Raw genomic sequence first — 252,213 nt, forward strand, 5'->3', positions numbered from 1 at the left:
GGTTTCTTAGGACTTTTGGGTTTTTTTCTGCCATATCTTCTTTCCTGTTTTAGGATTTGGGGTTTTTTTTGCCATTTTTGTTAGAATGTTGCTTGTAAAGTCCATTTTAAAATATCTTGTCCTTCTACCTTTCCTCTGTGTTGTTTCTATTCTCCATACTTTCTTTAATTTGCGGCTAAAAATTGTTAAGAGTTAATGTCTCAGGCAGTGACTTCCACTGTTTTCCTGGGGAGAAGCTGTACATGGCCCCGAGATAATTTCTGTCTCACAGGCATGGTCACTTTTTTCTGTAAATTTGTTCCATGTTGAAAATAAGTCAAAAAGAGAGTTCATAAATTAATGAGAATTCATGAGTCAATTTAAAAATATTCCAGGCCAGCACACAAGATCAAAAATTAAAATATGAAGGTGTTTTAAAACTCTATGTAATTTGGTGATTGACCCTAGAATAAACATCAGGAAACTCTATTCCCTTCCTGGCCAAATACCACACACACTTGTATTCATAGAACATATGTTCTATGAATACATCTTGACTTTGCATGTGTTTCAAAACTTTAAAATTTTATTTTTCAAAATTTTAATTTTAAACTTTAAATAAAAATATTTGAGCTTGAGAGAAAAAAATAACATAACAGAATTGCATTTAATACTGAATTTCTCTTATCCTAGCAGTGTGTGGCTTAGACAAGCTACACTGTCCCCAAAAGGTAATAACTTAATAAATATCCACTGCTTCACAGTTTGTGATCAGTCAAGGTAATACAAGTTCACAGAATGAGGAATAGCTTGATTGGTACCTCAAATTTTTCCTGAAGAGATTGAAAACCACATGCTCCTCTCGTTTGACCCCGTATGAACCTATTGATTTATATAAAACCTTCTCTGAGCCTCAGTGGTCTGAGAACATTAAGGGATCTAACATGAAATGTATTTTGATTTGGATGACGCTCTTTGGGGACTTAGCTAAATGAATTTCCTATGTATTTGATATGGTCTGAAAGGATGGATATTTGAGCACTTATTGTGGATCATCCAGAGTTAGGTAACCGCTTATATGTTGTAACTTGGTTGTAGACCTAAGCTTTTTGATTTGGAAACAATCAGAGATCTCACTGAAGTTCCTGGGCATGACAATCACTCTCTTTTAAGATAAATGAGGACAGTGAAGTGATAGTAGGTGTTAAGCAGCAACTGACACAGTGGAATTGCTACTATGAACACTGACAGCAGATCCCAGCAGCTGCAAATTTCTGCAAAGCAGTCTCGGAGCCTAAGGATCTAATAAATAGAGCAGAGAATCAGCAGCCATGAAAAAAAACACAGAAAGAACCAGAAAAACAGGTAACAGAGAAATATATGTGGCATGATGGAAGGAAAGACAAAGGGGATAAAAGCAGCTTTTGCAGCAGAATGATTGTTAAAAAGACAGATTTAGAACGCTTAAAGACAAAAAAAAAAAAAAAAAGACATTCTATTGCATTTCCTGCTGTAGCTGGGATTTAAGCTTGCTCCTTGTAAAGAAAATGGGTTGTACCACAGCAATCACAGGCTCTCTCATTAATTTATCCCCCTAACGAAACAATTGAGAAAACCCCAAATATCTGCTTAGCTACTTGGATAAGAAGAATAAGGATATAAAAGAGAGAACAATATTTCCAGCTGTGGAATTTGCTGGATATGCAGTGAAGTGTGTTGTTCAGCTGAGTTTTGCATAAGAAATACATTTATGTTGCATTTCTAATGCAAATTGCACGTCTTTTACATGGACAGAATGAATTCTTGCTGGCTGGATCTTCAGCTTTTCAAATCAATAGAAAGACTCTAATGTATTTTCAATAGACTTTGGAGCAGGCCCTTCCTCCCATGCACTCAAAATGATTTACAGTCAATTTATGGCAAGAATCCACTTCAGAAAGCCTGAAAACTACGAATATGCAGTTTCATGGGGAAGCTAGCATCATGGCCTAAAAATAGACTCAATTTCAATATACTGATCCAGATGCTTGCCTGTGAAGAATTTAGTGCCTGTGCATATGCTATCTAGCTTTTAGTGGTTTGAACAAAAGAGGCAGAAGACTATGTTTAAGGAAGTGATGACAAGTGTCTCTTTTTATCAGATGTTCTGTGCACCAAAATGGAAATACTCAAGGAGCTTATTTTGATAGCATGTTATTTCTGACCCCCCAGTAACTTGTCATGTGACTGACACCAGAATTGTTATAGATAAATGCATCAACCACTTACATTTATACATATGGATATGTACCTTTTTATATGGCCTGTTCTAAATGCAGTGGGGCTTCTCTTTTTTTTTTTTCTTTTTTTTTTTTTCTTTCTTTTTTAGTTTTTTTTTTTTTTTCCTTTTCTTTTCCCTGGCTTCATCAGTACCTTAGGATTTGGGATTTTGCAGCTTCTGGCTAGGGAGGCACACACCAGCAGTGTCCCACCTTCTTCCTGAGTAAATCTGAGGAGCATGACCTCACTTCCTTTATGCCAAAAATATATTCACATGCTGACTGAAAGGGGGGACACAGTTTACACCAAGAAGTTCACCAGTTTGAACAGCCAGGGAATGAGAAGATATTTCACAGACTTCATGTCCCCAAAAATGCAAACATAGACTCGTAGCACTATATTGGGGTATACATATATATATATATATATATATATATATATATATATATATATATGTATATATGCTATATATATATAGCATATATGCTACAACCCTCTGTGTTTCTGGTATTTACAAAGAAGGGAGGACTAGAAAGAGTCAGTGAGCAGGAAAAAGAAAAAGATGGACTAGCAAATCCCCAAAGGCACAGAATATTTTGACATTAAAAACCAGGGTAAGGAAAGATGATTAGGAAAGGAGATGATGTATTGCTCTGAGCAGGCATGTGGGGGAGTAGAGAAAGAGCAGTGGGCAGTTCAGAGTGGAAAACTACCTGGAGCAGTTTGTGAGTAGAAGAGGAAGAAATGGGTGAGGATGACAGATTGGTATTCTGGTTTAGGAGCTGATAACTTACTGTTGTGCATCTGACTCCTTGCAATGTGAAATAAGAGACTTTGGGGAGTCCTAATTGTGACTGAGAGAGGTTGTGGGAGTCTTATGTTCCAAAAATGCTTTTCATTGCTGTATCAGCTAAAGCACAGCAAATAGCACATTGTAGCAAGTCTATACTATGAACATCCAGATGGGACTGCCGGACAGTTGGTAGAGATACTGTTTAAAAAGTCCTTGGCAGATTTAAATACTCCATTTTTAGCACTGTAAGAAAATAGCAATCAATTTCATAACACTTTGCAAAGATCACAGCTCAGGGATTAACAGACAAAAAGATCAAAGTCTCAGTACACAACGAACAAGATGTGTTAATCAGACAGTTAATTCTAAATCAGTCGTGAGATTGGGCAATACTGGGAATCCTAACCCTGCCAAAGCAAACAGCAGATTGCAGGTCAGACTCATCTTCCCCCAATACTGTAAGAAAGAATGGTGAATTTCATTGTGAAATGCCTGCCACCAGGACTTGGCATCCCAAGTACTTGACCAGAGTCCTTAGGATCAGTTCTCTAGGAGGCAACTTTGTTCAGCAAGAAGCATGTCCAGAATGATGATGAGAGAACTGTGAATGTGCCATACACTCACTTGGGTATGTGACATTGCAGCCAAAGAAAAAGCTGCACTCTGGAAACTGATGCAGAGATTGCTTTATCCCTTACACATTACAGGAAGACACTTCTTCTCTCCTTTTGTTGATAGAAACCAAAATTTTTTAAAAGTGTCAACCCAACAAAAATAAAGCTGAAATATACCCAGACATTTCTATAGCACTGCAAAAACTGCCAGTGTCCTGCTGCTACAATCAGTGGAGAACAGAGCCAGCACCTGGTGTGAATGCACCTGCCAGCAAGGGCTGCCTAGGATGACTTCTGTCCTTTTCTCATCCTCTGTTTCTAAAACACTCCCCTTCATCTCCACCAGGTGCTGCTAAATAATTTTCACTCTTTACATCCTCATCCCTGCAGACTGTAGGAGAAGTCCACGAGACAATTGCTCCCAACTCACAGACAGGGCTTCTTGGCATTCATAAACTGCTGTAGAATTGCAATCCAGAAAGGATAGAAAATACTGCACTGGGCTGGGGTTTTAGTGGAATTGCATTAAACCGGCAGCTTGGTCTGTGAAAGACAAAGAGACAGCTAGATTAAAAAATGTTGAGGAAATAACTGTGCATTTGTACAAAATGAAGATTATTCTGAGTATCCTTTCTTTCACCACAGAAGAAGAATTTTAATAATGCTGGTTTTAAATCAACAAGAATATAGTTCCTAGAAAAGAAATATATTGAACAAGGAGTTTTCTTCCTATTATTTTTACTATTGTTTTTGCATTCCTTTTAATCCCCAAAGCTTTTGCTTCTAGGTTTTGGATCCTGGCATACACTTCCCAACAAATGCATGCTTTGATGCTGATAGTTCAGCTCTGGAGTCCTCTTTTCCTCCAGACCAGATGTTTGACTTCTCCCTGCTAATAGTTAACATGGTGCTACCTCATTATACACCTCTCTCTGGAAATTATGCCAGTGCTGCTTCAGCGTCAGCCAAGAGCCATGCAGAATCAATGAGACAGCTGGTGTCCTCCATGGGGATGGACTGCTTTACCTTTTGGATTCAGGCAGTCCCTGTGAGCTGAGATCCAGGATGCTGCAAATGATTTTTCATGAGCAGGTGAGAACAAAAGGGCTTTGAAAACCTTCTTCAATAGAATCTGGAGACATGGAGCTCTCTTGATTAAAAAAAAAAATTACATACACAGTCCAGTTGCATTTTCATCTTAATTGATTTTTGTATGAGATGGAGAAGTGAATTTGTCAAACAAAAGCGTTCATAGAAATCTTTTCTTTACATAACATTAAGTAGATTTTTTCATGCACAACAGCTGTGTTGTGTTTGCAAAAATCAAATAATTCCCTTATAAAGCTCACAAACTGTAAGTTGATTGCTTTGATCTTGTCCACAACATATGCTAATCCTCAAATATCCATGGAAGAAGTGGGTGAGATAATGCAAACAAAATAAACACCTGGTTAAGATAAAACATTTGTAGAGTTTTAAGCCAACATGTAGTTAGTGTATTTGCTGTTGGAATAAAAATTTAAAAAGAAAAGAAGTTAAGACTTTAAAAGGAGGGTTTAAACAGGAAGAATTTGGGATTGTTCTGTGAAGTCTCACTAAACTGCAAGTTGGAAAATTCTCCTGAAAATAAATGAGAATAAACCACACTTAATTTTCTTCCTAGTGTGTATGCCTACTTTCACAGAAGGTACTTGACAAAACTCATCAAGAATGAAGCCGTCAGTTTCTACAAGCACTGTATGACTAAAATAGACTGGAGGATTCTCAAGGTCATCCCTACTTATAAGACTGCCTGGTTGATTTACAGTGTCTAGTTCAGACCACCCAAAGGAGCACTCTGTACATTTTACTATTTCCCCTTTACCTCTGACACTGAATTTAGTTTCAGACTATAAGGTTAAGGACTGATCTTTGTTGGTACTTGAAAGTCTCTCAGTCATGCTGGATGCTGCTGAAAACAAGGATTAATAGTAGCTGTTATCCTTCCAAGGCAGATGATCCTCTGGTGTAATAACTAGAGATGTTTCTGATGTCTCCCTCTGCCAGGACTGCATGGAATAACATCTAACCATGCCCTGTCTTTGCCAAATATGTTGAAAACAATTTTAACACTGATTTTAATCACATCTCCTTGTTTCACTTCAAGGGGTTAATGCTTCTTGGATGTCAAGCCTCCAGATCTGCAAAACTCAGTGAAACAGGGATGAAAGTCTAAGGTACCAATGTAACCTAGGCAGCTGCCATCATTTTCATCAGAAATTGCACTGACTGTGTGACTGCTGACAGAGATTTCTCTGTGTCCCTTTTTCCCTAACCCTTTGGTATTCAAAGCAAGCACTAGCTTTGCTGAATAGAAAGAAATAGAGCTGAGTCACATGTCTTCAAAGTGGCTGCAGGAAAAGACCGAAAATTCATTAATATGACAGCCATCCTTCACAATAGTTTTTATACATCCTGTAGAGATCATGCCTGGCAGAGAGAGCTACTTCCTTTAAAGAAAAGCACTGTGGTTGGTTTTCCTTTCCTGTCTGGATTACCTTTCAGTTGCTTTTATTTTGATTTCTCCTCTCAAAAAATGATGAAGGATACTGAAATCTCAGAAAATGATGATCCTAATTGCATTCAAAATTTGTCAGTTCCTTGTAAATATGCAGGCCATCTGTATAGTGGTGGTGTTTTTTATCTCAATCCTCTTAAAAAAAAAAAAAAAAAGAAGAGAAAAGAAGAGGCTTAAACTTCAAAACATTACTGTGAGACAGGTAAATCTTTTCATAAAAGACTATTTCACCTTTTACTGAGATACAGGCACCTCCAGGGTGAAACACTGTGGTTTTTTAACTGCCTGTAGCCACACAACACAAGAAGTGAGGGGACAGGAAATGAAAACCATCCTATCCAATTTAATTTTAAGGAGAAAGGAGATAGCAGGAATGTAAAGTTCACAGCTGGGATTTCACCAGTGTAGAGGAAATAATACACCTTAAACAAAAGTGTCACTGTGTCTTTAGTGACTGCAGTAGCAGGCTTTCACTTTACGTCTTATCTGGAAGACAAAATCCTCTGCAGGTCAGTGCTCTTTACATGGTCCTGCAATAACAATCTGAGAATTCATGTTAGAGGCTAAAATAAGATATTACCTTCCTGAGGAATCTAGATATTCCTTAGATTTTGGCAATGCAAATACCACCTGGCCATCACTGATAAGTTATGACAGTACTGCAGTAAAAGGTGGAAGGATCCAGCAGATGTTTGAGTGCCAGTGCAGAAAAACACCAGAGGAAAGGTTATTTTCCAAAAATGTTTATTCCTGTTCCCCAGAGTATCTCAACCTGTATCTGCTTGCTTATCCACAGTTCTGTAGTGACTGGAAATGTTTAGATGTCTTAGGATCATTTAGATAATTTTCTCTCTCTGGGAACGAGCTTTGGTACTTGAGGTCCCAGCTGAGAGAGAATTGCACTTTACAGCTCTGAAGTGGCTTGAGGAAAAGCACCAGCAATGGGGACAAAAATGCATAGCTGTGACTGACATGGATGAAACGGGAAAGGGAAGGGAAGGGAAGGGAAGGGAAGGGAAGGGAAGGGAAGGGAAGGGAAGGGAAGGGAAGGGAAGGGAAGGGAAGGGAAGGGAAGGGAAGGAAGGGAAGGGAAGGGAAGGGAAGGGAAGGGAAGGAAGGGAAGGGAAGGGAAGGGAAGGGAAGGGAAGGGAAGGGAAGGGAAGGAAGGGAAGGGAAGGGAAGGGAAGGGAAGGGAAGGGAAGGGAAGGGAAGGGAAGGGAAGGGAAGGGAAGGGAAGGGAAGGGAAGGGAAGGGAAGGGAAGGGAAGGGAAGGGAAGGGAAGGGAAGGGAAGGGAAGGGAAGGGAAGGAAGGGAAGGGAAGGGAAGGGAAGGAAGGAAGGAAAGGAAAGGAAAGGAAAGGAAAGGGAAAGGAAAGGAAAGGAAAGGAAAGGAAAGGAAAGGAAAGGAAAGGAAAGGAAAGGAAAGGAAAGGAAAGGAAAGGAAAGGAAAGGAAAGGAAAGGAAAGGAAAGGAAAGGAAAGGAAAGGAAAGGAAAGGAAAGAAAGGAAAGGAAAGGAAAGGAAAGGAAAGGAAAGGAAAGGAAAGGAAAAGGAAAGGAAAGGAAAGGAAAGGAAAGGACATTTGCTGCATTTGTGCTGTGCTTGTCCTTTTGAGAGCCCCTGTGCGGGTGTGGCCACTGAGCAAATACTTGGTGTGATTAAAGGGAGAAATAGCTGCAGCCATTAGCAGAGGAGGGTTTTGATGAGGAGGGTCAGACTGGTGGCAATGGGGTGTGACCCAAAGAAACCTTGCCCCTCTAACTGCCATATAAGAAAATCAGGTTTGCGCTCTAGATGTATTTTTGTGAAGGGGAAAAGAGGAGCTAATATATTTTATTCTGATTTGTATAGTTGTATGCTTTTCTTCCACTGGATTTGTGAGTGGCTTTAGCTTTGGATAGTGTAGTCCTTCAGTAAGTGGTTAAAACAATGTTTTGAATGCATAAAAAGAAGGATGAAAACCACTTGTGGAAACTCTCTTTTGTACCTTTTCTTTACATTTGAAAGGAAATCAAGTGTCTTTTTCTGTAAACGATTCATCGGGGACCACAACAGCCATGTTTAGAGCTTGAACAACCTCTTCTGCACACTTCTTCCATAAATCATGCATTTATTTCTGACTTCCCTGGTAAACCCGAGCAATGTGCTGTGCTTTTTACACAGCAGGTAACTTTCATGGGTGACTTTCATGCCTCCCATGCCAAGTTATAGCTCCCAAGCTATTTCCATCCTCCCTAGGATGTTTGTCGTAGGTTAGGAAGTCTGTGGGGCTGTGGAGAACTATGATGAGAAAACATGTGTTATATCACAAGTGGTTTCTACACATTCCCAGCAAGAGGAAATTATTTTGAACAGCATAGTCTGCCTTGCTTTGTGCTTTGCTAGGGCACAAAGCTGTCAAATGTTCTTCAGTTTAAAGAGGACAACAACACTGACAACTGCAGGGAATTTCAAATAGGTTCTGGTTTCTCAGTTATGTAGAGAAGAGCCAGTATTATTAATTTCTTGGTCAAAAAGAGTGGGAACTGAGATATCCATTGGCTGGTGAAAACCATTGGGATCCAGGCACAAAGGTGTTGACCAAGTCAGTCTCTGTGCTGTGGAGAAACATGCATTCAGCTGGAAGCCACGGCAGCAGCAGCAGCAGCCACAGCTGAGTTGTCCACTGCCCTAACCCATGGTCAGTCCTGCAGCAACAGAAACTGGGGAGGGCTAGCTCCAACCCCATTTCAGCAAAGCAGTAGAACTGGGAGAAGCAATGGCCAACTTGCCTTTCAGTGGTCAGCAGTGAAAGCCTTCTCCTTACCTACAAAGGGAGAAGCAGAAGGAGATGTGCCAGGAGGGGAAGAAAAATAATGGTTCTGATAATTTCTGCAAAGATTCTGCATCTGGGGAGGGCAGCCCTGTTTGTGAATATAAACTAGGGAATGAGAGGCTGGAGCTGCAGAAGGGGACCTGGGGGTCCTGGTCGATGTCAGGTAGGACATGACTCAGCAGTGCCCTGGTAGCCAGGAGGGCCACCTGTGTCCTGGGGGGCATCAGGCACAGCATGGCCAGCCGGGCAAGGGAGGGGATTGTTCTGCTCTGTCCTGAGCTGGGGCAGCCTCACCCTGAGTCCTGGGGGCAGTTTTAGGGCCCAAAATATAAAAAATGCATTAAACTATTAAAAAGTGTCCAAAGGAGGGCAACAAATATGGTAAAGGGCCTTGAGGGGAAGCATATCAGGAGTGGCTGAGGTCACTTAGTCTGCTCAGCCTGGAGAAGAGGAGTCTGAGAACAGACCTCATTGCAGTTACAACTTCCTCGTGAGGCGAAGAAGAGGGGCAGACAGCCATCTCTTCTCTGTGGTGAGCAGTGACATGACTGCAGGAAATAGCATGAAGCTGAGCTAGGGCTGCAGGGGTGTGTGTTTAGGTTAAATATCAAGAAAAGGTTCTTCATGCAGAGGATGGTGGGGCACTGGAACAGTTCCCCAGGGAAGTGGTCACAGCACCAAGCCTGACAGTTCAAGAAGCATTTAGACAACACTCTCAGGCACATGGTGTGACTCCTGGGGATTCCTGTGCAGGACCAGGAGTTGGACTTAATGGCTCTGATAAGTCCCTTCCTACTCAGCATATATATGATTTTCTGAAGGGAAGGAACAGAGATGTGTCCTTGAAGCAGAGACATTACCATGTTTAAGAGGGTGGACAGCCCAAGACATGCAGTTTTCTCAGGACTACCAATAGCTGAAAGCTAAAGATGTGGAAGATTATGTGTTATCCAGAATTCAATTTCAGTCTTATATACTGAAAACTAGTGATGATACCATAGTCATGGAAAGGTCTCCAGCAACTGGCAGAGTAAAAAAAAAACAACAAAACTTGACTGTCTTTCCTTTTATTTCATAAATGTCAAGCTATATCATACAATTCTCTAATACTTGTTTTGCATCCATGTTCAAATACTCAGGGGGAACACTTGAAATCGAGCAGCTGAAACAGAGAGAAAAGGATCAGATAGCATTAAAAAGCTAAAATTATTTCAGTGGAGTTTTCAGAAGAGACCAAGCTGGTGTCTCTGACAGATTGGTCAAGTGATGCCTGGACCCAGTGTGAATCAAATATTGATGATTTCTTTGATGTATAGTCCCATCTCCTTTCCTGCTTTCCTACTATGTGAGCTTTTTTATCTTCTCCTCTGTCTGGCACTTTGTTTGCTTTCCCTTTAGAGAGAGACAAAAATGGTCGGAGGACTCATTGCTATATCCCCAAGGCAGCATTGGAATGAAGACAAGGGACATCATTGTTGAAAGACAGTAAAATGATGAGATGTAATGAGAAATACACTCAGGGAATGCCAGCTAATGCTCACAGCCCTCTCAAGGTAGATTTAGCAAAGAGAATCTTGAATTTGTCACAACCAATCATCCTGAAATCATTATGGTACTTAACAAATGGAGAGTTTATACCCATGCATATTTTGTTATATGCTCAATAAAGAATGAAGAAAAGAGTACTGCAAAGGCAAAATAAATTTCTGTTTAAGATCAATAAGAAATTAATAAAGTTAAAATAGGACTATAGATGACCTGAGATGTCATTTCAAATGGGTGTCATCTACTTGAGATAACTAGGACTTTCTTCTAAAACAGGTCTTTGGAAGCATATTGACCAAATATTAACTTATTTAGGAGTTTTATAGGTCACAACTTAGTTGTTCTAGGCAATCACACACCTACTCAGGGAAACCAAACAGATGCCATTATCAGAAGGTGTAACATGGAGAGATACTGTGATGTGGTAGTCTGGGCCCAAAGGGAAAATATTCAGCAGAGGCACAGTCAGTGTTTTCAGGACAGAACATCTCTGTGCCAAGATAACCAAGGGTATTTTAGGTAATTTCTGGATCAGAAGCACCATGGTAAACTAACAGATCATCTCACCACCCTTTCAGTACAGCACAGAAGTAGCTGGATGACAAAATTAATACATTTTCTATAAGGTGAAAACACTAATGACGCTTGTGTGCTTTCTTCCTATTATTATTCAGAGCCACACTACCCAGCAGCTGCAGCTTCCAGAGAGTCCAGCTGAGGCTCAGCATTATGAACTAATCTCACTGTACCTTCAGGCATTGTTTTAGCACATATCTCTTGTTCCTGTAGCTTAGCTAAGACAGAAGACTGCCACTGAAGTCTGACTCCCCTGTTTTATGTGAGTAGGCAAACTTAGACTCAGGAAAAACTACAAGACTAAGTGAGAGGACCAGGAGGACCTGTGCATATCGAAACACTTACTGTTCTAGCAGCCCCTCGGGTGGAATGAAAAAAGAGAGGATGTTGTTTTACTCAGACTTTGCAGGTCTGTTGTATGAGTAGGGGCAGGCAAGAAGGCAATCTGCAGACTTCCATAGACAGTCTGGGTATTCTGTCTCCCTGTCAACATTTTGCTGGCTGGCAACTCCTCTCTGTGTTCTTTCCTCACTCATCTATTCACACTGATGCTTAATTGAGCTTACCTACCACTGCTTCACGTTTTTACCACTGAGCTATTTAGGAGGCAATACATAGTACTGTGCCATTTGCACAGCTCTGCTTATTCTGAAGATATTTACAATCTTTTTCTCTTACTAGGCACTACTCTTTTCTATTATTTCTTACTTTCTTACTCTTGCTCTCCTACTGCTTACTACTCTTCCTCTTCTCTTTGTTTAGAATTGAAGTGAAATTTGGGTAGACACTTGAGCAGAAACCCCTGTAAAAAGATCTTGGATTGCACCTACACCCGTGAAATTACCCATAAATTCCATGAGTCTTTCTTCAGTAGCCCGAAGTACCTTCTTTCTGTGGTTTTGCAGGATGACTGACCCCAAACCAACTTCTCCTACATCTCTGGGGACATACTGCACACTCGGCCACATCTTTTGTTAAGTCACAAACACCTCCTCACAGGCTGGCCTATTAGTAGTGGTGGGAACATTGTACAGACATTTGCCATTTGTTTTCTGGCACTTCTTGATTTCCTGCAGCACTTTCTTGATCGTTGCTTTCGCAGTAAGCTCTGATGAACAGATGTGACACTTTTAAAAGGACATACAATCACAAACACGTTCCTACCACTCACTAGTTCTTTAAGCAGTTTAGCAGAAATTTCGTATGTTATCTAATCTTTTCATTCACGCTCTTTTCCTTTTTTCTCCTTGAGTAGCGTCTCTTTAATGCAGTCACTAGCAGCTCATCTAGCATCAGCAGATACACAGTTACACACTATTTCAATTTTCAAGAACCTGTTTCTATAAATAATAGGAATCTTTTAATCACACAACATTCTCTTTCATCTTTGTCAGTCACTGATTCCAGTCCAGTGACCTTTTCACTTCCCTTTACAATGAGCCTGTTTACAAACATAAACCACTTCTTGCTTTCATCTCACTTGCCTTGTCCATCTCCAAGGACAGTGTCACATCACATCTTACTGCTGTGTTGTTATCTCTTTATTTAGACCTGGGCTTATGTCTCTATTTTCTTTTCCTTTCAACCCTTTGCAGAGATACCTAGGGTAGGATCATAGAAATACAGAATCATAGAATGCTTTGTGTTACAAGGAACCTTGAAGTTCATCCAGTTCCAACTGGCATGAGCAAGGATGCTTTCCTCTACACCAGGTTGCTCAGAGTTCTATCCAGCCTGGCCTTGAACAATTCCATGGATGGGGCATTCACAGATTCTCTGGGCAGCCTGTTCCAGTGCTTCACCATCCTCACAGTAAAGAATTTCTTCCTTATATCTAATCTAAACCTGACCTCTTTCAGTTTGCAGCCATGACCCCTTGTCCTGTCACTACATGTCCTTGTTAAAACTCCCTCTCTGTCTCTCTTGTAGCCCCCTCTAGGTTCTAGAAGGTGCTCTAGTGTCTTCTCCAGGCTGAACAACACCAGCTTTCTCACTGTAGAGAAAGTCCACTCCAGTCCTGTGGTCATCTTTGTAGCCCTTCCCTGGACTCACTCCAACAAGTCCACATCCTTCTTGTGTTAGGGACCCCAGAGCTGGATGCAGCACTGCAGATGGGGCTTGAGCAGACCAGAGCAGAGCAGAGGGGCAGAATCCCCACCCTGGCCCTGCTGGCCACAGTGCTGTAGATGCAGCTCAGGACACATTTGGCTTTCTGGGCTATAAGTGCATGTTGCGGGGTCATCCATCAGGACCCCCAAGTCCTTCTCAACAGGGCTGCTCTCACTCCATTCTCTGCTTAGTTTTAATTCATGCTTGTGATTGCCCCAACCCAGCTGCAGGACCTTGCGCTTGACTTTTTTGAACTTCGTGAGGTTTTCACAGACCCACCTCCCAAGCCTGTCATCCCTTCCCTCAAGCACGTCAACCAATTTGTTGAGCTTGTGATACAAAGCAAAATGCTTTGTGTTGTTGGCAGATTTGCTAACTGGGAAATTCAGAATTTTGACATTTCTCCCTGTGGAAGAAAGCACAAAGTTAGGACAAGTGAACCTCAGCCAACATCATGCTACTGCTACAGATTATAATTATGTTATTTGATCCTGTGAGATTCTTTCAAATTATTTTGCAATGGTCTCTGAAACATCAAGTTCAATTTCATTTAAGTGTTAAATATAGCTGTGACTTCTTTTCCTTTGTTGTAATCTGTATGTCACACATTCTTGTGTGGCAAAAAGGAGATTTCTGATTGAAGAGCAGCTCAGCATGTCCCTGTAATTAATACAGGAGAAAACTAAAATCTTAGTTCAGAAATGCTTGAATACCTTCAAACACAGAGATGTTCTGACAGCTGAGAATCCAGTGGGAATTCTGGATAAGAAATAGATACAAATGAAGTCATTTTTCTTCAGGCCTTTGCTAATGAGTACAATGGATGAATGAAGCAGGCAGCATATAACTCAGCCAAATGGTACACAGGTCACAGGTCACACAGCTTGCTCATTGGCAGCAGGAAAATAGTAGAATTACAGAATATACTGAGTTAGAAAGGACCCAAAAGGATCACTGAGTCCAATTCTTAGCCCTGCACAGGACCATCCTCAAGAGTCACACCATGTGCCTGAGAGTGTTGTCCAAACACTTCTTGAGTTCTGTCAGTGCTGTGACCACCTCCCTGGGGAGCCTATTCCAGTGCCCAACCTCTCTCTGGATGAAAAACCTGTTTCTGATATCCAACCTAAACCTCCTCTGACTCAGCCTTATACTGTTTCCTCAAGTCCTGTCATGATTTATGAAAGTGAAGAAATCAGTACCTGTCCCTTCTTTTCCTCAGGTAAAGATGTTGACTTGTAAGAAGGATTGCCAGGAGACCTACATAGGGAATATTAATCTTTTGATCTATTCCTCTTCTGGAAGAGGCCAAAAGCTACATAAATTTGAGTTGCTGCTCCACCACGCTAATTTTTGCCATATTCAGACTACTTGTTACGACATCTATTTATTTTCATGTCTGTTAGGGCATCTCAGTCTAAGAGAGAGATGAAGGACACAAGACAGAAATCCCACAGCTGAGGACTTCCAGGTGCTGGTTTGTGGCACAGTCCAAGGTGGCATCTAGAGCAGATATAAAACTAGACTATTCATCCACTTAAATATCTATTGTGTTAAACACTGAATGGGAAATTGTTTTGCCTGTAATTAGGATGGCAAAGGGACCCCAGAAGCCTTTGTGCATTATATTATTCATTTATTTTTGACTGGGGGGTGGAGGTGGACTTCTCAGCAGAAGAGATAACTAGGGAGTTTATAAAGAAGCTGTTTGTTTGCATAAAGCAGCATGTGAGTAATTTCCCTGCTGAAAGCACCTTGGCTGTGTTTGAAAATAGCTGCTTGTCCCTGACAGTCAATGTTCCTGGCTAGTTTGTATCTATATGTGGTGATATGACATAGATGCCTTTGTCTGAGCAAGAGCTTGACATTATTCCTTAATAATGGAATTGACTGCTCAACTTTTGTATTGGAGAAAAAGAAAAGGCTTTGTAATGTGACCTTTGACGTAATTTCAAATTGGTATCAGGCTTTTTTTTTTTTACATGACAGCTTCTGATTTTGACCATTAAGTAATTTGGACTTTAGGGTTAGGATTTTAGTGTCTGGATGATGTGTCTGGAAGCAGTCAGGCAAGGGGTTGCCTATATACCATAGTTTAAAATCCACGATCAATAATTCCAGCAAGTTAGAAGACACAGGAGATGGGCTTCATTCTCTCTAGCTTTAGCTGTCTGAAAGCCAGGGTCTAGTCTGTTTTGTGCCCCCTTCCTCAGCCACTGAAGAAATATGACCCTTGAAAAAAAATATACTCTAACTAAAGCAGGTGTCTAATTGGTTTCAAAATGATGAATCAAATGTCAAAGTGGTCTAAATCTTCATGTTTGACTCATGCAAGATGAATTGCCCTCTGGAGTTTCCTGCCTTGGTCTTTTGACAGTGAAAATGAGCTATCTAAGTCTGCTGATGGTTGCACTTAACGTGTTGAATCTCTATCAGAAATGATAACTATGAAAATACTGCCCAAACTACATCTGTTTGGTGTGTTTGGCCCCCTGTACTGCTAACACTGTGTAAGTGAGGGATCAACTGAACAGTCCTTCTGGGAGTAAATGCTCCTGGTTTCTGCTCAGAAGGATGTAAAGAATATGAAGCATTTTGCTTTGTATCACAAGCTCAACAAATTGGAAATTTCACCCATAGCAGCATCTCTTGGCATAAACTAACTTGGTACACCAGGTTAGTTGTTTACAACAAGTACAAAACACAGTTTAAACTTAAGACTGGATCCAAGTATAGCTTTAGGTTGAATAAACTACAGTTTGTTTTTCTGTTGAGATTAGAATACATTTAAGCCCTTAAATTTTCCAACTTACAATTCCCTTGCATAGCCAAACTTCTCTACTTCAGTGATTGTTAGAATGAATTGTTTAATATTTTTTAATCTGTTTGTGTGGTAAGTATTGAAACATAAGAACACATCACAGAGTCAGAATGAAGCACCGTGCATTATATGGGTGTCAATTTCAGGTTTTTTAAGATACTGTCTTGTAACAGATACACTGAAAACTGTCTGTTGTGTCTGCAGCTACATTCTGAAGGCTATGTTTTTAGCAAATTATTTCTGCAGAGGATTTCATGTTTTCCATAAATAGGTAAATAAATTTAAAAAACATAAAAAAAAACACCCAGATGATGCTGTATTCAATCCAAAATGTAGATAGGCTTTTGTTTGTAGCACATTTCTCCAGTCAGCAGGGTTCCAGGATGCCCAGCCTCCTTTAGTGAGAAGACACCAGAAACAATCTGAGATGTGAAAGATTCCCATTTGGGCTTACAGAATGGTCTGTGCAGTGTCATGAAGAGATGAAGACATTCCCCACAGACACTATATCTGCTGGGTAGAGAAAACAGTGGGAAATCAATTTTGATTTGGAATCTTATATTTTACACCACCACAGGAAAAGATGTAACTTATCTGCACGTGGACTTTTTGTACTGAAGACTTCTGCAAACAGATAATTTCATTTGCCAGTCATCTAACTGTTGCCTTTTTTCCAGCCCGGAAATGAAACTTGAGATAATTTTAGTAAGGAGGTAATATAAAAGAGGGTCTTTATTTGAAGGCCTTCAGGAGCAGTTAGGGAAAGAAGTCAACAAAAGCCCCCCCCTTCCAGGAGTGAGTATATTTTTATAGGTTTTAGGAAATCAGCATAATTGATAAAAAGCACCAATTAGGAGGACAAGTGGTGATGCAATTCCCCCCCCCCCCCAGGTCAAGCCCCTTCTCTGGAGCCCCCCCTTCAGCTGTACTTTGTCCATGATATGTATCTCAAAGGGTTGTTCTCAGCCTTGGCTCCCAGGAAGAGCCAAGATAGGACAGGGGCCTTGTACCCCCCGGGGCTTGGAGCTCTGGAATTTGTCTTGTCTTTCTGCCTAGGGAAAGGCCATGGAAAATACTGGGAAAACTAGCTACTAATACAATAGGTGACAGAGTTACAAATATATGAGAGAAGAATATAGAAAACCCAAATGGCATCATTACATACTTGTACATGACTATACCTGCCAGGCACAGCTGGTCACGTGTCTGCAGGTATACAAGCTGTAACTCTGCAAACATTTAAATGTGTGCCTGAAGTCAGTAGTGTTAATAGTACTATTGATGCATGTTACTGCTTAAGTGGGCAGAATTATAGAAGGCGCCTAAAAGCTGTAGATTATACAGGATCTAAAAAACTTACTTCTTCACACAGAGTTGCACTGGAGAATTGCATGTCCTGAGTGAGTCTGCAAAGACACCCCAGAAGTGCCCACCAGCAATGCATTCAGGGTCACAAAAAACACCACAGGGACAGTGAACTACTTTTAGCTAAAAATCATTAAAACCAAAGTGCTACTATCAAGCTGTCTCCTCAGATAAATTATCACTAAATTTAAAATAAAACATGTAACTTTTCCAGCACTCCATTAAATGGACTGATACAGTTTTAGTTCTGTGGAGCTGAGTTCTTTTTCATCTGTCTGCATTATTGAAGACTAAATACTACACACAAGAACACAATTAAACTTTGAATGCAGTAGTAAAAGGATTAGTTTGGGTTCTTTTTTTTCTGTTTTGGAAAGCTGTTTAGTTTTCATAGTGCTCTCCTCTGCTCACATATTTCTTCTTTTTCTCTTTGCAAGAGTAGCTTTTGGGGTGAAGCTTGAATCCTGCTGTAGTGGATCTTCTCTTATACACTTTGCATTACCAATTTCCTGCTTCACTGCTCCTGCACTATGAGACACGCTTTAAGATTTAGTGATCTTATAGCAGAGTTGAATAACAGCACTTCCATTTCCTTTTACAAAAATTGGCATCTCTCTTGCCCTAGTCACTCAGATGCACCTAAACAAAAATTGCAACAGAGAAAGGAAAAAGTAGCATCAGAGTTTTTAATAGTGGCTCTCAGGCATCTGCATTTTTTGTAATACAAGAACAAACAAGATGATTAATTTGAAGGGGATTTTTTTCCTTCTTCACATCATTTTATTGCTTTGCCATTGGTTTTACTAGCAGAAAAGTGGTTTGTCGAGGCTTTCCTTATGTGGAAGCTGCAACACAGTTGTGATCCTATCTTTCTCTGCAGCTTTTCTACTTCTGTTAAAGCCATTTGCTGATAGAGGAGTAGACCTGTGCACAGTCAGCGATGGGGATGTAGTAACCATTTGTGAGCAATGTATTTCTTGTACTCCTGTTTTCTGACTTCTTTGCTCTTTTTTTTTTTTTTATTAAATATTTAAGATCTATTTTTCTTCATTATTCCCACAGACTGTTAAGCTGAGCTTTCCATACATATCTTTCCTGAGAGGAAAAAAATTATTTAGAGCACATGTTTAAAGGGTCTACCTTTTAATTTACTGACATTGAACTTCACTTTACATTTTATTGCCACTCTACATGGAAGCCACTAGTAAATGTGGTTCCCTTGCAACTTTTCACTACCATCCTAATTTTTTTCCAGTCCTGAATAATTTTCTATCATCATGATGTGCCAGTCTTGGCACATCAGTGTAATGTTCCTTTCCGACTTTCAAACTGCTCAGCACCAGAAATGCCTATGTGGATCCCTATGAGCCCCCTGGCTCAATCTCCCTGTTGTGAAAAATTTTAATTCATAACAAGACCTCCATCTTCTTCCAGGGAAGCAGAGTATTTTTAAAGCCCTTATGGAGAGACTATAACCAAACTTTTAACAAAATTCTCATATTCCTACTGCACTTCAGTATCGTTGTTTACATATTAATTGACACTTCAAAGAAAGGTAGTAGATTTATGAAGCATGACTTTTCACCATGAAAGTCATACTGACCCTTCTCCAACTTTTCATGTTTATTTCTGAGTCTATATATTCTGTTCTTTAATGTAGTTTCTAAAAATTTACTCAAGATGGAAAACAGATTTACTAGGTTCATGCCAACAACTATTTAAAAAAAAATGGCACCAAACTTAACTGGTGTGTGTCTTAGGATATGAAATAGAGTTGGTTCTTCAGCAATTTCATACATGAATTCCTTTAGGTGTCCCGAGAGAACATTTTTTACTTCTGGAGCCTGATTTGTAACAACTTATTTTGTAGTTTTTTTTCTGTACTATTTTCTTCCACATTTCAGTTTGAGACAGATCATCATATTCTTAGCCCATATAAAGTGCTCTGTTGCCTGAGCCTCCCTCAGATCCTCCACCATGAACAGAAGTGGAAAAATTCATTAAACATTTTCAACCTTATCTTCCATGAGCATTCCTTTTACATCTTGATCATATATCTGCCTGACTAACTAGCTGGCAGCTGTCCTACTTCTGATGTGTTTAAAAGGAGGGGTCTTTTTAATTAAACATTTTTATACCTTCAGTAAATTGCTCCTAAAAATATTTTGGGCTTCCTTGTGGTTTTCTGTAAACCTTCCAGTTTTTAATGATTTCTTTTCCTCACTTGGATGAAACAAATTTTATTTTTTCTTTTTTACTTTTGAAATCTTTCTTCATCCTTTTAACTCTAACTGACTTGTGATTTTCTTCCTTTTAAAGTTTTGTGATAGTAGTTCCTGGCTTACTTAGAACCAACCTCTAACATGACATCTTAAAACAATTTCCACACCATGCAAAAATTTTTGCCCTTTTGCCTCTTTCCTAGTTTTCTCTTCTTTAGGGAGTTCTCTTTTTTGAAGTCAAATACCTTTCACATTAATTCTTCCAACTCTTTTGCTCCTATTGGCATAGTCACTGTGTCTGTAATAAGGTTCTATTATGTCTCCTTTGCAGCCAGTTTGAAGTAGGCCACTGCTTGGGCCTGAGCCGATAACAGCTTTTTCTGGTGGGGACTCTTGAAGCTGTTATGCCATGCAATCATAAGTGGGCAATGGCTCCAGTCCTCAGCCCTGAGAAGAGGACACAGCAGGTACCTCTGACACCCTTCTGCACAACAGCAGTTCCTGGGACTCTTGGACCTCTAGGAAGGTTTCTTCAGACTGTTGATAGCTCACTGACCTGCTTTGTCACACGTGTTATATAATCCCACCCTGCCGCTGTGATGAAAGGGTCCTGCTTGATTTATCCACCAGTATCTTGCAGCAGAAGGAGGAAATGTCTGAAGTAAACAAAGATTCAGAAGCAGAAGTCTTTCCCTGGGGTATTTAGTCCAAGAAGGAGGAAGCTGTTATCTAATGCCAAACATTTATTCCCTGTGACTCCTTGCTAAGAAGGAATCCTTGTTTTTCATTTCCCTAGCTATGGCCGTGAACAAAAAACAGACTCTCTCTCTTAGACCTTGAGAACATGGTGCTTTCAGGCTGTATTTGTCAAGAGCGTCCCAAAGCTTTGAATTCTCCAGTGTTCAGCCCATCTCAGGGTACTTTCTCAGGAAAGCAGACACTCTTTTTTCTCAGCTGTCAGCTCTGGAGCTGGGTCTCGTGTCATGAGCAGGGGTATCTGCTGCCTGTAAAAGGACTGGGAAATTGCAGGTGCTCTGTGTGTTTGAATCACCTTGGATTATCATCATGGTGGTGAGGCAGCTCTATTTCCAGGGGCTGTCATGCATATAGGCCTTTCTTAATGAGAATTTATAAGTCCTCTGAGGTACAGAGGGGAGAGAGCCTCCCTTCAAACAGCATGGAAGTCAGATACCACACATGGGGATAAGCCCCGGAGCCTTGACAGAGGTGTGGATTTGGTGAAGAGATACGCCATTTGTTTGGATAGAAAGAGACAGAGGAATAACACTACTGAGTTGGAAAGAGTATGTACTGTACCTTTTTTACAGGTATTGGCTTTTCTTGACTTTTATTTATTTTTTTAAAAAAATTAAAACTTCTATCTGTTTCAATTCATCAATGAGTTGGTTCTAGTTTCGTTTTTCCTTCCTTCTTACATAGTTTTCAGCTATTCCAAAGCGTTCCAAAAATTAACCTTTCTGCCTTTACTGCTTTCTTAACCTTGCTTTTCAAATGTATCTTTTCTCTGTCTCTGTGGCAGTTTCAGAGTACACTTCCTAGCTCAAAAGATTACATTTTCTCCCTTTGATATTGATACTGTCATTGTCCAGATCTACCACATCCTCTTTGATGTTGCATAAGAAACTATCTAGAAGCCTTCAGAGGTCCAATGCTATTACACGTGGCCTACAAAACACTGGCCAGGTTTCCATGGCTTTGGAAACTGGATTATCTGTGACAATTGAATCTTTCTGTAGACTATGTCTTTTACAATGAAAGCTAGATTCCTTGTCCACTGAGCAGTATCCTTGGTGAAAAAGAATATATGGACAACCTAGGGTTAAGGGAACCCATGTACTGGAAAAAACGTGCTCCTTTTCAGATGAGTGGTGGCCTGATGTTTATTAGAACAGGTGCTGTAGCCCACAGCTGGGACTGTGCTGTCTCCACGTGGATTGGTGGTGCTCTGCTGTCTCCCCAAGTTCTTTCCATTTGTCACGTTTGCCAGGGCCGGGAGCTCGGCTGCTGTGAGCACACCCCATCTGCTCAGGGGGCAGATAATTGTACAGATGATACCTGTGCATTAAGTGAGTCAAGTGGCTTCCACTCTCCTTCTGGTCTCATTAGATAGTTTGCTCCAAGCTTCTACAAAGGAGATTGCTAATTAAGGGTAATTAATCTAGCATTGCAGTGCCCAGCACTCAAATGGAAACCAAACAGCAACCTATTTATCACTCTTTCACACCAGCTTTATACCGAATCCAGTTAATATTGTTAAAGCTGTGGGTTTCATTCAAACTAGGAATTTGAACTACCATGATCAAGGATTTGCTTAATTTTAATGAGTGGCGCTCAAATTGAACAAATTCTAAAACTGTATGTCTGTTTTTAATAAGTACACTGTACCATGCTGGCAGTTTTAAGTTAGCTGAACTTAAAATCTAATTGAATGACACAATTCCCAATCTGTCTCAAATTTAAATATAATTCCCCCTTAAGACTAGCTGATCTATAGAATCCAAATTTACTGAATTTATTTTCCTGCACTATTTGAAACTTGTCAGGTCAGAAAAGCAGATTTTATCCTAAACAGTCTGTTCTTTCTGAAGATTATATATTTTATAATATAGATCTAAATCTGCAAACAATCTGAACTTGAAAAAAATAGTACATCCATGTTTTGATGTGTACACAGATGCCTATGTAGCTAGCATGTGCTTGGCTTAGAAGAGTATTGTTCTTCATCTTAAAACTCTCCTCCTCTGTAAAGACAAAAATGAGATCTGCAAGCTTCAATTTACCTGGGAAGCTGGGGTGATATGGCCACCTCACTAGACTTAAACACCATTGCTGTTTAAATCAGGCTTCTGTCAGCATCTGATAGTCTCCTTCAATCTATGTGTAGAAATAAAACCATGGACACATCTTATGTGCTCAAGAGGAAGATGAATCTTCTGAAAATGTGCTTGTTACAATTATATTTTATGATCCTATTACCTTATGAGTGGTACACTACATAAGCTCAGCACCTTTGAAAATGACATAATATATACTATTGACAGATGACAAGAAACAAAAGATTTGTCAGCACAGCTCTGTAAGAAGTATAGGATGAAAAGTAAAAGAGGGATCTGTCAGTAGGGTAATTGGTTGACTCTCCAAAACATGAATCCCATTTTAAAGCCTGCTGGATGATGCTTGCCTGGCACTGCATGATCATCTGAGGCATAACTATCCAGGACTGATTTTGATCTTATTAGTAAACTCTGCCTTAGCATCCTGCAGATTATTTTAATTCATGTGTCATTTGTGGCTTTCATGGGTTTTCACACTGAAGGAAATAGAGCCACTTGGTTCCCCTAGGTTTAATTTTTTTTATACCCTCCAAATGTCCTTGCAGTCACTGCAAGTTATATACAGCTGTGAAGGACAGTTTCACTGTAGGATGTAAGGTTAACTGACTTGGGGAATTGGACTGTCCACCCTCAAATCACAACTCACAGGACCAGTCTGAGTATGAGCTGTTCTGCAGCTCTTGCCAGTGTACTGCCTCTGCTGCTGACATCCTTGGGTCTTGTACAATTTTCCTTTTCAAAGATATCCCTTCCCTGTTTAAAACTATTATGTCCTCTGGGATATGTGTCTATGAAATCAACCAGTTTTATTTTGGGTGATTTATGTATCTTAAATTCCAGCTTTAGGAAATCCACTTATCAGTTGGTGGCACCAAGGTACTCTGTGTGTGTGCAATGAGTTCTTGTAGCAACGTGGAAGGGCTCTGCTCAGGAGTTGTGATTCTATTGCTGTGAGTGCGATGTGATATCACAGCCTCAGACTGCAGCAAGACACATCCTGGTGGCCTGAGAGAAACAATCTTCACAGGGAGAGTAGTCAAGACTGGAATAGATGTCCACATACGGTGATGTTTGCTTATGTTGGTGCATCCCATCACATTATGAAATAAGAACAGTGATTTAAACAAAAAAATATATATCCTTGGTGCTAAATCCTTGGTGTAACTTAGAGCAATACTTATGTGCTACAACATGGCCTGTTGCAAAGCCTCCCTGGGGATCTTTCTGCACACTGCTTTGGGGGACATCCTTAGAGCAGAGCCTAAATATCAGCATTAGGTGTGATGGGTGCTACTCTCTACCAGCAAAAGCTGACATTTTATCGTGTCAGGGCAGAGGTTTAATATCTAAGATGAAAACTTTCTTCCACCTCTCTGTTATGTTTATAGACTGCTGCATGGATAACTGGCTGCTTTTGCTTGGCGAGGGTAATGTTAGATGCTTTTTGCGGTATTATACTGCGCCACAAGGTGGCACTGGAAGATTGCTATAATCCAGCCTAATTAACACCATCACCCCGCAGTCTCTGACAGAGAAAGCACGAATTTTTGTATTAAATGATGTAAACCAAGGGAACTGGCTATTTTTCTTTCTTCTGATTTTTGGATTCACTACAAATTTTTTAGTGAAGTTTTCTCAAGAGTGAAAGGGAAATGTGTCTGTGTGCAATGTAGCTATTGCAAAAGCACAACAAACTAACTCGACAAATCGACATCCCTTTGTTTTTCAGCATGTATTCGTTAATACTGGCGTTCCTAACAGCTGTCTCTGTTTTTTTAGCGAATTGTTCATACCTCAGCAGAAACTGCAATACAAAAGTGGGATTTTAATTTCCTCTGTAATTTCTTTGATAAGTTGTCTGAAGCTTTCTCTTCCCTTATAAAGTAAGGTTGAAAATCTATTTCAGGTTTTTCTCAAAGGTGAAAATTCTCCCAACGTCTACTTCTAATAGATTTCACAATATTCTACTCCAAAATATCTCACTTGGTTTTAATACCAGATGTAGGCTTGGGTAAACAAAACCAGTTAATTACTGTATTGCTATTACAGGTGAAATGTATTTTTGCATGGCTTCGCAAAGTATTGGGTTTCTTCCTATATTTCTTTCTGATCCTCTAAACACTGAAAATATCAAAGCTGTTTCGTACTTTAGTGGAGTAACAAAATGTCGTTCACTTGGGTGGGCTATTGTCTTGCTGACGACTGTCTTTTACACCTATGACTGAGAATGCCCTTTAGCTAACAAAGAAAATAAAACACGTTGGTGCCTTTTTAGTCCTTAGTACTATAGCTAAAATGTAAAATCTTGATCATGAAATGTAAACAGCCTTGAATAGTGTAAAAGATATTCCTTACTGGTCTTAAGACCTGATCACATGAAATAATTTACTTGGTCGGGGACTTGAAAAAAATTTGTCTTTAAAAATTCTAGTTGCTGCAAGACATATCCTAAGGAGACTTCTCACAAAAGCTCAACTCCACCTTGTTCAAAGGAAGTCTCAATACTTTGATTTATCTGATGATGAACAGAGTGGTCACCCAAATTTACAGGTCTAAAACACGAAAGACAAAGTTTTTATTAATAGTTTCCTGATAGCTCATTTTGTCTTGTAGGTTAAACAATATTAAGTTATTAATTATGAGAGGTAAAAAATTCCCCTCAGGTTCTGCTACTCACTGAGCTCGAGGCAAAATCAGTGTGGTTGGTAATTTACAAACCCACCATGAAGCAAAAGAAATGTGAATGTGTTCGGAGCTCCACAAAACATACTGAACACTCACTCAGAAACTGGTTTCTTCCTAGCTACAGCCAGTGGCAGCTGTATTTGACATGAAGAGTCCTGTGTCTGAGCTCAGGCTCTTCTATCTGAGATAATTTATCCTTTTATCAGATGCTTTCTTAAAAGAGAATAAGGTTCCTTTTGGACACAGCCATTCCAGTAATTTACCACCTGTACTTCTCTTTCTGAGGTCAACAGAGCTTTTTACTGCAGTGTGTAAAAGCTGTAGCCCCAGCCTGTCTCCGTGAGCAGGTGAGTGTAGAGCAGCAGACCCAGCACCCGCTGCCTGTCAGCCTGGCACCAATGTGCTTGCCACAAACTCCAAGAGGTAGAAGAGTGGGTGGAAAGAGCTGCCCTCAGAGTCTTCAGTGTGATGGCTCAAGTACCAAGAGTCTGACTGGGTATGCAGCCTGATGTGCTGCCCCGCCTGGCTGCAGCTGCAGCCACTCCGTAGAGTGACAAGTTGGTGGTTGATTCTGGCTTCAGGACAGCCTTGCTGTTGGGTGTATGAAGTCAATACAGGATGAAGGAGAAAAAAAGAGGCAGAAGGAAAGACACTAAAGACATCTGCCTTCATTGAATTTAACACCGCATCAGAGATTTTATTCCTGCTTATAATACAGTGAATGGAAAATAGTTGATTGCTGCTTCACAAGGTGTGGCTTCACAATGTTGTTTTGGCACATATGATGTAGAGCCAGGATGTCCTACTCCAGCAGGCTTTTGGGGTGAAATTTTGCCATTCTTCCTCATTCTCTGTCGAATGTCCTTCTGCCCTGAATGCTCAAGGTTTATGCAGCTCTCTGACTCAAGCCTTGAAAAGCAAACTGCTCCCAGGAGCCAAGGGCAGCTGCTTTGACCATGCCCTGAGCTGCAAGCATTCCTCCTTCCTTCAGCTCAGCTGGCAGCCAAAGAAGCCTTCAGAGACTTCTCTGCTCTCTTCCTCACCATCACTGAAAGAAAGCAAACCGGCTTTGCAGACTCTCCCTTATGTCAGTTTCTTCTTCAAGACAATTTAACTCTCATATTTTAGCTCTCTTGTATAAAGCCTTCCCAGCTGACATGATATACATTGTGTTATTTTGCAATTAAAACCCATACTCATAGACATAGAAATTTTAATAAACTTTTGTTAACAAGTTTTATTATTCCAACAAGTGTTGCTGTCAGCTAATAATCCCTAGAGTGGTCATCATGAAATATTCTAATAATTGTATTTTAATTAAGCAATTCACTAGTCCTACATTCTTTTTGAAATCTAATTATGTCTTCTGGAAACTCACCCAAGTTGTGGTATTTCCTGGACCTAATATACAGACTTAGTACAGACTCCTTTCTTACTTTAAGTTCTTTTTCTCCAGTTCTTATAGCTATTATTGAAACACTTCTATTTCCTATATTCCCACTGTAGAAAATTTTCTAGATCTAATGGAGAAAAGAAATGTGGAATACAAATAAAAATCTCTATTATAAATATTATGTAAAAAAAGAAGCTCCCTATGCAATAGAATTTTGAAAGACTTTTACATATTAAATTAATGATTTCGTCTTCTCCATTAAAGACATTACTAATGAGAAAATCCCATAGATAAACTTGGCTGTAAGTTTTATTCATATAGATTATAATTTATGTCTTACCTCATCTCAAGTATTTTTTAGTAAAATCCTGAGTATATATGTGCACACTGAGTGTCACCTGCAATAAGTCTCATGAAGCCTGTAGGCTTACTCATGTTTATATCACAGAAGCACTGAGTGGTCCAGACACAGCTGTTTCTACATTACCTTTTAGTCTTTGATGCTGAACATCACATCACACTCCAGCATAGTGTAAATCCTCATGGTATAGTGTCAGGACAAATAGTTAAGAAGACCATGAATACAAGGCACTTCCCTTGAAAGGTTTGGAGTATTCCTGTATTTTTCCATATGGGATACAGAGAAATATCACTTTGTGGTGTGCCTTTGACTGTAAGTAGGCAGAAATCAATGTAATAAAAATAAAAGTCTCACAGAAATATTTTTATATTTAGAAATAGCAATAATACATACAGTCATATTCTGACCTTGAAAAATGGAAATAAAATGTGACAAGGGACTCTGTTTGTAGTATTTATACCAACCATAAAAATGCTCTCTTCAAACATGAATATTTCCTTGAAACAAAAGAAATCTATTTAAAATGTGAAGAGGGGAAGGGATAAGAAGAGAAGGTCTGATGAGTTAATGGTTGGCAATATGAAGAACATTTCAATAAGATTATTTACATGAGTGATATGAGGCATCTGGCCCACACACTGTATGGTACAAATATAGAAAAGCTGTGGAGGCCATAATCTGTCACTGTAGTGCATATACAACTCCAGCTGAATTCAGTAGTACTTCAACTTGCGTATAGATAAGATAGCGGAGTTGCACATGCCCTACATATATACTATACAGTTCACAGGCTGGACACTTCATGTCACTCATATAAATAATCTTACTGAAATATTCTTCATATTGCCAGACACCAATTCATCAGACTTTCTCATTCCTTCACTTCTTCACATTTTAAATAGATTTCATTGTTCTCTGGCCTGCCTTTGCCTTCTTTGCTTTGCTTTTTTTCACAATCAGTTTGTTTCCAAAATAAGAGATGTGGCCTCTGTGAATAGGATTCCATGTGATTCAGTTCTATTTACTATTTCATAAATAACTGTCCATGTTTAGACAGGTTAGCTACATTGTGCGGTAGGTTTAGCACAATCATTTGATATTTATCATTACAGCATTGTATTTTCTTCTAGCACCTCAAGCAATTAAACCATGTGCCCATCTTCCATTGGAACCTGTAACAGTTATTAATCACTTGCCATTGTCTTTGGATTTTCTGCTTGTGACCCTTTCAGTTCTTCAAGCCAGGATGCTATCTTTGCAGAAACAGGGAAGATATCTAAAGGCTAGAATGTATTTCCAAGCTTTTAAATTTGTCCAATTACATTCTAAAGTCTTTTTCAAATTCTGTTACTAAGCCAGAACTTATGATTCTTTAAAACCGCACTAGCTGATCCTGCTTTGATGAGGGCCTTATTGTTAAAATTGCAAACAGCATCCAAATGGTTGAAATTAAAATTCACTTATTCACTGCAAAAATCTAATATTCCACTTAAGCTGCTGCACCAATATTACAGAATCAGGTGAAAGCCAAATGATTGTATCCAAAAATCTTAAATATCAGATTTTTATATGCATTTTATCATTTTATTCCCTTTGAAAAAGTATCACATGTTCACAAGTGGAATACTTTGGACTTTGCATTTTTTTCTTTAATAATAAAAACGCTTAATCCAGACTCCTATATACTTCTTGCTTCTTTCTTCTGGGATGGCAGTGGAGAGAAGGAACAATCCAAGCAGAATTTCTGAAGGATATCTCAGTTCCATTGTATTTAGAAAGTTTGTCCCAGTGACCTCTGGCTAAGGAGGTCAGCTGAAGGGCAAAGAAAGAAGGCCTCAGTTAAGTCAATGAGACCTTGAAGCAGTCTGAACCTTCAGTAGACAGATTCATCCATCCTTAAGAACTTTGCCTCAAGAGTCTTCCCAACAATTCAAATAGATGCCACACAGATCAGGCCATTTATAGGAGACCTTGCTGAATTCACAGGGTGAGGACATTTCAATGGGATGAAGTAAAGATGAGGCATGCTTGTGAGTCCAGTGGAGCCAGGAGCTCCTCCACAAAGCTCCTCTAGACAAGGTATAAGAATCAGGATGAGAAAGACTAGGAGGACCTTCTTCTATTTGACCAGCTGAAGGAATGATTATTCTCCTAGGACTACTACCTTGTCACTCTAATATGAAGGCAGAGATCAGAACTTGAGTAAACTGAATCAAGTTATACATAGAGTTGAATTGCTCCTTCCTGAAGAAATTGTCTTCTCCAGGAACATGACCTACTGAAGCCTGGCAGACTTTGCTTTTTCTGCTCCATACTAACCTGGCAATTTCATATCTAAAATAAGAGTAACTGTGCTGGGTTAAACAGCAAGTTACTGAAGTGATTAGCAGTATGCTCCACACAGTCTATAGCAAGTTTGTTCTATGCAAAGAGAGCAATATCTATCTATCTATCTATCTATCTATCTATCTATCTATCTATCTATCATCATCATCTATCTATCATCTATCTATCCATCTATCATCTCCTCTCTCTCTCTCTCTCTCTCATCTCTCTAGATTGTTTATTAGGTGTGATTCTAGCCCCAGACTTAGAGAGAAGTGAGAGTGGGAGAGATAGGAAGGAAGGAGTTGCACGGGAAAAGTCAGCTGCAATTTTTTGTTATCCTTTTGAAACAAGAAGTCCCTAGGCAGCTTTAGCCTGCACTGCAACGCAGAGGCTGTCTGGAGGGGCAGGATGACAGTATGATTCCTTGCAGGCTGCACACTTCTGTTCAAAGCTGTGACATGAGCATTCTGAATGTCTAGCAGAGTGATGCTGCTGGAAGCATATGGAGGTGTCCATCTTCCAGGTGTTTGGAACAGAAATGGCTATGGGGGAGGGCTCTGGTGCAGATCTTTCAAAGAGCGCTCAGTACCTTCCCCATTCTTTCCCTGCTCCGCTTTTATTATAGTGTTCCAAACTCAGACCCCAAAATTAAAACAGTACTTTATAGCTTGATCCTGAAGCCTCAGATCACAGATATTTGTTACTCCTATGTGCTCTGAGAGAAGGATTTGACAGGACAACTGAAGTCCTCCTTTTCTTTCTCATTTCCCTCTCTGTACAGCTTACTGGCATACTTCTTGCTTTGGCTTTGGGAAGTGATAAATCTGAGGTTTGCTATTGAGTTTGGGCATCTGGTAAGGCTGCTCTGTGCTGCTGGTATCCTTGCCTTCAACCTGTCCCAATGTCACACTAGTAATGATATTGTTTAGGGGATGGAAGAGTTTATGAAAAACATCCATAGGATTCTTTGTAACGTAGAAGCAAAAACAGGTCGGTGAGACCTTTCCATTTGTATGACAGCTGTCAGGATAAGCTGCAGCACCCGACGCAGGTGAGCTTTCCAGCTTCACTCCGAGGGGCTGTCCAGCTACAGGTTCCTGCTAACGTGGGAGAAACAGCCCTTCTATCCTAGAGCCTGGCTCCCGCAGTTGTCACCCATCCGGGCTCCGCAATCCTGCCACCTCCGTGCCTGGCTGGCGGGCGCCCGCTGACTTCCCAGGCGGAGCAGCACTGTCGATGCACGGGACACCGCAGAGGGAGGTGGAAAAACTAAAATGAAAGGGAAGAAAGAGGAAGAAGGTGCTCTGCCATGCTCCTTTAAGGCAGACAGCGGGTTCCCGCGGGCAGGCGGAGAGGGAAAGGGCTGTGCCCAGGCAGCAGTGCGGGCAGCAGGGAGGGCAAGGAGGGCAGCGCCCGCTCCCGGGCAGAGCGAGGCAGCAGGCGGATAGGACGGGCAGCAGGGACAGGGCAGGACACACGGCAGGCAGCAGGGCGGATAGGGTAGGCAGCAGGGACAGGGCAGGACACACGGCAGGCAGCAGCGCGGGCAGGGTGGGCAGGGCGGGCAGCGCAAGGCAGATCGCGCCGCCCGGGGAGGGCTCTAATTCATCACCCCGTTCAGCGGAGAGGATGGGACGCCGCTAAACTCCCCTTCCTCCCTCCTCCCTTCCCCCCTCGCCAAGCAAGCCCCCCCCTCCTCCCCCCTCCGCTGCTCTTTCTCTTTCCCCAAGCAGTGAGCCTCGGACAGTGCTGGGCTCCAGCGCTTTATTTTAAGATGATCGGCCAAGGTCTTTGCAGATAGATTTTATCTGAAGTTAAATAGCAGGCGCTCGCCGCTCACTCGCCAATAAGTCATTTTTAATAGAGACAAATCGCTCTGGACGCCCCGGAGCGCCGGTGCCGCCGCTCTTGCCCGCGCTCCCCGCCGAAGGCGAGCGGGCAGCCCGGGCAGCTCCCTTCTCCCGTAAGTGTCCTGCTCGGTGGATCCTGCTCGTGTGTGGAGAAGGGGAGGCAAGGGGGGGAGAGCCTGCCAGCCGCCCTGACAGTGCCTACGCTGGATGCACAGCGGCCGCGGGACACCTCGGCGCGGAGCGCGGCGAGGAGATGCGCAGGGGTGGTGGGCTGCGCCGCGGCACTCAGCCCCTCTAGGCTCGCCCATGGAACGTCCCGCGGAGCCCCGTCCGCCGTCGGATCCCCCACGCCGTACGTATCCCCACCGTGGCCCCCCCGCGGCGGCGGGGCTGTCCGCGGGCCGCGGGGGCGGAGAAGGGCTGGGGCCGGGGATGGGGGTCCTCGCCCGTCGGGGCGCCCCGGGGCGCGGTCCCGGCCCGGGGTAAGGCACGGCGCGCCTTTAGGAGCGGCAGAGGGAGGTGGGCGCTTGCAGGGGTAAGCAGACCCTGCTCGGGCGTCCCGAAGGCAAATCTCTCTGCCTCGGCTTTAAGAGCCCAGAAGCATCCGGAGCCACAACCCCAGCGTCTGCTGTCGCCTTCTCCCCGCTCCGGCGCCGCTCCTCTCCCTAGCTCGCTGCCGGGGCTCCGCAGCCAAGTGGCGGGCGGCTGCCGGCCGATCCCCGCCGAGGGCACACAGACAGGCAGGGCTGGCAGTGGCACCCCCGGGCCGTCCCAGCCCACGCCACGGGGCTCTCCCGCCCAGCGCTGCCTATAGGCGGTCTGCCGCCACCTCGGACCGCGCGATCACTTTGTTTTGACGCTGGATTAACTCGATTTTAATCGTTTTTTGTTTCCCCCACACCCATTCACACACCCCATCTCCTCCTTCTCTCCCGCTGCCGCCCCCCACCCCCCGCCCCTCTTTCCCTACACACCTCTCGTCCCCCCTTGTGCTGAGCCTAACCTTGTCTTGTGGTCATGGGATCTATAATTTCGTTTTTGTCTAGGCTGGTGAGAGCTCTGCTTGTTCTGTAAAGTGGATGTCAGGTGGATCTATGTTCTGGAAGGAACAAAGAGGCAGCGAAAGCAGCACGGGGGAAGTTTGAGCGGCGAGGATGCAGGCTGTGTACTGGTACGCGGTCCTTCTGCTGCAGCCCACTCTCTACCTGGTGAGTGTCCCCGGCCCCTCTCACGGGCCAGGCATTGGGAAGCTCCTCGGGGAGGAGGGCGCCAGCCTGGCAGAGAACGAACAAACTCACGGCAACTACATGCACCCCGCAGCCAGCCCTGCCCCGTCCTCCCGGGAACGGGGCGGTGCGGGGCGGTGCGGGTCCCGGGAAATCTCCCGGGAAATCTCGTCGGGGCACGAGGAATGGGGGCGTAGACCTGTAACTTCTCCGCGAGGAAGGGGTGCTCCGCTGGGCCAGAGCAGGGTCGGGGTCTCCTGGGCCGCGTCCCTCGGTGCCACCTCCCGGACCGGGTCCCTGGGTGTCTGCGTGGGCACCAGAGCACCGCCGCGGGGGCGCCCGGCCAGGCTGTGGGATGGAGGCAACTTCCTGCCCTCTGCTCCCTCCTGAGGGTGGGAGCCCCTCCGGAAGCGAAGCCCCGCGGTATGCCACTACGGGCGGTACGGCACAGGCGGGCGGGAACTCGGCGGCGAACCCAGCTAGTATTTTCTGCGAGAAGTGTCATTGACTTTCGTAGCAAATCTCCTTTAGGATTACCGCGGGAACACGAGTAAACATCGGCGTTATCTCCTCTCTCACACACACACACACACTTTATTCCCGCTACGATTGCAAGGAACAAAAACCAGGCAGAGTGCCCCTTTGCAGTCTGCATCCTCTCTCGCTTGTGATGCGTTAAGCAGGCAAACGCTTGGCGGCAGCTCATCCCCGTGGCTACGGGGGAGGGAAAAGACCTTTTTGAAGGAGCGTTGCCGAGAGCAGCACACCGGCGCCCGTGCTGGGGGTGGTGACGGCGGCGGCCCGGCTCCGGCTCCGGCTCCGGCTCCGGCTCCGGCTCCGGCTCCGGCTCCGGCTCCGGCTCCGGCTCCGGCTCTCGGGCTCCTCGGGCTCCGGGCGCTGCCCGCGCCGCCGCTCCCTGCGCTGTGGCAGCCGCGCCACCCGGGGGCGCTGCGGGGCAGCGCGCGCGCCCCGCGCGGAGCAGCCAATCGGGCGCGGGCCCGGCGCGGGAGGGGGCGGGGGGGGCAGGCGGGGCCGCGCGCGCTCCTCCCGCGCCCGCGCAGCGCCCGCCGCCCCCCGGCCTGTCCCGACCCCATCCCGGCCCAATCCCGGCCCTATCCCGGCCCCATCCCGGCCCTATCCCGGCCCGGTACGGCACCTCCTGGCCCTTCCCGTGCCCGCCCGACGTGGGGTCCTGCCCTCGCCGGGCGGTGCCACGTCTGCCGCGGGCGTCTCTCCTCCCTGCGAATTTTATAGCCGGGGTGGGGGTGGAGGGGTGGGGGGAAATGGGGAGAAAAGTGCGTGGCAAATAATCCATCAAAAAGCCGGAGCGAGATCGATACGTCGTGTTAAATTTTAAATGTGTTTGCTGGCAGTTAAACTGCTCTCGACTCATTACAACAACAGTGCTGGATTTATTCTAATGCGCTGCAGTCTGAACAACAAGCGCATTAATTCTCCTTTAATTGTAAACTGGGAGCATTTGAAAACCATTCAGTGTGCAAATTATGCTGATTCAATTACCGTTTAGTTACAGACTTCATTACCTGAATACTTTTTTTTTTTTTTTCCGAGGATTTGGCATTGCAGAATAAAGGAGACGATTTTCAAGTTTCCCTCGAAACAATGCGAAATATGATACAGAAAAAAAAAAAAAAACAAACCCCAGTCGGGAATAAAAGACAAGCTAGGGGGAGGGAATGCGCCCTTCAGCTGGTCTGTGTCTTCTGCCAAAACACTCGGGGAGGATCCAAAGGATTTCCCTAGCACGATTTTTCCTTCTAACTCGATACTTCCACGTCTGTGCCAATCTCCCCCTATTCTCTGTATTTCAGGATTAAGTCTGAAAGTTTTCATTAGGCTATCACATGATAACAAACTGTTTATTAGCACCGAAGCATGAAGTTTTGATTAAAGCTTTAATGCGGCGCCACAAAGCAGCAAGGTGCAGCACTTTGTTGTGCCTATCCATATATGTCGTCGCTCCGCGTGGACAAAAGCTGTTTCAATTAGGAATTAAATTTTCAATGCTCAAACTGTTAAGAGGGTAAATGAAATGGCAGCACAAACAGCTTCCTATAGAGTTTGTTAAAAAAAAAAACCTTTTTGAGAGGGGTTAATAATATAGGTGAGAGGGAAAATAGCCTGTTTCCCCTTCGCCTGAATTAGGAGGTGTTCATGAAGAGTGAACAGCTGCAGTGAGGCTGGGCTGCCTTGAAGTCGCTCATTTAGAAGACACTGTCTGCCTTGTAATTTCTCTTCACTTAGCAAACCGCTGCTCTTTTTTTTTTTTTTTTTTTTTTTTTTGTTCTTTATTTCCCCCTCCCCTGTTAAACCTCTTTGTAAGAAATCTTAAGGAAAAAAAAATAGTGCTTCTGCTTTTCTTCCCCTTTTAATAGAGCCATATGCTGTCCAGCCTTATTGCCTGAAATTTATAGGGATCGTGGCCGACCTGAAAGAGTAGGAATTTTGCTGGGGTAGAGATGGTTCATCATATTATGTTTATTGAAAAGAACGTTAGTTGTGCATTGCGAGGTTCATTTTCTCCTTGTTTTGAGCTGTGCAATGTATTGAAAGTGTTATATTTGATTTGCAGTGGTAGTGTATTTCCTTTGGCCTAAATGGGTCACTTAGTACTTATTTGTCAGAATTAGGAGTTAACCTTTAAAGACTTTAAAGTCTTGCAGTTGTTTTCTTTCTCTACTTTTAGAAAGCTGCCGAAAGTATTCAAACACCTACATTAGGTCTCGTTTACCACGACACTCCACATCACTGCTGCTCTTTCAAAAGCATCTTAGTCTGATTCTAATGGATGATGTTTCCTTAACTAACAGTGCTGTGCTGACTTGAAAATCGTCAGTGAGGAAGAACGTAAAGAATAAAGAAAAAAAAACCCAAAATAACATCCGGAGATTGCAGACTCTCATAGAGTTCTGTTTATAAGGACGCTGGGATTTTACACCATTCCGTTAAGGGAAACCTTCTCGTTGTACCTCCTGCGTAGTTGCCGGTGAACTTCCAGTCCGACACCGCAGGACAATAAAAGGCCAGGCTGTTTCTTTTAATTTCTTCCTTATTTTCCCCCCCCTGTGTGGAAGCAGCAAGCTGTAGAAGTGGCTACAGAACGCGCGGGCTGTTAGGAAGGACGGCAAGGATCCTAAGTATTATTTCTCAGAGGGACAGGTCAAGCAGGCCCTGGAAGGAGGAGGCAAATCGTTTCCGTGCCAGCAGCTGCGGAGCCGCTCCGTGCGGCGGGGCACGGCGGGCTGTGGCCCGCAGCTCCCGGCGGCGACGGGCGCTCGTCCCGTCCCGTCCCGTCCAGTCCCGTCCCGTCCCGTCCCGTCCCGTCCCGTCCCGTCCCGTCCCGTCCCGTCCCGTCCCGGCCCGGCCCGGCCCGGCCCGGCCCGCCGCTCCCCGGCCGCCGCCTGGGTCCTGCGCACCCCCGGCTGCGGCGGGCGCCGGGCAGCAAAGGGCTCGCACACGGCGGGATTTCACCCCCGGCACGGTCCCAGGCTCTACTCCCGCCCGCTCTGGGGACACCTTCCCGCACCGTACAAGCACGGAGTGGGTACGTGCACCTCTTTTGCCGGGATCATCCCGGCTCGAGGAGACTTCCGCTCATTATTTAGGTGCTCCTACACCGGAGTAGCGGGTACGGAACTAAAATCAGTCGGAATTTTGCGTGGCATGCTGCTAGGGTAAGGATCCCTCCCCCCCCCATCCCCCGCCAGGCTTGTCGTCTTCTCCCAGCAAAGTGTTTATTTACCGGTGGGTTTAATTAGGACACGCACCAGAGCCGGGTAGCAGAGTGCTTCAACTCTGTGCAGAAGTTAAGCAGCGCAAGAGCAAAAGGAGGGGTGGTTTATCCACCCTGCGGTGAAGGCTCTTTCGCGGGGGGAGCGTTCCTGCGCGGCGCTTTGCCAGAGGAGTAGAACTGCGGGGCTCACGGGGCACCTTGTGAAACACGGCGATGGCTTTGGCAGAGTGGCTTCGGAATCAGCCTGCTAACCTTCCCCCCGTGCCGGGCTGGGATTTTAAGGTCTGTTTCACACCGTCGCTGTAGCTTGGAGGCCTTCTGACAGCCGAGAGGAGCTTCCCTCAAAATTGTTGTGAATAACAGAGGTTTAAAATTGTCCTCAGCAGTGGCACACTTGGTACAGTATTTGCTGAGGGGGTAAACAGGGGGTTAGCGGCTTCAGAGTTTGTGTACATTTAATTTCGCTGCGTGTCGCACTGTTTGCGGTCATTTCACCCCGGTTAATGAAAGCTGTGGTGAACGTGAGGAAATATCACGTGCCGGCGAAGATAAGTTGATTTTTTTTTTCTTCTTTCTTTTTAAAGATTGTTGCTGATTGTGTCCTACTTTGTCATGGAAGAAAAAAAAAAAAAAAAAAAAACAACAAACAAACCTACACCTCTACAGGCAGAAAACAAAAGAGACAGGAGGCATTGTCCTATCGTAATCACCACCCACAGTATTTTCTCAGAGGCATTTGGTAGTGAATGCATTCGGGTATTGCTTTTTCCCCCCCAAATAAGCAATTTCTTTCAATTTTCAAATTGACGTCGAAGGCAGGGAGGGCGGGGGAGAGCGCTTGGCGGGCAGGGAGAGTTGTGGCTTTTTGTGTAGGGGAGTTTATCTAGCCTTGAGAAGCTCCTGCTCCCTATTTCTAAACGAGTTTGAGAGACGCTGTAGCGGTGGTGTAAAGGGATGTAAAGGGAAAAAAATACCCTCTCGGAAGTTAAGACATGGGAATAACAACGGGACCCCGACCTCGTGTAGGTGGAACAAACTTATCTGTGATCTTCTTTTTTTTTTTTTTTTTTTTTTTTTTCCAAGCGAAGGATAGTGTGTTCTTTTCCAGGCTTCCTTGCTTCCTAACCACCAGAGACCTGTGCTAGTTTTAGAAGGGGTTTCCCCGCACTGAACTTCCTTTTTCCTGATGCTTAGTACACACTATTTTAATTTAGTATATAGTTGGAGAAAGCAACCTGGAATAGATTTCACCTTCTGGGGAGGTGCCTGAATATAATCCAACATCCCTGACTCTCTTTGAATAGACAAATCTTCCAAGTTGGTATGGTACCTAGAGGTATCCATTTTAACCTCTTTAATATTTCTCTGCATCTCTAAACCGCCATTTTAATTAACAAAAAAACATTTCCTAATCGTCTTGGAAAGTGCGGTGAAGCAGGTTAAGAAACCAATTGCTCGGAATAGCCAGCACTTGGAGAAAATGAATGTGTGAACCATCCTACCCTCCCTAGGATTGGCTTCTGTTCTCCCGACTGGATTTCGGTGAAGTATTAATGTGATTTAGCAGATAGTTTAACACCCAGCTCGCCCTTCTTGTAAGTCAGCATTAAACCACCTCCTGGGTGCTTTGTAAATACAGCTTTAGCATTTTTTTCATGCAGCAGATTGACATGTTGACGATTCTGCTCTAAGGAATGTGACAATAAAGTGGAAAACCAAAGGCTGACAAGCACTTCATCAAGGATAAAAAGGTTCTGCTGTAAGGATGTCACTCAATTTATTGTGAAAGTCGAATGAATTACGTTTAATGAAAGTGCTCCCCAGATGAATATTACCAGCAATTTCCTGAGTTGGCTCTGTCAGATGGATATGAGGAAATGCTAACCCATATCAAAAAAGATCTCCAATCTCAATTACTATGCAAGCTTTCGAAGAGCTCCTTTTTATTGGTATGATATATATTGGCAGGTTCTCAATGCTGTGCAAACTACTCTCTGTTTAACAGGACAGCACATTTCCCAGTTTATTGTTTAACAGTACGTTTTTTCTGGCTGTTGTATAAACTTCTGCGAGTGCCCTTTTTCGGAGGGGAAACTGCCTCTCATCCTCTTTCCCCTTCCGTGACCCAGAGAGATCAAAGTTGTGTGGCTGGCAGACAGCGACGCTCATTGCAGGAAGTTTGTTTGGCCTGGATGGACAAAGCCGAAGGTCAAGACAAATAGCTCGGCTGAGACAATGGCATTGGATACTCTAATTTTCAATGCATTTCTAGGCAACAATCCATATCACGGTAATATTTGTTACGACTAGTAATCCCAATATTCCCGCCCTTTCTTCGTCATTACTCTAGGGCTTCTAGGGGCAAATTAGGAAGCAAATCAGTGAGCCCTCGAAGGGAGAGAAAATCTCTATCGTCACCTCATCTGCATAAGAATTGACTTTTCGAGAGGCTTTTCTGTTCTATTTTAACTACTGTGACGCCGGTCGTTACTCAAGAATACAGCTTCTTTTCCCATAATCCGTCTTGCTGGGCTTGTTTGTGATTGATTCAGTCAGATTTCTTCTATTGCTTTGCCATACTCTTTCAATTTTTTGTATCAAAGCTGAGAGACGGTATTGAAGGACGACAGGGAGGCTCTCAAAATTCTGCAGTAGGACGGGGACATGGTGACTTTCATGTGTGGCTGCACTTCTTGCATGAAGCATTAATGAGGAAGCAGAAAGAGCTTGTCCTTAGCACATATCGGGTTAGTCTGTCTTTCTTTGCTGGATCCGCGTCTGAAAATTTCTTCAGAGTACGATTAGTCTACGTGTTATTTATTTATTTATTTGTTTGCTTGTTTATTTTTTAAAAGTGTGTTTTTCCCCCCTCTGTCGGAGATGCTGAGTGTTTCGAGGCGCGGACGGCGAGTGCAAGCGCTGCGGGGAGAGCGGGCAAGCTCTGGCAGTGGGGCCGAGAGAGGGCTGGCGCTGCGTCCCGCTCGGCGCCGGGCCGGGGCTGCCGCTGCCCCTTCGGCCGGGCCGGCAGCGCCCTGCGGCAGCACCCTGGAGAGCTCCCGCGCCGGGCAGCACCGCGGACAGCGCCCAGCCCCGGCCCCGGCCCCGGCCCCGGCCCCGGCCCCGGCCCCGACCCCGGCCCGCACCGCCGGCTACTCGCTCACAGGCGCCCCGTCCCGGGCTATTCAAGGTTTCGGGCTGCTGCTGCTTAGACCTCATCCTCAATACTCTCTGAACTTGGGCCTTGACGCTCTGTGCCAGTTTTCCTGAAGGAAGAAGCAGACGGGTGGACCAGCAGATCGAAGTATTTGTTTACTGTTGCTGTTGACTGTCTTTCTCTCAGTGGCGAAATGGTAGCTTTATTTTCTGAGGAAAAGCTGATCAGAGGGACAGTACATGAGTATGCGGTGGAACAGGGGTGGTAGAATGAATCTGGGCATAGGAAACCTATTCTGAGATGCTCTGGCTTGTTTCATTCTATCCCAGGACCACGACATCCTCTCCTTTTGGAGTGAGACCAGAGATATCCAAAAACATTGGAGTAAAAAATGAGGTCTGAGACGTGGCTGACACCAGACATGAGAACAGGGAGTTATTAATTAACAGTGACTTTTAAAATCCTATGGGTCGGGGCAGGACTGTCTCTCCGACACAGCTGATGTCATTTTTGGGGTAGTGGCACTCTGAGGCATCTGTGAGGGGCAGCCAGATCTTGCTGCCTTCAATTGATTGCCTATGTCCTGGCAGAGAGTGCTCAGAGAGGGTATCTCCCAGCCCTCCACTTGCTTTCACGAGGAGATAATCACAGGCAACTGCCTCCACCCCTGTAAATCCCACTTACTATCAACAGAGCCATCCTCTAGAGCTCTGCTGCCTGAAAAACACTTGTCAATGAAATAGTGACTTTTGGCAAGGCAGGTGTAAGTGAATGACTGATGAAGAGTCCTTCAATGAAGGAATGTGATGGGAATTGACTGGGCTGAGAGGTAAAATAACCCACAATCTCCACCAGCCTTCCAGATAAAACCATAAGCCATTATTCCTGATCCATATTCTCCCATGAATATCAGTAGTGATTGTGATGCTTTTCCTGGATGTGAACATTTGCCAGTCCCTTTTGATTGCACCATATCCCTGTGCATCGTGTCTCACAACTGCATTGTCTGCTGCAGAGATACTGCTTTTATCTTCCAAATGCCACCCTCATTAATGTCAATGTCTCACCGTCCAGCCAGTGACAAATGTCTCAGGGACGTTCATCTGCCTTGCACACTGTGTCATCTCTCCTGCTGCCTTGTGGTTTTCCTCTCCAAGGAGAGATTTAGTAATATTTTCTTCCTTACCCCCTGTATCTGCTCAAAAATGTTTTGTTCACTAGTTGGTCTCTGTCCTGTCCATTCACAAGTTAGTTTTGCCAGTGTCCTCTGGGTTATCACCTCTCTTGTTAATCTGTTTGATCACTTTGATGACAGGTTGACCAGTGCGTGCAAAGATGATCTGCTCTTTCCAAATCTGCAGGTTGTTGAAGGGGGAGAAATTAGGCCTACCAAATGATTATGATATTAGTGCCCTCTTTTCCTCAAATTTCATCTTCTAACCCAGACCTGACACAAAAAACCAAAAGAACAAAGAGCCTGGTTATTTCTTTGTGTGTGTAATCAGGTTATTGTGTTCACAAGAGCACTTGCGAATACTCTTATTTTGCTGGGCTTTTGAAAACTGATAAGGCAAATATGTCTATGTTATTTCTTTGAATATTTACTTAAAATTTGGCAATAGTGTGCAGCAGACTTGTTTTAGAAGCGGAGCTGACAGCCAAAATAATAGTAGGAAAGAAGAACCTTTGCTCTTGGAAAGGCATGTAATTAAATTATAATATATTAAAAATATAGAAAAGACATTAATTAATTATTAATACTATAGTAATATATGACACATTAGAATTATATTTATTAATTTAAAAAGAAAAGTAGAGAGTCACTTAAATCTAACCAGTATAGTATCCTCAGCTGAAAATTAAAAGATGCCTCTTTCATTCCTAGTTGGAACATGCTTCGAAATAACACAAGTAGCATTACCAATGATTAGTGACCAGTGTGTTTTATGATCCTCTTTCCCCTTCCCCTGCCCTATGTCAGCCTTGCATTATGTGTGAGTTAACTTTCAGCTGGCACAATATTTCCTGCACTCGTTTTAGCGGTGCATGTGAGCTACTGGGTAACAGTAAAAATAGAAAAGGAGAAACATTCTGGCCATGTATTGAGAACACTATGGACAAACAAATCTCCTCTGCAGCAGATCCTATGCCCTGATCCTGCAGTGTAATACAAGACAGGATTCCATGTAAATTGATGGTTTGTTTACTTGTGTGAAGAGGACAGATTCTGTTTATGTTGAAGATTTAGTAGACCATTTCTATTTCTGAGAATTGCTTGTCACTATTCAGATACCACTTCAAATTGAAAGCGTAATTGGCAGCTCTTAAAAAATTTTAGCTAATGGAATTTCTGTTATGGGTAGTTCAGACCACCTGTACCATAATATTTATCTGCACAGTCATTTTTATAAGCTTTTCTTGATTGAACTTTAGAAAAATAGTCCTTCTGCTAGGCTATTTTGTCAAGAAATGTTGTCATAGGCCTTCAGGTATGTAAAACTGCTTATATAAAATTAATGGACTGCTTTTTATATTTACATTCTCATGCATAGCATTTGAGGTCTTGCAAAAGAAGAGATAGACTTAAAATAGGAATAATGTTAAAACTGTGTCCTCATGCTTATTACACTGTCAATAACAGTATTGTAAAATATTGGTGTGCTTAAAATCAGAATATTAATTTGTAATTTGACTCTAATTTAGAGTAATTTCTGCTGTCACTTACTGCAACTACTCTGTATTACACACAGAGATTTTTCTTAATGTTTCTGTGGTGAATGCTTTGCACCTTGAGAAGATTTTGTAAGAAATATTGATAGGTAAAACATGGCAATAATACTGTAGCTCTGTGGAAGACAGTTGCTGAGTGAACAGATCTTTAAGGATCAGGAAGATAAGAAAGACTACAGAAATGTGACATAAAAGATGTGCATAATAAATAGTACATGAAAACTTTCACAATTTAAAAAGATGGGCTCCATCCTGCTGCCTTCATCTGCAATGGATATTACTTGACAATGTCCACATTTTATATTCCTGCTTTTATTCACATTTTATTCTCCCTCCTTCCACAAACGATCACATTTGCTTAGCTGACTTGCTTGTAGCAGGTGGCAGTGTAGTACGTGTTGCAAGCAGAGGGAAGTGCATCAATACCTCAGTGGAATCACGTCTGTGAGTGGTCAGGTAAAAAACGATATTATCTGGTCCTTGACTAGACTGTGGTATGTGTGAATCATCATCTATATCTTTAGCTTCTGTCTTTGCTGACTCATGGGACCACTTGCTGTGTGTCTCCTTCCTTTGTGATGGAGAGCTCAGCTCTCTCTCTCTGCTAGCACAAGTCATTGCTGTAAGGTACCATCCTACAGAATTATAAATGTATCGGAATATAGCTTGTGTTTGGCTCTTAAATGTGCTAAATATTTGCTAGCTAGAGCAGACTGTGAGTCTTGGAAAAGTTATTCTATGGATTAGCAGAATGTAATTATATGGTTCAGTCTTCCAGTGTAACACAACTCAAATGAATATGGAAATGTATGACTAAGTACATCAGAGGAGGTGCTGTTTTTGTTTTCCACAATTTATAAGATATTCTGAAATTGCAGTGTTGTAGCAGACACTTCAGAGTGAAGGCCAATAGCTTGCAACTACTTTTTAGAAACAAAACACAATCTCAACTGAAGTCAGAACACTTGCTCACATATGCTTCAGTGCTTTACTGAGCTAGGAGAAAGTGAATGCAGTATGGTTTTTGCATTTCTTTTTTTGGAATATAAAACTTCTTCCATGGAGGAAAAGATAACATATCCATGTCTTCAAAAATATTACAGAGTAATATTTTTGCCAAGAATCTGCTGAATTTACCTCTAGACTACTTAGAATCTATTACAGTATTTTTCTATAACCAAGCAGTACACTTGATACTATCCCTTATCCTAAAAATATTGTCTTTATTATTATTGGATAATAATTAATGATCAAAAATCCTATAATTATGAGATAATAATATCTTCTGATAAATTTTGAATTTTTTGAGTCATGATTTGTGACTTATTCTGACTACTGCTCCAGCTTCTGAAGAAATAGTCTACAAAAATACCTTTATCTATGAAATTAAACTAAAGTGTAGGATTTTCAAATAGATAATTCATGTGTCTTTTTTTCTTTCTGTAAATGTGTTTTTGAAGCATTCAGACAGCACCCTTGCTACTGTTAGAACTACAAAGACATTCAAATAGTGGCATGCCTCAGAAAGCCATGCATGGCCATTTTGCAGAACTATATTTAGGGTCTAAAGTTGAACTCTAACTGCACTATTGATGCACATGTTTTGCAGACCATTGCAGATTCTTTTTTTTTTTTTTTTTTTTTCTTTCAGAAGAAAAATGTACTGGAACAATGACCATGTAAAACAAAAAATGTGGCTTTATTTATTTTTCCACAAGAAACTTGCATGTTGATTCAAAATCACTCAGGCTCACAAGAACTTTGCCATTAATTTTTTTTGCTGTAAAATGGGGTCTTTAGCTTGATAAATATTTCCATTTTTATAAGGGGGTTGGAAAGATATTTCATTACATTTTAGCTTGATTTTTTTTGTGAGAACTCACTACTGATAGTTCATACAGGAAAGAAGTAGTAAACATTTCTAATGAACATGAAAGAATATGTATGTATGGGTATGTGGTATTCATAGCCTCTGGTCTGAGCAACTTAGTCTTCTGTGAAGTCAAAAAGAGCTGAGCAGGCTCTATACACTTTTATTTCTTTATTGTTTCTGTCATTGTTTTATTCTTTAGTAAATTTACCCAGAAGAATGTCATCCTGTCTTTGGCCCGCCACAGACCCTTCCTGTAGATCCAAGTCCTTTTGTTCTCTGGCAGAATGGCTCCATGGCTACAGTGCTCCTTCACCTAGAGTAATGACTGCATGGTTTGTCCATAAACTTTGATGTTTTACTTTATCCAAGCAGCAGTGTTAGTCATCTATGTCTGGCACAAAAAAAACCCCTGTGCTGCCAGCTGCTACAGGTGGATAGTTTGCTTTAGCTCAACAGGTGGAGCTGTGACTTTGTTAGCCTCTTGATTCAGGCTCCTGGGCAAGTCCCTGCCTCAATTTTGCTCAGGTGTTTTACACTTTCTAAATTTGGACTTACATTTCCATTGCTGATGGAAAGTTTTTAATCTCTTGACCTATAAAACATTTCAGGTAATGAGAGGCATATATGCTTATATATTCATCAAGGACAGTTAGTTTGTGGGAATGTGGTGGTTCTAGGGAGATTCTATGGGAGTTTTGTTTCACCTCAGCTTTGTGTAATAATGGAGAAATTAGATGGAGTCCAAGATGGTATTTCATTTAGTCCTCTTTGAGCAAAGTCCACCTTGCATGATTGATTTTTTGTGACCTATCTTTTTGTTAGGTTCTTAAAGACTGTAGAGATGTTTGGAACAATTCTGTCTTCAGTGTGTTTAGAGGAAACTAGTTCCAGTGGAGTTATACTAATAACATTTATAAAAACAGCAAACTCATTGCTCATACATGCAATTCATCTCAACAACTCAACTCATAGAATTCTCATTTCATAGAATGCTTACAACTCCTATGGGCCCTTTTTTGCCTTGATTTAGCTGGAGCTGATCAATTGGTGATTGGAATGAATGATCATTCTGTGTCAGGAAAATGTATCATAGGACAACAAGCGAGTGGCTTGAAATAAGTTGGGATAATAGTGTGAGGATCCATCTATAAAGGTTCTTGCTTCTCCAAAGATTTCAATTTTCTGTATTCTCATGTTTCTTTATTCATTTTTCAACATACCCCTGTATAAACTTGATTTGTCTGATTAATGTTTAGAGAAAGGTTGTTTTCCTATGGATTTGTGCATCCCTTAGTAAGTCAGTGCTTCAAATATGATACTGGATGTTCACTATTCATGTCAGAAATGTTCCTGATACTTCACTTACAGAGGCAAAGTCAGTTAGGGGAACAAAGACGATACTAACTGAAGATTTCAAGTCACAGCATCTCCAGCAAAGAAACAATCATTTTGATTAGATGAAGCAAAGAGCTTCCAAACAAACTCCAGACTAAAATATGCTGGAAACATTCACCGAATGCTTATGAATAAAATAAGCAGAAATCAAAATGGGAGAAGCTTTTTAATGAACAGAAGTATAGGGTAAATTAATCAAATAAATTGTTTGCTATTAATAATGTGACCAGCTACAGTAAGATTCCAATAAATATGCCCTGCGGGGATGGAAAATCTACACAACTGAAATTGCATTGATAAATTTATCCTAGTTTCCAATGCTGTCTGAGTATGTATTTAGGAAAGAAAAGCTGTCACAAAGACAGCCTGGCAGAAAATTGTCTCAACTATTTTTTTTTTAATTAAGATACTTCTGTTTGACAGTGAAAGTAATTTCAAGTTACTTAAGGATGTTAAATGTATCACTGCTTAAGCAGAGAATTATTAGTAGAAATATCATATATAGCATAAAAGTGACCTCTGCTTTTGTTAGAAGACTCATTGGGAATGCTAGGAAATGCATATTATTACCTGTCATGACTGAAGTCTTTAATGGAATACTGTTTGTTCTAAAATATAAATGAGTCACTGTAGTTGCATAGAAATAGGTATAGCAATCAAAAGGCAATCCCAGCACAAATTCCTTCTTAGAAATCAAAATAAAATATCAAAAACCCCAGAATCTGAATAAAGATTTATCCTGTCCTAATTGCTTAGCTTTAATATCTGTTTTTACAAGAGTCTGTCTCCATCTCTGAGCCTGTACCTCTATTTCATTCTTGACTACTTAGGAATTGTTTACATCTTGCATTGTTGGTGTCTGAGTCAATGTTACCCACAAACCTGAAACTCTGAGTTCCGTCACAGGCTTGGTTCAAGGCTGAACTTCTCACCTAGGGTTTTCTTATACAATTTTACTGCCATTGAATACAGAAAAGAACCTCTCTCAAATGTCCAACAAAATGACTGTGCAGAAAGTTACTCTTACATGCAATAATTTTTATTTTTCATCTCTTGTATCACAACTTCTAGCTTTAATTGTTTAACTACTTTATACTACTCCATAATTAATCCACATCAACCATGCACTTAAGCTCTGTCTCGTGACAGTCTGAATATATTTTTTGCAAGTTTTTCAGTGTGTATATCCTCACTGAACAGTACCATTTCCATGGTTGGTATAAGTCAAACTTGACCATCCCTGGCTCAGCAATCAGCTGCATTCACACTTTCAAACATCCTGGTAGTCAGTTGTAAGAAACAAACAACATATAGCAAAGCTTTGCTCCCAAATAAATGACTGCACCCCACATTCAGCTATCACTTACAACAGAATTAGTTCCAGCTGTGATAGACTTCTGAGTTATTAACTTAAATATAACTTAAATATAACTTAAAGTTATTAACTTAACTTCTGAGTTATTTAACTTAAATGCCACTTCAGCCTAAATTACCATGACTTCTCTAGTATTCTGTTGACTCACATAAGAACATGAAAACAAAAAAACAAAACAAACAAAAACCAACCAACCAACAAAAAAAAAAACCAAACAAAACAAACAAAAAAAAAAACAAAAACAACAACAAAAAAAAACCAAAAAAAACCCACCAAAAATCCAAACCAAGAAAAAACCCAAAACCAAAAAAAGGAATGCTGACCATCAGGAAGCAGTTCTAGCTGGGTGTGTAACACCCTAGACTTACAAAAGATTTGATATTGTCACAAGACTTTTCCACTATAATTTTCTCTGTCTCTTGTTCATATTTTTCTCATCAGCCCAGTGACTGAAGCTTCTGTTAGGGATTTAAGAGATTCAGTTTCTTTACTTCTTCAGGAAATGTGAATCCAAACCTTACAAATAGAGGTAATTGCTTTAACCACTGCCTGGTGGAATAATCTTGGTGGAATTTTCTTGATTTTCCTTGTTCATTTTATTCTGCTTGGTTTAATACAGTCAGGGGCTGCTTTAATCTAAAACAGGATCTCATTGTAGGTAGATTCTGAGACATTTGTGTAATTAAGTCTCTCTCTCTTGCTCTTTGGCCTTACGTATTTGAGCTCACTCATAAAGGAAGCGCTTCAGATTTTGAGAGCCCTATATCAGAAAAAAGCTTTATTATCATGTGTAAGGAATTCTTGAACCAGAAAGTTGAAGCTATGTTGCCTTGCCAATCCTATTCATTGGACATACTAACAATAGCAACTTAAAAGTTACTTAATTCTAGGAGCATTTATGCTTGAGAAATGTCAGAAAGTGTTTAAGTTAATTACTTTTCTTTCTCTGGTTGCTTAGTTTGGACAGTTTAGTAGCTTTTATGAATTATGCTTTCAGGAAAGATTTCCCAACATAAATATGTGGGCAGCTAATTCCAGGTTATGATCTTTAACAGGTCTCTTGGACAAAGAGAGTAAGTCTTTCACTGTAGTAATTATAGGCATCTTCTGGATCAAGCCTGAAGGATCTTCCAAGGTTGCTAACAGTAAGCATAGGCAGTCCTGATTTTTATCTGCTTGCTGAACCTCCATTGTCTTCACAGTTACATACAAGTCCAGTTCTCATCTTACATTTTAAGAAACCCTGTCAGTCTGTCATAACACTGTAACTAATTAGTAACTAATTTCTTCTAGAAAACTGTTTATGTGCCCAAGATCCTGAAAGCTTAATTTTTTTTTCCCAAAGAGCAATACCCATGGTTAGCTATGGATGCATATTGTTAGCTTGCAACAAGTTACCAATTTGCAGGCCACTACTCTTACTCCCCATCCATTATTTTTAAGCTTATAATTTCCTTTGTTTGATGATTCTATGTATCTATTGTCCATGCATAAAAACCTGTAACAAATTACTGGATTGCAATCTCTCTTTATGTCTATCTGCTTTTTCATTCTCAGTGCACCTGCAGAAACTGTCAGAAAAGGAAAGGAGAACTTGGCTCCAGCATCTTATTTTGTTGGTCTAGGACATATAGAGCAAGGATTGAAGGGATGTTCTTGCTTGGTGCAACTAGCTCTATGGGTTGAAGAATGCAAACTCTGTTTTCCAGAGTTGAAACCTGTATAGGTCATTCTGCAAAAAACAGCCCTGAGTGTTAAAACATGTAAAGAATGCTAATGATTTTTAGCTGCAGAAATGGAGGTGTTTCTGGAAAGGAGTAAAGTCTTGATTTTGAAAACACCCAACAAACTAGCCTGTCTTTGAATGGGCATTCTAGGAATCATAAAAATTATATGCCTGACAAAAAGACCATGCCCTCACACGCTTTAAAGGTTTTTCCTTCTCCAGAAATGCAGCATTAGGACTTCTCAAAGAAAAACTGGTTTTGGTTTATTTTCCAAAGCCAGGGATATTTTCCTGTAGTCTTGTTCTCTAAACCATTTTGTGTTAATCTTTCACAAAGATTAAATAAATACTTGTAGATATCTTGCAGGGAAAAATTTTGCTCCAAGTAGTTGGAGTTCAGCAAACTTATAAGTAACTGAAAAAAGGGTCTTATTCCATGAAGTTTCAGGCAGCCTTAATCACAGCCATTGCTACCAGAACCATGCATAGTTTATAAACATATGTATCCTCCTAGGTGCTCTGTGTGACAGTACTTTGCAATATGGTGTTATTCTGTGAATAACTGTTGCGCTTTTTTTAATGTTGTACTTTGGAGTAGCTCCATGGTTAAACAGAATGGTTAGAAGAATGCAGTTATTGTTGATATTTATAATTTCTTTATAACACTACCTACTCTATGGTGCTTACAAACAAGAATTTTAGTAACAACTTTTTCATCATGAGGTTCTTAGAAAGTGCAGAGGGAATACTGTGATGTAATGGATAGATTTTTTAATATATATTTTTAAAAAAAAATGAAATTTGAATTGACAGGGACATTTGGTATACATACAAAAATATGCTGTTCTTTAAGTGTTTTAACATGCAGATTGTATCCAATTATACATAGCTTTAATTATTTCCTAATGACTCTTCTAAAAGTATCGACATTATAGTGCTGCTGGCCCTGGAGGATGCGATGTATTTCATTTTGAATAAGGCTTTTCCAAGCTGCCATCTCTTTATGGGTAGACCTTTTTATCTGTACAGATGAAACTAGCTTGTTATAGTAGCTCAAACATAATTAATGATCTGTTTGTGCAGAACAGTTAAGGGACAAAGAAACAGTCTCTCATTATTTCTTATTTCTCCATCTTAAAATTAGGAAATTTTTCGACTGGCAAACAAAAATAGATCACCAGTACTACAAGGTCTGGGTGAAAAGTACTGGTAGCAGTATTAAGAAAATCTTGCTTCATTTTCAAAGTGCCATTTGACCCATCATTGGCTCAGTAGATAACAATGCATTCCATTCCCTTCCAGTAATCTAATTTGTAAGCACTTTGTAGCCCAACATTTTATGCCTAGCTGCTAAAAAGTAAGAAATAAACCTTCGAGGACTTCACTGCAGATTTATTTACAGAATGTCTGTGTATCAAATGAGAAGATTTTAGAGTGCCAGGACATCTTGTATTGCAGTCTTGTAACAAGACTGAATATTATAAAAGATAGTAGGAATGACTAGAAAAGGAGTTCAAGGGCTCTCTGATATATTTACTTTAAACTTTTATGTGCTTATTATTATCATAACAATTCTCTCAGATCATCTTTTGTAGCAGGTTTGGCATAAACTGCATTCTTCTAAAATTGAAAACAAATAAATGTTACTGTGCATGCTGTTTAGAGGTGGGGATGGATAAAAACACAGTTTTAATTAAATAGAATTTTTCTAATTTTGACAATGCAAGGTCTGGGATAAGTGTGAAGTTTATTTGCCACAATGCAGACTGCCCAAGTGCCCACAGACTTCTCTCTGGATATCTGGAATATTTCTTGGCCAGATCTTCAGCTGGTATTAAGTCCGGATGGTTCCCCTGATCTGGCCATATGTGACTATGCATACCTTCTGTTGTTGCTTCCTCTCTTGGCTAGCAGACAGTTGTTCTGAAAGTGTGTAAATTGTTAAGCTTAATGCTGGCATGAGACTTTCCTACATGCAGCTTATTCTGCATTTGCTTAGTAGAAACAGTAGACTTTTTTTTTTCTCCAGAATGTGAACAATATATTTTTCTTAAATATTTGTGTGCTGCATTATTTAGAGCTTCATTAGAAATACCTGATATCGGCTATAGGTAGGATCAGGACACTAGATTCAGTGAACTGATTTGGCCATAACTTCATTTCTGTATCCTGTGGAACACACTGAATACACTACCATGAGATTATCTCAACTGATTTGAGAGGAACCAGTAAAAACTAACCACTATTAGACTCCACAAGCACTTTACAGCAACAGAATTTGATGGAACACACTTCCCAGCCTCCCCCTAGATACCGCTGGATCTCTAAAAAGATCTGACTTGCAGTATTAAGCAAAGATACTGTGGATTAAATTTTTACAAATATATTCTTAGTTTTCTGTGGAGGGATTTCATATAGATCATTTTGTTAGGAACTGAAGGAGTTGTCCCAATGGCTGGTACTGGGGAACCTAGTACCTTTCATGAAGTAGATATCTGTTAAAGAGTTACTGTAGAGAACATACTTGGGGCTCTTTCTTAAAGCATAAATTCACAGCCAGATGCAGACAACTTAGGTGCTTGGCTAGGCTGTCTTTCGAGCTACGGGAGCAGGCAGTATCCCTAGTCCTGAACATATGCAGCTCAGTTAGGAAATCAAAGTGTTTGACTGAGCATAGAAAGAGCACCCTCCTCTTAGGTGAGCTGTTAGCATGGGTGAGTAGCTGTGCACAAACATAATTGTCTTCATCTTGGAAATTACTCACATGCTAGCAAAGAAAATCTCTGTGTTTGACCATACAGATATATTGTTGAATTCTATCCTGAGCCTCAGCATAAATGAACAAGATAAATATTATGACTGAGGCACAGGAGTAAAGATTTATCTTTCAGAAATTGCCTTGTTCTTCCTCCTGTTGCCTACTTAACCTTTGCTTACAAAGGTATTTCTAGGCTAAATTTCTAGGCTAAAGGGATATGAGGTCAGTGTTTATTTGTATTATTCACAGCAAAACTCAGCTTGAAGTGAAAGCAAGCCTGAGAGTCTACAGGAAATGGTTCTTTAGTTTATTAACCAAAAGGGAATATTTTTCAGAATGGATGTGTTTAAAAGAAGTTTCCTGTTAAGCTCAATGAGATCTAAGAATATGTGCTGACTATAACCAAGATTACTGCATGTTTTGAAGAAGTAAAGCTTGAGGGTTTTATGTTGATTTATTTTTCCTTTTACCTTTTTATGCCATCTTTTGTGAGGAAAAGTACTAGCAGGAAAGAGCCCTAGGGGTTATAAAACGTACTCTCAATATCTAAAATACTGAGATATAAATACTCTCAATATATAAAATATACAAAAAGCAGCAAATGTGTGAAGAAAAGTATAATATTTGTCTATAGTATTTGCTAGGTGTAGTCTGATCTAAAGCCCATCAATGAAATAACTGGACATTTTTCTGCACAACCTCTAGATAGGTTTTTAACAAATTTTTCCACAAAAAAGGATTTCAGAACTTTTTAAAATGTCCCAAACCCCCCACAAACAAAGACCTCAAATCCTCCCACCTGCCCCCCACCCCCCACCCCCCCCCAAAAAAAAAAAACAACAAAAAAAAAACCAACCAAAAAAACCCCCAAGGAACCTCACAACAAAGATAAATCAGAAGTGCAGAGGAATGGAAGTTGCCATCTATTTTGGGCTAGTTTTAGATGCTCATCTCCAAACAACCCTATCACTTGTCTGGCTGACTAACCATGAGGACACTCGTGGGGAAGTTGGAGGTGCAAAGCAGTTGCCTGCAAGTCACACTAACCACACACACGCCCCAGCAGCAGTCATGCTGGATGCTCAGTGGGACATCACACTGCAGCTACAGTGTCTCTGTGGGACGCAATTGTCCTATTTGTCATAAACAAGGACATTCATATATAACCAGAAACAACTCACCAGTTCAGAACAATTAATGGTATGGTAACTCAACACATTTAATCTTTAACTGAAGTTGCAGACCTTATGAAATAATAAAACTGGGAGGCAGAAATAGTATAAAATGTATCGATTTGTCAGTAATTGATTAAAAAAAATCAAAAAAACACCCCATGAATCCTGCTCTCATTATGCCATCTCAGATTGATGTTTTGGGATATTATGTGCTTTTGCAACTAACTCATCTGTAATAAAAGGACGTGAACAGAGAAATATGACTCAGAAAAGGATTTAAAAGCACCAAACAAATCCAATACCTCAGAAATCTATTCATAGCTCATTGTCAATGAGAGAAGCCTTGCAGAAGAATGGTAAACAATCTCTTTTCTTGGTGTTAGCAGAGCTGTGCAGTCTTCAGAAGCCAAAATGTTTTGCTGTGTTTGACCTAAGGTGAATAGCTGGGCTGAGCTCCTTGCAAGTTTTTACACATTACTTATATGCTTTCTATATTATTTTGAAGTTAATAGCAGATAAACCAAAGGATATTTGCACTTGTCCATTGTATTGTTGCAAAGAAACCCAGGCGGAGTTTTAGTGTTAGTAAATTTTTCACTACTGAAAAGGGGAAGGAAAGGGGAATTAATTGATGTCACTTTTTTTCTGATATGGAAACTCTGTTAGTGCCAGTCAAGTGAAAGAACAAAACATATTCTAAATATGTTTTGAATATGTTTCTGAATATGTGACACAGGTTGCAGTGAGATTCTTCAGATATATAAACATTTGCTTCCATCCTCTGATGAATAGAGGGATATCACAGAATCACAGAATATGCTCAGTTGGAAGGGATCCACAGGGATTATCAAGTCCAACTCCTGCCCCTGCACAGGACCACCCCCAAGAGTCACACCAAGTGCCCAAGAGCATGGTCTGGATGCTTCTTAAACTCTGTCAGGCTTCATGCTGTGACCACTTCCTTGGGAAGCCTGTTCCAGTGCCCAAACACCCTCTGGGTGAAAACCCTTTTTCTAATATCCAACCTAAACCTCTCCTGGCACAACTTCAGGCCATTCCCTCACTGGTCCTGTCATTGGTTGCCACAGAGAAAAATTCAATGCCTGCCCCTCCTCTTCCCCTCACGAGGAAGTTCTAACTGCAATGAGGTCTCCCCTCAGTCTCTTCTTCTCCAGACTGAACAGACCAAGTGACTTCAGCCACTCCTCATAGGGTTTTTTTCTCAAGGCCTTTTATCATTCTTGTCTCTCTCTTTTGGACACTGTCCAATAGTTTAATATCTTTTTTTATATTGTGGCACCCAAAACTGCCCTGAGCATTTGAGGGGAGGCTGTCCCAGTGCAGAGCAGAGTGGGACAATCCCTTCCCTTGCCCAGCTGGCGATGCTGTGCCTGATGCCCCCCAGGACACGGGTGGCCCTCCTGGCTGCCAGGGCACTGCTGAGGCATGTTCAACTTGCCATTGATCAGGACCCTCAGGTCCCTTTCTGTGGCACTGTTCTCCAGCCTGTCATTCCCCAGTCTGTCTGTACATCCAGGGTTGTCCCATCCCAGGTGCAGAATCTGGCACTTTCCCTTGTTAAATTTCATACAGTTGGTGATTGCCCTGTTCTGTAATTTGTTGAGGTCTCTCTGCAGGGCCTCCCTGCCTTCAAGGGGTCAACAGCTCCTCCCACGTTTGTGTTGTCTCTGAACTTTGTATCCCTTCCAGTCCTATGCCTACGTAATTTATGAAGATGTTGAAGAGCACAGGGCAGAGGATGAAGCCCTGTATAACCCCACTACCGTTACACATTGGTGAAAATAAGAGGTCTATTTAACTTGCATTTTGGTCAGAGTTTTGCTTAGCTATTAATTTTCTAATGTAATCTCAGGTGCATATTGCAAAATAACCTAGCTCAGTTCTGGAAAGAGAGGATTGTCCACTACTTGGAAGGAGATAATGAGAAGTGACCTTGGTTACACCACCCAGAGTCTCATCTGAAACTCTCATCTGGTGCAGCTAAGCCTATCTTATCCCCCACAATGTGTCTGGGGTTCTTGGTTAGGACAGAAAGCAGGTTTTTCTGCTTTACATGCTTTTGCTGGTGATAGTAGCCCAAATGGTGAGAAAAATGTAGCCCAGGTTTGCCTATCAGTTCTTGGAAACCCTTGACATCTGACATATACAGTGGTGACCAGTGCAAGATGCACAAGCACTGAATGGCATTACTTTGACTTCCCACTGTCACAACACAGGTCTGTGGCTGCTTCAGCTTGGTCCTGCCTCTTCCCACCCCACATGTCAACCAGTAGAACAAGTTCTAGCTTTATTTTTGCAGGTACCAGTGCTATCCACTGCCAATCTGTGCCCATGCTTAAGCAAAATTCAGATATGAGTTCAGCTGTACTTTCCTGCTGTGAAGCCTTCCCAGCTCCCTCCACGTGGTTCCTTTGATCCTTTCCAAGGGCTTTCAGGAATACATTGACAAAGTGGTTTTATTTGGTACAGTAGGAGATGTGTAGGGATTGAATACATTCCATGTATGCATATTTGTACAAAGTCCCATGTTATTCTGTTTGCTTTAGCATAAATACTCATGCAGAAGACAAAATGAGAGTGACATCTGGAAAAATACATTACATACTTGGTTCAGCAGTTAAGTTTTCCTGTGTTATTAAGAAAGTTCATTGTGATGATGCCTGCTACATCTCTGCTTCTGTGATTATCCCAGTCTCAGTTACTGCTTCACATTCTTTGAATCAGTATCCTGGGTTATGGCCAATCTGAAGGGATTAAAAAATCAAGATCATATCTGTGAAATATTACTGGGTATGCACATATTTGGTTTGGCCTTGCTTCTGTCTTGTTTGAGGTTCTGCTCTCTCACCTTTTGTCCTGCTTGCTCTTCCTGGAGAACCATCTGTTACTATTCTATTCAGCCATATGTAGGTGCTTTGTGACGTCTTAGATTTATCTTCTCTTTCACTGATGTGTGAGGGAGGAGAGACCCTGTCCACAACCTAAGACATCCAATAGAATCTTACCAAATCGAGTGGGCACAGGCGTGTGAGAAAAGGACTGTCTGTTAAGGTGTCTCAAGCACATGGTGAGTCTTGAAGTGGCTCAGGTGTATAGTGTTGGAAGAACATGGTGGGTGAGTGCAAAGGCTGGTAAGGAAGGCTGTATATCTTAAATAATATGTTTTAATATGCTGTTTTTTATCAAGGATTTTCTTCTTAGAAAGTGGACTGCCTTGTATTTTTTTTAATCCAGGTGACTATGCAGAATTGCTGGGACAGGTGCTAACAAGTTTTGATTCTGAGATCTGCCAGGGAGGACAGAGCATAGGCTCCTGTGAGTAAAGATCAATATTTCTTTGGATCAAAGTTAAGTATAAAGAGGACATACATGAACACATCTTGATAGATATAAATCTGTGTATGTGTATGTGACTATTAACTTGTCCTGCTTCCGTGAAAGTCCATACTAGCAGAGGATTCTTAGCATTGCCGGTCTTTGATGGAGCTTTCATTTTAGGGCTTTGACAGCTGAGGTGTGGCTCCTCACCAAACTCAATTGTTTCAAAACATTACAGGGTGTGCTAAAGACAGGGTCCTTTGTGAAAAAGGATGCATTTGCCTTCCAGATGAACCAAGAACACAGAAAAGCACTCAGGGTGCTGTTCCTTGAAGCAGGGCTGTCAGAATTCATTCTTTGCGAAGTGAGTAAAGTGTGGAGTGAGGTGAATGAAAATCTTTTGTCTTGAACAGCAACAAAGATTTTGGGAGGATGAAAAATGGTGTGACTTGGTGACATGTAACTAATCTGCTGTCTGTGTGACTTGGGAAGAGAACCTTGGCCTCGGTTCTGTTCTCCCACTACCTCCCTACCTTGTCATGTGAACCCAAGAATATTGCATCCAATGTTGTGTGTTCTGTCCTGTGTGCTGTATTTCTAAATCTTGGTGATCTCTGATGACTTGGAATCTTCTCAGTGGGGGAAGAATTCTCCAATACATTGCAGCATGAGTTATATCCAGAAAAATGATGTAAGCAGGATGTAACACTTCTGGAGTGCTCTGGCCTGGCTCTGTGTCAAAACAGGTACTTGTTTGATACACGGCCCTTTTGGGCTGCCAGATGCCATGTTCACATATACCCAGTGAAAGGCTGATAGACAATTCCAGTTTTTGGAGTCCTTTTCCTTTAGCTATAAAATAATCAAAGACTCAGACTCAGGCAGAGCCAGTTAAGTTGTGGTTGGTCTCAGGATGCAATTGTCAAAGATGTAAAGAATCCTGGGAGTACAGCTGAAGGCCTGAGGGCATGTCAGGACCTGGAGTCTGAGCTCATACAGTGCTGTCAGGAATATGGATAGTTGCCACAGGGCAGCTATCCATACTAACTATGGTATGGGTATCCCTTGGTGGGAGAAACCTAAGTGAGTGATGAAAATGGCATGGCGATGTTCTGAGACCTAATTGTTGTACAGTCAGGGTGTCACTACAGAACATGAAAGTAATTACATAAAAATAATTCGTTTTCATGTGGTCCCATTGACTGGAGAAGTTTAATACCCATTGAAAAGTGCATCTTGTAATAATTCTTTTGACAAAACCCACATGAATACACTAACCTTTATCAGTGAAATATTTCTGTGGGTTTTGCCTAGGATTCAACCTTTGCTCATGGAAGTCCAATTCATTAGGTAGGGATCTTTTGGTTGTTGTTATTTACTGTTTTTCAATAATCATAATTTCTCAATGCCGCCACTAAGCAGAACTTGTATTTTACTTTTCTGCATTTTGTAATGTTGAAAGAGCCCCATCTCACTCTTTTGAAAGTCAAAGGGAGATTACCACTAGGCAGTAAGCATGATAGATACATAATTTGCAGTTACATCCATTTTCTATCTGATCCACTATTCTGTCTGCTATTTAAAAAGTAAATGAACAGGGAGATCAGAACTCTAAAGGAGTTAACACACCAGAATCAGGTAAAGCTTTATCTGCCTACCAAGCTGCCATGGCTCACAATAAAGTGAATCTTCTCCTTCTATGCAAACAATTTTAAAATTTTGAGAGCCTTTGTAGGCCAAGCATTACAGGAATGCAGGTATTGCCAGGCAGAAATCTTAATTTCAATCATATGCAAGACCTACAGTGTTAACATTCATAAGGAGTTTATGAATAGGAATCCAGAGGAAATTACTTACCTCTTATCAATAGTCACTATTTCCTCTGTCTGCATAGAGGTTTGGAAGGGAATAGTTGGTATCTTTATTATTAAAATGTCAAGTTATTTCTTTTGTAGATTTCTGGAGTGCATATGTTGTGTTACAGCACAAAGAGTGCACATTCTCTGTGCACAGGGAACACAATGTCTATTATAGTTTTAAATACTACCATTATATGGAGTGAGGAGCAAAAATAACCTGCATTCTTGGCTTTTTGCACATAGAGGATTGCTCAGCTGTCCCTAGTCCTGTGAAGGAGAATCAGAGATTGAAGTACAAGGTTTGCAAAGCAGAGATTTGTAGGAACCCTCTGCTTACCTGGCCGTAAACCCTGGCAATTCTATAATGGAAAAAAGAGAAGGTGGGCTCAATTTCCCCTGCAATCATCACTGAGACAGGTTTGTAGCTAGGCCTGATTTGCCTTTACTAGTAATTTTAGAAGGGTGCAACATGTGTAGAGTAATTGATGGCTTAACCAGTGGAAAGGAAAGGAAGCTTTTAGGACTAAAATGAACCCCATTCTGTTTTTTTTTTTTTTTTTTTTTTTTTTTTTTTTTTGTGAATAGCTTTTGGTTTTCTGGACCTTAAATTGCTTGAGGTGAGGTAGTGGGTGGTGATTTCCAAAAAAAAAAAAAAAATGTTGTGGCTCGGGGAACTCTCTGAGACACAAATTGTTAGATGCTGGAAGGACATTATGGGGAAACATCATTACAGACTTACTTTGTTCTTGTACTCCACACTAAGCACCTTTTGCTCACTGCTGTTGAAAATAGACCTTTGGTCCCACCTGTGTGCTTGTTCTTGTGAGCTTCTGTGGGTAGTGGGGAACTTGCCTCACATGGTAATAATTTCCTCTGAGTGGTGGAGGAAGGAAAATGGTTTTCTGTGCCATAGCCCTAAGATGGAGTGCAGCAACTGAGTCTGAGTCTTCTGATGTCTGTATCCAGCCCTTGAAGCAGAAACAAGTATCTGAACTGCTGCAAGCTAACTATAATCAACTCTTTGCAGACAATTCTCTTTTCTGCAGCTAAAATACTCTCATGCGGGTGGATAATCTAATGCAATTTGACTGTACTTTCCAACTTAAAGGGAACAGGTGTGTTATCTAAAAAACATCTGCCTCTACTCCTGAGATTAAGTATTCTGGTTCAGCTCATAAAAAATAAAATTGGCAAACTCTAAAAAAATTAGCATTTTTCTATGACAAACTTGAACTTGAGATTGGCCACCTGAAAAATGAGAAGCTCATTGGGGCTTAATTTTAATTTACTTTGTTCTTTTGCTGTTCAAGCAGCTTCTTTTCATTAAAAATATTTATAAAATATGAATTGGTGAATATTCCCTAACACAAAGTTATGTATTCTGTTTTCATACTGTTTCTAGTTCTGATATGTTGTTCATTTACCAGATCTCTATGGTGTTTACAATCTCTGTGAGTTTCTAAAATCACTGTGTGTGTTCTCAAATGTATGAAGTTAATTTAGATTTTTAAAGTTTTCTTTTTTTATAAAACAGTATCTGTATTTCAAAGCTTTAATTGAGGTTTCAGCTAGTTTGGTCTATGTAGAAGTTTTGGTGTGTAACTGTACATGTGACTCTTTGTATTTTCATGTTCAGAGGATGACATGTCTTAAGAGGAAATGGTACAAAATAGAAAATATACCTATGTAATTAAAGAATTCAAATTATTTTTTTCCATACAGTGTGTTACAGGTTTATTTGAAATGTGGTTTAAATTACACTAAAATAGATGGACCTCATTTTCTACACTTCACACCAATGCTGACATATCCATTTGTTGACCGGAACAGTGATTAGAAAAACACTAGAGTATTACACTTTCTGTGAGTATAAATGACTATCTGAAGCCCAGAATGACAAATCAAGGTCAGTGCTTATCTTGCAAATAGAAGACCAAGGAGCAGCTGGGCACCATGATTGAACCTAAATGAGATTCTTCAGTCGGTGTTTAAACAGTCCAAGTTGTAAGAGGTAGTGAAAATCCAGTATTTCCTGTTTTGTACAACAGATACTTGTGTTTAGTGCTTTTGCAATGAAAACCATTTATCTAAGTATCTTTTAATGTCTAGGCCTCTGTTGTGGTTTGACAAGGACGTCAATTCATTCAACTCATTTAAAAAAGATGTATTTTCATAAAAGTACTAACACTGCGCCAGTATCAAACCATGACACCTCTCTAGGGATGTCTAACATTACAGTCTATTTTGGTATTTTAGTACTCCTTGCAAATAAAAAATAACCCTAGATTCTAATTTTTTATTTTAAAAAGAAAAAAAAAAAAACCTTACTTTTCACAGTATGGAATTCTAAATGCAGCATATCTCTGGATTTATTTGCATTTCCCTGCATTTATTGATGTGTACTGGAAATGACGTTGAAAATAATATAGAAAAGGATTACAACCACTCTAAAAGTGGACAGAATAATATCTTTGGATGCAATGATTTTTGCAGCATGCACCATTTGTGAAGTATCAGGTGCAGCTATTTAATCCAGTTTTGCTTCCTTCACTTCTAATTGTTAAAGGAAATTTTAAAAACATGAAGAGTGTATGTGTAAAAATGCTCAAGACTTGATACCAGGATGTGTTGATACCAGCCCATGTTGAGTGAACACAATATTCATGTGTGTGGGAGTACAGAGGTGAAAACAGAACTATGCTAATGTGTGTGGGAAACAGATGCACTAAATTCTCTTCAGGTTGAAGAATTTATAAATTTTTTGTGTTGGTTCCCTCAATAAATGTTGCTCCCCTTTCATTGTCCCAGGTGAAGAAGCTGAAGTGGAAAAACTTTTCTTCTCTCTCTCCCTCTGTCTTTCTATATGCAAGTGAAAAGATATGGGAAGTGAAATATTGATTTTATAATATCATGTCCAAATTATATTTTCACAAATTAAAATAAAAACACTTCATGAAAATTATTGAAGATGTGACAAACTTATTTATGCTCCATTGATTTAACTCTGTTAGGGAGAATCACAGATCTTGAGTAGTAAAATGCAGAATTACCTAGATTGTTCAATAATATAAGTACATCTTTATCCTCAGTTACAAAAAATCACAGTTCTGGAATTTCCACAGGGTGCTCAAAAGAGATGTGAATTTTGGGGCGCCAAATCCAGCAATTTCTTGTTCATGGTGAGAAGGAGACCAATTCTTGTTGCAGCAATGGAATGGGACAGGCAGAGTGAGGTGTAATTTCAGATGGTCAAGTGGTTCTTGAATTAGCTTGTTTATAGTGAGGAAAAGCTCTGGAAGAGAAGAGCATGAGATTTTTGCTTGAATGTATGGCTTCAACTGCACCTTCCAGACACCTACAGTGAATGTGATAGACTTTTTTGAAGAGTACATTATGGTGGGCATTGAATCAGAGACCTTCCTTTCACATATCTTTGCTGACCTTATATGATTGCTGGGAGAATTGATGTAACGGTCTGGCAAGGAAGAGAAGCAAAGGACAAAACTATTCAGTGAACAAGGGCAAAAGGTCTGAAGCATTAATGGAAATTCATGATTTCCTACTTGTATACTCTGTATCAAATCTGCAAACAGTAAAAATTACTACCCAGCTTCTGGATTTGTGTGTGTGACCTGTGCATTTCCTGATTTTTTTTTTCACTAGTTTTATTCTTCCTCTCTATTCCTACGCTTTCACTTTCCTAGAAGAAAGGGTCACATGAGCTTTGGGGGAACTTCAATCAACTTTGGGTAGATCCCCAACTGAGTAGTTGTGAGCAGGGACTGTACGCTGCATTGCAGAGATCATTCATTGCAGTCTGTGTATAGTCTGTGGGAGGAAGCCCTTGCTTTTCAGCTGTGCCACTGGGATGAGCAACACAACTTTGAGAGAAAAAGGAGTGGTTTCAAAGGACTAATCTCCTGTAGTTTTGGAGATTGCAAGTTCCTTTGATGTCTCTGTCCATGGACAAAAGCCATTGTTTTGTTGTTTAGTTAAGGGATGACCTTCTATCCTGGTCTTTTCCCCATTCATTTCCTTTATCTAGGCTATGAGGATAAGCAAGGTGCTTTCCTTTGTGTTTCTGGAAGTTCCCCATTCTGTGTAGTGTCTGCAGGAGAAGGCTGTGTTGTCTTTAGGCTTTCTTTGTGCTGATGGTGTGGCAAATGCTGTGCCAGTACAACTAAGGATCGGGGCCATATGCTGACTGTCAGACATGATTAGTTTTCAGAACTATACTCACAGAAGAGTCCTTTGATCATATCCCAAAGGCAAGAGCAAGAGGTTCTCTCTGGTCATATTAATGTCATGCTGGTTTTCATTTATTTTTCAACGATGTTTTTTCCTTACTGTGGTGAAAATCCTCATAAATAAATCATGGAACATTAAACGACCCAGTATGCACTTGCTTTCAAAAGTATTTGCCTTTTAATTTAAGAATACTTTAAAACTTATTTTAGATCAATCTGTGCTGGTATAATATCAAGTGTTCAATGTCCAACTGCTGTGGCATTTTTCTGGTTGCTTGCCTCTGGAGAGGAGATGCCAGAAACAACTTTCTTGGAATATTAAATTGCGTAAAGAAGATTGGTTGCTCATGAACACCTTCTTTTAGGCCATGGTGTACATCATCAGTAGATCAGAGGGAGAGAACTTGTACTTTAGCTACCTGAAGTTCTGTTGCCATAAAGATAGATTAGATGGTGTCTAATTCTGTAAGAGCTCCATGACTGAGAAGCTTCCACTTCAGAAGTTTCTCTTCTGACAGATACAGAAGGTAAATCCTTTAATCAGGGAAGCCATGGTGTCATATTCAACATTAACACATGACCTGTGATATCCCCAAAGTCAACATCACTAACAATTTTGATTAAAATTATGATTTTATGAATAATATATACACAGTCAACATGCTTTCTTCATGCCAAATCTGGAATTATGGAAGAGCTCTACTAACAATTTTTTTTTTTTCTCCTTTGTAAAGAAAATGGGAAATATACCATCTGAAGGTAGTCATGAGTAAATAATATTCTTATGTAGCTGCTAAGCAAAATAAACTCATGGTGCCTGTATTTTGAGAAGGCTGCCAGCAAGTTAGTTGAAATGAGTTCAAAATCTATATGCAGATGAAGTTGTGTGTTCTGATTGTCTACCTAACATTGGATAAATGCAGCTGGATGAAATATTTTCCATGTAATTTAGATGTGTGTGTCACCAAGAAGCTTCCAGGAGATGAGATTCTGGGGTGGAATGTGTGTGTCACAGCATTGTAAGATGGATCACAGTGGTTGATTCTTTTTCTGCTCAATAAAAAACTATCAGAACAATTCACATCAACAGAAATGGTTCTTCCACATGAATATGGCCCATTAAATATGGGGGAGATTGAAATATTGGTCCTGCAAATATCTATAACTATATGCACATGCAGAAGTGCTATCAAAATTAATGACATAGTATATAGAGTGTGTATGCTCATCAATTTATGTGAAATCAAACATAATGGATATCATGAGCCTCTCAGATTAGAAATTAGTAAAACAACAATATTTTACTCTTATTAGTAATTTTTTTCCTTCCTTTGTTTCACCCATTTTTGCTTGGAATGTGACTACTTTTTTCCAGAGAATTTTACCAGTGTTTTATATTATGTTAGGCTAATTTATCTAATTTCTTTCTTGTCCAATCTCTATTCATCTAGAACTCTTTTCCAAGACTTTTTCTCCTCATTTAATTTTTTTTTTGGTACTATTTCTCTGTTCAAGGTTTATTATTGGTCTCTTTTTTGGTATGGTTCCTGTTACACATCTATGTATTTTTCTTGTTTTCTGTGACTATTTAAACCTTTCCCATCTATTTCTTTTACTCACGCTTTCTCACTTATGCCATTGTATTCTCTATGGCTTTTGTCCCAGGTTTTATTAAAGGTATATAGGAAATTGCAGGAAAGTAATGTATAGTAATCACTGAACACACAATTAAACACATTTTTTATGAGAGTCCATATATTTCAAGAGTACAAGTAATAGATTTCTTACATTACAGTGATAAAAAAAGGAAAACAGATAGATATGGTCTGGAATTCTTATTCTGTTTAACAAAGTACATTTTTTTTTTTGTAATATACATCTGTTAATCCATAGAAAGTATAGTAATTTTGTATTAAAGCATCTAATAAATAGGATTAGCTTGAGCCAATTGTTTAGGTTTACAAATAGCATCAACACAAAAGAGAGTGAAAATTTGTCAAGATTGAGGAAGAATTGTTGATGAAAGCCCTTTAATGAGGTTTGAAATATGCATTCTTCTGAATTGCTTTTCTCTCTTGCAGTTTTTGTAAGGTTGGTTGGGTGTGAACTGCATCATTAGTCTTTAAGAAATGGTCAATTACTGGGAACTGCAAATTAGGTCTACCTGTCAGTGCCTCCAAAGGGAAAGCTTTGCTCTCTGCAATATGGGAAACAAGAGGGGAACTGAATGTCATGGGAATCTCTAAATCAGCTGTGACAACAAGCAAATCTGTCTTCAAAGAAGATCAAGACAATAGCCCTTCCTGCCAGAGTGGAATTAAAAGGAAAAATTGACAAGTTAAAAAGCAGCACTGCAGAATAAGACTTTAATATTACTAACAGATCAAAGGAAATGGACTGATAGAAAATAGATGAACTAGACAAACTAGGAGAACAGCCTGCCTCATAAACCTAAGCTGAACCACAGGTTGTATTCCTAAACTTTTATTTCTGTCTTTTCACTAGCCACTTGCCCAAACATTCTTCAGGGTTGATTGCCCTTGTCTTTCCTACACTGTTGCAGAGTGGCCCATGAAATACAGGGGTTCTACCTCATGTCTGGTATGTGGAGGCAGGGGTAGGAAGCAGTAAGAAAATCCTACGCTCTTCTCTCATTTTGGCAACCTAGAATATTTTTACAACAGAGCATTTCTGCATGGAGTAGGAAATATGGGTCTGTCTTCTAGAGGTTTGGCTAAAGCAACTAGGCTTACCCAAATAATTCTATGTCTGACTCAGTTTGGGAAAAATTTCTTGCGGGTCCAATGATCCTGTAGGCTAAATCTCTGTCAACGACTACAAAATCTTAGACACCTAGTTCATGTACATAGACCTATGTGTAGATACTTAAATTTAGCTCAATATTTCCTCCTTAGGAAAGATAATTTGTCATGCCACATAATTTGATCATTGCTTGCATAGAAGGAATGCTTTTCTTGTTTTGTTGCCTTCTGGTGATTTTCTCTAGACTGTAAGGCAAGGTGAACAACTGGGGAACTTTGTCTTGGGTGTGATGTCACACCAGAACAAGTGATGCAATATTTCATGTCCACCTTGCTATTGAAGCAGGCAAAATCAGATAAATTCTGTTTTCCACCTGAAGTATACTTAATGTAGTATGACTTAATTGGGTTGACTGAGCAATAGTACTTCTCTCTTGCTGAGGAACTGACAAAGAATAAAAGCAAGATTTTCAGAAATTCTAATTGTTATTGTTGTTTCAGAATTTTTACGAATTGGAATCTGGAATATGTTCAGCCTTTAGACTGGAATAAATTTTCTCTTAGGAATCCTGAATTTCCTTGCTGGAAGGATGTTGGAGTAACAGAGACTTGTTTATTTGTTTTGCCATTGAGACCAAGACAGTTTTTTGTGACTGTGCCTAAGGAGAAGCTTTGACTTTAGAAACTTTCTGGCATTACTCAAATATTCAAATATTCAGTCATGTTCCATACTTGGAAATTATGCTGAGGAATATAATGGAGAGGTTGTCATGTATGACTGAAAACAGGACGCAACTTTTGTGGGCCTTCCCAAAAACCATGGGAATGATTCATTTCTCTGCTGGATATGGTTAGGATGGAGTTAATTTTCTTTAAAGCAGTCTGTAGGGTGCTGCATTTTGGATTTGTGATGAAAACATTGCTGATAACACACCAGTGTTGTAGCTACTGCTAAACGGTTCCTGCACAGTGTCATATAAAGTCATGTTCAGCAATGAATCTGGGTGGTTTTTCCAAAGTAGACATTGTTCAGATTAGCTGGAGATTGGTCTGTTTGTGGGAGGTGGTGAGCAATTGCCTTTGCATCACGTGATTGATTTATTTTTCTTCTTCTTCTTTTTTTTTTTTTTTTTTTTTTTTTTTTTTTTTCTTTTCACTCTATTAACAAAGTCTTTATTGTGACCCAGAAGGGTTTTCTTGCTTTAGCCCTTCTCATTATGTCCTTCGTCCTTCTGGAGAGAGATTGAGTGACTGACTGGGTGGAAACTTAGCTACTGCATGGGGCCATCCCATCACAATTTCTAATTGCTAATAAATAGTGAATGAGATGTGAACACTGTTATCTGAATATTCTTACTTTTAAGTTCTGCTTTTTAGTTTGGGTGTTCTGCAACAGATCACTTCCTCAACCGTGTGTAATGCTGAAGAGAGGGACTAGGAACCTCTACTGCTGGGAAAAGAAGATTCTCAGCCATAAGATTTTCATTTGACTAAGCAAGGAGTCCAGAAGGACCCCATTGTAGTATGGTCCAGGAAATAGACCACAGCATGAGCCTATCTGTGCGCTGGAGAAATGCTGAAGTTGTATGCAGAAAACTGCGGAGTGAATAAGAGGTGTAGCTAATGGTATCTTTTATGAAAAAGGTACCCCATACTTCTGCCTCTCCCTTTACGATTTTGATCACTAGAATTTGCAGAGATCACTGTTATAAAAGTAATGGTGGTAGCCACTAATTTGCAGCTATTTCTGGAAGCTGGTTTGGTATCTCAGTAGAACTGTAAAGAGAAGGCATGTGAGGACAGTCTCTTTTTGCTTACAGCTAAAAGAGTGAGGTTAGGCTTGGATTCAACTGGCAAATGAACATAAGTCTCTGAAAAACACAAGATGAGATATAAAAAGGTCAATATACTCAATAGTATTCTGTGTCCTTAAGACAGAGACTCTGGGAAGTTCCCTGAACTGTTCCTCCGCATGCGAATTAAAGTTTTATGTAAGAATATTTAAAAGTTGCTTCTTTGCAGTAGCTTTTTATTAAGCATTTCTGAAGTGTTGGATATCTTTTAGCTCATCATTGTATAGCACCGTTTTTACAGGGATTCCATGGCTTCTAACTTGCTGTAGGGAAGGAAGAGCTAACTATCACTTGTAACATCAATAGATATAGACTATGAGGCTAGAAAACTAAATGTCATGGCCAAGGTCAAACAGAAAAGAATGGTAGAATTGGGATTTAAACCCACTTCTCTCCCAGGTGTCTTAACACAGAACTAATCTTCCATTCTTTGTCTTAAAGGTAATTTATTTTGTAAGTCAAATTCTTGGTATATTACTCCTAAGAAGTAGCAGGGTAATAAAGATAATTAAGCAGATGTTCGAATCACTAAATGAATGTCATTTTTTGTTTGAAGGCTATCCCAACATGAACTCAGATTTTAGTCTCTTGTGAAAACGTCTGATATAATGCTGAGTTTTAATAGAGTAGCAGAGAGAAGAATATTTAGCTACCTTCAATGTATTCAGCTATTTGATTAATTGAAGGGCTCAGCAGTCAGCGGACATCTCATTAGCCAATTCACGAAGGCATGCTGTGACTATTTTGGATCACATATCCACAATTCAAATTGATGGTAAAAGTCCAATTAAAAAGTAAATGTATTTTCATACATTGTAGCAGTGGTGTTGTCATGTAGCTTGGGTTTTTCCTTTTATTTCATTTCCAATTACTCATGTTAATGATGTGCTCCAGCCTGTGAGAAACGAATGTTCTTATTTTGAGCTCTGCTTGGAGAAATTGTCAGGCATCCTTTCCCATACTGTTCTGCTCATCCGCTGCAAAATTGTGTATTTTGACTACATGTGCAGAGGTTATTGTGCCAGATGGTGTGGCTGTTTCTAGGATGTGAAAAAACCACAGAGAGACCCCTGAAATATATCCCTTATGTCATAAAACATCACTTTAACTGGCTTTTCAGAGATGAGACTTATAGGTAAATTAAGGTGCAGAGAGCCAAACTTTATCTAATATTGAATATCAAAAGGTCAGCTGATACATATTTAAAAGCATTCAACTTATCTTCAGTATTAGACTACTTTTTAGCAGTGTTCTTTATTAACATTAGTTTCCTGCTTTAGTCTATTGTTTAAAAGCCGGAATGTTAATTTATCCATCAAAATCACAGTCTAATTCTCTACATTTATTTTGTTATTCATTATGCATAGAGATTATAGATTGTATTTGCTAGTAATTCAAACTAGATAAGATTATACAGCTCTACTGAAGTAATGCAAAGCTTCCACAAATATAGGTTTACTCTGAATTACATCAGGGCCAAAGCAAAGAATTAGGAAGTTGTGTCTTGTTTTCCTATCTACCCTCTCCCCCATTCTTCAAGAAAACAAACTAAAGAGAAATTTTTCTAATGGTTTACCTCCATAAACAGTCTTTGATTTATCTGAAGCAAATTTGAGTGCTGGAGCAAGGGAGTGGGCAGGAGAGGGGACTCTTTCAAATGTAATCATCAGTTCTGCTGGTTGAAATATTTTATGAGTCTGACAGTCCCCCACATCCCCAGTAAGAACATGCAGAAGAGGTACAGCATACTTCCATTGCGAGTGAACTCTGCTAACTGGTGTAGGTTGGGGAAATTTAGGATTCTACAAGTCTGTTTCTGCATAATTCAAGGGCTGCATTTGACCTCACTGACCTGCAGGTGAGTTCAAGGTCATCATGATAGGGCTTTGTAAGCCATACATGAGATCCCTTTTCTCCTTGAGTGCTTGTTTCTACCATGCAGCAGCTGAACTTCGGTATACCAGTGAATTCAATTTTGTGTAGGATTCCTTCTTGCTCCAACTGGCCACAATGTCTGTGAATAAGTATATTCTGGATTGTTTTTTTCATATACACACATTTCCTTTTCCCAAAGCTTTGAACAGCACGTAGACGTGTATTTGTGTATTTGGCTTTGAAAAGATCCACAGCAGCTGAATGTCCGGCAGGTCAGCAGTGAATCTGAGTGGGTTAAGTCACAGCCCTTATAATTCAGTGTAAAGCTGCTAATATCTGATGTAAACTCCAGATCCCAGAAAATATTGCAGATCTTTATTTAATCTATCCACTCAGTGTGTGAACTGGAGCATTCACTTCAGCCTGTTCATTGTATGGGGAGAGAAAAAGGAGCAGAAAAGATTTGCCAGTGACTGTAGATGTATATTTGCAAGCTTTTCCCAATCTGTTTTGGAAGTCAAGCTTTTTTTTCCTCTGACAGTTTGTAAGTGTGTATAATTCAAGATCCTTACATTTAGATGTTGGCAACATGGTTACTACTTCAATAATTGTGATGTTTCATGGTCAGCTCCTTTCATCTTTAGCATACTTCAATTAGTGACAAAGCCAGCACATAAGTGCTTTGAGTAGAAGTGTTTAATTTGTAAATCCCCACACAACGAGGAGATGAACACAGGTACTGTGAACAGAGTTTAATGAGAAGCAGCAGACTGATCCATTCACATTGGAACAGACTTCTGAAGTTCATCATTCAGTGCTTAAAACTAGCATTTTGCTAACTAACTTGCTATATAGATTAAACAAAAAGGTTATTTTGATTAACATTTGTCATTTTGTCAGGTGAACTGAGAAGACATCATTTTAATTCTACAGATGTTTATCTTTATTAATATCTCAAAACTTACTACAGGGTTACTTTATTTTTCCATTCTACATAAAAATACATCGTTGTTTTGAGAACATTAACTAGTCAGTAATTTGTGTCTACGCAGTATTCATTTAAGAATGATTTATTCATTGTGATTAGTAATCAGATCTGGGTAAGAGACATAAAAAAAAAAGTAAAAATATTCCTCTGTCTCTGAATTATTTCTTGCTTTTGAGGCAAAGGAAAAATAAAACAGGTCATCAAGAAATTAGATACATAAAGATGAGAGGTGAGATAATGAGCTCATTTGCATTGCATTCAGGATTTGTTTTGAACTTCAAAACATGAGATCATAAACGAGTCAACATTTAAATACTGCCAGCTATATGAAAGGCTAAATCAAAAATGGGCTTTGTTTTTTTATCCTCTAACAATTATTCTCTCACTGGATGTTTTCTGTCTTTCATTTGGTGATGTCTGAATGTGAAGTTCTGTCATCTATTCTTTATTTCTGTTTTAAAAAACAAACCAACAAACCAAATGCCATAAACAAATTCTGAAGTCTACTGTAAATAGCATTTAGTGGAGAGTAGAAGAATAGAAGCTATATTAGAAGTGTAGGTGTTGGGTTATTCAAAGAAGCTCTCCTTAAAAAACGCTTTGCTGCTGGTACAGTTCAGAGGTTTGGGCAAATGAAATTTGTCTACATAACAGATAAACAGAGCTAAGGTAACATACCTCAAATACAGTTTTCCCATGCTTTAGAAGATATTTTATAGGCCTTTCACAGTAGTGCTTATATCTAGTAATTTGACAGATACACTATTCAGACTTCTGTGAGTGCCGAAGGAAAAAGAAGGGGTTTTTTTTCTATATTGAGGCTTTACAATCTGCCACAGGGTGGTGGAGAATAGACAAGACAGCTGTATTTACCCTGTTGCAGGAATAAGCCAAAGGACAATCTAAGCTTGAGGTTAAGATGTTGGAGTGTACGTTGGCATGTATGTTAAGGTGTTGCCAGTAAGATATCCATCTTTATCGTTCTATTCCTCCCCCATTCAATTTCTTTGTAGAGGATAAGTTGCTTCTCCATGTTTTACTGATTAGATTACTTGTCATATCCTTTGTAAGTCTGGACATGGGTTGTACATCTCTTAATTCCCCTTTTCCAATTACTTGGATAAAGTCTTCTTGATCTTCTCACAGCAGAGAAATTCATATTCTGAGCAGAACCAGGCAAGAACCTATGGTTTCGTCAGGGGTTTCTTTTCCTCTCTTTCCCTGAACAGTCGGAAAAGGCTGTGACAATTTTAGCCTGCTGTGATAAATGATAGCTCAACTGGCTCATCGTTATAGTGGAGGAGGGAGCTTAAAAACATAAGACGACAACCTTTCAGGAATGTACAAATTTGCTCAAATAAACAATATCAGGAAAGGGCACCATATTTTTCCTTAGTTTTTTTCTAGTGTCTGAAACTAACCCATGCCCTAACTACCATGGTACTGTAAAGTCATTTGATTTTCCATTATCTAGGTTATCTGCTCATATTTCGTCCAAGATGTCATTTGGCCCAATCTTCTGTAAATTAGATGTGCTTGATTAGGAGTACTGTCATATACTCAGCAACTGTAAGAGGAAACACAAGCTTTACCAGTATAGAAATGGAGACAGGGGCAAAAACCAAAGTGATGTGAGTAAAAAGCGGTTCAGGTGACTTTTTGCAAAGCCTACCGCAGTCAGCCTCACTGATAAAGATGCTATTCCTGCTTGCAATCTATTTTCCACTGAATATAATCAGCAAAACAAACACAAAATAATCTTGTTAGTTGCAGACTGCTGTGTTGGCACCTGAAGAGCACCTAATGTGCCAGCTGCTGCTTTGTTTTGTTTTGTTTGTTTGTTTGTTTCTTGCTGTATTAATGGATTTTACATCACTTTTATTATCCAGTGAAAATATGAAAAAGACCATTCAGGTTGTGTGGATGCCAAGGTGGTTTTGTGGAGAAATTTGGCTGCATAGCATCCATTTTTGGAATTGGTGATCATTGTATATTTTCACTTGATTACGCCTGTACAAAATATGTGGCCTGTTAACTGCTCTGAGTGGTCATGAGGGATCCACTCTGGGTTTTGTAAGGGTGCCTGTACACTGTGCACTGCATCACTTTACAGCAGGTACTCTGCCGAATTGCTGCCATCACCCTGAGCAATCATTCTGTGCCTCTCTTAATCCTATCTTCCTTTCCCCAAGAAATACTGATATCTAACATATAAATTTTTTTTTGTGGTAAAATGAAAGAAAAAGTATGAAATTTTTATTTGCATCAGCATTTCAGATAATTTTTTTGGTCTGCTTTTACCTCCTCAGCAGGATTTCCCAGATATATGAACATTTTTCAGGCCTGGACAGTGAATGTAGTGTGACAAATTCAAATATTACATTATTTTGACCCTTAAGAGACTAATCAGAAAAAGTACTCATAAATGTGAAAGCCAAGATATTAAGGGTTTCGTTAAATTTAGTTGAACAGGCTTGGTTTACAGGTCATATACTTTCCCAGGTGAAATTAGTGATAATTTCTGAAGCTGAAGGGATAAATTTTAGCACTGGGAAGAATTTTTTAATAGCTGTGGAAGAGAAAATATCAGATAGCTAAGCACTAGCCTTTGTGCACAAAATGACTATAGCTCATCAAATAATTCTCATAGCTCTCACATATATAATAAGCATAGATCTTCACATACCTTTTAGCATTTACAGCGTCTGTGGGGGTTTTAAAAATCGTAGCACAGTGTCGTGGTTTGACATGGAAGTGAATTTTTTCCAGGAAGTTGGGTCAAACCAATCAGTGGTCAGGTTTGGATATTGGCACCTGGAGTGACCACTGAAAGTATGGACACGCCTCTGAGAACACAGGGGGTTAAAAGCAAGAACTCCCAGGAGAACTCTCTCTTTTGGTTCTGGTCGTCAGAGTGTGCAGACTTTATTTAGGGAAGGTGCATTTTCATGGGGGTGCTGGCATTGCGCCAGTGTCAAACCATGACACACAGTAATTTAGATGGGAAAATTTGATTTATTTTTATTTTGTATATTGTCCAGAGGCCTTCCCTCAAGTAATAATCAATTTCATATTTCCGATAAAAGCTTCATACAGTATTTATGGTCTTTAAACAGTTTTAGACTGAGAGTGTTTATGAAATACTTTGGAAAAATCCTTGTTTAGAAATGTTGGGATGACAGTTGTCCATTAACCAATGATGATAGTAAAACAACAGCATAACATTAATATTGTTTTTATGTCTTCTAGCTTAAGTCATAAAACTTAACCAAAGCAATCCCTACCCCACCTTCTCCACATTGTTTTTTTTATTTATTTATTTATTTTTTTTTTTGTGAAATACATTTCAGGAATAAAATAGACAAGTGGTTTATGGCATGTGATTAAACATGATTAGTGACATAAATAAATACATATGGAGCACAAAAACATAGACAAAGCTATGTCAACAGAGACAAACAAATAGGTTTTGGGTGCACACACGTACATGGCTTTTTGATATAATAGGACACAGAGCTTTTATAATCATTAGTATGTGTGTTTACAACTTGCTTGCTTTCCAGTCTGCATGGTTTATTGCATATTATCATTTGAAAATATTATGTTACCAGGGTAATGAACAATAAAAAAAATTGCAATTCATCCTAATAAGGTTGAATGGTAACCCACATGCCTTGGACATTTCTAGCCAGGCATAATTTATCCACATCTTTGGCTGTGAAACAGTGTGGATCTTCTTAACTGAGTCCCTGACAGATGGTTTAAGCTTTTTCAGGACTACATTTCCAATCACTTTGCCCATATTGCAAAATTGGCCTTGAAAAAGGGTAAAGAGTTGTTATGCTGCATTAACATCTCTTCTGAATTGCTTGCTGTGAAGGACATGAAAAAGCAGGAAATCAGAAAAGCAGTGTTTTAAAAATACACTTTTGAAAGGTTACAAATGTTGGATAGGAGGATGATCTTTATGTCCCTCCCCTCAATTACAATGTGGATGTGGTCACATTATGTGTGATAATGAAAACACAACCTGTTACCTTGTTTCATAAATGATTCAGATGGCATTCATGATATAAGAAATGTTAAAAGTGCTGTAATTAGAAAGATTTATAGTCTTAAACCCTGCTGATGGATAGCACAATTGACTGCTAGTAGATGAACTGGGATTTCTATGGCACTCTCAAGATTTTTGCTACTCTGAGTGGAAAGGCTCAAATATCTGCATTCATTTCTGCATGAAACATGGATTGATCGTATGTACGTTGCCAAATTTTCATTTTCTTTTGCAGCCTCAGCTGACTGGCTTTTTCATATAAACTGCTGTTCTTTTCTTCTTGCTGCCTTTTAGTTTATGATAAAAATCAATGAAAGCTGAAACCTTCCACAGTCATCTATAAAATGCAATTACTGTATACAACACACAGTAAAGCTCCTGCGGTGTATATGTTGAGACATAATTTATGCCACTTACCTCCAGAGAGGTATTGATCCTACTCTGTGAATATCTTACAAAAGGGCTGTTGAATGCAGGCTCAAGGAAATATGTGGTTATTGGGACTGATCTGTAATTTGATTAATAATGACCTAATTCTTGAACTTTGTTCCTTACTGCACTGTTTTCTGCGACTGAAGCTTTTATTCTTGAATATTGCCCCTGCTGATCTCCTCCAGAGGCCCATCCTTCCTTGCTGTCACTTGGAAGCACTGTGGTCTCTGTGATCCACACCAAAGGAGCCATGGGAGAAAGCTGAAGTGACCTGGCAGATTTGGTTTCTATTTTTTAAATGGCTTGCAATCTTTTCTAACCTTGAAATTGGTGGTTATCCAGCACAGCCTTCACCCATTCTGTGATGGGATCCAGTTCTTAGTTTCCTGCTGTGTATAGAAAGGAAAAACAATTCTGAACAAATAGCACCCCAGGGATTCTCTGAGATAGTAAAAACTCAATAATTTAATTTAACTCATGGTTTTGAGACCCACAATCTAATATATACATTATAGAATTCTAGAATCATTTAGGTTAGAAAAGACCTCACACATCCAACCATTACCTTAACACTGCCAAGTCTACCACTAAAACATATTTTAAATGCCACATTTGTGTCTTTTAAATACCCCCAGAGATGGTGACATAGCCATTTCCTTGGGCAGCCTGTTCCAATGCTTGATGACTTTTCCAGTGGAGAAATTTTTACTAAAATCCTACATAAACCTCCCTGGACCCAACTTAAGGCCATTTCCTCTTGCTCTGTCCCTTGTTACTTGGGAGACCAGCCCCCACCTGGCTATACTGTCCTTTCAGATAGTTGTAGACAGCGATAAGGTTTCCCCTGGGCCTTCTCCTCTCCAGACTAAACATCCCCAGCTCCCTCAGCTGCTCCTCATCATACTTATGTTCCAGATCCTTCACCAGCTCTGTTGCCCTTCTCCGGACACACTCCAGCACCTCAGTGTCTTTCTTGTAGTGCGGGGCCCAAAACTGAACATGGGTTTTGAGGTGCAGCCTCGCCAGTGCCAAGTACAGGGGGATGATTGCTGCCTTGTGCTGCTGGCCACACTAATTCTGCTACAAGCTAGGATGCCATTGGCCTTAGCCACCTAGGCTGGCTCATGCTCAACTGGCTGTAGACCAGGTCCACAGATGTCTTTTTAACCACTCTGGCCCCAGCCTGAAGTGCTCCATGGGGTTGTTGTGATGCAAGTGCAGGACCTGGAAGGTTTCCTTGTTGAATATCATACCATTAGTCCATGACACATCAATCCAGCCTGTCCAGACCACTTTGCAGAGCCTTCCTGCCTTCCAGCACGTCAACATTCCTGCCCAGCTTGATGTCACCTGCAAACTGTCTGGAGGAAAACTCTATCCCCTTGCCCAGATCTTTCATAAAGATATTAAACAGGACTGGTCCCAACACTGAGCCTGGGTAACACCACTAGTGAATGGTTGCCATCTAGACTTAACTCCATTCATCGCCATTCTTTGGGCTGAGCCTCTTTTATTACACACTGAACAGTGCACCCATCCAAGCAATGAAACACCAGGGAAACCCTTCAAGAATGATATAAAAAAGAAAATGGGTGGGATTTATGTAAACCTTTCAGTGGTCTGGTGTTGGGTAATATTTGCGTAGAAAAATAATGAGAAAAAACCACTTTTTCAAGAATAAACCTCTGTTACTCAGTGTCTCAGCCCCTTGTCTGAGGTAAATTCATCAAATAAAGAGTTGTGGAGTGGTGTCTCTGACATGACAGTTTCCATTTCAAAGTTCATGTTCCTTGAGATGCTACAAGAATATTGGGAATTTTCTGTATGGTATGTAAGAACTATGTATATTCATAGAATGACAGCTCAGGAGAGTTTAATTCACTTTGGGCAGAGACTTGGGTAGGAGGTAAGCTTGTCTATTATATGATTACAGTAAATAGTTCAACCTTGTTCTGACATAAATGTCCTGGTCTGGGATTTGACAGAAGTTAATTGTCTATTGTGATTGCATTGTAGTTGTAATTATAGAGGGGCATGACAAAATAATATTTATTGAAAACGAGAGAATTGCCTGTTAAGGAATGCTAAAAATATATTTCTGGCCCAGATTGACCTAAACTAAATCAAAGTAGAAACACACACGACAAGGGGAATTTTTCTCTTCATCTATATATTGGTGGAGTTTTCAACAAAGCATAAGCTCATGCCATCAGTTCTGGAAAATGTGAAGTGGTGCTTGTGTAGCAACTGAATGAAAGATAAACTAAAGCACAAATAGCTTCATTACACATAACCCCGCAAAACCACCAAAAAACCCCCAAACTCAGAATAAGAAATCAAAACCAGAAACTGAATTTCATTTTACAATGCTTTTTATTTTACCAATCTTATTATTATGAAAACCTGGTCTCAGTGAAGCAAATGCTGGTCTCTTTGTGCATTCTTCCAATCAAGGATTACAGCTGTGAGTTGTGCAGCCAGCAGTGTTACCTGCTTGGGCAAAATCTCATCATGGCTTCCTGCATTGGTTTCCCCATTGATGAGAATCTTTGTATCTTTGCTTAAAGATAAAAGACATAATTGCTTTGAAAAGTATCTGTTGAGACTATGAAACTTGACTGTGTATTTAATAAAAGAGCCATCACTACAGTGGGAAGCAATTAAACTCTTCTAATTTTCTAATTTCTTTGCTTAAGTTTTGCTTAAGACTTAAGGTTTTTTTTTGTTTTTTTTTTTTGTTTTTTTTTTTTTTTTTTTTTTTTTTGTTTTTTTTTTTTTTTTTTTTTTTTTCCAATGTATTTTCTGCAGTTTTATCCACTTTGGTAAGAAAAATGTCCTCTTGATATTGAGATGATATGAATAATGAGTAAAATACCTGACATAGACTGGTAGTCCAGCCCAGAAGTGGAATGGAAGTCCAATCCATACAGTCAAATCCAGCTGGAAAGTTCTTACACCATGAGTGAGTTTTAATTTTTGTTTGAAAAACAGAGAGGAACAATAGTGAACATTTTTAGAACTCAGCCACTAGGAATCAGCATCTAGGAATTTGTAAAAAGAACTTATTTGGTAAGCTGGAGAAATCAAGTTGTGGAATTTACTAAGGAAGTAAGGAAGCTTGGTTGAATCAAATGATCACAGATTGACCAACATAACCCAATATTATTTAGCCATGAAAAAGATCAAATGTTCCTAAGGCAAGCCAGGTAAGGTACCTTTAGTGAGATGGAAAATTATATTATTGGTATTTTATCTGGAAAATTATGTGCAATTCTAGTAATTCATGTTCAAGGAAGAAATAAATGACTGGGAAATGCCAGGCTATTTTTTTTTTTTTGAGCGGAGATTAAAACATGGCTTGTTAGGCCTAGGAGAAAGGGGTTATGTCTGCTCTGTTTAATACAGAGGATAAGTGCATCCTGGGCTAAATGCAAAGGAAGAAGAAACACTTCCTTCAGCTGAACAACAACATTACCATAAGAATCAATGTGTTGTGATTACCCATATGCAAATTCAGGCTAGAAATTATCTAGCAATCTGAGAAGTTGGTTCTGGAGCATCTGACCAGTTGGGAGAGCTAAATGAAGACCTTAATTAGTATTAATATGGATTTTGATCAGTTCTGAAAGACCTGATGGGATGTGGTGCCTGTAGTAGCTTATCAGGATCCTTCTTTTGCAACTATGCCTTTTAACTCATATGAACTAAATCCACCAATTGAAAAGGGCATGATGCTGCTAACTTCAGTTTGACTGCACAGCTGTACTAAGTGTAGCAGTGCTTTACATTTAAAATGCAAATGATGCTTTGTAGAGAGTATAAGTGATTTAAAAAAAATTCTTACAACCACAGCTAGTAGATTCATATGAACTCACACTCATGGGTGAAGGCCTAAGAGAGGGGTCAGGGATCTGTGATTTTTCTGAAGCCAGAAATTCAGCTAGAATAGCTTAAAGCTGTAATCTCTTGACAACATTAGGTGAACCAGAGCGTGACAAAATGCAGCCATTTTGCAACTTTTTCCTTGCTACATACACTTCCCAAGGACTATAAGAGAGGAAAGAATGGAAGGTATGTAGTGATATCCTGTTTGGAAATTTCCTGTTTAATGGAAGAATTATCAGGTGCCTGGTTGCCTCTGTGACCATTTCAGCTTCTGTAATGAAACTAAACTTCCTGTACTTGCCCATGTAAATTCTAGTTTGTTAAGCAAAAGACTCTATTATTGCACAGTAAATGCTGAACGCACTTCATATACCTGAGAATTTGCTCTCTAAATTTTCCTTCATTTGTAGCTGAGTTCAGTAGATATCAGCTGTGGCCAAGGTTGCTGTGATTCCAAAGCAAAGTTTGGTCTAGCTTGAGCCTCAGAATGGATCAGACAATAGAGAGGCTGTGTATCCTCAATTTGATCAACAGCTTGTCAAACTCTGCCTAGTCACTGGCTCACTGTCGTATCTACAACTGAGATTCAATGTGTTGCTACAGGAATTCAGTGTGATCTACAGAGCCATGACACTGGGAGAATAACCTTCACATCTGACCTCTGCCCGGTCAATGAGGGGTCTTGAACAGATAAATACAATTCCTGACTGGGAAATTAAATCTCATGGGAAGTAATACTTTACCTACAGCATATCAAATCTTCACAAAAACAGGGGATAGACACACAGCTGTTTTGTTCTGTCATTGTCCCTCTACTTTCCCTTTGCCTGCTTCTTGACTATTATGCTGCATTCTGACAAAAGATTTGAATGACGGTGCTGGGAACTGCCCCAGGAGACAGGGTAGCAGCCTCTGCAAGTTGGGTGTCTGACATGATTCCTTCCTGTGCAGAGTAACTCTGTAGGCAATGGGGATTTCTTGGGAAGCTTTGAATGAACTTTGCATCTTGAACTTACCTCAAAAAAAAATTAACGCTATATTTGCATTTGTGAAATGCTACATCAAAGTGAAATAGACATGGAGCACACACGGCCTGCTTCACTGGTTGCAATTCCTACCATGTTTCCTCATGCATGTTTTTTTGAGTTAGATTTCTGCTAGAAAAACATACTAAGGCTAATTAATTTGAAATCTTGGTCTCAGACAGGACTTAGCTTAATGATCTAAGAAGCACCTTGAACCTGTTTTGAACATTTGTTTTTAAAATTCCATAGGCTTCACACTTGATGTAGAATTTAGTCTTTTGCAAGATTTCTTGGGCTTTCATGATCTTTATCTACCAAATCCTTATTCATATTAATTTGTGTCCTATTCATTTCCATCTCCTATTTCAAGTGCAGATTCTGGACTTAGAGAGTTTTCTAGTGCTTTATAAAAATGTGGGTTGCCTTCTTATGTTACATTGATTCATCCAGGCTGAGGGTACTGACTTAGTCTGTTAGTTATTATGCATCTGCTGATGGGTGATAATTAAAATGTATTGCTTTCAATTGTGTGACTGTATACAAGAAATCTTCTGTGGAAACTGAATCAGAATATAAGGCAGGTATAAAATCTCTACCTTGTTTATGAAGAAAAGGCTCAAACACATGTCATTTGCACCTCTTCCAGCCACGTTTTGGCAACAACAAATTTCCAGGTGTGTTTTGAATTATATTAGGCCTGTGGTTGTCTTGAATACAAGATGTAGCCCATTGGGTTTGTTTGTGAGTGTGGCAGCTACTGTGAAGCATATTTTCTATTTTCAAGGTGGGCTCAAAGAAGAGCAGCCACCAGGATGTGAAGAGATTCCAGCAGCAGACGGGTCCTGCACCAGCCTGAGGCTGTCATGCTGCTGGGAGCCAAGTCAGGGCAGAGGCCAGAGGAAGGGCCAGTCACTGCTGCAGATGCCAGTGCTCAAGAAATAAAATCTGGAAGTTAACAGCTGCCAAGTTAGCCCTCAGAGTAGCCAAGCTAGTTGGCTTTTTTTTTGGAAGAGATGACAGAAAGTTGCCAAAGGGACCAGTAGTGGCAATTCTCCAACTACAGTAGTAAAACAAAGCCAAATGAGTACTGTGATTGTACTGGTGTTTTCAGAATAAGAGGCACTGTCAGCAGAATCCCAATTCAGATATTTTCTTTTGTTGCATCCACGTCCTGGAGGATCTGCAATTAAATCGATCAAATGTATGAGCAAAATGAAATCTTCCCCCACTTTTCTGACTCCATCTGAGTCCAGAGCAATGGTGAAATTAAAAACAGATGCTTTAGCCCCTTCTCCAAATGTCATGATCCATGGAAGTAAAATGCTTTCCAAATTAGTAACTCAGCCTTGTGTGTAAGTCAGTGGGGCACCGGCTGGATGGGTCACCCCCTTTAACAGGGAGCCCGCTTGGTATTGCACAGCCTAAGGTAGGAGTTGTTCAGAAGCAAATGGTGATGGCTCAGCACCTGCCTGCAGTTCATATAAAGCACTGCTAATTCTTGCTAAGCTCCCTTTGGTCTGCTGCTGTGCCCGGTGCCCCCAGCTGACCTGGCAGACTTCCATTCTGTGGGTGCAGAGCAACCTCCCTCGCCTGTAGCACAGGAGGTCAAGGGCAGAAGTCCTCAGTTTGATCACTTCTGCTGGAATGCCTAGCTAATAACAGTCCTGAATTGTGTTGTGGTCCCAAAGAGAATATTGATTCTGCCACCTAAACAAGCCATCCTTTCTCAGGATTTGTCAGGTCTCTCTAAAAGCTTGTGACACAGTTAAGGGTGAGACCTCATGCTTGGAATGAGGGATAAAAGAGATGGAAAGAGAGAGAGACATTTGAAGCTAAAGGGATGATGTTTTTGAAGTAAGGAAAAAAACCTCTGGGAAGCAGATTAGGAGAAAGTTTTCATATATTTGTGAAAAAAATCTAGTGTGAAAGGAGATTGATTTCTGAGGGAAAGGCAATATGAAAGCTGTTAACAGAATTGACTTTTATTCTAGCACATCTAGAGAGATCCTTTTCACTTTATAGATGCAGGATGGACCATGTGGTAAATTATAGAGTCACATGAGAGCTGGAGAGGTCATATTCCTATGGCCATCTTCATCTATCATACAAGATTTGTCAGGCAGTTCATCTTCTTACAATTGAGCCACCATCTTAACATGCTAAAGTGTAGAAGGGGAATATTTCCTGTTTCTGCTCCAAAATATAGAATTTACTCCATGGTAACCTCAACTATGTACTGAGAATAGCCAAGTTACAGCCATTCCTTTCTATATGCAAATATGTAGCTTCAAAGTACTTTATTTCAAATCCTGGGTTACAAAGGGATGAGTTGGAAAGCTTGGCTTCTTAACTGGTGCATCCAGTCCCAGCCTAGGAAACAATGAAATATAGTTTATGTTGTATACCTTAGGCGGCCAGGTGATTCACTGCCTAAACATACTTGCTTCCTTTCATTGACTACAAAGGGAGAGCACTATGATGAGTTGCTTTGGTTGTTTACCTTATAGACATCTGTAGGATGATCAGGTGATTCAGACTCAATGGAGTCCTTATAGCTTGATGAGACCTTGGAGCTGAGACCCCAAATTATGAGCACAATCCTTTTTTAGGGCATGCCTAAAAAATCAGCTAACAGCATGCCTAACACCTCAGTAAGCAGGAGACTTAACTACTTCGAGGCATTTTTCTCATTGTCTGAAAAAGTGGAGTGCAAATTTTTCCTGTCTCTGTGTTTTACTTAGAGGGTAGCTGCACCCTGGGGTTCTTTGTTACAAAACACAGAAGAGAGGCATAAAGTGTTATTATTACAAATGTTATCACAAAATCTGATAAAACATGTCTGGAACCTATTCTTAAAAAATCCAATGATATGGATTTTGCAGTCTTTCCAGGCAATCTGTTCCAATGCTTTGCTCTCATCAAGTTAGAAAGTTTTTCTAATGCCTAGTCTAAAGTTTCCACATTCCATTATTTCTTGTTCTAATCCCTGTGGACATGGAGAACAATTGATTCCGATTCCTCAGCAGGGTACTGCTCAAGTCTGTTATGGCATTTCCTCTGAAGTGTTTCACTCTCCAAAGTGAACAACTCTGGTTTTGTTCAATCTTTACCTGCAGATCATTTTTTTCCAGTCCTCTAATCCACCTTGTTTCTTTCCCTGGACTTCTGCAAGGAGTTCACATCTCTTTTAAAGCAGGGTCCCTAGAGGTGCATACAGAACATTAGCTGCTCACTGATTCTGGAGTAACTACAAATCTCACACGTGATACTGCCCAGATAACCTCTGCAATAGTTTTTGCAGGGAGGTGAGACTGTTTATTTCTGTTCAGGCTGTGATCCCCCACAGGCCACTAACTGTTTCCTACAGACTCATTTTCCACCTTCTATTTGTACACTTGATTACTCTACCTAACTGTAGCACTTTCACATGTCCTTACAGAATTGCATCCTATTGATTTCAAACCACTTCTTCAAATCACCAAGTTCATTTTTAATAGTGAAAAATGAGGTCTCCTACCTTAGAGCCTCTCTGTGTTCAGTATGGTAGCACAGGAAAGGATCACAGATTTTCCTCTGCTTGTATTCTTATGGGGTGGCAAGGCACAATGGCCACAACTGTGCTGACATGAGTCTATGCTTTGGGATAAGTAAACGTTCTTTTTTACAGTAAAGCCTGAAGGTAAGAAAAGTTTATCCTACAGGTAGCAAGTGTTTTCCAATGCTTCACATAAAGTTCCTTATTCCATCACATGTTTTAAAAAGAAGAAGGAGAAAAATATACTTTTATTCCTCAGCAGGAGGACTTTTGTTTTAGGTACTGTATTCATGTGAATCAGTAAATGATTCCTGCTCTGCTAAATTTATAACCTAAACACAAGAAAATAGAAATAGAGGCAAAGGCTTTAGAAGATAATGGAAAGGTGGCAAACTGTATGTTCATTTTTGGCACTTTCTAGGAAAGGTTTTAGTCGTGTTGATGAGAGAAATGGAATGCAAAAATATAGGGGAAGCGTACACTGAAGTGAGGCTAAATGAAGGGGATTGAGCATGCTAAGGGCAACGTAGTGGAAATGAAGGAGAAGATAAATAAAATTAAAAAAAAATATGGAATAAAAGGAGGGGATTCTGGGAGGAGATTGTAGAAAAGAGTCAAAGACAACCCAAGAAATCCCAAACTAAACTGTATAACATAGTCTGTCTGCCAAGAGGTCCCCATTTTGTCTCTGTCAAGTAACACATCTCTAGCTGAGCAAACACTACAATTTGTCTTTAAAGCCATAGATCAGGAAAGGCGCATGAGAGGAAAGGAAAGGAGTGTTTTGTCAAGATTCTTGGTGTGGGTACGAGGGTGTGTGTCTTGAGCACTGTTCAGGGAAGTGCTAAGAGAAGAGATGGCACCTTTGAAGCTACGTTCTACATTGAGTGACATGTCTGTCATTGTAGAGCAGGCCCTTCACAAAAGAAATGCATCCTGTAGACTGGAAGAGGATGATGACACAACTATATTTTTTACCTGCTCCAAGGACACTGCCTTCAGGGATACTTTCTGTGGTGCTCTTCCATGCTGAGTTCAAAGCATACTCCTTCTGTGCACCTTTAAAACTCTCCACTTGAGAAAATTGCAGTCTATTTTCAGTTGCTGACTGGTTCACTGTGAATTAAAATAGGGTCTTCAGAAGGGCGAAATCAGAACCATTTATAATCCATGTTCTTTCTTTGTTTTTTCATTTCTTCTTCCTCCCCTCTCTCTTCCCTGACATAATTGGAGCACATTAGCTTCACTGTCTCAGTTCATTAGGTCATTTCTGAAAATCGAAAATCACAGTTTTGTGTTTATTGGTGTCTTTTATTTGTAGGAAATCATTTGCAGTGAAACTACTTCTAAATTTCCTACTGTGTAAAGACTCCAGAGCTGTTTGCTTATACCTCATCAGCAGAACTGCTGGAAATAATGCTCTGGGTTAGGGAATGATGTTGTGCAAGGACTCTAGCTTTGATAATTAAAAATGCCAGTCCCTCATGCTGCTGAAAACCCTCAGTTCTTGTGGACCTCAGAGGGTCCTCAGTTCTTTGCAACCTCATGACCTAATTCTGAAGTGATGGAGTAAGCTTTTCAGAACATGCATAGGGCAAGTTTAACTCTGCTGCAGTATCAAAAACCAGTGCAAGAACAGATGAATGGCATCTATGGGATATCCAAGGGTAGTTTCTTTTAACTACATTTAACTAATGATGTCTCTTTAGGCTATGATATTTATAACAGCTAAGATCTTGTCTTTTTCTCTTTACAACTGACAGAAATTGAAAAGATTCAAAACCTGAAAATTTAAAAAGATGACCTGTAAAGAAAACAACTTTCAGTTTACATAAGAGATATTTTTATTGAATCTTTACATGGCCTTTACAAAGGAAGGAAAAACTCAGGATTATCTCTACAGGAGAGAAACAGTCCAGTGATTTATATTTTAGGAGATTACTGGTATGTGAGAAATCTCTTCATTTTGCCTTTCACAGTCCTTTTGTCTCAGCGCCACTTTACCCTTTTCTTTCTTTTTCATTTACCTTCATCCTTTTTCCTGTCAATAATATCCCTTCCCTCATTTTTCCAAATTACAATTTAAAATGTCAGCCTAACCAATGGCAAGAGTAAGACATTTAATTCTATCTTTAATGGTGCCTTTGAGTCTGGAAGAACTTTCCTTACCCATTATTTCTGCTTGATTAAAGATATTCCCAAACAGTCACTGTAAATACATGTGAGAGGAGGTAAGATGCTATCTGGCAAGCCTTTAGCTAGGGCTTGCAACTGGAGAAACTACTCTGAACTTTCAATGCGCAGAACACTTTTGCGGAATATTTGCTTTATATTCTAAAGTCAGCCCTTGGCTTACTTCTAAGACTGACTACAGCCTGAGTGGGAACTGTGTTTGATTGTTGAGTATAACTTTGAAAGTAAACACTTTCATTAGGACTTCTGTAATGGACTTGGAAATCTTTTAATCCTAAGTTTTGTTCTTGGAACGATTAGCTGCCTGTGCTCTAGCCTGGGGGAAACTACCGCAAGGGAAAATAATATGAAAAATGGATGTAAATTGAGAACTGTGCCAGTACCACTTAAAATTCAGTTCCTTGTATGTGATGTTTTCAGGGAATACAATATCATTTCTATATTAAAAAAAAAAAAAGAAACAGAAATAATAAAAAAGTGCAAACCATACTAGTGTTAATATATTGAAACTTCCTAAAAGAAAGACTTTGGAAAAATAATTCACACATTTTGTTTGCTCATTCATTGTAATTTGTTTTCTGTGGAAATATTCAATGATGTCAACAGTTCAGACTAGAACTGGTGGTGATACTGTTACTTCTTTAACACCAGGAGGTGAAGTCGTCAGTGGGAAATTCAGATATTAGTCTGAATAAGTCTTGTACTGGGTAGGTGATGGTTAGGAACATATGTGCAACAGGTGTGAGGATGGGTTGTTTCCTGGGATGTCAATAAAGTTCTGGCAAGACCTGAGAGACCCTTCTGGCCAGATTCTGAACTTTTACCTATGAATTTGAGTGAGAAGGAAAATGAGTCTTTTACAAATCAAAATTAAATAAACAGGGAAAAATGCCCCTCTAAGCCACAGTTTCATGAAATGTACACCAGCTTAACAACATGTGATGGTTGCAGGATGAGTACTCAAAATCTCAGAATTGTAGTAGGAAAACACAAGTAAAGACAAGGAATTTAAATATGCTTATAAATTTTGCAGAAAAAAGTCCTGTACAGAAAGTGATTCTTCCTTTTTCTAACAGGGCAAAACTGCTACCCCAGAGAACTGACAATATTTAGGGAAATTATATAAAGCAGGAGCAGGAGAAGGCTGACAGGTGCTAAAGAGTATTCAGGTCAGACAAAGACATCTGCCAAAGACATCAGTCATACAAGATAAGGAAAATTACAATTGAACTGCGGGAGGAACAGATGCTGCTCACAAAGGAGTATCCTGAAAACTTAATGGCATATCAGAACACAAAGCTAAATAAAAAAGCCAAATATTAAATAGAACTTATATGTCTTAGTGAAAGGCTAAAACGGCTAGGAAGGTAAACTTGATTCCTTGGTAAGGTGGCAAGAAGCCTTCTATAACCTGGAGGAATGAAAGATAGAAATAAAATGTTTAAATAACTGGATTTGACTATTCATTATGAGTAGATTTAAGTTATGGAATGGTTGAGTAGTGCTACACCTAAATTATTTTGTATTCCTCAAAGAGGTGCACTTTCTTTATGCATGGAAATGTCTACAGATATAAACTTCCTGCATATATTTCACAGATTATGAAATTTATTTCATTGCCAGTGTCCTGACCAAACTATTTTCCATGAAAAAAACCAAAGGAGATCAATAAGATATAAGATATCAACTGGTTAAAGACTCCAAAAGGGGTGACTTTGAGTATCTGGCTCTAAGCTACAACGAATAAATAATACTCTTTTTGTAACATATGAGACAGTCCAATTGGAAACAGCTGAAATGCCAGATGTGACATTGATATAATTAAGCCCTCTCTATTAAGTGACTGTGGAGTTACAGTACAGTATTGGAGCTTACTTTGGACAGCTCACTATAAATCTCCACAGTAATCTGCAAAGAGCAATAGTGTAACACGGAAAAAAATGGAAAGATATAGTACCATCACTTTATTAACTCTATACTCCAGCTGAAGCCATATACATAGAAATGAGAAGAGGCCAACAGGTGCATGGCAAAAACATAGAAGCATGAAGCAATTTTGATCTGAAGAAAGAGATGAAGTAATGAATTTTAGAAAAGAAAAAAAGACACAATGAAGGTATACAAGATAGTGAATATTAATAAGAAGCTAAATTTGAAGCTTCTATTTACTTTCTGAAGATTTCATCAAAAGGGACTTTGCTTTGAAATTGAAAGCTTCTGCAATTAAAACTGATAAGAGGAAATACATTTAAAGATAATACTTAATTAACCTGTGGCATTTATGTAGACAATGCAAACATCCTCAGGACATTAAACAGGAAACAACAAACAAAAAAATAATCAGTAACTTAAGCCCTCAGATCTCAGCATGTTTACCAACCTGGAAAAAAAAAGTGTCTGTGAGCAGGTCACAGACCTGCCACTTATTAACTTGTTTTTTCACTTTCTCTCATGCACTGGGTATTGGCTAGGTTACCAGAGCATCTGTGTGTCATTTGTTTTAGAAAAGAGGTGAAAAGATAGATACAAAAATACCCCTTGCAAAAGTGGCTGTGAGTATTTTGACTTCCCAGATGCTCTCTGAAATCTCAGATTTCAAATCTTGTAGATGGAATATTTTTAAAACTCTTCTAAAATATTATGGGAGAATTAACATATATTTTTGTATAATTTTCTTTAGTTAGAAAAAGGAAATAATTTTTCTGTCCCAAAGTAAGGGACTGTAACAATAGGTAGTAGTATGCTTGTATATGTTTTATGATACAAGTATGCTTGTATCATTTGTATATGTGGGTGAAGGATGGAATGAAAACAGAAAATCCTATGTGTGTTTTGTTATTTATTTGGGAAATGGGCCAACATGACAAAGAAAGGAAGTGATGGCCCTAAACCTTCTTCCCTGAATCTGAACATTGTGTGAGGTTTTGAGGTTGTGGTTCCTGATTAGGATGGCTTGCTGGGCTGGTGTGGTTGAAGCATACCAATAAGAGGCAGGAAGGTGATGTGATTAGTATCTTATCTGGCTGTCCTTGAATCCCCATGCTTGTGACCTTGTCTGCATTCATATAGACTGGCTGGGAAAGTGTGTGATTACAGCAGAAGTCCATTAGGAAGTGGACTCATTTCAAGTGCAACACCAGGACACTCTAACTACTCTGCTTTTGTGCCCCATGATGAATTCCCTGGTAATCTCTTTTCAGGTTACCTGCTGGCAATGGCTTATTTGCATATCTCTTAAGGACATTTAGGGTTAAGACTGCATTTTTAATAAGTTTTTTTTAGAAGGCCATGTTAATTTTCCACATCCAGAAACAGATTGCCTTTTTCATGGAGATATATATATAAAACAGCTCTTTCAGATTTGGTTCACACTCTGAAAACTTATTTCAGAGATCACACATAATGCACTTTAAAATCAAATCAATGTAGGTCATCATTTGGCTCTGTGAGGGTACTCAGAGGATGAGGAAAATAGAGGAGCTCATGCCCACCTCAGGTATTGTGGAGTGGCAAGCGTTGGGGTCTACTGCGTGGGTGTGAACTATCTGGAGGTGGGGAAGCTTTAGCTGTTCCTCAGATAGAACCAATTTACAAACTGTAACTGACAGGAGATATGTGTGGGGAGGGAGGAGAGGGAAAAAAGTAATCTGCATATGCTGAAAACTGTCATCCCTGAGATGAAAAAGGGCTTAGAAAGGGAGCTGTGATTCTTAGGCAACACTGTAGTGGAAATAAAGTAGCCAAGATTTTCCCATCCATTGACAATGAGAGGAAATTCTAAGTTATTTATTAGCAGAGAGAGTATTTTTCTTATGAAAACATTTTTTTAGTGCATTCTCTGCATGCTTTCAATACCTATAATTATATGTCCCTGCTCTAAGCAGCTAATGATTTACTTTCACACTGGGTACTCTAAGAGGGACAACAAAAGAATGGGATGGGGACCATCAGGGCACTAAGGCTTGGGAGATTATGCAGAGATGATATGGGCACAGCATGGAGAAAGGCATATTTTGCATTTGCATCCATTGTATGACTGCTCCAGGTTGTTAAGCTAACATAAAGAGGCCTCATGTAAATGAATCAAACCTCCCTTGGTAAGTGATTGAATGGATTTTAGTGGACACACATTCTTGTAGCAATCATGGTAGAGTGGTTTTAAACCGTGGCTGGAATCTGAAATTATATTGGCATTGGCTGCCTGGTTTGATATTGGCATGGGAAGCCTGGTTACCAAAGGCGTTCCCCTGAACCCATTTGAGCCTACCACAACAATTCACAATGAGTGATCCTCCAGGATGGCTGATGGCTGCTCCAAAACCATTAGCTTCATGACGTTTCTGTTACCTTGGATGTTTTATGGGGAAAAGCAGCAGAAGTCTGCTGTATGGAAATGGGACATATTTCCATATTTCCAAAACATCTATTGATATTATATATGCTGAGTAATCTAATTTCAAAATTGTTATGTTTTTCAACACAGGACATCTGTGCTGGTAGGCAGTATCTACAAAGTGCAAAAAAAGATGGAATTAGATGTACAATAAATATACTCAGACAAATACTACTTTTCAGTAGAGAAGCAAACATGCAGTGTAACGCTTTTATCAGCTATTTTCTTTTGTCAGGGAATGCTTTCTCCAGTCAACAGTCTAGCAAGAGACCAATATACAGGTTACATGCCCCAAGCAATTCTGAGACTGTGAAAGGTTTCTATCCATGTAAAAAAGTTTGTTATCCAAGTTGTAGCTTTTAAATTCCCTTGGTATTTGACCTTTGCTGAATTTGAATTCATAATGCCAAAGTTCCCCACACACACAGGGTAAGACAGATTTGGTCTGGGAGTCCCAAAGGCTCATGTGTTAAAGTTCCTCAGTAGGTTAGCACCAAAAAAGGGGGGAGTTACAAGCTATGCTCTTGTATCAAGCCATGAATCAGAGCTTGGAATTGCTGTGTGTCTTTGTGAAGCAAGATGTTGACCTCCTATTTGCAGGATGGTGTCTTATAAATTGTACGGCTCTCATGGAGTCGTGAGAGTTCTGACTTGCATTATCCTAATGGGTTTTGCATTCTAGGCAGTGCCTTCAACACCACCTTTTTGGATCAAAGTACTCTATGCCCCTTCTGTAGAAGCTGGACTCCTGCTTTTGAGGCAAGTGCTTCAAACACTCAGCTGCAATGTAAGAAGTAGGCACCATTCATACCTGCCACAGCTTTTTACACAAAGCAGTCTGAGTTAAGTTGGTCAGAGAATGGCTAGAAAATTAGGCTACTCTGAGGTCTTAGACATCAGTGTATCTCTCTGAATTTTTAATGAAAGGTGATTTATCTAGGCAGTCAGCTCAGTAAAGAGAAAGGTGCCAGAGAGTCTCCTTAGTAATACATCTATAATTATCAGAGAGACAAATCCCTGACACCTACGTGGGTTATATAGGGTTTTCCTCAATTGCGTTCCTGATTTGAGTTACTCAAATTTTAACTGTGCTGTATTTTGAGTTGAAGAAGATCTGCCCATGCTCCATGTTCCAGCTATCACATAGTGTCTCAGGAAAGACACATGACAAGGGAGTGTGACTGTAGAGGTATGAGAGACCTAGGTAAAACTAATATTTTTTTTGCATCAGTCCTGGTGCAAGAATGAGGGGAACAGTGAATCGGGGAGAAGAGCCAGAGCATGAGGGAGTTTGCACTACACAGAGATTTTAGAGTTACAGAGAGCTTGGTTTATCAGTCTTGCTGTCACTGAGTTGGTGGAGCCTCTTCCATCAGCCAAGAGTATTGCCTAATGCATTCCCAGTTGTCCTTCAGTAGCAGCAGCTTGCGTTTCCAGGGCTTTGCTGTCAAAAAAGTAAATAGATAGGTAATGACCAGTTTTATATCATAGGGATTGTCCACTTCTAATGGAAATTTCAGTGAATTTCATCACAGGATTTTTTTTTTGTTTTGTTTTTGTGGTATTTATTTGAATTACTACAGTAATTTTGAAAATTGGTATCATTATGTATTGAGCAATAGAGTTCACAAGGTCACTTGTGCCTCTTAAATCATCATTTCTCTTTCTTTCCCTTCCCTCAAATTTTCACTAAATCTGAGAGATGACACCTTGGTCTCTAAGGCAATTAAAGCTGCTTTCAGATCTAAATGTTTGAACCCTAAATGAACACTAAATACAAAACTCATATCTACAATAGGCATTAATTTTTTATTTTACCTGAAAGACTCTGTCAGATCCTTCAAAACAGGGTCTTCATAGATTCATTCACCATCTATGGAACATATCAAGACCATGGGAATCTGGGGTTCAGAACTTTGCTTACTATTGTTTCTCAAACATGCATCCTTCACCTCTTCATAAAGTTCCTTTGGTCTGTGGAAGAGCAGCCTAAAAGTAAGCAGATGCTCAGACTCATGGTGGTTATTTCCTCTTCTAGTCATGAAATATTAGCCGTTGAAATATTTCCTCCATGAAACAGCTTTTGTTTTCCTTTTTTCTTTTTTTTTTTTTTTTTAATTGTTGTCACTAGCCTATTTCTCTGTTGTAAATAAAATTGCCTTCTGGAAGCAGAGGAAAACAGCTGAAAAAATTTAACAGGATCTTATAACATGAAGTGTTTTACAACTCCTCAAGAGAGGGAGGCATGGTGACTTAGATGTGGTAAGAATAGCTTAGAGAAGTGATGTTTCTCTTCTGAAGTACCTGTACAGCTACAAGCGTTTTGTTAACTTGGGCTATAAAGAAACCTTGTCACTCGTAGTCAGAGAAAATATGGCAAAAGTTATATCTACCTTGGCTAGAGATTATATATGTCATAGAAAAACATCTACATTCAAGATGTATTCTATTACCTGCAGTTAGGCTCATTCTTGAAAATATATTTTAGCATAGCTCAGGGGTGTGCTGTATGTCAGGTTTATTAATGATGAAAAAAATGCCCTTGATATAGCATTTGTTCCAGTTTGCTTAGGTATCAAATCAGTTTGGAACCTCATGCTAAAGATTTGACATAAATATATCTGCAGATATTATGGAAATGATCCTGAACTTATAGTTCCCAGGAGTTGTTGCTTATTCTAAAACAAAATCTGGCTAAGAAGCAAAAATTATTTGATATAGCAAAGACTTCCATGAATCTTTCACTGTGTTATGCTATTCATTGATAGTGTGAAATGTATTAGTGGTTGCTACAAGGTATCCTGGTAGAGTACTGTGCAAGTATTGAAGCTTACAGATGCATTATATTACTGTATAGTAGATTTATTCTTGGCACAATATCTACTAATCATATATTATTTGGAAGAGAAACATTAGTTTATGAGTGTGAAACAAGATATTGCTTTAGAAGAATGCATATAAATCTTTATATGGAAGATATTAGGTATTGGTATAAAAAGGATCTCTTTTCACGCATTCTAGTTTAATGATGTTTATCAAGGATTATTAAAGTTGAAAAATCAACCCTTCAGACTGGTAGGAAATACCAGATTGTGCATTTGCTTCCAATGACCTTCAGTCTTTATAATATGTTTCAATAAATTGTGGTAGAATATGCTTATACATTGTAGATGGCCTTCAGTTTGGAATTTCTTTATTGAGATAGCAAAATGAGACATGCTCAAAGAAAAATGATAATACAAATTTTAAAACTCACCACATATAAAAATATCCTGGATTGACCTTCAGAGTAATTTCAGTGTTTACAAAAGCTGTCTGTAGGTTTGGAGACCATGTCAAAATTAATGATCCTCAATTTTAAAAGTTTCAATTGCTAATCATTTCTTTTACACTTTCCCTTTATTCTTCAGTAGGGAAAAAGTGAACTGTTCAGTATAGAAAGGTGAAACTTGCTTTCTTAGCTTCACTGGAAATCTACTGGAAGGAGCAAGCCAGTTTTGAAGACTGCTGTTGAGGAACTAAGTTTGCTAACACTCTAATGCAAAACTATTACTCTAAAACTCTTAGCAAATTAACTATCTTTACAGGTGTGTTTTTTCACTTCTCATGACATGTTGAGACGTAGCAATATCATTTTCAGTAATTGATGAGCCAAATTTGATCTAAATAAAATATTTTTGAAACATAAAAATTATTTATGAGAAAATAATTTCAGATGTATAAATAACTGAAAAAAAAATGGAAACCAGAATTCCTTCTGCACATGAGAAGCTTTATTGCCCACCAGAATAATGAAGCAAATGAACTTCAGGTGCTGGAGATCTTATAATATGCCATCTAGAAATAGTGATTTATACATATGTAGTAAACAAATTTCACATATACTACAAGGTGATGTCCTGTTGTGAAATTTCATGGTAAGCTGGAAACTGACCTTTGTAAATGATGTGCTCATGAAGACCACAGCACCTTCATGCAAATATAACCCCTTCATGTAACTAAAACAGTAAAAATTACTGTCTAGTACTTTTAGGATTTAGCATTAAGCATTTTGAAGTTTCAGCATATTATCACTAGAAACTATTTTTGGCTTCACAAGTTGTTCTTTAAAGCCTGTTAAAACGAAATCCTCTTTCCCTTCATGTCTAAAAATAAGCATAGGTAAACTCTAATTTTCTGGAAGTTGTGATGGATGAGTGAAGTCCTCATAAAATCAGGGTTAGTTTTAAGAAATCTCAGACTCGATACAATTTTTGGGTACAAGGATTGCTATGAATTTTGAATACCAAAGGCATTCAGGGCTTTAGCTGCATTTCCTTATGTTACATGAATAGTAGTGTTTATTCTTTATAAGGTGAAATGATTGTGCTTTTTCCAGTGGGCTTTGCTCTGACAATAACTATTATAAAGAAGACCCAGGCATTTCTATCCCCTCAGGAGGCATGCAGTGCCTGGATAATAGCAAAATGTATGCGGCTTTGCTGCATGGAGTGGCTAGGGAATAGTCAACAGAAATCTCATGCAGAGATGGAAGTGAGGGTTGTGTGTACTTGGAGCTGTGCTCGTAGGGTCCCTGTTTATCGTGACAGAGGGAACGAGGGCTTTGGGGCCTGGGGGAAAATGTGGCAAAGAAAGACCTGCCAGTTAACCTCCTGACAGTGAGTGAGTATATAGGGAGCAGTTGCTATGCAGGGCTTAATCATAAGCTTCCAAAAGAGTGTAGCAGGCATGCTAAAAGCAGGCTGAAATGTTTGGAAGGATTTACAGTCTAAAAAAATGTGGTTAGAAATGATTATGAAAAGGAAAACACCTGAAATGTCTGTCTTTAGTGAGTTACTGATTCTAAAGATCATGATGTGGCCATACATGTTGTTTACTGCACTCCTGAGAAGATTTTGCAAGTAAGATAATCTGTAATATCACAACACATTGCTTGCATACTTGAGTCAAAATGAAACACCTTTCTTGGCAAAGTCAGGACGAGAAAGTGTAAGAGGCAAAACATTTTGGTAAATCTGATCCAGGTTATGGTAGAATCTAAATTGTAAGAAACATCATAAAATCTGCATATATAAACAAGCTGAGAAAAATCCAATTTTAAAAAAGGTTTAAATATCTGAATAATTATTTTTACAGAATAAGTATGTGCAAGATGCCAGCTATTATTGGATTGTGTATAAATATTTATATATACATATATTTGTAATACATAAAAATTTTGAAGTGCATATATTTGGGTGCATACATCCCAGTTTAATCAACGTCTATGATTAGCATCAAATACTGTGTTGTAGGAAAAAAAATGTGATCTTAATGACATCAATGGTTCCAAGTTTAGCCTCAAACACAAGACCTGTACAGGGAAACTGACTTGGAAAGAATGTTTTAAACTTTTCCAAGTTTCTAAAGAACTACCTCATGGGCAAAACTCCCCTTGATCACACTGGTGTCCAGAGTGCAGATGAGATTTCTAGGAAGTAAAATTTTATGTTGTTGATTTCTCTGTATTTGAACAAAAGTAGCAGAAATGATTGGTAATTGAAAGCTAACAAAGCATAGGTCAAAGATAATTTGGACATGACGTTACCTTTGTAAAAAGAAGACAACAAGGAGCTTAAGCAATGGTAGGGAGAAAAGAGTCAGCAATTGATGAAGAATATTTTGAAGCCACATATTAAAATAATCTGGTAGGGAATAAAAACTAATGTAGAATACCAGGTTTGAACCATGTACTGCTCTGGAATGTTGTTCCCAGTGTTGATCCTGTTTTTCAATGCATATCAAAAAATTAAGTGAAAATGGGCTTAATACAGAGGAGACTTAGAGATTTCTTGAAGTTTCAGCATTTTCCAGTTAAACAAAGAAACTGGGGGAAAAAAGAGGATTGGGTAAGGCGTCATTTGGAAATCTTTCTCATGTTGTTATATTTCACAGGATTCAGGTACTGCTACTTGAGAAATTCTGAAAATTCTAGGAATCCTGTAAACTACATTGTGGCACCAGTTCTCAAATTATTCTTTTGAGAGTTGACAAATCAAGAGAAATGTTGAGCTTCTGCTCAGTAGTAATACCTTTTATGCTTCTGCAGAACATAGTGCCACAAAAAAAAATTAGTGGATTTCCTGGACTTGTTTTTGGTGTGTTCTCCTGTTGTTGGTACCAGGACTCCTTGAAGTTCTGGAGAAGGAACAGCAAGGGATTACATACATATCCCATTAGAGACTACAAAGCAGTTAATGTATTAAGCACTCAGAAACAAACACAGCTCCCTAGAGAAAACTGACAATTAACATTTATTTATACCTGAGTGTATGTATAGCATCTGTGCAGAGAAGATGAATAAAAATTTTCACAGTGGAATATTTTTGAGTATTAGATTCTCTCTGTGCAGCAGAAAGAATACCTGTTCTTTATGTCCAGGATGTGTCAAGAGCCCTGGAGGTATTAATACGTCTAGTGTTCATGATGAGAGAAAGGGATACTAAAACAACATGTGAAATGATGAGATACTTGGAAATAAATTTAATTAAATTTCCAGAACCAAATAACCTGTGCAGCAGTGTAAAAAGTAAAACAAATCCATTTCACTAAATATTGGTACTGTCAAGATTACTTGTAAAGTGCTTTTTATAAACATCATGCAGAATAGGAGGGCACATCAACAGCTCTTTTGGAAAGGTTCATTCCTATTAAGGAGTAAGCACAGTAGAAAAATTCCTTCGCAGATACTTGTTTTGGTGTACATGGACTGTGCAGTTAATTCCCTAAATGGCTGAGCAAGATACTGTGAGGGAAGGAGGAGGAGTAGTAGAAGTGCCTCTTTGATGTTGATGTCTTAATCCAGAATTGGTTTTGATTTGATGCTTGGAGTGCCAACACTAAGCCTATGATTTGCAGAATTGTAACATCTATATTCTTACTGGACTGTAATAGAAAAAGAAACCAAACAGGTGGATCTGCTCTCAGTTGTACATAAAACTAATTCAGTTTATATTTTGTGCTGTTTCTGATTCAAACTCGTGAGGGTTATGGGAAAACTGGGCTCTGTAAGAGAATTTGTCATTGGACACCATTTTTGGATTTAGTTCCAGATCAGATACATAAAAATAAGGGTCTGCATATCATCTGGGAGTCTAAATTCATGGTATAATAGCAGAGCTTGATTCAGTGGCTTAAAAATAGTTATCTGGTGTCATTTGAAACTCAGACTTTCCTGCTTCAGGCTGTTCCAGAAAGGCTCCTTTTTCCCATATCTTACATCACATATACAACATTTGTGTATTGTAATAGATGAAAGGACCAACTTTAGGCAACTGAATTGAATCTGCAGTAAGTACAGTTACTGGACCCTAAGATACATTGAGCAGATTGGTAAGAAGTCTCTGGTCTCCACCACTTGTTTTTCCTAGATCTCCATTGCCTATAGTAGGAGCTTGGATATCTACTTTGTATGTAGACACCTAAAACATGTCTTTTAATTCCATGCTGAATTCTACCCTACATGGCTGGAGCAGTGCTTAGGGACTCAGTTCAATTGCCACACCCAGGTGCCCCCTGCCACTGGAGACACTGTGAACATCTGTGATAGCAATGTGGCTTTGGCACAAATGGCACAGGGCCTACAGCGTACCTGTGTCCTTCTGGAGTGGTATCTGGATGCAAGGCAGGCAATTCTAGGCTGTCCCAATGGCAGTAAATAGTTGTTTCTAGGAAAATAAACATTGTTTTATCTGCGAAGATAAATTGGAATAAAAGGTTAGCAAAGAACCTTAAAAAAGTTCCAGAGCAGAGCAAGGTTATTAGGATGCTCCAATTCTCCTTTTAAAAACAATCAGTTTTGTTAAAAATTTTAACTAACTTTCAGATCTATTTTTAAAGGAAGAAAATTAATGTACTAATATGAATACTTTATAAAATGCAGTTTTAAAGTTCATATAAAAAAAGGATGCTGAAGACAATCACTCTAACCGGATTTAGCTCCTGGTGAGGTCTGTAACCAGAATGGCACAGGTTCAGTCTGTGGTGGGGTTATAGCTGGATTTGGATCAGCAGAACCCACCCACTGCAAGGGATTTAGAATCAAAGTTTTTAAAATGGTGGAATCACTGAGAAGCTTTTTGTTTTTATGTGATTTTCTACTCCCCTATGCTTAAATCGTGGGAAAAGCATGATTTTACTTCAAAGAGGTCCTAAACAGAAGGACTGCATTAGGATCCTAGAGTGGGTTCATATTCAGACGTTCAAAACTAGTTACCCTGCAGAGCACTGGAATGTGGAAAAATTAAAATTCTGGAGCTGGCCAACACCTAATGTCATTTTATAACCAAAACTTGTTAAGTATATTTTTAACAATAAAAGATAATCCTGAATTTTTCTAATGGATGTTGCTGATACTGAGCTTGTAGCTTGTGATTATGAAATCATCATATTCAAAAGTCAAAATTTGTTTTGTGTGTGGTATAAATATACAAGTTTGAAACTGTGTTTTTGTTACTGCCTTAAATTGTGGTCTCATGATTATTTTGTAAATGTGGTAAAATTTGTTACCTTGCCCCAGATCATCAAAGCACCAAGGCACATGCTGAAATTAGCATTAGTATCGTGTTACCTAAAATAATAAAAAAATATCAAAATTGGATAATTTTAACCTTGCATGTATTAAACCCTACAGTGTTACATTTGCAATGAAGTTTCTACTGATGCCAAGATACAATATTTTAATATTATCAAGCTTAAGGAATGTGCAAAGTACATCCTCTTATCTCTCATTGCTAGGAGAAATGACACTGCTTTAAGATCTCAGAAGGTGATTGCAGGATATCAAGCATGCAAAGACAGGCCAAGTTGAAAAGTCTTCAGAGGTCCCTGCTCTCAGTATGCTACTTCCAGATAAAGTTGAGAGAAATTAAATCCAGTGCTTTTCTGTGGATATAAATCCAAATTTCATCTGATGGCAACTTTCCCTTATTGAGTGGTTTTAGCAGCTTTCAGACCTTGGTTCAAGGAGAACTGAAATAATCTGTAAATTATGCTGTAGCTATTATGGCTATTTATTCATATGGTAAAAAGGCAACATTATTCTGTCAGTAGATCTCAGCATCCTAGAAGGCACAGAGAAGACCTTGAAAAAGGGAATATATTTTCAGGAAGATTATTAATCTCACTCTCCAAAATAATCAATGGGTTAATTAATAGCCTATTTTAAAAAGTACTAAGATTCTATACTATTGACTGTTTTCATAATGAAAACAAAGGAAATTCTAAATATCAACAATTTCAGTGCAAATGGCTTCATTAACATGCAGCAGAGAACATACGCCTACATCGTTGATACCATTTTTCTTGTTTAATCTATGGCAGCTACGCAAACTGGCAGCACTTAACATGATTATGTCAAGATCTCACACAAGTTAGCTCACAGCCAAGGGCTGACATCTAGAGTCAATATGCCAGGGCTAATTATGTGGATGTCAAGAGTTACCTTACTTTATGCATGTTAAATGTTTCACATAGATTAAAACATGTTTGTGTACTGTGAATTTTACCCGAAAGATTGCACCAAAAGGTCAGCAAGCTTTGATGCGATTTAATGACAATATTGTTGATCATGTGTGCCTTGTAATCTGATATGATGATCAAAGTCAAGTGTGGGATTTGGGAAAAAAAAGTGTGTATTATGACTTTTAATTATAATTTTTTGCTGGATGATTATGCCTGGGAGGACTAATACAGCCTGCATATTAACCTTTGAAAGGAATGCTTCTCTATCCACTGTACTTTGTTTCCAATAGTTCAGAGATGGAAGGTATTATCACACAGTTTTCTGTGAGATTTTCAGTGGTCTGTGGCATGCACATGTCAAGAGGAACATGCACATGTAAAGAGGAGCAGAAGTCCCAGAAATCCTCTTCCAGTCTCCAGACTCAGACTTTTAACATTTTTTATAGAAAAGAAATGTTCAGGGTTTCCAGCTCTCTGCTCAAAGTGTTCCCTTACTGCTAATGAAATGCATATTATTTTCCAGTACTTAGAATCCTCTCTTCTTCTGTTCAAATTTTAAAATGAACACAATTGCTTGGTGCTACAGGTGTATGGCTTAGCTTCTGGGACAAGCATGGATATAAGTGAACCAAAGGGTAATGTCCTCACTCCTTTATCTGGTTTTCTTCAACCTTTCTTCAAAATTTTACAACTTTTTGGCTTACCTTTCCAGAGGGACCATCTCTGGGCAAGGTAATCCATAACTTTTCCCTCCTTCTCTATTACCAATATGTTTGCTAGTTTATGAAAATTATAATCATAAGGAGAATTGGTATGAAAACATATTACATTTCCCAATAGCAATCTTCAACTTTTGCTTGATCATATTTTCATTGTGAAGAGGAAATGCAGTTTCTGTAGGTTTAAATAGTGTAAAATTGCTCATTTGTCCCCTTTTTCTTGCTGTCTTCTGCTAGTGAAGTCGTCATACTGATTTCTTCTAGGAAAATATCTGCCAGAGTTTGGAGACATGCATGTTGCCCTTATTTTCTTCTTGTATTTTTTTTGTATACATGGTGGAAAGAAAGATATATAACTGCTAGTTGTCATACATACCTTAAATGTATGCAAGATAACTGGTATTTTGGAATTAGAAATGTCCCTTTTTTCCAGTGTAAGATTGATTATCAAACCAGATTAATGAACTTTTTTTTTTTTTTTTCTTTTCATGACTGAGAAATCAACCTTTTATCCTCTTTGGATGGATAAATATGTTGTGGCTCAGTTGAATTCTTTAATCCCTCTTTCCATTACTCTCCCTCCAAGTACATTTCTTCAGTAATGACAGTTCACAGAAAAACTCTCCAGAGGGATATAACATCCTGGCATAAGTATTTCTTTTTGGAAGCAAGTATTCTGAAGAGCTCTCCTTGTTGCCTAATGAACCAAACCCCAAACCTTGTATTTCATTATGGTTATGATTCCTTAACCCACTAGAGTCCCTCATCAAAATGTGGTCTCATTAAGTGAAAGAGGCACTGTGCACCACTCCATTAAAATGTGCTAAGCTAATTTGTTGTCTGACGTGAGATGAAATGAAATATAATTATTTCAGATAAGTTCCTAGTGGACTGTAGCATGCATCATAAGCTGGAAAAATATGTAAGACAGTTTGGTATTCCTAGTTCTGGTGGCCCTAATCTGAATGTGTATGTAAAATAATGAGTTTAGAGAGGCAATGTCTTATTTTGTGTGAGGAGAATGGAAACTTTGTGTTGTGGTCTGGATTGAGACTGGACATCTGTAGCTTTGAAAAGAATTTGCAGCAGCTCACATTATGCCTGACATTTGCACATATATCCAGGAGGTGAGGGAGCAAGAAACCTTTCTCCAAATACATGCCCATGCAGACTGTGGGCATGAGGGCAGGCTCTAACTTCTTTCCCATGAGGGTCTGTTTTTTGCACTGTCAGCTGGGAGATCTACAGAATGATTCTTGTACTTTTGCAAATAGAAATATCAGGTGAGTTGCAGCATGTTTTGATACAGTAAACAGTGCCCCAAGGAATCTGTGATAAAAGTTTAAGATTGGGAAGAGAAAGTAAATACTTGCAAAAGAGTGGCAAAGGTACTTTGGGAATATTTTACAGAGGAAAAATCCAATAAAAATTGGATTTACAAAAAGAAATCAAGGCTTTGAGTATGCAATTAAGTACCTAATTTAAACGCAGAATATCTGTAACTGGGGCATGCAAACTTAACTCATAAGTGGGTATTCAGCTTGCTGCCTGTGTTAAGCTATCTGAACATATATTTGTAGTACCTGCATATGCATATAAAGCTTATTGTTGTAGACCCCTATTTCACGCAAAGCAAGTACGGTTTCGTATTGCTGTGAAGTGCTAAAATTTAAAATATTCTTAAATGATTTCTTTGAATGGTATTCTGAAAAGACACATTGTAGATTACTTTGTGGGTTTCTGGAGGCACTATTGATAATCATTGAAAGGGCACAAGAAGATGAGATCTTTATACTGAACTGCTTTCCTTCCTCCTCTGAAGGAAGGTTATATCCAGGTATCCCACCCAACTGTTAGCATTTTCAATTGAAGGCTTCCACACTTGTGAATCACTAAGTTGGCTCTGTTATCCTGTGCTATGTCTCATACTATCAGTATGATAGGGAAGATGACAAGACGGAATACGAAGGGAAAAGATATGGAGAATTAGCATGGTGTGTGGTATTAAGCCATTTCCTTTGGACTGCACCATGCCAGGAGTCAGGAAAACACACTGGACCTCTCTGTAAATAATCTGTAAGGATGTTGACCTAAGCATCATATGGGTCACTGAAAACTTGAATAATTCTTGAATATAATATTCTAGATCATTTAATTCCTAAAATGCCATTTTAAACATTATGTACGTGGTTGATACAACTGCATAGTGAGTTCCCTTGGGTTTTTTGCTCACTCTGAGAACCAATTTGACTCTTCCTGTGACTGGGAACAGTATTCCTGTTTGGCTTAAATGCAAAGATTTGCAGGAAAAGAGAAAACTAGAGAAAGGTTTTTAAGCTACAGGAGGTCTAAGACCCAAATCCAAAAGTGCCATTGCTTACAATTACATAAACAATGTTCCCATGCATTTATCCCAGCTATAACCAATAGCTAATGACAAATTATGGATGTGATTTATGCACAGAGGTTTCTACACAGGAATTTGTGTGAATAAAAATTACTATTATTTCCTTTTCTGTCCAAAGAAAAGAAACAATCAAGTTTTTGTGGAGAATATAAATTTATTCCATTTAGTTTTAAAAGGCATTAGCACAGCAATCAGATTTTGACATGAACGATAAATACTTGTGGACCTGGTCTGAAAATGTACAAACGCCTAAACAATAAATAGAACAACTCCCTCACCTTTGTATTTCAAAGGGCATTAGCATTTTGCTGTATAGGCAGATATATAACTGTTCTCAAACTGTTTTGCCTCCAAGTGACCCATTCCACTATTTTTAAACTGCGTTAAGTAACGTCTGAATGTTAAAAAACCCTAAAATTTAAACATTAAGATTATTTAGAAGAGACTTTGATATCACAGTGTATTAACACTGTTAATTGATGATCACTTCTGATGGTGCTGTACTTTCCACTGGTGAAATTTAAGAGATTATTGTAAATTTGTAACAGTAGGGAGAAAGCAGTCTAGCTCTGTCAGAAGAAAAGGATATGTAATAGCATTAATCCTTAAACTGCATTTGAAAATACACAGGAAAGCCAGTGTCTTGTAATTATTAAAGGCAGCAGTCATGATGTGACAAAGCCAACCCCATGTGGTCATCTCCAGCGATTAGAAAAAAGGGAACCAAATAAATAAGGAACAATCCAGTTCTCAGCAGTGGAGAAAATGTCTGCCTGTGTGTAAGGAGAAAGGGGAGAGGGCAGCAGGGGCAGGTGAGGCAGCACTGGTGTGTGCTGCAGGCGTGTGGCTGGGCAGGACAGGTAACAAAGGGTGAGGTGGGGTACAAGGGAGAGGATGGGAAAGTCTTGGCTCAGGGGGTGCCTTCAGCACCTCTGTAACTTTTGGAGTCTGAATGCTGCATTGTAGACTTCATCTGTCTTGATTTGTAGACAGGAGAAAGATTTCCTTTTTAATCAGGGCATGCTGCAGAAAACCCAGAGGAGATTATTGCTTCTGGTTCATGCTTTTTATTTTCTAACAAAGGAGGCTATCTTGTTACTTTCTCATACCAGGTCAGAGCACGTATACAGCATCTCACGTGTCAAGTGGCTTTAATTACCCTTCTAAAAGGAGTGATTAGAAATAAAGCAAGTAGTGTTAAATCTTTGGACAGACTTCTACTGAGGTTTTCCTGGAGTTTCATTGGATAGATTCTTTTGACTGCAGTGAGAATTTGCCTGAGTGAAAAATGAAAAGAGCCTTTGCTTATAGCTTTAATCACTGAATCGAGCTACAGGAGAAATCAATGCCACATTCATTTAAATTTGCCATATTGGAGCCTGCTGTAGGCCTCATGAAACCACTACCCTGCCTTTGTTACCCATGCACATCTCAGATGCTGATTTTTTCACTGTTTCCTTACAGGTGGATTGCTACTGTTCCAAGTAACTGCAAGATGTGTCAGCAGCTGCTGCTGTTATTGATAAATTGTGCAGCCACTTTGGCTAGGACACACTGAGGTGCCTTTGTTGTAGTGAAATAAGAGGATTTAAAGGCAAAGCCTTAGATAGAGTGATGTATGAAGTGCTCAACCTGCCTGAGTGTGAATGGTTGTGTTAGGTTGATAGCTGTGCTATAATGTGTTCACAGTAATGTCTTGCTGAAGGCAGCAATGATTTTTTTTTTTTTTTTTTTAATTTCTCAGGGGACAGTTTGCTCCCAGTGATGTGCCTGATTTTGTCTGTTCCTCCTCTCTGATTCTTCATTTACTGGGAAGACCTGAGTTTCCTGCCCTTTGTCCTTCTCCTAGAGCTAGGGTTAAATACAAGGAAGGCTCTTACTCCTATTTATTGCCCTGCATACACAGAGCTGTATCATCTCACTGGAATCCTTCTTTCAACTTTCAGATTTTGTCATGGGCTTTTACTGCCCTTTTCCTTTTCTGTCACTTAGAAGAGGATGTTTTTTCCTATGTTTTTATGGGTTTGGATGTGAGGGTAAAAAGTTCAATAAGCATTGAAATGAAGACACAGTAAAGTAAGGAAGGACCCACACACAGAGCCCAAGGATGTGCACTCTTTTGGTTACATACTTAAAAGGCCCTTACATTTCTGTGCAAGAGGGAATGATTACTTTTGAAGGTATATTCAGGGATATTCACAGAAATGCTTTGTGAATATCAGTGGATGAAGACTTACATTTAAAGTAGTCAATGATAGAAAAAGAACTGACACAGAAACAACTTTTCAGGTTATATGAGTTACAAAAATGCAGTACAGTATGAAAATGTACTATCACAGTCTGATTCAGAGGATAAGCAAGGAGGAAGCAACTAGCACATTGAAAAGGCAAGCATTAGGATTTAAAGTTAGAAAAGAAGATGGTGCCATTTTGCTCGAATACCTAACAGGCTGTTTTGCACTTGGTAAAGCAAAACATTTTGCTGGTATTGTCACATTGTTTTTAGCTGACATTTGGAAGTATGCATCTATGATAAACATGTAGGAGAAATAACCTGTATTGAGATGACAGAAGGTATGATTAGATCATGAGCAATCCAGATCCCTCAGCAGAGAAACAATATTCACACCAGACTGAGATGAAACTAGACAGGTTGTGAAGAGATTAAGGTTTGCATGACACAAAGCTGGGAGCTGGTCTCACAGCATGATGCAGGCTTATAAAACAGGCTTTCCTCTGTCCATACAGGAACCTTCAAATCAGTCACCCTGAAAGGAGATAATTGCTGAGAATTTAGGCAGGGTGCCTGGCATGCCTATGAGCTTGTGGCTGACAAGGGGCAAAGCAGAGTACTAATGTTATAGCACATGTAGTAGAGTGAGACCTGGTGGGCTGGAGGTTATAAGGGGCTGCCTAAAACACATAAATACTCAGGATATTCTATTCTGATTGTAGAAGTCGATCTGGCTTGTAGACTAATTTAGAGAGTTTGCCTTGGAGGCATGACAAAATGTTCTCAATTCTGCCTGTTTGGCAGACATAACACTGATGTTCTGCTGAGTTGCTGAACAGCTCTTCACCATGAGCTGTGATGCAAAGTATCAAAATATTTGTTGCCAGTATTTCTTTGTCATCCTGAATTTAAGCATCATCTAATATGTCCCAGCTTTGTTTCTTTCAATTATACAGCATTGACTGTTTATAGAAGAGATTGAAAATAATCAGATAGTCTTTCTTTGAAGAAAAAAAAAAGGATTATACAGTTTGTACTTTTGTACACCATTTTTACTTGGCTGAAATTTCAAACTGATGTCACATTTTTGCAGAAGCAGTTTGGTAGAGATTTGGGATTTTCATTATCCATTTCAGTTGTTTCTCAATTGGTAGAGTTGTTTTCAACACAAAAAGTCAGAGTTTTCATATTTTTCATCTTTCATCAAAATTTAATTATTTTTACTCAAATCCAAAATATCTGCAAGAGAAAAGATACTGCATTCAGTTGAATTAAACATACTTAAGATAGTGAGCAAATTATCAGGTGTTTATAATGCACATTTATAATCATAGCGATCTTTTCTTTCTGCAAAGAAAGAAAGGTCAATTTGCTTTTTAAATTTAGGGTCCTTTGTTATATTTTGGTTGTCATGCCTCCTTACTCCCATCTCCAGATGTCTCAATAATTTGAAAGAGAGTAGGGATTGCACATCACTCCTACAGGGGACACAGATGAAAGGATCAAAGCTGAAGGGATAACACATGAAAAGAAGCAGAAGGAATTATTATTGCCAAGTCCAACAAGCTTTTAGAGCAGGGTGTCAGAATGGATTGACTTCAATAAAAAAACTGCCCTACTAACAACTGCATTAAATGTATGAGTAAGAACCTCAGGAATTGGACTATTTGATATTTCCACATTCACTTTGCATGTCAGTCAGCATTAGTGACTGTCTGAGAAGCTGACGCTGTCTGAAATAGTTCAGTTGTTAAGTATTGGCAATGATTAGCCTTGTTTTGAAGGACCATTTGGGGTGTAGATTACTATCTTTATCCTTGGCTTGTTGACTGGTATGTTCTACTATAGCTAATACTTGTTGCAATCCATTTTAAAGACTACTTTGAATATGAATACTTTGTGGTAGCGTCACCTTCCCTAACAGCTGTTCAGCACACTTTGTCCTCATGCATAACTTATATAATGATAAATGGAAAACATTAGTACTACTGGATGTAGCCTGTGAATATATTTTTGTAGGTCTAACAGCATGTTTGGACTTCTACTGGAACTGATAGAGCCTGAAATTATTGAAAACTCACTCTTTTATGTTTCTTAACCCAAGCCAATTCTTACTGAGCTGCACTCCAGGAGCAGGCAAATCAGTAGGTGGCATGGAAAATTTTGCTTTTTGTTAGTGTGAATACATAACCATAGGGTCTCTAGTTTAGTGCAATTGTGTCCTGATAAGTGACAATGCAAAAATAGTTCTTTTATAAATTTGTTCCCACTCTGCAGGAGCTATAGATTTATTTATAATAATGACATTAAAAGGAGATAGTTCCTAAAGGCCAAAGATGAAGCTTGAAATAGGGCAAGTGATATATATTTCCTGGCCTAGGTTTCCCTAGGCTTGAATCAGGTTTGCCAAAGTGTCAGCAAATTACTAAGTTGAACCTTGACTGCCTATAGCTTTGATCCCTTTCTCTCTCCAGCACTGCAGCAACCTTTCCTTACATCAGAGACTCCATGGAAGCTTGGCTTCCCAACCTATTCTGGCTCAAGAGGTGGACCCAGGGTGCAGAGTGGTAACCATATTACTGCTCTGTTACCTTCTCTGGCAAAGAGATGGGATGTAACTAAAGCCCAGGCCTCAAATGGGTGCTACAACCTGTGCTTTAGCCTGGGGAGGAGTGTTAGTTAGAGCAAGAGCAAACTTTTCACTTCAGGCTTCCAGATCAAAGAGCTGCAAAAGGAATTTACCTGCACTTTTGCTGTTATATCACAATTTTTCATGGAGCTCACCATGATGGAGCACTTAAGATGCTGTCACGAAAGAGTAGTGTGAGTAAACCCCAAATCAGTGCATTAGCTGTGGAAACAAGAGAGCTTTGCTGCCAAAGATCATTGTTGTTGAACTTTAAAGAAGCAACAGGCAATCCAGAGCTCAGCCACCTAGCAATTTAACTCTGAATTGTAGTACATCTGTCAGCAGTTGATTCCTGTAACTGGCAGGAATCAAGAAAAACTAAAAACACTGCCCATCATCAAAATACACTGTTCAGTAGATCTTTTTGTGAATCCAGCCATAAGCACCATTCCTTTCCTCACTGCTGGCTTACAAAAGGTATAATTGGATAATTAGGCAGACCATAACATAAAGTCTTATGTGTGCCTTCCTGTTCTTGTTTTCATGCCAGGTGGGTCAGTTCACAGATGTGAAACGTCTTTTCAGAAGTCACTTATAATCTGTTTTCTTTCTTTTTGAGGACATCATCACATTCATTCTTTAATTGATACTATTTGAACTATAGATGGATGTTAATTAGGCAATGATTCAAAACTCAGAGGAATTACATGCCCAAATAACAGCCTGTATCATAGAGGATGTGTTTCTTCTAGGTGGACTTATCATACCATGCTTGTGTTTCACCAGTGCATGGAAGAATATTTTCTGGCTAACTGATAGATGGGAAAAGATGAGAAAGGCAAACTGGAGTTTTGGAAAATATGTCCAAGGAAATGTTTTTCTGGACAAAGATTTAGGGAAAAAAGTATAAATTATACCTGTTATGATTCAGATTATATAGGCACTCGGACACGCAAGCAGCCAGCTTTGACAGATAAGAACAGAAATTGCAATTTGTTTTATATAGGAACTTTATTACAAACATAACTCTGATTTATTATTTAAGAATCAACTTAAAGGACTGTAGGGAAGTAGGGACCCTAAAAAGGGAAACCTCATGTCCTAGGCATGTTTTATATGTTGCATCCATACAGGTCAGAAAAGCTTTTACCTTTTCAAATTGTGCTTTAAAGATTCCTGTACTATTTCATACACAGTCAGATACCATTTTGATTTAGCTCACATAGAAGGTAGAATCCCAGTACAGCTGCAACTTTGGATGTAATTGGAGGAGACAAAATTTCAACAGATTTCAATAGCTTCTTGGTAGTTTGCGTCTTTACCAGTTTTATCTGCTTCTTGAGAACACTGAAAAAAAGCAGTATGGAGTTTGGCTTGAGGTAAACATCCTTTATTTTTTTTGAAAGCCCAGACAAAATCTGAGATGGGTGTCCTTGAATAAAAGAGGTATGAGAACTAAGAGGAAGCTTAGTGAACAAATGGTGTGGAATATGATTTTCTAATTTTCTTGGCATTTCAAAATACTTCAGAATGAGTGGGGATAGACCTAGGTTTCTCAGGATCACATTATGGAGATGCTTTAGCAAAGAAAGGACTCCAAAACACTCCTTTTTTTCCCTAATAAATCTTTCACTGTTGTGAAAATCACATACCTACATTTAAGATGTTTACTCTAGTGTTACTTGTTTTCTCACAGCAAGTGAACTCTCATCTTGCAATGTGCCAAATGTATCTTAGAGATTTAAAAATGCAACTAAGAGTGACTGTGTTCTCATTGGTACTTATGGTGCACATTTGAGAGGTAGCAAAAAGGTAGAAAAAACATAGTAGAAAATAAGTATGCTTTTAGTAGTTATTATTTCTTTATAGCACAGGATGTGTTTAGTGGATACTATATATGAGGATGAGGCTTTCATTTTTTAAAATCTAAAACTTGGGTAGTTTGCTACAGTTGTAGGTAGTGTCTGAGACAAATTCTGTCTGGAGCACACCAAGTGAACTGGCATATTTATAGAGTAGAGCTGTTCTGAGAACATGCTGCAAGGCGAGCTTTACATACTTATCACAGAAAATCATGATTCAGAACCTGTGATTGCTGTTTAACTATGATGGGAGAGTAAAATGAACAACAACAACAAAAAAGTGAAAAAGAAAGAGAATGTGACTACCTGAAAGCATTGTTTCTGGCTAGTGGCTTGCAGTCTCTGAGGAAAGGGGCACACAGGAGCTTCCTACTCCAAGGTAAGCCAGGCTGGAAGGAAATGCTGGACAGAACCCAGGTACCATGTGAGCTTTGTTTTCTATGTGAGCAAGCAGCTCTGGGGACAGGATAGGGGTGATGAGGTATCCCACAGTGAGCACTGCAGGACAGTGGGCAGCTGGCCTCTTCAGTGCCTCTCCTGGGGTGGCCCACCCTCTGTGAGAAACTAGGTTGAAAAGGCTGAAATGAGATCAGTCTCTCATTATTCCATATTCCCTGGTTCTACCTGGGAATTCACTTAGCTATTTTAGCTGCAACTCCAACAGAGAGGGAGGATACCCTCTCATTGCTTGGACATGGGAGGTAAGAAGGGCTGGACGCCTCTTCCCTCCGTAACACTCTTTTCTTAACCCCACAAGGCCTGCTTTACTTCACCAACCCATGTGCCACACTCCTATCTGTTAGTGGGGAGTGACAGCTCTCTCTCAATCTGCAATAGCATTCACTGCTGCTCTGATAAGCAGATTGGATCTCAAATGAACTTGAAACACAAGATGACAGTTTGGGAAATGTAAAATTGAAATATGAATGGGTTATATGCTACGGCATGTGTGGGGGAGGAAAACGTGATAACTGAGCAGTTTAAATAGCAGGGTTCCCCTCTGTTTCTTTTCTTCCTAGTGCTTGTGGTAAATTACGGGCTTAGTACTCAGACTCCAGTGCATATTTTACCACCTTGTTTCATAAGTCTGAATACAGCATTTAGTGGGAGGACAGCCTGTAATTATGTTGTAAGTTATCAAACAAACTGCAGATGTATAAATGTGAGGGTAGGCTTAACTACTTTGTTTTGAAAGGGAACTTTAATATTAAACAAATGTGTACTTATTGGAAATGGCAGTGTTGAAAGCCTGCATTGTGAATCTGACTTAATAAACCTAATCTTTCCCTAAAGCTCTCTATATTATGGAGAAGCAATAAGATATCTTAACTAACTAAAATATTTTCCTTCATCTTTGAAAAGGAGCCCTACTTCTAAAAGTAATTAATTGTTTGATTTAAAGCATCCCACGTACATGACTAGATTTTTAATATTACTCGTACAGATATGATAGATTGCAATAATGAGGCAAGTATATGAACAGTGTGTAGTTAGAAGACATAATTTAAATGTTTGCGGGCATTTAGAGAGAGGAAAAGTAATATATATTTGCACCTATTTTTAGAAATCCTTCCTGTAAGAATCAAGCTTTGACAAACAGAACTAAATATGAACCCCCACCAAAAATTGCATTTGAACCTAGGGCAAATATTTAATATTTCTCAAGACCCGTGCTTTGTATTTCTTCACTTTTTACTGTCTTCTTTTTCCTTTTTTTTCCCCTTCACCCAGGACAGAACAGGAATATCACAAGAAATACACAATTTTTAAAGTAAGTCTAATTCATCTTAAAGATGTACCCTGAACATTACTGTTCAGCCCACTTTTATAGGTACAGTAAGTTTGGATTATTCATTCACACACAGGTGAATGTGGGTATAATGGACATTTCCGTTAGCCAACATGAACTACTCTCAAACCTTTTCAAAGTTTTTCTGCTTTTTACTTCTAGATAGGAACAAGCTGCTGGTATTGGTAATGTATGGGATATGTGCTACAAGGATAAAAGTTTTGTCAGTTGTCCCACAAAGGTGTTAGTTTAAGTGTGCAGTTAAAAAAAATTGATCTCTTCTGATTATCTGAATAATGATAATAGAAAGTCGAGACATTTAAAACTTATTTGGTGTGGAGAAATTTGCAGTTATTGTCAGATGGGACAAACAGGAATCAGCATGAACTATTCTGAGTTGGTGATCTGGCTTTGAAACCCATGTCGTTACTGTTCCAGTGGATTTGTTAATAATTGGCTATACGTGTCTGAGAAGCAAGGAAGCAGAAGGTACTTGTGAAGATAAGTAGTGAAGGAGAAGTGTGTTGTTCACAGTACTGAGGAACAGAAGAAAGGAATGAGAGAGGAAAGAAGTGGAGCAGGGAAATGGGAGCCTTGTAATTCACATGACTCTCGGTGGGAAGACTTTCTAGAGACCAGGGGTGGTGACAGATGGACGCAGGGATTCCATTCACTGCTTGTACTTGAGGTATTTGCTTTCTGTTGCAGTTTGACCTTTCATCTGAATATGTCAACTCACCTGCTGCAGAACCAGCAGCCAGTGCTTGCGTGGTCCATAAGGATATGAATATTTTTTTGCTGGATCAGGCACTTTGTGCATTATCTAATACCTAAGGCATAAAAATTGTCATTACAGCCATCTGCAATTTTTAGCAAAGGTTAATGCCTTTAAAGGAATTTTCTTTTTTGATTAATCCATCCTACAGCAAATAATGTGACTAAAATTTCTTGATGGAATATTTCCATTGCTGTTAAAGGGCCATAATAAGCCATGAGGAACTGCTCTCATATTTTCTTCTTTTTCTATTAGAGAACAGAGATTTGCAAAGAACCCGGTTAAGTAGAGAATTAATGAATGACTGTACTAATTGTTTACAAGAGCAAAGAGCTAAGAAGTTGCTGCAACAGGAAAAACAAGTTATAGGGAGAAGAGTTGCTTTGAAAAGCATCTCTATAAACTGGTACTTTCTCAAGAGACCAAACAACTGCTCTCAGGAGATCAAGTAACTACTTTAGTCATGCTGAATTCAGCAAAAAAATGTGTTCTGGTAGACATACCTGACTGCTTTCATGGTTAGATCAAGTTTTACCTTCAGTGCCTGCAGCTATGGGAGTACACATTACGTTTTCCAACAACACAAAAAAATTTTCTATGAAGGTCTCAAACCTTCTCAAAAACCTTTGAAAATCCATTTTTCAGTGGGTGAGTGTCATATCTCAGAGAACATGGTTGAAGGCATGATATTATGAGTACCTGGGTCTGTGCTGTGTGAGTGTTAAAGACAGACTGTTAACACAAGAGGATGCAGAAATCTCATCATGTAAGATCTGATACTGATGTAATTTGTGAGTTATATGCACACGATAAATCTTTTGGGTCTTAGGTTGAATTTGAGTGGCTGAAAGGTTCAGAGACAATAACCACTACATTTCTTTAAATAAATTCAGCTGCTATTGCTTTCAATATAACAAAAGAACAAACCAGAAAAAATATTTTCATTTTAAAACAAGCTCATGTTAATTTTGAGCTTAATTATGCTTATTCAGTTTACTCCTATGTAATTTAATAACAAAGCTTCAATAGTTAAATTCAGACACTGTATTGGGACCTGGGGACCTGGTCCTGTTTCTATATGCTTTACTGATCAAAAGTCATAAAAGTCATCAACAGGCACAGCAAGTGTATATGTATTTAATCTAGTCCAGTTGCAAGATAATGGGATTTGCATTAAAACTCAAAGGAAAGTCAAAGCCAAGTGTCATTATATCAGATTTGAGGTGGTCTTAGGGTGTGCACCTTGAGTGTTACAATAATTTGGGTGGTAATTGTTAACTTAATAAAGCTTTTGTGGATTTTGTATCAGAACTTTTTCCTTCAGTAAGTTTTTGTAATTGACTCAAAGGTAGATGTCATTCTTCTCTAGAGTCCCATGTAAGAGTAGGTACATCACTTTTCTGCTTTTGAAAATGTGTCACTACTAAGAAGATCTGCTGTGCATTATTATTTGTATTTTGACTGAAAGCAGAGACCTCAGCTCTGGAAACAGAATCACAAAATATGCTGAGTTGGAAGAGATCCACAAGGATCATTGAGTCCATCTCCTGGCCCTGTGCAGGACCATGCCCAAGAGTCACACCATGCACCTGAGAGCACTGTCCAAATGCTTCTTGTACTCTGGCAGCTTTGGTGCAGTGAGCACTTCCCTGGGGAGCCTGTTCTAGTGCACAATCACCCTCTGGGTGAAAACCCTTTTTCTAATATCCAATCTAAACCTCTCCTGGCAAAGCTTCAGGCCATTCTCTTGGATCCTGTCACTGTTCACCACAGAAAAGAGATGCTTCCTCTGCCCCTCCTCTTCCCATCATGAGGAAGTTGAAGATTGCAATGAGGTCTCCCTTCAATCTCCTCCAGACTGAACAGACCAAGTGTCCTCAGCCAATCCTCACATGGCTTCCCCTCAAGGCCCTTCACCATCTTTGCTGCCCTCCTTTGGACACTCTCTAACAGCTTAGTGTCTTTTTATACAGTGGCACCCAAAGCTGCACACAATATTCGAGGTGAAGTCGCCCCAGCTCAGAGCAGAGCAGGACAATCCCCTCCCTTGCCTGGCTGGCCATGCTGTGCCTGATGCCCCCCAGGACACGGGTGGCCCTCCTGGCTGCCAAGGCACTGCTGACTCATATTTAACTTTCTGTCAACCAGGACTCCCAGGTCCCTTTCCATAATGCTGCTTTCCAGCCTCTCATTCCCCAGTCTGTCAGTACATCCAGGGTTGTCCCATCCCAAGTTCAGAATCTGATGCTGTCCCTTGTTGAACTTCGTAATGGTTGGTGATTGTGCTGTCCTATAATTAGCCAAGGTCTCTCTTTGTGCTAAGTGCTGTTCATGATCGTGACACGACACAAATATTTTTTCAAGTTACCTTCTGATCAAAACCCCTGGTTTAATATGAAAACTCTTCAATACTTTTAAGAGATGGTATAAAATCACATATACAAATGTTCATGACAGAGAACATTTTAATACCTTTTTTTTTGCATAGGAAAAATGCAAATGAAGGTCCCTTGAAATGGCCTCTTATTTTAGTGGTATCTGTGCAATGATTTGGAAGAAGTTAAAAGTGCTACTGTATCCTTTGTTTCACTAATAGCTCTAATTTATTGTGCTTTTATGCTTTTATTTATGAAGATTTGGTGAAATGAGGAGCAAGACTAAAGTAGGATTTTTTTTTTTGCCCAGAGTACAAATTAAGGACCAAAATGTATTACAAACATTAATTCATCAGTGACAATCTAATTGAATCAGGATGTCTCTGAATGCTTGAGACTGGCGACAGCTACTCCGTTAACATGTATTTCTAGCTGTGTAGATACTGAGACACAAAAGAGGAAATTTACAATCCGTGAATCCCCCAGTGGAAACAATAAAATTGCATTGATACTTTTAACCTCTTTCCGAATAATCATGGAGATATTTCCCATATGGACAACTTTCAATATGAAACTTCTAGTAGTGAAAGCCATCCACACATGCCCTCAATCTCTATAGGTAATAGGCCAATAACATGCAGATACAACCACAGACACCAACAGAGACAAGCTCCACTACTAGCAGCATAATGAAGAAGCAAACTTGATGAATATAACAAATGTGTTCCTCAGAAAAACACATGTTCCTTCCTATGAGAAAAGGAAAAACAAAGAAGACTAAATGAATGAAGAGTTTTGGTGAAGTATTTGTGCTACAGATTAAGAGGCTGTATTTATTATTAATCTATGCCACAATAACTGTAAGTAGCATGGAAGTGAGCTGTAAGTGTGAAAGTCCAATGGAGTCTGTACTTTCTAGCATTCACCACCATCATTGTTCTTGAAGTGGCAGGGAGAGACAATATTGCAGAAATTATAATTGGACAATCTGCCTCTGTGGGCCAAGACAGTCTAATTTCCACTCAGAGGTCTGCAGGGCACAGCAACCAGTGCATTGAAAAGTGCTATTGATGCACCAAATAAGCATTTTTTAAAGTCAAAAGTATGTCAGTCACTCTGATGACTCGGCAGGCACCCAGCAACAAGTAACTAGAAATGTATGGATCAGCATCTGAGAGAAGCTTCTGAAATGGAGTTTTATTAGCTCTTCAGAGAAATTCATCATGCCAAAATATTTTTCTTATTTACTTTTCTTGAGAAACTAAGTATTTTTTATAAGATCCAAGAAGAAATTGAACCCGCAATCTTCCATAGCTGAATGACAGTGCTTTTGAAAGTCATAATGTTCCTCAGATACAGTACTGCTTGTAACTAGTCTCTAGAAACAGCTTTCTAGTGAGAGAAACACATTGTTCCACAGATACAGATTGTGTAGTAAGCAGACCTCATTTTGTATTAATGTAAAATTAATAGAATTGGTTGGAAATTTGGTCTTGGTTCTACCTCTCTGAAACCGTGGAAAGGTTTGCTTATCCTCTTAGTTCCTCCAGGTGCCAGAGATTTTAGTGTGAATTATTTACACCATTTGTATGTACAAAACCCAAAAGGAGCTTCTTAGCAGCTTTATGAAAATCCAGTAGGGGAAATCTAAAATTCTCCTGAGTTTTTGCAGTTATGCAATACAAATTTATATATTATAAAGTTCTCCTGTTTAAAAGGAATTCTGGTAAAGATCTGGTCAAGCAGAGGCAGTAAGCGTCGGAAAATTGTCGAATCTATTGCTTTCTGTGTACAGTCTACAATAGAATCATAGAATGGTTTGAACTGGAAAGAACCTTAAAGGTCATCTTGTTACAGCCCCACTAACATGGACTGGGATGCCATCTACCAGATCAGGTCGCTCAGAGCCACGTCCAATCTGGTCTTAGGCTCTTTTTTTCTCCAAGACTGCAAGAAGTTCTAGTTTGTAAATAGTTCACAATCAGTAATTACTCAAACTTAGTGAACATATTTTTCTATTTATAAAATGTTCAATATAATGCTGTCCCGTGCTTATCTTTCCTTCATATCCTAGAATAATCAATTAAAAATGTAATCTTTACATTCTGGAAAATCCTCTGTAGAGGTTGGATATTGACTGTGAGACTGTTACATCTGACCTGTTAGTCAATTACAATTGATTTGGAAATTGGCATGCTGCACACATTTTTGCCTGTACAACTTCTCTTCATGATGACTTACAGAAGAAAAGCACAAAAAATAAAGACACAAAATTATGTAAAAAATAAAATGGAAATAAATAATTTTGTGTATGTGTGTCTGCATGCATCCAAGTGGGTCTGTAAGAAATGGGGCAAAATTTCAAGTTTTCAAAATGCTAAAGACAAAGAATCACGTACCATATACTATTACTCAGATTGTGTGTGTCTTGAGGTTTGAATTTTCTGTGGGCATAGAAAGGTCACAGAATTTAATGCTTGATCAAAAACTTGATCAAACACTAATCCCCTATTTGTTTTTAGTTTTGTCCATCAACTTCTACATGATTTGCATGATTTTTACTGACATTTGCTTTTCTGACTACTTTGGCTTTTTTAAAATTCCAACTTGCACATAATATTTTGCACATTAACATGTGCTGTAGATCCAGTTCTGTACAGTGCTCTCAAATCAAACAAAGCTCATATGATCCCCGTCACCATTCCTGAAACCATCAGCACCTTGTTGTATTAGGTGCTTGTGGTCTGTCAGGCAAGTTGTGTTTTAAAAGAAAAGAAAAGTGCCTCATAAAAACACACACAGTTGATCTTTATAACTATTTTTAGTTTGTGTCAATCTTCTATGGCCCTGGGCAACAGAGGCAAAATGCCAGCCTTGGCAATCTTTTCAGACACTCTAATATGCCAAATTCTGGCAGCAGCACATTTTTATCAGAATTGTTTTCCAGTCTCAGTAAACTGCTTCAAATGCTGGTGTGCCTGTTATGGATATGACATCCGTGGAGACCACAATGATTGCAATCAAAAAGTAGCAGAGAAAATAGAAAGAGTTAGTGTCAGTTCTGATTCTCACTATCTCTTTCATCATGGCAATAAATTAATACAGCTCAGCTTCTGCTCTGGTAAGCCTTTTCCATAAGAACAAGGTATTAGAATCCTAGTGCTTAACATTCACAGTGAAATATTCTGGTGTAACAAATGTAGTGGCAGTGTAGTATGAAATGCAAAAAAGTATGTCTGTGTAATGTCATGATAAGAATGTACACGCACAGAGGAGTCAAGAAATTTGAAGTGATGATTCTCACAGGAATTTTAACTTAGTCCTCTTCTACATTGCAGAGAATTTTCTACCACTTTCTTTGACAGATATTTCTAGGTCTACTAGTAGTGTGGATGTTGTGTTTATCCTGGAAATCATAGCTTTGATTTTGTTTGACATTTTGATGAGTGTGAATTTCTTACTAATGTCACAAAAATATTTTTTTTAAAGGATTTTTTTTTTTCCTTTTTAAGAGTGAGTGCTTTCCAGCCTTTAAAAATGTAGACATGTAAAAAGAAAAAATAGTAAATTGTGATATGTAGTATTGTAAAGAAAATTGCATGGTGTTGAAGTTTTTTGACAACTAGTTGACCATGTAATCAGTAGCTTAACAATATCCATGTTTGCATAATGGTAACATATGGTCAGAAGTGCTGAACAGACAAGGAAATTGTTTTGATTATGTTACGTGCATTTCAACACTTCCCAGGATGCCAGGATGCATTTTCTGTGTGTTTAATATGCAATGCAATACTCAGAGACTCTTTTTTGACTTTATGGAACTGGATCAGTACCTGAAGCCTTGACCTCATAGTACCTTAAACATACTTGTAATCTGTTTGCATTGGAGCATTGAGTCAGGATTATTATAAATATCCTGCTCTACAAAGGCCAATAGATGTTCTAGAATGGTTTGTTTTTTATATGTTAATGCATTTGTTTCTTATCTGTTACTTCCAAACTCAGTCAAGCATGAAATCTTCCCCTTTGACTATATACATACAGCATTTGAAACTTGCCAAATAACTCTTTTTCTGGACTAAGCAGTATGCAGAAAATGACAAGGACATTTTCTTTAAAGTACAAAAGGCAGCTTTTAATGAAAAATAGCCACATTTTACTTTATTCATCATGAAAGGTGGTAAACTGCAGACTGAGCACAAAAATGAAAAATATCAGTTCAGACGATATTTTTGCTTCTGAAAAACAAAAAAAAAGCTCTCAAAATAGGATTTGGCACAAAATTGCCTCTCTGCTTATATTTGCTCTTCAGTTTGCTATAAAAATATGACCTTTTCAATATTTTCTCCTTGGGAGGAGGCTCTTATCTCGAGTTTCCTTTCCAGAGGAGATTAGTGCATTAATACTAATGCATCCTCTCCCTAAAGGAAGCCAACAGCAGGACCAAACATGATTTCTTTCTTGACTAGACAGTATGGTACCATGCCATCACCTGGACTCAGAGAAAAACAAGTCTATTCTTTGCTCTCCAAGACAATAGTCTCAATGAAGAACACAGAAGTTTGCTACAGAGCCTACACCAATACACTGTAAGGCATAATTGTTTAGTTTCTCAAGTGAGGGATGGCCACCACATTTTCTGAACTATTTCTCTAGAGATCATTAGAGAAGGCATAGCATTCTTTACTCATAGTTCCAAGTTTCAGTTGTTGTTGGACACTCTTGTTTCTGAAGAGACTTCAACATGCAGGATGGATAGGCTGTTCAGTGAGATTCTGCTTGAATGAGCTGGCTCTCCTACCCTGAAGGAGGACAACCTGATGCTGTGCAGTCACGCAAAGTACATCTGTGGCAATAAAATACAGGGTAAACCCATGCATGTTTTCGCCCCTTTACCCTGCACCCCTAACCCCTATCACCCTGTATGAATCCAGAAGGAGATAGTGAAATACTAATACACTGTGATATAACGCCTAAGCTGCTGAAGGGCACGTGCAGGTGAGAGAGGTTGTTGTTTCCATATATTCTGTAGAGGGATGATAGAAAATCATCTTTGTTAGTCTTTGCTGGGAATCTTCTGTACTGTCTCAGATGTTGCTGAGTAGTAGTAACACAACACTTGTGCAACATTGTTGAAACTGTTATGTTCATTGTATACTTGCTATCTATGTGGAAAGCTAATACTTGTTAAATTAGTGAAAACAGCTCAAATGTTCTGTGGAAGGCGTTGTCTCTTGGCCTTGCAGTTAGAACTGCAATTTGGTATTTCTCAAATATGCTTTTAAGATGCAGATATGACTCTTGTAGTCATAATGCTTTGTCAAATACATCAACTTCAAAAATTCTGTTTGACCTTAAAGACAGAATTAGGACTTGATTAATATTCTGTGTATGCTTTTCTGTCCACATTTACAAAACTGGGAATTTAAGAAAATCTTGAAAGAGAGTTTTCATAAGAAAATCTTCCAGCAAATAAAAACAGATAATAAAAGGAATAGATGTTTTGACTGTCAGAATCTTCTCATATATAAAATACCTTTGAAGTCAACTAATGGTGAACAGAAACAAAAATAAGTGTCAGTTATCCCAATGTAAAATACAAGAAAGTGAGCTTTCTGAAGAAATTCTCCGTAGCACTTCAGACTGCGGGCACAGGACAGCCTTCCTCCTTGTCCCAGTTTAAGCAAGCCCTGTGCAACCACTTACTTACACCCCTTCCCCCAGTGGGATGGGCAGAGAATCAGAATGGTAAACAGAGACAGCTCATGCGTTGAGATAAAGACAGATTAATAGGTAAGGCAAAAGCTGCACACATAAGCAAAGCAATACAAGGAGTTAATTCACCATTTTGCCACTTTCTGGACAGGCAGATTTTCAGCTGTGTCGGGGAAAGCAGGGCTCCATCATGCATCTTCACTCTCCAACAATTTACAGCTCAAGCACCTCCTGTGGCTGAGGATGCAGTATAATACTGATATGATACATGGACAGAGGTAGGGCAAGCCAGGGAGCTTAATCTTCCTGATGGATAACAGGACTGATGACCAACTGAAAAAAAATATGACTTCAAAGCTATTAATTTCCAATGCAATGAGATTTAATATAATAAAGTTCTGAATAATATAAAGTTTTGAATTTCACATTGTCACCGCTGTTATATATGCTAAAGATAAATATACTAACAACAGTTCCAGAGACCTTCCTTAAGCAATCAGTTTTTTGAAAAGAATAAAAGCACAATAATTTTATAATTAACCAACAGAACACTCCAAAATTAATTCCTTTTATTTCTTTCCATTGGTTGTCTCTCTAGCATATCAAGCTGACTGTCCTTTTGTATTCCATGTTGATGATAGTACTACAGTTAGGCTGTCCTCCTGCCAACACAGTGCACAGTTAGGATAAATCTGGAACATGGAAATGTCAGCTGCTGGCTTGGCTATTAAAAGTAATTACTCTCTGGTAAAACCCAACTGTTGCAGAATGCTTTGTAGACTAAAATCAACACCTTCATTGAGTAATACTCCATTTAAATATTAATTAAGGTGCATTTTTATAAAAATTCTCATCGGAGATGATACTGGCAAACCTATCAAGTTTCTGGGAAATAAAATTTCTAACACCTTGGCACTTGAAAGGGTTTTTGCTGATGAGTACCTTTGAAGAATTAGCCTACATGTCTATGAAAAAAGAGCTAAACAAATGACAATCAAGTAAATATTTGGAAAAAGAGAAAGCACAAAATGTCTCTAGTTTATTTCATTATTTCACCTTTTAATTACTAGGATAAGTAAGGGAGAGAAAATCCCAGCACTGATACACTGAAAGCTTTCTTGACACTGGCTTGGTGGTGTTCAAGTGCATACAGACATGCACTGGTTTTATATATTGTGTTTAATTTCTTCCCTGACTTAGCACCAACAATCTTAACAATCTTTTCCAGAGTCAATACTTGGGAATTTGCCATCTTCAGTAAAATATGCAAAGATCTAATGCCTTTCACACCTGTGATACTCATTTTCCTTGAAGCACAATATTACATGGAAAAACAGTCTGTAGCTGTGTGAAAAGTTTGAAAGTCTTATGGTATATATCTTCTCATTGCAGAGCTGAAACATTTTCCTCCACCAGAAAGTGCAATAGCCTCTGTCTTTCAGAATGCTTTTGCTTGCTCTGAGTGTTGTTACTGCAAGCTGTCTAAGTTTTCTCTGAGGTAGCACTGACTGCTGAAACATTATCAAACCTTTACATGCAATCTGTTAGCATCTTTTGCCAGAACCATCTGCAAGTAGAAATTTGCTAATGTTCAAGAGCCTGCAGGAGAACTCAAGTTCTGCATTTTTCTGGGCCCTTATTCCTGAGAAGAAGAGCTGTTCTTCTGATGGAAGAACTCATATTTGAACCTCTTTCTGAAGTTGTGAGACACTTTTGGGCTCCCCAGCACCTGTCTGATCTGGGCATTTGGCAGCGGCTCAGTTCCTGGAGGTTGGGGAATGGCAATCAATTCTAATTATTGGCTGATGTTGTAAATATGCACTTGATCTTGGAGGATCTGAGCTTATGCCAGAAATTATGAGTGTTTATTAGTCCCCTGGCTAGTGTAGTCACTTGGAGCTACTAATTAGCAGTAGCTTTTTGCTTCCCTGCTCTGTGGAGAATGGAACTGCTGCTAAATATCAGTCCTCCTAAGGCAGTTGTGCTATGTTCAGATTATGCTAGCCCATGGCCAGCATGAAGAAAAGGTTGGTCCGTCCCTTTCCCTTAGCCTTGCCTGCTTGTTGTGCTGGCACTTTTTGATTGTGTGATGGCTTACACCAAAGCTAACCCTCCAGAAATCAGATATCAGTAAACTGATGTGTCTCATTTCATGGCTCCATTCAGCATTAGAGCTGATGAAAAGGAGGAAATTGCAATTTGAGGCCATGGGAAAGAGGATCCTTCTTTTTGACAGCAGGGGAACCTTGGGTTGGCTTAAACCATCATGAAATGAGCCAATGAGCTCTTCAGACATTTTAATCACCTCTGAATAATTTCTAAGCTCTCAAGGGGCAAAAGAATCACAGTTCTAGAGCACAGCTGGGGAAGCGAAAGGAACAAATGTGATGTGATGAAAACAAACAATGCAATAGTAGTTCATCATGCATGGGTGGTTTAATGTCTCTTTAAGAATCACCTGTAGACTTAGTGTGAACTTGAGACTACTTTCACTTCTGCAAACTAACTCCCAGCAACCTTTTAAACTAAGCTGGTGGATCAGCTACATGCGTTCCTCACTCTTGGCAGCCACTTTCCAGTGGTGCCTTATCTCTTGTGCTTGAATACATTCCTCTTCAACCAAATGGTGATTTGTATTAAGGAATTATGACAGGATTTTTTGCTTGTACAAAGTAACCGGATTTTCATTCTATTTGTGTCAAGAGTGCATGCTTACAGCAGTCTGGCAGAGCAAAATGGACTATTCCAACAGCAGGAGATTTTTTTTTTCTAGCAGAATATTTCTATAAACATTGGGATTTTGACTTGATGTTTTTTCAGTCATTACTGGAAAGAGTTAAAGTGTCTTATGTCTTCCATTTGTCTGCAATGTCTGACTTTGTATAGAACATCTGTCATTTGGTTAGTCTTTATTACCATTCATGTTGAGGCAATGATGAATTACTGTTTCAATGTCTTCATCAGATTGCACAGATATGTTCTTTGAGCATCTACTCATTTATCCTCAAAGGACTATCTGGATGGTTTAATTGATCGAATAGAGCACAATGGCATGTGTCAATCTACTAGCCAGCCGCTCCTTCATATCTCACTCCTTTTAATGTGGCTTCAGAGAACACTACATAATGAATGAGCAATAACTACCATATCTCCTGACTATATAGATGGATTGATTGAATCAATGTGTGTCTATTAGGGACTCTGGATCTTTTACAGAGTTAAGAAAGCAACATGCTTCTCTTTTCAAAAATATTTAAAATATTTTTTAGCATTTACTGAAAAATTCCGGATGATTTATGCAACTGTTGCTGCAGGCATGCCTGGTTTTTAATGAATTTCACTGGATTTGTGCTTATATACTTTTCAGGGTTTTTTTTTTGTGTCATGTAGTCCTACTGTATGGCATATTTGTTGGACGCAACTTATTTTACAGGCTTTTACAGGCTTTTGCCTAACCTTTAACACATGGGGATCACAGTAATTCTTTTTGATAGAGCTTAGTTTCAGTTTCAAGAAGTAATAGTTAAGTCATAATTTAATCTTTTTCTGTTTTAAATATGAAATGTAAGAAATAGGAAACATATTTCAGTATCACATCAGAATGAGGGGCTGGATGTCAATCAGGCTCAGCAAACAGGAGTTATTTGTGTTCTTCAGAAAGTCTGTATATGTAAGAAGAGATTAGTCTTACAGCTAGTAGCCAGCAGAGAGTTGAAAGCAACACTAAGCTGAATATTGTATATATGTTTATGCAGTACTCCTGAAAACATTAAATATTAGCCTCTTCAGCACAGCAGGATAAATAGCCTTTTCCTCCCCATGTATTCCCCAGGCAGACTTCCCTCTAGTTGGCTTCTTTTATCTTCTTTGTAGCTTCTGTCACATTTTCCCTCCACCTAACATGCTCTCTGTACTTAGGGCTGTGGATGATAGAGCTTAGTGTCCTTCCACATGATACAAAGACTTTTGTCTCCAGGTTATTTCCACATGGTTTGGGATATAGTGAACTGTAAATCAGCTTCATAGTCTAATGAAACTATTAGACTTTTTGTCTACTCCAGTACTTTGCATTTTGACTCCAGAGATGGCTAAATAGTCTGGATTTATAATTTTCTCTAATTTGGTCCAATTTTGTGTCCTTAAAAATCACAGTAGATTGCCCATTGCACATATACAGGGCCATTTCTCCAATCTTTCTATTCCCATGCTCTAGCAGAGATCTCACTGAAGGTTCTCAATACAGCTGTGCTTCTATCACTGAAGATGGCCTGTAGCATTATTTTGCTTGGCAGCATTTTGAATGGTGGTTTTGCATTTGAATATTTAGAATTTGTGTGCAGATTTATAGAATTTATTTTTACACTATGGTACAAAAACAACTACAAAAACCTAACCAAGACAACCTTGAGAAACATTACACTAAAATGTTCTTATTTTAACAGAGTGACCTCTAATTCTTCATCCTCAATTTTGAATCAAGAAGTAACTGTGGCTGGAATTTTTAATCTGCAAATAATTGCAGCTGCATTTTACAGCACTTAGCCTGATTACAGTTCCCACAGAGCTATGGCAAAATGAGACTTGCATGTAGCTCTATTACAGGGTCTGAGTTTTTCCTGCTTTTAAATCTGATCCTGTTGATTCTGAAGCCTTACACTGTTCAGGCATATTTTGATGACATGGTATGTCTTAAAAATACACCAATTTATGGATTCCAATTTATGGAAGCCAAAATTTTTCACAGTAATGGAAGCATTTCAGTAAGCCTAATTGAAAAGACTTCTATCCTCTAAGGGTTGAACTTCTGATTAAAAACATTGAGATAGGCAGAGAGAGAGCAGAAACCCAAGAGAGCTGCTATCTCTTAGTGCATTAATGTGGGGAGAGTATGAAAAGGAACTGAAAATGAGTCTTCACCATATTGGTGGCTGATGACTTTACTCCTCAATATATCAATTCTTCTGGATGTTCTGTGCTCATTCGTTTTCATTTTTAACTTCTCCGTCAGAGGAATCACCTTCCGTATTTTGGAAAATCATGTGTTCCAAAAATGGTAGGGCTGAAATAAGTAAGTTACTCTCTCCAATCTTCTTCTCTTTTAATCTGTTTTGAAAATGAAAAAGTTAGGTAACAATGATAGGGAAAATACTAGTGAAATGTAGAGACATATTGGCAAGCTGAGAAGGAACTGGGCGGAAAATCAAAAGAAAATTCTGGCCAGGGTTCCCCATGTTTTAATGCATCTTTCCTCTATTGCTCATTTTATGTAATTTAAGAGCTTAAGGTTATAAAGATGACATGAGAGTCATCTAGCGTCTTCAATTAAGCAAACTTAATTAGATTTACTCAAGCTGATTTTTGTTGCTCTAAATCTCTTTGCTCTCATGCTGCTAAATCAGCAATCTCCAGAAAGAGGGACAGCAGTTACAGTTCATTGTAGCACTGATAGGAAGCCTTGGTTTGTGTCCGAAGGAGTAATACTAAGTGTTTAATGGTTAGGCTGGTTGCCAAAGAATCATACTATTAGGTTCTGGATTAAGCGGTGAATTCTAAGGTACTACAGTTTTATTTTAATACCCACAACTCTGATTAGTTGAGTATGGAGCTGGAGGTAGTTTGTCAGGAAATGCCAACTGCATTTTTTGTCTGTCCAAAGAGTAAACAATTCTGTTTGATTTTCTTAGTATTTTTTGTTGTTGTAAGTAGCACTTTTTTGCTATACATGTACATGACTCACATGAATTTTCAGATGTGAGAATAGCTTTGGCGATTAAAAAATTGGTAAGAACCTTCTTCACACATGATTGAGTTTATTCTTCAGTCAAATTCACTATTGAGACACCCTTACTTCATTGTGTTCCTTGCCTGAAGACAATAGATTGAGATATTTTCCTCTATTCAGCTTATGTCCATGGGTTGGAGAATGAAACCATAGTCACAATTTTTCCAAAATAATAACCTCTGAGCAAAAATATAATGGAGATGGTACATTCCAGGCATAAAAACATGAAGGATAGGACTAGTATGAATGTTCCCTAAGAACTTTCCATCTTCATATAACAATCTTTATTTCTTAATTTACGTTCCTAGTCAAGACAATGAATCCTCACAAGATTTTTGGCGTTGTTATATCTACTATAGTTCTTTTGCACTGACTGTATTTCCTGTTGAAGTTATTCAGTGTATTGCTTTATCTTGACCTTTTTTTTCCAGCTAATGGTACTTTAATTGTGGCTTTGAAGTAGTCACAATTAAAATCTAGCATTTGCCAGCAAGTAGCATGTGAATTTTACGAGTCATATTAGTCGTCTGTGATGTAGCAAGTGAGAATGTTACTGTGAGGATTTTGCTTAGAATGGTCTCTTGCAGGTGCAATGTGAATGTATATATTGTTAATGATGATGCAGTCTTGTGGTTGATAAACTCTCTAAACTCAGGGAATTTCGATATTAGACTACTTATATTCATTTTTATCTTCAAAGGACTTGAGTCTTCAGAAAACAAGAGAAAGTTTTATGGTCTAAAGCCTGGGCAGTAATTTCTGGCATTCAGCTGCTAGGACAGTTCCAATGCTTTGTTGTACATGACAACAAACTGTGATATTTTATAAGGAGAACTCTATGAATACATTAATTTTTCTCCAGGGTATTATGTTAGTGCCTTATATTCCTTTCCACCTAAGACTCTTTACAGGTGCTGATTGCAAAGCAAAAAATCTATTGGAATCGGGGTTTGACACTACCAGATCTTAACATATGCCTAACACAGTTGTATTAGCTTTTTAAGCATGCATATTTGCAATGGGGAATCTCAGCTGCAGTCCCTGTATCTCCACACCATGGTATTTGGGTGTCAGTGCTTGAACAACATTTGTTCTAGCTGACCTCTTTTATTGGTGATTACTGGCTCTATTAACAGTGCTTTGTGGAATTCTGTGGGATATGTGTAAACAAAAGAGCTTTATAAATGTACACAAATGTGGTATGGTGACACTGCTGATGTGTCAATTTTGGCACAACAGCGTGCCAGTTGGGGGAAGCCAGAGGCTAATATTCAACAGATGGCAAAGTCCTACATCCTATAATAATGGCTGCAGTTATTTTCATTACTGTCATTTGATGACACATATGATAGTGGGGAAAGACTTGAACTGGGTAATCACAGGAATTATACTCCGAAGGACCAGATGCACTTCAAACTCCTAAAATGGTGATGGATGTTCAGGCTGGATGCCGCTGTTGTCCATATTCCAGGTATATTTATTGCTGAGGACTGGAAGCCACACTGTTTGCTGTCATACACAAGGCTAGCATTTTCTCTTCTGTAGTAACCAGGAAAAAAAACATAAAATTTGGCATTTTTTTAAATGAAGGGATATTATTGTATATTGCTGATATGTCTGGATATTATTATCACATATATAGTGAGATATTATTTTTCAAATTTTTCAACATGAAGATCAAAGCATGAAAAACCAGAAAAGGTTTGCTGTGGAAGCCTAAAGAACTAAAAAAACCACAAGCTTGTCACAAGATTAGTCCTGATAAAAATCATACCAATTTATGTGAATGAAAGCATTAGATGATTATACCTTGAAGTTTTACAAAGTTAAAGGCATTTTTCTTCCTCCAGCTTAAGAAACCTGTGAACTTTTTGTTGTTATCCTGTGTATAGGGAACTTTCATATACTACTTTGAAAGTTTGAAAAAATATTTAGAATTTTATGATTTTTCTTTCTCAAATTTGAAGGATAAAATTATCATAATCTATGTTCTAGCAGAAAAGGACACTGACTTTTAGAAAATTAATTAGATCATATTTGAATATTCATAGAACTACTTTGCATTTGGGAAAAAAATAGTTCTTTTTGGTTTCTGGGAGATTTAGGAGTGAGCTATGCTGACCCAGTTTTAAAAAAGTCCAGCAAAACAGGTCTTTTTCTGAGCTATTCATTACAGCATCTATAGTCATGATACATCCACAGCTTAATTCAATTTGTATTAACCGTGTCATGCAGTGATTCCTTCATGTATATTTTATTTTTCTAAAAAAAGAAAAAGAAAGTAAAATAATGTTCCTTTATTTTGCAATTCTGTACAAGCATTCCCACACCACAATAAAGCCAGAATATTTCACACCTACCATCAGTGATCTAATACTTAATATTAAGACAACTCCTACTGTGACATGTTTCTTCCCTCTGCTGGGCTAACAACATAATAGGGATCAGGAAAACAGTTCTGAATATGGCATTGCTAAAATCTCTGAAAAAAATTTCTAGGTTAAGCCTTCTTTCTGACCCTACCTTGTGTAATTGGTGCAAAGCAGATTGAGAGAACCTGGAGCAAAAAAATCTTATTAAATCAGTCTGCTGCTTTGTCAGCTGATGTTGAGCTACTTATTTGAGGTCCTCAGTGCAAATCCTGATGTATTCATGGCTTCTATAAAATGGAGCATTGAAAAAGCCATAAACAAGGGGGGAAATCCATAAATCAACCTGACTGGGAAATTGAAATTATAACAAGACTTTTACAAATGCCCTAATAAAATGAGAGAGGTTGGTGTTCTGGCTTTTTTTTTCCTGTGGGTTTTTTTTTTAAACACTACATCCTTGAAAGGCTTATGGAGCACATGGATCTGGAAAGGATTTCCTTATTTTTGCAAGCAGGCTGTGTTTGCATACTTGATCTGCAATATCAAGGCCACTGATACCTTTAGGAAATCATTCCCAGTGTTTGCAGTGCATCTTAGAGCAGATTCCTTTAATTTTAAATCACCTGCAGAATCAAGCTGGACATCATCTGACAACAGCCTTTCAAACTGATTTATAGCCAATCAAGAAAGATGATATCATAGCCAAAGGTACAGGATTAGGACTCAGGGGCTTAGGCATTGTTTCTGTGATGTTCCTGGTACACTGAGAAAATTAATTTTGTTCTAGATAATAATTTTAAGTGCCTCCATCAATCCAGGATGAGATGCTGTGCATTGGAAGCACAGACTGACTTCTCATAGTCCCTGCCCAATACCCTGTCTACTTCAGGGGTGGACAGAGAAATATTTTGCTAATGGGAAAATTTGTATACCTGTTGCAGAAGAGAGGTATAAAGACCCAGCTGGACCAGGTCTGAAGGGGTTTTAGTAAGTGGGCTTTATCTGCTTACTTGAAGCAGTTCACTCAAGGTTATGAGGAAGGTTCTTTCTTCCCTTAAAATACTGTGGAAGTCTACATTCCAAGTTTTAGTCTTAATCATCTGGATGCATTTCTGCTCCTTTACTCACTCTGGGTAGTCCCAATGATGATGTTCTGTGATCCTGCACTCAGTGGCGATAAAAAATGGACTGTACCAAAAACAAGGTACAGTTGAGTTGTGTCTGCCTCTGTCCTCTAGCTGTGCAATAGCATAAATGACATTCCTGTAATTTTAAAATATTCTGAGGACAAATGAATGATTGCAATCTGCTTGACTACAAAGGGACTGTGGTCTGTGTTAAATAAAGAGTGTCTGCCAACCAACCTGACACAATGAAATCACAGAAACACCAGCCAGCTATTCAAACAAACACTACTCCCAGCTTATTGGAATAGGTCTGAACCTCAAAAGTGTTGTGGGCAAAGGTTATGTAAAAATTTCATCTCAAATATATTTTTTCCTGGACTTAATGAGTACCTTTGAGCATTGCAGTCGAGAATGCATTCCATCTGGTGACAGCTTTTTTACAAATGAGAGAAAAGGACATTTTAAGCAAACTTCTTTGCTCAAATGGTAGGGGTTATTTTGTAGGTTTTTTTGTTTAGTTTTGTTTGTTTATTGCAAGACTCTGCTAGTCTTGCATGACCTCAGAAACACAGTTTTATACTGTACAGGCCCAAAATAAATTAAAAATGGTCATTAGGTTACTGAGGATCTACCTATTAGTATTAGTTATTGTTGTTGTAAAATTGAATAGTTTTGTGCTACTCGGAAAGATACATATGAATTTTAAATCTATACAAACTTTAATATTATTATTATTATTATGGAAAACTTGCTGACCTTTGGTTCTAATTTTTAATAGATTGACATGAGTGCAGATTTATTTTCTATAATAGCAGGCACAAAATTAAAAGCAGCAGTAATTGTGCTGATACTGGAAGCCAATGCCTGAAAGTGAAAATCTGCCTCTGTTCCTTTAATTTGTATTTTTGAATAAGATAAAATCAAATTTATCTTCAGAATAAGTATGTGGGAACATGCTAAACTTATAGAGAGGAATCAGCTTAGAATCTCAGAGGTGATTAAAAGGTCCAAGTTCTGGATTGATGCTTGCAAGCTTTCCACAATCAACAGGCATCCAGGAGACTGGAGTACTGTTGTGGAACTGGTAAATTTGATGCAATTTGATTCTGAGTTTATTTCAGAAATTCATCAGCAGAAAGCAAACTAATACTGAGGCAGTGCATGAGAACATCATCTCCCTAAGGCACGATTAAAGTGCCAAAGTCTGGGCTGTGAGATATCTCATGGAGCCCAAGAAAGTCTTGCATGAGCAGTACTGTGGCCCTGCTATTTTGTGGTGATATTGCTTGAACTTGTTTATCAAGAAAAATCACCTACTATCCTTCTAGTGCCCATAGTTCTGGACAGTGAAAGATCTCCCCTGCCTTATCTCTCCAGTCTCCATGTGCATTGTCTTTCTTTTTCCAGTTTCTTTTTTCTTCCTTTAGTCTTCATGTCTTTATCAGTGGTAAGAAAAAGTTATGACTGAACCATATTCTTCTTCCAGTGGTTGGATGATGTTTAAACACATTTTTGGGGGTTTATCTCCATATGGGCTTGTGAAGTAAATGAGTTTCCTAGGTCTGTGTATATGCCTCTAGAGGTATCGTGAGTTGATTCGATGGAGCTTCTGATTCTGTTTTTAGTTTTAGAAGTACCCAGGGATTTTGAATGAGGTTGAGGCCATCTTGTACTAGGAGCTTTACTACATAAATAGTAAGAGACCATACCTGCCACACAAAGCTTGAAGCTTAAACAGTACAGGGACAAAAGGGAAAAGTCAGTCTCACAATGAAATAAGGAAAGTTATACTCCTCAGAGTAGCCAAATTTGAATTAGCCTCCTAATTCTTTACATTCAGTCCACTGCTAGACTATGCCTTGAATACCAGGAATACTCTTTGATGGGATGAATGGATACAGCTTTATGGACCATCAGTGTCTTGATAGTCCAGGGACTGAAACAATCACTGAAACCACATATCTCATCACCTGACCCATGACTCACGCTCACCACAATATATTTCATGTATGGGTTTTTTTAGTCCTCTGTCACTAGATTAGTATTCAGTTTTGCTCCCTGAGACTAATGATTCCTATGGAATAGGGTAAATGAAGAACTACTTCACTTATCAATATCTTTCTCTTTTTAGCATCCTCTCTAGATTAATCTGGTTTACCATCTGGGACCATAATAGAGCTCTCTTTTAAAGGTAGATACAATTCTAAAATACCAACTAGAAATGCCCTTAACCTTTTTTATAGTAAGGCTTTTTCCTTAAACCTTTGTCTTGTAAAAATTTAGGACATTGAGCCAAAATTTTCATTCCAGTTACATTCCAGTTACAGCAGGCAAACCAGCAGCTTGATGTCAGAATAGTATGTAGCTCAAATTGTTACTTATAGATAGAATGGGATTTCAAACTTCCACAAAATCAATTAGTAATGAAAGAATTTATTTACAGAATTACTTTTTCAGTTATACCACATTACATTTGTTGAGCTGAAATTTAACATAGATTTCTGTGGTTTTGTATTGATGCATTCCATATTTGACATACATAGACAAAATATAAAATATTTTTCCTTGCTCTACAAGAAAGGAGATTTACTACTTTTTAGTCATCTCCCTGAGGTGAGTTCTGCTGAAATTCATGGGAATATTTCCAGTAATAGCTAGAGCAAATCCCTTCTAAATAGCTGAAGTAGACAATCTCTAGGCAGGCAAACCTCCCATGCAAGATGCCAAACTTCGAAATTTCTGCCTCTGAGAGTCACATGTGAGACCTCATTTAATTATGAAAAGAAGTCTTTGAATACCTGAATTTAAGCTCTTAAACTGATCCATTTGAAGGAAATGTCCACTCCTGAAAATGTGCCTACCACAGGTGTAGTTAAACTATATGGTCTGCTGCTATAAGATACTGTGTACAAATGGATTACTTAGAATTATTATAGTAATCACAAATCTAATAAATAGAAAAATGCTACTTTTAATATATAATTATCAAAGATGAACTATTACTTATGCATGGAATGTAAATTTTGCATCTTTACATTGTACAGAATCTGAACCTGCTCAATACTGGTTTCGTTCACACTATTTAGAGAGTTTAGAGTTGTCCCACAGGGAAGTAAGCAATTTGCATAAAGTGAGAGGAAATAAATAAGAACAAATTATTTATCTGAATAGATAGATTTTTTTCTATTGTTCAAAAAGCTCTTTTATCATCAGCAGAGTGATGGATTATTTCTTTACGGGAAAGTGGCAGTAATTAGTTCTAATACCTGAGAGAACTCAATACATATTTGCTAAATTAAGATTATTTATTACTTATATTCTAGGAGCATCTAGATGATTCCTGTGAGATCAGACCCCCATTGTTCAAGGAAGTATGTAAGAACAGCTGCTATCCTAAACAACATACAGTTCAAGATAGATGTCAGGGAAGACAGGAGGAAAAACAGAGTCTCAAAGAAACAAAATTAATTGCCTGAGGGCAGAAAATGAGCAGCAGAGTTAGGTTTATGATCAGGTAGATTTCTTCAAAGCCACCCTGGAGCTTTACCTGGAGCAAGGATCTTCCCTTCTTATCTGACCCTTTTGACTTCCAACCCACCTCTCAGTGGGTGGAAGATTCAACAACCAACCCCTGACACCTACCATGAAGCCCATACACTTGTGACAGCAGTCTTCATTTCCTTTGAGATGGTCCCTCTATCCATACTCAGAAATCACCTGTTATATAGGATAGTGAGTTTGTTTTAGATTTCTTGATATTTCTCACTTATTTGACCATTCTTTATACCTTTCCTTTTCTACTGAATTTGCCATTGCATCTTGCTGTCACCCTGTTTTTCTGCAGACTGTTGTCATAGCCCAAATACCCAGTTGTTCTTGATCCTGTAAAAGTACATGGGGAATAGCGAGACAGGTAAGTTTGGTATTTGTTGATGTTTTCCAGAAAATACACTGTAGAAGAATATGCTGTATTGTCTGGGGTTTTATTTGTTTGTTTGTTTGTTTGTTTTTATTGTTGTTGCTGATCTTTAGTTTCTGATCAGAACAGGACATGGAATAGCCAGGAAGTTAATACACCTAAGAAGGAGACAAATCCATGCAGACACCCATGTATTGGATAATGTACTCAGCAGTCTCTTGCTTATGTATGTTCCAAACTCAAAAGGAATATTACAAATTACTGCTACAGGCATCTGAACTAATTAAGTTGTTTAGGGCAAAAGCAAGTGGGTGCAGAAAACCTGCATGGGGAACTCAAGTGAGTCTACCACGGTGAGAGCAGTGCTCTGCATGGAGTCCCTTGTTCCTGAGCCAGTGTCACAGCTGTAAAACGTGGTGAGGGGAGAAGAATTCTGGGGAGAGTGGATCTGCCATAACATGAATCTTCTGCATTTCCTCCATCATTTCCTCTTAGCTTATACATTGATGTGAAATTTCAAGCAATCTTTACTTCAGTTATTGCAATGACAATAGGCCTTTCCTTTCGTATAGGCTGCAGTTTTAAAACCTGAGACCAGGTCTCGTTCTACCTTTGTTTAGGTCATCCAAGATCCAAGGTGGGCTGTGCTGGTGGGGAATTTTTCTGGGAGCTGCCATTGACCAAGATCTTCTCTAATCTAGAGAGCAATTCAAACACCCTCTCCTTGTTTCAGAAAAGAACATTCTTTCCTTTCATCTTACCTTTAATAATATGTGTGTAGAAGTAACTTAAAGCTATGCATCATTGAGTTTATGCAGAAGACACCTTCAAGCTATCCTGTTCTGTGCTGCTTCTTCAGGGTGAGTTAAAAAGCTAAGTGATGACAGCATTAACCCCAAGGTTAGAGTCTTTCGTTTCTATTACACTTGTGCACTGTCTGTGCAAACCCAAACATTCCTAGGGGAGGTGATGAAACCCTACAGCTGACCTCTTGGGGAGAGGGACTAGCATAAACTTCTAGGGCTTACTTCAGGTTCAACACACCGCTGTGGTTTACCTTTAGCTGTAATATGTTCCACACTGGAGTTTGATCTTGATATAATCTAGAGAAAGCTCTTTTTGAGTTCATAGCATACACACACCATTTGTTGATATATATTCAGACCTTTGCTAGCAAGTCTGTGTATTCTTTTTACTCTTTTTTTTTTTTTTTTTTTTAATTTACTTTAAGTGGTTTTTACCAGGTAAACTGTGTATTTGCAAGCTGGAAGCATATGCTGCTGTCTGGTGCCACAAACTGATAGAAATCTATTTAGAATTGATTTACAATTGAGGCAGAGTCGAGGAGATTATAAAATTACTGGATCAACCAGATCGTGGGGATAAATGGAGATTGTTGTATTGGTCATCACCCTGAGACAGATTCCTCTTTCTAAAATTTGATTTTATACCGTTGTTTTTATTGGCTTAGGTTATCTGATAACTCGGATAACTTAGTGTATCTAAAATTGCACTAGATGGCTATGTTTAAAGACATAATGTAGATTTGATGCTTTTGCAGTGTTTCAGATGCATTTGACAACCTTTATCAAGTTCTGAATTCCTGGTTAAAGAGTTCCTGAGAGAACATGCCTTTGTATGGCAAACTTAGAAAAAGAAAAACAACAGTCGTACAAGATATCACGTAGGTTTTCATGTGCTTAGTGATATGGTTAGGTACAGCAGGATCATCAGATGTGTAGGTGCCTATTTTTCTTTCTTTCTGAATACACGTCTTTTTTGTACCTTAGTGAACAGATACTTTTGAAATGTTCTGGGGAGCTAGAACCTACCTCTTTAGAGGTCTCAGTAGCCTCAAAAACTTGTCCCTTCATTCCCAGCTATAAATGCACAGAAGGCTTTGGATTCTCTACACTGTGCAGAGGGACACCCACATTAGGACAGTAGAGTTTAGTTGCAGTCAATACTAGATAAATCTCTGAATAACTTCAGCACACATATGTGATATGTAACAAATTTAAGGGAAATATATATATCAGGATTTCCATATCAGGTTCAGAAGTAGAAAAGAGTTGTGCCCTGATAGACCACTGCATAGTAGAGTGCCTTTGGAGCATTTCCAAAGCAGGTGACCCTTTCCCAATTTCTCAATCTCTCTAAAATGTAGAGCCTGTTACATGTGGTAACCAAACCAGTGATATTATTTCATCTTGGCTGTATATGTTTGACATTAGGTGCAATATTTCTTACCAAATTATACTGTTCATTGTACTTATTTCATTTGGTCTGCATATGCATAGGTGTGTGTACATTGTTATGCAAGTGTATTAATGAGATATCTTCTCCTTTTCTCTCTTTGGGGAAGTCATAACTTCAGGTGATCTGATCTTAAGATGTGGAGATATGAGTAAAAATAGGTATAAATAAAGAATACAGACAGCAACTAAGGGACAGTCAGAAACTTACTCTGAAGCATATTGGAGGATCTTAAAATTCAAACTGTGACAATAATAATAATCAAAAATTCAAACTGTGACAATAATCTTCATGATTCAGGTAGAATTTTTATTAGGTACAACTGGAGGTACTACTAAAGCACAAATCTTTGTCAATATTGTGAAATTACAAAGTCAAATCATTAAACAGAAGAAGGTGTTATCATAAAAGCACATGTAAAAATTCTATGTATATTATAGTTTCACTATGGTTTGTTTTTTTTTTTTTTAATTCAAGTAGTCAGCGCCGGATGCTGTGAAAATTAGGTTATCTTTCCTAAAATTTGGATTACACTAATAGTGCAGTGATGATGTTATTTATTTAGGTATCTAACAGTACATCTGCATAATTTATATTGTGTTTGTTTATGAATTTGGATCACACTTTTGAATTTTTAAGATTTGGGAGGAGGGAAAATTTTACTCTCTAAATTCATTCAAAACAAATCTTTGGATGAACAGAGGAATTTTGTTTCAAGCTTTGAATGACTTCTGTCTTAGCATCATTACTATACGCTAGGTGTTTGAATAAATACCCCCAAAATCACACTTTTATTCAGAAACACCCAATTTAAATAGAAAATCCTGTTGCCTCTGGGTTGATTTTTGTCAGAAATACATTTAGTCTTTGTACATAAATGGCACTCTTCATTTGCAGTTACAGCCTGTTGCCCTGATTTCTAAAAGTGTTTTCTTTTATAGTTCTTTTGAGAGTTTTGAAGTTCTCATAAAACTTCTTTAGCCTCCTAATAATGTTTACATATTTGAGAGTCAGAGTTCTCACACAATTTTGTGTCTAAATAGAATAGTTTACATATTTCTCTGTAGGTAGAGAGAAATTATTAATTGATCTTTAGAACAGTGTAGTTGGAGAGGTGGTAATTCTATCCTCCTATTCATGGTCACCTTTAGAATTCTGTTAATACCTGATGTTTGAACAAAAATTGCTCTTTTTCTCTTTTGAACTTACCAAGTTTCTGTGTACTCATTTCATGTCCAATAACAACAACAGCCTATTTTTTTCTATGTAATAAAATTTATGTTTTTAGATTTAAAACAGTGAATTTAAAACAAAATTTCTGAAAGTATATAGTTTTAAAAGAGGAGATTTAATTGAATGATTTCTGATTTGAATGCTGAAGGATTAGAAAAACCTTATTTGCAACACAATTGGATTCTAATTTTATATCTTCATTTTGGCCCAATAAAAACTATTTGTTGAATTTTATGGCATTCTATAAGTTGATCTATACATTTAATATTTGTTTTAAAAAAGAACCAGGAGAAGTTGAGTTTTATTCTGTTATTTCAAAAGATATTTAAATTCTTTCCTCAGCTGTAGTATCCAGCTGTAATTTTCACAACACAGTAGCCAGACATTAAAGTAGACAGAAATAGCAACTAAATAAAATAACTGTTGCGGAGATCTTTCAGTTTTGACACTGTATTCAGGAGACATTTATAAAGATCATTATATAGCTAAATGACACTATCTTCAGCTAATTTTTCTTGATTAAAAAGCTATTAATGATCCGTGAAGAGAGAGCAGAGGCAAACTTTGCCTCTTGAATAAAATCTCATAATGATGAAATGCTACATGATAGCCCTGAATTCTGCATTCTTTTCCAAGGTCAATGACCTATTTATCCTTCTTTTGGCTCAGAGATGCCAATATGCAGCTTTATTCCTATTAGATATTGTATATTAAAAAGGGACAAGAATAAGATGCATTCTGTAACAAGATATGCTTCTCTCCAATAAGATATAAGGTGATTCTTCTGCTGATGATTTTGAAAAACAATGTCAATCTTGAAATCAAACCTGGTAATGAACTCAATGTAACTGGATCTAGCAATTGCCTAGAGCAATAATTGCTAGATAAAGAAGAAGGGCATGAAATGGTCATTGAAAGCAAAAGGGAGAGGAGAAATTATTGAAGTAGATAGCTTTTCTTAAATTAAAACAAAATAGAGATGAAATACTGCTGTATCTTTCATTTGAATATTAAAATTGGGCAACAGGAATATTTTAATGTAACAGTATCAAGTCAAGTCTAACAATAATTCTGAAACTTACCTTCAACAAGGTATGGTTAACGACAAGCCATAAATACCCACTCTAACAAAGGAAGCCCTTGCTCAATGAATAAACAAAACTCACTACTGAGTTTATACTCATCCTGAGTGTCTATTGAAATTGTACTCATGAAACAATCAACTGCAGTGAAGAAGGTGAACTGTTATATCACTTTGATGAACTAAGTTCAGATTCTCATTTCTTTTTCATCACCTTGACATTACAGATTCTTAGTAGTGCTTGCCATATTTTTTCTGCCTCCTCCTTGGTCAGCATTTTTTGTGGTTATCCAATACTGGTATAAGAACACTATATTGAAAATTTTAACTGGAATCTTTTCCCAGAATTCTGACTATATGATCTGCTACTGAATTTTCTTGAGACCTAATTTTTTTTTTTTCTGCCCTATGTAATAATCTTCCTACAGGTTCATGGCAGATTTTTCCACTCATAGTTTTGCCTTTCATAATCCTATATTGTTGACAAAATAGGAATTTCCTATTCCATAGTCTAAAATTCATTCATGTAAAGACAACTGGGCTACCCTAATTATTTTATTAGGCATCTCTTTCATTGTAGTACAAAGACCGTGTTGGACAATGCTATCACACAGACCTTAAAATCTATTTAAATATGTATGCTGATCATACTACAATTTTTCTTTGCCACTGAAGCATTGAAAACATCTGATACATAGAGATGAGATTTATGGAATGTTATATATGCCTGGAAACACTTGTATTCTCCTATTGTTTGCTGCCTCTAAGGGCAAAATCTATATAAAAGTGTTAAAGCTAGGATTCTATGAATCATAATAAATAGAGAAAGCAGACTGTCTCTCTACATTTTGTCTTCCTTTTTGAAATTAAAAATATGCCTGCTTTCTTCAGTTCCCTTAGCTTTTTCACAGACCTCTATATAAAAATATATAGATAAGTTCTCTAAGATTACAGCTTCTTGTTTTTAACATTTCAGCAGTAGCACTGTTGACACCTGGTACTTGTTATTCCTAAGGGTTCTGATTACCTCTTGAATGTCTTTAAAATTTGGCTCAGCTGCCTGGAAAGTGGCCATTTGTTGTTGGCCTTTTCATTTTCTTTACTGGACTTGTCTAAGCACTCCTACCATATTTCTCTATTTCCATTCCTTGTAATAAGATTATTTTTATATTTTATCAGACTTTCTTATTATTGATATTCTTTTCTTCATGCATTGATACCCCTGTAAAATTTTGAACAGTCTCAGGTTCCTTAAACTCAGTCATTGGAAGAAAATTCTCTACCAACTATAATCCTCTGAAAAGGTCCACTATTGCCTGAGGAACAAATGTACAACTTACCAATACTCATCATCACACTGTAGTATTTCATCCAAAGAACCACTGAAAGCTCTAAATTTGGTATTTGAATTTCCCAGAATATAATGTATTTCACCTAACACCAAAAGCCCTTAGGGAAACTGGGGATAGGAACTGGTATAATTAAACAACAAATTCACACTTGAATGAACCCCTGCAGAAAAACAACAATGGCTATAAAAATACATTTTCCAGTGGGGGAATGCTTTTTGCAAAATATTCCTTCTTTCTCTGAACTTTCAGGACTAATGCAGTAAAGGTATGAGATAGCTTTAAAAGAAAAGCTTGGAAAGCAAAATTTCTTATGCCACTGGATACTAAAAGGCTAGGCTTGTAGCTACAGACTTCAGGGAACAGCAATGGTCAGTCTTTTTACACCAGCTTCCTTGTTTTTCCTATATGTTCTCATAGCTTTGCTAATAATCAGCCAATAATTCCCTCTACCTCTTAACTTTTCACCTAAAGTCTTATTCAAATTCTCCTACTTCCCACTATCAAATTCAGCTAATTGTTTTCAGTCTGTTTTTGAATTTTGTTACTAATTTTGATCTGAGGGAGGGCTTACATAAGCTACAGTTTTGTATTTTGTTTTTGCCTTCTAGAAGTCATTTACCTCAATGTTTTCCTTGTAGCAGAGTTAAGTTTCAAGGTAATCAGATTGATCAATGCTGTGTTTATTCCAGTGTTGTAAATAAATGTGTTACAGTCTCTCAAGCAACTGTTACCATGTTTGATCACTCTCATGTTTTCACCATATTCAACAGAATTTCTTTTTATTGTTTTCATACAAAATTTCCTAGGAAAGCCTGTCTCCATCTTCTCTATATCTCCCTTTTAGGTAGTTGAAATCTGACAATAAGGTCCTTACACTTTTCTCTAGACTGAACCCAGTTTCTTTAGTCGCATGTATCATCTGCTTTTGCACACTAGACATCTTCATGGTGCTCCAGGGGATTGCCCCCAGCTGGATTGCCCCCCTGTACCAAGGATCCACAAGTGAACACAGTACTCTTTGTGCAGTTAAATGTGTCCTGGAGTCATGAAGGATACTCATGTTTTTAGTAAAATTATTCTGATTCATTCTTTCCTTGTAGTTTTGTATTTTCTTTGTAGATTTGCAGTTTCTTCTTCAGCCTTTTCACATTCTGTAGTTTCTGATTATACTGATTACACTGGCATGCTAGCCATGTTGCATATTAGGTCAAAGTTGTTCATTTACATTTGGATGTGTTTCTGGGAGCTCTGCTTTTTTGCTGCCCTTTGTTTTCCAAATGTCCTTCTTTTTGCTATCAACACATCTGCAATTTAATATAGCAGACTCCAGAATTTTTTTCTGAATCAATACTTCCCATTTGTGTGCATAATTAGAATTGTCTTCTCTATGTGCACGTATATTCTGTGTTTTCTGTACTATGTAATTTTTTTTCTTATGACTCTCTTACGAGACAGTCATATGAGTTACTGTTACCTCCCTCCAGATTTTTGATGCCAAGAGGCAAAGATTTCTGTCTTGACTTAGTAAGTGCATGACCAGTCTAGCTAATAGTAACTCCATCTGTGCTCTTCACCAATGTTGGTGAGTACTTATAGCAGAAAATGCAGTCCTCTGTAAAGGCACTTTATAAGATCTGTTCAAAGTAATCTAGTTTTAATATCATGAAACACTTATATTATTTTCATTTTTTTACCATCTTCATTTCCTGTACTAAAACAGTAGAAACTGTAAGCTGTCTTACAGCTGTTGAAGATATTCCGTGCATTCATCATCTAATAATCTTTATTTTTCTTCAGTGAAAGTAGATATATTGCTGAAGTCAATACTGAGCTATCTCCTTTTAATCTTAATTGAATGTTTGTCCACTAATGGCTTCAAAGGTATTTCTGTTGATAATGTATTTTAACTGTTCCCATTTCATGTCTTGTAGTCTTTCTTTCATTGTGAATGTAGATCCTTCTCTATTTCTATGTATCTTATCTCTGAGAAGTCTGTGATATGTGCACAATTCTGCTTTGTTTGGGCTATAAGAGTTTGGGGAACTATTGGCCTATATAAGATCGGATGTTCCACATTTCTAATTCCTAATTTTTTCCAAAGCTGATGGCTTTTATTCATATTGTTATTCATGGATTTTTTTTTAAGTTATGGGGATGAATCCTTCAAATTTTTCTTTGCTGTAGCTCAGAGAAGCCGTTATTAAATTTCTGTTTCCCATATACATTTTTTTATGCCGTAGACAAAATAATTCCTAATCTTCTGTAAAAGTATTGAGCTCTTGGAGTACTTAGCTATGAGGTTCTTCTGTCAACCGAGTACAAGTTATCAACATTTCTCTTGAACTGTAGACAGAAGATTGGGACAGTATGTTCTCGCAGTCCTTAGGCCATTGTCAAATATACAAAATAACATGACTACATTTTTCCATGAAATTTTCCTTTTACTAAAAATTTCTAAAGATGCCAAGGTGATGGGAACTTTCAGCTGACTCAGTCGCCTCTTTATCCAGTGGTTTCAGGTGTTGTAGTTCATGGGGTGGTGTAAGATTCTGATAATTCCTTGTTCATAAAATTTATGGGTTTTGGGAGGCTTTAAAAAATCCATTCTGATGATTTTGCCCACTTACTAAATTGTCCTATTGGATTTATATTGTCTAATTATCTGTAGGTTTGCTATCTATTACTTTGAAATCTGAGTGATCAAAAGCCTTTACTGGTGATGGTACCTTGCAGATCAGTAAAAGATTTTGGTAAGATACGTGGGGCCACAAAACCTGTGAATTGCATGTCTCAGCTTCAGCATAAATATATTTCCTTGGGAAATTTCTCTGTGTGGTTACATTTTTTTCTTATCCTCTTCATCCTTTATTTCTATTACAGCAAAACTCAGAATAAAACCATCAAAGGTAATGAGCATTTATTTTAAGTTAGGGTACATCAGGCAGTTTGACATTTTATACCCATTTTAGTTTTCCTCAACTAAATGAGAACTGTGTGCTGGAACAGGTCATGTCTCTTTCTGTCACAGTCCACCTTGTTTTGTGGTTGTGCACCCTTGGATGCATAATGGAGATATGGGTACTTGTGCATAAAGAAACATAGCTTAAATGAACTGTAAAGCTCTGTGCTTTATTGGGCAGCACTTTTTGAACTTTTTTTCCCCTGGGTGAATTATTCAGAAGATCTTTGTAAATGGTGCATAACTTCAAATTGGATCCATAGACTGTAGATCAGGTAATTGATTCTCCTCCTTAATTTCATTTGTTACATGGTCACATTATTGCTTTTTCTTTTTTGATTAAGTTTTTTTTAATTCATAGCAGTACACAAATAATCTAAACCAAGTTCTAATATCTCTTGTTAATTAACATTTCCTCACTCACTTAAGTTGCCCATCATGCTATCTTGCAAGGTCATTTCTTGCTAAATCAGAGCACGATTTCAGGTAAAGATGTCTTTTTGAATTTGGATTCAGACTGAAGTTGATATTAGTATGAGATATGTTGGAAGTGATATTAGAAAAGTGATCAAAAACAGAAAACAGAGAAATTCTGGAAGATTATGTACTTAGGTGTTTTGCGTGGGTTTTTTTGTGTTTGTTTTTGGTTTGTTTTTGTTTGTTGGTGGTTTTTTTTTTGCTGTTGTTTTTAGATTTCTTTTCCCCAAGAGTACTTGAGTTCCTTCTTAAAGTGGTTCAGCATTTTAAGATGAAACTGTTTGCTTTGAGTAGCTTTCTCATGGGCTAAGACAAGAAGTCTGCTAGCCATGTTCATGTAGAAGAAAATGTCCTTTTACTGTGAGTTCTCAAAGCTGAGCTTCTGCTGTGTTTATAATAAGCAAACCTCTTTGTATTTGTTGCATGGAGAGAAAGTACATTCTTTTGTGATGTGTCCATCAGAGTTGCATAGCTGCTAGTAAGGCACTAGCAGGTGCTAGCTATAGAAAACAGAGTTTCCTGTTCAGCTTCATTCTTTATTATTATTTTTCTAACAGGTTTCTGATGTGAAAGTTGTAAAGAGTTGAATTTCTCTTGAGATAAGAAATTACAATTAAATAGAGACTGGTTGATCAGCCATGACACTGTGTTGTCAACATGAAATCAAAGGGGGGACAGTACATTTGCATTTGATGCCTTTGTAGAGTGAGATTATGCTAACAGCATGGAGCTGTCTCACTCCCCTAGGAGCACAAAGAAACTCCACAGCTGCAATTCTGAAATGCTTCCTGAAGAGGTGAAGATTACACCTGCTCCATGTTGTCTCCAAACTGTTTCTGTGCTAGAATAGCCTCTGGCTCTGCCCAGTACTTGCACTGCAGTTCCATGCTTACCTCCCATGGATGTGCTATGAGATTAATGAACTCTATGACTGATTAAATTTTCATAATTAAATCATTTTCCCATAACTCAGATTGAATAAAAGGATTTGACGCAGCATTGTGTCATTCATGAGCATAACTGATATAATTTTGTAGCTTGCATTATTGGTGGTTTGTGTTAACAAAATGGAAACACAGGAAAAATTTAGTATCTTTAGCTTTCCCAAAGTCCTAAGTCATTGAGCAATACAAACCCCCTGACTCTGTGTGTTCTTGTCTGTATAGAACATACAGATGTCAAAACTGACTGCTTACATTTCAAAATCAGAAATTGCTATATGATTTACTGATGTCTGTGGGAAATTTGGTCGGTGTATAAATTTATATATTTTGCTTTCATGTGTATCTCTTGTTGGATAGGTGCTAAAGTTCTCCAGCTGATTGACAGATATCTGCTGAGCACATTATTGAATTATATCTGTCTAAATCAATTTCTACACCTCTGTGCAGTATTTGCAATGATAATGTGTCAGACCAGGGAAATACCTATCCTTCTTGTGAATAGGGGTCATTCCTATGAGTGTTATATTAATCTGGTAAAAATAACAAAAAGAGACAAGATGCAAAGGGAAAAAATTCAGTGGCTAAGGATGTATTATTATATATATAGAGGACTTAAAAGCCAAAGTAGAAACATCAGCCTTCACTGTAACCCTGAGATCCATGCAGAGGAGGTTCAGTTCTTAGTAAGAACTTTTAGTGCAGGCGCAGAGCTGCTTTGGGTGCGTGTATTAGGGAAGAGTACAAATAGCTTTAAGATCTGAGAATAGAAATAATGCTGAATAGAGAGACAGTGAAATATGTGATGAGAAAAACATTCCCTTTTCATTCTGTTCTCCCTTATGTGTGGAAAAATAATTCTTTCCCATCCTGAAGGAAAATCCTTCCTGTGAGAAGTGCCGGAGCAGGAGTCTGTGCCTTCACAAGCAGCAGGACTTGGGCTATACCCAGCAAACAATGGCAATCAGGGAAGGAAGAAAGGAAATTGCTAATCCCCAGGAAAGACCTCATCCTTCCCTTGAAGTGAATCCTACTTGTATTGTTCTACGGGGGAGGAACAAGATGGAGAGAAAACAGAGTTGAACTTCTCTATCCTCTATGGAAAAAAGTGTGCTGAAACACTAGTTGTTCCCTCTTACCCATAGTTCTCCTTTTCAAATACTTTTTATTGAATATGGAATGAATTAGTCCTTCAGTTTGGTGTTCCCCTCTGAAAAGGGAATGAGGACTTTGAGATTATATTAGAGGTGCTTTTTATAATTACTTGCCAGAAACTAACACAAAAGAGAAGTGTGAACATGTTTGCAGGAGCTAGCAAAGTATAATGAGGGAAAAAGCCTTTTCTTCTGATTCTTATTTATATTATCAACACCAAAGAGCTCTAAGTCATAAACCAGGACCACATGGGGAGGTTATGATTCAAATGTAAGCGACAACACATGTATCGAGACAGCTGAAGGAGCACAAGGAAACAATGAGGCAATGTTGGTCAGTATGAGAGAAAGCATCTCAGTGCATTATTAGCTTAAACATTTTCTCATGTTTTTTTGTAGGCATCACAGCAAGAGAGTTTTAATGAGGGATTTGAAGGAAGATAATGAGGTTGTGTGGCAGATGCTTGGAAAAAATCACAGAGGAGCTTGTTTAAAAATATCTGACACATGGGTAGTGAAAGCCAACATTATGGTCTATCTGGAAACAGAGCTCATTGGAGATGATAGGTAGGATGAAAATGAGGAAGAATTTGAAGATGAAGGCAAATAGCATAGCTTATATCTGATTATTTAGAAAATAATAAACAGGCATTAGTCAAAAAGGCTGGAACTTTTGTTCCATTAGATTCTGTGTGAGGGGATCAGAGTTAAACAGATGAAAAGATGTTATGATGGATAAAGATTTCAAGTGGATTATGACAGTGTGGAGAAGACTTTTGTGGGTGAACATCAATGGGCACTCATTAAAGGTGCTATGCAGAAATAACCAAAAAAATTAGGCTGAAGTATATTGTATTGGACATTGACTTGTTTACAAAGCAGATGATGCAATCTAACTTTCTAGAGGAACAATTGATAAGTTTTATATTTAAAAGGGAAGCACTGTCTGGTGTTAAAAGAAAGTTATGCCAGTGTAGATTGTTCCTCTTTTCTAGTGTGGAAAGCTAAAAATCTTTTGTCTGAATGAGGGCAATAAAGAAAATAAAAAAAATAAATACATACAAAAATACAGTATGAGCAGTCATAGCAATAGAAACTTCTGTTTGGTTTTCTTGATGACATACTTATGCCATCCCCTTACATTTTTTTCAAAAGATTCAGGTCTGGTTACTTTGATTTTTAAAATAATCCTCACAATTAGAGGTTCAGTTTCAAGAATGATTATATTAAAATGCTTGCAGAAAAAAAGGTTAGGTTCCATGAAAATCAGGGCTTTAATACAGATGATCAAAGCAATTAGTACATGTCACAGTTGAGACCAGGTAGTTAATGGGAGATTTGAAAAAAACTAGTGCACACAATAGATTTCTATTTTAGCTTTTATAGAAGAGAAAGGCAAATACATATTCTTTGTGGGAAGTCTAATCCTATAGAAAAGTCAACATGAGAAAAGACATGCTGAGCTGCTTTGTGAAGGAATTTTAAAGTACTTTGCATGGGAAGTCCAAAAAGGCAGCTGGAGTAAGAAGCTAACATAATTAATGGACAGAACTTTTAAACATTAAATTAATGATTTGCCTTAGTATTCACAAGTGAGTGGGTGACAGATGCTTGAAATGGCTGTAAATTTCCTCTGAGAGGAAGAAGAAATACTGAGGGAAATCAAGACCGTACCTGAACAGACGATCAGGATGTTAGAATGTCTAAAGATTAGCAAAACTTCAGGGGCAGATGGAGTCTGTCCCAGAGATGAGAAACCCAAGAACCTATGTGAGTAGAGGCAACACCGTATTATAATAGAAAATGCTAGAAGTGGCGAGTAGAAATTGAGAGACAGGAAATGAATGATATTTAGGGATCACTTCTGCTCTTGAGGACAATGACAGCTAGATATTCATTTTCAGAAAGGTATTTGTTTACAGGCAGAACTCAGAAAGGAAAAACATTTAATTGTTTGAAGTCGTGGTCTCAGATTAAAAGTGAACTAGGGAGAGGGAGAAAGGCATGTAAGTGCTGATGATTTTAAGAAGCTTTCTATAACACAGTCTAAAAGACTGGCCATATTTGTAAAAGCTTTTCTAGCCAGCCAGCATCTCTTTGCAGGTATATGTTCCTGGGACTTCCTTTTCAGAGCTGGTGATTCCTTTAAGTGTTCTGAGGGTTCAGTGGTACCAGGAAGGCACTGCACACATCAGATCCACAGTAGTGTTGGTGCCAGATTGGGTTAAATATTGGTCAGTGGCAGCTGCAGCAACCACTGAGACCTTCATCTTATTTGGATAAGGGAAGGTGATTATCTTCAGGACATGAAAGAGCTCTGGAGTTATAAGGTAATAAGAAACACAAACGAAAGCAAATTACTTCAGCCATTTTGTGAGGATCAGCATAGTGCTAATTTTCACTTACTAGAGTGACACAAACAGGGAGCATAAGTGAGTAAAACAGCGAAAAGTAGAATTTGTGTAGAATTTGGCATTTTGATACAAGCAAGCAAAGTAATTCACACTAATTTGGGATAGCTCGGGAAGCAAGTTCAGCAAACTTGTTTGTATATACTGGGTGAAAAAATGTAAGAGAATTGTAGGAGGAACAAGAAAAAGCAAATACCCCAAAGTCACATGCAAATTAACATTAATCAGGAGGATGATCTAAATGAAAGAATAATAAGCACATGACTATTTTTAAAAATAATTTCTTATGTAATAACAGCAAAAACCCAAAGGAACATTAAAATTCAATAAATACTGCGTTGAATATAAATTATTTTAGCCTGCAATAAAAATCACAAAATCTGTGATACCAAAATTTCTATTGTCTGTGTAATTTTTAATTTTCTAGTTAAATCTTGATACCCAACGGAAGTCCATATAAAAATATATGGGCTAATAATTCTGGAGAGGAAAACATAAAGATCTGTGTTTATTTTAGCCACAGCACTTATTTCTAAAATGAAAATAAAAATGTGTATGCCACCAGTTATGGTAACAATCATGGTAACAATGGTTGTTATAATCTAGCAACTGTGGTATATCTGTGAGTACATCCCCTGAGTTTTTCTTGTCTAGTGAAAATGTCAAGATTATATTTTTTCTCTCTGTTTTTCAAGCACAATACCTCTTACAAGATCCACAGTTCTTAACAGCGCTGATTGATGACTAAGACCAGAGTCTATAAAGTTAATTGAAAGATTTCATTATCCTTTTGATCAATCCCTCTGTCCTCTGAAATTTTGGACTCGTGGCTTTTCCTTCAATAAGAAATTATTTCTGTTGTTTTCTCTTTACAGAATAAGGGAGATAGACTTTTAATCAGACCTCACCAGCAAAGAATTTGCTCCTCAGGAGAGAGAAACCCAGTTTTCAGAGTCAAAGATTTTGAGAAGTCTAGGGGTAGATGAGGAAAGGTCTTGCTAGAGACCTCAGAGAATTCATGAGAGAGCAAGCTCAGAGATCGTAATATTATGTTTCTTGGTTCTGGAGTTTGAAGGTCTAAAGTGGGAGGCTAGAGACCAAGGAGGATGGATCATGTATCACAAACCCCAAAATCTACAGACTCCTTGGGAGCCAAGGGGGAGATTACTTTGTATTGTTGTTCAGTAATGAATAACAGGCTGCAAATGCTGAGGTGGGTTGGAGGTGAGAGTGCAGAAAGTCTCCCCCTTTCACAAAGAAACACATTCTGCCTAGAGAAAATGATGGCAAAAGTCTGGTACACTATTATCCTTTAGTGTTTCTGTTGTAAATAGTTGCAGTAGCTTCCTAGACCAAGCAGATTCTTTTTGCCATTCCATTGTCATTGCAGGCATCAACTGATCACAGATGCCAGATCTGCAGCCTTTAAATCTTCCAAGTCAGACCTGCTTAGTTTGCTGACAAAAAGAAATTTCCCAATTCAATACTGTGGAGTCAATAAAAATGTATCTATGGCAGAGCAAGGTGCATTCTCTGCTCCCTGATGTACCATAATCATCAAATTGTAAGCTAAGATACAGTTCCAGAAATAACGTTGCTCCTAATAGTTGATGTATGAAGCAGAAAGAACATAGTTAATTTGCAGAGGTGAATTTGAGCTTTCATGTCCATCAGACAGGAAAATCTGGTTTTGACTGCAGACTGAGAACATTTTAAATGGAAACCTCTGATGGAAATATATATGGAATGCAAAGAAGTGTTTATACGGTCAATTTTCTATCAAGATGAACCTTCTTATTTCTTCCTGTCAGTTTTACTGGGACTTTGTATTCATTTCCTTGCAGTTTTTCCTTGCATATTTTTCTGACTGTAAATTTTTTCATGGTTTCTTGTTTTTACAGAGGTTTTCTATGTCTTGCTGTGTGAGAAACAGCAGCTCTTTAATCACTTAATATAGGGGTTACAACCCAAAAGACAAATATATGTAACTTTCATTGCAGTATTAAATTTCTAATTCTTATTCTAGTCAGTGTTACTGTACCGGTCTTTCCTCATAGAAACAGTGACTCGGGACAACATCTAAATATTAAATTTAGTCTTTAAGGTATTTTCAGGGACTGCACCTTAAGCTGCACCCCTCCAGGCCAGGTAGTGTCATTTTTGGATGTAGGAAGCTGATTGCAGTGGAATTTAAAATGTAAACTTTAGTAAAAAAAATCCATGCTCCTGCTTTTTTCCTGTGGTAACTTTTTGTTGTGGTTTATTCACCAGGGGTCTTCAACTGCCTTGAATTTACATCGTGGTAAGGATAGGTCTGTTGGCTCTAACAGTGAAACAGCTGACATGCAGTACCTGAATCTTTTGTGATTACTTGCTCAGGCATCAGTGTCATCACAGTAGATACACAACTAGCTGGGAGTGCAACTTCCGTATGGCCACATTTTTTCCCACTTAGATGTCTGTACCAAGATGTGCCGCAGTATCTTTGGCTGGTTCTTCATTCTTAGCAGATGGCAGGATGGAGCCATGCATAATTGGCTTGAATACCTTGATACCAGTGTATATTTTTTCAGAAAAGGCTATTCTTGGAGGTTATAGAGGGTTTTTTAGAATGTTGTCCAGCAACTGCAGATGGAGTAGGCTGAGAATTTCTTGACAAAGCTCTTTTTATGAAGACTGAAGGTACTGACAGGAAATAGCTTGGTGAATTTGAGTTTCAAGTCTTCTTAAACATATTTGTTTGGTCCAGAAGGAACTTCTTTACTGCCAAGAAATGAAAGAGGAAAACTTCTGGGTGCAGAGCAGGTGAGATGGTAGTATGCCCATGTCCATTTACACAGTTGGTTATTTTTTTGTTCTTCCAGTACAAATCTACTTAAATGTTGGCCATAAACCTTGGCTGCATTTTAATATTGGCTGTGTACTTGTGATCTTTCTCTACTGATGCTTAAAAAGGGCATTGACTCTTCCTTTTATTTGATTTCTGTCTGGAGCTATAAAATTAATCTCCCAGTGTCATGCTGCAATGAGCTGTGTCAGTGGAAGAGAGATAAGTTTCATTTTTTTTGCCTTAAAACTTCTTCCAAAGTTACAAACAGTTGAGCACATTTACTTTCTCTTTTCAATTTTAACAAAGCCCTTGTCTTTTTTCTGCATTTCTATTTTATCCATGTCATTTTGGTTCTTTGTTTTATACTTCACATTTTTCCAGACTCTTTTTTTCCCCTTCAAGCCTAGTTTATAGTCTCTGACAGGATTCTTTCTATGCTATCTGCCAAAACATCTGTTCCTTTTCTGAATAAAAAGCTTGCTTCTCCAGAAAGTGTCACATGGGTCCACACCAAGTATAAACCTTCATTCCTCTCTGTGACTTTGCCAGTGATGAAGTAGCACTGGGAAGCTTTGCATTCTTGTCTGTCTTGCCTCATTTTTCATTACGCCAAATTCAGTAGTGTAATGGGGCAAAAAAATAATTTGTATTTAAATATACACATTTCCTTTCAAAATATGCTATTGCTTATATGTACTTTCTGTTTTTAATCTTGCAATTACTTCCTGAATTTTTAATTGAAGCAAATACTTATTAACTTCAAATTGATTCTACTTAAAAAAAAAAAATTCTATTGCCTGTTCTTTTCTGCCAGGACCACATTTGAATTACTACTCTCACTGAAAATCCAACATAACTGTCCTTGATTCTTCTTGGATTCATTTTGGCAATTTTACAGTTTTGTAGTCAAAACAAAATACAGACAAAGTTTGGGTTGCCATGAGAAAATTATGTAACTTTCAGTACTTTGATAATTCTGATGCAGTTGACCAATTTGCTTCTATTGTAAAGTTCTTAGACACCTTTAGGAAAAATTCAGTATTTCAAAAGAATATTATTTTCGTATTTTGTTCCCACAGATAATAAGATTAATGTAACGTTTTATAAATGGTCAATACTAGCATTGAATAATTTAAATATTTTTTTCCAGTATGGATAAAATATTTATTGTTCTCTATGTTGTGAAGTAAAGGAAAAAAGTGGTTTTTGTATGTATTTGTGTGTGCTATAATTTGCTCTTGATTTATTGCTGAGATCATTGACCTTGGACTATAACAATACTAAGATGAATACTAAGTTTGTGGTGAATAATTTTAAGTTCCTGCAACTTTGAGCTTTAGTGTGGTAAATAACATGAGACGACAATGGATAGAAACTTCCCTCTGGACTGCATCTGATTCACTAATTCAGCCCCCTGAAGTTTTAATTAATTTTCACAGAAATTAATGACTACTTTTTTGCTATTTTTTTTTGTCTTTGTCAGAAATGTCTTCATTCTTTAGAGGGAAAAAAAAGTGTATTTCCATTGTAATATTTGTAGTAGTTACTTAGGGGTTTCCAGTGTCAATCTGGTATGGGGATGGGGAAACACATTCTGTTTCATTGTTCCTTCTCTCTGCCAGACACAAAGAGGGTTTCTCCAGGTGGCAGAGATTTGATAAATGCTGGGAAGCTGTGTAAAGAGAATTGCTAAGGAAATTGAATTCAACCCTTCCCCATGGCTTGATCCCCCTGGCACGCTGGCCACAAGTTCCTGTTGACTGCCTCTATCCAATACCTCAGTACCCTCGTGCTGAGGATTTGTTTGTGGAAGCTGGCAAGCTGCCTTCCTGGAGGAGCTGCAGCAACAGAAAGAGGGCTGGGAATGGTTCAAAAGTCCTGAGTCTTTCACGGCTCTTGTGTTTTGCTGGTTCCTTGAAATGCTTAAGAAATTTGATGTGTGATTTTCTAAATGAAAGTTTGTAAATTCTTTGTCAAAGAAATATTTTCAACACAACACACTTTCTCAGCTTTCTGTGAGGACTTGCATGTGTCTCTTGCCAAGATCTTAAGGCAGAGGGAGTTTTTTAATTTTTGGCTTATACTGACAAAAAATTTATTTAAAAATAATTTTTGTTACCTGTGTAGGCCTGTCTTAGTATGATCAAGACAGCAGAAAATGGGAAGTGTTCTCAATCCTGACAAATGCCAATTACTCATTTAATAAGTTGCTATTGATTGGGCTATTCAGTAACTGTGTGGAACAGATTAGAACTTCTGTTTATGACAGCATAGTTCAATAGTAACTCCAGTAAAGTGCAGTCAATGATTCTATTGTTATACTAGAAAACCAGCATTCTCTTTTTGTCCCTTGAGGTGCAACCCAAGTGGCTGGAAGCTTGTCAAACTGAGAGGTACCTTTAATGTGTTCCTCTGTGAAGCCTGAACTCAGTTTTCATGGGAAATTACTCCCTCCAGTGAACAACTACAGTGATTTGTATTTACTTTAGAAGATCTACATTTTTTCAATGGATAAAAATGAAGAGAACAGGGCTCTGACATTACAAAAAACTCAGTACAGACCTCTGTGCAAGCTGTTTCCTGAACCAGTAAGCACAGAGCTGCATGGTGCCCCAGGTAAGGTCTACTAATAGGTGGATTCAATTATCTGCTGCACAACTTCATGTCCACACAGTTTGTTTGCTTTGAGGGACCTTGCTAGTGTTTCTGTCTGAGATATTAATCAGTACAATCTCAGGGCAGTAGATGCTGCATTCCAGTTTGCAATGTCAATGCCTTCTAAGTATTACAGAAAAGTAAACATAATGCAGTGCAGAAATCTTCAGTCAGGTTTAAAACAGAAATGTGGTTCTAATCTTAGTTATAGATATGGCCCTCAATCCTGTAAAAAACCAAAATATATTGACAAACACATGTAGGAGGCATGAAACTGTGTGACAAGCTGTAACAGTAGTAGGCACTGGTATTTACAGAAAAATTATTATCAGTTTAATGTGATTTTAATATGGATGAAAATGTGCAGGTAGAAGCTTGTGTTCTTCTGGTTTTAAGCTTTGCATTAAGACCTGAGTGCATGAAAAATCATACTGCCTCTATGTTTCTTCTCTCTTAGTTAGCAAATGTTAGTCTGAAATATAATTGAATGTAGATTTGAAAATAATCAACGAGAAAGTTTAGATTTGGAGATACAGAATTTAGAATAACCTAATTGTACTCAGAAGAATTATTCAAAGAAAATGTTTTCCATGTTGTAACTTGAAATTTGAGGAGGGGAAAAGCTTTTGTTCCTGTTTTTTTCTGTGTGATCCTTTTTTAGAATGAAATTCAACACAAAGTGAATCTCAGCTGGTTTGGAATTATATTACCATCTGGGGGAAGATTTTAAAACAAGCCAAAACCAACAGATTTTCACCAGCCCCTTAAGAATTCTAATTGCCAGGAGTTGGGCATTTCTTAGGAGCAAATTGACAGTGCGGTAGTGTGAGTCTGCAAGATTTGTCTTGGCTGCAAAGTCTTCTTGGCTGGAGAGACTTTTTTTGATTCATGTAGAATCACCTTGAGCTCAGCAGATATTTTTAATGTTTCTAGTTAGACAGTTTCTTCTACTTCATCTGGAAACTCTGGCCAAAGCAGCAATTAACATTGTCAAATCTGAGTGTACTCTTGATGATGTTGTTGGTTAAAGCCAGTACTGAACAGAGAGGGTCAAGCTGCATGCCTCGGGGGCTCTGTGGTGTACTTCGGAGTCCCTCGGTAAGGATTAGCAATTAAATTACTAGTTTGAGTCCAGGAAAGGTCAAGAGTGATTAACAATCTTTGTTCAATTGGTTAGTGGGAAACAGATGTAAAATGAAGTGATGATCAAAATCCAGTTCCTACTAGATATTTCACATCATAGACACCAAACTCTTAATGATCCCTTGTTAGCAATCTGATTAGAATGGACAGTAATTGAACAGGCATGGAGAACTGCCATGAAGCTTCTACTGCAATTCTCCATAACCAAAATTACTGCCACTTTCGGTCTCAAGGACAAGCTGAGAGTTTCAGTCTCTCTGTCTGAGATTTTTGTATTCTGTTTGGGAATCTTTTACCCTGAGTAATACCAAATCATGTTTTGGACCTAAAATAAAGCTGAAAATTATTTGAAGGGCTCTGAATGTAGAATAACCTGCATTTTAACTCTGGAAGGTTTTATTTGATAGTTTTAAATATATGTGGTTGATCCTCAGCTGGATTAATCTGACATAAATCTGCTGAAAAATTAGTTAAGTAGTAGTCAGTGAACCTGGAAAAAGATCTGATTCTGCATTACTCAAAGTACACAATCATATTTAAGGTGCTCAAGTTGTTTTAGAGAAAGCATAGCAAGATTATGTGTACTATACATATGAGGCCTGCCCTTCTTCTTGCCATCAAATAGCTTAGGATGAGGTGAGAGGTTGTATGTTAGGGGCTTGGAATGAGTAAGAGTTTGGGGCTGGGGCTTAGGCTTCAGGCATTTGCCTAGGGTTACTACCATGATATAGCAAAACTTTAAATTCCAAAGCTTTGTATTCTCATACTCCTGTAACTCATGAGTGATAGAATGTCTTTCTCGTAAATATGATATCTTTTGGATCAAATCTGTGTACATGCTGTTCTCCAAGGAAAAGCTATTCTGAAATTACCAGGAAATTTATTCTATTAATTCATCTAAGAATATTGCTGGATTACATTAGATAAAAATTCTTCCATATTTTAGCAACAAAATCCATAAGATAAATGGACAAAAAATTTTAATGGATAAATAAAAAGCTTAAAGTATCATGTAACAAGTACCAGCTGGACTCTTTTTGCTGTTCTATGGCCTCTTTTCTTAGTTATCTATAGAGCAAACTAAGAAAGAAAACACTCTAAAAAGCTAATAACTTGAAAAAGTTCTTCTGGTTTCCTCTAAGTTTACAAAAATTCTATAATTAGATTTTTATATAGTAAATTTGAAACAATGGAAAAATATTCTTGTTATTCAATAGGTAGCTTATGTTCTACCCAGAGCTGGTGTTGATTGGCTACTGAAAGATAAAGGGATTCATATTTTGAAAGACATTTATAATGTCAATTTTATTTATTTTTTGTTGTTGTTTTATACCAACATTGCAACACAATATTCATACAAGACATGAGTATGATTATTTTCACTATCATTTTTTTGGCAGAGGAACAAATTAAACATTTCTCATTAACAAGGGCAGTTTTTCCTGCTCCTGTAGAAAACTGGGACTGCCTAATGGGCTACAAATGGTTTTCCGGCTTCTTGTTGACACAACTCACTTCAAAGCTGACTTTGTTTTCCTTGAGCTTGCATCCTTTTTAAAGTGGCATTACGTATAAGTAATTATTGGAATTGGCCTTTTCATTGGTACATACTGGATATGACATGGGAAAGAGAAGTCCAGAGATTTGTGCTAGCTCTTAGCTCTGCAATTGAGTTAGGACATCACTAATATTTCTTCTTTTAGCTTTGCCTTTGTCAAATCTGTTTCAGTGAGAAATCTTTCTAGGTCAGTGACTATACATGTTTAGCTACTAGTACACCTTAACCCCGACCACAGGGAGATCTGTGAGCATTGCAGTAAGAGTAATAATATATATAACACTAACTAGAGGTTATGAAAGGATGTCTATTCTGAAAATACATTTAAGAGAAACACAAGCAGGACTGTCATTTACTCCCTGAAAAATGGAACTTCTAAGCATTTATATTTGAAATAAATGCTTTTATGAGTTTATTGAATATTATTTAGCAAGTATATTATAATGAAGACATGTTACCTTCTGCCTTAGAATGAGGACATTATTGCTTTTTCATATTTATCTTTTGTATCAGCATTTGGCAGGTAACAAATGCAATTTGCTTGATAATGTTAAATTGTTTTGTACTGCTGCTCAGCCACAAAGATATAGAAAGATGAGACAATGTAAAAAAGTTATTTGCGTTTTTGGGCAGACAGATGAATGTAACAGTGATCTTGATCTGTCCTTGATGAAATGTTTATTCTATGAAAGGCAAAGCACTTAATTCCTGTCTGAATCACTCCACTGAAATCTTGTTCATGCAGGAGGCTGCACGAGTGGAAATGCAGAGAGAATTGGCTCAAATATTTCAGTGTGATCAAGGTGTTAATGTTTAGAACTGTTGGATCAAAGTAGAGCAGACTCCATGTATCAGTCAAAAAAGATGAAGGCTTCCTGAAACTTGATGTGAAAAGTTTGTGTTTGTCTACCCATTTTTTGGAGTCCACCTCATTTCCTAATTTGAGCAGATTTTGGACAAAGAATGCCTGATAGTCCCTGAAACCTGAATTTTTTTATACTCTAAGAATACGAAAACAGGATCTTGAGGAAGTAATGAAGCCCAAACTTGTAAGGATTCCAGATTAATTTTTCAGACTCCAGTGGTCTCTTTAAATTTAGAAAAAGCCTTCTGGCAACCAAGATTTGCAGGTCTCACTTTAGTCTAAGCCTGTTTTGATACACCAATTGAATATTTTTTTACATACATGAGAAGTTCTTGGAATACAAGGTCAGAGTAATAAATGTTTTTATTCTTTATGTAGGATTAGTTATGTAATTACATCACTATTTTATTACTCTGCAGTCATTTTGTTACTATGCAACTTAAAATATTTTTGCCATCAGCATTTGGAGAAAGCTCATAGGTGTGTAGCACTATATTGTAATCTGCCTGTAAGACTACATTTTTTCTAGTCACCCTGTCTAGAAATGCAGTGATAGATCAAGACACTGGAACTAGCTTTGAGGTGAGCTGGTAAACTGAAAATACACTGTATTTGCATTAGAATTGCTGCAGTATTTCTCTTTATGCGTTGAGTTAATACTTCTTGCTAATTGGAAATATCTGGACCTTTTATGAAGGCTGAAGGCTGGGAAAGTCTCTGAAGGGTTTATGAAACTGGTCCTCAAGTCTTATTTAAAAAAAGAGAAGTCTTTCTGTTATTTGAAGATGTTCAGCCAAATTTGCAGGCATAAAATAAATCCCAAAGATGTAAATTTACTAAACCTTGGACTGTCTTGTATTTAACTTGCTTCAGTACATCTTAATAAGAATTTAAACTGATGTATCAGAACTACTCAGGAGAAGACTCATGGCCCCCATAGACAAGATCACAGTGCTGCTCATCCTAGAATCTTCTGGAGCAATATTCACGTATTCTCTTCCTAAGTTTTTTGTTACAGTGTGAAAAACTTAGCAATGAACAACCTCCTTCAACTTATGTGTCAATGCCCAAAGGACTCTTAACTCATCTCAATTTAAATTAATGACCTTAGTGATAGTATTAGCAATTGGACCATGGCTCTCATGAGCCAGCTATTTGCATATGGAATTTGATTAATCCTGCTGGCTATCAATTTTCACTTTTAATTAGGTGTGATACTATTGCAGGAGAAAATATAAGACTACTATCAGGCAGTGACAATGTTGATTTTCTGTTGAGTATTCTAGTCTGTTTTGTTTGGCTGTGGTAAATTCCCTGACAATACCTGTCTGGGTCAGCTCAGAAAGGTACTATAGACCTTAAAAGGTCTGTGCAAGCTCAGTGATAGAATATTAAGAGTTTATAGGATGTAGAGAAATTTGTTTATGGTATCCCCTTCCAGAACTCAGTAGCTCTACTCCTCTTAATGGCATAATAATCTCTTGTAATGCAGTGTCCAGAGCCACATAAAGACCAGCTCTGTAGGCAAGTGTGGCTAAGACTTTTACTGAGGCTGCTTGATTCCCTGCATCCTGACTGAGCAAATGTACACTGATGACAGAGTGCTGCTCAGATTGGATCACGACTAAATTTTGCCTGGATCTTGTAAATATGTAACATGTGGTGTCTCCTGATTTCCAACAGGCCAATCCATATTTCTTTGACATCTTTGCACTTTGGGAACATTGCAACATGTTTGTGTATGTCATCGCCAGGAAAACAATGTTCAGCACTTGGCTTGCCCAGCAGAGCTGGTGCCCACATGCTGCTTACCGCTGAGCATACCCCTGGAAGAATTAGCAGACCTTGACAAAACCATCAAGAAAATCTCAATAAAAATTAATTCAATACACTTGCAATAGAATAGCTACTTAATACTTCTCTTCCTTACTAGAACAACTTTAAGAAATATGCCTCTTTCCTCAGAAATGAATTTTAATAAATGTTGATATCCACTGACCAAAAAAAGTGAATGATCAATGCCTATTAAACAAACACAGTTAGAATGGCAGTATGTTGCTGTATCTGGTTAAAATTCAAAGAGAAGAAAACCTTCTCTGAGATCACAAAAGACTTCTGAGAAGTTAGTATGTGTATGCAGCAAGGGCATAAGGTGAAGATGAAGGCATAAAAGCTAGCAGGGATATGCCAAACTCTGAACATTGGAACAGCTTTCTCTATGTTTTTAAAATGCTTTTCCTGAAGTATTCAGCTGTTTGTAATCAATGAATAACTCATGGTGAAGAACAGGGAATTTTAATGAAAGGCATTTGTATTTTTGCAATAAAATTTCTTGTACTTGTGGGAGCCCTTTTTTTTCCCCTAAAAGCATCTCATATAGATATAAAATTCCTTTGTGCAGCAATGTGCACTCTGTCAACATCAGTGGGAGTTAAATTTCCTCAAATGACATCTTTGTTCAAATTCAGATTTCTAGGAAGCCCCCATGAATATCTATGTGGAAAGTGACTCAGCTGTATCAACATTCTAATGCTTTTCTCTGGAAAAAATATAGCATCAGACACAGGAGCAACAAACAATTTGGGTGGATTTAATTTTATTTGAATTTTGCATTAACAGTGGATGATTGGAAACGTCATGTAGAAAATGAGCAATATTAATAGAGTATGTTAATAGTGTACAGTGGCCTTGTCCATTATATAGTACCAGGATATTTCAAGTTATAATATTTTTCACTTTCTTCAGAAGATATGGCTACTCATATGATAATGGATATTTTCTTCAGTGGATACGTGAAAAGCAAACTATAGTGCAAATTTTGATTAAAATGTTGCTCTGTGGCCTTTCACATAAAATCTAATTTTATTTAATATTACTTTCTACATGTATGCAGAAAATGGCAAGCTAATATTAATAAAAGAAGGCTTACAGGAATGTGGAACAGGAACAATAGATTCCTGTCAAAATTTATTTACCTAGCTAGACTTTCATTTCAAAGTTAGCAGCACTCTGTGATACTGGCATAATACAGGGATCTTAAAACTCTGTTAGACATTTTTAACCCACTTTAATTTATTCCATGGTAGTTTAATCCCCTGCTGAACAGGGATGGGGTGAATTTTCAAAAGTCATAATCCACTGAAGTAAAAAATCTGTAATGACAACATAGACAGCAGGCTTCAAGAATTTAGTTTAAATTATTTCCAAAAATGTTAAACTTAGGGCAAGAATTAATAGGATATTTCATGCAGTTATATTTCAATCATTTTCCAAATCTTTATACATTCACTTGCATCTCTGCTATCAGAAATACTTGGGCTCGATTTCTGTTCTTTTAAGGCAAAACCCAGAAAGCTGTAAAATTCGAATGCGAAGATTTTCACAGGGTATTGTAACTCATTTGGTCCTTCAGTTCACAGAGTTTTATATATGATAGCTTAATATTTTCTAAACTGAAAGAGAAATGACATTTTACAAACTGAACACCTTCCATTCTGTCTTAACTGGGCACAAAAATGAAATTAAGATACATTATACCATGCTGTCTTCATTTTTCTGCTCCTCTAGGATTTTAATGATTGACTTTATTGGTGGGTGAAGATTCAGCCCACAAATTGATTGTAAAAGTTCATACATTTCCTATGGACTTGAAACCTACAGTTTTACACTCTTCCTTGACTATACCTTTGGAGCTGCCTTAATTCTGGAGGTAGCTGTAATTCAGACAACATCTTATTTCCTTTAACAGGGAAGCTCCTATAGTGCCAGCCATAGATGTTGACAGCTTTGCCTGGCCTCAGCAGCCAGGCAGCAAACTTCTGCCTGAACCCCATGGGAAAAATGCTGCCTCCTTCCTAGGTTTTGTTGTGTCATGTTGAACCAGATTTTGGGTGGCATCAGATAAATCAGGGAGGCAGGTGACTATTTCAAAACAAAAGGATGAGAAAGTTCTGAGAGTCTGAAGTAGAGATGAGGTGGTAGAGTGTTTCACATGGTAGAAGATTCATAAAGAACCAGACAAGTGCTTGTAAGCAATACTTATGGAAAATTAATAAATTCATAGCCACACCCCCAACTTAAGAAGTCTTTGATCTGCAAAGGCTTGAAAATGTAAAATATTTTCTGGTACAAATAGTATATTCCTTCCCTCATTTTGCATTCCTTGATAAAATCAACATTTAGCCATTGTTGAATGCATGGTGCAGGGCCAGATAGACTTCCATTTTGACTTGCTAATTCTTTTAAACTCTTAAATTAAATAGACAGTTGCAATAATTTATTTTATTTTTAATCTAAAAGCTACATGTTTAGAGGGAAAACAACAAACTTTGAAAAACAACAGTGACAGCAGTGCCTGTCTTTGCTCCTGCTTTCCAGGAAAAGGGTGGAACAAACTGTAGGGCTGGCTTTTCATCACTTCCTGTTGTGGTTCTGTGATTTCAGTTCTTGGTTCAAAGGTCTCAGTCTTATCCAGACAGCTAGAGGAGCCTGGGTGTTTAATTCTGAATCTGATTTCCACTCTGAAAGTTTGTGAAAGAATAAAGAAAATCTTTCTGTATATCTGATGGTCACAGGGGAGACGGCAGCACTGGCAGAATGAAGCAGAGAAAAAAAAAGGAGGAAAAAATATCCATTAGGGCACTGCTACTAGAAGAAATGTCTCTGTAATTACAATTTAAGTCTGATTGATTTAAAGTGCCTGTCTGTCTTAGATGGCTAAACACTTCTTAAAAGCCTACTTACTAAACAATTCTTTTAGTCACTAGTGAACAAAACAGGATCAAGAAGACTAATTTTTCAGATTCTAAATACTTGTGAAAATTTTTCATGTGATTAAATCAAACTCGAAAGATAACAGAATAGTACAAATTTACACTGTTTCTTACAGAAAACCTCCAGGTGGGGAATTTCCTCTATCTAAAAGGAGGAGCAATACTAGCAAGTGAGCATGCCTTGTTGTAGGACTACGGTGTCACTTCATCAGCTTCAGCATGCTTACAGATGTATGGGGAGAAGTGCACCTCAGCAGGACTGGAGAATTTCAGAAGGCATTTACACAGCGCATTCATTGCCCTGCTTCCAGCCTACAGCCTTTGGGTTCTCTCCGTAGAATTGTCTCTAGGGCAAGTTATGCACCATAGGTTAGACTACTTTTGGTTACTATTGGGTGACTAGGTGAAGAGCATTTATCCAATTTGGAAAGTTCATCAACAATTCATGGAGGCAGAGGACACAATCCATTCTGTTTCTCTCTTGATTATGGAATAAGCCTAGAATTCCAAGTGAATCGCACCCAAGGTCATGGACTGGGCTGGCAAAGAATATGATATAATTCAAGACCTAACAGGTGGCAGGCCACCAGATTTTTTCCTCAGTCTGTTAGCATTCACAGGGCTTGTGGCAGTGTCACAGCTTAGCCCACAGTCCAGGAATGCAAGGGAGAGGAAAGGAAACTCTAATTCTTAAGGATTTTTATTGTGACCAAACACTTAAGGTGCTTTAACATCTTTTCATTTCCTGAAAATTATTCGAGATTAGTTAGTTTTCAGATTTATTTATAAGGCAACTTACATTGTGTAGAAAGCACTGTAAAATTGTAAATTTTATTAGCTTTTTTCTTTTGTAGAACAGCCATTGCAATATCTATATATTTTATGATAGCAACTGTTAAGAATTAAAATGCACCTAAACAAAGCCGTGTTGCCACTGTTTTATTAGTACCCTCATCTTTCTGTGGATACAAATTTTCTAATTAGTCTTTGATGCTTAGTCAGATCTCAAAGAGATATCAGCTGATACAGGCACTGCAATTTCAATGATGTTAAATTTTACTGAATTTATATCAGCTGTTAGCTGAATTTATATCAGCTTCTTGTCTTGCATAACTGCTGTTGTGTGAATGATGAACAAAGCTCAGGTAGCTACATTTCTGTTTTAACAAGGGCCATTTGAAGCAAGAATGATAGCTCATAGATTAAAACCAGAAAAATACAGAATTTAAAGCCAAGCTGAGGGGAATTAATACAAGTATTCTGAATTTTGTGATTCCTAAAGATGTTCTATACAAAAATTGTGGTAACAGTGTATGTTAAGTTCATTTTCTTAACCTAAAGATAGTAAAAAAAAAATTTACATTCCCTCTGTTTTCTATGTGACAACAAATTAACATTTTTTATGCTTAAATGAATGATCCAAAGTGATTATTTTAGAAAATATTATTAAAAACTTCATGCTTCTTTTTATATGGTCAATAATCAATTCAGTGCTCTTTTATGACCAAACCTGAATAAAATACTTTGAATTAGTAGAGAAAAAAGACTGAACAAATAATGGAAGGCCATATTTGCTATGATACAGGACCATGGTTGTGCCACATCCTGAATAGCATGTCCCATTCTGGTGTCCTCATTTTAAAGAGAGAACTGGGAGTGGAGAAGGTCCAAAAGGAAATTCAAAGGTATAGGTATAGGGATAACTTATGTACAAGGATTATTTGCATGATTCAGGAGGCTTTTAGGGCTGGAAAAAAGATCAATATTTGTTTACTATTATGAATGGATATAATCGAGGCATGTACTAGTGAGCTAGAGGGAGGCTTCCTCCTGCAGCTAGGAATTATCAAATTTTCCACTCAGTGGTATTTGTAGAAAAAAATACTTAAAGCATAGCAACAAAGAGAAGTAATGAGGAGCATGGGAAATTTGGATAGAGACAGAATTTTCCACATTAATGGTTCTCCAAAGAAGGTGTCAAGAACCAGTTTCAAAACAAGCCATAGGAGGAAACAGAGCTGTGGAATTCAGTGCTTATGAGTGTTAAAAGTGTACAAAGGGTCAAAGTGAACAAATGCACAGAAGATCAGACTATTTAGAGTTACTGAAACAGAAAACTCATTTGGTCCTTCAGTTCACAGATTTTTATATGTGATAGCATAATATTGTAAAATTGAAAGGGAAATGATGAAACAGAAAACATATACAGAAATAATATCTAGCAGAGGAAACTAGAATTATTGGATAGCTGGGAAGAAATTAGGGGTCTATAATATGCTTACCATGTTCTTACCCTTCTCCAGGCATCTGTTATAGTTGCTATTGGTGACAAGATGATTTTTCTAAATGAGTCTTTGTTTTGATCCTGCATAGCCACTTTTGAGTTCTCATTTGACACAATAGATCATGGGTTACTGTCCTTTTTGTCATCTGAGTTTGCAGATGTTTTAAATGACCAACACACATCCTTACTCTTTTCATGTTGTGCAGCAAAAAGGTTTCTAAGTTAAAACCAGAGAGGCCTGTGAAATATCCATGTATGTGCTTTTCTGTTTTCATCCTTCCTTTCCACAGTGTCCATTTAAGAGGTACATTTAAGAGTCCTTCAGTGTGTTTTACTCTCGGCCATTATAATAATATCCCCATTAATTTGCATTCTCAGTTTCTTTGTTTATTACCAGATACCTGTAGAATATTGACTTTGACTTTTCTGGGAATTATTCACTGAATAAAATATTTCCATGCCACTGGTATCTTTGTACAATGTATAGACACCTGCAGGAAGAAAAAATAGGTCTAAATGGAAGAGTAAACTCGGCCTTGTTTTCCCTCCACCCATTGCATAAACAGGATGAATATGAGGATACTGGACTCAGTAACCACTTTCTGTGTGCTGCCCTGCCATGATAATGATCCAGCTTATTGTCATGTCCATCAATACTCTCTCTCCTGCCTATGTTGTCTCTGAGATATCTTACTGAGGAAAGAAAATTCTGAATTCTTTTATACAGAGCATTTGCAAACACAGTGCTGCCAAATTCTTACAGTGCTATGCCAATAAAAACAGTCTTGGTTTTTTGATTAGTTATGTACCTGAAGAGAGAGATTTTCCACCTTGAATATTAGATTGTTTGTTTGCATTTTCATTTGCTCTGAAGTAGTCATATATTCAGAGAAATAAATGCATAATTTCTAAACCAGTACTGTAATTATAGGTAATGAACTGTAGTAGAGCTAGAATAAAAAGAAAAGAGTGAGAAATCAAGATGCATTCTGAACATTTTTGAATTAATATTTTTTAAAATCTCAAACTGATCAATCTTAAATTAACGTTAATATACCTGTGGCTGATTTTACACTGAGAAGAGGACCTAAATCACCAGTTGAGGCCTTTACGGTTTCCTGAAATTCCTTTTTAACTTCATTTTCTCTGCTCCAAATGTTGAGGTTTGACTTGGCAAAGAATTCATGGCTCAGTGTCTTGAAAGAGAACTCCAAAATTTCTGAGATAAATAAACTGCCTATCCTTTAGGAAGTCCTAAAAGAACTACAAATATTAATTAAAATATGCTTAATGAAGCTAAACATTAAACAAAATCATCACACTTAAAACATAGGATACAAAATGAATGGAGTATTCTATTTTAATAGATTAAAAATTATTTACATATCAATTCCTGTGTTGTTTTAATGATGCTTTTTGATATTGTGCCCAATGAAATCACCGTCTTTCCTTCTTCAAAGAAGAAGTAGAAGAAATGAAATAACAATTTGTCAGTATTTGTTGGAAAAGAGTTGCCAGGCAGTAAGTAGTAAAACCTCCTGATGTCTTTTCGGTATCAGTAGACTTTACTAGGTACTGGAAATCCATACTTTCTAGTAAAAGTACAAGACCAGAACCAAATATCAGTCTGCCATGCTTAATAAGTGCTTTTCCAATGACACTTGTAGCACTAGGTAAGCACTTCTAAATTTTTTTACTCCTAACTATTTTTCTGTACAAACATTTCTGCCATCATCATCATTCAGAGCCACTTCTGGCTATGCAGTCGTGGAGGAAATCCCCCTACTCAGCCCTTTTGCAACACTGATTTATTGCTCTGCGGTGGTGTTTTCGGTTAACGCTGGTGAGCAGCTAAGCACTTCAGAGTTCCTTGTTTACTTTCCCCTTTCCCCAGTGGGACGGGAAAGAGGAATGGAAGAAGAAAAGCAAGAAAACTTGGGAGTCAAGATAAAGAAAGGTTTAATAACTGAAGGATAAACAGAAGAAGAAGAAAGAAAAGAAGAAAAAGAACAAGTCATGTGCAGTCAACACAAAACCTCCTCCAGTGGGTAGAATGATGACCAACCAGTTCCTGAACAAAAGATGGCTACCTCCTCTAAACCCCCCACTCTTTTAATTGCTAAGCATGATGCTACATATTATGGAATATCTCTGCTGAATTCAGGTTCTCTGCTCAGTTGTGTCTGTTCCCAATCCATTGTGCACCTCCCCAGTCTATTCACTTGAGGGGCTGAGAGAGAAAGAGAGAAGGCCTTGGTGCTGTACACTGTTCAGCCAAGGTAGAGCATTAGTGTGTTATCAGCATTTGGGTCAAAACCCTAAGCCACATCACCATATAAGCTGCTATGAAGAAAATGGACTCCATCTTATACAGAGCCATTAAAACTGGGCCAAGCATTTCAATGTTTCATCTAGGAGTGACACTTGGCTATGGAAAAGGAGGCAAAACTGGTTGTAGTGAACTAATTGATAAAGTAGAATATGCAAGTTTCTGAATTATATGTAGGTATCCTTAAGGAAGAGGACAAGAAAACCACCATAGAATTTAGGCTGCTCCGTGTTTTATTATCCATTTAAATTGGCTCTTTTTCCATGCACCCCAAAAATACATCTATGTTTCAGTTTCACAATACTAAGTGCAAAACCTGATACTTTTGCATGCTCTTTCTTGTATTATTGCAACCTTGTGTTTGGGAAGAAAAGAGGTTGAAGAAAACTGAATCAGTTCATGTGAAAGAACTGCTGCATTTGCAGAAATTTTATTACACAGCAATGCTCTGTGCTATTGGGTGTCTGAGTCTCTGAGGATACTTTCTATAGCATATAGTATACTAGCAGTATATGAAAAAGCAGTTGGATGGAAAATGTTAGTGAAGCACACTGAATTCTAGAGCTTTTTAATTAATCCTTGTTGGCTGATTTTTTAGTGCTAACACAGACTCTTGACTAGGAAGAGCAGGTTCAGGCCCTTATTCATGAATGCAGCCAGTTATCCACCCTGAAAAATCACAGAGGTCTCAGAGCTAACTGCACAGTCAGAAATCTTTCAGGTGTTACAAAATCAATGACAGTAACAACCAGTTTTATCTCTTAGATTGGATATGAAGCAGTATGGAATGCATGTAGCCTAAATCATCCATTTCCATGAAATACACTGGCTTTCAAAAGACCATGTATAGGATCAGTCATCAATCATTTCAGAAAATTTCCTCCCTTTCCTGAGTCTTCAGTTTCACATATCTGAAAAAAAGAGACCTATTTTCAAGGTTTTTATGCTCTTACATGTTGTTACATGGAACTGCTAGTGTAATCCTATGAAATGTAAATCATTAGATGAAGAGAGGAAAACAGGAAAAACAAACTGTAAGCAAAGAAAATAAGAGTGGTAAGCAGTCTGCATCCTACCTAGAGATTGCTGGTTTACTAGCTCTGCTAGCTAACTGCTTATATTCATTGTAGGTTGACAGATTCATTCTAGACAGGCACATTTTTCCTTTTAACCACATTTCTTTTCTTATTTCGCCTTCATTCCCCATATGCCATAGAAAAAAATATATTCTGAGTCTCTTTCTTCCTGTGGCATCTTCATTGCTGCTTCATTAACCAGTGCACCATCAGTGCATTTTATTACAGCTTCTCTCCTGGCCTACTGTGTTATTGCTAAGATGCAGCTATGAACTGGCTGTCAAAATGCTAGTCTGCGTTTTAATCCTTCTGTCTGTTCAAAAGAGGGGGAAGTTGTCTCTTTGGCAAAATCCTGAATTAAATCCATATTTTATCTATTATCCTTACTGGCCCCACTTGAAATAGATTAGGCAGGTATAGTGTAGGATGCGACAGATTTATTTACCTATTTATTTGCTGTAAAAGGCTGGGGGCATATCTCCTGTGTGATCAGTGTATTAAGACAATTTAGACTGATTTTATGTATGTGCCTTTAAATGACCTTGGAAAACTACTGAAGTTAATGAAAGTGTGTTTCAATTTCATGATTGTTAAGAAATGAAAAGGCCATGCTGTGATAGATATCCTCTGTGACATATACCTCCAGTTGTACCAGTAGGGAGGGGACATGATTTAGATACTTTCTGTTTTCCAATGGGTTTTCTAGGTATGGAATGCACTCAATTCATTTTTAAGTGAAGAGAAAGATATAGCTGCAAGTATGATAGAAGCACATAAATCAGTGCCAGAACACAGAGGAATAAAACAGGAATATTTGGAATCTCATATGTAGCCATGAAAAGGTAAATAAACTTGATGGCCTCTTCAGAGCAGTGCAAATGTTAAAAAATTGGGCAGTGTGTGTGGTGCAAATTTTAGGGGGAATGGGACTACACATGTTTTCAGTCCCTTTCCATTCACCCTGCACAAATTCCAGCCCTCCCAGGTACGCTATATCAGAGCTCTCTGCCAGTGCTGCATGTTAGACAGCTGCGAGCCTGCATCTGTTCTCTGTTTTCCACTCAATTAAAGCAAAGGAAAAAAAATATAAATAAGACAAATTGCTCTGACAGTAAATTTTATGAAAAACTATGTCTGAAATATATGATTTTGTAGGAACTTGGTGCAAGATTTTCTGTTCTTTTAAAATGTGATTTTGCAGGATTTTTTTATTACGCTTTTAAATTGGTGCCTCTGTTTTGTTTTTTTTTTTTTAATTGTAAATATACAAAAGGCTTTCTGTCTTACACAGAACTCTATTTAATCTGGAGAGGAAATGGTGAAAAAAGAAGTGAAGCGAGAGGAGAAATGCTTGTCATATTAGATACAGACAAGGCAAACCAGTAGCTGGTCTATAAGGGATTATTAGAAAAGGCTGTGACTCCTCCTACATTAACTGATGTGGAGTACACTGTATGTACAGCTGTAAACTCAAAACTCATTAAAATTTTCATTATTCTGTTATTTATATTGTAGTTGTGACTGGAGATCCCAGTCAAGAACATAGGCCAATGAGTATTCATAAAAGGAGTAGGGAAATTGTATTATTATTATTAGATTCATAATGACATGGACTCCAAGCATGGTCAGGCTGGCACCACCAAGACAGCACCCTGTCAGTGGACTCCAGGGGCAACAAAAATAAATGAATGTGTCTCTGATGGTGGAAGACACAGCAACCTTGCAGAGTGAACATTCAAGCATGAACACTTCACTCTGAGATGCCACATACAGCCTGAAGGATGACAAGACTGTGTACCTCAGTTTTTGTAGAAATTCATTACACACTCATCACTTACAGACATCATAACAGACAAATAATGTGAATGTCTGTGATTAAATCTAAAGGCAAATTAAAAAAAAAAAAACTGGCAAAGGAGAATTGGGTAATAACTACTTGGAAAGTGGAGGAAAACAGACATTTCTCTTTTAGTTTACTGATTAGAGAGGTACAATTTAATATCTCAAAAAATTATTTCTCTATGTTTAAGAAATCTGGTTATTTTGGTCTCAGGTGGAAATGATGGGGTTTGTATCACATAGCTCAATATATTGTTTCTTCTTCTCTTCTTTTTCAGGTTACCTGTGCAAATTTAACAAATGGAGGAAAAACAGAACTTCTAAAATCAGGAAGCTCCAAATCCACACTAAAACACATATGGACAGAAAGTAGCAAAGACTTGTCCATCAGCCGACTGCTGTCACAGACTTTTCGTGGAAAGGAAAATGATACAGATTTGGACCTGCGATACGATGCCCCAGAAACTTATTCTGAGCAAGATCTCTGGGACTGGCTGAGGAACTCCACAGATCTGCAAGAACCTCGGCCCAGAGCAAAGAGACGGCCCATCGTCAAGACTGGGAAATTTAAGAAAATGTTTGGCTGGGGAGATTTTCATTCCAACATCAAGACTGTGAAGCTAAATCTGTTAATAACAGGGAAAATCGTTGACCATGGCAATGGGACGTTTAGTGTTTACTTCAGGCATAACTCCACTGGTCAAGGGAATGTATCTGTGAGCCTAGTGCCCCCTACAAAAATAGTGGAATTTGACTTGGCACAACAGACAGTGATTGATGCCAAAGATTCCAAGTCCTTTAACTGTCGAATCGAGTACGAAAAGGTTGACAAGGCTACCAAGAATACACTCTGCAACTATGACCCTTCAAAAACCTGTTATCAGGAGCAGACCCAGAGCCATGTGTCATGGCTCTGCTCCAAGCCCTTTAAAGTAATCTGTATTTACATTTCCTTTTATAGTACAGATTATAAACTAGTACAGAAGGTGTGTCCTGATTACAACTACCACAGTGACACACCCTACTTCCCTTCAGGGTGAGGACCAACTTGTGTCTGAGACTGAAGCCTGGGGAATAAAAGAGGTCGAATAACAGGGCTGTAACCTCAAGGAGGAAGGCCACATCTATTGCCTGGAATGTGTCTACCTGCTGCTGCTGATGTCAAATGGCTGCAAATATGTTAGTGGAAAACAATCTAATGTAATTTTTGCCCAGTCAGCTCCATGTATACGTCTAGGTGTAAATCTATGGATTTGAAATAAAACCATACACATACACAGACACACACACACACTTTTCAGTGCACATTATTGAGATTCCTGTTAAGAAATCTTTCATTGTCTGATATCTAAGGATTCAGCATAACCTATCATCAAGCAAAATGGATTAACTAGACAGTACAAGGTTTCTAAGGCAGACTGTTATGGAAATCTCCTTGAAAGTCCTTTGAGTACATGCCAATCAATAAACCTCACTCATGCATTCTACTGCTTGGAGCAGCTGTACTGGTAAATAATACTGTAGGAATAAGTATTCGTTAAAATGGGAAAAAAGTGTGTTTAGAATTCAGTATTCTGTATTTATGTGAACCCAGCAAAGTGTCATGACTTTTCCCAGCACACAGTAGGCACATTCAAGGTGGTGTTGGTGGCTCTTTTTCCATGGAGCAAACCTGTTTCTAGTAAAGATGGGCAAACATTTGGAATTTACATGTGAGCAGACATTCTGGTTTAATGTTTCTCTGACTTTAAGCTGTGATTCTTTAAACTTGTTTGAGTTTAGGCCAGCTAAACTGCTTAAAAACTGGAATTGATCTCTAAGAAGGAAAATGCCTGGCAGAGAACATGTAAGTTATAAGTGGCTGTCTTATCTTTATTACAAAATATTGTAACAAATTCAATATCCTAGTCTTCATTTGTATGAATGGTTTGTATTGTACATAATTTAACCAGTGTTATTTGAGCTGCTTATTAATATTAACTTGTAATTGTCTCTCTGCTTGTTATTGTTTAAAACAGTCAAGGAAATGAGGAATCCATTTTATCAATGTAGCTGTAAACTCCATTAAAAGACAGAACTATGTACAAAGCATTTATTCAGCTAAAGTATTGTTGAAAGCTATACATATACAACATTACAGTCTGTCTGTATTTAGATATTTTATTTCCAGAGGAAAAAAATGAACTGTACATAAAAATAAAAAATCTTAAAGTTGAGTTTCAATATGTACTGTGTAGATAGTAGTTTAAATAGTTCTGACAAGCGGGTAATACTCCAAGTCTAATATGATTTTCAATATTGTCTCTTTGCATATGTACATATATAGACATCTATTTATGAATTTGTGTGTGTGCATATTTGTGTGTGTATAAGTACATGTGTGTGTGAGTGTGTGCAAATACATATATATGTTGAATACATGCAACTTTCTTGAGCCCTTTTCCTAGCAAACAGATCTTATTACTGAAGGTCTTGCTAGTTCAAGCAGAAGCCCCCACTCCGATAAGAAATTACAGGTGCAGGGCTTTGTTTAAAATGAGTCATTATAATTTAGAAGTGGGAAAACATAGAGCCACTCTCTGTGTACAAAGGCCTGTCTTTGCCTTAATTCTAGCCTCCTGTGAGGTACTGATCTCTATGGAATGAAGAGATCCCTTTTTATGGTACTAGGGAATTTTCTTCCTGTAAAGAAAAAGCTCATAGCTTTTTTATATATATATATTTTGTGGATAGTGGCATACTTTAACCCCAACATCCAGAAAACCAGCAACTGTAAGAAGTCCTTGCCTAAAAGAAGGGTGCCCAAAGAACTCAGAATTTCATATCATATCTTTCAGAATTATCATTCCTGGAAATGTTTTCTTTCCCCTTCCACCCTTGCCCCTATGTTCTGTGCTCTTGGGTCACAGCTGCAAATGCAAATACGGGTCAGCTTCCAACTATGTGCAGCACTATGAACAGCTTCTCCAAAATCCCAATAAACACCCCACTAGTGCTTCAAGAACAGAAAAGTTCAAAACGACTACCAGTTGAGGACCTCTTTTACTGAAATGTGCAGAACCTAAATGAAAATGGAACAAAGCAAATGGATAATGTTATTGAAAGTAAATGTTTTCCCACTGATGTACCAGTGGGAGACTTTCATATTATTATTGCTTTGGCTTCTTTGAATAGATATGCTTGTGGGAATTTCCTCATTATCTGTGACATTTCCTAGGACAAAATTGTGACCCCAGACCATGTCTAGATTTGGAGAAAGAAATTTTCCAGACCATGTAGTCCATATTATGATCTCATTCAGGAATATGCTGACACATATTTTTTTTTCTTTTGACAGGAATCATGATTAAACTTGTAGTGTTTATCCCTTGTGTGCTCTATTAAAAGTAATTGTTAGGAATACAAACCATAAATTACTTTGCATTGTTGTCAATAGTTAGATCTTGGGTATATTAAATCAATAGGAATTTTGCTATTGATTTCAATATAAAATTCCATTTAATAGTATGTAGAACTCCAGTGTTAAATATGATTAAAAATCTTAGCAATCTGTATTACAATTGAGCATTATATGGTTTGTTTATATTCCTGGAAAATGGATGTGAAATACTATTGCTGGTACAGTTTCATTATTTTCTATATTTTTTAAAACCTCTCATAAGTATATGAAACATATACATTCTATTCATATATAAATATTTGTCCACTTTTCAGGTAGCATCCATACAAAAAAGGAACTATTCATGATGCAATGTTTGATCCTATTAATTGTGGTTGTTGGTATTTTATCTGCCTCTGTCACAGTCATTCTTACAATTAATTAGTCTTAAGCCTTTGAGGAATTTTATATTCTCCATAAGCATTGTTGAGTTTGAACTTGAAAGAGTTCTTTTGGTGATTGAGTTGTGAAACAGTGATCTAATACTGGAATAGATAATGCATTACTTAGGTGCTAGTTCATTGCATTTCATTCAATCTATTTGGGATATATTTTGTGTTTACTAACTTTGTTAAAGAATGTTTTTGGTTTTGTCATTTGAAAAAGGATTTTAATGAACATGAATGTGTTAAATCAGTTAAACAATGTATGTATGAGTGTCTGGCTCTTGCACATGAACAATGCCTTAATGGAGTGCTAGGCCAGGCAAATGTTGCCACACTATAACTCAGTAATTTTAGGAGTAATAAAGATGTATATCTCCAAAGGTATATTTTTAGGATTAAAGAAGATTAAGTTACTTATTTTTAAGAAGTGAAGAGATTGTTTCTGTTCACACTTTTTTTTTTTACTTTTAAATCATGCTTTGGCTCTTATTTTCACTTCATAGAGAATCACAGGTAGAGATATTTTATTGGAATCAATTATTTCTGGTGGGTAAATACATGGGTCATGCACTTGAGCAAGTATCAGTATATTAAAATTGCATTGCATGGATCAGTGATATTATTTATGTGTCAGTTCCTGTGCTTTTGAAAAAAGGACTCCAAGATCCAGGAAATGGTGTTTGCAAAAAAAACTGCAAAAATCACTGATCAAAGTTCTAAACAGTGGTGGTGACCTATAAGGCTTTCACATGTTAATTTTATCAAAATATTTGAGCCTGGGGAAAAAAATATACTATCTTCTGTCCTTATGAAATCACTTGTAAACTTTTATCCCTTTCTCCCTTCTTCCTCTTACACTGAAGTAAGCAAACTAATAAATTCATCTTTACACATTGTTTTTCGAAGTTTGCCCTTACTTAAAAAGTAATGATGTCAGAAAACATTGAAAATTACTGTAGTAACTTACAATAAACTTAGAAATATTCAAACTCCATTTGAATGGAGAGCAGAACGAAAGTTTTGTAGTGTTCTGATACATGTTAGCACAGAAATTTAAATAATACTATTCAAGTCATTTGTTCAGAGGGCAGTTTTACTATGATTAAATCATGACATCCTCTTGAGTTCTGAATGCTGTGTTGTAAATTGTAATTCTAGTAGAATATCATAAACTACTCTGAAAATTATGTGTTAAAGAATTGTGGAAGAAAATGGATTTAAAAATATCTGCTAAGCTTACAGTAAAACCAACCTAAAGCGTAGACAACTGATCTGAAAAACTTCAACAGAAGACAATGAACCTCAGTCTTGGCATCTTGTAGGTCCTTCTATTGTCCTTCGATGGCAGAGATAATAAAATTGAATCTGACTGCATCTAGTAAAGGAAGAACAGCTTTTCTCTAGTGGTTTGTGCTTAACTGAATGTCTTAGGACTGCCAGAGACCTCAAAAGCTGCATCAAGGATCTGTTGTGCTAGGAGCTGCAGGATATATAATGTATACAATATCTATTTGGGAATGGTTTGGGTGCCAAGAACTCCTAGTTTCCAAGACAGTGTACTGCAGAGTTTTTAAAATATAATCGTTCCATTATTTTTCTTTTTTTTTTTTTTTTTAATAATCAGTATCTTACTAAAATATGATAAAATTGGCAGATTAAATAATTTTCTGGATTAATTTGACAAAATAAATATCTATGGATATGGTTAACATCTTTTGCTGCTTGTAAGAGGAACACTCATTAAAAATAAACTGTCATATGTAAATATACAATTAATTTTGGGACTGTGGGAATATTGTATTTCCTTGAATAGTATACACCCGACAATATGATCTAATACTTGTAGCATTTCTCCAAAAACATTGATCCATCTTATAGTTAAAAATTACATTTTCTCATTGTTTCCTGTATTCTATGCTAATTAGTTAATGTACCAAACTAGCAAGCAGATTACTTTGTTTTGTACAGGAGTATTTTCTCATTGGAAAATATCTATGCCATTTTTTCATTGTTTGAGGGACACAGCTGGTGAATCTCTGCTTGTGCTTGGACTGTTTATGATATACATAATTTTGATTCCTTTATCTTAGTTTGCCCTTGGGATAAAGAAGCAATGTAGTTTTTTGTAGGTGCTTTAGATCAGGAGCAAGCCAATGACTCACTTGAACTTTAATTCTAAGAGAGTTATATTCCCATTGTCAAAGAAGGAATTTGAGAAGATGGAGCATGTTTGGGATTTATTCCTAGTTCAAACTGTACCTCAGTCATGTATCTAGTAAGGATATTGCTATGAGGGAAGGCTTAAGTGGTGTGTGAAATGACTTCTGCCTGTTGTTAATAAGAAATTAGAGGCACCAAAAGAAAATTTATAAATTCAAAGCCGTTCATACACATCAGTGAATATGTGGCAATTAGCCTTTTCAAAAAGTAAATCATTATTTTATGAAAGGGCTACTGAGTTTCTGGGAAAAGCCCAGTCTTGTAGATCTTGCAGATCTGTTCATCACAGAAAAGAAATAATACCAGACCTGGCAAAGGCATAAATAACATGAGATCTTTAGTTCCTCATCTAGGTCACAGAAAATCTGGAATGAGATGCAAAAGCCTACTTAGAAACAGGTAACCTAAGGAAAATTTGAGATCACTTATGAAGTGTAAATGAAAAGTCATATTAATTCTTCCAGTATCCAATAAATATAATTGTTAAATTAATTATGACATATTTATGAAACATTTTAAAATTTCTTTTGTGAAAGTAAAGTATTTTGATTAGTCATAGAGTGGAAATAAAGATGGAATTTTCTGCAAGGAAATTTCTACAATTGCAACATACTTCTTCCAGAGGCAAATACTCTGACCTCCTTTCAACTGGCTACATGTGGAGTCCAGAACTGTGGTTGCTGATAGTGAACAAACCAGCAATAATAGAACTTGAAAGGCAGGGACCATGGTGATCTTGAGTTCATTGTATGTTAATTTTGTTGTGTTTGTCTGTTTCTGGTTTTGTGTTCGTATTTTTGTAAATCTAGAAGCATAAGAAATGCAGTTATTTAGCCATGATTCACTTTAACATTCTAAGTGTGGAGGTCATTCATAAACTCTATGAAACAAACAGATAAATAGGTGTATAGGTGCTCTAGTCTTTATTTTGCTAATGACCTGTAGGTCATGTCCAGTTAATAAGGTGGACAGACACTAACAACACGGCTTGTGTATCAAATGAATTCCCAAATGAATCTTCCTTGACTTGAGCAAAATTTACTGAAACCTTTAGCTGATGAACTTCAGTAAGTTAGCTGTAGCCCTTCAAAAAACAGGAATAATACTCACAAACTTTGAACTGTATTTTTCTCAAGATCTCACCCATATTTTCCAGTACCATCCCATTTCATGGAATTATATCTCCTCTGCATATCAGAGATTTACGATTTCTTTAATCAAAGCTATTACTCTGAAAAATGTTTTAGCAAGTAATCTCACATTTTTCAGTGAGGTATTTTTTCTTAAAACTTCTTGTACTATTCTACAAATGTTGAGCAAGTTCCTACTTTTTACCCTGCAGACTATGGTGTTACTGAATTTCCTCTCCCAAAAGAAGGCCTTTTCCTCCTACTGAGGTAAAAGCATCCCTTTCATTTATTCATGGGAATCACAAACATTTGCCCAATTTACTTTCTTTTGCTAATTGCACAAGTATTGCCTACAATGTTGCTTTTAATTAACCACTCCAAAAGAACTGTGTCGGTCTTTTCAGAGCAACTCCCATATCATCATTCTCTAATACAGTTAAAGACTACAAAATGAATGCAATATTTTACATGGAATTCCAGTGATAAAGGGTCTCATCACCTTTCTCTAATGAAATTCCTTCATATTCATAGTTACAGTGGTTTCTCTCAGGTCCCAAACTGCAATAAATTTACTGCTAATGAGCTCTCCACTATTATTTCTAATAGAAGCAAGTCTTAATTATATTGCTTTCCAGTGTTCCTTCTCATTTGAGTTTTGAAGTAGCAGTCTTCAGATGTATCATGACTACTCTCCTTTGCCATTGCTTTTTGCAAGTCTACCTCTTAAGACCCATTTTTAATACATTTCTAACCTCACAGATGGAGAAATTGTCTATGAACTTCATTAGCACATTACTTAGACTTCTAGCTAACTGCTGTGATATCATAAAGACAGCAAATATTTTATTGTTCTTTTCTGATTGATTTCTGGCTTGCCTTCTTCCCTGTTTGGTGTGTTTTTTCTTACTCTGATTTGAAGTCCATTTGTCTGCTTCAAATCAGATGTGAGTAGCGCTCACTGATGTGTTTACATGTAAGAAGGGATGAAATGCATAATTATTTTTTCTATTAAAAATTGATCTAATGAGATGGTCGTGTAAACTCATTTAGAAATACTAAGTAACAAGGGGTAATTGTAACTAATCCTCAGGTAAAGATTTAGGTATGCCATTAAAAAAATAAGTAGTTACTTTATTCATAGGACTGGCAACTAATGTAAAAAAAAATTGTTGCCTGTGTCTAAATATCACTAAAGGCAAAGTGATTAGCTTGGTGATAGAACAAATCAGTAATAAAATTTCATATCATTCCTAGGAAATGCACACCATTTCCATTTAATTTCTGTTATTTCTTGTATCTTTCTAGGTAGAAGGCTAATATACAATTGTAATTGCTAGCCTGTAGGGTTATTATATTCTTTTCACTTTGTCCTATTCTCCCCCAGATATTATTATGACTAGTTGCCAAGAGAAGGCAACTAACTTTCTGTAACTGTATTCTCCCCTTTGACCTTTTGATTTTGTAAATTTCTAGAACTTTTAGTTTATACTTTAAATTTACTCTTCGCTCTTTTTCTAGCAGGTACTGATTTTTGGTTTCTCAGTTTAAGATCATTTCTATGTGCTGTCTTTGTGGAAGAGAAATGCAGCCAACTCAAAAGCTTGTTTATTAGGCTAGCTGGGTCCTAATATATGATGGGTTAAATCCATCATAACATGCAAGCTCTAAATTCAGCATGGAACACATTCAATAATGAAAATTATATATGGATAACTGGGAGGCACTTAGAACGACAGTCAAGTAAGCAAATCCAAATTAATAATAAAAGAACACATATAAATATAAGCATAATTTGCATATATTGTAATTTACATATTTGTTTCTCTTTTCAACTATGGGAAGTATAACACTAAGATTTCTTCTTACATATAGCAAAAATGAGGAAGATTAGTTAGATGAGAAACTTAAAAATGGGTGGTAAATATTCAGATATAAAATTAGAGCCCCATTGACTTCTTGTCAGTCTTCACTCAATAGGTGCTGCTGCTCATAGCAAATTGCAAATAATAGGTTCAAGAATGTTTAGACCACATGGAAAGATGTTTGTCTATGAATAGTTTTTAGGACCCACCAGTGTGCTTAATTACTTATCCTTTCTAGGTAAATTGTCTCCAAACTCAGTAGTTGTCAAACTCTATATTCTTGTACCCTTTCTTCAAAGAAAGTTAATCATGAAGTCTATCACTTTCTCTTTCTTACTGCTCTTCTTGCACTCACTCCTAGAACATGTCATGATAGAAATGAGAGCGATGGACCCATTTACCCTTGTTTCCAGTGTTGCCCTGCTCTTGTACCCCTCAGGATGGTATACATCAACACTCGAAGGTATGGAATATCACATTGCAAATGAAACAATTATTTCCTTCCAAGTCTTCTTGGACTGGAAAAAAAAAAAAAAAAAAGCAGGAAGTTCTCTTAAAGTGCCCTTTTATGTCTTTGAAGACTGTTACCATACTCAGCCATCAGTCCTCATTTTTCTGGATTTAGCAATCTTGGCTCTTATAGCATGTTTGACTGCATTTTTCTGACTACTCTAAAACCTGCTTACCCTTTGAAGTGGAACTCCAAAGAAAGCAGACTATTATGGCTTACGTCTTGCCAACAGTGAGAAAAACAGAATGTGAATAATTCTCTTCTGTTTCTTTTTATGTATTTGTAGCAGTGTTCTATGTAATACCAATATCATAGTTATTTATCATTATTTATCATTGACTATGCTGGCTATGCTGACTACAACCTGCTTAAGCAGTAATATTGTCTAACCTGTAATTCCACATTTTCTATTTGTGCATTTGATTTTTTTTTTCTGCCTATGGTAGAATTTAAACTACCAAATTTCAGTAAGATAGGGTATAAATTTACAGCACACTAGCTTTTCTCCATGCCAGATTCCCGTGTGGATACTTTGTCTCTGTGCAGAATGTGAAGTAGAAGACATCACAGAGAGCTATACTTACTGCTTAGCAAAGTGTCAGCATGAAAAGTTAGTATGCAGCAGCAAGTGTACTGTAAATTCATGCTTTAGTTTGCTGTACTAATCTGTTTGTGTAGACAAGCCCCAAGTGTAGTACTCTGCACTTGTCTCTGTTGAATTTCTTGCTATTGATTTCAGACCAATCCCCCCATTTATCAAGATAACTTTGGTATTCAATAAAGCATCTCTCTCCTCCCTATTTTTTTCTTTCACAGTTACATCAACTCTTCATAATCTTTGTAGTCTTTAATGATATTGTAAATCATTGCAAGATGGCACACGTGGAGTCTTAACATTGTGAGAGTAACAAAGCTGGCATTTTTACACTTACAGTTTTTAGACTATAATCATACAAATTTAAGGCAATGATTAACTGGGGACTAAACAGGAGTCTGAAAAAAAATATTCACCAGAAGAGATACTTTTAATGTGTTGAGGGAATGAGCTACTTTTATAATTTATCTGCTTTTGGATGGAAGAAAGGTCATAAACTTGAAGTAGATTCTTGCATGTAAAGTCAAGGCAGAAAAGTATTTCTCTTGGAACCAGCGACAATTAATAAGGACCTAATTCCTTCTCATATTAATGAGTGAAATAATTCCTTAGAGAATGCTGTTCATAGCTTCTTTGGGATTTACACTGACATTTTTTAATATATTAGAAGTACCTGTTATCTCTGGCCCGTTAGTATGTATGTGTTACAAATAAAAACCTTTGCCTAGATCAGAGGTTCTAGTTTGGGAAAATTACTTTTATATAACTCTAAGACAAGCTCCCACATTTTAATGGACATCACATGTCTAAAAAATGTTAATGGTATCTTCTCATCAAAACAAGGACTTTAGCTCTCTAAATATTATTTCTATTTTCTCATCATTAAATATTCGTAATTTAGTTTTAATCTGAATTTCATCCTTCTTTATAAAAATTTAACTACAAATATTTGTAAAACAAAACTTACGTATGTCTACTCTTTGCACTGTTTTACTATTAGCCATCAGCTCCCTGTTTACCTCTGGTTCTAATGTGGTTATCAGAACAGATAGAGTATGAAAACAATGGCCCAGGTCTCTTTGATTACTTGCAGGCAGAGACTTTGCTAGTGCTCTGCTCAAAATGGGTCTGAGAAAGAAGCTGTATTAACACACTCGCCTATGCTAATAGACCTCCATGATGGGTTTAAATGTGAGAATATCTCTAAGGTGATAAATATGCACAGCTTTCAGGCTAAAGGCAGGTAAGTTCATAAATGAAGTCAGCTCACACCTGGCTGTTAAAAAGTGCATGAACAAATTTGTGGATCCCGGACTGCAACTGAGGAAGTGATTTCATTTAACACCAGTCTAATTTCTGCAGTTTTCCCCTAAAAGAAGTGTTCTGTTTTTTCTCCTCCTGGGCTGTTGTCTCCAAATACTCAGACTTTTTATTTTCTTTGAATCAGATCTCATGACACCTACAGTATAAATGGAATCAGTCTTCAGTCCTGTATTTCCTTTAAAACAATGGAAAATGTTTTCCCTTTTAAAATGTACAGGTTTCATCCTCACCATTTCTATGAGAACCATCTGGTTACATCACTTGCCTAGAAAGTGGAAGACATGAATTCTAGTTCAAAATTCAGTGTTCCCTACTCTGCCAAATCATCCACTCTACTTGCATTCTCTGAGGCTATGATTTCTCCTTTTTTTCTGTTTTATGTGCTTGAATAAAACTATCATTCTGAACACCTCCAAGGTTTCAAGAATATAAAAGTATAAGGCTTAGGTATTCATTGTTCAGTATTTAAGCAGAATAGAAGCTTTCAAATATCCTGGAGTTTTACTGCTTGAAATTGTAAGAAGTGTAGGCTTTACCTTCTCTCCTGGTAGACAGCAACTTAGCAAGGACAATTTTGGCCTGCGTTTTTTGGGGAAGGACATCTAGCTGTTGAAGTGGACTGTTTAGTCAGTCAGCTAGGAAAGAACAACATGAAATTTTGGGTTCAGTATCATAAGGATAAACTTGATGGGCTTCAAGGTGTATTTGTCCTTCTGTGAATCTAACCTCTACAGCTTAATCAAAGAACAAATGAAAGACCATTTACATTCTATTGGAGGAAAGTATCTCTCTCTCTATTTACTTGTTCACTGATTAATCAATATACTCAGAATTTATTTACAGTGTTGTTCACTATTTGAACTAAAATACCAGTTATTCTCAATTGCCTAACAGCCTGATAAGCAAAAGTTACCTCATTTCCTGCAGAAATTCTGTCAGAAGAGGGTCTTTCCACTCTTGTATTTCTGATGTTATTAGCCCTGTATAACATCAGTCTAAATGGGAGACAGTATGGAACCTCTGCTTTCCAAGGGCTGTGCTTCTGTGAGGAGACAACAACTGCAGAGCAGCTTTTCCATGTGGAACTGCATCAGCTCATGCATCCATGTGGTCTCTCCTCACTAATACTGCTTCCTGCTGTCAAAAGTAAGAAGATAGATCCGCCTCCTTTTCCTACCTAAAAATGTTCTGCATGACCTGTGTGAAGGACCTCACACTTCCCTCTGTCCCCTTCACCACTCTAGACAATTACATAAGGGCTTTTTATTGTACATAATCCACTTGAAGAAAAGCTATTCTGCTGAGACGTGACAATATTTTTTTCACCTACAATTACAGGTCATTGTTTTAGAGTTTCTGAAAAGAGCTATTGAAGAGCATCATTATTGCCAATTTCTTCTTTGTAAGTTTGAACTATCAAATGCCCTTAGGGTGTTGAAAAAATCATGTTTGGATGATCTGAGTTATGACGAGTAGTTTCGAAGGTCTGCGGACTGAAAATAAATTGCTGGTTTCTAAGAGATTTGGCTGTAAACTCTGTCTGCCAATCATCTGAAGTAACCTACCTGGACATCATCTGCAAATGAGTACAGTGTGTTTGATTTAAGAGCAGATATATTCTTTTGAGTGTATTTTCAACTATAGAAGGAGATATCATGCTCCAGCATTTCACTGTTCAGGCAAGTTACATGACACTATTTTCACAGAGGGCGTAGTTACAAGGTCAAATTTACACTATGAGGGAATCAAGTCTTCTGAGTATTTATATTGGGTCAAGTTTTGGTCTGTAAATTCTGGCATTCTTTGCTTATACAAAAACACTGATATTATTTGAAGTACTCAGGTTTGGAACCGTCTGAAATGCATATATCCATGCATATCCATGTGATATCCAACTGCAAGCCCACCAAAGTCTGGGCTTGAAGATTCAGTTTGGAGTCTCTGGGTTTTCTGCCAGAGAAATTTAATGAATACTTTAAATTTATTGATTTTAATGAATACTACTACAATCAAAGGCATCATGCTTATATATAAAGTTGTAATTGTCTTATAGACTAACTTAGCTGAATCTTCTCAATGAGACAGGATAGCTGAATAAATATTTCCCTGTTTTTGAGAGACAAGATCTAATCAGTGAATGTTTTAGTGGTGTATTTTCTTCCTCATCTTTGAAACTAAATGCCTCTCCATCCCATTCCCTGGGAACAGAGTGTGATCTTGATACTGCAAAAGGATCTATCCTACAAAAAGTTCTCCCTTCATAGGATTGCAAACAGAGGAATGAAACCATTTGGTTTTTTTGGTGTTTTTTTCATATGGTCATTTATTTATTGCTTACTATTTGTATAATGGAATATATGATCCTACTGTGCAGCCAGAGGCAGACAGTCCCTGTCCCAAAAACCAGTTAAACAAAGATGGGAGTTTAAAGATGTGCATTATGGAGGATAAAAAGGAAGGTTAGGCATAAAGACAAGGAAAAGGAGATACTGCATAGTGCTTCAAAACTAACTCAGTGCTACTGTATCCTATTGATAGCATAAAATGTGCATTTCCTAATTATTCTGTGAACTGGTCTCATCAAACACCTGGTAAACACCTGGTAGCTGGTAGGCTTGTAAAATGAAAGCCTCAAAGACAAGCATAGTGGCATACAGAAAAGCAATACTCAAGAGAAGACCTATAGAAAAATTGTGAAAAAGAAATCTAGCATGACAGCAACATAGGAAAAATAGATAATAAAACCTGCCATGCTATTTCAGTAGTTACAGGTGGGATTACTGTACTTTGCTCCATTATATAGTAAAGATAGACCCTTGGTTTTAAGCCTTTTTCTTTTTCACATCTAGCCCCTGTATCTCTTCACCTGAGAGGTACTCCTGACCCAAAAGGAAGGTGCATATAAATAAGTGTATCAGGTTGGTTTTTTTGTTTTGTTTTTGTTTTGTTTTAATTTTTTTTAATGTCTGTAACTTAATTCCTAATGGCCTGATCTCATCCTGACTGGAAGCTGAACTTCATCTTTTTGCAGTAAGATTCATGCAGAATATTGCCTGTGTTTGAGATTCAGTCAGATTTTGTCTAATGTAGTATGTGTCAGTGTTTTGAAATCCTTTTCTGAGATGCTTACTCATATCTTTGCACCTGGTTAACCATATGCTGGGCTGCATCCTAAGCAGTGTGGCCAGCAGGGCACAGGAGAGATTCTGCCCCTCTGCTCTGCTCTGCTGAGACCTCACCTACAGTGCAGCATCACCTCTGGGGTCCCCTGCACAGGAAGAACATGAACCCGTTGGAGAGAGTCCAGAGGAGGAAACACCAAGATGATTAGAGTGGTAGAGCAGCTCTTCTAAGAGGAAAGGCTGAGAGAATTTGGATTGTTCAGCCTGGAAGTTGAAGGCTTCAGGGTGACACGACAAGGAGGAATGGCTTCAAGTCAAAAGAATATGTTTAGATTAGATATTAGGAAGAAATTCTTCACTGTGAAGATGGTGAAGGAAAAGGTTGGCCAGAGTTGTGCATGCCCCATCCTTGGAAGTGTTCTAGGCCAGGTTGGATGGGGCTCTTAGCAAACTGGCCTGGTGAAAGGTGTGTCTGCTCATTTCAGGGGGTTTGAAACTAGATGTTCTTTAGGGTCACTTCCAACCTAAACCATTCTATGGTTCTATGATGATACTATGATTCTCTGACTCTGATAGGATTCTCCACCACAACAGCATTACTGGGTGTGTCTTGAGATTTTCTACTCTTGTAATCAAGCTGAGACAAGGGAGGTTTAGGTTGAATATCAGGAAAAGATTTTTCACCCAGAGGATGATTGAACAGGCTCCCCTGGGATGTGGTCACAGCACCAAGTCTGTCAAAGTTCAAGAAGGATTTGGACAATGCTCTCAGGCACATGGTGCGATCCTTGCAGTGTCGTGCAGAGGGCCAGGAATTGATCGAGATGGATCTCTTCCAGCTCAGCATAATCTATGATTCTATGATTCTATGATTCTATGATTCTATGATTCTATGATTCTATGATTCTATGATTCTATGATTCTATTCTAGCCCAAGCCATGTTGTGATTTTATAATTCTGACATGGGGCTTCTTAACACCAAAGATTCCTAAGGGCCACCTGAGAGTTAGATATTTGCTCTGTTAAGCACAACAGTACCTCAGGAATTGTGTAAATGATCAGAGGCTGCCACTTGTACATTAACTTGCCCAGTGCTCTAATCTGGTCAGACTGCTTAATGTCAGTAAATCCATTTGAGAAGCAAGAATTGTTAGCAGGGACACAGTCACATGCAGATCTGTCTAAATGACTCTAGAGTCTTGGCTGGTAATGATTTATGCACTCGAAGAACAAATTTCACATCATTATCTTCTGGAGCACCTTTTATCAAATTCCTGCAGTGTGTCACTACCCAGGTGACATATAAAATGGTTTCATTGTGCTAAGTTCCACAGAATTGCATTTAGCCAACAGGTAATAAAAATGCTCTACAACATGAAAGGATGTATGGATTTTTATTTTTTAAAATTCAGATCAGATATTTGCTAGGAAACCTGCTCTCTTTATTGATAGGCAGAAACTGCGTGAATTGATAAGCAACTTCTGAACCTCAGAACTGCTGGATATTGTGGTTCACTGACTACATGAGTTATTCTGAGGGAGTTTGAAACATATAATGCAGACAACACAGTAAATTGCTTACTTATGAGTTTGCTAGTTTCTTTTTTCTTTTTTTTTTCTTAATCACCAGACCCATATAATTTTCTTTTCTGAATTCATTCTACTTACACTACACTTGCTGTCTATTATCTGTTGCAGTCCTTCTCATTATCTGAATTTTTAGTGCATTTTGTGGCAGAAATCATTACAAAGCCTGAAAATATTTCCATCATTTATGTATTTCCAGACAACTTGAAGTCATTTTCTTCTAATGCAAGTTTTCTCTTTCATAGCCCTAAAGAATGTTTGCTATGCTTTTGACAGCATACTATTTTTATTTATAGTATAAGAGTTGCTGTGACTGACTACACTGTCAGTTTTATAAAAATATTCAGTACAATCCTCATTTGGGTATGTATTTTTTTGATATATAAAGTCTAAATACTCCACTTCCATTGAAAATCTTCTTTGGAAAACATATTTCAGTTCATTTCACACTGTGTTAATTGTGTAACACACTGTAACCATTACCTTTTACCAGCCACAGTTGCTCATCTAATGGGAAATGATGACTTTAACAAGGAATTATTAGATCTGTTTGATCTGAGAATGCACATGTGGACAATGGGAGCTACTGGCTGGAACATGCACCATTTTCTCCCCCTATGAGTACATAATTGAATTACAAGTCTCATTTTATGAAGGAAAAAAAGTATCAGTAGGTCTTATGCTTTGTAACTAGCCCTGCTGACTTGTAATTTGTATTTAACATTGCTAAATATATTTAGAACATTCAGTGCTATCTCAAAGCTAGTTTAAAATACATGAGATGGAATTGGTGAGCAGGTAGGAAGAATTCTTTTTGTTGTGTGTTAGAAATTTTTTGTACTATTTTTTCATTAAATACTATCAGTATTTAATGAAAAACTATAAAATTTGTTTTACTAAAACTAGGAGGAAGACAAGCAAGTATTAGAAGGTAATGGTCAACACTCTATATTATGAGAAAACATTTTTCAACAGTGCTGCTTAAAATAATTTTTTTTCTGTCTTCGCTTGGCAAACTGAGAGACTTATATTCATGAGACAGATGTTTCATGGGAACATAAACCCTGAATGTACCATGTTTAACTTCACCATTGCTTTCTATTCCTCACTGGTGGAATAGTAATTATTTTTGTTCTAGAAATTCAGAAAGAGATGTGAAATGCCAGTATAAAATGACTTGGGAACCTGAAGTCACATAAGTCACAGAGGGGTGTTGGAGTTTTGGGGTATCCAACCTGTATTGCTGTAAGCAGAAAAGGTAGCTCTTTCCTAATTGAATTATCTCCCAGTCACCAATTGTACCAGTCTCTGCAGGATTCTTAGTCCAAGCAACCATCCCATTTTGAGAAAGTAAATACACATATTAGAGTGGACCTGGACTGATGTGACTACCCCAGGTCCTAAGAAAGGACCTGTGAAACATCCCATAACAAGATATAGCTGTAGCTCTAAGTCTCCTTGACAGTCAGTTCCTAGGTCTTTCAAAATAATTCAGGCTCCCAAAACAACAGATTGGTGCTTAGATTCATGGTATTGGCACGGCTGCTGTTTTCACAGCTATAACTACAGCCCAACCTCCCAGGTGTCCAATTCAGTTACGTGTATAGTCTCTTTCAACTGGCAGCTTCACAGCATCCAAAGCACTGCTGCAACTTTCCCTACTGATTAGCTGCTTGGAGCACCAGCTCCAGCATTGAGGCCTTGAAGATGGACTATTACAGAAGCTGGGATCATCTAGTTGGTGAATGATATATATAATTCACATAAAATGCCTAATGCTTTCTATCCTGTAAACCTTGTAGCAGAAGGGCCAGATTAAAGTCCTTAACAGCTGGAACATCTGCATAAACAGTCAAGTGACACCAGCTGTGTCTGAAAGAGGTACCATAAATGGGAAGAGAGACTGAGAGGCCTAATTTCATGTGAGATGCACAGTGGGACAAGTTATCAGTCTTGGTGCTATCAAATCCAGCTCCTTAGTCCTTCCACTTTCCTCTCTCACTCTCCACTGTGGTGGATCCTGGATGCCTACATGGCAGCTCATACAAATCTGGTTAGCACCACCAGGAGTTTGATCAGCTAAAAGACCCCTAAATATTTCTAAAAATGGGGCCCAAAGACTTTAATAAAAAATTGTGCTGATGCAAATGCACGTGCCCCCAGCTGGCCCTGTGGATGTCTTTTCAGATAAATGTGAGGCTCCCTGTGGCCTGCAGTGCATACTAGACTTTCTGGTTGGCCCAGATCATAGAAGTGGTGCTCAGTGAATGCAGATCTTGCGGTATCACAAAGTCCTAAGAAGTCAAGTTACACCTGTACAGTAGGATCTAGCTGAATTTGGGCTTTGCAGGCCCACGGAAAGATAGTAGTGCTGAACTGTGAGCTGAGTTCCTTTTGTCTCCTGTTTTTTCATTCCTCACATTTCCCCTGGTTTCACAAACCCCTATTTGCCAAAACTGGTCTTGAAAGCCCTTATATACTTATGGTGGTTAAAAAAACCAGCTGGGAATTAAACTCCAAATAAGCTGCTCCTCTTCCCCCAGTCCTCCTCTGGTGAGAGAGAGAGACAGAGGGCAGAAACTGGGTTGAGATAGCAATTTACTTAAAACAAATAGCAATGGAATAAGAAACACACAGTAACAGCAACAATATTAATAACAAAAGTGTACAAAAGCAAAGGTTCTTTACACAAAAAGGATATTCACCATCTTAATTCTGCATGGCTGCCATGACAAAGACAAGTTGGCAGAGTCTCTCCACAGCTGGTGTCCCCCATCTCCATGCCCAACACAGTGGAAAATGATGATGGACAACCCCCCAAAAGCTGGATCATCTGCACAGCACTGCAGTGCCCACTTCCAGACTGCTCGACTCCACTGATTTAATTCCTTGTGGTGCTGCTGCTTTGGATCTGTGTGCTTGGCTCCGCTGGACTCGGCTGGGGCTCAGCTCAGGCTCATCTCACTGCCGAGTCTAGGCTGAGTTTGTTGCTTTTTGGAGATGTGTCATGGATCAGATATGTTCACTGCCTGGAGCTGCATTCTCTGAGGGACAGGAAGGGCAGCAGCAGGAGAGGTACAGAGTCTTCAGTGCTGGTCCTGGTGGCTTCCCCAAGGAAAAAATGGAGTAAAACAGTGAACTTCTGTCCTGAGGTTGTTTTTTAATTCCCTCAAATGTCCTGAGTGATGCAGTGTGTGGTATAGAACAGCAATTCAGCCACATCCACACAGCTCTAGGCTCTGCTCTGGTGAGAACAAACCAAAGACAATATTTCTGATACTTTCTGAAAGGAATGTGAGATACAAGAGCCACAGAATCAGATTCACCAAATAACTGAGGTTGAAAGGGACCTCTCCAAGTCATCTTGTCCAACCCTGTTCAAGCAGGGTTACCTAGAGCAGGTACTCCAGGACCAGGCCTTTAAAATGGATGGGTTTTTAATATCTCCAAGGATGTAGCGTGTGCAACGTCTGCCAGTGCTCCATTGCCCTCACAGTTCAGGTGAAACCTTCAGTGTCCACTGACTCCTGTTCTGTCACAGATCACCACTCAAAATAGCCTGGCTTCGTTTTCTCTACTGCCTCCATTCAGATATTCATGCACTTTGGTGGGGTTACTTCCCTAGTCAGACTCAAAATGCTCCATCTATTCATATGAAGGATGCTCCAGCCCCTACATCCTCTCTGTGGCCCTTCAGTGGATGGTCTCCAGCATATCTTTTTGTTCTGGGGAAACCAGAACTGGAGCCAGTAGTCCAGGTATGGCCTCACCAGTGCTGAAAAGAGAGAAAGGATAACATTTCTTGACCTGCATGAGGCAATACTCCTCCTTAAGAAGCTCAGGACACTTAGCCTTCTTTGGTTTAAGGTCACATTCTTACAACAATGTAATGAAAGCAACACAAAATGCTATGTTTTTTACTTCTTGCCTAATTTTCCGAGCCCAAATAATTAAATATAGTTGTGTCTCAATTTATTTTTGAATTTCAAATGAGCTCAACTAGGTCTTGCACAGAACAAGCAGAAATTAAAAGCTGTGTTGAACCAGAGACAGTACTACACTCTGGTGCATCTTTATATGTCAGGGTAGTACCATTAATTTAAGTAGGATCAGCCTTGTATGGATAAAGCCTCCAGAATACGTGAAATTACTCCATCCTCTCTCAGACCTCTTTACCTAGACCTATGAGCAGATGACTAGCAAAGTATTTTGAAAGTTAAATTATTAATTGAACCCTATTCACACCAATATGTTAGTTTGCAAAAGTATTTCACTAATTTCAGCAGACCTAAATAGTCTACATCTGTTCAATAGCAAACAATTTGGACTTTGAGTGCCTCAGGTATGTATGCAAAATGAAAGCTTGATAGAAATATAATCTGTGTATCTCAACAGTTTGTTTACAAAAGTCTCAAGTTAGATATCTAAAATGATGCATTCTGATATCAGTTATGATTTTCAATAAGACAACATCTCACACCCACCTCATAATCAGTGTTCTGTTATCAACAATTCATGAAATCCTGTACAGAAAGGAAGTACCTGACATTTCCATATTCACTGAAGGCAGCAGTTAGTGGAGTTAAGCTACCTCATTGTTCTCTTCCAAGGATACTATGCTATCGTTTGAATGTAAAGATGAGCTAAAGTCATTCTGAATACAGTATTTTTCTCTGAAATTGGTATTAATTTGATATTTCCCTCATACTCTTCACTGGCTTTGAGATTCACTGCCTCTTAGAACATGTTATCAGAAATGTCACTGCATTTCTGGGCAGATTATTTTAGCTTTGACTTCTCTTCATTACTGTTATTTATTATATATATAATAATATATATAATAAATTTTATATATATATATATTTATATATAAAACATAATATATATGTTATTATATATACACTGTTATGCGATGTAACACTGTTAAATTAGAATTTGCTTATATTCCATATCATATTGGTTTGAATTACTATGCTCAAACCTCCCAGTAAGCAAAAGAAAAACTGGAGAGATTACATCCTTGATAAGATTACAATCCCCTCTTGTAAGTAATATTAAAATGCACTCCCTGAATATAATCATGACTTTGTCTTGTTATCTTTAATTGATCTCCCTAGAAAGACAGTATAGACTGCAAATGAAATTGCAGTACATTACAAATCACAGAAATAATATAAAATCAGAGAGTAAATCAAAATAGCAATTTGTGCCTATCTTGGCACTCAAAACTTGTCTCTAACTGGCAGGTGAGGTCAGCTCCTATTTATGGGAACAGTAAGTAAAATAAGACGTCAAGAGCAAGACAAAATTGTGCATTAAATATCAAGATGTTGAAAAATATTTTCCTTTTTTGTGAGTGCCATTAGACTTAATAAACCTATGAAGAAAATCTGGAACAAATGTAACATTTCTTAAAATATGTTCTTAGGCATTACCAATCACAGTGGATTCAAGAAACTTCAATCTCATTGCTGCCTTTATTTGCCATGAGTTGAATAATTTTATCTTCCTGCTGTATTTTCTGCAAGGCAGTAGGCTGGAATCCCAGATTCCATCTATTATAAATGTTTGCAAACTGCTGGACCAATGGTTTGTAGTTAGGTGTTTAGAAAGTCCCTCAAGGTCCCTTCTTGAGGGACAGTGCACAGTCCTCTAGTCCTTGCAGTCATCACCTCTCTGGAGGTGGTCCATGACACACAGTCTGTTGTTGATCCCCACGTGCACTACTGTCCTTGCACAGTTTTGTCCAATTTTGGCTTTCTCAGATCATCATTTCTTATAAATTCAATAGGATATCTGGTCCCTGGAGCATACTAGTTCCTTGGAGACTGTCACATGCTATGTCTCAACATGTCCTTTTAATCTCTTCAGCCTGCTCTTTTCCAGTTATTTCTGTATCTGTACTCATAGATACCTAGAAAAATTATTCACACACACTCACAGAGAAGGGGTGATTCTTTGTTGACTAAAACAGGGCAACCTGGATAAGTGCATATGAGGAAGATGGTGAAGAGGTTTTCCTCTGAAGCCTGAAAAGACATGATAACCAGGTTTATGAAATAGCTTCCAACAGTGCTGACACTTTCTGTAAATGCTGTTTATGATAATTCTCTCCAGTGAAGTCAAGGTTGAAATCCATATTTATAAGCAGCTCTAGCTTCATGTGTATGTTGATATTCCTGTGACTATATTGTGGGTTATATGTAGTTACTTCAATTATTTTTTTATAATATGATGTGTGTTGCTGTATGTGTAGGTATATAAGAACATACAGAAATCTGTGTAATTACACAGTGGAATACTTTTGATTAGTAGCATATGTAAAATGAATGAATGCTCTGCCTTATTGCAAGGAAGTCATAATGCTTAAATACTTGGTACTGTATGCTTAATATCATTATTTGTGATCTGTACTACTTGAGCACTTAAACTCCCCCAGCCTGGTCCCCTACTGTTTTAAGTATTGTGCAAACCACTAAGTCAGCTGAATTCTTTTGCCTATATACCAACAGTAATGGTTGTCCATGGATAAAAAGAAATATGCTGTGTTCAGTGTATCTCCATACAATTCTAAGTGCAATGCAACCACACAAATAACTCATTATCATATTCCCCATTTCTGTTAGATATAGGATTAAAGGATCATTGCAAAATTCTGTTCATGGTTAGCTATGAGTTCAACACAAGATACTCATGGCTTTATCCAGTCTTCAAAATTTCCAAGGACAGAGACTACCTAAACTCTCTGGGCAAACTGGTTCTTTCAAGCTCTTTTCATGGTAAAATTTTCTTTTCCTTATATTTAGTCTGAACCTCTGTTATTTCAACTTATGTTCATGTCATCCTCCCACCACGCACCTCTGTGAGGAGCCATTCTTGATGCCCTCCTTGTAGGTTCTGGCATTCATGTTTCCTATTAAATAATTACTTCTCCAGGCTGAGCAAACCCAGTGCCTTCTGTGACAGTAAGCTAAATTTTTGTGAATAGCCATGACAATCATGTACAAATCCCCACAGATAATATATTTTTTATATTATTTGACTGAAAATCAGTTTTTGTTGTGTCTATATTGTCTGATTGCTGTGTGGTTTATATTCCCATTCAATGCAATGTGCTAGAATGTCAAATACTGCTAAAATAAATATTTATCTTAATTTGATTTTGAATTAAAAGGAGACTTGAGGGAGACATTTATAATGGTGAGAATGGAGACCTATTGTTTCTTGTTTTATTTTTTTATTGTTCCTCATCGTTATGAAAACCATGAAAATCATGACTGACAGTGATGATTACCATCCAGAAATAACAAAAGGATCTTTAAAAGAAAGAGGTGTAATCCATACCTGAATGGTTGAAAGCCATTAAAGGTCTGTAAAATCCTACTGTCTCCATAATGAAAAAAATCATATATACAACAGACAGCATTTACCACAGTTTGTCTATGAGGCTTCTCCAGGAGAACTTTGAGACAAATTTCAGAATTTGGTCAAATTACTTTCCAAATATTTTTAGATTCTAATTTGAAATGATTATTCAGCAAATATGGTAATTTTTTCTGATTCAATAACAAAAGAACTAAAATTGATTATTCAAACCAATGAATAGTTCTTTCAAATATTATTTGTAACAAGCTACTTGATTAAAAAAACCAAAATTCACTGTGCAAAATACCCAGAGAAAATAATCTCTCCCTTGGAAAGGTCAGGATCAAATCAAAAGTGGGTCACAATGAGTGGAATAAACAACAAGGCAAGGAGAAGAAAAAATTGAAAGGATAGAGATGAAAATGTGTAATAGTTTCATGACTTGCCACACTGACATGCGCAGAGATTGGTAGTTACAAATCATGTGGAAGTTTTTTACCTTGTTTTACATCCTGACTAGAAGCTTCATTTCAAGTCAGTATGCAAACAATGTGGTGCTGGTAAAAGCGATACATGTTGATCCAGAGGCTCTGGATTGCAGCTGTGAGAAAGGTATTTCTTGACATGCACTGTGCAACTGCATTTTTATTCCAGAAAAGTCCTGACTAAGTGAAGCCCTATAAAGGTTCTGAGTGCTAACATCCAATATAAGTTAGAGAATTTATGTAGTGCCGTGAAAGTATTTGCATTTTTCTCTCTTTCCATCTGCATTATCTTAGTCAAATTGGGCAACTTTTTTTAACATTTTCAGTATCCCACTATCAAGTTACAGCTCAATGCAGTTCTTGGGTTTGTCTCTATTCTTGTCTTTAAAATTTGCTAGGATTTATTCTTTATGGTCTATACAATATAGGAGACTTTTACACTCAAGAAATATTAAATTAGTTTTGTATCTTAGTTCTGTCAATACATTTAAAAATAATATTCCACTTTTGCTTTTATATCTCAATGAAATTTTTGTAGAATGACCAGTCATTGTTTAAGAAACTTCCAAAGTGAGTGGTAATATTTTTGGTTTCCCTGTCAATGTCACCCTTTATCAGAAAGCTGAAGAGGTACATTTTATCAGAAAAAGATGAATAGTCCTCCCATCAAACTATGGCAACGGACAAGGTAAATATTGGAAAAAATCTCCAAGTAAGCCCTTCCTGGAAGGGGTCATTAAACCAGGTAGAGAAAACACAAACCAAGCTGTGCGGGTTCTGTACCAGTGCTAGTCTGTTGAGTGTGCAGTGTGGATGAATCACAGAATCAAAAAAGGGCAGGGATGATGCTTCACTGCTCCTAAAAGGCATTTGAATGGTGTCTATGCAAGAGAAACAGAAGCTAGGTGCAAAATTTGTGACTGATTTCTAGTTTGACTTAAATACGTGGCTGTACCTAAGGTTGCAATGGGTGCTCCAGATGGAACTTTAGCTGTGTCTTCCCTGAAAAAGATCTGGCAGGCATTAGGTCATCTTTGTTAGTCTTTGGGGTATATTTGGATGGATAAAGAGGCTCTTCTGTTTAATTGTATTAGTTCACTTGATTTTAGTTAATGGCATTGCAGAGCTGGGCTAACATATCTGAAGTAATGTTAATTGACCATGTTGTCATGTCCCTATCCCTGATGTTTTCTCCTGAGGCTAACTGAGCCTGAAATGCAGTAGCCTATTTTGTCAAGGGCTTTTTAATTGGGTTACAGTCTCCTGAGCAAGCAGCACTGAGAGTTTCACGTATAGCCTGAATGGAGAGCATAAATGAGTGCAAAACTTCTGCAAACCTTTTCGTACTGGATGAATTTCCCTTTAAAAATCCCCCTCTCAGCTAAAGAATTAAACATAAAAATGGGTCTTCTGATGATTAGTTGCATTTTAGAATAGCTGGTATATGTAAATTGGTTCCAAAAATTAGGCTTCTGAGGGGAAACTTTGATTAAATCCCTAGAAACAATAAATCAGCTGTAAAAATAAGCAAAGTAAAACTTTTTTTCCCCTTTATGGATGCCTTCTTGTGTGGGAAGTAGCACAGATATAATATTCGCATAAGATGGAGAAATAGCATTTACAAATGTGCAGCACTACTTTATGAATACATAGTGAAATAAATCAATTGCTCATTGCACTCTGAAAATTATAACATAAAGAAAAACTATTCCTTTAATTTCAAGCAGCATTATCTTTAGCAAGACTAGATCAATGATTTTGTTCTTATTTTTAAACAACCAAAGCATGTGGTAAATGATTGATAATAAAGATAATGGAAAGATATCTTAAAGTGATCTTTTTATTTTCTGTGATAGAGCAGCTTAGAAGGAATGAACTTTTGGAAAGCATTTTCAGTTATATCTAAATTAAATCATACATCTTCATTAATTTCCCTGTTAACCATTCAAAATTAAACCTGTGTTTTTCTTCAAGAACACTGAAATCAGAAATCACCTGTGAATTATTGTACTGTCATTCACATAAATTTTATTAAAATTTGAATATCCTTCTGCTCTGATGACAAAGATGACAATTATGGATAAGGTAACTTATGAAAGGCGTAAGAAATGCAAATTACATTTTTGGTTCCTTAAATGACCTTTTATTTTCAGTGTTTATTAGAATGTTAAATATTCTCTCCCTGCATTGGAAATATACAGAATTTTGTGTGAAATTAAGAAAACAGTTTATTTCACGTTTCAAGCTAGGAGTTTTTTTCTGTGCTGTAACAAGGTAAGTACAGTCTGGTGCAGGTCATAAAAAAATCTCAGGTAGTCCTTTAGCACAGATTTTACATAATAACATTATTTATGAAATTACTGATATGGTCTGGGAAAGGTACTGGTAAACTCATACTAATATTTTCTAGACTGTGAATGATTTAAGAGTATAAAGCACATTAAACTTTATATCAAATGATGTTATCATGGTTTGAGACTGGACAAATGCCAGGCACCCATGAAAACCTCTTGCTCACTCCCTACTCCAACTAGACAGGGGAGAAAATATAATGAAGGTTCCCATGTTTTGATTTTTTCCTAAATATGTTATCATAGAGGCATTACCAACATCTCTAATTGACCAGCCTCGGCCAGCAGTATGTTCATCTTTGGAGCCATCAGGAATTGGCTCTGCTGGACATGGTGGAAGCTTCTGGCATCTTCTCACAGAAACCACTTCTGTGGCCCAACCTGATACCAAAAACCAGGAGAAGTAGTCAAGGTAAATCTAAATAGACATATTTAAGTTGATAAATTTTTTCATGCCAAGTATTTCTGCAAACATTTTTTAAAAATTTTGCCTATATTTACCTAAAGTGATATTGTTCTAGTTAAACAAATTTGTATCTGCGTAATGTGGAATTTTCTGGGAAAAAAGCCTGTGTCTTCTATGCCAAAGTTTTTGTTATTACTTATTGCTAGGTCTGTCAGATCAGCTGAAAATACTAAGGCTACCATAAAGAATCATCTCACCAAAATTAACAGACTCAGTGAAATTCATTTACATAAGTGGAATAGAGGGAAAATTTTTGTCTACTAAGAAATGGGGAACAAAAATCTAGAGTGGACTGGAAACAAGGACAGAGTAGAGATGGAAGAATGAGATCATTAGGTCAAGTCCTTCAATCAGCTAGTCTATTTTTCAGATCCAAGCTAACTCACTGACAAATGCACATTATCACTCTTCAATCACACCTCAAGTCTGCAAGCCTCTTGATGCCTAGAAACTTTGAATTGTTTTGCATGATTTATGCAGTCACATTTCAACTTAAGAACTTTAGTCTGCTCAGCAGCCATTATCTTACAGAAGAAGTAGATGCTAGGGTTAAAGGCAGACCAATGTCATCCAATTTTTCACATAGATTTTTATTTTAATTTCTGAAGTCTAATCTCTTTGTAAAAGAGGTAATATTAAGAATGCTATATGAAAAAATTATGTAGACAGAACCAAATCTGCATAACCAAATTGAATTAATTAGAAAAAGTCTTTATATCCAACACTAGGATTTAATATGACTTTAAGGCTATGTAATCTCCAAGAGATAATAGTTTTGAAAATAGGAGGATTATTATCTAGTTTGAATGTGTAAAAATATTATAAATAACTCCTGCAAACCCCCCAAAATGCCACTCAGCTACATGGTGATATATCTGCACATTCATGGGGTAGAACGAGACAAACAGGTCCATCTGCAGATCCATTGTCTACTCCCATTAGTCATCTCATTTGGAAAACTGAACCTGAATCATTTTTGTCTGGCAGCTCTTAGCAAAAGATCCCAGCAATAATGGGAAATGTGGAAATGCTAAAAAGTCATCCTATCAGGAGGGTTTTGCCAGTTAGGAAAGGACTGAGAAACCTTTGTTACAAGAGGTGTGATTCAGGATCAGAAATGGGAAAGAAAAGATGGAGGAGGAACAACAAAGAAAATAAACGAAAACATATAAGAGAAATTTCAGAAAAAAAATATAAAAAGGTTTCAGCACTGGTCTAGCTGGTTGTATGAACTGAAGTGTGGAAGCTGGTCTTGATCTTGATCACTGGGTGGTTGCACCTTGTGCAGCTGTGCAGGGGGGGATTGGGGTGATGGAAATGAAAAGCCGTGAGTGAAGGTGTTGAAGAGGAGCCCATAATAAGAGTCTGGTGTTGAGTCTCTATTGAATGCCCTTCTGTAGACTAGTACTGGTAGCCTTGTATCCAAATGCTTCAGAGTTTTGTGTGGATTATCTGCCAAATATTGTGAGATAGGAAGATATTATTAAGCCTTGAAGGAAAGGCAACACAGAAAAAAAAAAGCTGATTGCTATGCCTTAGGACATAAACAAAATTAGTGACAAAGGAAGAAATTGACTCCTATGTCTCCTGCTTGACACGTATCATTCCCTTGTTCTGAACTTAGATACTGTCTTGTATCTTGTGACAGTGACGTACATCTTTCGGAAATTTGCCTTTATCTCTGCTTTAAATTGGGAGATGATAACCTGGTTCAGACAACAAAATTATTGGTATTGAATTTCAGACAGATTTTTAATAAACACTTTTTATTGTGTGGAGACATCTCAGTACCACAGCAAAGAATTTTCATGGATAAAAATGAATAAAGATTCAGATTAGGTGTCTGTACTGAGATGGCTGACTATGCAGCCAATATGCTCTAAGATTTAGCCTCACCCAAGGTATAGCAATTTGGAATTAATTTGTACATTTATAGTTAGAAGAATTTCCCTGATGATGCAAGAATCTAGACAGACTATGGCAACACAGACAAGTGAGTGGCATCCTGTTAAACACCAGAATAAAGGCAAGACCAGAGTAAAAGTCAGGCCCCTCTGAAAACCCTAAGAACTTAAACCATGCTGCTTTCCAATTCAGTTTTAAGAATAAAACATCAGGCCTACACTGGCAGCTCTGGAAAACAATAGCTTCCCAAAGCTTTATTGCTTTCAAAACATGATTAGGATCAATGTCAGAACAGGAACTGAGTCCCCAGCCTAGAATAAACCAGCTCTTGTCAGCTAAGTCCGACAGTATGAGTTTATTGTACACTGACATCTATGTGGATATGGACACTACGTTCATTTAACTGCAAAACTCTTAATTAATTGCAAATTTGATTAACTTAAATACTTGCTTTCAAAAACAGGAGCATGAACGTCACGCTTCCTTCTAACACTCAGTGTTTCTTATTGTTCCATACAGAGAAAATTATTTTTTCAAGGACTCAGTTGTGACTTACAGGTGCTGGAAACACCCTGGATTCTGTTTGCTGGAAATACCCTGGATTCCCGTGTTTAATGAAGTAATATTCTCTGAGTGATAAAATAAAGCTGTGAAATAGAGAATTGCATTTGTATGAAAAAATGGTTTGAAATATCTTTGCGAATGATTGTTGTGTCTGTTTCCCCTATTGTGTTTTTCAGTATTATTATTTAAAAATTCATTATTTTTCCCATAAAAGTATTGCCAAATATAAAAGCTAGGAGAAATTTCAACAGGAATATTCCTTCTTATATTTGAAAAAGGTTAGTCTTTTCTGTTTCTCAGTTGTAAGTTCCCTGCTTAAACTTCTGTGTTGCCCATTCAAGGAGCAGGAACTATACCAAGAATCCTGGATGAAAAATAATCATGTAGCAGAAAAGATGATACAGTTCAGCTGTTACAGTGGATGACAGAGCTACATGTAAAAGCATCTTTTGAAATGGTTTTGAATAGCAAGAACACTCTGTGAGACCAGGATAGGTTTATATGCAGTTCACAAAACTCTGTCGAGGCTACAGCCATGGCTGTGGATTATGGTACCTAAGCCTATTGCCATTCTTGCTGTAAGCTGCTCTCCTTATCTAGTTGTAAAAGCTGCAGTCCTTCTGTGGTGCTTAGTGTGTTAAGGGAATTATTTCGGGAATTTGGATGCCAGCGTTTCCTTTGGTGCAGTAGCACTGGGAGCTTACATGTGGCCAATACACAAGTGCAGCTCCTTTCTTGCTGCACATGTAAGCAGAACCTGCACTTCTGCGTGTGCAGCACGAGCTCTCCTGGGTATGTGATGTGACACCAAGCTGTGTGTCTGCCAAGTAATGTGACAACACCATGTTTTCCCTTTGTGTGACAAAAGTGGGAATACTGTTTTATCCAATGGGTGTGGAAGGGAAGATTTTAGTCATTACACTGACTCTGTGTCTCTGTGCTTCTTTTGGACACAGACATTTGAATCCTGTGATCCAGCACTACTTTCCTTAAGTAAATCTGGCTGAGCTTCATACACTATCCAGGTAGTCCAGAGGGTTCTTTGCATAACTCTTCTGCAGTCAGGATGCTTGATGGAGACCAAGCAGATGAAGCTGTGAGCTTAGCATGCCCAGTCCTTGTTTTCTTCATTTGAAATAAATCTACCCCATCATTTTTTAATATTTAAAATAAAAGGAAATTAGTTAGGCATTTAAGATAGCTATTCCATCAAGCTAATGATCTGTGAACTAAGCAGTATTCTGATGAACTCCAGGGTGGCTGAATTACAGATTCAGGGGCTGGGGGCTCCCAGATCAGCTTGTGATGCTGTGAGCTTACAGTTGTCCAAACGTGCCCTGCAACAAGTTACTGCTGTGGTCTGCAAAAAAAAATAAATGGTTGTTATTTCTTGTGTCACAGGTACAACAGATACGCATTATCAGGCATGATCAATATTACCTTTATTTGCTTTGCATTACTCAATTGATATCACATGATACAAATTTTATATATTTAGTCCGAAGGTTCTGCCCTTTGAAAATAGGGACTGTTGGAATCATGAAGAATTGGATTTTAGGGAAAAGAGCTCTGTCTTTTTTATTTCAAAAGTAGTGAAATAGAATATTTATAGAAAAATAACCAAATAAGCTACATTGGTGGCAAAAGAAGATTTGCACAAATTTTAGGTGTCTAAAGACTGGATATTTAATTCAGAATTAAACACTTGAGACTCCATTCATAGCAAATATAAACAAAAATAGATACAATTAACCTGATCCATCATGTTAGGGAGAGAAATAAGTGTGCCTTCCTTTTTCTTTGCTGTCTATAGCAGAATTATGGGGTAACTAGCTCAGCCCCATAAACTAAAGTTTAGGTTCCTTAGCACAAGAAATTGTGCTTTGTAAGTCTTCTAGTTTATACCAGAATACAGAACAGCTTCACAGACTGACTTGCTCCAGCTAAATAGTAGAACTGAAAAGCCATTTGTTGTGATTTTGAGATTTCTTATTCTTTTTTTTTTTTTTTATCTTTCATATCAATACTAAAGTATTATTCTGGAAATAAAGTTCTAGCAGGATAAATTGTTCATATAGATCTGATCTAAATAACTTGGCAGAGGCATATTCTTTTGGAGTGGAAAATATGATGTCCAATCCCTCTTCTACCAGAATATAATGAATACTCTAGCTGCGCAGCATGGTGACAGCTATGAAGATCTGCTTCAGTCTTTCTGAGAAGAAATGTAGGAGGAAAGTAGTCTCTTGTCTTTCACAGACACATTATTAGAAGTGGAAAAATACATTTGGCATGCATCTTTTTCTTATCTATTACCCAAAATTATAAAAAAATACCTCCCTACTTTAAATTGAGCAGAAAAAAATGATGTACCCATTTTTAATATTCATTATTATGATATAAATTATCTTGTTTTTTCCAATAGAATATGGTTATTTCTAATTAAATGTTTTCCAGCTACTGAATCTATAGCTGCATTTTTCTTTTCAAGCAAAGCATAAAATGTAACAATCCTTGTCATATTCAGGGAACTTAGAAGCTAGCTGGTCAGATTCTGCCATTTGGTCTTTGCTTTATTGTTCTTTAGGTGCCAGTTGTGGTCAATCCGTTACGTTTAAATTGTTGGCCATCACTGTCTCGCTCTTTTTCAACTGACAGGACACAGCAGGAGAGGAATTTCAAAATGTCTGGCAATCTCATTACTCCTCATAACTACTGCTGTGCTCAGCTAACTGGAGTTGAGGCAGCATAAGCCTTAAATGGCTGACAGCATACTAAACATCATATTCATTAGCTCTCTTTTCCTTTTTTTTTTCTCATACTTTTTTTTTTTTTTAATTTTCTATTAAGTCTGCTCTCAGAAGAAACTTTCTGAATACTTCACTTGAATGAACGGCAAATCAAAACAGAAGGTATTTCAAAAGAAAAATTAAGGTAACAGAATTTTCCTACATCAAAGTTTCTCTATATAACATGTTACTGTCGAAGTATATTCTTATGATGCCATTTTTTTCATTCCAAGTACTACTCAACACACAGATTAACAAAGCCACCTATGCATCATGTTTGGGGATAATAGTAAAGAGGAGACACAGCTTCCCCCTTCTGTGATTGCTTTTTGAAGTGGTGTACAGCTGATACACATTTTATGGATAAATCTCAAGATCCAGGATGTATTAGGATTCATGTCTAGCCCATACACCAAAACTTGTTGCATTTGTAAAATGCTTATTCTGTTGTTCGATTTTTTGTTTTTCCCCAGAAAGAGGTGAAGAGTATCGAGAAGACATTAAGAGTGCATTGGGTATGTTTTCTAGGGAATGTTTTCTACAGAGTCCAAATGCAGAGACTTTTTGATCAACAGAGACTGAACTCTAACTCCCAACATGGGATGGGGACAACCTCCATCATCATCAGAAACTGCCAATGTGATTAAAAAAATTGAAGACTGAGGAAATTTGTGTCGCAACCAGCTCTTGAAGACTCTTCAGGGAATCCTATAAAACTGAGCTTTTCAGTAGCCCCAGAAAGATCTGAGCAGACTAATGCTGATGATCACACCTTTACCGCACCATCCCTCCCAGATATCCTATTGCCTGCCTCATGCCTTAGACTTTACACATTTGATGTTTTTATGTGCAGTTCTGTGTGCCAGAGTTTTGATCTCTCCAAAGCTACATTGCTTCTCCCAGTAGAGAAGGAATACTGAGGACACTTGGTATCTCAATCTTCTCTGCCACTGGGGAGCTAGGATTTGGTAGTGCAGGTGATAGCACCATGTTAGGGTAAAGAGAGAGAGAAACATCCCTTGTTTAAGTTCCTTTTGTTGGCTTTGCTGAGTTGGTAGATTAGCTTAGTTTGAAACATGCTCTTGGGAAATGTGGTCAAGGAGATACTTCTGAAGTAAAGGTTTTCCTTTCTCAGCAGACTTGTTATGAGTTTGTGCAGTGATGACTAGGTAATCCTTTTGTCATTTTGGAAATGTCTGGATGTGAAAATTTTAAAATTTAAAAATGCTGATGGAGAAATGCCGTGAAGTATATTACATGTGAAGATATATGTAGATATAGAAAAATTTAGGGAGTTAGAGACTGATATGATGGGGGTGCTTAAGATACTGACGAAACAGAACAGTTCTGAGATTCAGAAAGAGACATTACCAAGTTCTTTAATTAAAAACTCCACAAGTTATTTGTTATCATCCCTGCATCTACATAGCTGCTAGTCTTTAATAAGTGTTTCATAGATGAGTATTTGGCAATATATTCTGTCTATATGCAGTCTCTTGTGCTTATTTTGTTCTTTAATTTGTTTTTACCTGGATCCCTTTTACATTAAACCACACATATCTTTGTCCCTTTGTCCCTTTAATGTCACTCTGCATATGCAGAGTGTTTGCCTATGGTGTTGCAGTTTTACAGACACTGTCTTGGCTGAAAATTGAATGAAGGGGCCTTATTAATTTACCAACAAGTTGAAAAGTAATCAGATTTCTTCTGACAGTTCTGTTTATGGTTAATTTGACCCTTTGTCTCCTCATCCATCTGGTATCATTGCCTCTATTTTCATTTACAACAAAAATCTGCTGCTTGCTTTGCATGTTTTTGCAAAACCATTATAGGAAGTAAATCCTAATAGAGGCACAAAAATACTTTTCAATAAAATAATTCAAATTTATTTGTGGGGAGTTTGTGTTATTAAACTCTTTCTTGCGTTCTTTCTGACTTAAAGAGACATGGTTCTACAGACAATGTTTAAAGAACATGAATATCATGATATGATTGGACAGTCTTTGCCAGTTTATTGACATATGCAGCCTAAATGGAAGAGGAGGAGGAACAGAGCAGAGAATCCTCTGCAACCTATGGATAATTGAGCAGGTATTGTCCTGCAATCCATGGGAAGAAGACATCCACTCTGCATGGAGAACTCTGCACTGGAGCATGTGGATGTTTCCTAAGTGATTTGTGGTCCATGGAGGGCCCATGTTGGAGCAGGTTTTCACTGAAGGACTGCAGTCCATGGAGAGGCCCACACTGGAAAAGAGAAAAAGGATGGAGAAAGGAACTGCTACAGACTGACTGTGACCCCATCATTCCTCATCCTCCTGCGCTACTTGGAACAGGGAGAAAGTAGAGAAGTTGGGAATGAAGGATGAAGTTGAGCCTGGGAAGAAGGATGGATAGAAGGAAGGTGTTGTTTTAACCTGCAAGCTCTTTTCTTCTTTGATCTCTCCCAGCAGATGCTTGTGAGAGGAGTGAAAAGGAGGGAACAACTGGGTGGGAATCTGGCCAAGTTCAAGCCACCATAGTAGGAAATGACAGGTTATAAATCTATTTGCCACTTTGGTCAAAAGACAAGCAAGTCATAAGTTCATGACAAGGAAAATAATTCACCTCTAAAAATACCAGCCAATCTTACAGATAAATTTAATCTTGCCCACCCAACAAAATGACAGTTACTCAACAGACACAACAGGGAAAATTCCATTACTTTTAGGGATTCAAGGAGGCCATTCAGAATAAGCATTATTGCTGGGCAGTAAATCCAAGTCAGTTATCAGACTTTTTCTCTCTCACTTTTGTATTTCTTTGATGATAAACCCTCATTTTACAACATAATGTAATTCTTAGTTTAAGCAATTTTAATAAGAATGCCAAAGGATTTAATTTTTAGACAACACTGATTGTTAGGATATGTTTTATAGAAACTCATTACTTTTAAGTTATTCATGTTCTTTCTCTGATGGAAACTTTAATTGTTCCTCAACTATTTAAGATAAGGCTCTTTTGAAATTTGTAGTTAAAAATACCATATGTCTAAATGTAAACCATTGCATAATCCCTTCTTGATTCCATTGCTATGTGAATGTTAAAAAAAGTTACCTACAAGGCTGTCTGATGCTATAACCGGATAACAAAGTAAAAAACAATTTAAATGTAAAAAAAAAACCAAAACAAAACACCAAAATTAGTTACAAACAGCACTATCATTTGGGGAATTAATTAGAAATCTGACAATGCTCAAGCAACTTCCTTACCAAATTAAAAGACAGAATATGTCTTTGTTTTTGGTCTGGCAGAGATGGAGTTCACTTTCCCTTAGCAGCCCTCACAGTGCTGTGCTTTGCAGTGGTAACTTGAAAGATGTTGATAACACAACAGTGTTTTGGCTACTTCTGGGCAGTGCTGGCACAGCATCAGCTCTGTCTTAAACATTCTCCCCCCATCAAAGGAGCTGGAAGAGGACAAGATCTTGGGAGGGGACTCAACTAGGCCAGCTGACCCAAATTTACCAAAGGGATATTCCATACCATATGACGTCAGCTCAGATATAAAACCTAATGAAAGGAGGAGGAATGGGGTGGGGTGTATTTATTATTTGCAACGTTTGCCTTCTGGAGCAACCCTACATGTGCTGAAGCCCTGCCTCCTAGGAAGTGGCCTGCTCATGGGATGTAGAGGATAAAACTTTTTAAAAAATTTTGCTTATACACATGCAAACTTTAGCTTTCATATTAGTAAAGTGCCTTACATCAACCTATAAATTGTTTTCCATCTTATCTTCTCTGCCCTGTCCAGCTGGGAAGGAGAGTGGTAGAGAGGCTTGGTAGTCACCTGACATCCAGCCAAGGTCAACCCACCACAGTCTTTCTAATATGAAAGGTAAACAAGTAAATGGAATGCCTTTTCAATTGTCTCAATTAAAATGTAAAAATGCCCCTTAGGAATAACTAGATTACAAAAAAAAAAAAAAAAACAAAACAAAAAACAATGCAAAACAAAACATCTATTTAGTGAACAGAGAAATAAGGATGCTTGAATTTGTTCAAAACTAAAATTTAACTCCTGATGGACCTGGGGGAAAATAAAGGGAAGTATCAGAAAATAGCCTAAATAAAAGGGTAAGACTGCTGACTTTCAAAAGACTGTCAGAAGATCCTGATAGATAAACAAAAGCTGAATAACTGATACTGAAAGAAAGCTATAATGCCATCACATAAATTTGTTAGCTTAAATTGCTAACAACACAACCGTAAAGAGTGTTAAAGGAGTGAAAGTCTGATAGCATTTAATTCTGAATCTCAAAAAGACTGAAAGAGTCTTTCACTTCCTCTTCCCTTATGAGTCATGAAGAGAAAGGGGTCTAGGTCTCCCTGAGCTGAATAAAGAACACTGTCTGGTTCCATGTTTGTTTTAACAATACGTATCCCAACTACTTATTGCTGTGAAATCTGGCTCAAAAACAACCAAAAATGAGTTTAGAACAAAGTATTATTAAATACCATGTAGATCTGGGATATCAATATGTCTGTACTTATATGGTTTTGATGACATGTACTTTGGCTGGAAGTGCAGCTAAGACCGAAGCATGAATCAACAAAATTAATTCTGAAGACAAGTTCAGGGAGTAAGATTGAAATGCACTTGAAATATTTTTCATTTAAAATTGTTCATGCCAAATACTGTAAGTGATCTTTATCTATTGTACTTCTAACTATACTTCATTTTTATTTTCCATCCTCTCTTAAACATATAATTGCCAGAAAATGTAGAAGTACATTTCATCCTCCACCCAGTGCAAATGAAACAGTTTGCATAGCTATTTTGATCCTGTGAGAAATGCTACTGTGACACACTTTGTCAACAAGTATATTTTGATCATTGATCACAGCCAAAATTTGAATGAGATCACTGGTCATTGCCTTTAACATGGTGTTCTCAACACTCAGTAAGTGACCTCCTTGTGATTGAGAAAAAAATAAATTAGTTTCTTTAGACTTCAATTTCCTTTTACAAAGAGAACTGGGTACTCGGTGATCTGGAAACCTGGAAACATGAAGTATCCATATCTGATTCTACTTTATCTGTTCAACCAGAAACTAAACACATAGGGTTTCAAAAGCATGGGTACTTTTCTTTTGAAGAGTCTTTAAGGATTACTAGGTTAGATTATAGACTACTGAGATAAAATGCATTGTATTCTGTAAACTTGAAGGTTAAAATTCAGCATCCTGTATCATTCAGCATCCTGTATCATAAGTGGATGTTATATGGGAAGACGGTCAGACATCTGTGGCTGAGACCTAGGACAGTTTGTTTTCTTAGATGTAAGGAACTGATTGGGAGAAATACAGATTTCAGGGTGAGTCTGTAACTCTTCAGGGAAGCTATGGATCTGTGCTGCTAAAAAAGTAGAACTATTTAAAAGCAGGGCCTGATACTGTTTCTACATCATACTTTCCCCTCAGGGTAATTTCATTCCTTTTACTTGGTTCACATTCACTAGATTAATGCATTGGTGACCACAAATGAAGCTTCAAAAGTTAAAGTGAAGCTATACAGATTATTATATTTTGAAGGGCTATAAGATACCTTTAGTACTGAAAACATGTCCTTTGAAATTATATTACAGATTAAGAACAGCATAACACATCTTCCAAAGATCAAAAGCAATGTCATGTCTTGAACTGATATAGATCTTTGTATGTTCAAGATACTTTAGTCAGACTATTCTGCTTCACCCCAGCTGAGAATCCAGCTGCTGTTTCTTCGTGATCACATAAGATTTTCTTATCTGGCCAAAACACTTGTCCAATTCCTATTCAAACACAATTGTGCTGCATATTAGAAGTGAGCTGTACCTGGATTATTCATCAGACACCTGGCGTTACATTTTCTCGCTACTAAATAGTCTCTTCACTCAGTGACATTACAAACTCTGTGCATCTCTGTTTTTTTACCTTGCTGCCATGAAGTTTTCATTGTAAAAGGTGATATTGCACCAGCACGATTGTCACAGAGTATGCTTATCAGTAAACAGACATCTTGTGATTTCCACAAATCTGTTTTATTGGACAACACTTAGGAATGATGGAATTCAATATGCTAGCACCTATTGGTTCTATGATTGATTTAATGTTTAAACAATAATTTCATTTCCTCAAAATTTTGAGGACGTCTACTGCAACTTGAGCAAAACAATACCCCAGTCCTCCTCACACTAATGTTTTGTCACAGGAACAGGGTTAGACTTTTTACTGAGTCATTCGTTTTCAAAGGAAAATTCTCTCCTGTGCTTGACAGAGATGCACAGAATTTGGAATTTGGTAGCCAGGAAAATAAGATCCATTTCATTCTCACTTGATAATTTTGAGCCTTAGGTTTGAGGTTTTGTACAACAGAGTAGAAGCAGAAGTGTTTGGCAGTGGAGACTTTGACTTCCGTGCTATATGCACCAACGACATCAGAACTTTTTGTTTACATCAGTATTACTTTGAAAAAATATGAGTTTCTGTTCCTCCAAGGCCCATTTGTGAGTGTGTGCTATAAGGTATACCTTATATTAGCAAATATTTCCTTGACTAATCCTCAGAAAGGGTAGAAAATTACGTAAAAATTAGCGACCTTAAATTTGCCCCTCCAATTGCATTCTTTATGACATTTCAGTCTAGTACTATATTTATATTCTCTTTTTGATTTTAAGTTTTTTTGCTATATAGTATTTTAAGTTTAATCAAAAGTCAACTTAGAAAGGCCATTCTGCCTAAGGGATATTTTTCCATTAAGTATTTGACATATTGGTGGCCTTGAGGGATTATTGGTTTTTGAAGAAATATTAGCAGCTGTAAATTTGCATTTTAATACAGTTCTCCTCAACTACTCAAGCAATTTTATTTTTAAGACTTGTGACAGGCTTCAAAGACTTAGTTCTAAAGCAATCTTACCAAGTAGTAGCTAACATAATTTTACTACAAATGATTAAATTTCCTAATAGGTTTTCCTTTTCAAAATCTTGTTTGAGGTGTCTGTGAAATCAATACCAAAACTTTGAGATTTGTACTAGAACTAGCATTGCTAATTTGTCTGAACTAGAGAGAACTGGAAAAGAACTCCACTCTAAATTCTCAAACCCAAAGAAAATGAAAAGTGAAAACTAAACCCAAATGTGATGGAAATAATTTCTCTAAATCTAAGGAGGATGGCAACCTCTGTAAAATTGGTATTCTTGATCAGTATTTTTTAAAATTATGGCTATACAAACAGGCTATCATAAACACTTCTGTTGTTTGATGATATCTGAGGCTTTTAGGTGAATCAGATGCAGGAAAAAGCATTTACAGTAAAATCAGAACAGACTGAACACTTTGGAAGTGCTGATACCAACACTATGCATGTGATGTCTGTTCCAGCTGCCAGTCAAGAGAAATGCCCATTGACTTCATGCGTTTTGTGTCAACACAACAAAAAATTTATGAGACAGTGACAATTTTGAAAATGGGCTCCACTGAGATAAGATTTCCTGACATGTTAGCATTGCTGTTTGAAATTAGGCAGACACAGTTTAATCAAATGATCATGCTAATCATACATTAAAGTATGATAGATTGGGATTTTGTTTGGTTTGGTTTGGTTTGGGGTTTTTGGTGTTGTTTGTTTTTTTTTTTTTTTTTTTTTTTTTGTTGGTTTGGTTTGGTTTGGGTTGCTTTTGTTTTTTGTTGGTTTTACTAGTTGTAAAAGGGGGAAAAAAAAAGGCACTATCTGGGAAAAGAACACAGTCCAACTTCTCCATACATCTTCAAGTCAAGTGTAACAATTCTCTTCAAAGAACTCCTTTCAGAGGAAAATATGATGTGATTTCCCTTTCAGAAAAAAACGCAAAACCATAAACCTGATTGAAAGCCCTGATGACTGTTGGGATCTTTTATATTGACCTTAAGATATCTCAGATTAGGCCTGAAATTTATTGTTAGTATCCAAAGTATTTTAAACAAAGACAGTAAGACTTCTGCTTACTTTACTGATTTCTATAGAAAGAAAGACTTCCGTTTATGATATTAGTGTGCCTGACACATCATCTCATTACAACTGAAAGTCTCATTGCAACTGGCAGTCTATCAGTTCTGTTGTACTTCACATATGGACGTAGAAGAACTTCGCTGAATATCACCATAGAAATTCTACTGGACATTATGGAAAATCCCCAAAACCATAGCCAGAATAAGTTTTCAAACCAGAGACTCATGAATTTGACTTTAGTTAAAAAATAATAAGACCATTGTTTTTTAATGAATACATTTTGAGTGTGTTTGTCTTTTGGTTTCTGAATTTTAATTTGTCAGTTGTGGTATGAAATACTTAACATTGTTGAATTTCCAGAACTTACTTAAACAACGTCCCTTTCACCAACAATTCCTTTTCTACATTCTTTCCCCAAACTGCCAAATCAGTTCTGGACCCAAAGGGCCCACAGAAAATCTGAATTCAACCACCATATCTGACCATGCCCTAAAGCAGCATCTAGTCACATATTCTGACCTAGACTTTCACTTAGATTTTTTTCATTGTTTCTTCACAGAATCATGGGATAGTTTGAGTTTGAGTTGAGAAAGAACCTTTTAAAGATCATCTATTCCAACCTCACTGCAATGAGCAAGGACATCTTCGGATAGGTCAGGTTGATCAGAACCCTGTCCAACCTGAATGTTTCCTAAAGGGAGAGGGCATCTACCACCTCTCTGTGCAACCTGTTCCAGTGTCTCACAACCTTCATTGAAAAAAACTTCTTTCTGATATCTAACCTAAATTGACTGTCCTTGAGTTTGAAGCCATTTCCCCTTGTCCTGTCACACAGACCCTGCAAAAAAGTTTGTCCCCATATTTCTTATAGGTTTCCTTCGAGTACTGAAAATCTGCAATTAGATCTCTTCTTAATAAGCCTTGTCTTCTGCTGGCTGAACAATCCCTATTTTCTCAACCTTTTCTCTTAGGAGAGATGCTCCATTCCTCTGATCATCTTGTTGGCTTCCTCTGGAATTGCTCCAACAGGTCCATGTCCTTCCTGTGCTGGACATCCCAGAGCTGGGTGTTGTGTTCCAGGTGGGATCTCTCTCACCAGAGCAGGGCAAAACCTTCTGCATTGCCCTGCTGCCCAAACTGCTTTGGATACAGCTCAGGACATGCTTGGCTTTCTGGGCTACAAGTGCACATAGCTGGGTCATACCCAGCCTTTCATCCACCAGCATCCCAAGGCTCTTCTGGGATAGGCTGCTCTCAATCCCATTATACCCCACCTGTGTTGATAATGGGGATTGCCCTGACCTGGGAGCAGGATCTTGCACTTGGCTTTGTTTGTCCTCTTGAGTTCGCATGGGCCGTTTCTCAAGCCTGTCCAGGTCCATTTGGATGGCTTCCCATCCTTCAGGGCTGTCAACCCTATCAATCCACTTGCCTTCCATGCTAAAAAGCCTGAAGAGTCTTCCAGAACAGTGTGCAAGTCTACAGATTAATCTTGTGTTAAGGGCATCTTGTCACAACTCCTGGTTGTGACATCTTCTGCTGGTTGCCACCTTCTATTTTGCATTTATACTGAATGGCTATAGTGAGGTGAAGAAACAAATCAGGAAATAATCCTTAGAGGTGTAAAATTCTTTTAATTATGTAATACAATGATATTGCTCGGTGGAATCAAAGGAGCATTTACTTTACTGCTTTTCTCAGACAGCAGCTGAAATTGGATTCTTCAGAGGGGTGGATGTGGTTTATTGTAGAAATAATCTGGCTTAACCTGTTCATCAAATCTTTTCTTTCAGATGTCCTCAAATTTTTTACATGTCTAAACAAAAATAGTTTCTGTTTTTCTTTTTTTATACAGATGTTTCTATTTCAATATCAATTTTTTCAAACTATAAGAAGTCAAACTGTAATAAAGCTGGTTTACCCTTAGGTTTTCATCATGTCTTTTGGATTACATAGGCTAATTTACAACTGCTAAATGATAGGCATAATAATTGTTTATTTGACTCAGTTTTAAGTGAATTTTTTCCTCTCACTATTATTTTAATTTCAATTCCAATTACACTATTATTATTAAGAGCAAGAGAAGAAAACTGCTCTCTTAATTATAAAGTCAAAAATTGCTCTGGAAACTCTGTGGAAATGAGAAATTTTAGGATATTTGGAAAAATATTGTCCAATTAGATAAAAAGAATTTAAATAGGTAGAGGTTAACCCATTTGACATAACAACCTATAAAATAGTGTTTAAAAAGAAATATGATTGTCTACACTACCCAGGGCTCATTAAAAATCCTCATTGATGCAACTTGAGTTTGTATGTGTGGGATGTAGTTGTACTTTGATAGTTATATACATATCCCTCTGGTATATTTCCTAAAAATGGAAAAATTTCAATGTACCAGTAACTGAATACATCCCAAACCCCCAAAATTTCTTTTTAAACTGGTAATCATGTAACAAAATATCGATTTTTGTCAGGCTTGGTAAGACCTGTGTGTTGATTTAAACACCTCAGGCAAATAAGATTCACACATAAGAATACGATTACTGCTAAAGGCTGTAAATTTATTAACTTAATTAACATAATGATAGCTGGGGAGATGCAAAACAGCTATTTCACCCAGTATCACTACCTAACAGGAGTGCTCCAGAGTGCTTTTACTTAGAATATATCAATCAAGTTAATAATAAAACAGCAATCTTCATTTACATTCCTTGGCAGCTGACAGTCAAATCCTTTCCCCTTTCTCTATCTGAGTCAGGGATCAGGTGAAGTTGTCTCATGTGTCTCAGTCTGTCCTTAAAATTTTCCTATGTGCTGGGGCAGGTCAATCACTAACTTGGAAAACTTGAAAATATCTGAAATTTTTCCCTTGAATCACCTTGGACCTTGTAGTATGAGATCATAAGTTTCAAATCAGCAGAAACTCCAAACCCCCATGCATTCTAAAACATTTGTCCCTCTAAACTCCTCGAAACCTCCTGAGTTCCTTGGATGCATGACACATGAGAAAATTAACACTGCAGAAATCTATCTTTGAGATACAATAGAGGAAAAACTATTAACAATATATCACTCAAATTCAGGAATTAAAGACTGGCTATAACTTAGAAATGCAGAAAGAACTAGAGACCAGGAACATTTGCTTAGTAAAAGCTAAAAGTTAATGGTAACACTGAGCCCATATAACAGTATAGTTTGCACAGCTACAGTTGAAGTACTTTTTATCACTAACTCTAGGCTATTTTTTTCCTTCTGTTACGGAAGATCTAGGTAATGTACTATGACAAATTTTAGAAGTCTGAAAAAGCCAGGAATTAAGTAACAGAGCTTATAAAAATGATACTAGAAGTTGAGAAATTTTCAGTAGAAAATACTGAGGTACTGGAAGGGAGCTACCCACATGAATGTACAGAATTTTAATTTTTCCTTAAGTCAGGAAAGATTTCTCTTAGTCAGCACTTAATTTCTGTCAAAACTAAAAAAAAACCCACAATCCTGTAGTTGCAAACAGATAGCCATGCGCTGATGGTGTGAAAAAAACAGACTTTACATATTTGCCCTGAGTAATTTAATGTGAATGTCTTGAACTTGCAATTCTCATCTCTCATGGGAGCTACTGCCTCTTCTGAACAGATGCTTTCTATTTTTTCCCATAAAACCCTTCAGAAGTCTCAGTTTTGGCTTGATGCAGACTTAACCACAGGCTAAGAAAATAATTTCCTACACAGTTCTTCCGTGCTCATACCTTTCAGCACAGTATGTTTCCTTAAAAGCTAGCTAATATTTGCAAACTTCTTGCATAGCAAGTCAAAACTCCCAGAGTAATTTGGAATAGTGCTGAATTTAAAAACCAAATGTCACAGGCCTAAGAGAATAAACATGTCCTGAAAATATAAATGAGGATTTGGTTTTCCATACACAGAAGATAAAGTGATTTTCTCTAGGAGAGTTTAAGGCATTCTCTTGCAATTGTCTATATTTTTGTCATCTTTGCCTATGTCCACTGTGGCCGTGTTCTCATCTAATATTTTTGTGCATATGACACTCGTATGATCCTGCTGAAAAGACTAAACAAGGTCAGTTAAGAAAATCAAACCAGCAGTAAAACCAAAAAAAAAAAAAAAACCAACAAAAAAAACCCAGAAAACCAAAAAAGAACTATTTAGATGTAACTATTTGTCTCCTTTCTTTATATAAAAAGGTTGAAGAGGAAGTCTTTGTATTTGGTTTGTTCTGCAAGGTTTTGGTAGCCGGGGGAGCTATAGGGCTGGCTTCTGTCAGAAGCTGCCAGAAGCTTCTCTAATCTCCAGTGGAGACAAAGCCATCCAGATCTAAGATGAACCCACTGCTGGCCAAGGCTGAGCCCATCAGTGATGGTGGTAGCACCTCTGGGATAATGTAAGAGAACAAGAAAAAAGGTGCTGCATAACAGCAACTGCAGACAGATAAGAGAGGACTGAGAATATAAGAGAGAAACAGCTCTGCAGTCATCAAGATCAGTGGAGAAGGGGTGGGCTGAGATGCCTCAGGTGCCAGATCAGCAATTTCCCTGAAGCCCTTGGAAAAGACAATGGGGAGGCAGGCTGTCCCTCTGCGGCCCAGAAAGGTCCACAGTAGAGCAGAAATCAACTTGCAGCCTGTGTAGACTCCATGCTGGAGCAGGGAGGCGCATCCCAAGAAGCCTGTGACCCCATGGGAAGCCTGGACTGTGCAAGCTCCTGGAAGGACCTGTGGAGCCATGGAGTCAGAGGAGATGATGCTGGAGCAGATTTGCTGGCAGGAGTTGTGACCCTGTGGGGTCTCCTGCTGCAGCAGTGAATGAAGGACTGCAGCCTGTGGGAAGAACTCATGTGGGAGAAGCTCATGTAGAACGGTCTCCCATGGGAGAAACCTCACACTGGAACAGAAGAGTGTGAGTAGTCCTACCCTGAGGAGGAAGGAGCAGAAGCAACAATGTGTGATGCACTGACTGCAGACCCCATTCCCTCTGTGCCATTCTCTGTGCCACTGGGGGGAAGGAGGTAGAGAAAATTTGGAGTAAAATTGAGCCCAGGAAGAAGGGAGGAGCAGACAGAAGGTGTTTTAAGATTTAGATTTTACTTTCTCATTAATTTATTCTAATTTTGAGGCATAAAATGAAATATTTAATTTCCTGAAGTTGAGTCTGTTTTGCCCATGATGGTAACTGCTGAGTTACTCATCCTGTCCTTATTTTGATCCATGAGGCTTTCCTTATATTTTCTCTCACCTGTGCAGCTGGGAAGGGGAGTGGTAGAACAGCTTCGTGGGCACCCAATATCCAGCCAGGGGCAAGCTGCTACAATCATACATAATATAGATAACCTATACAATATAGTTATGAATTTTCTTCAATATTTGCTGTGCAAGTTTAAGATCATTTTGCCTTCTAAAGTAAGATTCAGTTTCCTGAGCTATTTGCTTTGTCTTCTGCCATCTTGTTCTGCATTTAGTATAATTTACTGCACTTGCTCTATGACTGAAATGAATCATTTAATTCACATAAGCTCTTGGATTTGTTCAGCCTTTTATGCCTTGCCATGAGTTGAGGACAACATAGGCATAGAAGTATAAGGTCAAAAGTGCCTTTTTCCATTAATAATAAATTCTTTGATCATTCAAATAAGAATTTTTCTTACTAGAAGTTTTTATCATGGTTTCTAATGTCATTTTTGGCACTCATCACCTTAGATATTGTTTTACATTCATCAAAAATACCACTGCCTTCAGACTCCACATTGTCTCAGTGTATAAAATGCAGTTACATTTTCTTTGGGTGCAAATACTTGTATCTTTAAAATTAATACCATGAAAGCAAATTATAACTAAAAATATTGAAATTCATCCTGCTAAAGAATGTGACTATTCTTAACTTTTGGACTCTGCAAAAATTATATTCTAGAGAGCTCAAACTTTCATTTCTCTATTTGTGACTTTACTTTCTCAATGCTTTCTTGTTTTGAGAGCACTGGAACTTGTTGGAAGCCATAAATGGGGTGCATGTAAGACTTTTTTTTTTAATTCGGGTAATTTGCAGTTTCTTTGGAACAAATTTATTCCATAGGTGCATTATAACAGTATTCTGTAAATAATTTTGCAGTCTGTAAACTGAAAGATGTGAAGTTTCCCAGAAATTTTAGTAGAGGTATGTGATGTCAGTAAGTCAGTTCTGACAAGCAAGAACAATTAAGCAAGTGACAGTGGCTGATGCTTCACTCTATGACCAAGATGAGCAACATAAAATTAGAGCTCTCTTTCTAGAGAGTTTACTATAACTCTTCTCTGTAAAAGGAAGCCCATTAAAAAAAAAAAAAAAAATTACTCTGGCTTGATTTTCAGCATTTCAAAGGGCGTGTTTTAAAATTACCCAAAGAAGTTAGAAGTATTTCTGAAAACTTAGCACTCGTTTTCTAGGATGGCCCTGCTTGAGCAGGGAGGCTGGACCAGATGACCCCTTTCAATGTGACCTATTCTGTGATTCTCCTAAACACTTCAGTTGCTTACAAAATGTCCTAATACCCTTGGTGAGAAGGAAGAAGGAATGGACATTCTACCAGTTTTATGTCCCATAATGATTTGAAATTAACGATCACTAGATGTAATTAGAAGCTGTCTATTTTACAGAGTGTATGTATTAGGAAATCACATTTATTGTGTATGTTAGCTTTAAAAAGAAATGCTAAAATGTTATTCATTCTTATTAACCTATTTCTGTCTGTATTAAAAATATGAAGCATAACAGGAAAAAAACCACAGGTAGAAAAAAGAGATATATTCAGTAGACATTTGTAAGACATTCTGTGAGTAAAAGAAGATGCATAATTTACTGCAGCCTTAGGGAAGCTATATATTATATTCAGACAAATCACTATTTGTTCTGTTATTGTAGTGAAAAATTCTCCTAGCAACTACTGTGCCTTACTGTATCTGTTAGTTGATATACAGAACATGCTTTCTTAAAGGAATGTATACAAATGGATGACAAAGATCTTTATATTTTCTGGCAAAGCCCATAGGGTAAAATGCTTAATTTTCAGTTGAAAGAAAAAAGAAATCTTTTAGTTGCTCTAGGCTATTTGGATTAAAGAGTAGAAAAGAAAGATGCAACATGTGTCAGGAGAAAGGGAAAGAAAAGTGCTAAGACATCAAAAGAGGAGAAAACATAAACCAACATATTCCTAGGGGAGAATTAAAATACAAAATACAAAATAAATTTAAAAAGTGATAATACAGCTATATAATATAAACTATTTGAATCATTAAATAGAAAACTAAGAGGAAAAAAACCCAGTACCAGCTAGACATACTGTATATTTTGGAAAAAATAAATTAATATGATGAAGATATGATTGTGTGTGTTTGTTATAGGTCACTTGACTTGGAATGGAAAATTCCTAAATCAACCCTTGAAGTATTAAAATGCAGAAGCTACTATATTCATGAGGGACTTAACAATAACCATTTTGAAACCCATTAGGTAATGAAGACAGTAAAACACAAAAGTAGTTCCAAGAATACTGAGAAGACAGCTTTATGATCCAGAAAGTAGAAAATGCAACCAGAGGAGAAACTGTCCTGGATCTACTTCTTCAACAGGGAGGAACTAATTGAGAATGTGAGTATAATACAGAGCTACTTGCATTACTCACCATATGTATCTGGTTGTAAGGAAGGAAATCCTTTTGAATAAAGAAACTGAAGAAATAGGGCACAGAAGAGAAAGAATATGAGACAGACTAGAAAATGTCTTTGCAAACTATTAACCCTGCCTTGCAGTCCCATGGAAAACAAAGTGTACAGACCTCTAGGAGCACACACAGAGTTGTGCTGCACAGCAGTGATGCTTGACACATCACTGATGAACTGATACTAGAGGTCACCAATTATCTACTGAGTAGTTTCTCTCCTGAGCTGTTTTTCTTTTGCAGGTTGCAGCATTGTGTCATTATGGTAAAGTAAGTTGTCAGTGAGTTATGTGGAAAATGTTTTGTGCTGTTGCTTGACCCTCAGGAAGATGTAGATGGAAAGAACAGAAAAACAGAAGAGTAGAGTCTGGAGCATTCAAGATCCTATGGGCAGTGTCTTATCCAAGAAGGTCTCTAGCACTGTTTCCAGACTTCATTGGCTATTTAACTGAGTAGTCTTTATTCTGCCTGGTCTGTTTTTATCTTCACAAAACTCAGTAGAGTCAGACTGAACAAAAAGTACTAGGGCAGTTTGTAACCTTCCAGTATCAGTTTATAACCTTTCAGTACCAATAAGTACCATTGAGTTCATGCTTGCCTAACTCACTTTCTGCAAACTGCTTCAGGACCTTTAAGCAGAGCTTCTTCCCAGCCAATATCATTACAAGGTGATCTCCCTTCCCATGCGTGAGTCTCAGCATTTGTCCTTGCTGAATTTTATCAGGCTCCTGTTGCCCATTCCTCCACACTCTACACTGGGTGGCAGATCTGCCCTTGAGCCTGTTGACTGTCTTCTCCAATTTGGTGTCATCTGCAAACTTGACACAACTTTTCATCTTCCTCCAATATTCTTTTTTTTTTGGGTAAATTTTGTCTCTTTACACAGCTTTGTGTGAGGTGCCTGTCTGAGGTCTCTCTAGCAGGCCACCTTTTTAGAAACCTCAGAGCTTTTCTGGTAAAACACAGTTGTGCTGTGTTTCAGTTCTTACCTCAAGTCGTCTCAGAAACTTCTAGACTGGACTGAACTGAAAAAAGAATGCATATTCATAGGAATTAGATACAGTGAAATATTAAGGACACCTATTGTTTCCTACAGCTTTGCAAGGGAAACCTCATGCAAATTCTATCATAGCTTCTTGCTTTAAATAATCTTGAATAATTTACTGAACATTACAGCTGTACCACCACCTTATTTAAAAGATGTAAACCCATGATGTTTTAACCTTGTCAAAAATTTGACCTCATCATTCAGCTGATTTGGCCAACTAATTTGGAAAAGCAAATCTGGCCAGAAAAAAAAAAAAAAGTGAAAAAAATCAGGCATTTTTCACTTTTTGCCTCAAGCATGTAACTCTGAATGATTCATGGCACTTTTTGCTCTGTGACAGATTCATTATTAAAAGTTTATTTAATTATCAATACTGTGCTCTGCTCTATTAAGAAAATCATATTTTATATTGACTATTACTTGTGAATGAAGCTATCAGTGTCATTCAATCCACTTGGAATCCTGAACAGCTGTTTCATTAAGCTGATAATGTTTGCTATTGACATGTTTAATGCAATATATTTTACAAGGGCATATTGGCAGTTTCTCTGTGTGTTAGGAGAACTCTGTGGGGTAAGCTAGGATATATGATATTGTGTGTCCTGTTATGTTTGGGGTATATTTGAGGCTCAAAACCTGAAAGATACTGTACTGCAGTACATTAGTGCCCACTTCAGTAGTGCCAGTTCAGTTTATTTCATTGTTATTTTCATTGCAAATGTGTGTCAAGAAACATAATGATCTCAGCATGTAAATTGTATGAGGACATAGAAAATAAAGGGATTTGTAATCCACTGTTAATGTCAGTTGCTTTCAGTTTGCCTAAATACATTAAAAACATAATATTATGGATATTTTGCAAACACTAACATTAGCATATATTAATGCATGTTTCTTTTTTTTCTTCACTCCATTTCAGATTAATATCCATTACCATTATCAGTGTTTTATCTCTTTTGTGCTGGAAATTGAATTCTGCATTAGAGAAAGTGGATAATGTTTAATAGGAAAATGAGAAATATCCTGAAATAGAAAAGGTTGGGCTTTTTTTTTCTATTTAAGATTGTTTTCATGCTCAAATGATATTTTCTGCCCATTTTCACTATTTGCAATAGTGTTTATCTTGGAAAATACCAGGGTGAATAATTGGCTTTTTCTAAACAAAAGTTCCATATTTAATTCAGAAGCTTTCTTTAAGTGCATATGGTACAATTACAAATGAATGTATTTATATATTTACTTAAAATATATAAAACACAAGGATATCAATGACCTTTTTGCTCACTTCAGTGGATTAGGTCTTACTCTGCTTTCAGTTGTCAAAGTACACCATATTATGAGGAATCAATATTCTGTTTCCATGTCAGGGCAAATTCTGTATTTTGCCATTAAGCCTTTTTCTATCTCAAAGTTTACACATACAACTGTGATTTAGCAGGTGCTGTCATAAAGCTGATGCCCTTAAGGAGGTAAGAAATTGCAGGAGAGAAAGTACTTGCAATATTTTGAAATGTTTCTGTGTTTCAAGTATTCTGAGGTTTTGAGGGTTTTGTTTTGGGGTTTCCTCTGTGTGTGTGCATGTTTTCTTTCTATATTTATTTTTATTGTACTGACTTTGAAAAAAACCTAAACTACTCTTGGGACATGGACCAAACTAAAAACTGGAAAATGCAAGTATTTATATTTAGTTATTTAATTAATTTCTTTAAGACATTAGTCAAGGAACTGGCAGAAACATAAAGTTTTATTTTCCATGGAAGAGTAAGACTTACAATGAATCAAGTGACTGTCCTTAAAGTGTAAAGCAGTGTTTACAAATAATGATCACTTAATATGCAGTTAAAAACACAGGCAACTTTCTGTCTTGATTAGTAAAACCTACCTCAGTAAAAATCAAGCAACTGGCTTTATAAGACTCTTTTTTCCCTGAACTTTCATCTTCCTCTCTTGGGATCTGTTGAAGAAGGTGAATATCATTAGAAGATATACTTTTTCATTGGAATCTTCAAAAATCTCAATTTTAAGATACCTGCTTAGGCACAGTGGATGAGACAACTTTTCCCCCGATGACTATTTACTACACCTTTGACCAGAGATGATAAGAAAAAATTCCCTTAGAAATGAACTACTTTGTGGAACTATTGTAGTGTGGGAGATAAGTTCAGAAATGTGCAGAAAGATTCTTTAGATCTAAATATGGTAGCAAATCAAAATTAGAGATTTAAGCCACAATAACAAATAGCATAGAAAAATGGAAGAATAAGGTCTGGAACATCTGTTGGACCCTAACCAATAGACAACTTGCCAGAGTACTCTTGTAATATGAAAAAAGGTACCCAAGTCCCTATTCTGAATTCAGAAATAGTTTCAATTTAAGTCTCCAAGGATTTAAATATTTGATACAATAAGTAAATTTCTAACTGTACTTACATCTTTTGCAATACTTTGAAAAGTTTAATAGAAGCCTAATGTGGAAGAGGAAGAGATAACAAAAATAAACAAATTCTTTGTTATATTACTGAGTCAATAGGTTTTTTCCCCACACAAAATTACTGGCCATAGGAGCTGTTCAAAATGTATGGGTAGAAATGAAATGTGACAATTCCCTGTGCCAGAAGTTTTAACTCATAGCAGCAGTAGCCTCCACAAGACCCTAAAACTGGTGGGATGGATTAGAAGTGGGAGGAGACTCATCTGAGGATTGCCTATTCTCACTTACTGCTGTACATTGTTTTGGGGTAGTGCATGATTAAAAGTTCTTCTGGTTGCTAGTTCAGAAACTTAGAATATGGAAAAATTATGTCTCTTTTCTCCACAGCACACACTATTTGCACAGCTCTTTCATTTCTCAACTTTCCCTGCACTGAATAGTAACCCTCCAGACCCAGTGTCCATCCTCAGTAGATTGTTTTATTTATTATCCATATTTCTGTGTCCCTCTTAACCCTTATATTTATTCAGCCATGCTTTTTTTAAGAAAAATATCACAGACTTCAGGGCCTGGATTAGCAGCACGTCTACAGGCTGAACTGTACACAGACTTTATCAAGGTTATCTTAATGCATTGAAGGAATTGTTCTTGAGGTTGAATTTATGTTATCTGTTTCTATTGATGCCAAGATGATTTTTTTTTGCATCTTCTTTTATATATATTTTATATAACTTTTATGTGTCCTCAATATTCTTAGCATGCATACTTGTAATTCCTTAAGTCTGGTAACTTAACATAGCCTTAGTATTCTGTTAGGCCAGGAGACCAAACATCCTAAAGGCCTTATAGCAGGAGGCTGGAAAACCCTACGCTATTGTGAGAAACCAAGGTCCTCTCTAGAACATATCCTAGAAACCAGAGATTTGGCCCATCCAGGGGGAAATTCCACGAATGGGGAAATATCGTGTCATTCATCCAGGCCTCCCATTGGGACATCTTTGTTAGATGTGCTAATTTGTTAGGTCTTTAAATTGTATATGAGATTTGTGTATGAGATCTATCAAGGTGGAAGCAGTGCGTTCCACCTTGGTGACATGGATCCAATAGGATCCAATAGGATCCTTATTAAAATACTGATGTATAAACCCCTTATCCCTTAACTGTGTCTGGCTCTCAATTTCCTAAGAGCAGTAAAAGGCATCACTATCATGTGGGGAAAGGTTTTTTTCCATTTTGCCATATTTTTTATTGATGAGTTATGTGGAGCATAAATGTAACCAAAAGGAGGGGAAAACCCCCCATGCAAATAAAGAAGTTTATCTTGAAGTAAAGTACATTCCAAATTGACTCATTTAAAAGATGCTGATTTTTTTCCCCTGTGTGAACTTTTTGTCCTGGATAGATTTTGCACAGTGCAACTTATTGCAGTCTGCTGAGAGCACTAACTGTATTTCAGAATAACTAGACTGTTAAGAAATATTCTCTAGAATTAGCCTGGGGAAAAAACTAACCAAACAAAAACCACTGATAAGTCTGCATTGGTATAAATTAAGGACATGAAAATATATTCCCCTCCCAAAAAAAGTTAAATGTTTTTCAAACCTTTATGGCAACTTTTACTTAGAACAGGCATTTTTTGGTCAGATTTTAAGAAAAAAGATAAGGTTTTTTTTCTGAAAATATTTAAATTTATCCTCAGGTAATATTTTTTCCACTGGCTTAGCATAAACAAAATATTTATTTTTATCTGCTGCAAATGAACAGTCTACCTCTTTTTCTTCATTCACACTAAAATTTTCTTCACAAATAAATAGACTTGTGACACCACAGGAACTGATCCCTGCAATTACTCTATGATACAAATATGCTTTACTAGAACAACCTATGGTACAGTCTGCTGATTCAGCAGAGCATATGGGGTTAACTAAATGTTTTGCTTCAGTACATTTATACAGATTAAACCTTCACTTATTGCAGTGAGCCATTTTTGATTAATGTTGTTATTTGTTTGATAGCTTTGCCTCAAGGTTCTGACAATTTTATGAAATATATTGCTGCTTAAATCTGTTTGATCGATCAACTCCCAAATCAGATAGTTATGACAATTTACAATTAACTTTGATTTTGCACTTCTAAATATAGTTGAGCTGTTCTTTGTAATGCATACTTAATCTGTAAATTTACTGTCACTTATTTTCTGAATGTTGACTTGTTCATGATATTTTGGTAGAAATTAGGAGCACAGTATACTTCCAGGAAAAAGATACAGTGGCCAGTCAGTTTCATTTTTAGGAAACTTATTATTCATGCTGTACTTCATACAGAGAAGCATCGCATATTGCACTTGCAAATTCTTATGATAAATTAAATCCTTGTGATGAACCAGTGATATGTGAATTCTAATACATATTTCTGGAGAAAGCAAATAACAGATGTAATCCAGCAAATAACAGATAAACTATTTAATACACTTGTGAATCTGATAATTTTAAGAGAGTTCATCAATAAATCTCAACTGCTTTCACTCTTTCAGATTCTCTAACTGTATCCTCAACAATGGAAATTTTATGAATCCTTCTTGCAAAGGTGTTTGAAGTCTAGTTCAGCAGCATTCCAGCTAAAAATTGACAACCTGCAGAGTTAAAAATTCATTAATTTCCAGAAAGAAAAGATCATCTAATCTTTAACTTTAAAAAATGCAGAAACTATTAATACTCCTTATGGAAATAAATGAAGATTTTTTTTAATGGCAATTAAAAAATGAGTTAAAATTGATTGAAAAAAAACCCCAAAGCAAAAAAAACCCTAGTATTTTAAGACTCAAATTAATCTGTGCCAATTTACTTCAACAAATCCTAGAGAACATACCAGATAAATGATACACACATATGGCTGCTAAGTATAAACCACCAGAGATATCTTAGAAATACTGTGGAAACAAACTTATAGTGACTATCAATGTCATTTAGTTAAAATCTAAGATAAAAGACATAATATCTTCCCTCTTCTCCTTCCCTCCAAACCTAAAATCTTATCCACCTTTTTTTAGTTTCTTTCAAAGATAAGATATTAAAAAAATGAGCTGATAACAAATTGAAATTGTAATGAAGTAGAACATAAAGGATTTGAGCAAGATCTCAGGAATTGAAATAGGAAAAAAACCCAAAACTTATACATATATTTTCCCAGATGGTTTTCATTTTTGCATGCAATCCGTGGTCTTCTGGGCCTTTCATATCCTTTCTCTCAGCCTACACGACTGATAACATTGTCCTAACTTGGTTCTTACTGTCTGCTTCAATGGTATCCCGTGTCAGTTATTCAAGCAACTTTAACTAAGGTATCACCAGAGCAAAGCTGACTTCCTGCCTAACCAGTTGGACTTTTTTTTTTCTGCTTGGTTAGTTTGTTGATTTTGGGGTGGTTTATTTTTTGTTGTTGTTACCAGTTTGGTGAGTGTTTGCTAGTGTTGGTCAATATAGCCAACACTGGCATGGTTCTCTTCTTTTAAGAGAGTCAGAGACACTTATGTTCTGTAGTGATCATGCTCCTAAAGGGAAGAATGCTTTTGGCTGATAAATCTATTAGCAGACTAATGAACACATTTATGTTAATTGCATGTATTGCCAAAGGTTGAATAATGTATTGATTTCCCTTAGTTGAACTACTTATTTTTTCACTTATCTCTCTTGCCTACCCTCTTTCCCAGCTTGTTACATTGTTGTCTGCATTGTTGTGTTGTTTTCCCCGGTCCCGGGCAGCTCCAGAGAGCCCGGCAAAGGTGCTGCTTCTTGGCGGGACTGGGGCACTGCTTGTCCCGGGCGCTGCTGCGTTCTGCGCACCAGGGTAGGGCTGGTCGTGCTCTGTGGCCAGCACTAGGGTGGGACAAAGAGGCGAAGGAATGGCCAGTCTGTCCGTGTGGCTAGCTGGAGAGCTTTTATTGTTGCGTGGAGCTGCGATGGAGAAGTGCGGCTCGCTCCCTAGCGCCACGTGGACAAAATGGCCCTGGGAGCGGCGGCACATGGGATTTTATAGGGGGTGGGCCGAGGAGGGCAGAAGCCCTCCCGCCCAATGGGGACAGGCAATGTGGCGATGATGTGGACCACAGCGACCAACGGGGATGCGACAGGGCTCTGGGACGAACAGGGATGCGGGGACGGGGTAACTGACAGAGAAGTTTCAGGAAAGAACAGGGGGAAGTTACTGGAGTGACGTGGGGAAGCTCCAATGGCAGGCAGCCTGGAGTGAACCATCGTGGGGGGAACAGGGGTGTACAAAGGGGTACACAGAACCGGCTAACTTAACATTATAAAACCCCTGATCTGAACGCAACCCGGGATGCAACAGTTGTCCATGCTGAATCTCACCTAATTCAGAAGTTCCTTGGAATGACAATGAGGTTACTGATAAGGAGGGAGAATACTCAGTGTGGGTATCTGGTTCGTACTGCAACTCCAGGTGAATTTTTTATCTCCATATCTGGCTTATCAAGTCTCTTTAAGCACTGTGTGTCTCATTTCTAAGTGATTTCTGTAGTGTGGGTAATATTTTAGGGGGGTTGCACAGTTATGTTGTGCAGCACAGGGGAGTAACGTAAAATAGCGTGAGAAAGTACTTTGGAGTTGCTCCTGGCCCCTTAGTTGAGTGAAATGCTGTCTGGGTCTGTGCTGTAAGACACAAATCCTCTGAAGTAGGTCCCAAATTTCTGATGCCATGAAAAGACAGAATGAATTCCTTACTGTCTCTCATTTCTTTGTTAGGAACTTCAGATACATGTGCAGATAGGAAAGAAGGATGCTCTAGGGAAAGACTCATGAAGGAATTAGGCAGAGTGACCTGGGAAAGCAACTGACTTGTAAGACAAGCCGAACTGAAAGTGACCACTGCTTCTTGCCAGAGGAGATTATTCTTTCAAGAGAATTTTGTGAGAGCAGTATTTTGTCAAGAAAACTTACACATGCTGAGTAATGCGCAGCTGCTGCAGTTTTATTTACAGTTATGACACCCAAAGCCACCAATGTAGTGCATTTTAAAATATTATCCTGATTTAGACATATGTCTATGAGTATTTGCATGTCTTATAAGCACTTGTAGCCATTATATTGGATAATTAAATAGCATTCTAATTAGACAACCTTAATGAAGTGTTTCAGAGACAACATGCATTCATCCTCATTTTCTCTGGTGTTTAGGAAGCACAAGCAAAAGTCAGTTGCACAATATTGTGTAGTATAAGCTGGCTATCATAAGTATATTTTGTTGTGAGTCTGTATTTGTGTATTAATACACAAACCTTATCAAGACTAAGAAAGTAATCAATACTCCACTGTTACATTACTTGTCTAAGGTTATGCTTCATGTGATAGATTTAATATTTTGCAACAGACAGACCTAAGAGAAAAAGCTCAGGTAGCGGAAGGTTTCTATTCAGTTGAGGCTTTGATATTTCTGTTTTACCAGTGAGGAGTGTATGTATTCTGTTGATCACTCGACAGCTGAGACATTACAACGTGCTTACTATTCTTTAATTATTAAGGGTTAATAATAAAATGTTAATTTCCAATAAGATGCAAATAAAGGCTACTGCCAAGTTGAGGTAAGATGATAATATACCAGAGATACAGTTCAGAAAACACAGGTTTTGTTCTTGATATTCTTATTTCTTGGGATGATTGACAGAGAAACATGTGACAATTGGTTTGAGTGATTTTTTGAGTGAGCAGGCTACTATTTTTCTTATGACATCATGAAGGGTAGGTGATTTCTCTTGTAACTGCAGGGCAGATTTTTGGAGCTACATGACCCAAACCATAATAAGACTCGGTGAAGGGCATCAGTGAAGGGAATAGGGGCCTTTATTTTCAAAGTTGCACTGGATTACAGATGGCTGGATTAGGACTTTTTTCTGCTGCTGTACTTACAGATGATGTGCTTAGTAGCTCTGCAATGCATGAAGTGGAAAGACAGATTTGTTTTTTAGTATGGGACACTGAAAGTGATTACATCAGCCACAACAGCTGTGAATTACTTCAAATTCCTAAAGGAGAAGGCAATACAAACTATACTGTTACTGTATTTTCTGTGAGGAAGAAAGTCAAAGAGTCAAGATCGAAGAACTATGGCTGATAGCAGAGCGTCACTATGGATGATAGAGCGTCATTGCTCTATCTACTATGGATAGTAGAGTGTCATTGCTATTAACATGTTTCATTAATTTCTTTCTCTACAGATCTATAATATTGTTAATTCTGCTTTCATAAAAGAGTGTTTTAAGGTCTAGCAATTTGTCATTGTTTTTCAAGTAGTTTTAAATCCTCTAGTTAAATTCTAATTATACAAGATATTACTATTTATGACTCCTGTTTCTCAGAACATCTTTTTTTACCTTGCTAATTTTATTTTCAGTCTGGTCAAGCAATGTAACACTTATTAGGATATTAAAAGCATAGCACTGAAGCTGTAAATAAGTCATTGCCTCCAAAAAAAAAAAAAAAAAAAAGAACACAGATGAAAACAATATGATAAAGCTTGTTGTCGAAATAAATTATGCCTTGGGAAAAAAAAGTAATTTGCACAATTAGGTGATACAATAGAGTGTCCCATAATTAGGTGCAATACAAGTGTAACCATCCTTAATATCAGTAGTATGCAAGCTTTTCAGACTTCATTAAAGAGTTCCATTGGAACATGTGAATAATAGGATTAATATAGCCATGGGCACTGCTGGGTCAGCTGGCAATAGATCAATCCACAACGTAGAGCATATTAAAAGGATTATAGATTAGCAATTAGATGGCTTTTTCACGAGCAAGGAATAGTTCCTCAAGCTTTGCCAAAGGTTAACAGAGATAGGATGTCGATTTTTCCAGTTTATAATCCAGTAAGAGCTATAAGGTAAGGGAAGTTATGGCATTTTCAGGATGGTAAGAATGATATGAGCAAAACATAACAAACCTTTTAGGATCAGTGGCTTGGCTTCACAGAGTAACTGTTCTTACATGAAATGTAGAATATGACTATAACATTTTTTACATGAAATGTAGAATACTGTTAATAACTAAATCTCTAAGAAAAAAGATTTCAAGCGAACTGTCTAAGAGGTAAGAGGTTTTTTCAAAGTCCTTTCTACAGCATTCTGTTTGAAAACTTTTGTTGCATTTCAGAGAATACATAAATAAGTTCTCTAATTCAAACTCTAAAAATCAGTGTTGAGCATTACTAAGATTATACACCACTGGGATTATAGCTGGACACTTTTAGTTTGTCAATAATACAAGATATATAAGAAATATAAAAGAAATTTTTATAGCTTTCTGATGAAATACTGCATGGCAATATTGGTATGTTTTCAACTGCATAAAGAGAATGTAGTATGTAGAATCAATATATATTGATTACACTGGGAGCTGAGTCTCAACATTTCCAAAAATCAGGTCACTTATGGATAACTCAGTGTGCTTTTATTTCATATGTCTAACTCTGAAAATATGTGCTTTTGTATAAAGGGAGATATAAATATATTTTTAAAAATGAGATGGGCATTCAAATGGGAAATAAATCAAGAATACCTGGAAATAAAAGAAAACTAATAGCAGCCAGTAATTTATTTAACAAACTCAAACATTTATGTCTGTTCATGAAGAAGTTTTACTCCCTCATTATTCAGCTGCCTTATTATCTTTTTGCAGAAATTTTAGGACAGAAGCCTGACTGTGAATATTTTGCTGAGTCTATTTCTTACTCTGTAAGAAATGCTGGTGAGTTTGTTGAGATTAAAGGCAAGCAAATAGCAATAAAAATTGTCTGAATAATGACTCCACTGAACAACAAAGGGTAAGTTTTAAAAAGATATTTTTAAGAAGCAGAAATATTTGCAAATTATTGCAAAAAAAGAACAAAGGAATTTGCTGAAAACTGTTTTATTTTTAAGAATTAATGGCTATACAGTTTAAATGACATTTAGACAAATTAAAAGGCCTCTTAATAAATTAATAAAGCCAGTCAAAGCTGCAAAATTTTTCATAAATTTTATGATATCACACAGCCTTCACTATAACAACATCCCCATTGAGATCTGAGTTGGATGAGAGGTTTAAAACTAACTCTCCCTTCTTATTCTGCCCAAATCAGTAACTATTTTGGGGCTATAGTTACATCAGATACTTTTCAGCATCATTTACTGGTTTTAAATAACAAGAACTTTCTTGTGGAACCTGTCTCTCTGAGTACCTGAAAAATTATGATGCAAAATCAGTCTTTAATTCTAAATGCCTCTTTATTGTACCCATTACATGTTACAGTTTTAGGGTAAATGCATCCATTTTCTATACAGAAAAACTTAAGGGATAGAGCACTATATACAATCTATGTAATTTAATATTTTTTACAGTATTATTTTCTAATACTAAGGATATACAGTAATATTTTAATCTCAGTTAATCCCCATTTTTTCTTATTGCTCTTGGCAGTCAGAAAAGCAAAAAACACAGTATTTTCTATTTTAAAAGTTTGAAGACTGTATTTTTGACTGAAATCTGTATAATTACTACTTGGACTTCAGCTAAACTATAAGAGAAAGTTTATTCTAATTACAATTCTTTTCTATTTAGTTAAATTGTGACAGCTGCTCTGATTTTGACAGACAAGAAACAAAGTGTTTGCATTGCAATGACAGCAATGTCCATGACACTAATTGCAACTTTTGTTGGAAAATGTCATGAATAATGTTTCAAATAGGATCGAAACATAAAGCTGGCTCTTCACTCATTTTACTTTGCAAAAGAATTCTGGGATATTAACATCATTTTTGTCTTAGTTAGACTAATAATTTTTGCAGCAACTACAGACAGTGAAATAGGTAGCAGTCATCAATGATCACTGAAACAGTCCAGTCAATTTACTGACTATAAAATGTTTGGCAGCCATTGCTCCTGAGTGACCAGAAGAATAGTGTTATATGCCTAAATATTTTCGTGTTTAATACAGAAAACATAAGAGGATGTAGCGTTTATTTCTAGAACTGAGACATTTTCATTTTTTGTCAAAATCAAAAAGTGACAACTGTTAAAGGTGAAATTTTCATAAGCTCATAGATAACGTAAGAACAGAAGGCCCATTTTTTTTTTCATGTGCTGCATGCTTTAAAATTTGATTTAGTTGAGACTTTTTAGAATGTTTAAAAATGTTTAAATACTGTGAGAGTCCTATTTTCACTATTTTCACTTTTTTTTTTTTCCTTCTTTTTTCATTTCAGCCTAGGTTTGAATTTTTAATCCACCATTAAATTGGATGCTTTTATAAACATCACTGTGATTCTTACTATTCCTTAGGTGCCTATATAGCTCATATAAATATATAAATATGGTCACAGAAAATCCTACCTGAAATATGGTTAATGCTTCCCCAAGGGAAGGAAAGGCAAGGAAACATACCTCCCAATTCCCAATATTACTGCTCTGAGGAAAACTGACAGAACCCCTAAGAGTATGAAGAAATTATATTGTCCTATCTTTATAGCATTTTTCAACATGTATATACTATATTATAATACTATGTACAATAATACATGCTTGCAAGAGAACAATGTTGGGAAAAGCATTCAGGAACTATATAAATGGGGTAGTTGGAATACAATTTACAGAGCATTTTCTCTTTACGAAAGTTAAATGTGGGGAAGGAGAGACAAGATTAAGTTTCTTAAATTGATACAGAGGTAACTTTCACATAGGATCAATAATGAGTGCAGTGTCTTTAGGGGTGTTTTGGCAGGACTTCCTTTTGTATACCTCCGTACATGATTTTGGCAAACTTGCCTGCATGTGTCATGAAGTACTCTTCAAAGTCAGCCCCATGTTTTCTGCCTTAAAATAATTCTGACATTATGACAGGTCACAGCATTTTTCCTGTACTTCATGGCATCTCCCTATGTCTTGACTGAATCAGGTTTTTTTGATTTATATCTTCTGAAATGAACTCAGATTGCCATAGCTGCTTATTGCTTATCTATCAATGCATTATATCTCCAGACCTCTGTCGGGTTTCATAATTTTCTTTCTTGTCAGCCCATACAAATGTCTTTTTAATGTCACCTTCTCACTTTGTATAAAGAGTTCAAACCCATGGAGATGAGCATGGGAAACTCCCTCTCAGCCCTTTCTGTATCAAAGTAGTTGGCATGAAACTGCCTCTCCCCACTCCCTTTTCAACATACAGCTTCTTCCCTGCTGAAACACAGTGGACTAATATTGAATAAACCCTTACACTCCAGTACCTTAATCCATATCACAGCAGCTGGGTAAGCTAAAGTTTACAATTATGCAGATATGTGTAATTATATGAAGGAAATCCTCCTCCAAGCACTTTTCCTTCTGTAGATACAGATTTCTCACTGAGGCTGATTATGCTGTTTCCCATTCACTTGAGAACTTTACCTTATGGGAGTTACAATAACTAGCAATCTGTCCTTCTCAGAGTCCTTTTCCATTAACATTTCCTTTAGGAAAGGCTCCCCTTTGTGGCAGTGTCCTACAAATCCCTGGCTTCTGTCTAGATCTCTTCACCTCCACAAGACATTGTAAAGTCTCTACTGCTAGCACCATATCATTCAGGAAGTTTCTTCTGCTCAAGCTGCAGAAATTCATAGTTATGTTAATAAATAAGAGCAGTGATCTCCTCTGAAAACTTGCTCTGTAAGTGTGAATAATCCAATTCAATTTCCTTTGGGTTTGATTTAGCAGTTGTATTATGTGATGTTTACTAAGGTGAAAATTCTACAATTGTAGAATTTCTACAATTGTGAAGCTTGTAATGGCTCTCAGATGAACCAAATCCCAGTGACCAGCAATAGCTGAACATCAAAACAGTCCTAGGTCCTCCATCACTATTCATTGATGCTGTCTTTCTCCTCTGTCAGATATCTTAGAGGCTCTTATATTCTGTCTAGTGTGGCTGAGATTAACAAATAGATTTGAAAACCATTACTGAGGGCTCCCAAACCTCTGTAGATGTAGGCATACCTGCATGGAACTCTGCTAAAGAGCTCCTTAAGATGTGTGAATTTCCTTGTCATTTGTTAAGGCTTTTTTTTCCTTTAACCTAACACCATGTGCACCTATTGCTATAGGGCACTGTTTCCCCTTCATTTATGAACATGCTTATACTCTCACTGTTTATATTATAGAAAATAAAATGGTAAGCTTGTGGTATTCTGAACATTATTGCTAATGTTTATTCTTCTAAGTTTTTTCTTCATTTGCAGGTGAAAGAGGATATAATAATATTGATCCATCTGAATATTGATGTCTATTTTTTTATAGTAGTTATGGAGCTGCATGCAGACTCAATATGTCTAAAGATAAATCTATTATGTGCAATAATTGCTGTAGTTGATAATGATATCTGAGAGTAACTGTATGAATAGAACAGATAAACAGCTATTTTCTTCTTTCTTTATACTAAATACTTTACTCTCAAAAATTACCTTTTGAGAGTAAGATGTAGCTTAAATGCTTTCATGGAGATTCATCCAGGAAAATGGCAATTCCATAAAAGGTGCTAGAGAACATGATTGTATACAGATTTAATTAATATTTTTTTAAGTTATAGGAGTTTAAGAAAAGAATGTATTTTGAGAATCTGTACAAAGATGATTTCATAATAATTTCTTAATCAAAATTAATTAGTTGTTTCATCATCAAAAAGAATCTTGGAAAAAATTTTCCTAGTGTTTCTACCTAAAATATATTTCCAAGCATAGCATACCTGTGAAAAATACGTGATTCTGTATTGTGCCCTTTACTGTTTAATTATTGCAGGAGTGTAAAGGGAGTGATATGTAATCTATAACATGTAATTCTATAGTACCATGGTGTAAAATTATCTCAGGCCATAGAAAGCAAGTTTTGCATGAGTCATTCTTAGAAATACATACGGTATTTTCCCTATGCTAAACATCTTCCACTTCAAATTACTATGGAAAAACTAAGTGAGATTTGCTGAGAACTCAGGGCCTTTTATTGGTTTTGAATATTTTTTACCTAAAAATGTGCAATGTGTTGTAGAATTTCAGCATGCAGGCAGGTACTGTAAGCTCATAAGGGCTATGTCCATCACAGTCTAGCTATATTCTTCTTCTCAGAGTGGATAATTTCATTACCTGTTCAGCTGTTAAAGAAGGTAATCAGATTCCTGATTATGCTGAGAAATTGCCTCTGAACAGCCATCCTGGGCAGTCTTGTTAAACAAACAAGGTATATGACTTATGGGTCACAAATTTCTTGATAGATCCTGTTGCAGAATACTGATATAATTGATTGAACTTGTTTACCTTCACTTAAAATATATCTCCTTTGGGAATAATTTCAGTTTATTTGTAAGCTGAAAAAAACCCAACTCTACCCCATATGCAAAAAGACCCAAACAAAAAACCACAAACCATAAGAGAAAAATGTCACAGTATCACCGGAGGAAGTCTAGTAGTGGCTGTCCTTCTTGTCTCTAAAGGCTCAAACTAAATGTCTCTACTCTTTGTTTTTAGGCTGACTGCAATGTACTGTCTGTATGTGTCCTCTATTCCATTGGCAAGTTGTATTTATTTCATCATATGTTACAATAATCTCCATGAGTGGAAGTAACAAAGGAAAGTAAAGACCTGGACAGGTAAAAAGCCAAAGAAACAGAAAAGCATTGAATATTGAAAGGAACTGAAAGAGCAGAGTGCACATTATTTCTAGCTGTATAAAATGTATATGGTGATAGCAAGTAATCCTAGCTCCTACTTACTACTCTAATATAGGATTAAAAAGATGGGTGTTGTATGAATATTGAGGGTATGCCTGAAACAAGACAGAATTTGCACTAGGGAATTCTTTTTAACAGTTAGAGACAAAAAAGATGGGTTATTGGTTGGGAAATTTCCAGCCTGCCTGAGCCATTCTGCAGCTCCTCTGGTGTGCATGAGGCTGGAAGGGTTCTGAGCAGAACAGAGCTTCACATGCGAGTGTGTATGTGTGTGTGTGTCTGTGTGTGTGTCTGTGTCTGTGTGTGTGTCTGTGTGTGTGTGTGTGTCTGTGTGTGTGTCTGTGTCTGTGTCTGTGTCTGTGTGTGTGAGAGAGTCTGTGTTAGGCATTTTCTGTTGTCATTACAAAGAACTGTGCTTTTCATCCTTCAGTCTGAACTACCTTTGCTTCTCACCTGCTTGCTAGCCTTGTTAATAATCAATCACATTTTAGTCACTTAACCTTTGTTTGCCTGCTCCCTGCCTCTTTTGCTCTTTTGCATGTTGCAGTAGATGGCAGGACACCAGCTGTTTGTTGATTAACAAATGCGCACTGTGTGTGCTACAGCCATTTTCACTTCTTCCCGGAGCCTTTTGCTGCAGCCACTTTAGCTGCTTCTTTGCATATTGATTGAACAGTGCTCTCATTGAGTATTGACTGTCACAGACAATGTTCCTCACTTACCATTACTGCCCTTGTTTCTTTCTCCCTCATCACCATTCCTGTAAATACTGATGTTCATCCAGTTTCTCCTGCCCTTATATTTCTCCACCATCTGCCTCTTTGTTTCATTCTCATACTTGTAAATCAACCACATACAATCATTTCTTTTCTTTTTTGCTATTGCCTTTGAGAACATTTCTCCTAATCACCAATATGGCCAATCTCAGGAGTTCAGCATTCAGAAATCATGACTCAGCCTCCCTCTTCTCTGATATCAGGTTACTGATCTAATACTGAAAAAAACCTTTTTTCTTTTCCAATTTTTTTCCTCAGAAAATAAATATAATCATCTAGCCTTTTAAGGTGTGTAGGAAACTTAGGTAGTAATAGAAAGGTATTGTTTACAACCCCTGGGAAAATAATATTGTCTTAACAATAAGAATAATAAAAAAATTAAAGCAGCTGCTATCACCAAAAAGCAAGAGCCTGATATCTGAAGAGAAAGAGCAGCTAAGATAAAGACAGGATGAAAGAGAGAAGAAGCACACACTGCCTGAAGTGGCAGGAGCTGATAATGAACACACCAACTATATAAACCACTAGTCATTAAATGGAATGCAACCTTGTGAGCAAGGGAAAAAACAGCTTTAAGGAAACAAGAAAGCAAAAACCAAATATCCATCATATCTCTGGTTATCATATGGTTATCATATGTTTGCACGTAACATTGTGACATTGAGCTGAAGATCAATGGAGAGAGTGCAGCATGAAAGCATGTTGGAAAATGTTAAGACACAGGGGAAGAATGAATCTTCCATCTTCCCCCTATGGGGGGAAGAAAGAATCAACACCATTCTCCTCCTGGCAAAGAGAAAGAAGTTCTTTTACCAACATCACTTGCTTTGATTTGAGTGAGTGACTGAACTAAATGACCTCCATTGGTCTCTCTCAATCTCATGTCTCTGCTGCAAACATATTTTTAGTAAAATTGTAAAATTATGCATTTAAACCTGTTTTCTGTTGATATTATTCTTTTGGTTTTGTTGTAGTTGTTTGTTTTTTTTTTAATTTCTATCCTCAAAGGAAGGTTTTACTGGCAATTTTCTGTCAAAATACTTTCTGGCGTAAGGTTGCTACGTGGAAATATATTGTCAGTGTGAAGATAGGATACTGCTTGAACATTTTTGTTACCAATTTAGGAATATCACAAGTAAAGCTGTCCTTAACTGGAATATCTTCATTTTTAAATGAAATGAAGAAATTTTGCTTTGGGACAACAATAACTGCACTCCAATTACAATCTTGGAGCTTCCTATTTGTTTTCTCTCTGATGGTTTAAGTTCTCTGTATGGGCCCACCTGGGTCAGTGGCCATGCCAGGGGCCAGGCAGGTACTGCTCAGTGCCGTGTTTAGCAAACCTTCCCCACCAAATGTGGACTTTCTATTTGTTGTATGGAACTTCTACTCATCACTCATTTTCACACGGATTTCTTCCCCATGCTTTCTTAGGTCATTAAATATGCCAAGACATTTTTTAAACAATTTTTTAAAAAATTGAATAAGCTGACATGTTCCTTTGAATTCTTGTAAAAATATGTGCATTTCAACTTTTATTTCTGAAAAGCTTCTCCTGTGCATCGCGGTTGTGAAGATGAAATAATTGACTCAAACGTATCCTATGTATAATATATATAAAGCAATACAATATAAAGCAGGGAAAAATGTATGTTTGTTCCTTTTAGTCAAAACTTGAACTTTAAATGACTAAATAAGCATGTTTGAACACTTGAAATATTACTTCTATGTTAAATGTTGCATTTTCTATTTCTAGCTCATGTTGTTTGCTTAATCTCACCTTGAACTCTTTGATACGCCTTGAGAGACTTGTACTTAGACACTTCAAGTCTCCTGCCATTTCAGGTCCTTTTTTGACTGAATGTCTTTGAGGTCACCTTGATGATGCTTCGACTTCTCTCTTCTTTCAACTGATGCCATAAATTATCCCCTTCCCCCACCCCACCCCCTCCCAATTTGTCCACTGTCTTTTGCTCTTATATTCATTCAAGTCAATCCATTTTGCCCTGTTCCTTACTCAGTGACTCAGTTTGAATACTGCTATTTTGATATTACCTCAAAAATGTATATATTTTGATATTTTCTCCTGCTTGAGTAGTGTCCTACTCTTGATAGTACTCTTATCCTCTTATTTGAAACTGAAATTCATTACAATAAGTTTAGTTCATACACAATGCATTCTTAACTGGTCATATTTAACAAAGTGGAGTGATATAGAAGACTTAGCAGCAAACCAAGAGTATCTGGTGCTCAGATTCACTCTCTTGTGGCTGTCCATATTCCCAAGGGCCATAAGCTTTAGTGAAGGAGGCTCACATACATGAGTGAAGGTTTCTTGATTCTTGACCTTTGGTAATAATAAATTAGGAATAAAATTAAAAAACTTTAATTATAATTATGTAATGACTTGTTCTATGTGGTATGTGCTAAACTACTGTAATATATACCAGCACTTTCATATTACCATGCACTGCTTTTGGGATCATTCCACAGCGGCACTGAATTTTCATATTTAATTTCATTTTCCTCAAACCTAACTGCTTTTCAGAGACTAACTGCAGCTTTGATAAATGTTCTTTCTAGACTAGTTAATATCTTAGGCTTATAAAAGATATTTTAATAAAAAAATGTAGCTCCCAGCTAGAGCCCAGATTTCAAAAGATAAGAACATCTACTTTTCCATTTCTTTTTTTCAGAATTTGTCACTTTAGTTTAAAGTCTTTTTTTCCAGACTGATTAAGAAGAAAGACTGACAAATTGAACTTCAGATTTACTCTTTCACCAGACTGATACAAGAAGCAGGTAATGAGATCAACTCATTGTTAGTCACGAAGAGGTTTCTTTGAAATGAAACGTCAGACATACTTATTGCTTTAACAGTCACAGAGATTGATACAAACAAAAGCAAGACACTTAGGCCTACAGTTTCTTCCATAGCTGCTGAAGTAACTAATGTGTATCCTCACAGCTTCTCAGAACTGCCACCAATCTGATACCAATTTGAATTCTTAAAACTGCATTAATAGCAATTTGCCAACAGTGCACTGTATTTTTTGTAAAGCTACTGTGTTTGTGTAGAAATTGAATCTCTCTCCTCTCAAATAAATGAAACCTCAGCTATCATTTTTCCAGAAGACTAATTGTTTTCTTTGTATTAAAAAGTAGGAATAGCAAAGAAATAAAAAAGACCAGGGTTCAGTACCAGCCCCTTCCCCTCTCCATACAAACTCCATACAAACTGATGGGCCAATTGCCTTTTCCTGTTAACAGACAAGTTTTAACCATGTTAATAGAATGTGCTCATTTACAAAAGAATCACAGAATCAATTAGGTTGGATAAGACCTTTGAGATCATCAAGTGCAACCTATGACCAAACACCACACTGTCAACTAGACCATGGCATTAAATGCCCCATCCAGTCTTTTTTAAAACACTTCCAGGGACAGTGACTCCCCACCTTCCTGGGCAGCCCATTCCAATGCTCACTCTTTTCCAGTGTCACTCTTTCTGCAACAAATTTTTCCTAAACTTCCCCTGGTGCAGCTTAAGACTGTATCCTTTTGTCCTATCACTGGCTGCCTGGGAGAAGAGATCAACCCTTACCTGGCTACACCCTCCTTTCAGGCAATTGTAGAGAGAGATAAGGTCCCTCCATGAGCTTCCTTTCCTCCAGGCTAAATACCCCCAGCTCCCTCAGCCCCTCCTCATTGGGTTTGTATTCTAGACTCTTGTTTTTCAAGACACCAGCCTTGTTGCCCTTCTCTGGACACCTTTGAGTATCTCAACATCCTTCCTAAATTGCGGGGGGCAGAACTGGTTACAGATTTGCTCCTTCAGCACTAGCCTGACAGATAAAGACTATATTCCAAGATGAGGAGTTAAGTCACATTGTATGACTTTCCCAGGTTCAATAAGACCCATCAACCTTGGCATGGGAGGAAAATGAGTGAGTTATACATAAAACAAATCAGGAGATAAGTGGTTGAAATAGGAAGATCTAGTCGACTAGTGACATGGATGGTTAAGAAATTTTAAGAGCTCCTCCACTGAGCTTTCTTCTGCTACATATCCTTTAATGCTATAGGAAGAGACAAAAGAATACCAGTAACTAATGGAGAGAAAGAGAAGATGGTTATACTAACTTCTTTACTATGAACCACCATGAGTAGAATCAGCACTCCTCTGTCACTTCCCTTTCCCCCTCCTCATCCATACACGAAAGACAATGTTCATAATTTGAAGGAAAATTTCAGTGAAACCACGAAAACCTTCTATACACAGGATATGACAGATAAAAATATTAAATTTTACATGCAAAATACCTAATTTTACTAGTTGTTCCTGGGTTTGCTCTACCAAAGAATTTATTATCTCCACCCACCAAGAATTCCTTTCTCACCTCAAAGTTCCTTTTTTTTCCCCCTTTCCTGTCTCACCTGGCCCTCATTTCTGCCTCTCTCTTTCTGAGAAACCTCACTTATTTGCATGCCCTTTAGTACTCACAGTACTCATAGCTCTGCTTTTCAGCAGAGGAAACCATATCTCTCTTTTTGATTATATCAAACTCCCACCAAAATAGAGTTAAGTTGCTCCTTTTTTTCAAGAATCCATAAAAATGAGAGATTCAACTACAGCATATCTGAAGAGATGTCAGACAAGCAGGACATATTTACTATGTGCAGATTATAAATACCCTTCTGAAAAATAAATTTTGTTTTTGTAATTGACAAAAATAGGCTGATCAGTTGTGGAAGTTTTTGGGGTATCCTTTTGAGGATCAAAGGTTGTTATTTAGCAATTCATCTTTACAATCATGGATGAATGAGACTATCTCTTTTCAGTCCTCCTAATGCTGTGTTGATACACAATGTATCAGTCCTGCTACCGAAATGAGTGGCGATATCCATTATGACAAAATCCACATCGGCTTTTCTCCTACTGGGACACCCATGCAAAGATAATTTCCAATGGTAGATATACAGTTTCTTGTCTTCCCTTCCATTGTGAAACCATAAAAAGCCAGAGTGCAAGAGAAAATCTGAGTCAGCATCATTATAAAAATACTAATTTTTTAACATTTTTCTTTTTTGAAAAATTGAGTTGAGTGTGATTTTATTTCCATTTTGATATGAAATAGTCTCTGCTTGGGCCTTGGGATCAGTTGATTTCTCTTTCTTGAAGTGTTTGTAACTTATCTCAAAACAAAACAAAACTATACAAGCCACACCAATTTGGAGTGAAAATCCACCAGCTGCTCCTATGAAGGTAGTCAGCCTGAGCTTTTCCAGTCCTCCCTGCAAATTTTGTGTTCTAGATTTGCTGGCAGTTGGCTCAGCGTGCTGTTCCTCTGGGAAAGTACACCTAAAATGATGCAGCATCCAAGGCACTTGTATGATGTTTAAAATTGTTATGAGCAGCATAATCTGATAAAATGACCCCGATAAAAGTACCATTTAACCATGCTATGTCTATTACATGTCTATCAAGACATTAACTTTCAGGAAAGTGAGTCTTCTTTTCCCCTCCCCTTCCCTCCACACTTCATTTTTTGGGAAAAAGTTCAGTCAGTGCTATGTTTTAGTGCTCTGTTGGAATTGGGGTGTGTGAGAAGCTTTTCCTCCATTTCAAAAGAGACAGAGATATCATCAGTCTTTTGGCTGGCAGCAAACTCAGATTCCCTCAGGTATGCCACAGTGTGTGTGGCATTTGCAGGCAGTGGTGCCACTTCCCTCATGGTAAATAACTGCGTCCTTCCCTGGCTGGGGAAGGAAGGAACAGCCCTGGTTTGCATGTGGGAATTGATGAATAGGAGATGTTGTGTGTCTTTCCTGTTTCCTTTACTGATGTTTAGGCCCTTCAAAACCATATTCTGCAGTACCACCAATCCCACCAGTAAGGGATTTGGGTATGTGGGGAAAGGTAGCAAATAGATGTCCAGTTTCCAATCTCACCTTGCCTGTTCCTTACTGCTACTGCAAGGAAAGCCCAGCCAGGCCCTTCAGGTGTTTTCCCTTCACTCTAAATAGATTCACATGTTCCCTATCTCCTCAGAAGTTTGCTAAAGCCTCAGCTGCTGGAACAAGGAGCACTGTGGTAGACCCCTTGGTCTTGCAGGAGCAAAACTGAGTTTGCATACATTGTTAAGAGAAGACTTCAGGGAACTCTGCCCAAATATATTGTAATTCTTTACAGAATGAAAACATTTTTGCTGCCCTTTCAGAAACATTTGCATGATAAGAGTATAAAAATGAAGTTTCAGTGATTTGGAATGGTTTTTTACATTTATTTGGATATATTTTCCCTTCAGGCTTTTAATTAGGAAAAGTAACTAAAATCTGAAATAAATGGCTCTTTCATATAAAAACACACACAAAAAAAAAAAGTTCTGTTACATAGTTTTTGGAACAAAAGGCATCAGAAACTGAACCTTTCTAAATTTATTTTCTGATAAGTCAGTATTTTCACGCAAAATAACATTTCACAGACAATTTCCTAAAGGGCTAGAGTCTTGGCTAGATTGTGGTTACACCTATTCCTCAATCTTGCACTAGCCCTCAGTGTTATCCAAGTTTACCTGTAGAATTAGTTGATTAGAAAATATTTTAAGTTCTCTTCTGAAATATGTATTGTATTTTGAAGTTTTGTTTCGGTATGGTAATGCATCTGCAGATATTAATCTGTACACTTTTCTATTCAACTTAGCAACCATAACTGTGACTCTATGTTTAAAACAGAATAATTTAAATAATAACAAAGCCCCCTGTTTGCTCGTATTTAATACTGGAATGTTAGTAATGACACAAAACTGGCTTGCTGTGTTGCCCCTTTGTGCTGCAGTCCTGATAGGATGCCATGATGAGCTTACTCTTTTAAGCCTAGGGGCTTAACGTTAGCAACATATGACAATTTTCTTATCAGAATCTGCTTTGCAAAGCACTCAGGGAGGAGGGAATGAACTGTCATATATGGAATGGTGTGGTAATTAAGCATCACTGTTCAAGCATGGAATGTAAAAAAACCCAAGGGTTTCACTGTTAGGCTTCTTACATGATTGCAAAACATGCCAGTGCAAAGCTTCTTTGCTGTGCAATAAGGGACTTTTTATTTTTGAGAAAAAAAAAAAAAAGAAGCAGTTATTAAACTCAGCATGGAGACAATCTGAAACAGGATCTTCATCAATCAGATTAACTACTTTCCAAGATGAAAGTAGACGAGGCACAGTGTGAGCCTGAGAAGATATTTATCAAAACCCATATTAATAACCACTTCCAGCCTTCTCCTGACAGTTTCATCTTAGCTTCCATGTTTAACATTTGAGTATCATATGTTTTTGTCAGGATGAGGCTGCTAAGAGCATCAATTAATTAATTCTTCTGAAGTATGGTTTGGAAAGGTAATAAAGTAACATTCCCTAAGGCCAGAACCAGTAATGGTAAGCAGCATTCTGGTGCTGTGCAATTCGTTACTTCAGAAAGAAATTAAAAGCATGGAATCATTTCCACTTTAAAAGGCAGAAGACATTCAGCTTTATTTTAATAAAATTGCTGAGAGGGATCCATTTTTTAAAGTAATATTTTCAAAGCTGATAAAAAATCTTGCTGCTTTTTATTTGTTTTATTTTAATAGAAAAAAAGTAGAATGCCTCTAGCAAAATAAAAGGCAGAAGAGATGACTGGAATATGTCTTAACACTATTATTTATTTGTTATCATTATTATGATTTGCCTTGTTATTTGGGTCTTACTGTTCTATTCTGGAGTTTTCACTGTGAGGTGAAGGAAGCCTGCTGACAATACAGAGAAATTAACCCTCTCCTTGTTTCTCCTAAAATTCTCACTGGAATTTCAAGTATACAATAACTTGTCCATCCTTTCCCCTAGTTAAAACCGGTGAGATTCTTGTTTCTTTAACTCTGTAAGAAAAGAGATGTTTTGTCTTGTAAGTAGTGGAAGAAAAGCAAGGATAAAGAGCTGTTTGATGACATAGGAAAACATCAAGATTGTATTTTTTTTTTAAATCAGAGGCAGATAGTTGTTGAACTTGGATACATTGCTTTAATCTTGTGAAATACATGCACTCTTATCCTTTTCGTCCCACCACAAACAAAGTAATGCATCTATGCAAAAAGACATATGTATGTAAGCTGTTGACAAGTAGCTCTTTTCTTGCTGCCTGTGGGAATGTCAGCCCGTACAGTTAGTGTGTCCTAATGACTGCATGAGCCAGATCAAAATATTCTGCTTGCTAGTTACTAAATAAATGTCTCCACACATTTTATATTAATGTATTTCATTCTGATCTTGTCAGAGAATAAGATTCAGGTGTTCATACTCTGCATCTTGTGTGTGAATTGTGTAAATGTGTGTCTATGATCCCTTTGCCTATCAATTCTCTTTTATAGCTTTTGTGTCCTTTGACTACTCAGTTTGGGGTGGTTCTGAAGGCATTTATGTTCATGGGAAGTAACTGCTTTGCCCTCCGGGATAGCTAGAGAGGCAGTCACTGCAGAATAGGCTGAGAATAAGAAACTCGGTGAACTTTCACGATGACCAACAGGACAGGGATGTTCTATCTTTCCCCCACTGGAACAGGTCAGAAAACCACCCCCAAACAACAAATGCTCTTGACATCCTATAAGAGCTATGTTGATTTATATTCCTATTCTACATGGTGGGGCTTCATTTGGACACCATAATTCAGGGACAACAGACGAAAAGAGCCCTGAGTAGCATCATCTCCATTCCCCAAGAGTGGAGGTCAGTAGCCTGCAAGCTAGACCTCCCAACAGACAGTGTCACCATTTCCAAAATCAACTTCTTTGTAAAGAATATGGATGCTTTTGTAATAAATTTTTAGGTAGTCAAATATCCATAAAACCCCACTTGTATTACACATGGTGAAGGCATACATTTGACCTCCTCTAACCTTTAAGAAAATGACGCTTTTCCTCCTTCCAGGGAGGAATATCTATCTGCTTCATTGTTCACATTGGAGTGAAAATGGCTCAGCTATCCCTTTCCTCAATGAGAGAAACAATGTCTTAGTTCTTATAGAATATGGAAGAAAAAAACCCAAACCCACCAACAAACCAACCAATCTACCATAATATCTATGTAGATATATTGTAGATATATTCAGCTGTAGATTTTGCACTTTCATTCTGACAATGTATGGGACTGGTCATCAATAATATCTGGAGATCCATTCTGTAGAGATCCTGACACCATCCAGATAAGCTCAAATATTTTGCAGGATCTGCAAAGAACTTGCTAAGTTCTGACTCTAATAAACAGCTGAGCAAAGCATTTAGCATTTGCAGCAGAAAACTCAGACTAGAAAAATTGCCTCCTGCAAGTAGGGATTTGTGTCAATTCCCCTGGCCATGGCCAATCTTAGGATCTGCTTGTTCCTAGTCTTCAGAGTTATTCCAAAATGGCCTGCTTAGACTCAGATTGCTGATGTTTATCAACTTTTTTGTTGCCCTGGGGATGGGACTCAAGTAAATGTAAGAAAGAGGAGAAAAATTGGAAACAAAGTTAACAGAATGCAGAATTTTCTTATAGAAAAAGTTTGACTTACACAATAGATAAATTCCATTACACAATAGATAAATTCCATTAGCTGTCTTCTGAGCTGTTGAATGCTTCTATTTGGTTCTCTTTCTTTATTAACTGATATTGTGGAGGATTTATGCTTGATTGGTGAAAATGAAATAAATTCAAAATTTTTCACATAAAATAAAATATAACTTTCAAATTTACAGGTGGACTATGCTCATATACAAGGTCAGGAGTGAGAGTGGAGACATGAAGGTGTTCTCTGGCCTATCACATGAACTGCTATGCATCAGATCCAAAGTCCTGTTGAATTCCTTTTTGCTATTCTCCATGCATAAAATTGCTATTCATGTATTCAGACCTAAATATCTCTGCAGAAATATACAAGTCTGGAATGGCTTGGTGTAAATTCTTTGCACCATGATCTTTTCTAAAGTATAAGGTAGCTAGCTATAAGTGAATTAGGGAGCATTTTCTAAGTAACACATGGGGATGTTAACAGGAGCGTGAGAAGACTGTTTAGCAGCCAGCCAGAATCACCAGCTGAGGTCCCTTGATTTGCATTCAGAGGTTACAGAGCATGGAGCTAGAGGGAGGATTAGGGAATTGAAAGGTCTTAGGCACAGGAAGACTGAGTCTATAAATGCTGTAAAGAAAACTGAGAAAAACTCAGGAAGCTGAGAGTTGAAACAAAACTAGTTTGTCTTAAGTTCTAATTTGGCTTCAGAGATTTAATGGGTTATCTCTGCTAAACCTCATAGATTGTGGCTGAACCCTCTGAGTGTCAGAAGATCTGCTATTACTGTCTTCCCTGCTAGGGTGATTGTTGTTGGTGGATAAAGAAGGTGTACATCAAAGCAGAAGGATTAATGTGATTTAATACCACTATTCACTCTGCAATTCTGCACATGGAATTGGTTATTTTGGTGTTTACAACTGTGGAAACTTAACATTTGAAAATGCACAGCACTTTTTGGTAACGTAGTTAATGTTAAAGAAACATTATCAAACTAAGAGTATGTCCGCATGCTAAGCTGACCAAATGCTGTGTGACCATGCTGAAAATTAAATTTTGGTAGGTAAGATCTGTGAGGCACAAAAATGAGTATATTATTTAAGATCAGTATAAAACACTGATGCTAAGAATAGGCTCTACATCCTAACTACAGTTAACATTGCAAAGAGACTTGCAAAATAATACCATCCTACGATTTCTACTACAACATCCTGGGATTCTGAGACTTTTAAAAACAAATATTTCCTTTCATGAAGTTTTGTGCTGTGCTCCACAGGGTCACTGGGACAGGTCAAAAACGTGATCAAAAATATCCTCTCTTTTTCTCTGGCTTTGAAAATATTTTCCTGCTGTTTGCTATCAGTTTTGGTTACTTTGTGTTACTCCCAAAGCTTGAAGAATGAAACTGAAGACCAACAAAATGCTGTTAAACACACATAGACAACTACAAAAAAGAAAAAGGAGAAAATAAAGCACTTCTGCAAATCTCTTACTATTACTGAGATGTTGAGGTTGTATGTATATTACACGATCATACATGTGGGTAGCAGCATAGTTGTACCTAGTGGAGCCACAATACACAAGATATTGATGTGTCGTCATAGTCAATGACTACAGTCTGACAGCTCCTAATTCCTGACCATGATAATGTAGGCTATAATTCTTTAGAAGACCTGAATGTATTGTGTTTAGTTTTTGATCCTGTAGAGGTCCACTGATATTCAGGATCATTTGTGTAGCAGTGTTTGTATACTCTGCTAGTAGATAAATTCAGTTTGTAGTGATTTCAGTCCACATACAGGGTTTCTCTGGTATTTAAAGCAAATCTGTGAAGCTCCTTTCTGAGCATTATCATCCTGTCTGAAAACCTGCTGACTGACAAAGAATATAATTTTGCTGAGTCAAAATGGATGCTTCCTGGTAAACAGCTCTTCCCAATACTGTTTAAAAGCCCAGGTTTTGAATGAGTCACTCAGGGTGGCCATACCTTCAATAAATATTGTACTGCCCTATTGCCTTATTAAAACACATTGTATAAGCTAAGGCTTGGTATGTTCAAGTTATAGTCCTACACAATTGGCCCATTGGTCTCTGTCTGAGTTGACATCTAGCAAAAGGCCTTCAATCTTTCCTGAACATTTGCATGGAACTCTTTTCAGTGTTCAAGTCCTTGGGCTGACTCTTAACTGGAAGAGTTTGTCCGGGATAACTGGACTGTCATTGCTGCTCATACAGGACTTTTTGGCAGCTTTTTTTTAAACACGGACTTTTAAAAATACTTTTCTGCCTTTATTTTTGTTTCATTTTTATTTTTAATTTACTTCTTCCCATAATTTCACTACTCAGGACAGTCTGTGTCATCCACCTGGTGCCACTGTGGTTCCTGTTTTGGGTTTAGCCAGGACAGGGTTAATTTTTTCGAAGTAGCCATGAGTGTGTGGTGCCTTGGAGATGTGGGGGCACGTCTGGGTTTGTTATTCCACAGAAAATACATCACTTCTAGGGGCAGAAGGAAGGGAGTCTGCTTCTGGGAAGATGGGCATAGATTTGGGTGGAACAAAGTGTGTCAGGGTGGGGAACCCTTTAGCTGTTGTTTGTTGTCTTGGGGTCAAACTGCCTTGGGTCAGGCTGAGGTAGCATTTTTCATGTAAATCACCCTCTCTTTTGAAGACTTTCTGTTATTAGTATATTGCTGCTACTGCTCATTTTCTTATCTCATTGCTTCTTTCAGTAAGTTCTTATCTCAATTTGAGATCTCTGCCTTTTGTCTCCCACCAGAGGGGGAGGGGGTTTGTGGTTTTCTCTGTATGGAGAGTATTAAACTGGGGAATACCATTCCTAAACCATGACCATTCTGTATCATGACTCAAATAAAGATGAAACTGATGAGGTCTGTAATTTTGTATAATGTCATTTTTAATAGCTTGATGTACCTTTTTTTACTTCCTGATGGTTTTGAAAGCTCAAATAGAGTTTCTTTATCCTTTTGCTTCTAGTTTGCACACTGACCGACAGCAGTTGTGCGTCTTCATAACTACATGATCAGAATGACATAAATCCCTTTCAAAATGACATACCTTATGGTCTGCACATGCAAGTTTCATATATTCAATTGTAAAACTACAAAGAATCTCGTTGTTGCCATCTCACGCAGGAACTGAAGGTTGTCCTATGTTTTTGGAGAAAATATGTCCTTTTGCTTACTTTTACCAGTAAATAATGTATGCCCAGAGAGTAATAGAATTTTTGAAAATAAGGAACTTACAGAAATATTGTGAGTAATGAAACCAAAATTTTACTGTGATATGCAATCAAAAATATCCATGTTCCTTACAATTCTGTAGAAAACAACTATTTTGCATTACTGAACTTTTGAGAAAAACTCTCAGATTATTCTTGTTGCCAGAATCAATAACAAGAAATAAAATGGAATGTCCCAGCTGGTCATTTGAAATTGTACTCCTGTCAGTTAAAGTATTGGAAGTGGACTGAAATGTATGACTGTATTTTTAGACAAACTATCAGTTTCTGTTAAACAAATTTTAAAGGTAGCAGGAGACCACTTCTGATATGTCCTGGCTGAAAACATTTCACCTGAAGAAATTAGCCCATGCTCCTTGGACCCAGAATTATAATGCCATCTGGCAGATATTATTTCAGCACCAAGTTCTTAATGAGATAAGGTCGAGCCAAACATGGATTCAGGGTACAAAAGAATTTAATAATCTTTTATTCATACCAGTGAACATTTGCATATACTTTATGAGAACAGTTATTACAAGAAACTTTTCACCTTCTAGCATTCTTTAAAATATTTTGGCTTGTAGAGCTTTCTAAAAGATCCATAATGTTTTTATTTCTGGGATTTTTTTCTATATTTAAATTCTTGTACTCATGTATTTGGATTTGAATTTATGTTAAAATAATTGCATTATGTCACACATGACTAAACATATTTTATTATCTAAGGCAAGTAATAGTAGAATACTGAAGATCCAAAATTCTTATTTCTAATTGGTGTAGATTAGAACAGTCAAAAGTTTGAAAATTTCAACCCTGAAGTCCATTCCTTATGTTAGTGAATTGGGCATATTGCAGTTCTTTTACACCAAGTCACACAGGGAACAGTACTATTAGCAATATGTCTGCTTGCTCTCAACTTCTTAGTCATGATAAAGACTGAGGGCAGCCTTCAGTTCAATTTCAGATGAAACTAAGAGATTTAAACAAAAAATGCTTTGTGCAGCTGTATCATGTACACTGTCTAATGTAGCTGTGAGTATTTTAATTACCCATTTAATGGGAAGGGTCTGGTTAAGATTCATCTTGCCTTGGTTACATGTAAAGCATCTGGCCATATTTGAATTAATTGTATAAGTCCCATTAGAGCCAATGAAGATATAGCCAATACAGTCAATGGCATCTAGAGAGCAGTTCATCTTGTCCTAAATTTGATCAGATGAATTGTTCTTTAAACTCCATTAACTCTATTGATTATCTCCCCAAGAATATAATGGAATTCAGACAGTAATTCCTCTTTGGACAGGCTAAATGGTAAATATCTAGAGTAAGAATTTCATGCTCTCTGCTGTTATTCTCTGCAATGAAATCTGGTTGAAATACTGGTGACTTAGCAGCATTTAAATTTAAGAATAATATTCAGGTTACAAAAAACTTCATAGAGGAGTAGAACTTTATATTGCAGCTCTGGCTGCCTAAATAGCAAACAGCCTTGGAAGAAAAGAACTGATTTCTGTTTGCTCTTTTGGATTTGTTGAGAAGCCCACAAGATCCTTTTCTGTCCAAAATCTCATATAGCTGTTCAGGGTAGGTGTTTATCCTCAAATCTGGAGGGACTAGGGCCACTGTCTGAATGTTTGATATGTTTGTCTTGTTCAGAACAAATGGCCTGCCTAACCATGCCACCAGATCAGCAGGTCGCTCACAGCATTGTCCTTCACTGCTGACTTGCCTTCTTGTACAGTGTCATCTTCATAAATTCTAAACTAACAGAGTCCAGAGAAATTACTGTAACTACCTAATAAGCCCTTCAGACAGACTTGGCCCTGAGAGTTCCCTGAATAAAAACTGCTTGAACTTGCACCACATCTTGATTTAAAAATTGGTGGAAAATTATCTATCACTGTCATCAATAAATAGTTCTAGGTAAAACTTTCCCCCTTATTTCCCATATGAACTTTTTTAGCCTTTATAGTGATCAAAGCAGTATGCTAGAACAAAAAGGTGTCCATTACCACGTTTTTCTTTCTTTAGTGTATAATTATAGATGGAACAAGACAAGCAAGGTCTTTCCTGATGACTAGATATGTATGGTAGCTGGCAGAGTATAGTGTCCTTTTCCAAGCTGTCTTCCTGGAACTATTCCATGTCAGATAAATAATTAAATACTTATTGTAGAGGTGCCTTGGGTCTCTGTTTCTTGCTTCTAAAGGGAATGCAGCTACCATTGGGTCAGTCTTTAACTAGATGACCCACTGGATTATTTATATAGAATATCACTGTGCTGAAGAAAGGGTATGATTGATCCTATTTCCATAGCTAGGATACTCAGTTGGGATGTAAAAATGTTCTTTTCTGAGTTGGGCAAAAAATAACCTTAAACTGTGGACCCATTTATGGAAGTAACTGCACAACTACTGATCTATGACTATTATGGGTGAGGTCTCTTTTCTTTTGTGGATAAAAAATCCAGTATGCCTAAAGACTCTTTCCAATGCAAAATTCCTGCTGTGTTCATTTTGAAAATTTTAGTTTTGGGGAAATAGAATTTTCTCCCAGAAGAATGGCTGTCAAAATTTTTTCAACCTGTTGCTTTCAAGCTATAGGTGTGGATAACAATCTCCTCTTTACACAGAGGAAATTCCCACTGTTCTGTAATTTTCTTGGTCTTGTTTCTCCCCACAGTGGGTGTAAGGAAGAAGATGAACGCAGAGTGTTTTGTTTGTTATTTTACAGTAATTTCTCTCAGAAATATAAAATGTTTCCTCTAAATTCTTAATTCCTTGTTTCTGAAAATTTTCTATTTCCAATTGCAAACCAATTCTACTCTTCCTTTAGACTAAACTCAAGATAATTGCTTCTCAGCTGAATATCAGAAGAGAAATTTGTGATCAAAAGCATAATGCCAACTTATTTTCAGATAATTATTTCCTGTCCCAAATTTTTCAAGGAATATTGATATTTTCCCTTTTGGGGAAAAGCTTAATTCAAAACTCCTGTTGTAAATATTCTTACAGTTAAATGCTGATGCTGGTACAAGCAATATATAAAGACATGGTGATATCTTTGCCTCAGATACCCCTGGTGGATATCTTTGGTGATACCCTTTACCTCAGAACACTTCCAATTTGTGCGGACAGTGGATTCACAAACCTAGGACAGCAGTATGCTAAAGCATGTGTAATTTTGTGCAAATACATATAATATTTTACTTTGTATAAATATGTGTAGCTTCTTCAATGTCCAGGCATCATTTTGCATGGCCTTTAAAAAAATGTTAATATTCCCAGTGCCATAGAATTACATATCATGGAGATTTAAGGGAATAAATGGTGGTAGCTTTTCAGATTTTTTTATAGGGAACTCCTTGGGAGAGGGTGGTTACATTTTATCTCCCTGCCAACTTTTTCCCCATGTTGCCTCACTAAAACCTGCGTGCCAGTGGGGCACCCCTGAGGGAAGGGACACTGTAGACTTCCATTCAGTGGAAACAAAACAAAAAAAAAAAAAACAAAACAAAAAAAACAAATAACAACCCCCCCCCCCCCCAAAAAAAAAAAAAAAAAACCCACAAAAAAAATTCACAAGAGTACCTGCTTTTGTAGTCACATTCCTGGCTGTGAGGAGATAGGGCAAAGGGAGGTGCTGTGTCAGCAAGTCAGCACTGACCTCCTATGACCAGGCCAAGGACCTTTCATGGTCATCATGCTCAGGGAAATGCTAGGATCTTTTGGAATTTTCTCTCCCACAAAAATGAGTATTTTCTAACTTTGCAGATTATGTTGATTTGGAAAGAACAGCATTTAGCATCGTAATTTTGAACTGGAGATACCTTTAGTGAGGTTTTCAAGGAGGATGGTTAATATGATGTTGCTGGTAATCTGCATTATTTTTCATTAATCTACTGGTTACATCACAGCATCCTTGCATGGTATAATCCCCTTTTCTCTCTATTCCTCCAAGATATTTCTAGTACTTAGGTTCTCTGCTGTAACACAGTCCCAGGTAGATATTTCTATTATTCCAAAGGTTTGGTTTCATGAGAAAATCTTAAAGGGGTTCTTAAACTCTTTGTAAAGAAGGGTACATATTACACCTCTCAGTATGACTGGTGGAGAAGTGAATCATAAAATAGTTTCCAGACAAATTTCAGATAAATTTCAGTTGCTAATCAATTTAATATTTTCTATTATTACAGTTAATATTTGCATATTTCAAGTTTGTTTTGGTACATGGCATTAAAAAAGCAGTATTTCTACTGTTTATTCTAGCCTTAAATTTGCCTTGGTTTGCCTTCTCTTTACCCCCAGTTTCCCCTTTTCATGTCTATTCTGTTTTCAATCTATATGAGCAGTTCTGAGCAGGCTGATGGACCCCTCTGGAGCAGACAAAATCACACCTGAGCCTTTAAGGTTTATTGGTTTGTGTTCATAATGAGGTGGGGTTGGTTGTGACAGCCTGAATGAGTTGGGGCAGGCATGTTCAGCTATCTGCTTTTGGTGAGAAGATGTGAGAAGGGAATGTTGATAATAAGGATGTATAAAGAGCTCAGCTTTCAATAGTGGTGGTGAGTTGTGGAACAGAATGCATGCAGAAATTGAGTCTAACAGCAGAAAAACCAGTATGGAATGCAAGACATTGAGACCCTTGCAACCCATATTTATAATGAGAAGAGTTTTTGTGCTATGTGACTTTCCACAATTTTATCTGAATTAATAAATTGTGGAGGAAGGACATGAAAAGATTCATTGACATGATATTCTTCCTGTGTTAAGAGACAAAACAGTGGCTGTAATAACCCCTCTGAATACTGGGGAAGAGTTTCAGAGTAAATCAGAGAACAAAGGAACAACAAAGACACAGTAGAATCTTTTGGGAATTAAAATGAAAATACTTGGTAGAAGAGAAAGCAAAGAGTGATATTTTATTAATATGTGGTGAAATATCCTGTCACAGTATACTGTATAGTTAACCTTTCTGAAACACTGGAGTTTTTTTCTGGTTGGCTAAATATGAACCATTTAGCAAAGCTTAGAGATCAAATAACTAACATTACAATTGAACACCGCTTATAAACATCAAACTCAAAGAAACTTTAAGGTCTTTTTGAATTTCTGATATTTTTTCCTTTTGTCATTGTTGCATCCGCAGTCACTGTTCTCAAAATGCATGAATATACCTGTAAGTATTGACTGAATCTTATCTAGTTGGGTTTTTTTGCAGGTGTGCTTTAAAAATTCTTCTTCTGTTGATTTTGCCTTCATTAGTATTTTTGTGGTCTCTGCTGTCATAACCTGAGCAAAATTTGGGCATTTTCTGTATATTTTTATACCTCAAAATTGAATGCCAAAGTTTCACATTAACATGTTTTGGCAATAACTAACCAGTCCCATGAAGCCATAAGTACATTTTAGTTGTGTAATGATTATTTTTTGCTTTACTCTGTTTTCCATGACCTGCTAGAACTTCAGACCAATGTGTAGGCCTTTGCCTTTAGCTTGTGAAGGCAGTGTTTTGAGGTGTAATAAGTAGTTGGTTCAAAATATTAAAACCCCCTGAGTACTGTGTTTAGCATATGTACAAATGCAATTTTTTATATGTGCGCTAGATTTCAAAGCCATTATTTAACATTTTGATAGGAGAAGAACCTATAACTTTACACCTCCGCAGATTCTGACCTGTGTTTACTGTGGCTGTACAGGGCAGCAGCAGCAGAGTGTGAGTCCTATCCAGTGTGGTCATAGGCTCTCTTAAAGTGTTGTAATGATATCTTCACGTAGTTGGCTGGCTTTCTGTTCTCCAGCCAATGAAATAGACATTACACATTCAAGCAGGATTACACATCTGGAGGTCTAGGCAATATTTACAAGGGATCAGGCTTATTTTCTTATAGCAACTGTAACTGAGAGGATTACTAAAGCACTGAGTTGGTGTCAGAGACTAGGATTTATTCCTTACTACCTCTGTCACTTTGGGCAATTCACTTAATCTCCCAGTGCTTCATTTCTCTGCTCAGAAATTGGGACAACAATGCTTCTTACCTTACAGATATTTCAGATGTATATACCACAAAAAGAAACAAAGAGGGGGTGATTCCCTTTAAGGGCCACTCAGGAGCCCGTCTGCTGCTCTGACAGGGCGTCATGAGAGCTGTGCTGCCTTCTGGGACCTAAGGTCTGAGATGTTGTCAAGAGGGTGCCACAGCTTGTCAAGAGCACAGACTTCTATCCATTGCTACCCTTTCATGTGGGAATAAATGACACTGAAAGCCAGAACCTGGATAAAATCAAAGAAAATTACAAATCTCTGGATGTACAACCAAAGTATTGGTACCCAAGTTATCTTTTCTTTCATTTTGCCAGTGAGAGAAAAGGATGCAGCCAGAGATTGCTTACCTTTGTCTCCCTTCATTTTATGGAGATATTTTTCTGTTTTTTTTTTTTTTTTTTTTTCAGTGTTGACATGATTGCTTAAGATCAGTTCCCTTATATTCACTATTTGCATAACACTGCACAGAGTTTTACAGCCTTTTCTCTTTTGTCAGGAAGTGTCTTGGAAGCAGAAAGGACATTTTTTGGTGGAGATTACCTTCTCTGTTGGCATTGAATAGGACAGCCACATTTCTAGTCTTCAAGAACATGATGAAACCAAAGGTCCACTGAAAATCCTCTTTTCTTATAGGCAGGTTGTCAGGCCTAGATACACAATTAAAAAATCATAAAGAAAGAAGGAAAAAGAAAGAACGAAAGAACGAATAAGAAGGAACGAAGGAACAAAAAAGAAAGAACGAAGGAAAGAAAGAAGGAACGAAAAAGAAAGAACAAAAGAAAGAAAGAACGAAAGAACAAAAAGAAAGGGCAAAAGAAAGAAAGAACGAAAGAAAGAAAAAGAAAGAACAAAAGAAAGAAAGAACGAAAGAAAGAAAGAACGAAAGAAAGAAAGAACGAAGGAACGAAAAAGAAAGAACGAAGGAAAGAAAGAAAGAACGAAGGAACGAAAAAGAAAGAACGAAGGAAAGAAAGAAAGAACGAAGGAACGAAAAAGAAAGAACGAAGGAAAGAAAGAAAGAACGAAGGAACGAAAAAGAAAGAACGAAGGAAAGAAAGAAAGAACGAAGGAACGAAAAAGAAAGAACGAAGGAAAGAAAGAACGAAGGAACGAAAAGGAAAGAACAAAAGAAAGAACGAAAGAACGAAAAAGAAAGAACAAAAGAAAGAAAGAAAGAACGAAAGAACGAAAAAGAAAGAACAAAAGAAAAGAAAGAACGAAGGAAAGAAAGAACGAAAGAACGAAAAAGAAAGAACAAAAGAAAAGAAAGAACGAAGGAACGAAAAAGAAAGAACAAAAGAAAGAAAGAAAGAACGAAGGAATGAAAAAGAAAGAAGGAAAGAAAGAAAGAAAGAACGAAAGAACGAAAAAGAAAGAACGAAGGAAGGAGG

General features: G+C 37.8%; 1 protein-coding gene across 3 annotated transcripts; it reads left to right on the forward strand.

Moving 5' to 3' along the window:
• Positions 1 to 30,995: 30,995 nt before the first annotated feature.
• Positions 30,996 to 169,367, forward strand: NXPH1 (neurexophilin 1). 3 transcript variants are annotated; one of them, XM_053945707.1, is made up of 3 exons: positions 30,996 to 31,477; positions 32,172 to 32,333; positions 167,430 to 169,367. In XM_053945707.1, the coding sequence occupies exons 2-3, from the start codon at positions 32,280 to 32,282 to the stop codon at positions 168,189 to 168,191; spliced, it is 816 nt and encodes a 271-aa protein (XP_053801682.1). In that variant the 5' UTR covers positions 30,996 to 31,477; positions 32,172 to 32,279; the 3' UTR covers positions 168,192 to 169,367. The 3 variants fall into 3 exon arrangements, with proteins under 3 accessions (XP_053801682.1, XP_053801690.1, XP_053801698.1); XM_053945715.1 differs by having other exon boundaries at positions 30,996 to 31,238; XM_053945723.1 differs by lacking the exons at positions 30,996 to 31,477; positions 32,172 to 32,333 and adding exons at positions 150,986 to 151,023; positions 151,120 to 151,246.
• Positions 169,368 to 252,213: the final 82,846 nt, after the last annotated feature.

This window comes from Vidua chalybeata, chromosome 1 (assembly GCF_026979565.1).
Source record: "Vidua chalybeata isolate OUT-0048 chromosome 1, bVidCha1 merged haplotype, whole genome shotgun sequence".
NCBI lineage: Eukaryota > Metazoa > Chordata > Aves > Passeriformes > Viduidae > Vidua > Vidua chalybeata.

Excerpts from the sequence above, each read along its gene's own strand:
- NXPH1 (XM_053945707.1), top strand. The coding sequence starts at position 32,280 with ATGCAGGCTGTGTACTGGTACGCGGTCCTTCTGCTGCAGCCCACTCTC. Across the intron at positions 32,334-167,429 it reads TGCAGCCCACTCTCTACCTG|GTTACCTGTGCAAATTTAAC; the intron begins GTGAGTGTCCCC and ends CTTCTTTTTCAG.